Source organism: Cydia fagiglandana, chromosome 13, assembly GCF_963556715.1.
Source record: "Cydia fagiglandana chromosome 13, ilCydFagi1.1, whole genome shotgun sequence".
NCBI classification, from domain to species: Eukaryota; Metazoa; Arthropoda; class Insecta; order Lepidoptera; family Tortricidae; genus Cydia; species Cydia fagiglandana.
The window spans coordinates 19,167,095-19,422,039 of NC_085944.1; the positions used below are offsets into that span (position 1 = coordinate 19,167,095).

The 254,945-nt window shown below is 37.5% G+C and overlaps 3 protein-coding genes across 3 annotated transcripts; all 3 read left to right on the forward strand.

The window, feature by feature from the left end:
- The first annotated feature begins 37,008 nt into the window (after positions 1-37,008).
- On the forward strand, positions 37,009-218,373 carry LOC134670401 (5-hydroxytryptamine receptor). Its single transcript, XM_063528242.1, has 6 exons — positions 37,009-37,090; positions 169,370-169,435; positions 183,402-183,575; positions 205,015-205,148; positions 216,712-216,821; positions 217,138-218,373. Exons 2-6 carry the CDS (start codon positions 169,393-169,395, stop codon positions 218,054-218,056), a joined length of 1,380 nt encoding a protein of 459 aa, XP_063384312.1. The 5' UTR covers positions 37,009-37,090; positions 169,370-169,392; the 3' UTR covers positions 218,057-218,373.
- LOC134669834 (uncharacterized) lies at positions 68,989-73,851 on the forward strand. Its single transcript, XM_063527455.1, has 2 exons — positions 68,989-69,646; positions 70,287-73,851. Exons 1-2 carry the CDS (start codon positions 69,624-69,626, stop codon positions 72,700-72,702), a joined length of 2,439 nt encoding a protein of 812 aa, XP_063383525.1. The 5' UTR covers positions 68,989-69,623; the 3' UTR covers positions 72,703-73,851.
- Positions 101,683-104,266, forward strand: LOC134669921 (uncharacterized). The gene is made up of 2 exons (XM_063527538.1): positions 101,683-102,510; positions 102,884-104,266. Exons 1-2 carry the CDS (start codon positions 101,683-101,685, stop codon positions 102,899-102,901), a joined length of 846 nt encoding a protein of 281 aa, XP_063383608.1. The 3' UTR covers positions 102,902-104,266.
- Positions 218,374-254,945: the final 36,572 nt, after the last annotated feature.

A 254,945-nucleotide genomic window follows, 5' to 3' on the forward strand; every position in this document is an offset into this window, starting at 1 on the left:
GATTTATATTAAATCCGAAATAAACCAATAAGTACAAGTAACCTAATAACTGTAAAATAGTGACAATAGTGATTCATAGACATGTTTTATGTGATAGAACAATAAAACCGGGAAGGGTTCCAATTAATCTGAACAAATAAGGTGTGAAACCGGGTAATAAATACCCGGATACTAGGGTCGTAAATTAAGATGAGCTTATCGAATACCTGGCTATATGCGACAAACATTCGGATTTCAGTTTATGGGGAATACGGCCAAGAAATTTGATTTCTAGGGCGTAGCCAAATAACAATCGTTGATAAAAAATACTAATTAAAAATTAACAGTCTCCTCTCAACTAGGGTTGGTAGTGGCCCTGTATATGAAGCAGGAAGTCCGGGGTTCGAATCCCGGTCAGGGCATTTATTTGTATTTGTCACGAATATTTGTTCCAGAGTTATGGATGTTATCTAAGTATTTACGTATGTATATCGTTGCGTAGTACCCATTAACACAAGCTTTGCTTAGTTTTGGGCCAGATCGATCTGTATAAGTTATCCCTAAATATTTATTTATTTACGCTCCGTAACGATCAAAACGCAACCGTCTCTGACGCTCTAATGGAAGATTGATAGAGATAAATATTGTCATCTTGGCTAAGCACCCTGTACGGATATAATGGTTATTCTTGTCTACATGATAAAATGGTGTCCGTCACTTTATATCCCGCCGTAGTGTTAAAAAGTGACAGTTATATCACTGTGGGCTACTTCTTAAGGGGCCCTCAGGGGACTCCTTAAGTTGGAACAAAATTTCGACAGTTCCGAACAACTGACAGGCCGATACTGTCCGGCGGACTGTTAATCAGTGGGCCCCTTTACCGTGACAATGAAATATACATAAGATACATACCTTGATTGTTACTGTCACAATATACGAGGTGGCAGATAATTAATAGAATTCCTTGACTGTAGGTATGCAAAACCTTTGTAGCCTTTACTCGAGAAAAGATGGATGCCGCCGTAGCCTAGGTGAGAATATTTAGATGACGTCAGCCGTAAAAGCTGGATGTAGTCCATCCCTTTGCATTGGCTTTACACACTTTTTTATATGATGTAATAGTTTATACATAGTTTTAACATCCAATGCACTAGAAACCCCTTTATTTATCAAAGTTTTTGTTTTATTTCTCAGCAATGGTTCCACTCTCTTAATAGGTAGTTCGATTCTCCAAAGCAATAGGTAGCCCAATTATATTCGCTTTTGAGAATAAATAAAAGTGCGAAAACGATTCAAATAAGATTCAAACATCGTAGTTGATTTGTTTACTGTAAATAATACCTCTTTCGTCTTCTCCATTTTCACTTAAATTTTATTGACAGCCCGAAAAGCTATACGATAGAAAAGTAACCTTAAACAAACGGCGCGATTCGGGAAATGATTTAGAGATGCACTAGATATGAAATAGTAAAGATATGTGACGTTCCACGGAAAAAGGTACCTTATGGCAGTTGGCGCTTACGCTATTATTAACGCTGCTCCAATATTATTGCGGCTGCCATAAGGTACCTTTTTCCATGGAACGTCACATATCTTTACTATTTCATATCTAGCGCATCTCTAATTCATTTCCCGAATCGGGCCGAAAGACTAAAAGAAATACCTAAAAAGCCTTTGCGAGACTAATGGGTTAAACCCGATCCTGTCACTTCATATTTTACCAGACCTTTTCGTAAATCTGCTCTTTATAGAAATCTATTGCTACTTACTTGAAAGGCTGAATTCTTTAGTGGAGGTTTATTTGACTTTAGTTGTGAGCTTTGGGGCCTTGATGCCGAACTATGACTAGTTCATTGTTACACTATTTTAATTGTTATACATATGTATAATACAACACCTGTCCTTCCTTATATAACACGTTAGATACACGATTTCAGATATAGTTATAGGTAAGATTTCTATACCCTATCAGGGTTCATGGTTGATCCAGAATTTAAATACCTAACACCTTGTAAAAACAACATGATGCAATAAATGATACCTACTGAAAACTGAATAATGAAAATATTAAATCACTACACCGAGTACACCTCATAAAACAGACACCCCCGCCGCGTCTGTCTGTTTGTGTGTATGCATGTTCGCGATATATTCAAAAGCTACTGAACGGACTTTCATGCAGTTTTCACCAGTCAATAGAGTGATTCTTGAGAAAAGTTTAGGTGTGTAATTTGTTAAGATTTTGTGTAACCCGTGCGAAGCCGGGACAGGTTACAAGTTTAATATAAAACTACAATTTTGCGTTAGACCCCACTTAAGATTCCACAGTGCTTTGATAGATAATGTAACCCTTACTTTAAATGTCGGAATTAAGGGTAGTACCACCCCCCACCTCTTGGGCCTATTTTGTCCAACCTTTAGGATCGCAATCGCTCAGCGATTGACATTGAATCCCTTCTCGGGATTAAATTCTTGTGCACATATTTTATTTTGACGAAAAGGTACATCTTTAAATTTGTTTCCACGGTGGAGGCAATCGAGAACGCGGATGGCTACATAATCGTTTGTAATTGAAAAACGGATGTCTTTACATCTAAACTTAAACAGGGTGTCAATTTAACTATTGGGCAGGCCAAGCACAGAGGAATTTTTACATCTTCTAACCCCTAGAGTGGCATTGTCCGGCTCGCGGTCTCTACGGTAAGTGGCGGGGAGCCGCGAGACGGACAGACATAACAAGCCGTTGAATAGCGGGGCCTTAGATTGAATGGTGTGTTGAGTGGCGCGGCCATTTTGGAAACATAGACGTCAAGTGACGGGGCCTCCACGGATGGTCATCGCGAATTTGGTGAAATATTCCTAAGCACTAGTCGCCAACTCGCCACATATGTAAGTAGACAATCATCTTGCATTGCAGCTGTACAGTTGAAAAGATACTTACCCGTGGCAAACAAGGCTTAATTCTTTCACGACCGCCATCATGTGAACGACAATAAATACCGGTAAATAAATAAACAAAACTATCCGCTTAACTCGTAACAGCCGGATGAAAAATCGAAGCAAACAAATCAAACAAGCCAATAGCCAATAAATCAAAATAACAATACAATTCAGTTAGCTTCTCACAGCGTAGAGCAGCGTGTTTACTTTGTAGTTGGCTTGAACCTCATTCAGATTTAACTACTTGCTACGGCTTTGAACTGGTTTTGATTGTCTTGGTGATTGGCGATCTTTTATCTTATCAAGTCGTTCAATCTGAAACAGGCTCTTGTTCAGTTTAGTTTCTGCTTCTATTTAAATTGGGATTTGGAAATGTTATTTGTTGTGTTATACTTTAACGCGACGTTGCTTCAAACTTACCTACTGGTAACTACTACTACCTACTACTAGTATTGCCTATTTGTTATTTGTAGGTACATTAATATTTTGATAATTAAAAGTCTGTTTTGTGAAGAATTGAAGATATCAATTTCTAAACAAATCAAAAAGATCTTAAGCCGCATTAAAAAATGTGTTGTAATTTTATTTAATTAATTATCTGGTTATTTAGTGTATGTAGTTAAATATGTTCTCAAAACCGGATGTATTTATACAAATAAAGGATTTTTTACGCTAAAACAGTCCGGGTCCGTGCCGAGGTGTGCGACACTTCATCGCAGAAAGCATCATGCGATCACCGATCACCCGTCATAGAAAACGAAGTGACGGAAGGCTCAGCCCGGACTCGGAACCTTTTTAGCGTGAGTCGTACACAATTAAAGAATACCTAACAGTCATTGTGACTACAACTGTGAAATTGGATGACGTTTTATACTTACTTCGCACATCTTTACACACACTAAGACGTAATTGAAAGTAATAACGCTGTTTATTATTGAGTTGTGCAACTGTTCAGCTTAGCTGTCACGATGGGTATATACATCTATAGAACTCTGAGCAGTCTAATCTGAATGCATTATTCTCGTTAAGGTAATTTATATGTACATTTTCCTTAATAACATTTCTAAATGTTACTACACACAATAACTAAAGTTGGTAATACAACTTTCTATTTATAGGTACGAGCAATAAAAGTGTGTATCAATGATGAAAATCTACAACTGGTTTAATGAAAACAAAACAATACGGCAATGTCCACCTTTCTTTATCTTATTTTTTTTTACTTTCACAGAAAATAACAAAGTAGGATATAAATATTTTGCTGTTGCGACCATATTAAAGCAGTCAGGTATTGTACACCGTAATACGTATATTCATTACGTTACAGATGTAGTGCATAATTATTTTACATCGTATATTTACGGAAAGGTACGAACGTATCTTGTTATTTCAGTCAGTCTCGGTAAGTACAAAAAGTACTGAGGTTGACTGAAGTAGCATGAGAAACACGAACGTTTCTGAGAAAATACGATGGAAAATAATTATACACTACATCTATACTTGTCTTGATCCTTACAATATAATATATTAAATCGCTTTATATCTCGAAAGATCCCAAAATTAAACGTTCAATTACAGTAAAATTATAATTATCGTTTAACTAAAACAAAGTCAAAGCATGTTTAGCGCGACAGGCCAGAAAATGGAAAATTCGCAAATATGTAATTGAAAAACCAAAACTATAAGCAACTTTGATATTAACTTTTTCAATTTACAAGTTTCAGTGCTGGAATTTAGTGGACGTGTTGAAATGTACTAATTAGAATTTTGGAGTTGATTGGCCGTATAAGTAGATTACCTTTTGTTTTAATGTCTTTTTTATTTTATATTTATTTAATGTTTACATTAAGGTTTGGTTTTTCAACTGGTATATTGTTTTTAAATGAAATTGAGTATCAAACAGATGGATGGCGAAGGCATCTAACACCTGTTCATCAGTGCAGTGCCGTGTTTATCAAATGCTTGTAACTTGTAAATACAAGTGGGTGTTCCTTTCTAACAAGAGCTGTCAAAAAGGGACTTCCACTTGTATTACAAGTTACAAGCTTGTGATAAACAGCGCACAGGTCAGAATAGTAATGCGATTTGAAATAAATTGAGTTTGCATGAGTTCCAGGCTCTAAGGTCACATTCACTGTTTCACGTCACATCACATATTTGACAATAATTATACATTGACTCTTGTACAATGAAGTCTACTATTCAACATATAGCCTTAAAATAATATAGGTAATACCTATAAGTAACATTTTTTTAAGGGGTCCTTCTCAAAGGGTAAAAACGGGACCCTATTACTAAGACTCCATTGTCCGTCTGTCTGTTACCAGGCTGTATCTCATGAACCGTGATAGAAATTTGAAATGACAATTGAAATTTTTACTGATGATGTATTACTGTTGCCGCTAGAACAGCAAATACTAAAAACAGAATAAAATAAATATTTAAGCGGGGCTCCAACTATACAGCAAACGTGATGGTTTTGCCGTTTTTTGCGATGTGGAACGAAATTTTTCGTGCGCGAGTCTGATTCGCACTTTTTTTTTGTTTTATATTAAGTACAGCATCAAAACATTCTGCCTTAATGGAACAAGCGAAACGTCCATGGCTGTGGACATTTAATTTATTTCATTCTTTTATCTGTGACGGTTGCCTTGACTGCTCAGCTTTGTTTTTTACTTACTTATACATTTTCTTTGTGTTTGTTTACTTTATCGTGATTGCTCAGGAAAATAGTCTCCTGACGACTGGATTTAAGAATTTGCCAGCTTAAATTGAACTCTGTCAAGTTGACATAGAGTCAAAACTTATATAATTGCATAGTCACTATTTGCTTTACTGTAAAGAAATAGGTAATTAAATACCTATTTTCATTTACTGAAGTTTGCTGTTAAATATTATTTAATTTTATATTTGTTTACAAAAACGAATCTTTGAAGATGGCAAATAAGAATATCTAATATAATTTAATTGGCCTGTATCAAATCTCAAATGTCTTTAAATATAACGTAGGAGCAGTTGCTAACAAGTTATTAAAATATATAATTAGTATATCATCGTTATTAGAAATTCACGCAATGCGTAAAATGCTAATGCCAAATTTATGTACCTAAATTAAGCATGTTGGTCTAAAATGAGAGTGTACCTTAGATTGTATGGTGAACCTTAGGTTGAAGCGCTGGTGGCCTAGCGGTAAGTGCGTGCGACTTGCAATCCGGAGGTCGCGGGTTCAAACCCCGGCTCGTACCAATGAGTTTTTCGGGACTTATGTACGAAATATCATTTGATATTTACTAGTCGCTTTTCGGTGAAGGAAAACATCGTGAGGAAACCGGACTAATCCCAATAAGGCCTAGTTTCCCCTCTGGGTTGGAAGGTCAGATGGCAGTCGCTTTCGTAAAAACTAGTGCCTACGTCAAATCATGGGATTAGTTGTCAAGCGGACCCCAGGCTCCTATGTGAGCCGTGGCAAAATGCCGGGATAACGCGAGGAAGAAGAAGAAGAAGACCTTAGATTGTATGGGAGCCTCGTGTGATATTTAAGTTTTTAAATAGAAAATACATACAAGTTTGTAGGTACTTTGAACAAGAAAGATCATCCTCGTAACTGATTTAGAGGTAAATAAAATTGTTAATGACAATGACCTTATGCAATTAAATTAAAAATATCAAATGACTTGAAAATCACCCAATTACGGTCCCTTGGTTAGTTTTTAGTACATTACCCATACATTTGAGTGGTTACCGTAGCATGTCTGTTAAATAAACAAATTACAATAATAGTTACAATTATTTTACCATCGTCATTTTAAATCAAAGTCATTAGACCCCAAAATAAAACAATTTTTCAGTCATGCTTATACCGGGTGTGGCCTGTAACTCGAGCAAATAATTAAAACATAGATTGTACTCCTCAAACGGTCACACTTTTGTTCAATAACTTTTAAAAATTATGAAGTATTTAGACTCATCCTATTGTTCAGTCAGCAGCAGATATACCTGAGCGGGCAAGGTGTCCAAGAAAACATATACACTTCAATCGTCACAAAAATAAGGACATCTAAGATGTCATTTTCACGTAGGCTTTCAGTTCGTCACAAATACCTTAACTTCTGAGTTTTTCTTTAACACATACATCCTTATTTAATCACAATGACAATAACGGTTAAAAAGTCAGTGGTAACTAAGCAATCAAATTCAAGCTGCTGTCATTAATACCTATACGCACTGCCAATCACGTACGTCAGCAGCCAGGGTGCCACCAGTTGCTAAGCAGTTGTTATTTCAATGGTAACTAAGCATCAACATTTTATCTGTTTAACTTTAAAATAAATACTGTAGCACTACGAATTGACACCTCCTTTCTTAAAGAAGTATGTTATCGTTAAGTGTCAAACTTATACAATAAATAAGTAGGTTCTACTAGAATGATCGGTTTTTTTATTTTAACTGTCATATGCGGCTGTTCTTCCAAACTGTTGATCATATTATATACCTATGTTAATATATTTATTTAGCCCACTTATTGTAGTAAAATATACTATACAGGGTGGCCCATTTAGATCGGCCAGTATGGGAAAATATGATACTATAAGATATACACCGATCTCTTCTTAGGAATCATGTCATCGATTTTAGTAACACGAAAAACTGCATTCATACATTAAAAAAAATGTGTACTCAGCTCGGGAATCGAACCCCGAACGTTTTGAAAAATAAAACTAAGATTATTTCTATTTAGATATCGATTTTGTAAGTCTCAATTTAGTCAGTTTTCGAAGAGACCAGCATTTTTAGGGTTCCGTACCCAAAGGGTAAAACGGGACCCTATTACTAAGACTCTGCTGTCCGTCCGTCTGTCCATCCATCCGTCCGTCCGTCCGTCTGTCACCAGGCTGTATCTCAGGAACCGTGATAGTTAGACAGTTGAAATTTTCACAAATGATGTATTTCTGTTGCCGCTATTATAAGTAACAAGAAATACTAAAAACAGAATAAAATAAAGATTTAAGTGGGGCTCCCATACAACAAACGTGATTTTTGAGTAGTAAATATCAAATGGCATTCCGCACAGGAGTAATCTAAGTAACGCCCACTGCGGGTTCAAACCTACAACGTCCTGATAGAAAGTCGTACATACGCTACATGTGACATTATCTTCAAAAATTATATAAACTAATGCGAAATTAACATAAAACCAGAAGACACAAATTAATAAAAGAAATGAAACCCAAAAAAAAAAAAAGCTGTAATCTCTAGGTGCGTACGACTGAGATTTGAACCCGCAGTCTCTGCTTTGAAAAGCAAACGCCTGTTACTGAGACCACGACGTGCCTTGACAATTGGCTCTAAATTCGTCTTCAGTTCGCTTTTGCTATGTGTCATTCGTCTTGATGATTCTGTTAAAAGAAATAGTTTGCAGTAAGTTGACCGAAAGGCTCCTGTCAAATGGTTGAAGGGCAAAACGTGAGATAGATGTATGTGATGACAAGACTGTACTGCTTTCGATGATTGTCAAAACGCTTTACCTGAAATTAGCATGGCTATCTTTTATTCAATATTCGACCATACTTGTATGCTTTAAAGTCTATTTTTCCATATTGTTCAGATATATTTGACACGTTGACCGCTTAGATACCATTGGTTTTTTGACAGCTAAGGTATCAATGACTTGTTGTAAGTGTAGAAATTAATGAATAGCGACTGTTAACATATTTGTGACACGTTGAGCGCTCACAAGTAAATACTACCATGACAGTCAACAACTTTTTGACAGTTTAAACGTTTACCTCTCTTTGAGCACCTGGAGTGCATAGCGACTTCTGCTGCTGACTGTTCATACAAAATAAATATTATCTTCAATGAACTCCATCGCCACGCCATGTCATTGCAATTGACGTTGCTTGTCACGCCTTAAATATAACAAAATTCGCAATACATTGCGTCTTAGTATAAACTTTAAAGTGTGTTAATCCTTTATAAGGCAAAGGATTTAATTTTGCATAATTCCTGACACCCTTATCCCTTATAAAGGGTTAAAAATCAAACAACAAGTTATTTTTAAAAGTCACTGAACAAATGTTGGTCAGTATGAGGAGTACAGCCTACAGTTAATTTTTTTGCTTATATTACAGGCCACACCCGGTATATCCTAAGTTAAGATTCCTAACTAAAAGCTACTAAAGTGATCCTACACCCTATTCGCCTACTTAGTTATTCAGACCCTTTCAAAGTTAATTGCAACAATAAGCTAATCCGAGCGAGTAATCTCCAAATAAGTAGACCACTCAAAAGCGAGCACTTCGCCTCGTGTAATTAAGTTCAGTACCACATAATGGTGCAGACGGAAAGATTTAATATTTCACTTTATAACTCTAATAAAAATTTCTTCGACTTTTATATCTTTTTTATGTCGATTTGAATGGCGTGACGTAAATAAATGTATTTTTTTTCTTTCTAAAGGTATCAATGAACTAAACCAGCTTTTTAGGGTTCCGTACCTCAAAAGGAAAAAACGGAACCCTTATAACTCGTGCGTCTGTCTGTCTGTCGGTCTGTCACAGCCTATTTTCTCGGAAACTACTGGACCAATTAAGTTGAAATTTGGTACACATATGTAAATTAGTGACCCAAAGACGGACATATTTTTTATACGTTTAAAATCCGTAGGTTCGATGATATTTAAAAAAATAGCCAAAAAATTACCACCCCCACTCTCTTTATCTCCGAAACTACGGGCACTAAAATTTTGAAAAAAAATACACAAAATAGTTCTTTACCTATAGATGACAGGAAAACCTATTAGAAATGTGCAGTCAAGCGTGAGTCGGACTTATGTACGGAACCCTAGAAACGCGAGTCCGACTCGCACTTGGCCGGTTTTTTCATATCGACAGTGTATTACGTATTCTCGTCCTGGCCTCGGCCACTGTTCCATAATGCAGCGATTCTAATAGTAAAGGAACAATTCCATTAAATTAGTAAGGCGCTCGGATTCCCGGCAAGCTCGCGTCACAGTTTACGAAACATACAGTATCCACACTAATGGCTATATGAACTTGTAGACCTCGCGACCACAGCCTAAAAGAAATGAATATATGCCCCGCAATTTTGACAAAAAAGCTAAAACTCAATCGACAAAAACATCGTATTAAATTATTGAACCTGATCAAAAAATTGCACGAAAATCGGTTAAAAATTGCAACCTGATAAAGAGAACACCCGGACAGAGGTACAAAACATTTTTGCGCCAGCTGATACGGAGACGCAATACTAATAGAAAAACACAATGTTAAGCTAATCTGAAGTGATTTGTTTGGTTTAAACGTACCGTTCGGATTTAGACTGTACCAGTATTACTGCAGCAGTAATGCATCTTATATTAAAGCTTATCCTAAGAGCTGGCCTGCTGTATCCTACTGACCGCGCCAGTTAATTATTCTCACCCTATACCGCGCTGAACTCGCTCATCGGAAAATATCACGTCCATGCCTTTAAGGCGATATGATTCGACTCATCAACGAATCTGAGGGGGTGAGGTGCGCGGCAAACCGTGAAGCCCCGCCCGCGCGTCCCGCGACCCGCTTGCGAGCTAGTGATCGCGCGCCGCGCACGGTAAACATAGCAGACGGGTCACAGTATATGATCTTATGATGGCAGTATTTTAACTAGACCGGGAAATGGTCACGTTTTAGAGTTTTTATTGTATATGTACGTATGTATTTTTTGCATTACGTATTTCTGATCATTTCATGTAGAATTATTATTTTTATATAGACATGTGTACTTATTATTGATCAGTAAGAACGTTTTAATTTCATGGCAGCTTGTTCGAGTTAAAGTACCTAAAGGAAAGTAACAATTTTAAAGGAGACGGTCAATTAAGGGTTCTATTTATAAAGGTTTTTACTTTACAGATTACTTTAACTCAATAACGCTGCCGTGAAATTAAAACGTTGTTACTGATCAGTAGTACTTATTTATAAGCTCTAAAAACAAAAATAAACAGCTTCAAAGTAAATTTCTGATAACTTTTTGTAAGTGCAAGCCTTATGGTTTCGTCTTGGCAACATTTTACATGAAAATGTTTTTGGTGGGTCTCATTATCACGATTTCCAATACTTTTGTTGCCTAACTTAATAAATATTGTTTACAATACCTATCAACTTTATACCTACTTTAATGATTACACAATTTTAACGAAACAATGTTTTCAAGAAAATAATTCAATTAAGTGCGAGTCAAACTCGCGCACCGATGGTACCTACATTTTATTAAGTACATTATATATTTTTTTTTAATTAAGTTGTAACTCATCATCATCATCTCAGCCATAAGACGTCCACTGCTGAACATAGGCGTTCCCCTTGGACCTCCATTCGTACCGGTTGGAAGCGACCCGCATCCAGCGTCTTCCGGCGGCCTTAACAAGGTCGTCTGTCCATCTTGTGGGTGGACGTCCTACGCTGCCCTTGCTAGTCTCCACGCGTCTCCAATCGAGCACTTTTCGACCCCATCGGCGGCCAGCGACAAAATTTTACGATAGTTATTTATAAATTTTTTTTCGTTTTCAATAAAGAAGGAAGTTTGAGAAAATTTTGTTAATTAACAATTGCCTAAATAACTTGAACATGTTTTAAATACACCATATTAAATTTTTTATTTTCAATGACTATTTAATACCTTTAAAATTATATTTAATGTTACGTAATCGCTTTTTCACGCCGAAAATGAGGCGTGGAGGTCTGTGTTCAGCGTTGAATTAAAAGTATAAATAATGGAGATACAGTCCTGCAAGTATATAATGTTGTATTGAAAATATCCTCCTCTTTAATAATATTAACTATGCCCCGCGGTACGCGTGTTGTTTGCTGTTGGTGCTGTTGTTGACGTGTTGTTGTTGGTAATGTTGTTGTTGCTGTTGTTTGTGCTGTTGTAATTGCGTAGTAGCTTGTTTTCCGAAGGGAAAAAGAAACAAAGTTGTACTTTTGCTAGGACAAACAGATCCGCGTGCGAGCACTTAATTCCTGTAGCTCGGTAGCAGTCCGGTTATGTGAGGGTCGCAGTTCTAACCTAACCTAACCCACTTTTCTGGTAGCAGTCCGTTTCTGTGAGGGTTGCAGTTCTAACCTAACCTAACCCACTTTTCTGGTAGCAGTCCGTTTCTGTGAGGGTCGCAGTTCTAACCTAACCCACTTTTCTGGTAGCAGTCCGTTTCTGTGGGGTTCGCAGTTCTAACCTAACCTAACCCATTTTTCTGGTAGCAGTCCGTTCCTGTGAGGGTCGCAGTTCTAACCAACCTAACCCACTTTTCTGGTAGCAGTCCGTTTATGTGAGGGTCGCATTTCTAACCTAACCTAACCCACTTTTCTGGTAGCAGTATGTTATTGTTGTGTAGTATGAAGTTTGTTTTCCAAAGGGAGAAATAAATAAAGTTGTACTTTTGATAGAAAGAAAAGATCCGCATGCGAGAACTTCATTCCCGCAGCTCGGCCTTCGGCCTCGCGTGCTTGGGAAGTCGTTACTTTTCCTATTGGGTCGTGTTTCAGCTCCAACTTCCTCCTCACGTGTGACGCTTCGGGCCTTCTGCCCTACGCGGAGCTCGGCCTTTGGCCTTCGCGAGCCTTGACGCTTCGCCGTCGGGCCTTCGGCCCACCGGCTCCGCTTATAAAGACAGTTGACTTTGTAGAACGTTTGGAGGAACTGCATTCACGCAGCTCGGCCTTCGGCCTCGCGTTTTGGGAGTCAGGGTGGAGGCTCCGGGCCTTCGGCCATCCACTGGGGTCAGCCTTTGGCCTCCCGGCCTGAAGCTCGCCCTTCGGGCTCGCTTAATAATCCTATACACTTTTTGTATAGGATTTTGCTTTGTTCGTCATTCCCGCAGCTCGACTTTCGGCCTCGCCCAAAATTACTGGGGGTGGAGCATGCTTGGATATTCGAGATAAAGCTCCGGGCCTGACGACCCTCCGCGGGGACGGCCTTCGGCCTCCCAGCCTGAAGCTCGCCCTTCGGGCTCGCCTAACCTACTTGGAAATTTGAATTTGGCCTGTGTCCGCCGCCATTTTGGATTTTTCTAAATTTTTTTTTACATGCACATTTTTTACATCTTGGGCCTCCAAGCTCGCCGCATGCCAAATCTCAGCGCACTCGGACCAACTTTAAAAATTAAAAAAAAAAGTCGGCCTGTGTAAAATTTTTTAAATGCAGTTTGTTTTGTCTTGGGGCCCTCTATGACATTTAGTCGAGCACCCCCCACCCATCTCGCACCGTTTAAAAGTTGCCATACAAAATTAAAATGACCATTATTTCTGCCATCTTGGATTTTTTCCAAAAAAAATTTTTTCATAGGAATTTAGAGGCCTCTATCTTCCGCCATGCCAAATCTCAGCGCGCTCGGACCAACTTGAAAAAAAATAAAAATTATCGGCCATTTTGCAAAAATTTTAATGTATTGTGTTTTGTCTTGGGGCCCTCTATGACATTTGGTCGAGCACCCCCCACCCATCTCGCACCGTAATATGAATACTTTTTGAGATATTGGGGAAATTAAAGATCTCTACTTTTCCCCCCTTTTTTTGCTTATAACTTTTGATATTTTGTGTATGCTACTACACGCTTCGAATACATTTTTCTAGGCATTATGACGAATCTAATGAGGTATCACACGTATTTTTAGGAGTATTATCTCTATTTTTCACCGTAGGCACCTTGAACTCTCAATTATATTTAATTCATGTCGACCGTGGTCAAATATTAAAATTAGTGATATGTATTTAGTTCTTAAATACTTGTATTGCGATATGCCTATTATGGTAATTTTTTCAATTATTTCTATTTGACATTTTATATTTATATAAATTTATGATTATGATGTTGAATTTGCACGCTTGACGGGCCTGGCGCGTTGCATGCGATCCAAAGCCGGGCGCCTTCGGCACCCTCATACTAAAAGCGTAACACTATACATATATTGTAACATCCCCATACTCCATACTGTGTCAATCCAAATAAATAATTTCTGATTTTCAAAGGAGTCAAAGAGCACGAAGGAATATAATCATTTTTCAGATCGGACGTAGGTATATCAGTAAAGGTGAAATACTGTAAATATATCATACTTACATACTCACAATTATATTATCTAGGAATATAATATTATTTACCTACATTGAAATTGGTTGCTGACCTAGTGAAAATACTGAAATATTTTAACTGTTGATGTAGTAAAGCTAGGCGCTTTCAAGCACCTCGTAAAGTATTAGATGCTTCTGTTATCAGAAAGTGTGTTTTTATAGCACTTAGTGACTTTTTCTTACGTTTCATATGCTTTGTTTCCCATTGTTTGTAAATGGTAAAATCACGTGACCGCGCGGAACACACTGACGCAGGTCCGTCCTCTACAAGCGCTGCCGCGCGACTGAAGAGGGCGTAAGTGCGTTCGCGAGTGATGGCGCTTGCGGATTTAGTAGGTATTGAAACATAGAAATTATTTTAATGATGTTACCGAGACAAAGTGATCCAAAACATCTAGATTATCTTATTACCTATACATTTATGTAAAAAACAAGTCAAAAAAGTTTGTATTGTAGCTCTGAAATTGATTTATTGTTAAAAAAAGGCGTAACTTTGGATTTTTTTTCTATCGAGCAAAGTTTATCTAATCATGTTTTTGAGATCCAAAACGTATCTGCCAGATCCTTAAGTATAAGATATATTTTTTTCACAATTTTAAAACATTGTTTCTTATATTTACGATGGATTAAAAAAACTGGTTCGCTTAGCTCCTACGGAAAAAAGCACGCCTTAATCTACACGACAGTTTGCAATACATAAAGGCGTGCTTTCTCTTTTTCACACAATAAATAAATATTTTGTACTTATTTATTATATTACAGACTTATCTTGCAAAAGCTGACCTACTGTATCCTACTGACCGCGCCAGTTAATTATTCCCGCCCTACGCTGAGCTGCTCATCGGGAAATATCATATCTATGCCTTTACACGAGAGTGTGCAGTACATACGAGTAAATGTATCCTTTCTCTTTCTTACAAGACGCAGGGTCTTCCACAATATTCCACATATGGAATACTGTTTTCATCTATAGGCAACCCAGTATTTTCCCGTCTGGACCGCATCCAACGGAGAGCGACTATAATTGTCAGCTGCCAGTTTCGATCAGCTTGACTCCTTGGCACTACGTAGAGATGCGCTACAAGGAATTGTATCTCAACACCTGAACCGACAACGCGCTGAGCTGGTCAACGGGATATATCAGGTCGAGGCCTTTTATCTACACGAGTGTGTAAAACATTAATGTGTGCTTTCCCTTTCTAAGCAGTGAGAAAATACCGATACGGTATTTACACCTGGATCACCGCCTAGAGCGTAATATTATATCGCAAAAAATGCTAAAAGGGCTTTGAAATATGTAGTCAGGGTCCTAATCAAATAAAGGATCACATCAAATATCCAAGAACAGAGTGAAATTTCCACTGTTTCTGAATAGGATATTCAGATTTAACAATTTGTAATGGTTTTGATCTTATTATTTACGGCGACGATCATCAAGGTCATATCAAAACTATTCAATTAGAATTGACCTCTAGGTTCAAAGAATGATAATATAAAACCTAAGTCCTAAGCCCACGCGTGGCATAAATAGCTACTCAGATTCTTTCTTGACCGTCCGTCAGATTCCAGTTCCGTTGAGCGTATACATTATTCATCATTCAGTCCCAAACTGGACGGAACAAATACACTGAGAGAATGTTTTAAGCCCGAAACTACGCTTTTTCTAAGTAGGTATGTAAGGAAAACCAAATTAAATGGGTGTGATCTAAATGTTAAATATGAATGAAATTGTTTCAATAGGTACTTAAGATAAGATAAGATAAAGATAAAAAATAGTTTATTCAAGTAGGCATATTACAATGCGCTTATATGAACGTCAAATAAATTTACCGGCTCCAACCGTACACCTCTGCCCCGAGAAGATTTAAATCCCCCCTCAATTGGAGGAGGGTATCCCAATATGGGACCGGCAACAAACTCGGCGGGACACATCTTTTCAAAACATTATTACATCTTATAATTAACATGCATTACGAGTAATTAATACAATTTAAATTACTATAGAATTCATGCAATTATACTCAGTGAGTACATAACTTTATAGAATTTGATATAAAAAATAAACATATATGCACATGAAATCACAAATACGTAGCTCTTTCAGAAAACAAATCAAATCTTACAAAAGGAAAAGAAAATAAAATCAATAAAAGAAATGAGAATACATATTATATGAATCTAACTGATTGTTATGAGATGCTTTCATACAATTTGATGTGCTTTCTTACCTGAGCTGAGTCACCTTTAACTCTACACATAATACAATGTTTTTAATTGCTACTTGTCGTTATTACAGTTTCTGGTTTGGACCATGCATGTTTGTCTGTCAAGTAGTCCTCGACTCTGTAATAAGCCTTCAACATCAATGACTTTTTTAAGTAATTCTTAAGAGCTGGAAAGGGTAATCTTAAAGCATCCTCAGGTAACTTGTTATAAAAATGAATGCATTGCCCAACGAATGACTTCTGTACTTTACGAACACGAAACTTTCTGATAGCAAGCTTATTTTTATTTCTAGTATTATAGTTATGGACATCAGAATTCTTAGTGAAGGAGTCTAGATTCTTAACAACATAAATAATACTATCATATATGTATTGGGAAGCTACAGTTAAAATATTAATTTCTTTAAAAAGTTCTCTTAATGATTCACGCACCCTTAAATTATATATAGAACGAATGGCTCTCTTTTGTAAGACAAATATAGTCTGTATGTCAGCTGCTTTGCCCCAAACCAGAATACCATATGACATTACACTATGAAAATAACTATAATAAACAAGGCGAGCTGTCTCAACATTAGTCAATTGTCTAATTCTCCTCACAGCGTAAGCGGCCGAACTTAATTTGTTTGCTAGTGTTCTTATATGAGGACTCCATTGTAGATTTTTGTCCAATGTTAAGCCAAGAAACAGTGCTTTATCTACCATCTCTAAGCATTCATTATTCAAAAGTATCTTAGTATCGACTGGTTTAACATTCGGCAAAGAAAATCGAATGCATTTAGTTTTCTTAGCATTAAGAAGCAAATTGTTCATAGTAAACCAGTTTAGTACATTAACGAGTGTGCTGTTAATTACACTGTAATCGGTAGATTTACGATCAACCTTAAAAAGTAATGATGTGTCATCAGCAAAAAGAACAATTTCACAAAGATTTTCTACTACACATGGCAAATCATTTATATAAACCAAAAACAGGAATGGACCCAAAATAGAACCTTGTGGCACTCCTAATTGGACTACAGTACCGCTAGACCGGGTTTTGTTTACAACAACTGTTTGTGTTCTGTTGCTAAGGTAAGAAGACATAAAGTTTAGGGCATTTGCTGACAGACCATAGTGTTCTAAATTCAAAATGAGCGTTCCATGATCCACACAATCAAATGCTTTAGAAAGATCACAAAATATGCCAATTGCATCACAAGAATTTTCCCAAATATCATAAATATGTTTAATAAGTACCGAAGCAGCATCGGTCGTGGAACGGCCCTTTGTGAAACCAAACTGATTGCTTGTGAGTAAAGTGTGTCTGTTAAAGTGACCCAGTAGATCATTTAACATTAACTTTTCAAAAACTTTACTTAGTACAGGAAGTATTGATATTGGACGGTAATTAGCCATATCACTCGAATCACCCGATTTAAAAAAAGGTATGACTTTGCTATATTTCATAAGATCTGGAAAGACTCCTTGTGAAATTGAAATATTATAAATTACGGCTAAGTAAGGCGCTATTACGTCCAAGACATGACTAATGACTCTAACGGATGTTCCCCATAAGTCTTCCGTTTTCTTTAAATTGAGTGACTTGAATGTTTTAACAATAATTGCTGAATCTACTAGACTAAACTCAAAGTTAATATTATATTTCTTAACATTAGCACAAAGTAAGGAATGAGCTCGAGACGAAGATGAATGTAGACATTTCGTGGTATTAATAGCAATTCATAAAAATAATCTTCGAATGCCGAGGCAACATCGTTGTTTGACATGGTCTGTTGTTTATCCGAGACAATGTTGACTTGACAATCGCGTGATTTACATTTACCAGCTTCCTTATTTATAATATTCCATGTTGTCTTCACTTTGTTGTCCGACACTTTCAGTTTAGAACTTGTATAGTTTGCTTTGGCTGTTAAACACACTCTCTTGAAGATTTTTGAGTAGTTCCTCACATAGTCCAGGAAATCTGTATTTTTGTTCAGCTCTCTCTCACTATAAAGTTCATAAAGCCTTTTTCTACTTTTATAAATGCCTGCAGTAGCCCATTCACTAAACTTTGTTCTAGTTTTTGACCCACTAATAGTTTTCATACTGAAATTTTGATTAAAATGATAAAGAATTACGTTAAAAACATCTTCATACAAATTATTACAGTTTGTAATGTGAAAATGGTAACCTACAAAGACTTTTTTGAATTTCATTTTTGAATAATTCCAAGCGACTACTAGTAATGGGTCTATATGTTATTGTTTGTGGAGTATCACGAATATCGCTTAAGAAAACAGCCCTTTGACCGCTATGGTCAGAATAAAAACAGTTAAATATTTGCTTATCTATACATTCACAATTACAAAATATATTATCCAGACATGTTGCACTAGTTACCCCTACCCGAGTAGGTTCAAGAAACAAGTTAAATAAATTGAATGATTTAAACAAACACAGCATTTTAACAGTGTTACTAGAGGACTCGAGCAAGTTAACATTAAAATCTCCACAGACTATAACATGTTTTTGGCCCTTACATACTAATTTCAGCACACTTTCCATTGTAGTTTCAAATGTGCTGAAGTCAGCTGATGGTGGTCTGTAAACACATACAATAATATATTTTTCTAATTCTACACAGGAAATTTCGATAATTCTTTCTATGGAATAATTTACAATATCTTTACGCTCTTTAGATTTCATGCAATTTTTAACAATTATCAGGGAACCACTATGAACAGCAGACTGTCTAGCAAAAAAACTGACTAATTTAAAGTTAACAAAATCAAATAAAAACTGCCCATCTTTCAGCCAATGTTCAGTGATACACATAACTTCAACATTATTATTATCTAAAAATAAACCTATTTCTAATTCTTTGCTGGAAAAACCCTGAATATTCTGGTGAATAATATTCATACTCAGGCGCTTTTCCGCTGTCTTACAATCTAGTTTAAATTTGGCATGGGGTCCTTGACTTTGTCAGCTGACTGAGAATTAGCTATATGTAACACTACTAAATCTATTTGGCTCAATATTATAGGCCAATAAATCCACTAGGTATACAAAATATTTCTTTGGCAGAAACACCTTCCTTGGAGCTAGCATGAAGCGCTCAATGAATTTATTTGTAATTAGATAAACTTACTTGTAATTAGATAAATCGCTATTGCACATTTCAGATATTTAGAACAATATCGGCTCAAACATAAGAAACGCGAGAAGGAGTCTATATTTATATAAGTATATATAGTATATTTAGATTATTATTGTATATATTATATACATTCTAGACTAGTATTTTTTTTTATTTTAATGTTTGACAAACGTACTGATTTTTTATATTATTTTTTTGTATAATAGATACAAAACTGTATCTTAATGAAATGTCAGCATGAATTGCTCTGATAATAAGCTTCATATAATATTTATTAATATATTTGTAAATGTATGACTTTATAAAGTGCTTATTGCTAAGCTTAAAATAGTCGGTTTTCCATAGTAACTTAGTTGGCCCTTGAATCAATTTGATTCGGGTTTTTCTTTGTGAGTACCTCTTATGGTGAAGGATATTTTTGCTGAGTATCAACATCCTACTAGTGACAGGCTTTGACTTATGTTTTATTTCTTTATTGTTTTGTTTTTCGGGATGTATTCAAGCGATTTCTTTAATTTTTTTAAATAGTGTTTTTTATTTAGGTATGCATCGATACTAAAAAAACGAATACCAGTTGTCATATGGGCATTTCTCAGGAGGGCCATTTTTACGTGTCCGGGGCAATAAATGATTGAATTTACTGTTCAATAAATCTGAATTAATTTAGGCATGATCTTCAGCCTATATTCTGTCTGGGACACTATCAAATTATTTATTTATTATTTATATAATACAAGAAAAAAAATTTTAAATGCCGAAAATGATGTTCGGTGGGCGTGTCCCGCACCCAGATTTTATGAAACAAAAAAATATTACTCAAGATGGGGCATTAGATCGGCGTTATTATGGGTATTCACGCATAAGGTATTAGTTAGCTTATCATATTCTTTATATCAAAATAATGTGTCTGCTCAACACATTGAATAAACCCAAATTTACGATGTGTCCCGGGCTAGTGACTGATATCGGTGTAATTTGCAAAACATGTCGGTACTCCTTCAAAGTTATAGACTAGGAACTCAGTGTCTCAAACATACGAGTAGTATGATTTAGTTGTGCCTCAACCGTTGAATAAAGTAGAGGTACAGTCACAGTAGAATAAAGTAATTTTTTAAACGTTTCTCCGTCCTTCGGTGGGTTTGGTCCTATGTTTTTTTGAGATCGGTGGTGCAATTTACTCCGAAAGTTTTAGTGCAATTATCGTTATGCAAGTGATTAAGAAATCCTCGGAAGTACGTAAATCCATCATTATTACATCTCCTCTGCATCATTCATGCTATTTCTGTAATTGTTAAAAAGCGATTAAATTTGATATCGCTGGTGTTGATTTCCTTGGTTTCGGTGGATTTTTTGACCACCGATTTCAATAAAGTGATCACTGAATTCAAATCCTGCTTTGTTAACTAGTTTGTTGTACTAATTTATCACATCTAAAAAATGAAATATACGTTGTATAAACATAAAATTATGTTTGTAAGTAAATTAAGTCATAGTAGATACACAAAATCACTAGTTTACTATGAGTAGTTATTTTAAAACAGACGTGTAGACCCAATGTTTGTTTCTCTGTCTTGATATTCTTTTCAAACCAATTCAGTAAATTATGTTAATTGTCCTCTGTATCACCTGAGGCCCTACACCTTGATACCTTTAAACGTATCAGCCATGTTAAATTAATGTAGTCAATTAGATCCCACTTCTTTTAAAATAACTTGTGTATGTAAGTACTATGCAAGGTGCACCCAAGGGACAGAGCAAATTCTAATGTCGAGATCTCTTCAAAGGCACTGAGCGTACCTACTAATCGATATTTATAAAGGATAGCCATAGACACAAATTGAACATAGCAAATGTTTCAACAATCCTCAATGTCTTATGTCTTTATGTCTAAATATAGGAGGCACAATTTAGCTCAAGTGTTTGAGGGTGCTGGAGATCATAATTCATTGGTAATTAGATCTTCAAGCATTACTCGAACACTTCAAATATTATAATTTTAAATTGATGGAGTTCACGATTTAAAACTCTGTTATTAAAAAATACTTGTTTTAGTTGGTTTCCGTATTGCATCACATTTCTTTATAGATTAAGATTTAGATTCATTTATTATCAATAAGTATTACATGTTTTTATTACTATAAGTAGTTAATAAGTACACTAAATATTTTTTGAGCATTGAACACCACTCAAAAGTGTATTGTTTATCGGGTGCAGGTAACATAAGTTTCTTTTTGATGCGTGTGCGGTCGGATTGCGTGAAACAAACATCTTCTCCTTCATGGCTATAATAATGCAATGAATATTTGATTATAATGTGCGAATTTGTGGTCGACATGTCTGAAACTCGTTCCAGGACCATACATCACCCTGTTATATCTGGACAGTCATATAGTGTGGGATATCTTCTAGACATGTTAATTTACAAGCCGTAATTTGGTTATTTTAAAATCTTAAGTCTATATCTAGTGAATTTATGTAAGCTTTCGAGATCATTAGCCTTGTTACATCGCTTATCATCGAATAGGAATGAAAAATATGATTAAAATATAATATAATTGAGATATAAAATTGAAATGTGATTTTTGTGTAAGCATTATTGAATTCGGTGACGTAAATTGATTTCAGTGCCTGCACATGATTTCGGTGTTTTTTAAATCTCAAATATCTTAAAAACTATAAGGTTCTAATGGAGGCCTCCGCTACCAATATTTTTTATATTAAGGGTAGATTTTAGAAAATAAAGTCGCATATCATATAAGTTTAAAAAAAAATTTGGCACCGAAGTCAGGCACCGAAGGTCATCTCTGAGAATCGCCCATATAAAAAGAAGCAAAAAAAAATTTTATTTTTTAATATCGTGGTGAAGTAGTGACCTCTACCCTAATAAGATTATCGGACACTGCTGTATGATATATTATCAGTCACTTTTATAAAATATACAAAAAATATATATCTGTATATCAGTATCTACCTCTAATTTTTTTTCTACTTGTAGGCCAGACATTGGCCTACTACTTGCTTAAATTTATCAAAATTTTTCAAACGGTACTTCCTGTCAAAAATTAGCAATGTGTGGGTCAAGTTCCGTACTCAATCGTTGTTTTTCAATGTAGTATATTTATTACCACAACAGTAACCCCAACGGATCCGGTAATCTGTGACACATCCGATCCGGACAGTAATGGATCGCAAGTCCTTATCGAGACCCGATGTATAACCATATAAATCATCCCTAATAACCTATTGGCTTTCACTTATACATGGAGAGCTGGTTCCGGAAAATGGTAGCCCTACTAATATACTTGGTCACGCAAATCTTGTCAGTAGCAAAAGGCGGCAAATTTGTAAAATCGCGGGTTGGCAACACTGTTTTCGAATAATTCAAGAATCGCTTGTTATCTATGTTTTATCTGTGCAATGACAGCCAACATGTTTGTTTACATTCTACAGTCATAGATATTTCAAGAAAAAAAATCTGTTGCCACCATTAAATACCAATATATTATATTAAATAAGATTGTGCATGAACTTAAGCAAAGTCAAGGTGCCTGCAACGTACAATTATGCTCGTTGATCGTAAATAAATATTGGTAAAATTTGAGGTTTTGCTAATTACATTTCTCATTTGATTTCACATTTGAGTAATATGCCAAGCAAACGACAAGTATTTCCAAGTTAAGATACACATTTTTTTTTTTCAATTATCCACGTTAATAAATAACACATAACAGAAGCATTGGCTAGCAATGAACTATTGAGATTGCAAGTTGTAGCTTAAGCTCCTGTGACTCACAAAAACCAAAACATAGGGTACTAATAACAACCAATTCGGAAACGTAGAAGCGTGAAATGAAATCGGATGTAATCATTTGAAAAATCCGTATTGTTTTGATCCCACGCACCAACGAAATTGGTGCCATTATCGCAATAAATGTGTGACAGCGTTCCCGCGATAAATCAGCCTGTATACGGTCCCCCATAGCAGCATAGCAGGAAATCTTATTATGTGGATGAGACGAAAAAACACAGTTCTATAAAAATTTGTCGGACATGACTGTCCTTTACGGAATTTTTATTTACGTTCCTTTTATGAGCTTAATGTTTGATGGACGATTTTTTATTCTAGTTATAATCCTATCTAAGCCGGAAGTGACTTTGCATACGAAGCAGGAGGGCCCGGGTTCATATCCTGGCAAAGAAATTTATGCGTGTGTTATTCACGAATATTGTTCCTGAGCTTATAGATGTTATTGTTAGACATCTAAAATTAAAACCAATTAAATCTTTTAGTTACCAATCACACCTTTTTTAATAGCGGGAAATTGTGTATGTAGTAATAGGTTAATAGTCAAAGCTGCGGGCGGGGTATTATGGAGAAGGGATAACTGTCAATGATACGAGTCAGATAAGTGACAATCATGTGGACACTAAGTCAAAAATGTTCTAAAAGCTATATAGATTCATTACAACTATCAATATTTTAATAAGTAAATATAAAACATTAAATTAGCTTACAAATAATAATACAAACTATCTCTAAACTAAATAAACTTAAAATAAAAAGCATATTCATTGCAATATTTTATTTTTTGAATTGTGAACTATAGACCGACCGCTTAAATGAGTCTTCACCTGCGCGGTACGGGGGCGATGGGGTAGGACGACTAAGGGTGGCGGGGAAGGTGCGGGCGGCAGGCGTAGGTACGGCGCCCGCGTACACTCAGTAGCAGAAGTTGCTAAGCGGGCGAGGTGTTCACAATTACCTTGACACGCTCTTATTCTCTTAACAATAAAGTCGCGTCAAGTTCATTTTGAACACTTCGCCCGCTTAGCAACTTCTGCTGACTGTACCGCGCAGGCGAGGACTCATTTAAGTGGTCGGTCTATAGCTCTGTGAACATTTGAACAATCAGTGTTTTAAAATTTTAAAATTAAATACTTGCCCACAAAAACACTCGCTCTACTCGCTCTATGCTCGCTTATCGTTCCTCGTTTCTCGCTGCTCGCTTCTCGCTTATCACCGTCGGTTCACCAGCTGGTCTGTGTGAAAAGAAACAAACGAAACGGGGCGATACTAATGACAGTTTGTTTTTGCGAGTTCCGTTACCGGAATGTCCATGTCGCAGTTTTTATAGAGACTATCTTTGGCCAAGAAAAAACCGTCGTTCTATCACTGTCGCTATAGAAAGGTTAAGAAACGGTTAAGTACAAATCAGGCAAATCTTTCTCGAACTATAAGTATAATAGAATCAAAGATATACTGATAGGCAGAACACCTTTAACCGTTGTAGGTTAGCACCTTGAAACTCAAAGTTTACATAATTATATATTATATAATTGTTACTCGCGGTATTTCCGAACCCGACCTTTAACCAGACCGTACTCTCTTTTTAAAGACCAGCAACGCACTTGCAACCCCTCTGGTGTTTGTTCTGGTGTAAATTATTGTTGTTGTTGTTACGGTAATTGTTCACCATCAGACGGTCAATTTGCTCTTGCCCCCTACTTATAGGATAGTTATAATCATAAAAATGCGCCATGATACATTATTTTTATTCACGGTATTTGTATTTAAACTAAATTTATTAAAAACTTAACTATACGTAAATCAGCCGTGAATTATTAATTTATAAAATAATAATATTTGAAACGAATCAAGTGTGTACCTAAGTATTATAAATGCCATTGTAAAATAATCCCTAACATTTTAACATAAAAATCTGTGTTCAAAATCCTTCGCGCTCGACAACGCTAACTCAATAATGCTCGCGTCTACAATTAACCAAGTGGCTTATATTCTGACACAATTACCCACAAAATCAATTATTCTACAAACCGGATTAAACTCGATTGAAATATCAAATCAAAGTTAACAAATTAGTAAAGTTCCGATATTCGTCAAGAGATAACGTTTTGTAATATAGAAAGACGTGACAGACGGACAAGGAAAGCCTGTCTTGGAGTTTAATTCGACTTTGAAATTTGGGTGTCGGTGGAGGGATTCTAGATGCTAGATGCTGACTGTTTGAAGAGAGATTTAAGGTATTAAGCCTTTGAAGGATAAGAAATCTTGGAGGCATTATGAATCGAAAACCCTTAAATGTCTTATGGCGTGAGCTATCAAGGTACCTTTTATGTTTTTAAGTAAGGATTAATATTGATGAAGACTTTGTATGTGTTGGAATTAGACTGCATGAGCACTACTTAGAAGACCGGTCTGGCCTAGTGGGTATGGACCGTGTCTATGAAGCTGATGGTCCCGGCTTCGAATCCCGGTAAGGGCATTTATTTGTGTGACGACACAGATATTTGCTTACTGAGTCATGGGTGTTTTCTATTTGTACAAGTATTTATATTTTATATATAATCATTGTTTGAGAACCCACAACACAAACCTTGAGCTTACCGTGAGGTTTATTTAGTCAATTTGTGTAAAAATGTCGTATAATATTTACTATCATTTATTTATTACTACAGCAGCATTTCAGTGCCACATTAGTGCCGATAGTATAAACACGACCGAGAGGCGTGTTCTAAATTGACACGAGTTGAGAATTTAGTAGCTAGCACGTGTAATCGTGTAGGTATCGTACAACGTATTACAGTACGTATAGCCCTTTAAATTTTCGACATAGTTACGTAATGTGCTTATTATAGCACACGGTGTAGTAATGGAGCACTGTACTGTAAATATATAAAATAGATTTACCTACACTCGATTGGGAAATGCACATCTACGATACTACGATCATATTGTCCTTTCGTAATATTGAAATTACAATGTATTACAATTAACGTAAACTTTTACTTCATTTAACGTTATTAATTCAACGGACTTCGTTGATTGCCTGATTATATTAAAATTTAATTTAAAAACCAATTCGAATCAGCTAAATATATTCACATCGGCACACTATCTCATTAATATCACTTTCAATTTGAATTTTCGGGTTTTTAACGTACGTACATTTTTAATATGCATTGACGCAAGTGCTGTTTCCCACATGGAAATCTTTATAAATATTTAATGTGACACCGCATCGGAACTACGATTTGAGTGACACTTTTTATTTTATTTTTACAGTATTTTTATTTTATTTGACGTGAAACAATATTCGGGTGTTTAAATACCACCATTAATGCCCTATATTCGTGTACAAAAATTTGAACAAACTGTTTTGGCGGTATTTACGATTGCGATGATATTTTGATACATTTGCCAAATTAATTAATAAAAACCATTGTACCAACAAAACTATACAAAAATAGAACATTGACTTTGTTATGAAGGTTCAAAAAGAGGAGAAAATATCTGGAAAAAATTCCCTTCTACTTACCCGCCGACACATTTCTCCTTCCCAACTAAGAACAAGGAATAATGTCTCATATCAAGTTACTAACAAGATACGGACGTCTCCGAAACTTTCGCAATAACTAACAGGTACGTAATAAAAAAGGTTACGCGAAATTACTTTTGCCTTGTCACTGTTGATACAGGAACTGAGTATAGTCCGGGTGCTTTGTATTGGCGGTTGCAAGAAAAGTTTTATTTTATAGTACAATTTTACACAGATCGATCTAGTCCCACACAAAAGGCTCAAATAAGGCTTGTGTTTTGGATACTAGACGACGATATAAGTATTGACATATGTACGTATTAAACGTACATAAAATATTATTTTAATACTTATTCAAATCACAAAAACACATAGATAACTCAGGAATAAATCTTTATGTGTTTATCACAAATTTTTGGCACAGATTTCTAAGCCACGATATTCATCGAATTGAATTGAATTGAATTGTCATTTATTCACAAGAACATATGGTACATGAGATGTTACAATAATGATACTGAACCTTAATACATTCGGCCGTTAGGCATGTGAAAATCAGCACCCTCCGCTACTTCTTTCACTAGGAATATTTTTTTGTAATATCAACTGTAATAATTCGTACTTTTGACTTCCCATTATGTGGTTATATTCAAGATTTCTCCTACATATTGTGTTTACGATTTCTAAAGATTTACCCATCCCATGCATAACCTCTCTTGCAAGCTTGGCCGAACAACAATAGCCAATGTGCAACAACGTTACTATAATAGAAATTCAGGCCAAGTATTCGGACGTAGGATTCCTCGGACTCCGTGTCACCTTTGTTCGTTTGATAATAAACAAATACATGTATTGTGTTTGAATTCAGATTAACTGGGAAACGGAAATGAAGGGATATTAAATGTCGGAAAAGAATGGCATGTTTACAAATAATGTGTCACTGGAGAATAGTTGGTGATTTAGAATGGAATATTTTAAGAATTCATTTACAAGAATAAATAGCATTGGGTTATCCTGGCACTATGAAGTACCTATTTAAGAGTAATACGAATTCGCCACCTCCAAAAAGTTACACTCGCATTTTAAAATATCAAGTTTAAATTAAATCAAACCTGATAAACATTTACCAACAACATCAACCTGCCTCAACTCTCAACCATCAACCAGAATCTGTATAGTATTTGAGATCCGATCCCACGATATTTTATGTTCAGAAATAATTTACTTACACAAAAAGCCATTATCTACAATGTTTTTGTCTCAAAACGGCCCGTATCACGTTGTAAGAATGGCGAGTTAAGGTCACGTTCCAATTCAGACTGCATCAGCAATACTGCTGCAGTATACTGTCGCCTGCATTGCTGCCGCGAATATCAAGATCTGGGCAGTAATGTAGTCGGCACCTGGTGTAGTACCTAATGCAGCCGACTCCATTGCTGCAAAATTATATTATGCTATGACATTTGGGGCAGCATTGCAGTGTAACTACAGCAGTAGAATCAGACCAAGCTAACTTAGCAGCGATTTTGATAGCACAGTGCAAGTGATTTTTTTATGTGATAGCAAACGAACAGACGAGCTGCCTGATGGGAAGCAGTCATCGTCGGTGTAAGTGTTATTTTAAACGTCAAACTTCAAAGAAATTATTACCTTTTATTTCGATATTATCAGTTAGCTTGGATTGACTCTAATGCTGGTTGTAGTCTGAATTATAGGAACGGTACCTTTAGGTAGTTTTGTGAGAAGAAAGCTGGTCCATTTGCCGGGACATACGACAAAGTGGACAACGGGCTTATAGGAGTTCTAATTGATGTCGCTCTAGAAGGAAATATGTACGTTTGATCTGTACTACATACGGGTCTGATTGCTGGAGATACATTACTCTTTCTATTTTACGGCATTAAAATATGACTATAGTTGTTCGATTTGTAACTGGCCCCGAACGTCTAAACCTTTCGATATTAAACTTTCGTGAGACATTAGGGTTCCGTACCCAAAGGGTAAAACGGGACCTTATTACTAAGACTCTGCTGTCCATCCGTCCGTCCGTCTGTCACCAGGCTGTATCTCACGAACCGTGATAGCTAGACAGTTGAAATTTTCACAGATGATGTATTTCTGTTGCCGCTATAACAAAAAATACTGAAAACAGAATAAAATAAAGATTTAAGTGCGGCTCCCATACATTAAACGTGATTTTTGACCGAAGTTAAGCAACGTCGGGCGGGGTCAGTACTTGGATGGATGACCGTTTTTTCTTTTTTGCTTTTTTTGTATTATGGTACGGAACCCTTCGTGCGCGACTTCGACTCGCACTTGCCCGGTTTTTTTAAATTGTGTGCGACTAAAAATTCAAGTGAGTGAAACCGTTATCGTCTAAACAGACTAATCCTTTGTCTATTGTTAAGTGAAACGGTACATGCCACTGCCGGACCTATACTGACGTATACCGGGTGTGGCCTGTAATACGAGCAAAAAATTAAACTATATGCTATACTCCTTATACTGGTCAACATTTGTTCAGCAAATTTTAATAATAACGTGTGGTTTGCTTTTTATTACACTTTAAAATTTATTCAAAGACGCAATGTACCTATTGCGAATTTTGTTATGTTTAAGGCATGACAAGCAACGTCAATCACTATGATATGGCGTGGCGATGGTGTCCATTGAATAATAATATTTATTTTGTATGAAAAATAGGGCCTAAATACTTCATAATTTTTAAAAGTTGTTGAACAAGTGTCACCGTTTGAGGAGTACAATCTATCTTCTTATTCTTCTCCTAAGCTTTTTCCCATCATCTGGGGTCAGCTCTCCTTGTCTGTCTTTTCCATTTTTCTCTATCCTGCGCTGTTGCTGCGTCCATCTTGGTCTCCTCCAGATCTCTCTGGACCGACGTCAGCCAGGTGGCGGGGGGTCTTCCGCGGCGACGCGTCGTGGTGGGTAGGCTTAACGCTACGTTTACCATGTGGTCTGTAGGGCGGCGAAGTATATGGCCATACCATCGCAAGCGACGTTCCTTGACCTTGTCAATGATGGGAGCGACTTTGTAACTGCCTCGGATGTGTATGTTTCGGACTTTGTCTAGAAGTGTTACGCCCGCTGACCAGCGTAGCATGCGCATTTCTGTCACGTGAAGTTTTGACAGATGTTGCTGTGTAGATGCCCAGCATTCTGTACCGTAAAGTATAGCTGGTCTTATCGCTGTTTTTTACAATCAAATAGGAGTACAATCTATGTTTTAATTATTTGCTCGCGTTACAGGGCACACCCGGTAGAACCGGCACACAGACCCAGTATTTTGCGTCATGTGTTGATGTTGTTTTGACAACAAACTATAGAAGCGGAGCGTGAATCTCGCGAAATAAACGCGTAAGCGCCATGAATTTTACGGCTACAGGTTGCGATTGGTCGAAAAGATGTACAAAACATTTCTTTTTAAATATAGTCTCTTCGGAATCGTTGAATTATTTCCGTAATTTATTATAACTATTAACTTATAAATACAATGTTACCCATACGCAGAAACAGTGTATATCTTATCAATATTGCTCCCCACAGCTCAGAATGCAATCAAACACCACTCAGCAAGACAAAAGACACTAAACGAGGCCATCAACTGAACTAAAAGATAATTTGTGGCGTTCTGATATTACAAATGTTTCTCTCACGCCCATCGACAATTTATTTCTATGATTATGGCATAGATAAATAGTAAATATACCATACTAGCTTCAGTCCACGGCTTTGTCTACGTGCGCAATGATGATAATGATTGATAAAAATTAATTTATATCCTTTCCTGGGCTTCAAACTGTCTCCATACCGAATTTCATCTAAATTGGTTGATAGACAGACCAACCGACGGCTTTCGCATTTATTATTATTTCGCAGGGAAGTAAGGATTGCACAACAAATACAAATATTTTATTAATAACAAGAAGTTACAAGTATTTAGTCATGTTGGGTGTCATAGTGGGTACATTCTGTATTATGAATTAAGATTATAAAATCACAAATTGTAAAGGTACAATACAATACAATACATATACTCTTTATTGCACTCCGTTTTACATAAAACAATACAAATAATACAGGAAGAAGAGGTTAAACAACAGGCGGTCTTATCGCTAAAAAGCGTTCTCTTCCAGACAACGTTTAGGTAGCGGAAATACGGAGGTACTTAATTATTCATTATACACGGTAATCACAAAAGCATAATAATTATCGTCCAATATTAATTTAAAAACCTCCGATTCCTTTTTGTTTCTTCAACCCGTAGGTACTTACAAACAGCAACACTTAACTATCTATCAGTGGATCTTATGCCTTTTGTAATAAGGTTTGTAGTAGTAGTAGTAATCACTTTATTGTACACAACACAGGTTTACATAATATTTACAGAAATAAAGGTACAAAGGCGAACTTATCCCTGTAAGGGATCTCTTCCAGCTAACCTTCGAGTAGATGAGGGGAGAATGCAAATTAGATAGACAAACTTACGGAATGCACAGTAATGTTTTAAAAGTAACTAACCAAAATGTCCAAAAGCAAATAAAATACATAAATAATATTATAAAATAAAATACATACTACATACATAAATACTAAACATATATTACATATATATTGTATGTAGTATGTATTTTATGTTATAATATTATATATATATATATATATATATATATACAAGTGTCAAAAAAAAAATAGAAATCAGTACTTAACCAAATCACGCTTGGTTGGAAAGCATAAGTTTCTTCAAATTAGCCTTAAATGACGCTACAGACTGGGACTGCTTTGCCGATGCTTGGTTTGCCGATAGATAGTTAACAGACTCACAGAATAAATAATAGTACTAGGTACTTACAGAAGACTCACTCTCTAACAAAACGCGTCTGTTACGATCAGGACAGCTATGGCCGCTAGGTGGCGACTGCGCCACGCGCGGCTTATGGCTAGCCACCAAAATCGGTGTGGAACGGATGTACTTTTAGCTAAGCGACGAAATCGCGGAGTGAGCCACGCCTGACAGGGTGTAGGCGATGGCACCTACCTACCGCTTCTGAAATCTGATCCGACAGACCCTTTACACATTACCCCGATTAACTCTTAATATAATATTAGAAACACTTAGCTCGTTCAGCGTTCCTTATTACTTCATTTAAGCCTTCCGAAGACCCATTGGCCGATTCTGAATAAAAACATTGTTACGACGGTTGCTTGAACTTGATCAGAACTTGTGATCGCTCACGCTGCCTAGTGATGCAAAATGAAATAAAAGACGTGCGTTTTAAGTAAACCATTACAATAGTTTGCATCTTATTTTGATGAGACGTTGAGTTAGCGAGCGCCTTTGCACCAAACAGCGTTAGCCTCTAACTTAACTCTGATTGGTCCTTACAAAATGCAACCAGGGGCCTATGGCAAATTAAATAAAAACTACGAGTAATAAGTTGATTCTACATACAATTTCGACTCGAATCGGAGTCGCCTCATAAGGCATTTCGCTCGCACTTATTAGTGCGCGAGAGAAGCCTGAAGATACTACTTGAGTTGAGGTGAGAATTTGATGCAATTTTCACTTCAAAAATGAGGTGGAAATATACATAATATATCTAATTAGGAATACAGAATCGGCCTTCCGGTAATGCGAGCGTTAATTCCTTAAAATTAATAAAATGTATTAATTAATTAATCCCTTACTCGCGCTCTGCCTCACCGGTACATTAAATAATTATGATATTTATTATATTAACCGGCGAGGTTCAACGGTAATTTACTTCAAGTAGTTCTATTTTAAACTTTTTAATCTAAATATTTCTACTCGTCCAAGGCAATCTATAAGACAATTACAAAAAAAATATGGCAAAAATATAAACGATAATAGTTAAGCTATATTTATTTAAGTGGACTAATATTGTATACCTGACAGGCAAATTGTAGTGATTCAACTAAATACCAAATGTGCTATCTATCACTATTTTATTGACAGGTGATTGATCATATCCATTACCGTTTGAGAAGAACTTACTGAATAGAATATTGCTCGAAAATACTTTAGTACTCGTACAGCCATAAAATTTATAATTAAATAAAAAAAATATTATGCACTTCTTCTACCTAGCGTTATCCCGGCCTTTGCCAGGGTCCGCTTTCCTACTTGCTTTCCTTTACTTTGCGCGATCCTGGGCGTCGTCTCGTGTGAGCCCGTTCACGCTCATATCTGCTTTTACGACATCAAGCCATCGCTTTTTTGGTCTGTTAAAAATACAATAAAAAAAATATTCTAAACGGGTTTCTCACGTATTATGAAGTCACGACGATAGACAAAGTTTGGTTTTGAGAGCCACATTAGGGCATTTCATAATTCGGATAAGAATTGTTAATGCTGTCGCCATTGCCGTATATGGCAAGGAAGGTTGATGATGATGATTAAGTCTAATAAACGCTGGACAAATTCCGGCTCGTTTATGAGGACCTTTGACTAGAGCCACTGTACCATCTCTGTCGTCACACGCTCGACCAGTATTATAGGTACTGGTACAGAACAAAGACATCTTTTAAAAATTTCAATTTCATGTTTGGGTCTCACGGTTCGGTAGGGAACAGCTTTAATAGCCTCTAGCCACCCAGATACCTATATAAAGGTCTCCTGTTCCATTCTAATTTGAACTTTGTGTTGACAAAATAAAGTTTCATTTTGCTTAGCAAAGTTTGACGTATGGGCGGCTAGAGGATAGTTAACATTTTATTAAGTACTCACTAGGGCTTTCTGATATATTATAACATTTTTCGCTTCATTGATATGCATAACGTTCTTTGCGATTTTGGGCTATATTTTTTTTTTATTATGAATGGGCTTACTCATGGCCACAGACTAGCCGAGGCGTAGACGTGGCCTACGATGGAGCGAGCTCGCCCAGAAGGTGCCTGTTCACTCTTGATTTGAAGGTTGCCGGGTTATAAGAATACGGAAATATAGACGCCGGCAGGGAATTCCATTCCTTGGCAGTGCGCATAAGGAAAGTAGAAGCAAAGCGCTTCGTGCGTTCGTTTGGGCTATATTTATTAAACTTTCAGTTTTTGTTCTTTTATCTTTGTATATTTTACCAATTTTTATTAAACCGCAGTAGGCCTCGTTTGTTCATAAATTTTATTAAACCTAGGGGAATTTATTTTTACAATGATATTATGTTTCATTTAGATATTATATTTAAATGCGAAAGACCTTTTTTCATATCCTAAGATGCAAATGAATGGACAATTCGTCTACCGGCAACATTTCATAGAGTGTCTTAAGAATTGTTCACTACCGTAATATTGCAGTTTTCATCGCCAATAAGCACATTGTAGCCCAGTTTTATTAACACCAAGATTTCCAGTATTTCATAAATTGTAACTCCGCCAAGTGTCCCGTGTATTAATACTGAGTACTACTTATACGAGATTCATGGGCACTCCGTGATGTGCCGCGCGGTTCCTGAATACGAAATAAAGGCGTATACGCGAATAGTCGTGGTTTAGGCTGCGTTTCGACCAGAAATGTGCGAGGATGCGTATAGAGGGATGTGTTTGTTAACACATTGAGGGCCCAGAAACCGACTGTCGGGTATATACACTGTTGCTACGCGACTACGCGCTACATACGGCGAAACCGTGGCTACGCGCTACGAGAGTAACCCGCAGCACTTAACTACGAGTAAGTAGTGACAATGAATGTGACATCTATTAGATATCTTTTAGACATCACCAAGATACGATAACGATATGTTTAAGATCTAACCTGTCAAAATTGACATTTGCGTGATTCTGGAGATACTCTTGAATGATTTCCTCAGAATATGACTTATAGAGATACAATTCACATCTAATAGATATCTTACGCTATCGAACGTAAAAGTGTCATTGGTTGCCGGAATTGCGCTGCAAAAGAGAACTAGTTGATATCTAAACTATAACGTATCTAGAATGCATCTAGTACGTGTCGTCTCTTGTGAATATCTTGAAGTTCGAATACGGCAGTGTGTTAAGAGCCAATAATTTATTTTCGTCGCTCAGCGTGCAGTGCGTCCCACGAAAGTTCATATTTTCTCCACGTTGTACAGTCAAGGAATTTAATTTCCGACCCATTTCGAACTTTGTCACAGTGACAATCAATATGAAAGCCGCTAGAGACCTCATACGGTTGTCACTGTGACAAAGTTCAAAATGGGTAGTAAATTAAATTCTTTGACTGTACGTTGTCGTCGCTTGTTTTTACCTTACCTCTAACTTCGCACACGAGAAAATTTACGGACTTGTGAAGAATTTCCTCCTTTCTTACCCCTTTCATTACGGAACCCTAAAAATGGGTTGAAAAGGTAAACATAAGGCCAATTACCTTAGTCAGAATTAATTAAAGCAGAGTTAAAGCTTTTAAGTTTAATTAAGATTTGCCGTCAGACGGCGCTCTGCATTTTTATAATGAATTATTTTTGCTTTTGTTTATTTTGTACTTTACGATGGGTTTGTTTATTCTTAAACTTGGCACGGACCACGGAGCACGCGACTGTTTGAGTATAACGTTTAGTTTAAGTATAACGTTAATAGCTGTATTATAACGTTAATTGCTGTATGCTTTATACGTGGGCCATACTGAAAATTTCTGGATTCTGATATACGAGTATGACGGCGCGATTCGAACTTTAAGATATCGCGCCGTTAGACATTCACTAGATATGAAATATAAAAGATATGTGACGTTCCACGAAAAAAGGTACCTTATGGCGGCTGGCGCTTACGCTTATTATTAACGCCGCTCCAATATTCAGTCAGGGCAATGGTACCTTTTGCCGTGGAACGTCACATATCTTTACTATATATTATCTAGTGCATCTCTATTTCATTTCCCGAATCGCGCCGTGAGACGACTTATTTTTTCTAAGTGGCCAGTCCACAAATTTTCAGTATGCACAAAGTATATTACATACAGTAAGAAAGGACGCTTCGCCTCAGCCGATAACTCCATGTGATCAGGGGCTTTCTTATTTACTAGCAGAGGCAGGTGTGTATACCTACTATTTATCTGTCCGACGGACCCGGAAAACCGCAACTTCGTTTAGTCCAGCCTACCGAAATCTGACGCTTTCCGCACGTAGAACGGATTAATAAAATGGCAGCCGTATTGTAACCCAAAACAGCGCTACGACTTTTGAAAAACTCCGTTTTCTAAACCCACAGACAGAGTTAATTTTCTTTAGCTAATTCACGTGTTTCTAGTCACGAGCCCATCGTAAACACTACTGCTCATTCACTTGCTTGAAAATAGAGATGGAAAAACACATGAGTTAGGTAAAATTGGCTTAATGTTAATAATATTAAAGTATCGGCGCGATTCGGGAAATGAATTAGATATGAAATAGTAACGATATGTGACGTTCTACGGCAAAAGGTACCTTATGGCCGCATTAGTATTTGGAGCGGTGCTAATACTAGCGTAAGCGCCAATCGCCATAGGGTACCTTTTAACGTGGAACGTCACATATCGTTACTATTTCATATCTAGTGAATGTCTTATTCATTTTCCGAATTGCGCCGTATGTCTCACGATACTTTGAATTTGAGAGATACTTTAAAAAAGGGGTTGAATTCATTTTGTTATTGAATTCAACGTTACGTAAAATGTGGGTAAAATCAAGAAAACATAACATATCATACCTGACCCCTAAACCATAAATTCACAAACTAAGAAAACCCGAATATTCCTTACAATATCGCAACATTTTGGTGAACTCGTTAAATCCAAAGAAAAAGAAATCAACCTGCAAAAACGTATGCTCCTTTCATAACAATACATCAAACATAAAAAGAAACTAAACTCGAATAAAGGCTGTGGCACCCAATGATGGAAGAATAGTTTAAAAGGTACTATGTTTATATTAGCTTCATACTTAGTTACGACCTTTTGGCTTGGACCTTTTCGCTGCTAGAACACTTTAAAAAGTCCTATCCTTCTATTAGCTTCATAGTAAGTTACAACCTTATCGTATTAAGGGTAGCTCGGATGCTGGCAAGGCGTCATTCAACAGTTTTGCGCGCGCCTTTCTCGTCGTCAACCCTTCAGTTCATCCCTACCACTCAGGCGGGCCGCACGCCAATTCTGTCAACCCCCGATGTATATAACACCGTTACGTATACGAGTCTAGTTCAAAAAATAAAAGACGGGAAAAATTAATTGGGAATTAAAAAAAATACTTTGAAAGTGTGTGTCTGTGAACAAATGTGACAGTGTTCGAACAGTGGCGAGTGATCAAAAATGATCACTAGAGAATCACTTTGAATCACCAAAGCCAGGTATGTATTGAATTGTTCTGTTATCACGCCACGCGACGGTAGCAAACAAGCGTACGGCCAGCCTGGTAGTAAGCGAACATTGTCGTCTGCGGACGCTAGCAGCTCAAGAGTGTTACAAGGATTTATTGTACAACTTTGGAAACTAATAACATTATTTTATTGACTGTTTATAATGTATTAGGTATATGTTTTTAAGTCAATTTTAATTAGTTAATAGGTAAAATTTAAGAACACAAATTAGTTTGAATAAGTTTCTAGCAAAAAAAAATCTACAAGATTTTATTGCTTACTGTACTTTTTTTCCACAGGCAAAAAATAAACTAGCAACTAATACTCATCTTGAACCAAGAAAGTTTGAATCCGGTTGTATTTTAAATTATGTTGAATTTAATTTCTTCATTGTTTTTAATTAAGGTTGAATCCCACTGAAACTCGGGAAGTGGGTCAAAGTTAGCTTTCATGATTTGACCTACACTAAATAACTAACATACTAACAGGACAAGTTAAATAAAAGCTTGTAATAATAATGAAAAATTGAGTCGAGTCTTAAAAATCAGAGAACTCAAAAGGACTTGAAACTTAACCAAAATAGGTAGTGTCATTAAGGCTGTGGTTTCCTTCCAGGTTTTTCCCTAGTTGGGGTGATTCAAACGAGTTTTGGCGTATATTCGATAAATAATTGATGCGCTGAATTTTCCGCGATACGGATATATTATTCGTTCCCGAGTTTTCCGAAGAACGCAGTTATGAAGAAATGTTTTTACGAGTTAGGAATATTTTCGATGTAAGCGTTTTTTTAGAGCACCGTACAAAACCTTGTTCACGGTGCTCTTATGGCATCACTTCGGTCTTGTTTTTATTTTGATATCTTACAAAAAAGAGATATACTGCCCAATTCAAACTTTAAGATACGTCAATCAATAGATCTAGAAACGATATGGATTAGATGTGTCAGTGTCAAAGGTGACGTTTTTCTTTGAAGAAACGTCTGATTTGACACTGACATATGTAATCCATATCGTTTCTAGATCTATTAACGTATGTTAAAGTACGATTCGGGTCGATAAGGCTAAACAAAACTTAACATAATTATGATGGTTCATTCATTGTTTTGTAAGTGGGTAGTTTTTGCACAGTGTAGTTTTTCCTCAGTCACCCGTTGACCACGAACGCTGTAAAGGGTTCGAAACGTCGGGATGTAATATGAATTTAATATACGCGATATAAAATCACTTTTACGTAAAATCGCACAGACACAAACGCAGACATTGACGTCAAACATATAAAGCGGGCCACAGACCAGATAAAGTTTTAACTGTTCAGTTAAAACTTTATCTAATGAAATTTCGATTAGATCGTCAGTTCAACTGCACAGTTCAAGATTTGCCTACACACGTACGTTTTAACTGAACAGTTTGACTGCACAGTTAAAAATGTGCAGTTAAAACTGATGGTCTGTGGCCCGCTTAACTCCTCGTCCCTTCGCTCCTATTTGCGTCGGGGGTTAAAAACACAACTTCACATTTAAGTTAGAAACATATGTTTTTCTTAAAGACTTTACTGCTCTAAAGAGGCCGCCCTAATTGGTCCAGCGTCATCATCTCAGCGGCCGGAGATGAAGTTTATGAGAGATCATTAATTAATCTAATCAGCTACAGGCACCGTGTTTTTATAATTAAATTCCTTTTAGCCCGCGATTAACTTAACTCCTTTTTAATTCAAATGACTGTACAATGGACTCCTTTGTTAGACGATGAAAGGTTCTTTGGCTTTTGAAAAGTAAATTGATTTGATAAATTTGGCAAAGTTTTTTTAACGGTCAAAGGCATAAAGAGCTAGAGCTTTTTATTACAACTCTGTTTAGCCCTATGGTTGACTGGTATAGAATGCCTTTAGGCATTAAGTCCGCCATTTGTACATTTTATTTGTATTTTGTGCAGTAAAGTTTTAATAAATAAATAAGAACTCATTTATTTAAATAGATTTTACAGTTTAATGTTAATTTTCTTTGTGACAAGTGACGGTATTTACAATAGTGAAATCTATGAATTGTGTACTTAAGGGTAACATTCCATTTCTAACCGCAGCTGCATTGCCTACTGTCAATTTTACTTTGGAAATTAACAATGACAGCGACGCGTTCAGTACGGATAGTGCAGCTGCGGTTAGAAATGGAATGTTACCATAAGGCTACAATTGAAATCAGTATAAAGTTATTTAAGCGCCTGTGAAATCTAGCCTTTTAAATCCCATTGTTTTTAAATATCTGTGAAAAATACTTCATCAAATATTTAAGTAAACAACCTATTGCGTTAAATAAAACGGAAGGCGGATTTAATACCTCTAGGAATTCTAAAAAGGAAATAAAAACATCTAAAAGGCTTCGCGTTTGTGTTTCCACTTGCAGACACTCGCTGCTTTAACATTAAATATTATCTAACCCATTGCAATCACGATTATACGAGTAGTGTTTATTCAGACAATTGTGCAGAAGAGATACCTACGGCTCAATTCTGAAAATGTATTAGATCTCTACTAGACCTCAACAAGTTACGATATGGATAATTTAAAGATATTTGTAAGATATATTTGTCAAATTTGACGTTACCGCGATTCTGGAGGTCCTCTTGAACGATTTCGACAAGATAGATATGTCAAATTTGACGTTTCCGCGATTCTGGAGGTCCTCTTGAACGATTTCGACAAGATAGATATGTCAAATTTGACGTTTCCGCGATTCTGGAGGTCCTCTTGAACGATTTCGACAAGTTATGACTTAGATATCCAAGTCACATCTAGGCGATATCTTATGTAAATCTAGTTGATCTCTATATCGTTTCTAGATCTTGTGATTATCTCGTTTCCCGAATACGCGTGCTAGGCATTCCAGAAAAAATCGAGCCAGTTGGGTATGTGACGCTATATTTTTAACACGTTTAATAAAGCTAAGAAACCGATATCTGGCATGTTTAATAACTTAGCTTTTTATTTAACAGTATGTTTATAATACCGATTTACGCGCTTTATCAAAGTAGTTATCATAATAGACCTGTTTGCAAATGTCCGAAGAGGCCTTAAATAAGTTTTTGTAATTCTTCATAATGCGATTATTTAAAACGTAAACAATAAATACAAAAAAACCAAATTTTTTCGTTAGCCCTCTTTTCAGTCGCCATGCGAAAGTGATGTCAAAATGGAGACTAAAGTCAAATCATTTTGTAAACTTAGAACGTCACAAAAGGCAACAGAAAATGGCTGCCAGGCCAACTAGTTTTACTCACCTCTACTTACAAGATCAGATTGCAAACAGAAAAGTCAATTCTCTTTGAAAAGCCTTCGGTGGTTTTTCATCTTTCTTTTACCTTAAGTAAAATGGAGGATTTACCTACATTAAATATTACTTTGATGCAATATCTTTGTGTTTTTGTTATATATAAAAAAAAGATAACGATTGTCTATTTAACTGGATATAATGCGTCAAAATTGTAATACCTAAATACAAATAGGAAATATTTTTTAAGTTAAAATTAATTGCGCCAGAATATGATAAAAAATTTAATGACTTTCTAATGACACTTACCTATATATTTTAGGTACCGTTGTTGTTACTGTGTGGTGAGGCGCATTTTTCCATAATAATTGTTAAGAAAATGTAAATTGTATCGCAATATTCTTTTTTTGTTTAATAAATACTCAATAGAAATCGTGACAAAGGGGTTAGAAATAAGACAAGGAAAAGATTTTCTTCCATTTATTTAATTGCCAATTCATTTTTAAAGCAGCAATTTAATGTTCAGGCTGCGGTGCTCGAAACTTTGCCTTTCTTCGTCGTCATCATCATCTCAGCCATAAGACGTCCACTGCTGAACATAGGCCTCCCCCGTCTGAACATAGCCATTTGCCTTTCTTACTTAACAATAATCGTCACAATTCATTTCTGGTATTTCAAATCTTCTGAGTCTTGGACTAACGAAAGTGGAGACTAAAATTTATAGTTATAAATTTCAAATACTCTCACAGTTTTCATATAAATAATGAGTTAATGTAAATTACTAGGTATTTTAAAATTTACGCGACAGTTACGTTTTATTTTGGTTTATAAATTTATAAAAATCTATCTGTCCTCTAAATTTTATCAAAATCTAAAAAATGTTAAAACTCAACAACAGATAAAATATATCCATAAAGGATTACACAATCCCTTGAGACGTTTGGCCCTTTAAAATTATTACTTGCACCCTACGTGAAATTTGTGTGCTTAATCTGCACATAGCCATTAAAGCCTGCAGCCAACATAAAAGACGCCGTCTCATTAAACAACTCTTTAATTAGTAGTCTCATTAAGCAGAAACGTGATTGTCTCACGTCACGCTTCCGTCCTCTGTATTTAAAGCAGGAAATCTGTAACGACAATTTACAAAGAAATGTTGAAATTACCTTCTAATATTTATTTTGAGAACTAAAACATAAGAATATCTCTTATTTTTTAATCAAATTTCTGTTTATTCAGCAAGGTATAGAAAACGATTCTGCATTGCAAGTCGTTCAAGAAGCCGTCAGACGCTTAAGCGAAAAATATCATTGTTCCATCCTATGAAATAATAGGTCTCAGGAATGCATAGATCTGATACCGCGAGCTCAGTCAAGAATGAAATCCAATCTGGTTCATGTTATATTATGTACATACGATACCAGACGTAGTAGAGAGAGAGAAATTAGGAATAAAGAAAAAATAACACAACTAAGATGCGCTTTTATGTAAGATTGTGCCAGGATACTGTGTGGAACAGAGTCTATCTTAAAGGCCGGCCACGCACTTGCAACCCCTTTGATGTTGCTAGTGTCTACGAGCGTTGGTAATTGGTTATCTTCAGGCGATTCGTCTGCTCGTTTGCCTCCAATATTATATCAAATATCAAATATCAACATTTATTCAGCAAATAGGCCACAAGGGCACTTTTACACGTCAACATTGAATTTACATAAAAGCAAAAATAATAACATCAACAATTTTATAAAATAAAACTAACAATTCAATCTAACGTATTACAATTACTAAGAGATGTATATGGTCTCTTAATGTCGAATTACATACAAAATACAGATAAAAAAACACACACAAAAAAATCTATAATATTTAGAGGTGTAAATGTCTCTAGGTGTCAGAACTATAAGATTATATAGTTTATCAAGTTATCCTTAGAGATGTATAGGGTCTCCAAGAGTCAATATCCTGTATAATTAATACATTCATTAAGAGAAAAGAAACATACGAGAACAGAATGAGGCGTCTCACTGTAATTAATTAAAAAAAATTAAGTTACTAAGTATGTATAATAGCTCGTGTTAGCTTAAACTTATTCTATAAACTTTGAAAGAATTTATTCAAAACATATATTCCAAACATCGAGCTTTGCAGTAACTTGGTACCATTCTTCCTAAAATAATGACGTTATCAGTAAGAATATTGATATATCGGGTCAAATGTAACACATTTCATCTTGGCGTTCCAATCGAACCTAGGTATCTGGCGATGTGTTACCAGCGATGTTTCATTAGCTTGGAGAGCTCAGGAGTCCAATTCAGATTTATTAACTTATATTCGGTTTAAAGAATATTTATTGTCTAAAGAAATTACAAAATTTCACTTATAAGACAATTAATAACTATAGATGAACAATACATATATTAGCAGTAAGCAAGCATGCAGACTTATTTGATAGGTTAGTTAAATCTATGATTAATATTTGCTATAGCAAATACAAATGAATTGGTTTGGGATTCTGTTTGGGATTTTATAATGCCGTATAAAATCTTAAAAATTGTCTAGGTCTAGGTGAATGGCGCCACTCTCGCGCTCGGCATTCACTTCATTTTGTAAACACCAATCAGTGTGAGGATCATTCCCTGAAATTGTCTGAAGTTGTCCCGCATAAACGCGAATTTTCGGGTAGGTACGGTCATCCAAGAAAGGCGTCTACCACTTTTCGACTCTATCAATCAGAGTCGAAACCACTTTCTTGGTTGACTGTGCCTATAATAGGAGTTTATTTTTCTGTGACAAAAGGTCAGAAATACTCTAAGAAAAATAAGCGTCGGCATTAAATGATGAAAAAAATTGTAATATTTATAAGAAATAAAATACGTTTGTTCGGGATAGCCCGTGGAATTCTGTGACGATTGATTTTTAAGTTTGTATCAAAATGAGATCAAAACCGTAACAATTTTTTTAATCTGAATCGTGCAGTAGCAGTTGTGACGGCTACCACACATCTCAAGGTCAAGTAACACTGGTTCGTCCTCGCTCGCACTCATGCATGCTTATAGAATGGTAACAAGGACAGAGATATTGCGGTGTCGTGTCGCGTTATAGAGTGTCACGAGAGTCGGATAGTGTCTGACACTCCGATGGCGGATGAAATGTGACAGATATGAATTTGTGTTTCAAAATTAGGTTTCCGTTCACTGTGAAAATGATGAATTATGCAGGTAAACTGCATTATCTATGAATATGTAAACTATTATGACGATTATTTGAGAGACACATTATTGTTGATATCTGGGAGACCGAGCTTTGTACGGAAAACATATAAAAACTCAAAAATGCGCGTTTCCCAGAGATAAAACCTAGCTATTTAGATCGATTTATTGCCCCCTAGCACCCTCATATAGCAAATTACATCGTTAGAGCCGTTTCTTAGATCCCCGAAATATATATATATCTAAATAAATAAACATGAATTGCTCGTTTAAAGGTAATATTAATTGTAAACTTCGTGTATGTGAGGTGTGCAATAAAGAGTATTGTATTGTATTGTATTGTATTATAGATGGATTACAGGCTAAAGTGGGACTGGGCAGGCCATGTACAACGCATGCACCCACAGAGGTGGGATACACTAGCCACGGAGTGGGTGCCACAATGTAAACGCCGCGCCGGCAGGGTCGGCCTAAGAGAAGATGGCGGGACGACCTGGACACATTTCTCAGTAACTGGACGGATGCGGCAATTAAATAATCGGGATGGAAGTCTAGGGAGGAGGCCTTTGCCCAACAGGGGGACACCGTATAGCCTCGTTAAAAAAAAATAGTGTTAAAAATTGCACGAACCGTCGTTAAGCTGCTTCCATTCAATCGAAGTTACGCTATTATTTTTAAAACTATATTCTGAAATAAAAAGGAATTGAAACTCTTAATTGCGTAGAACAAATAATGAACCAATCATGATACAAATAACAAATAAATATTATAGGGACATTCTCACACAAATTGAAGTCCCACGGTAAGCTCAATAAAGCATGTGTTGTGGGTACCCAGACAACGATATATTATAATAATTATACAAATACATAAATGCATAGAACATCCATGACTCAGGAACAAATATCTGTGTTCGTCACACAAAAATAAATGCCCTTACCGGGATTCGAACCCAGGACCATCGGTCAATACCCATAGGCCCGACCGGTCGTCAAAATATGTTACGAGTGCGTCCAAAGTACTTACATATTTAATTAACCTACGTAATTAAAAAAGGGTTTTATAAAAAAAAATTATTCAGAAAGTGAAACTTTTATGTTTAAAAACTGCCAAGTATAACATTTCCTCATTACGTACACATTTTTCAACACACAGGGTGTTTTAAATTCAAACAAAGGTGAAATAACGAGTTGGATAAATACAGGAACATTCGTGCCTTGAAATTCTGAAATTCGTTTTATAATTTTTGTCTCATATGTTTTACATAATTTTCTAGGCGTAGTTATTACTAAGCAAAAAAGGTGAATCACAGTTATTTTATGCGTTGTTACAAATAGTATAAAAATGTATGCTTTTATTTTATTTTTGTGCTATTTTTTGTGTTTTTGTTGACTTCGATGAGGATTTAAGCAGAAATTAAATCATTGAAACAACTACCACTGGATCTCTAGCCCAGTGTTCTGCCATTTAAGCTAACATCATCATCATAGGCCTTTTCGTCTATAGCAGAAGATTTATGGTGTAACACCGGAGAAACACAGTTTTTGGTGGCTTAATAGACCGAAGCGAGATCGACATGGTCTACCACAGGTCTGACAAGAGAAGTTGCGGAAACCGGTACTGAGACACCTTGTCGTCGTCTTTGTCTCTTGTCAGAGAGTCTTATCACAAAGCTACCAAGACCGTACCCAATACAGTGAATATTTCCACCTTATACTTATGAGGCTTAAGGTAGCGAATATTTATTCGCTGTATTTTGCTAACACTAAAAGAAGAAGGTCAGCTCCTGGTAGCAGAGAGAAAAGTTTTTCGCAAGATCCTGGGACCTATTCAGAGAGATGACGGCACCTGGAGGATCCGGAAAAATGCCGAGATCGAGGAGTTAGTGGCCGAACCCAATATCATCGGCGAAACGAAAGCGCACAGACTTCGCTGGTTCGGTCACCTACTCAGAATGGGAGAGGATCGGGCTGTCAAGAAGGCGTTCTTGGGACGACCGACTGGTAGCCGTCCAGTGGGTCGGCCCAGGTATCGCTGGGAAGACAGTGTGGCGACGGATCTGCTTCAGCTTCGCGTCAGTAACTGGCAGGAAGTTGCGCAGGATCGGGACAGGTGGCATGCTCTCGTTTCGGAGGCCAAGATTCTCTTTGGATCGCTGTGCCAAAATAGTTAGTTAGTTAGTATTTTGCGGGCTTGCGATCGGTATTTTAAAAGTAATACCGATGGCAACTTAACTTAAAATTACACAGATTTACTTGACACTAATGAATACAGTCTCTAATTTAGATCTCAAAGTTAGACAGAGGTTGCAAACCCTGAACTTTAAAATTATTAGGTTTCTGTTTAATTCGTAGTCTTGCAATTCTCGGCTAGACTTCATTAGTAGACCAAGACCAGTTAAATGCAAAAGTTGCTAAAGTCCTTTAATTAAAACTTACAGACAGATATTTTGTTATAAAGTAGTCGTGGCATGCCAATAAGGTATGTAAAGACCAATGCGTTTTCTTAATGATACATCATAAGTTACAAAATATAAGTAGAAAACGAGTTTAATATTTTATTCAAAGTTCTCAATCAGTGACACAGGATTAGTTTGTTAATTGAAATGAGTAGGTACGTCACGGCAGTAAAAATAGTGTAATAAATAAAATAAATATATAGGTACTTAAATACATAGAAATGGACTACCTCACCAAGCACGTCCAATCAGCTCTCCCATGGTGTTTATTATATGCTGACGATATAGTTATAGCCGATAAATGCGGAAAGAACGTGCAGAACACCTTGCAGGACTGGAAACAAGCGCTAGAGAATAATGGCCTCCGCATTAGCAGAAACAAAACAGAGTACCTGCATTGCAAATTCCAAGATGGACCATCATCTGATATAGCCATTTCAATTGACGGACAGCCATTACCGAAAGTACATCAATTTAAGTACCTGGGATCGATGCTAAGCTCTGATGCCAACATCGATGCGGACGCTACCCATAGAACAAATGCAGCCTGGCTAAAATGGAGAACCCTTACAGGTGTGTTGTGTGATGCCAAAATGCCGATTCGGCTGAAGGGCAAAGTCTACAAAACGGCAGTAAGACCAGCCATGATGTATGGTAGCGAGTGTTGGGCCGTCAAAAAGCAGCATGAACAAAAGATGCACACGACTGAAATGAGAATGCTAAGGTGGGCAGCCGGAGTAACAAGATTGGACAGAGTGCGGAATGAATATATCCGAGGTTCTTTTAAAGTTGCCCCCATAGTGGATAAGATGGTGGAAAGTCGTATGCGATGGTACGGTCATGTAATGCGGCGGGACGAAAACAACGCTGTAAAGAAGGCCCTGGCTATCCCAGATAAAAAGAGAGGTAGAGGGCGACCGCCCGCCACGTGGTGGACAACCGTTGCTAACGATCTAGAACGAGCTCAACTGGACAAGCAGACAACCCAAGACCGACTGTCTTGGCGCCGTAAAACGAGGAGGGCCGACCCCAAATAAAGGGATAAGGCACGGCAGAAGAAGAAGAAGAAATACATAGAATGTATCGTAATGTATCGTAAATAACCTATTATGTGCCTATGTAATATTTATGTATTTCTTTATAAACGTAGGTATTTTCTTCTTTTTTTTCAAGGTAATTTCCCTGAAACGGCTAAAACGTGTTTTCCCACGCGGCTTATTCCGGAAACGAGAAGCGTTCACATCGTAAATTTTTACGTCTAAATTTGAGCTCGCAACTTTTCCAGCCTCCATGTGTTTTCCTGATTAACAATTTTAGTACCTACTTGTTTGCAGCGGCTGTGACAAATGGGCTTGTTAAAAAAAGGTTGCCGACCCCTTTCATATATAAATTGTGGTGTGTACCCATTAGGCTACTTAGGTACTGCCGCGGCAAAAAAGACAGAATTTGCTGAATGATTAGGGCTGTCTATCGGCTCGATTCGGGAAATGAATAAGAGATGCACTAGATATGAAATAGTAAAGATATGTGACGTTCGACGGAAAAAGGCACCGGCACAGGCGGCTGGCGCTTACGTCGCATAGTGCCGCAATAATATTGGAGCGACGTTAATAATCGTAAGCGCCAACCGCCATAGGTACCTTTATCCGTGGGACGTCACATATCTTTACTATATCGTATCTAGTTAAACTCTAATTCACTTTCCGAATCGCGCCGTATGTGAGTGTTTAATGATTACAGACTCGATTTTGTACCTATCTAAATTTTATCTTGCAAGTATAGTTTTTTTTTCATTGTTTTTTTCTTTTTCTCTGTCCAGTGTAAATAAATACATTTAAATATTCTTGGTTTATAAATCTTAGTGGGAATTGTCTCAGGATATAGGTTGCACTTATTAACCTATGTCCTCTTTTTGTATTTTTTTCCCAATAAAAAAAATATAAATAAAATAAATAACATTTACGCTCGAGTAAGGTCCTTCCAAAAAGGTTTATTCACTACAATTGAAGTCTGAAAATTGAATACTCAAAACTATCTTTACTTGTTTCCGAATACAACGAAATTGAATCATAATGACCTTGGCTTAAGGTTTAATATTCTTTGATAAGGACGCAAAGATAGCCCTCGACAATCTTGACGGGTTCCGTACTGTCATTTATCTGCTATAATTTATTGCCTCTGTAAACAAGCTACTATCAAAACTAGCTATTATGTTCCGGGCACAGATTATTTACTTATAGATGGGGCATAATGGGAAACTATCGGTTACCGAACATATGTTGTGAAAAATTGTGAAAAACGAGCTTACGACATTGCCTGATGGCAAGCAATTACAATTACCATCGCTTACAGACACCTGCAACCTCTATTTTGTTGGGTGAATCATTTTTTTTTGTGTTTTTATCCTGTCTGGTTCTCCAATAGACAATACTGGCACACTTTGTTCGAAGAGATGATGTACATATGCTATTCTATTAACATGCTTATTCCATTTGGAAATTGATTATAACTAAGTACCACAAAAATGCATGTTTGATTCATTTTAATACCTTATCACCAGCATTTCAAAAAAACTTTAGTCCCCTGGACAACTAATATTAACCATGACAACGAGTGACACTAAAAAGTTCACCCTATTACAGGTGTCAGTTGGCCTTTAAGATGGGAGTACTCATTTTTCTTGAAGGTTTGAAGGTCGTATCGTACCGATCCGGCGAAATATCGCGGTCGACAGTTCATCCTACATTGCTGGCATTGCATTGTGAGTGACAAATTGCTGCTATCGAACTCATTCATTCGTGTTAAACCGTATATTTTGGAAAGTCACATTTTTTTTGAAGTCTTAGCTTTCTAATAAAAATGTGTCTATGGGAGGTAGTCTGTGATTTCCGGATGATAAATGATGGTGGAACAATCAAACAGAGTTGTGTTCAAGTATAAATAGGCGTAACTGACAAATGTGTCAGAACTTTAAATCCTTTTGAAGGGAAAAGAGAAGGTTATTTATGGATAAAGGTGCCCAATTAAAATTTTATAATTCGTTATAGTTTTCAACTGGTTTTGATACGACCTTAACGATCGTCTTGGTTATTGACCCGTATTTTTTTTTCTTTTTTTTTATACGTATTTCTAATATCAAGCAATTATGTATAATAAAGTGAGCACTTTGTTTGTTCAAACGGAATGTTATAATTTCATCAATGATATTTGACACTCATTAGCTGTTTCACGAAATTTTCCTTTTGTATAAATTTGTGACAAATTATTTCGTGGAAGATGGTTGAAGCCGTTTTGAATATCAAACATAGTACCTAATAACGATCGCGGTTTTAACCGTAGACAATATAACGCATTAAAAAGTATCACAAACTTTTACCCGACATATTAATCATGCACTAGTTATTTTCTAGGAAACCATACTCCCGCGAGCGTTGTTCAAACACGGAAACGGTGTCGGAAGGGCGCTGGAGTTGCAGCGAAGTTGTTGGCTGAGCTAATCGCTTGTTCGTTCGCGATGTTTGACTTTCCTCTCCTTGGGGACCGTTCATGCACAGTTCATAGTTATTCGACATAATGTTAGAGACGTTAATAGTTAATTATTAAGCTAATTTTATGGTTTAACTCGCGTATTTTAAATCTCTCGAGCGACGTGATTCGGAGAGAAAATGTCTCCATTTTCAAGTGATTCTGATACCATCAAGTTGATCTGATGATGGAGAGAGGAGGTGGCCATAGGAACGCTGATAATACAACGAAACCAAATTGTGTTCGAGGTTTTTAAAACTGTCTTGATTATTATTAGTTGCCTGTGGAAAAAAAGGACAGACAGTCATAAAAGCTTGAACCAAAAATATTTTTTTTTGCCAAAAACTTATTAAAGAAATTCATCATTCAGGATTTTTTTATATAGGTGAAAATGGGTTGGGATTTTATGACTTCTACGTGTACACAATCGCTAGCGGAGGCTAAAAGGTATAAAACCGTGAAAAACAGCGCCGGGAGATATTAATTTAGGTTAGGTACCTTTGTGTGATAAAAACAATACACCCGCTTTGTTCCCAGAAAACATTTTACCAAAAATATAGCATCTAGTATTATGTAGCTATTTCGCAGGATTACCTGGTTAACGCAAAAAGTACCCATTACCACATTAGACGTGCACCACAGATCGCGTCAAGATAGAGGGAGTGTGTGGAGCGAAAAGCTGTCACCACGGTAGTAGGCGGCTGCCTTCCCACTGAGGTGGAGATGAGGAGAACTAATCAATAGCACTGGTTGTAATAGACATATCTTTTCCACTCCACTTTATTACCTACAACGCTACAACCGCAGTGCAAGTGTTATTTTAAACGTCAAACTTCTATGAAATTATAAATAAATGACTTTCACTGCGTGGGTTATCAAATCCGCTGCAGACTATTCTTGGTCTGACTCTACCTCACCTTCGCCTCAATGAAAACGCAGCCTTACCCTGTTAATTTAACAGAGTGCGGTCGCAGTAGGACCCAAGTTTACGACCTTTGTGGGTGTAAATTAAAATGTATTAACAAAAATTAAGCTAGAAGGACTATAAGGGGTCATCCATTAATTACGTCACACGTTAATGAGAGGGGGTCAAGAAAATGCGACATATTGAGATTAGGGAGACGAACTTTCATCACATCACAAAATTTCAGAAGGATTTCACAAGAAACAACGGAAACTTTCATTGTGGAAATTAAAAATTTCGATTTCCTTAAAAAATATGAAAAATTTCCGCAATTTTTTCATGTGGAAATTTTGAACTGCACATCAGTACCTAGTCATTATCTTTTGTGCGATCAAAACTAGTTCCATAATGCGAACTCTATTGGACTAGTTCTGTCTTTCCCAGACACCACATACTACAAAATCCGATTCCATTATTTTGCTTTTAACGAACATAAATCGACCCTTATACGTATGGCAACTGCCAGAAGGATTATCTTGAGCACACCCTTTAGGCTTAACCCGGATAAACGGTATATTTCTCGGCAAAAGGGTACATATTTCACGTGCAATTATACGCGGGGATCAAATTATACGGGAAAAAGGCGAAATTCTTCTGATTATCTTGGAATTGGATTAAAATTTTGTTCCGTTTTTATGTTTTCGTGGGGTTTTGCTGCGTAATGAAGGAATTTTTAAATTTGTTTTTTTTTTGTTATTACAAAACATTGCGTGTTTTATTTCTGCGTGGGGTTTCTTTAATAAAGACTGAAAAGTTTTAAGTTCAAAATTAATGTATCACCATTCCATCAAATCCTGTTGTGAAGATAGCCTTAAAAAACTATAATTATCATATTTCAGACACGAAAAAAAATCTTAAGTAGCTAACTAAAATATTATTTATTGCATTACTGCCGCCACAAATGTCAAAAATCCGAACAGACACATCAATTTTGAAAATTAAGACAGCAAAAAAAGAAAAAAAAATGCAGTATTGCAATAGTAATGCTGTTGTAGTCTCAACTCTCAATCCAAAGGGTACATTAAATAAAATTCACAAATAAAGTAAAACTAGAAAACCGTAACCTTCGGTAAACCCTATTCATCTAATTTTACCCATTCCATAACTCTATCGAGCTAGCCTTCGTTCTAACCTTTAGCCGGCTAAGGTCTAGGTAGTGCTAGTGCTAGCATATTTATAAAAGGCGGTCATCTGACTCGATACAGAACTGCATAGTTATAACTTATAACGCTTGGATAACTTGGAATCGCTTAACTTACATACAAGTTATATTACAACGCTTTTGACTAGCAATAGCCAAACAGAATTTTTAAAAATTGCATAGTGCCCATGAAATGATATCGGTATTTTTTTTTCTGCAAACCTTTTTACAATTAGTTTCGATTTCTACGACACTCAAAATAGTGATGTAAATGTTATATTAAACAGTCGTCAACAGATTGAGTACCTACTCTCATCGGGCACTTTCTAGGTGGAAACTTGCTTGACATTATTCTCATACATTTTTGGATTTTTTTAATGTTCTGTACATGACATTGCTACTTTTGACTTTTCGTATTTTAACTTTGAGTTTAAATATCCGTATTTAGGGGACCATCTTACATAGATCGACCTATTCAGTCCCAAACTAAGCAAAGCTTGTGCTATGGGTATTACTTATTAGGCGAATATATTCATACAAGTATATAGGTGATTACTTACTTTTATATATAACATCCAGATTTTTTTTTCATATATACATAGGTATTTCGAACACATACAGAAAGAGAGGTGTTTGTATGGAAACATTGGGGAATTCAGACCAGCTCCCCAAAGACTGGCTTACTCTAAAGAAACGGACCACCCTAACATCCATAAGTCAGGAATAAAAAAACTAATGGTCCTTAATAGCGAATTCGATCACGGGAAACCTCCTGCTTCATACTTCGCACTTCGGTCACAACCGACTAGGATGACGCCGTTAAAAATTGTTATAAAATATTTCATTGTCACCTGCAAAATTATTCCCTGTAATTTGTAAACGTTTTGCAACAAACAAAATTAACTTAATTTATTTTGAACCTACCAAACGCTAAACATTTCCTTAAAAACTCCAAAAGCTAAAACATCGTAAGTAAAGTTAAACGTTCTTGTAAGAGTGTGCTTAAGCTGTAAAAACGCGTTTTCCCTAATGCGAAGAGAAGTATTTGAATAAAAACTCGAATCATTGTGTCATGAGGCCCGAGGCCCGTGTTACATTTGGCGCGTTGGATTTGTTTTCCTGTGTTCTTTGTTTTCCTCATGTTTTGTTCTTATATTATTATTTCATATCACAGTTAGGTAACTGTGATACTAATAATATAAACAAACACAGCAAACATGTGCAGGTGTGCTCAAAATACGTTGATAAATTAATTTTGCGCCATAGTGTTGACAAGTTGAACAAGTGATTGAGTTTTACTTGCAATGCAGTTGAATATTTATTGTTTTAATTTTATTTAATGACAGATTGGGGGAGTTAAAGGGGGAGGCCTATGTAAGGGGGAGGCCTATGTTCAGCAGTGGACGTCTTATGGCTGAGATGAATGAAAAATGAATGAATGACAGATTATTAAATATGACATTAAAGTAAAAAAAAATTCTTAAAAACTTTTTGTCCCATAAGACGAAAACTCATTAAATCGATGTTTTTAGCGTTCCCTTGAATTTCGTACTATCAAGGTTCTACTGTACATCTACCTATCAACACTATAGTCCGTTTTTTTTAGCATTAGAAAGAACTTCGCAGAAGTTTGCTTGTGGTTCTAAATCTGGCACTTTTAGCGGTAACAATTTGAAGTAAATTATATGTATTGACCATGCTACATTAGATAATTCAATAATTATTAACAATTAACAAGCCTGATAAAAACTGCACGCTTGCTTCTGCGGAGTTCTTTCTAATGCTAAAAAAAACGAACTATAAACACGTGAAAGTAAACAGCTACCCACACCGCACCCAATATCGGTTAATACTTACGCTCCCCCACTCCATCTAAGTATACCTTTACGCGCCGCTAAGTGTGCTCTAAGACGTACCTTTATACCGCATATCAAAGGCCTCGATATCGAGCGTTAATGTGTTCCAGGTGGTATTCGATATTTGAACGTTTGATATTGATATTAGGGATATAGGCACCCATGGTCTGATTCGAACTTTAAGATACGTCAAAAATGTGCTAAACATACGATATGGATCGGATATGTCAGTGTCAATAGTGATGTTTTTGTATGAAGTAAGAAGAGTTAAATAACTTGGTAAAGTAAATATAAGAACATAACCTTTGTAAACAAATAGCTATGTATTTGACCGTCTCAGGCAGTGAAGGTTCTCTTTATTCATCAAAAACTGGTGAAAAATTTGCATTTTATCCAGAAAAGTAACAACGCAATTATTATTAGAGACGGCACGTTTAGTGTATTTCAGCCAATTTCATAGTTTAATGGCATATGGAATTTTACTGTGGGGTAAGGCAGCGGATATACAAACAATATTTGTTCTACAAAAAAGAGCCATCCGGTCTATTTACAAGATGGGGTCTCGAGAATCATTAAGAGCCCGATTTAAAGAAATAAATATCCTAACAACAGCATCTCAATATATTTACGAGTGTATTGTTTATGCTCTAAAGCACATAGATTCGTTTAAGAAAATGAGTAGTTCTAGACATAAGCATAAAATTGCAATGCACAAGTTTCGTGTGCGTAAAATATATAAATCATTTTTGGGGCAATGTATATTATTTTATAACAAATTGCCCAAAGAGGTGCTTAATTTGCCAATGCTCACTTTAAAAAAATATTTAAAAACCTCCTTAATGAAAAAAGGATACTACAGTGTCGAAGAGTACCTTAACGATAAAACTGCTTGGCCTAAATTGAACCAAAATAAGAACGACTGCATGAGGCTTAGTGATTAATTATATTTATAGAAATTAGACCTTTAAATAACTGTTGTTATGTACCTAAACTTCTTCTCCTGTTTGTTTTGGAAATTATTGAAAATTCAATTATGTACCTATCTATGTTAGATTATTTGATTATTGCGCTTATGATTTTGTTTTTGACGATGCACATTGCTGATTCAGCCATTGTACAACTAGGTAGGTATAATTTATAATTTTTATATATTCTGATGTTGCATGAGATCAAATTATTGTAAATACACAATGACATAACTACCATTAGGTAATCGCATTTTTGCATGTTTTAATTTTTAGTTTAGTATTAAGTAGGTACTTTCCTTTTATCATTTCCAAATTGTAATGTATTTATTCTTATTTGCGATTTTTTTTGATATTTCCTTCTAAATTATTGACTCCTTTTAATTAAATTTATTGTAACCGTGCATGTTTAACATAAAATGTAGACATTGACGATGCAAAAGCGATCCAACAGATCCTACTTGAATAAATTGATTTTTATCTTTTATCTTTATCTTTATCTTTATTATACGGAAATTTTGAGTTATTTCAAAACAATTTCCAAGACTAGGAATCTATTTTTCGAGGACCAACAAACGATATAGCTGTAGGGCTAGCACATGATAGCTGTAGGACTCGCGGCGAGATAGACTACCCGTCTTTTTCTAACTATCGCTTACGATCAGTGAGAGTGAGAGAAGAACACGAACCTACTTAATAATACATATAGAAGATTATAACAATCACCTAAGCATATAAGACTTAGCAGACAGACCCTTCAACTAAAGGAAGGGTCTGAATGCAATCAATAATCATCATTTACGCCTCGCCTTGAGGTTCCTCGTGGAATCTATTACCACAGATTAGATATACAGAAAGCACTTTCTTTTGATTTTGCTTTAGATAATACGTAAACTATTTTTTTTAATTAGCTATAAAGTAGCATTATGAGTAGCAAAACTAATAAAAACCTTTTATCAGGAAAGAAACTATCTAGACACGCGGCAGCGTGTCAAGCCAAGTTCAAGCAAAGGAACTGGCTAGCCAGCGCCGAGTGTAATATTACACGAACCACTTGGTGCCACTTTTGACCCTTCTGTAACTCAAAACCTCTTTAACGTAAACACATAAAACTACGTGTGTTTAATTATATCCATAAGGACATCTAGAAGCCCAAATTTCATGATTATAGTATACTTATATAACTATTATAGTAAAAAAATAATCATAAGTGCTTATTGCTAGGCCTACATGAATCACTACTTCACTGCACCTTATAAAACAAAGCTCCTCCCAAAAACTACTGAACGGATTTTCATGTGGTTTACACCGACCAATAAAGTATTTCTTAAGGAAAGTTTATATGTGTAATTTGTTAAGATTTTGTGTACCTAACCCGTGCAAATCCGGGGCACGTCTCTAGTTATTGATAATTTTGATAAATCTTCGCATTTGTATCTCAAGGCCAAATTATTATTTTTAAAAAAACCGGGCAAGCGCGCACGAAGGGTTCCGTACCATAATGCAAAAAAAAAACAAAAAAAAGCAAAAAGAAAACGGTCACCCATCCAAGTACTGACCCCTCCCGACGTTGCTTAACTTTGGTCAAAAATCACGTTTGTTGTATGGGAGCCCCATTTAAATCTTTATTTTATTCTGTTTTTAGTATTTGTTGTTATAGCGGCAACAGAAATACATCATCTGTGAAAATTTCAACTGTCTAGCTATCACGGTTCGTGAGATACAGCCTGGTGACAGACGGACGGACGGACGGACGGACAGCGAAGTCTTAGTAATAGGGTCCCGTTTTACCCTTTGGGTACGGAACCCTAATAATCAGTTTAATTTATTGGTCAACAAATAATGAATCTGGAATACTTATTATATAAACCTACTTTGTAATAAAATTAATACCTAAAATTTAAATACGTCTAAATAAGGCCCCCGCTTCATTGTGCCAAAGATGCTGTCAGCATTACCTCGCTGAATGGCAATGCTAATGCGCTGCGAGAGAAATAGTACATTATATTCCAGTTAAATTACTGTAATTTTAATTTATAATAGCACGTAACTAAATTACATCGTTCAGATATTATTTGGATGCCAGTGGACATTCGAAGGACCTCTAAGTCTCCCAACGCTCCCGAAATATCGGCCCGTGTTTGACCTAATGCGCTTTGACAGATGTACCTCCCGCCGCGTAATCCGGCGTTGAGGCGTCAAGGGCTGTGATTGGCCGATACCTTCTCAAAGTGGGGGCAGTCAGTCGGAAAATCGGATTAGTAGGCGCGAACTATTAGCCACTTGGTTATTACAGCATTTGGTCTTCAGGCCGTTAAATAGGATGGAAAAGGTAACGGTTGGATGGCAACTGCAGGAGCATTAAAGTGACATTCCATTTCCAACTGCAGCTGCAATACTGTTCATTTTACTATGGAAATAGACAATGACAGCGACGCGTTTCCATAGTAAAAGTATTGCAGCTGCAGTTGGAAATGGAATGTCACTCTTATGGTAACATTCCATTTCAGACCGCAGCTGCACTACTGGTACGAACGCGTCGGTGTTATTGTTAATTTCCATAGTAAAATCAACGGTAGTGCAGCTGACATAGAAATAGACATTTCTGTCGCTGTCGTTGGAAATGGACTGTCGCTTTACTGTTGCGCTGTCATTGCAGCCGCTGTAACTGTCGATTTCCTTGATTAAATGTGCGATGTTTAAGGTGAACTTATCTCTATAAGGGATTTCTTCCACTTTACCTTTAGTTTCAGCATAGCTAGAGAATCTCAAATTCCATGAACTAAAGTTTGTTGCGTTTCCTTTCAACCTAAAGCCTGCACTTTGATGAGTGCATAAACGGATAACCTGTTAAATACGGGTATTAACGAGCTGTTTCAAATTCCTATACAATACATCAAAGCCTAGGCTTCTCCGAAACGTTCACTCTATTCAAAGTGAAAATTAGTTGTTCGACGTACAGGGCAATAAGAACTTTAGGGCCCGATTCGGATTTTGAAATAGACATCTTTTAGACATCACCAAGATACGATAACGATAATTATGTTTATGATCTAACCTGTCAAATTTGACATTTGCGCGATTCTGGAGATACTCTTGAACGATTTCCACAGGATATGACTTAGAGATCCAATTCACATCTAATAGATATCTTACTCTATCTAACGTAAAGTGACATTGGTTGCCCGAATTGCACTGCAGAAGAGAACTAGTTGATATCTAAATTATAACGTATCTAGAATGGATTTAGTACGTGTCGTCTCTTGTGAATATCTTGAAGTTCGAATACAACAGCAGTTAGTTATTCGATCTGTTACTTTATTGGCTGAAGAAATGTCACTTTTGACACTGACAGATCAGTATCATCGGAAACAGATCGAATAACTAAAACTCGAGTTGGCTTAATAAAACCCGATTCGGCTTTGACAACTTATTATGGTTTTAAACTGGTTTTGATACGACCTTGCAGATCGTCTTGGCGATTGGCGCGCGTCTTACGCACGACTTGCACGTCATTTTGCATGCTCATTCCGGCTCCTAGCCCAAAATTTTTTGTTCACTTAGATATAACTAAAACAACTTTATCTTCAAAATATTGTCCTTTGGCTTAGATACATAAATGCATTTTTTTTGTTTACATGATCAAAGTGATCAAACAATAATGCACAATAAAAAAATAATCAACGTATTTTGACAGCCTTAATGTAGGTCAACATCAACACAAAACCAATTCCGACTGTCATTTCTATGCCCATTGTCCCATGTCTCGTGTGACACGGCTCACGGTGGATGTATTCCTTGGAGACTCGCCTTGCAACAACATTCCGACGTTCGTCTTTATGTGAAACAGCACGTGCATGGCCAAATGTAAATGCAGACTGGCCGAAACACAAACGTTTCTATCGTCTACGTTACTGTCTATACATAGGTACACAAAAGCTATATACAAATATAGAAATAGACACGAGTTATAGTTAGATTGTTGATCAAGGGATGAAATGGACTCTTTTCAGTCGAAGTAGTTTGGCGCTCGAACGCAGTGAGACCGTCAATAGTCCGAGGCTGAAAATTATGCCTGTCTTAAGTAAACACAATTTTCATTTCTAATACGAAGAAACTAAAATACGCGAGATTATAAAAAACACGACTAAGTTTAAACTTTAATAGTATTTCTTTAGGTTATTTTCAACTAACGATAATTTAAAAGTATCGTTAATTACGTAACGGGGAGTTAAATATGGCTACAAATATAATGACCACCAAAAAATACTTTGGTACCCTAAATAAAAAAATCATGCTTACCAAAAAAAATTACTGAACACCAAAAAAATAAGGCCTAAAATTACAAATGTACCACCATTTTAATTACGACTGCACTTCAAATTGTATTCGAATACCAAATATATTGAATGATTACCAAAAATCATTAATGATCACCAAATCTTGAACACCAAATAAATGCGATATTTTCACCTAAATAAACCACTGTGATACCAAAAAAATTATACATATTACCAAATAAAGTAAAATGATGCCAAAATTACTAGCCCCTCCCGCTCAACCCCCGTACCCCGCACCGCATAACTTAGGTAGGCATACTGAAATGCTACTAGAAAAGTATGTTAGGTTAGGTTTGTACTGCTATCAGTTAAGTGGGCTAGGTTAACACTGCGACCCTTACAGAAACGAATTGCTACTAGAAAAGTGGGTTAGGTTAGGTTTGAACTGCGACCCTTACAGAAAAGAAATGCTACTAGAAAAGTGGGTTAGGTTAGGTTTGAACTGCGACCCTTACAGAAACGAAATGCTACTAGAAAAGTGGGTTAGGTTAGGTTTGAACTGTGACCCTTACAGAAACGAAATGCTACTAGAAAAGTGGGTTAGGTTAGGTTTGAACTCCGACCCACACAGAAACGAAATTCTACTAGAAAAGTGGGTTAGGTTAGGTTTGAACTGCGACCCTTCCAGATACGAAATGCTACTAGAAAAGTCGGTTAGGTTAGCTTTGAACTGCGAACCTTACAGAAACGAAATGTTACTAGAAAAGTGGGTTAGGTTAGGTTTGAACTGCAACCCATACAGAAACGAAATGCTACTAGAAAATTTTGCTTTGCTTTAATAGGATAGCAAGATTTAAAATTTTGGTTATAATTTTACATTAAAATGGAGTTCTAATTTTGGTGGTCATTTACTATTTTTGGGTTTACAATGATTATTTTGGTGTCATTTTATTTAATAGGATAGCACGATGTAAAAATTTGGTTATCAATTGACATTAAATTGGGGTTTGAAATTTGGTAATTATTTACAATTTTTGGGTTAATAATGATTAATTTGGTGTCATTTCCTTTAATAGGATAGTAAAATGTAATAAAATTGGTACTCATTTCACATTAAAATGGTGTTATAATTTTGGTGATCATTCATTATTTTAGGGTGGTAAAGTAGATTTTTTTGGTATTAAATTTTATTAAATCTGGTGATCAGTTAAATAGCAGCCGTTAAATATTAGAATGGAAAATGTGCAGCAAACCCATTGAAAACAATTTTTTAATTCTTTTCGTAAAAAAATCAAAACAAAACCTACTTGTAAAATAAAATGCTCCATATTGCAGAAACGTATCATTTTTTGCACATTTCATAGAAAAACAATGACGGCCTCTTTCAGAGCCTGAGAAATGAAAAAAATGCTTTATATCATTCGGGAACGTCGAACACGTCGAACGAACGAACAGACAGGTCGCGGGACAATGAGCACAGAAATGACAGACTACATTGGTCTGTGTTGAAGTTAAATGTTTGGCTGTCAAAATAGGTTGACGCAAAGAAAAATATTTTAAAGATAATAAGTTGTGTTTTAGTTAAATTATTGTAACTTTTATTTTTTAATTTTAATTATACAATGGAAAATATGTGTCAGTGAGAAAAATATGTACGTAAGTATTTAAGGCTCCACTGTGTACCTAAACACGATGAGCCAGAATAAGCTCTCAGATTTATATGGATCATTTCAACAGTATTTTTACGAAAGTTTATTGCGATGTTAGCGAAAATACTGTTATATTTTAACCTGTTCAATATGATCAAATCAGTATTTAATCGGCAATTGAGCATTTTCATTTAAAGCCATCTGAATGTCATCTTTACTCAGCAATCGTTTTGTATACCTAATATTTCAAGTATTTCAACTCAATTTTTTTTTTTTATTCAGAACACATACAGTCATTATAAGATACATATGATAGAGGTGCGTAATACGCACATAAATCTTAATACTAAAAAGACCTGGAGGTTCATAAAATTTAAACAAAACCAGACACACAACCAAGTCTTAAGCCGAAGAACACCTCGAAAGGCTACTAGATTATACACTAAGATTCTTGGCTACACCAAACCACAGCGAAACAGTCTCGAGTTTTACGGCTTAAACTTCGAAAATACACCGCCATTTTAGAAGGAACGAGATGAAATACAAATTACGTGAGACGGCATAAGTGTGGCGAAAATCTCGAAGACTTACGATGTTTTAAAGAAGGAAAAAGAGGGAAAACAGTTAATGCTGTATGAATACGGTTAAATCCTAGTTTATATAAAGTTTGAAGCTTTATACGGGTAAATTATGTCTCATATTTTGCAGCGCTGAATTTTGTACGTGTGAAATATATTTTAGAGATACTTACTTGGTTAAAACTAATTTTACTCATGGTTCTGTAAGCTGTTAACTTCGCGAACCCCCATGGATCCACTGTTTTTAATAAATTCTAAAAATTGTAGCGTCAAAAAATAAGTATAAAATGCTCAATGCTCACCAAACTGCACAAGATTCGGTTGAAAAATGCGACTTAAGGAGAAGAACAACATTCCCCAAGTTAAAACGGAGACCATTGCTTTCGAACGAACGGTCAATAACTTACTCAAAACTAGAGGTAACTTTTGCGAGCGCAATTATTTGTTTAAGAACACTTAAAAGTTAAATGATCGTAGGTTTAGAACATAACTTAGTCTTAAGATAAAGACTGATTCTGTAAAAGTTTTACTCATCAAAACTTTTTTGTTTCAGGTACGACAAACTTGCTGAGCTATAAAAATTAAACTGGCTGGTAAAACAAGTAAAAAATTTTAAAGTAATAGTTTCAGTTATATAACTATATTTTTGGTACCTTTTTAAATTACTAATTTAGATACACTACCAGATATGTATTTTTGAGATTTTTAACATACACTTTTGGTTTACACCATCTAAGTTCAACCACATCAGCAAAATTCTTAAGGTGACGTTCAGATCAAGGAAATCGACAGATACAGTGGGGGTACTGGGGGTAATAACAACGACACCGCAACAGCAAAGCAGCTGCAGTTGACACCCGAAAATCACCTTAAGCTCGCGTTCAAAAACCATTTCTTTATACTTTAAAAACGTTGATGGAAGTTACCCCACGAATCTAACCCCATTGTACGGTATGATCCTTCCAGTTAATAAAACCCGCGTTTTCTTCGACGCCATATTGCTCAGCGCACCACACGGTGCGAGGCTGGAAAAATATTACTTTATGCATACGATTCATTCTTTATAACGTAGACAAAGCGAATATCCAGGCAAATATACACATTTTTTGGACTTTCGAAGCGAACTTAATCAAGAAATCTTGTCTCATAAATTGTATCACATATTTTTTACTGTTAGTTACGTACATGTAAATAGCGCATTTGGACTAGGCTATCATAATATAAAATGATTTAAAATACTACTCGGTTGTGTTGCTTATCGTAGTGTTTTATAAGTTAACTTAATTGCACCTATGTGTGGTGACTTCGTGCTCTTTGCAAAAGCTTCATATTGCGTCAGTATAGTCTGTGCCTAATAGGCATTTAAAAGGCCTAACCAAATGTTTGAAAGTTACCTTGCGTAATAAGCCCTCGAAATGTTTGTGAATTATGGAAGGGCTCGCCTGCCGCTCGATCAGTTTAGCATTAGTGAAGGAAACTTTACACCTCTGCATAAGTTGCGTAACTCATTTCACTGCTCAGCTAGTTTTGAGTTTCTCAAATGGTTCCCTTTACGTTCAAATGAGTTCTTTTGAAATTATTCGACAAGTTTTCGCTGGAATGCTTTCATTGATTGTTATTTGTACGGTGTGTTTGTTCCGCGATACCATTTTGCTCCTGTATGCAAATGTAATATTTAAACTAATAAGCTCACGTATCTTAAGTCAAAGATTGCTCGACATGTTTTTCTCCATAAAGCTTTAACGGGAGCGAAACTCTAAATACCTGTCCCTAGGTATTAAATATGTATGTCTGTGTCTCACGGAAGTATTGTTATTAAAATGTAATAATGTGGTAGCTGATATTTTTTTAAAGTTGCTTTCCGTGCGTTTCTTGATACATTTTCTATGTACTGTATTATGCAGTAATAATAAAATGAGACGTTATCTATGAAAAGGGACCTTATTGTCGATGGCGCTTACCCCATTGTTAACGATGCTCCGATATAAATACAATGCCGCGCGACGCTGTGCGGCGTAAGCGCCATCGACAATAAGGTCCCTTTTCATAGATAATGCCCCAAATATTACTCTCAGGGAACAGCTAAAACTTATTTTTACTAAACTTATTTACATTTATCATAAAGTAAGGCAACAGTCTTCCTTTTCAACATCACTATATATTCCATTAAAATTTCAAAAATATATCCGGGTTAAAATTGCCAAGTGTATAACCAGTGTACAGTCACCTGCAATAATATGTTACACAACAAAGGCCGCAAAAATATCTGACACTATCTTATTCGTAGAGCCATAAGAGCGTGTCACATATTTTTGCAGCCTTCGAAGAGTAACATATTATTGCAGGTGACTGTACAACCTACCTACTATTATTCCCACTTCACCAATCCCCACGTAAATAAAAACATAACTACCCGCATAAAACATTGCAAATCCAAACCTATCGTCTCAATTTTTAGGTTCTTTTTTCAATGCAGTGAAATGAATCCAGTCGTAAACGTAAAAAGCAACACGTAGGCTTTACGAGTTCCATTGCACACAAGCGTAGATTTTTCAAAGGAAAATGGTCTTAAATGCATGTATTTTCAATACGTTTTTAGCGCTTTTTCTATGAAGTAGCTCAGAGCACCGTAGCGTGGCATGGTTACATGATTCGATGAAGTACTGTTGACATTGGTTTTGTTCCACGTGTACTTGAGAGCATGGAAATTGGCACAGTTTGTACAGTGTTTACATATGAAATACGGTCGTTTTTCACTGCTTTTGACTGTGTGATATTTTCAGGATAAAGGCGGCATTTGTGTAGGCTTTTCGATGCGAATAGAATAGCAATCGCTTACTTATTAGGTGGCAATGTTGAACAGAAAACCGTCTTGGATATTGATTTTAATTTAACATATTTTTATGGTTTTGAATCAAAAGGTATCAAACTTGAAATTGGCCTTCCTGACCAGTTTCTGTTAATGACCTACCGCCCCTACCGGTCAGTTAGTCAGATATTTGACAAAGATAATCGTCTAAGGCACCTGCCTGGTAGGTATTAACTAACCTTAATATTTACCTATCTGATAAAATTCTGTCGCGTATCTTTCGCATGCAGAACTCTAAAAATTTGTCTCAGGAGCGATATAATTAGATAATGCCCACTCAAACCGAAAATATAGTTCTCAAACATTACCGCCGAGTTTTACATTACCTCGCAAAACCCAGGTGTGTGCTGACCACGGTTATTACCTAAATGTGCGCGCGATATTTTCTAACGCTACATTTGGACAGGAGCCAATGAAACCAGAGGATTTGATGGTAATCCGAGGGCAGTGGTCTACATATGGGAAAATAGTAGAAATTGCGCCTTTTGTTATAGCCTTACCAATAAAAAATGACCCCAGCTACAATGGCCCGGATCCGGGCTGAGGCGTCCGATACTTCGTTTTCTATGAAGGTCGTCAGTAATAACGTGATTTTTAGAGCACCGCACAAAATTTTTCACGGTGGTCTTATGGGATCACTTCGGTCTTGCAAATCGGTTGAATGCGTTTTTAGGGTTCCGTACCCGAAGGGTAAAACGGGACCCTATTACTAAGACTTCGCTGTCCGTCCGTCCGTCTGTCACCAGGCTGTATCTCACGAACCGTGATAGCTAGACAGTTGAAATTTTCATAGATGATGGATTTCTGTTGCCGCTATAACAACAAATACTAAAAACAGAATAAAATAAAGATTTAAATGGGGCTACCATACAACAAACGTGATTTTTGACCAAAGTTAAGCAACGTCGGGAGGGGTCAGTACTTGGGTGGGTGACTGTTTTATTTTGCTTTTTTTTGTTTTTGTTTTTGCATTATGGTACGGAACCCTTCGTGCGCGAGTCCGACTCGCACTTGCCCGACTTTTTCTATAGAAAACGGAAGTATCGGACGCCTAGGCAAAATACTTTTTTCTAATATTAAGACTATCATAAGACAGAGACATATTAATTATATTATACCGTGTCACTCACGTATTTAGGTAACAACTATTTCCCGACATGTTTCGCTCCATAACGAGGAGTGTCTTCAACGGGAACACGCGTTGGTAGACCGACGCAGACTCTGCAACAGAACATGTCGAACAATCTTTCATATAAAATTCGTGAGTGACCTGGCCCCTGTTTCACCAACGTGACAGGTGCGACGAATTGTAAAATCACTGTTGCTGACGTCACAGGCATCCATGGGCTACGGTTACCGCTTACCATCGGGTGGGCCGTATTCCTGTTTGCCACCATCATTGTATTATTAAAAAAAACTTTATGATATCGGAACAAAACAGATATTTCTCTTGCTAAGTTTATGACAATTGTCACAAGAAACACTACAATTGTCACGAAATTCCGACATATAACTCATTACCTGTCAAGAATTACCTACAATTCTTCTAAATCTTTGACAATTGTCAGGAACTTCGCAGGAGAAATATCTGTTTTATTCCGATATAATAAAGTTTTTTTAAATAATACAATGATGGTGGCAAACAGGAATACGGCCCGCCCGATGGTAAGTGGTAATCGTAGCCCACGGATGCCTGTGACGTCAGCAACAGTGATTTTACAATTCGTCGCACCTGTCACCGATGTGAAATTGGGGCCTGGTTGAATATATTTGACATTTGTGGCTTTCCATCACAGACAACACATTTCTGCATTGCATATATTTCTGTCGGGATTTCAGATAAAATCGTCCTTATTGCACTTGAAGCATCCATTTTTAATGTAACACTTCTTTTTCACAGCAACTACTATAAAGTTTCAACCCACATTTATTTCAAAATAAATCCCCAAAAAATTAAATAATAGCCTCGGCCCGTTAAAATCAAATCCTGGGCATTTTTCGCTCTCAACTTGACATTTTTCAAGAGCATCCCCCAATAAATTTTAATCTGCGAGAGTGTTGCGAGGAGTTACGATCTCAGTATTGACTAGTTGCAATAGACTCCGCACTTTTAGGTCCGTTCTACATATATATATCTTTTACTCTATTTAAAATAACATATATGTATTATATGAGTCTCTATTGTTTCCCAAATAATTTTTAGTCCTAATGTATTGTAGTCCGAATTTTCGTTAGTCATAATTGGTTTTTCTCAGAAACCCGTAACTTTTCAGGATTGACATAAAACAAACCTAACCTAACCTAACGAATCTATAGAATAACCTTAGGAAAATCCTGAAAATTTATCGGTTTCAGTTTTATGACTAACGATAATATGACAAACAATACATTATGAGTTAAAATTATATGGGAAACAAAGGGACCCCGTATTATATTCATATATTATTTTTGATTTATATAAACTTATGACAGTTTGAGTCTTATAATTGTATACTTCTTGTATTTCTTCTTCTTGTAGGTACTTGGATAAAACTTACCTACTCGTATCGTAAATGAGGTAAAATTATAGTATCTTTATCTTCTTTTCGTAATTTATAAATTTGAGAAAGAGAAAAATAGTAGGTTCAGTCACGCTCCGTGATTGTTACGCCATTTAGAGTTCTAGCTAATTTAGCTAGGACCATAAATGGCGTAACAGGCGTAAAGGTACTTTCGTAGCGTCAATGTGACCTCGACTACTCGTCTCCCTTGCTCCATCTATCGAGCAAGTGATCTCTGTATCTCGGACAGGAGGGATGGACATATTGAATCAAATTACAAGGGTTCCGGTGATTTACTCACGGGACCCTGAAACTTTTATTCCATTTTCACTTGACCCCCTTTTTTCAGACTGATTTGGTTGTGTATTTTTAATTGGATCAAAGTAAATCTAGCTCTAACCTGATCCTTTGGATGTATTTGGGTGATATTCGATTAAAGGATTCACCAAGGTGGAGTGTAGGCCGAAGGGTGTCAAGTTCCGGTGGTTCCGCGGCCAGCTCCCTGACAGAGTGCGGGGTTGCGAACTGAATCGCAGCCATAGTTGTGTGTTTTTAGTTTTAAGATATGTTTTATAATAATATAAATGCTAGTTTAAGGTAACTATTTATCTATAGGTCAGTAGTTGCCTAAAAATAAAGATTTTTATTCATTCATTCATTTTACTAGTAATATAATTAGATCAAGCTTTATTTTTTTACGAAAGCGGTCAATTCGTTTCTAATTCTAGTTGAATTGGGCCTAGTAGGATATTTTTTTTTAATAAACACAAAACAGCGACCGCACGTTAAGGATGTTCCAACACAATTTTTACAAGTATTATACGATAATCCTTGATGCTACGCTAAATATTACTAACCAAACTATTTCCACTATTTAATCAGGACACTTAAATAATTATGTAGATACAGAAATAATAATAAAATATCGCTTTCATAGCTAAGTTAGCGTGTTATGCACTCATTTAAACGCGAACCTTTTTCATTATGTTATTGCTTAGATAGTAAACATCAAAGCCAGACAGTATTTTACTACAAAATTTTTTATAGTGAGTATCTAGGTATAATTCACAACATTATACTCGTGCCGTTAAACCACCCAATCTGTGTACTTATAGTCAAAAAGCTCGCAACTATCTACCCGATTCAAAATTTAAGATACGACGTTTAATAGATCTAGAAACGATATGGAGTAGATATGTCAAATGTGACGTTTCTTCAAACAAAAATGTCACTTTTGACACTGTCACATCTAATCCATGTCGTTTCTAAAGTTCGTATTGGGCAGTATGATCTAAAACTCTAATATTTTCGCTGAAGGAAGTAATTACAAATTATCATTGGAAAGGTCCTGTACAATACATTTCCTGAACAGAGTTTTTCTTATAGTTCTGTATTATTACTTTCCTGAAATCTACAGTACAATCAAACACAAACAAACATGAACATAAATAAAGCTCGTAACACTAGCAATTCGTAGAAAATAACTTCTTGGTTCAGTCGGTACGCGCGGGCTTGGGCTGGGTATATGTACTCTACACACAATACAGTCATTACAGTGGGTTCAAAATGCTCATATTATCCTAAATTAGACAATTAAAATAATTATAGGCAGTGCGCTACATGGCCTACATGCATGAAAAATATTTCAATGTTTGTTCAAGAAACACGTTCAAAACATTAGAATTATTTTAAAATCTGAAAATTTTTGGAACATCCGGTCCGAGTCCGAGTCCGAGTCCGGGTCTAAGACTGAAAGTCGGAATGGAAATCGTGCATGTTAAGCAACTTATTTATAATCTGGCCCAAATGGGGTGAATACGTTAAACAATGTGTTTTCCTTTGATGCTTTAAAGCTCAACCTCAAAATAACTTTCTATTGAGTATTGAGTTATAGACAATTTTAACCCCTTCATAAACATTTAAGTTCCAATTCAAGTTTTGATCAGATTTCGTCTGCTAACATTTTGCCCCAGTCCGGTCTATAAGCCGCTCCCCTCGAAGAGACAGGATTACTTCCAAGTCAATTAATTTTTGAACCGCTCTTTACGTAGAGGGATTAGTAGCGAACCGTTTTAGAAAAATGGTCGCTAGTTTATAAAATGTTGATCAAGACATTTGAAGAATACGACTGCCGGATTCGAACTTTAAGATACGTCAATTAATAGATCTAGAAACGATATAAATTAGATGTGTCAGTTTCAAAAGTGGCGTATTTGTTTGAAGAAACGTCACAGTTGCCACCCTGAATACCACCACTGACACCTTTTCCGAATAGACATATGTCTCAAGTGAACCCCTTGTGTAAATTTCATTCCACAGCGTGACCTAACCTAACCTAACCTAACCTAAGTCTATTTTTGTATAGGATTTTTAACAGCGCGCCAAGCGGGACATTTTGAAAACCAAAAGCCCATACAAAATTACACTTAAAGCCCCTTTAAGTTGTTCGGAACTGTCAAAAATTTGTTCTAACTGACTGGCCGATACCGTCCGGCGGACTGTTAATCAGTGGGCTCCTTAACGCTAACGAGTACGCTGCCGTCCTCAAGCTAAAAGGCCGTTAAAGGCTCTTACGACGTTTTTGAGTTAATATCACAGCGCGATACAGTAAACAATTCTCTATCTACCTATCTAGGTGTCATAGCTCTATGTGAAAAAACCGCGAAGTTACGGCCGTCCCGCGAGCGGCTAAATACACCATTTTGCCACTTTTACCAGCAAAAAGGCAGTTTTTAATTAGAAAATTCACTAAAAGGCTGTTAAAGGCCAATAACTGCTTCTTACTATTTGACATCGGGTATTTAGTACAACTCTTAAAAACAGTTATTGCAACTTCCACGACTAAAAGGTGGCTACTGTACTTTAACTGCTCCCTAGCGTAACAAATATTACGGCCAAATGATGATTACTCCCAAACTAAATAGCAGCTAAGCTATAAATACACAATTAAAAAGCCGTTAAAGTCGCTTAGCCGCCTTGTCGTTAGTATAGGCGTAAAAGGTATACATGCAAATGCATCGGTTTAAGGCCGTCACGGCTTTTTAATTTGGCAATGATAGAACAAAATAGTAGACAGTTCCAGAAATATATCGCGGTAACTAGGTATTCCATATCAATAAGGCGGTTACTTGATCCTCGCTCGAAGCAACGAAATCAGTTGCGCGGGCGCTCCCGTCGAGTGAGGGTGTGGCACGTGAAGACCGGGCGCAGTTTCCCGCCAATTCCAGTATGCAGCCGCGCAAACTCACGAGGTAAAGTATTTTTACGTATTCATTTGGGATAAGTATTATGTACCTACCGTTTAACGACCTTCTTATAGATAGTTTAACACCTGTTTTGGCGCGTTATTTCTTTAGTCAAGTTTAGTACTCTACTCAATGTACATTTTACTTCATCATTTTCAATTGGGAACTAATTTGATGTGTAGGTATATCTTGTGAAGATATGTTTAATAGCATTGTATGTACTATGAAGCTTGCCTGGTGATGGAGAGACAAAACAATCATGAGAACTCATAAAACAATCTTTAAATTGTCTGTCTGCCTGTAGTGTGTTGCATAAGTTGTATTAATAGTATAATCGGAAACATAATCTTACTTTTTTGACCAAAACGTTTTTATGGACGTCTTCTCACAGTTAAGTACACTTCACATACCTACGCGTCGGGCGCGGGTGCGTGTTCAACTACACACTTATGTAGGTACTAGACTGACCCGAACCGCACGCGCTGTATATTTACGTTTAGATTCTTGTAATATAAGACAGCACAGAATAAGGTTGTTTGTAACTATGAGGTTGGCTTAATGCATACTATTATTAGCTACAAAAAAACTACTTTTTTAGGATAAGGTAGGTACCTAGAACTTATAGAAATATGTTTAATTGCTCCAGGTATGAACCGAAGACCTCTCGGTTGAAAACCATTTTAGACAGATGTAGAAATCCATCAAACCAAAACAGTGAAGACATCCATCATTCGGTCGATTGTCATAACATCCAGTTGCCTGATCATTATGTGGAACCCACGTCATCACACGAAAAACCTGTGGAAAAAGGATTACCTAAACATTGTGTCCAAGAGATGGTAAATGAAGTCAATCGCAGGAATTATTCACTCACATCTGATATATTTAATAATTTTAACGAGTACGCTACCACACAATCTAAATCTTCTGTCTTTTTGTCGAATGCCGTAGATCTTCTCCAACAAGCGTTCCCAGCGACCAATACTGAAAAACAACTTGATTTAAGGTGTGATGAAGAGCTAAGCATAAGCAGCCGAAGTTCTTCATCGTCACACAGAGATGATGATTTTTCATCCGATGATTCCGTGCGCGACAAAAATTATATTCCAGAAACGAGTAGTAGTGATGATTCTGAAAATGAAATTGCGGCCCCAGTCTTGAATAAACATCCGAATAAGCACTCCCATATGTCTATGTTTAATACAACCAATATTATTAAGCGAAGAAATACCATTAACATAGAAATCATACCCGATACCCAAACTAATAAAATCGGTGAAAGAATTCTAAAACGAAGGAATACTACGGAGTTAAATTATATACCCACAATTAACAATAGCGAAGAGATTAGTATTGATTTATCTGGAGAAAATGGTCAAAGTTCACCTGCACCTAAGCGAAAAAAATACGATACAAGTCTAAGTGAAAGAAACGCCGACAAGAAAGAAGACAAGCGATTGGAATATCTGGTTAAGCCAGGGTGCGATTCAAAATGTCATAAAAAATGCACTACCTTATTGACAGATGAAGAGAGAGAGGATGTTAACGACAGTTACTGGAATTTAACATGGAAAGAAAGAAGATTATTCATACAAAATAATGTGCCTGTAGTTGTACCTAAGAGGCAAAAGACTGGACCAAATCTTCGAGCCCCAAGGAGAACGTTTTTCCTAAGAAAACATGATGATACAAAAGTGGCAGTTTGTAAAATATTTTTTTTGACTACACTCGGATTTAATAAAACGAATGACAAGGTTTTGTACAACTCTTTAGCTGATGACGATTTGACCGATTCACGTGGAAAACATACTAAGACATTAGCTTACGATAGAGAAATACTTCGTCAACACGTTGAATCGTTCCATCCTTTAGAACCACATTACCGAAGAGCGCATGCTCCTAACCGTAGATATTTGCCGAGCGACGTAACTATCACTTTTATGCATGACCACTTTTGCAAAAAATATCCTCAAGATCCAGTTTCTTACGAATTATATAGGCAGGTCGTTAAAGAAATGAATATATCTTTTACTAATTTAGGAAATGAAGAATGTGAGGTTTGCGAAAGCTACCAAATACACAAAAAAGAAAGTTCTCATAATATCGAGGAAAATATTCTAGATAACTGCGAGGACTGCACATCATTTGCGATTCATCATGACAAATATGTTGCAGCTAGAAAATTGTATGAAGAACACAAGACTGAACAAGACCCGGATAATATATATTTTAGTGCTGATTTGCAAAAGGTTATAATGCTTCCAAGATTGGACACATTTAAGAAAATAATATTCTGTTTACGTCTTGCTACATATAATCAAACCTTTGCACCATTGGGAAAAATAACATCTAGTATTAAACCTTACGCTGTTCTTTGGCACGACGCTATAGCTGGAAGAAAGCAAGAAGACATAATGAGTGCATTTTTTTCATTCTTTTTGCAATATCGTGACACCAAACATGTAAATATATGGCTTGATAACTGCAGTGCACAGAACAAGAACTGGCTTTTATATTCCATGCTAGTTCATATGGTTAATAGCGATTATATAGGCACGGAATCCATAACGTTGTACTACTTCGAACCTGGTCACACTTTCATGAGCTGTGACCAGTTTCATCATCAAGTCGAATTGTCCATGAAACACAAAGGCAAAATTTACGACTTTGCTGATTTTACGGAATCAGTGGGATCAGCGAACAAGGGAAAAGTAACAGTGAAATCCATGGTAATTGAAGATTTTATTAACGTGCCTAACTTTACTTCAGAGCGTAGAATTCAAAATTCGAATCCACGTGTTTACCTTCGTGATATTACACAAGCATGTTTTACTAGAGGGTGCTATGATTTATCATACAAAACTGAATTCAAAAATGATTACCAGCAACTCCGCTTTCTAAATGACAAATACTTGAAGAATCCAAGCGCTATTACTTTTCCCAAACGAGTCGATCCCAAAGGTACCGACGTTGGTAGAAAAAAGGAAATTATAAACAAATGCTCACAAGTAATACCTACACATAAGTTGAAATTTTGGCGCGATTTGCCAGAATCGCGGTAGTATGTCGCTATTAGTTTTAATGAACATATTATTTGAGTTAAGAACCTAATTACTTTAATTATCGGGCATGTATTACGCCTGTAGTATTCTCTACCTCACTATTCTTAAAAATCATGTAAGACTGATCACTGACTTATATGTTATATTTAATTTTTAAGTAGAAATAAAGTTGATTGATCTCCATAAGTACAAATACGAATTTGTTATCTACTTGTTTAAGTAATTGTGATCATTGTCATTAGTTGTGTAAGATTTGTGACTGACTATCTATACCTTTTCGTTAAAAACGATTATGGATAATTCTGTAAGATGATTAAAACATATTTAGCTGTATTAAAAAGTTATAGTAGTTATAGTACAATTACAAACAATATGGGTAAGCCATTTTACTATTAAAATAATTGCTCGTACTGAAGACTGAGGGGTGTTTTTAATTAGGAATTACATTAAACTGACGTAACTGTGATTTTAAGCATGTAAGAAGATCGCAAAGCGAATTAAATTAAGATGTGCTTACTCCTACGTTGTCCCACAGTAATATTATGATTAGCAGAGTTTATTACTAACTTGAACTTCAAATAAATATTATTTTGAGAATGATTGAACGCTAATTTCTTGGATTACATTTGATTTTTAGTATCTTATGTCTTTTATTTATTTTCTTCCTGCTCTGAATAAAGTAACTTCTTAAATTTGTTTATGGTAATTTGAAATGATTGTAAACTAAAAAGCAGTTATTACATTTTGTTCTGAAGATAGCTGCCTTTTTATCTAGCTGAATTCACAAAATCTTTTAAACGATACAATTACAAATGGTTTTGTTAAATTAAAAGGCGTTTAAACATTTTTAATCACCTTTTAGTCTTTGATGTATTAGATGAGTTGACTTATTATTCATACCTAAAAGGCGGTTAGATCTACTAGTCACCTTTTAGCTATGTTCTACTTTTTAACTTCATATGACTTGTACAACGTATTCAATTTTAGATAAAATTACAAAGTTAAAAGACCGCTAAATATACTTTAGCTGCCTTATAGTCGTTTAATTAGCGTAATTTTGTTAAACAGGTACAAACCAAGAACGGAAATTTAATGATTTAGAGCACTTTTTAAGAATTATTACTAAATTAAATTGACTTAAAAAATAGTACTAATTAAATACTATATTATAACGTTTAATGTATATGCTTATATCCTACTAATTTCAAGAAAAATGTTTTCGCGCGTTTTTTGCTCATTTCTCAAAATGGCACTGCTGCATTTTGCGGCCTTTTAGCTTGAGGACGGCAGTACGTCACACGTCACGTCACGCTATCGAATGAAAACACAAGTGGTAGGTACAGTTCGCGTTTGTAGGTTATCTATCACAGTCTTAAAAAAATCTACATAATTATGGAGACAACATCTCTTTTTGTTATTTATTAGATATATTTTTAACGCATAGTCTGATCTGCTACTTCTGATGCTGACTGTACTATATGTTGACCTTCTGTTTATAATATATTACAACATAACACACGCTCCATTCCCCACTGTCATAACAACATCGAAAGTTTGGCCCTCTGTTTGAAGGTTCTCACATTTACTTAATTGGGCCCGATTGGCCCGAGTCGCATTTCACACGGTCAACGGAGTTGAGATCAATAAGAACTATTAACGCGTTTTTAGGGTTCCGTACCCAAAGGGTAAAAACAGGAACCGATTACTAAGACACCGCTGTCCGTTTGTCTGTCTGTCACCAGGCTGTATATCATGAACCGTGATAGCTAGGCAGTTGAAATTTTCACAGATGATGTATTTCTGTTGCCGCTATAACAACAAAAACAGAATATAATAATTATTTAAGTGGGGCTCCCATACAACAATAGTACATTATTGTCGAGGCTCGGAAGTAGCTACTTGCAGGCTGAGGATTCGTTTTAAACGGACGACCTTGGGAGTCCGTTTAATTGAATCCGAAGCCAGCAAGTAGCCTTCCAGCCGAGTCATATATAGTGCTTTTCTCAAAAATGGTGCAAGAAATATAAATATCATAGAAATATTTTACAAAAGCAACATTCTTACGTATATATTTTCACAGAACGAAACCCTTGCCAGGGGTGCGAAGCTCCTGACTTCGGCCAAACTCGGCTCCGCTCGGCTCAGCATTGCTCCGAGCAATTATTAGGGTTGGCACCACTTGACTTCCTTTTGCGTGCACGACCACAGATAAGATAATCACTTGAATTTTGACAACCCTAATTGGCCGAAAGGGATAGTGCCATGTATTAGAAAGGGATAGCATGATTCGACCCTGAACCGCTGTCAAACTTCGGTTTTGTAGGAAGCTTCCTTTCTGTACGGTAGTACTATTATTTATTCTGTGCCCTTGCCGCCTTTTTATTTTTTTTTATAAAAAAATAGAAGTGTATTTTTCTGCCGAAAATACGCCAACCTATTTGAGACAGCTAAATAGTCGCGGTACTAATCATCTGTTTGGCTGTTTAATGGGCCTGTGCCTTCATTTGATATGGCCATTTCAACTTTTAAAAAGTTTGGAACTCGACAAATAATGGAATTTGTATGCAACATTGCAGTCCCAAAATCGAGACTGCAATGTTTTTAACTTTTTAATTTTTGACTGACCATAAACTCCGCGCTTCGCGACCTATATTTTACACGGCAAAGTCGACTTTGACGTCCATTTTTGAGAAAACGTATTTTTTTTCCGTTATAGCGTAATGGTACGGAACCCTTTGTGGGCGAGTCCGACTCGCACATGGCCGGGTTTTATTACTTGTTTGAATGGTAGTAGTTGTTAATAAAATATAATGAGAATGATAATGTTACGACCCTCGACATTGTCTTTTTATGTATAGCTTAGCTGGCGACTGATTTGTATAATCTAGTTTATGTCCAAAGGTTTTAAGGGGCAAAATTAAATGACAGTTAATAAAAACATCCAAAATAAATTGAGTTTATCGATATATGAACTCCCTACCTATCATTTTATTTTACCATAATCCGTTAATTTCAATTAATTCCAGAACTTAAGTAACTTTCTTAACCCTTAACATGGCAAGACATGAAATAATGTATCCACCTATTTCATGGAATGTTTTTGGGGATAGTAATGAGTAAAAAAGTACTAAATTTAAGAAAAAAAATTTAAAAGCATTCTGAAAGTAGGGTTTTCAGGACGTCCGTTAAAACGGACATTGCCACGAACCTTAGAGAATGATTGCTCTCAAGGTTGTCCTAAAAAACGGACAATGCCGTTATACAGTTTCACAAAATAAAAAATATTAAAGAATTACAGGGCAAGAAAATTTATAATTATTTCAATAACACACTAGTGAATGTTTGGAAAAAATGTTTAATTATATTATTAAGAAGAAAAAAGTAACGAGAAACATAATAATACTATATATTTACTTCTAGTGTTTATATGTAAAACGACCCACGTACAGATATAATAAACAAAAAATATACATTATAAAGCTACGTATACAGGCAAAATAGGCTCATAAAGATAGTTACACATTACAATTATTGTAAGTAACATTACTTTACTTAAATGACCACACCATTTATCACTATGGTCTCATAGTTCTATGTATTGCTTGTTTTCTTATTACCCGGAGTATCTGGAACCTAAGCTGGTGGTAAAAAATAGCTGTAGTTCCTGTAAAAGTTTAGATATTTTTCAGTCTCAATGGCCTCTGGCAAACTTTCTGGGAATATATGGCTCCTCCTTGGCAAGAACCAGAGTCTTATCCATGTCATGCTCCCAGACCGCAGACTTTAGTTGGCGGTGCTTGACATCAGCTATGTCATATGTTCTTGTACCCGAGTAGAAATGCTTTGCATCGTCTGCCCGACATATGAAAGACTAGAAAAAAAAATGAAAGGCTAGATTCTATTCTAGACAAGAGAAATTAGCTATTTACTCTCCTGAAATTTGTAGAGATTACATTTTACAGGCCTCAGGAATTGTAGCATCTTCATCATCGACTTGAAATAGGTTCTAACTGTAGGACATTTCAAGAAGTGCCAATAATTTGGATACTGAAGCGAGTTATGCGTTTAATGGCGAGGAATTAAGTTTTGTGGATGGAGTACTAGAGGACAGGTCGTGTTTAGGTCATCAGGTCGAATATTATGAACAACTTTTTTCCCACAATGACTACGTTAGACTTAGAAATTACATTTAAATAAAGATAGTGCCATTCACAATGAGGCGCAATAAACTTTAATAGCATGACAATAAGAATAAAAGCACGCGTGTTCGTAAATGAACATATATTTGTCCATCATATTTGACATCCTCGTAGAAAGTGACCTGGCTGAAAAAGAGTCAGATTGGGGCAAGGCAGATGTACAATCTGTCTCTAGTAAAATTTCGTCATCGTCGTTTTTTTGCTATCTCTCTCTTCTGAGTCAGATGGTGGAACCACCTGAAACTAAAATATAAATAAATGTATACATATACTTATGTATAACATAACCCTAATGCAACAATAGCCTATAAAATGACGATAAATGAAAAAAAAACATATACCCTAAGTATGGCCCCGTACCCGTTTTCTGTCACAATCTTGTCTCCGCACAAGTCGGCACTGTCCGTTTTTTAGGACGTGCTAAATAGTACCTTGTTATCAGTAGTATCGACAATGTCACAAAAATGGGACAAGATATATTTCGCAATTTTTGACTTAGAATTAATCTATGATTTAATGAGCTTTATATAGAATAACAATGTTTAACTCATCTAGTAATAATATCAACACAAAGAAAACAATTTGGCTATTAACTTATATATATTCTATGACCTCAGGAACACACACCGTCGCAAATTCAGCGAATTTCAAATTTCAACTGCCGCCTGCGCATAAACCGAATTTTGTCTGATATTTTCTTAAACTAGGAAAAAAAGTACAATTCTCGCACTTTCTTTAACGTACTTCCTTTTCTAGCCTGCACTTAGTGTTTAAACTTGGCGCCACATTTAGTACCTGTACTAAAAAAGTGACAGAAACGTTTTAAATATATTTATTCGGTTTATTACATAATATGTATTTAAAGCTTTTAATCAGTAGTTGACCATAATATGTAACTTCTTACCACGTGCCCCAGTTAAACAGTATACCTATAAATTACCGTAATATTTAAACTACGCGTTCATTTTGCTTGTATCTCGCTCAAGTATACTCCATTACTTAAATATAGCGTTCGTATACTCAAAGGGAATTGTGAAAAAACCTATAAGTAGCTGAGTGAAGCACATTAAATAATATTTCTCGTAATATTCTCTACTTCTACAGAATCGTTTCTTTTTATAGTGAAGAAAAACTCTTTATAAACATAACTAGAATATTCCAATAATATAAATTGTATATTCTTTGAAACATAAAAGTATTACATTGTACTTATCAGTAATCACTATAGGTAAATAGTTGATTCTGTGAAGCATAATGTAGTTACTAGAATGCGTGAAGTGGAAATGTCACATTATTTTGTATTTTTTATTGAACTTGCATATTTACATGTCGTCTACGACGACGGATCCGAAATATATGGCAAGATCCGCGGATTCGGATCCAGATCCGGATAATTTCATACATTTCGGATCCGGATTGCAAACCCTAGTTTTGACGAACACAGTTTTTTCTCCTATGGACAATAATTAACATATTTTGGGTAGATAAGTAGTAATTATTATTTCATATTTATTAAATAAAGGAGTATTTTTTCATGTGGATAAGGTTTAAATAAGAAAATTAACCTTTATAGCCCTTAACTTCACGTGTTTCCTGTAGACGTATATACCCAAAAGTTAAGGGCCCACAGTTTTATGTTTGACCCATTTACCCAATATTTCTACTATTTGCATAATTGATTGAGTTTTGATTGTGATGGTGACGGGCGCGTGCCGCGCATGCAATGTATTATGGCGTCCAATATTCACCATAAACAACGGGAAATAGAAATTATAATGTATCGATTTTCGGAAGATCAGCTCTGAATGGTTTTCGCTTTGTCACGAACGACGTCTAATTTAATCAGAGCTATTGTTTCCGTGCTTCTTTTCCCTACTTAAGGAATGAATTTGCATAATTTGAACAAGCCCCCGGAATGTTTACACTTTGAACGGCCCTGAGAGTTCTCAACCAATTTAGTATAAGAAAGTGTTTTTATGTTTAAATTGTTATGAAAATAAAATTGCTGAAGAAAGGTATCAGATTTTGAGAAACAGTTTAAGGCAATTGGTTTCGGATTTATTTTATTTCAATGTCGGTCATCGTCGTTTTAGTATCTATATCATTTAATCTTTCGTTTTTATAGCTGCCAGTTTTGAATGTTTTTTAATTCATTAACTAATATGTAGGTGACAAAAGAAGGTGACACCGCATTTAACTTTTGTGGAGCAAAACAGTACATAATTCAATGTGTATAACTTAAAAAAAAAACTTATTGAAATGACTGCAAGATATGGCAAAACCTGTAAGTAGGGATTATTTTAACCGCAAAAATATAGACTAACACTCGATATGTCCTTAAAGAGAGTTAAACTAGAAAACATAAGATACCTACTTAATCGAAAAGCTAAATATTATTTATGTAATTAAAGCCTTATTTATGCATATTACTCGATCAATCATTTCTTATCCGACGTACCCTTCCCCACTTTACTAACCCAATCTTTCCGTCCCTAAACTTTAAAATGACTTTATTAATCCCCAAACCCTTAACCCTTAAAACTACACCCAAAATTTCGCAACACCATTAACTTAATTAAAATTAAACATGTTCCGTACCCTAATCGCGTTTAATATTTATCGGCCCTGTCTCTCTCGTAGCGGGTGACAGAGACAAACGATGCGAATGACGCACGGAATAACGTGGTGACATATTTTCTCGCGCTAAAGAGGGTTCGAATGTTGTACTTTAATCTTCTTTTGACGCTGGCTTAAGTAGGGTCTGGCTAGGTCATGTGAGTGTGCATGTTTATATTTAGAAAGTGATTTTTTTGGTTCCTGAAGCATTGTTACTTGATGATTTGTGCTATTTTCAACGAAAAGGGTACATATACATGCATTGTCGGTTGTAAATAACAGCCGTATTCCAACAATGAGATACGTCAAATACAAGATATTGAAACGATATGGATTGGATATATCAGTGTCAAACAAGTGTCCAAACTGACGATTTTGTTTGAAGAAACCTCAATTTTGACACTTGTTTAACACTGACATCCAATCCATATCGTTTCAATATCTAGTATTAAACGTATCTCATTGTTCGAATACGGCTTTTAGGCGCTATTTCCGTATGGCTTCAATTTGAAATTAATTTTATCGCCTACCATCAATGTGGTACCTTTTAGTTGAAAGCGTCATATTTTGTGACGTGAGTTATCTTCGAAAACTGAGTAATTTTAAAACTGGATGTAGCAACCGAAAGCTACATGTCATAGTAAGCGTTGTAGTAACGTAAGTGTTGCTAAAGTATTAAGTGCTTTTGGTTGTACTTATACCGGGTGTGGCCTGTAATATGAGCAAACAATTTAACCGTAGGCTTTACTCCTCATACTGACCAACAACATTTGTTCAGCGACTGTTAAAAATAAGTTGTGGTTGGTTTTTAATACACTTTAAAGTTTATTCTAAGACCCAATTTATCGCGAATTTTGTTATGTTTAAGGCGTGACAACCAACGTCAATCACAATGATATGACGTGGCGATGGCGTCAATTGAAGATAATATGTATTTATTTTGTATGAAAAATAGGGAGTCTAAATACTTCGTAATTTTTAAAAGTTGTTGAACAAAAGCGTCACCGTTTGAGGAGTACAATCTATGTTTTAATTATTTGCTCGTGTTACAGGCTACACCCGGTAGATATTTTTCATTTTAAAATTATCCTGTGAAGTTACCCCATTGCGCCTTAAATAATTAACTACTACATCATAATTAAAATTAAAAACAAAACAAAATCTGGAAGTAGTATTAGGCCACAAGGACTCTTTTTACCTTGTTGGTTTTGCCATTTTTATACCTTCGCCTTTGTAATGACTTGTGATTCCCTGCACTGTTTTACTGCGTACCAAAAGGTGTTAAACATCTTATAAAAATTGTAGTCACAGGCAGAACTCGTAATAAAATGGTATCAGATAATGACGTCAAATAACAGTAAAAATGGCCGCACGGCCGTTTTTTCCGCTCCGCTACCGTAATAAAAAGGCGTTTTTTCGTCCTCATTACTTCTCGCCGTTCGTAATTGGCCAGCACCTGGTGTTGTTTACGTGCTTTTTATAATTTATTTTTGTCTCTGGTCCGCGCCTAACTTTTTAATGTTATTAAGGGACAGAATGTGAGTTATTGCTAGAAGAAATGTTGTTGATTTTCTATTTATTATTACTAAGAAGAAAAATGCTGTATCTTATTTAATAAAGACATTCTTTAGTCGGAGGCCTTCTTTAGAAATAATTTACATAAGGTAATGTTTAGTTATTTCCTTATTTCTTTAATGCACTTAAAATAATCTGTATTAGATATAGTCGCGGTTAATAATATAATTATTTATAATTATTATTTTATTATTACATAGCTTTAGTTTTAATATAATATAGGTACAGTAAAATATTCAAATATAATAGGGTATCGTCATTTTCCTTGGGATCCTGATTTAAGACTTAAACCAAAAATTATCGATTATTTTCTCATTTGAAAGTTGTGTCTTCCACTATCAAAATTAATACGATAACACACAATCACTTATTCGTTTATTATCTTTAAATTTATAAAACACCAAGAAGTCAATACAAAATCAAATAAATTCGTAGTCATCAAAACAAAGACGTCTAAATTAAATACCATTGAATATTGTATTGGAAAATTAAATCCGAAACTTGTAAAAGAGTTAAATGTACAGATTGTTTACCGATAGATATCCTTTATAACACAACTAAGTTATCGAAAAAGTATACGTCATTTTAAGCTATAAACCTGTAAAAATAAGGAGCAAAGTCGCTTGAATAGACAATAGGATATACGTCATTTTAAAATTAAGATATATTTATCGAGAATACAGATATAACTGGGGCCGAGCCTAATTAAACAAATAAGGAAATTTATGTAAAAAGTTTAAGGTTTTATTGGAATTAATTTGGCGGGGCTCGGAAAGTTTAGCATTTGGACATTCTAGATGCTGACTTTACGGTTCATTAGGGTAACTTAAAGTGAACGAAATTAAAAATTAATATGATTAACTGTATTAGAATTTATTACAATAATATTCCAGCGACGATTATACCTATAGTTCTTTTTTTTTGCATTAGAAAGAACTTGAAAGAAGGTAAGCGATCTTGACATGTCTTTTAATTGAAAAACGCTTTAAAAAAATCAGTAACTATTACTTATGAAAGCAGAAGAATATAAATAATCTTATTAGATTCATAATTATTACATATTTGCCGTAACTTATTTTCAAAACGTGTTTTTCAATTAAAAGACACATCAAGATTGTTTACCTTATTTCTAATGCTAAAAAAACGAACTATAGACCGGGCCGGGAGCGGGGCTTCGTATTCTATGGAAAGCACCATGTGATCACCAATCAGCTGTCATAGAAAATGACATATGTGACGTTCCATGGAAAAAGGTACGTTATGGCGGCTGGCGCTTACGTCACATAGCGCCGCAATAATATTGGAGCGGCGTTAATAATAGCTTAAGCGCCAACCGCCATAAGGTACCTTTACCCGTGGTACGTCACATATTGGACGCCTCGGCCCGGGCTCGGCCCGTCCATAGTGAGTCATAGTTAAAGCTTTCTGGAAGGAATGACAATGAGGTTGACGGACGCTTTGATTTCGACTTTCCTTTTCTAATCTTTATTGAGATGTCATATATTCTTAGAAGCCAAATATGTGCACAAGCAACGAGAACTTTCGTTAATTATTTATCTAATAACGAACGTGACTACAGCACTAAGTAAATGGAACACAGTAACAGATTTATACAGTCGCCATCAGATATATCGGAACGGCCAGAGTGTTCACAAATATCTGAACAAAGCCTCCATTATCAAGATGTTAAAGTCCGTGGAACGAAATTTATGAGCACCTTGGGCGCACCGATATAACTGACGGTGACTATACAAATAGTAGTAGTAAACTCTTTATTGTACAAAAATCCATATTAAAAATAATACAATTATTAGTAAGGTATACAAAGACAAAGTTATCCCTTTGAGGGATCTCTTCCAGTTAACCTTTAAAAATATACCACACAAATAGTAACTAACTTTGATATATTTTAAGCAGGCGCGCAGAGGTATTAGATTCAGTTGACTTCAGTTACTACTCGTAAACAAAAAAAAACTGGTTTTTTAATGCTATTGACTGTAAGGTTGCGTTAAAAACATAAACCTGTTACTCTGTTACGTTCCTCACTCGCGTGACATAGCCCAGGGCGGTCCCCAGAGAAATATGAATGGCCTTCCACTAAGGTTCAGATTTATTTGCGCAATTTGCTCCAAAAGGAGCAATGTTCCCTCTCATCTCGTCAACCTACGCCTATGTCGGTCGCGCTTTATCGTCATAATTTCCGTCATTTTCGAACAAGCGAGGGAGTTAAGTATGACAGATAGACGGTATTATAATTCTTCGCTTTTTAAATTATTCAATGTTGGCCTAAAAGGCGTGTTACGGTACGTCTGAGTATAGAAATAGACACGACAATACTAGGTCAGAAGTCCTAAAGGCCAACAAGGCGCACTAGATTCTGTGCGGAAAGAGTCGTGGAATGTACTTATGCAGACCAATACATTTCACGACTCTTCTCTTTCCAAACTCTTTCCAGACTCTACTTACAGTCATCACGACCTAACCATCAAGCGATAGGTCTGCTCATTAGCCTCTTATTAATCTTCAGTTGAACCTATAGCCTGCACTGCACAGTGTTTCGTCTAGAACGAGCTAGGTGGACAACATTATTTTTTTATGTTTTTGGGTAGTATTCTGATTAATATTGTTCAATTAAATATAATTTATAATTTTTTTTAAAATACCATGAAAAAAAGTAAAAAAATTAAATTAAAATATATATTTAAATTAATTATATATTTTTTAACAAATAATTTATTAACACATTAATAAACAAAATTTTACAATTCATTAGATACATTATTTTTTAAATTACCTACTTAAAAATATACAATAAAATAAAAAATATATAGAAAATTAATTAAAACTTAACTTATTATTAATAATAAATTAATTATTAATCTGTTAATTATTAATAACCCAATAATCTGTTCTAACTCATGTATTATATCAGAATAATAATTGTTTTCCTTGTTTTGCGTAAGTTTTTTGAAGTTCTTCTGAAGGATATAACACGCATGTACCTATTTCATTAGGCAAATAATGATATGATGGATATTTATGATGATCAGCTTTCACTGACCACTTTTTAGTCTGCTTGTAAGTTTGTATTTGTCGATTTTGAATCAATATAATATGATAATGCCTCATGAACACTTAGCTACCTAGAATTCATTGAAGTTCCTACTGTTGTCGTAAGAACAAGACTACGTTGGCTTATGTGGATTTTCTCTAATATTTTTTAACATTTTTGCCGTGTTCTATTTGCTGCCGATCACGAATCAATCGGGATTTCAGCAACAGTTAAAACACTACGTAATTGTACCAGATCTTTAATTCAGCGTTTTTTCGTTTTGAAAGAGGAACTTTTGAAGTTTAATTTGGGTCTTCCTGCAGTATTAACATTTTCAGACGACGTTGATGCACTTGGTCTAGTTATACACACTCGTAATTCTATATTTTGGGCATCCAGACCACTTTTAAACTTTTCCACAAATTGCTTCTTTAATCTTGACGCACTATCCCACTTGGTATTCAGTTTTGATGAATAACTGGTTAAAGTATTTTTCAACCGTCTCTCAGACTCTTTCGTGAAATCTCGTTACTCATATTTTACCAATATAAACTGATAAAGTTGGGAATTTCCGTCATTTTTCCCCTTATTTGTCCATTCTTCAAAAACCCCTTCCTTGAAATAGAGAAAACGAGTTCTGCAAAAAAAAAGAAAAAAAAATGTTGTGAAAATTTGTGAAAAATTAAATACATACCATCACAAAGAAGGATAATGGAAGTACATAATATGTAAAATCTAGACTGTTGTCAAGTGTTGTCAAGTGTTTCCCAGTCTATCAAAGTTCGATAACTAAGAAAAAATTCAACATTTTTAAAGTACATTTTTAATGCTATATATATGGCACTATTACGAGAGATATGAATATGTTTAAATAAAAAATATAAAGTGCTTACCGTCAGCTATAAGATCCATCGCTACAACTTTACACAATATAATGTTTTACTTGAAAGAGATGGGTTGGATCTATTGATGGGTTTGGGGGTTTAAGAATGTTATTTATCTAATCTAATTACTCATTAGTGGAAATTTGATAATTAATTTTGTCCACCTAGCTTGTTCTAGACGGAACACTGTGCACTGCCTTACATCTGGCCGTACACTCGTTTACCACCATCGTAGTACAAACAAAAAGTTTAACCCGTGTCGATATCATCGGATTACAATTTTAAATGCGGCGCGCGGCGGTGCCTTTTATCAGGAAAATAGCCAATATTTTCGTAGCCGCCGTGAATACTAAACTAGAGCCTATCTACATGGCTGAAAAGTTTAGGTTTTCATGCAAATTAGAGGCGCTTTATACGTACAGACTGTTCCTATCGCTTCCTAGCGAGTCGAGGAGCGACATTCGAAATTAATACATCGTACCAAGATTGCTCGCACTAATTATTATCATTAAGTACGAAACACGTTAAATGAAATCAATTGTAAAATTCGAATGCTAGTCCAACTTATTAGAAGGTATATATTCGTAATTTTTTTTATATTGGGGACCTTTGTAACACCTCGAAATTTAATGTTTTGTTAACCCTAGAAAGAGAGTTTCAACAGTGGTTACACATAGGAGTACGTCTGAATGTTCTGTCAAGATAAACTAGTTTGACATCACTGGCTTTCCTCAAATGCGTATTATTCAGCCAAATTAAACCAAAGCAACCAATTGTTAAACTCCAATCGGCCTCCTGTCTGGTCCACTTAAACGTTCGTCTACCAAAGCAACAAGAATTAAAAAACTGTTAAAACTTTCTCAGAGCCCATCATTATGTGAGTGACGCCCGTCGAAACTTTTGCTTCGGAAAAATTAAAATGGAAGAGATATGTAATTGTTTTATGTTTTAGACTTTGGTTTCTATAGTCTAGTTGGTAGCATATATTATTATATTATGGAGCTGGAGGCCGTGCTTATGAATTGGTAAGTGCATTCGTTTTTGCGATCGACACGCCTTCTCAAAAACTCAATTTACTTATTTTATATTCTATTTTAACCATATTCTCGCGCAATAATTCCCAAACTCAAACAAATTTTCCAATATTCTAATTTAAATTGTCCTGTGTCACATTAAATTACGCATCGCATAGCTATCATGGCAGCAGTTCATGTACTGTTAGTGCTTGAACATGGATACCTAGGACTCTCCGAAACATGTCTCACGAGTGACTAAAAGTATTTGTGATTTAAAGTGTTAAAATTCGCTAAATCATTTTCCAATGGCTTTATGGCTGATATAGTGGGGCTACAATGATGTCTGTCCCTGGGTCAAAAGATTTTTTTATTTTATTTTGTAGTTACGTATTGCACTGAGAGAAAAGGATAACAAAAACACACTTAGAATTACAAAAAATAAACTTAATCCGGGGACAAGGAGAGTCAACTAATAGGAACAAATTGACTTTTGCAATTTCTATTAGTTCTTGCAATTTTATTATCTGTTTGTTGAAATTAGATTTAGGATTACTGAGCTGTTTGTAGAAATAAATAAACTTTACAGAAATAGTGAAACGTCTATAATTATTACTAAACTTCATTTTTTCCCCCAGTACAGAACTGTTTTTTAATTCCTGGTTTAGTTTACTAATGATTTTTCTCTCAGTGTGTATTGATTGTTTGAGCGTGAAGCGTGAGCAAGTTTTGCTGTCACCTTTGGCAACAAACAATATGTTCGATCCTTTTTGCCATCCTCTTGTTGCATTTCTCGACCGATTCTTGGTTTTGGTAATATCTTATCCATAACACGAGCCGTTTCAAAGTTTCCATAATTATGTACTTTCATAGACATGATTGAACACTCTACCAGCTACAACAAACCGCTACAGAGCGGCTACCGCGAAAACCGAAATTCGCAAATTGCGGGGATCTTTCTCTTTTAATCCAATGAAGGCGTAATTAGAGTGACAGAGAAAAGCTTCTAAAGGTTATAGCCCAGAATCATAAATATATTAAATAAAGAGAACCATAATACACGTACAGGTGCGTGACAGTTCATTGAATAACACAACGTGATAAAAAATAGGGAAAGGGGAGGGCAGGGTAAAATGTGTGGTTAAAACGAAAAACTTGTAATAAAAGCTAATTAAGTGACGAAGCAAAACTGTCGCTTCATCTTGTATAAGCACGAACTACTCACAAGTCCGGTCACGATAGCGGTTTACAATCAGCCGTCAGTTCAAGGACTTATATTAAACATATTATTGCAATATTAGTCGCAAGTATTTACCTCGCAAGACCCCGTGTACTCGTACAAGTACAAATTTAAGTCGAGTATTGAACTCATATAGATATAAAAGAAAGTCCCACTATTAAAAGCACAAAAATTTCCCTGGGTCTTACGAGATTAATCATTAATAACTAAGAAAGGTACTAATAACTTCCCTTAATGATCTATACAACAAAACTCATTCAATCGTGCAGCTTATTTTTGCATAACAAACTCCTACATTCTAGAAACTGGTTATTCAATGGCCGTTGTAAATAGTACGGCATCTCACACCTCAACGCTTTCCGACTATCATCAAGGAATCTTATAAATTTCCTGTCCACCTTCTTGGAGTTTAGCTTCTCATTATACGACCTACCTACTTTACCCTTCTTGTCAAATACAAAGTAATAGTTTACGTAAATAATTTCGAAAGGCCTTATATTAGTTAAGTTGCTGTGAAGATGTGATGTTTTGGAATGAGACAGTTCTGACATCAACGGAGTACAGGGTCGGTAATAAAGACTGTGGTGACATGCTGGCGTAAGATGCAGATTTTGGGCGGAAAACTAAAGTATTAAAATGATTAAAACCAAAATTTTAAAATTTACATTATACATACAACACCTACACCTGAGTAAATATTAATTATTTTAAAATAATTACTACTTCAATATATTAACTCACATTATAGACGGGTCTAACGCGAATTATATTCAATTACCTTTATTTACCGACGTTTCGACACAGGTTTCACTGGTCGTCTGGTCTGGTTAGACCCGTCTATAATGTGAGTTAATATGTATTCAAAACGCGAAAGTTTAAAATATTATACTTCAATATAACATATAATAGATGGTTTCTATATACTATAGTAAAAAATTCGGAGTTTAAAAAGGTCCTCAATACCAGAGAAGTAAGTAATTTGTCCAAGCGTCAAAATTAAATATTATGAAATAAGTTTTTTGCGTAAGAACTATACGGCTAAAAGTCTTATCAACTAAAGCTACAGAATACATAATATAAACATATATGCGTGCATAATATAAACACATACGTGGCATATATGCTAACGTCTTCGTAATTTACTTTCTGCACTGCACATGAACGTACCTATAGCTCAACGTCGTTTCGTATCAGGCTGTCAAGGAGAAGGCAGAGGTCGAACATGCATGGAAATCGCTCCACCGTCAAGAGTCTAACTCTTAATAAATGATGATGATGACTCCACTAATAAGCGACTACGAGTGAAATGCATAGAAAGTATGTTACTTTCTCGATAGCATTTATGTTAGTGTCAAATTGGTGGTAGCCACACTGGGTCCCAACGGGCCGAGAGTTTCAACACCGAAGGAGAGAAAACTATATTCGTGGTACCTATAGTTATGTTATAGTTCCTGTAAATTACACCACACTCTAAGCATCGGTGACACGCTCGGGCCCCGGCCCGCTGCGAGGAAATTGAACTTTGCAATTCAAATTGTCTATTGTCCGCATTCAGTCTGGGCTACCTTATGTCTTTATGGCATGTCCATTAGGGAATTATATTAATTTCTGTGGGGAGAACAGCCCGGAAATGAACAGGCTATTAATGTGGGTTACGTCATGTTTAATTTGGGAAATTTGGGAGAAGCTGTGGCTTTTCTGATTTAAAATTTTTGAAGGAAAATTCTAATTTTTTAGCAATATTTATTCTATTATGCGGGTTGCACAGACTATTAGAGAGATCCCGAGAGAGGCCGAGAACGAGTGTGTACATACTGCTCCCTTCTTCTTGTCTCGTCTGGCGCTCCTCCGATTAGATCGGAGCGACGCCGAAACTCAGCGAGATGCCCTCGACGAGTGCGTACAGCGGACATTATATATTATGTTCCTTGATATCTTGAAGATAACTGCAAGATCCTGTTTTAGTGATCTTTCTAATATTATTATCAATGTTAGGTACGTTCGAATTGGCCTATTACTTGCTCTTAATCACCAAGCGTCTCGGTTTCAGCTTAAGCTTAAACGCACATTAGCATATTAAGATTAATTTTATTGTGTTACTAACAAATTCGGCTGGGCGGAGCTGAGGGAGGCCGTGCTGGACCGCGAAAAATGGAAATCCCTTTCTGAGGGCCCTATGTCCCTGATGAGGGATAACAGGATATCATCATCATCATCATTACTAACAAATGATATGGGCTTTTGTCTGAAATAAATATTTGATTGATTGATTAATCGATAAGACCGCCCGTTGTTTACCAGGCCTATTCGGATTTCGAGATAATCACAAGATCTAGAGACGATTTAGAGATCAACTAGATCTACATTAGATATCGACTAGATGTGACTTGGATATCTAAGTCATAACTTGTCGAAATCGTTCAAGACGACCTCCAGAATCGCGACATAAAAAAAAAGTCAAAGTTTACATATCTATCTTACAAATATCTTTAAATTATCCATATCGTAACTTGTTGAAGTCTAGTAGAAATCTAATTCATTTTCCGAATCGAGCCGTTCCTCTAGGTACTGGAGTTTTTGTATTCATTTGTATTGTTTTCTGCATTGAGGTGTGTAATACAGAGTATTTGTAATGTATTGTATTATATATACATATGTCAGCACCCTTACTCATGAATAAAATTTACGTGGAACCAAAAGGTACTTTAATTTTATAGCCCCCGAAACCTCAAGATGGTACGATGTGTTACCTTCACAGAAACCTATTAATACTCCATTGTGAGCTCCCACTTAAAATAGATTTGATAATATGCAGATATGGCACTCAAAATCTGATATATATTGACAGTCACATTATTTTTGTAATTATTTTTTACTATTATTTAAGATTGGTATAATAATATTCTCTTTTGCATTCTATAAAAGCCAGAAATCTAAAAGGCAATCTAATTAAATTATATATGAGAGGCAGTTAAACGACTGTTATGTGAGTGAAGTCACGAGCACAGACTAGGTATAACATATTTTGAAGAATATCAATGACTTTAACTTAATTTACTACTATACTATTACTAGAATGAGATCTTTCTTTTGAAATTCAACTCCAAATGCGAAAAGACTATAGTGTTTTTTTTGGGATTTATTGCAAACCACACATACAATCTACGCACGCTCTCTTTTCAAAACGACATTCTTAAACAACGTTACGTACGTATTTATGTCTGGTACTAATTTTTGTTTCTGTTTTGTTTGTTGTTGTGGAAGTTTCTGAAAGCGGATGGATGGAAGTGGCTGACTTTATTCTTCAATAAGTTGTTGCAAGAAGAGGCGATCCCTGATGAATGGTGCAACAGTTCACTGGTGCCCATTTTTAAAAATAAGGGTGATGTACAGGATTGCAACAACTATAGGGGAATAAAGCTCATGTCACATAGTATGAAGATATGGGAAAAAGTGGTAGCGAGACGAATGAGAGAAGAAAGTGAGGTAACACAGAACCAATTTGGGTTTATGCCAGGCCGGGGAACCACGGACGCCATATTTGCACTTCGCCAACTATGCGAAAAATACAGACTTGCACATGGTGTTCGTGGACTTGGAAAAGGCATACGATAGAGTACCCCGTAAGGTTCTGTGGTGGTGTATGAGAGAGAAGGGAATGCTAGAGAAGTATGTACGGCTTGTTCAGGCGATGTATGACAGAGCCAGTACTCACGTCAGGTCGGAAGCAGGAGTAACCGACAAGTTCAATGTGGCGGTAGGTTTACACCAGGGGTCGGCCTTAAGCCCGTATTTGTTCCTCCTGGTTATGGATGCTCTGACATCGAACATACAGGAGGAGGCACCTTGGTGTATGCTGTTTGCCGACGACATTGTTCTTGTCGGAGAAAATGCACTTGAGGTCCAGAGCAGGCTGGGAAAATGGCAAGAAAAGCTGGAAAGCGTGGGACTCAAAATAAGCAGAACCAAAACGGAGCACATGTTCTGCGATTTCGGTGGTCCATCCAGTTTTTCCCATATTGCCTTAAACGGTGTATCCCTACCAGTCTGCTCTGACTTCCGGTACCTTGGGTCATTGATCCAAGGTGACGGAAACATCGACCGAGACGTGAAAAATAGAATAAATGCGGGATGGATGAAATGGCGACAGGCCTCTGGAACAACTTGCGATCCACGAATGCCCCTTAAACTTAAGGGGAAAATATACAGAACGATCGTGAGACCTGTTGTAATGTATGGATCAGAATGCTGGGCGACGAAAGTAGCGGATGAAAGAAGAGTGCATGCAGCGGAAATGAGAATGCTGAGATGGATGTGTGGAGTGACGAGAAAGGGTCGGATTAAGAATGAGTATATAAGAGGAAGTTTGAAAGTAGCTCCAGTAACGGAGAAAATGAGGAGTGCTAGGTTGTCTTGGTATGGGCATGTAATGAGGAGGGATGAATGCCATATAGGCAAAAGAATGTTAGGGATGAATGTTGATGGACGGGGAGCGTATGGTAGACCCAAAAAACGATGGATGGATTGTGTGAAAGAGGATATGAGAAAGAAAGGAGTGAGTGCTGAGGACACGAAAGACAGAGGAGAATGGAAGAGAAAAACATGTTGTGCCGACCCCACATGACGTGGGATAAGGGCAGGGGAAAGAAGAAGACTAATTTTTGTTGTTAGAAATTGTAATAAGTACAAAGAATTTAGAGTGAGTAGAAGCTTTACATACAAAACCTTGACCTGACCACGAAACGAAAATCGAAATTTCTTTATCCGCCTCTATAGCTCTAAAATGCAAGAGAGATAAGGAAATTTCAATTTTCGATTTCCTGGACCATTATTTACTAGTGGAGTATCTCCTGTTGTGTAATGTGTGATCGTAGTATAAATTGGTATACAATGAGCTTACGTCGCCCAGGTATGTTCCACTCGGGTGGTTCCAATTATGGGTAAGGGTAGGGTTGTCACAAACGTATGCTGATAATAATTATTAATGCAATAAATTATTTTGTCCGTCTGTTACTTTTTGAACTTCGCTAAAGTTTGATATAAGTTATCGGGGATATATAGTTATGAAAATTAATAGAAGTTGCATTTTCTTTAGACACAAGAGTAATTGGGGAGGTGAAAAACAATTGAATCCTACGCTAACCGTGCCCCGGGCAAAGCTTATTACAGAACAAAAAAAAACCCACACAGAATAAAAAGAAAAACACTGATACAATCATGACACGGCTTTATGTATCGCACATTTCCATTGATTACTGATTCGCCGGATAGTTCACTACGTTACAATCAGACTAAGAATCCGACTGAATAAGAATCTGACGAATCAAGAATCCAGCTAATCTGGGACTAGTCCATAATTTCACGAGCCACAGTTAGCACATTGACCGTTGACCTGTTGAGTTTAATAGATTTAGTGAGTAGGTAAGTAAATATCCTTTTCACCACACCAGCTTGGAAAGGCTTACTTTGCACTTCGAAAACGAATAGCAAAGTTTCATTTTATCCACATGTGAGGCAAAGTAATCAAATGCAAATTTTGAGGTGTTTTCTTATGTTTGCTGGTAGAATTGACTTTTAAATGATGATTTAGGATGATAAATATTTAATAACATTCATATGGATTTGATTTGGTTTGATTTTGTTTGATATTTTACATCTAACATTTGCTTCGGGTTGGTATGGTGAAAAATTTTGTGTTTCACTCGGGGGCAAATTTTGTTTAACCCTCGTGCTTTGAAACCCTCGCAACGCTCAAGATTCCATTTTTCGAACCACTCGCTACGCTCGTGATAAAATTGTGGAATCTTTCGCTTGCTCGGATATCAATATTAGCACGAGCGGTTAAACAACAACTTTGCCCCCTTGTAAAACAAATAACTATTATTGCATCACAAAGTAAAAAAAAAATACAAAAAGCGAAATACAAGCTTGAGACTAGGTATCGTTCTCTCATTTAATTATGAAAAGTTGTAAAAGTATATTCGTAACTTTTTTACACAGATAAGAAAGCATCGTAAAAAGTGATATACGGTATTTTTCATCCCGAAAATGCATATTTCCCGAGGGACGCGAAAAATTCGGTCAAATCGATGTTCGTGAAACTAAATTTCTCGCTCACATATCAGATTAAAAAGTAAATGTCTCAACTCTGGTTAGGTCTTTGTTATTTTAGATTTTACGTTAAAATCCTGTCTTGGCTTTCTCTTCAATTACGTAATTACTTCTTAACTTATTAAAATACTTAGAATCCGACTCTCCGATAAAGTAATCTTCAAGTAGCAGTCATTTTAAAATTAAATTTAACTTCCCCCATACGCAGTTATCAAATGTAAATTACTAATTAATAATTAATATTAAATATTAATGAGGAAAAATAAATAAATCGTCAGTTGTTTAATAGGGCTCATAATATTGTTATCGAAAATATAACAAAAACATACATATTATCGTACACGCAATGTTAAGCCATGTGAGAGACGTCATAAGTGCGTGACGTCTAATACTCCTTGGCTACGCCATTGTGATTTCATACATTTTTATAATTAATTTTAAACTTATTCATAATATATCATACACACCACTCGAACGCATCTTTTATATATATCATACCTGGCAACATCCTTTTCCAACCCCCGCACTCCCTTCACCTCCAACCGCCAGTGCAAAATAAAATCTCATCGCGGGCGCGTCCAAAAAGTTTGCATTCCTCTAATTAAACTCAAAATCAAGTGAAAAGTACTTTAAAGAAGATCAGTGACATCACGTGCAACCCTGTGCTTGTGAACTCATCGAAGTGTCGTGTTTTTGCCGAAATACGAACTCAAAATTGGAGTCGGCGGTCTACGTGCTATCGAGGTTTGTCCCTGCCACTCCAAGTGTTGGTCCTTCGAACCGGATCCTTCCTATATATATAAATATTTCATTATTTCGTACATATTTACAGTAATCATACACTCAAAAATATAATTTATACGTATATTCGATAAAATCACTCAACGTGCTACCATACTTTAATTGGTGCGCATCACGCTTATTTCATCTTATTTCACAACTAGTTATCATTAAATACAAGTTATTTCACTCATTCTTTAAGATTCAAAGCATATTTTTGGTAAATCGCGCATATTTCAACAAGTCAATTGTAAAATTTGTTCGCCGCTTGCACCGTTTATACATACCTACCTACCCGCCATCTTACATTTATACGCGCCGCGCACAGTTCGTCGCTTTGATTTTATTTTAATTAATTGACAAAACTCTCATTTTATAACTTCACGCAAATTACGCATACGCATATTATTAATTGACTTATTACCAACATGGGGGGAGGCAATAAATCAAAAGATGGTTCAAGCGACGAGGATGTTATGATTACTTTTTTAGAACATAAAAAACAATTTCTGTTTCAAATAATTCAAGACGTCTATAACTTAAGCTTGAAGGTTTCCAACGATGTCACACGCACACAATTCTTAGCTAGGGCTCAATCCGTTGATAAAACGCGATCAGATTATATTGAAACAATTGATAAACTTATGATTGAACAACTCAAAGAAAATCCTGAGGCTCAGCCGAGTTATAGTATTTTAAATACATTTGACGAGTTATATTGTTACATTAAACAAAAGGAAACCACACTGAGGCAAGAGCTTGAGGACCAAAAGAAAAATAATAATTTTAACACTAAGTTGCCCCCGCTTCAACTCATAGGTTTTGATGGTACTCCTACTAAGTGGCCAGTATTCTATGAAAATTTCCGCAGTGTCATACACACTAATACTCGCTTAACCAATGCTGAAAAGGTCCAGTACCTAATAGGATGTCTCTCCGGCAAAGCACTTAATGTTTGTTCCGGAATAACCGCTACCTCTGAAAACTATGACATCATATGGCAAGCTCTTCTAGCAAAATACCAAGATACTAGGGTACAGGCTTCTGTCTATTTAGACCAGATGTTACAACAAAAGACTGGACAGTCAGTCGATAATATAGTTGATAACTTTTGTTCCGCTGAAGCAGCATTGCAGCGCTTGAAAATTGATAACTTATCAGATTTTATGATAACTCATATTGCCTTAAGCAAATTGGACAAAACTATGATCGACCTGTTCGAACAGGCTCATAGACACATAGAAATTCCTAAATTTAGTGATTTAAAGAAATTTTTAACTGAACAGAGTAAACTCCAAGTACTCCACGCGCCGTCGCGCTCTCAAACTCAAACTTATAATAATAATACTCGCGCTCAGATCACTAACAAAACCGCACCGCAAATTAATAAAAAAAAACTTTTACACACTTTTAAACTTAAACAAAAAAAACCGACTTCAAAAAGGATGAAATAAAATATTATCCATTTTAAGTCTATGCGTTACCAACTGATATGTTTGAAGTCGGTGCCAAGCCAACTTGGGAAGCATACCATGATTTTGGTGCGAATCGATAAGGATGTACGTTGGTTTGCCTTACACGATGACAATTAACGTATTTTCTGTAGGTACAGTTGACGTTAAAAATATGTTTACACTTTTCGTCTTATTACAAAGGAGTAAGGTGCAAAAGTGTAACCATATCTTTGACGTCGAATGTACCTAAGAACACACCTCAGAACACACGATCAAACCTTCTTAGCACAGTCCGTACCAAGTTAGTCGGCACGCAAGCGTGAGATTGGGACTGAAGTTATTTTCCGTCCCTTATTCAGAGAACTACGTTTCATTATATAAAACAAATCAAGGAATTTACTTTCTTGCCAAATGTCACCTGAAGCGGTTCAGTTGTATAGCTATGAAAAGGCGACAAAGAAGCAGACAGAATTACTTACACATTTATAATAGTTATTAATACAGTTCTAATGGGATTTATAGTCATAAGGCTGATTATTTTTGACGGGTATTGTTACTACTTGGCTTGGCACCGACTTCAAACATATCAGTTGGTAACGCATAGACTTAAAATGGATAATATTTTATTTCATCCTTTTTGAAGTCGGTTTTCTTTTTTTTTGTAAAAAGTTTTTATTTTTCAATTTTTAGTTTTAACGCATTGTTAAGAGCGCGACGCATGAATGAAAAACAACATCATGACTAACACTAAATTCGTGTATCTACTTTAATAAATATGTAATCAGGAATTTTCTCGAGTCCGTCTGGGAAATTACAATTCCTGTCACTACACTAAATCCATCCTCCGCCCCGCCACTGACCCAATCTCTCAACCCCCCCGATCACTCTACCTCACAGCGTATCAACTCCTGATCCATGTACCCCTCGGCCCTGAACCAGCAGCCCTACAACCACCATTACCCGACCCCTTTATCCCCGACCCCTTAACTCCTAACCCTAACCCCCGATCAGTAGCCTTACCAGCTTTCCAAGAGTTTGACATTGATTTATTCGCTAGCGTGTGTGTAACTTACTTTCTTTGCATCTCGCTCGTATTGACATATTAGTGCGAGCGAGATGCATAAAAAGTTAGTTACGAAGACGTTAGCGTCGCTAACTTAGCGAATATGTCAATGTCAAACTCGTGGTACGGCTACACTTGCACTACATCAAATTGGCGGTGTTCGGAAGCAAATGCTTGAGTTACTTTAGAAAACACCGAAATCACTTTACACGTGCCTTTAAAAACTGAGGAGTTCCCTCAGTTCCTCATGGATTCCATCATCAGACCAGAACCAAAAATAATACGAAAACACCTAGGAGGCAACTCCTTTCAAACAAAAAAAGAATTACTCAATTCGGATCACAGGTGCCGGAGTAATCGCTGAACATACTACATTTAAAAAATCATCATCATTATCATCAAAACAATCATCATCATCAGGTCTACTTCATCAAAGTGGTGGTTTTCGGGAGAAAATGCTCGAGTTGCTTAAGAAAACACCCAAATCACCATGCATGTGCCTTTAAAAATTGAGGAGTTCCCTCAATTCCTCATGGATCCCATCATCAGAACAGAACCAAATTAAAATGGGACCAACTCGGAGGTAGCTCCTTTCGATCAAAAAAAGAATTACTCAAATCTGACTACGGATGTCAGAGTAATCGGTGAACGTACTACATTTAAAAAATCATCATCATTATCATCAAAACAATCATCATCATCAGGTCTACTTCATCAAAGTGGTGGTTTTCGGGAGAAAATGCTCGAGTTGCTTAAGAAAACACTCAAATCACCATGCATGTGCCTTTAAAAATTGAGGAGTTCCCTCAATTCCTCATGAATCCCATCATCAGAACAGAACCAAATTAAAATGGGACCAACTCGGAGGTAGCTCCTTTCTATCAAAAAAAGAATTACTCAAATCGGACTACGGATGTCGGAGTAATCGGTGAACGTACATAGGAAAAAAAAAAAATAGCCACAACCGAATACAGAACCTCCTCCTTCTATGAAATGGAAGTCGGTTAATAAAAACATTCTGTACTCAAGTAACCGTTCCGCAACCTCAGACTTCCAGCAAGTCTAATAGCTCTGACAGTGTCACTCAACCGCGATCATGCAAAGTGTGTAACTCTCAACTCTCTCACCCTCTATTCAAATGCGAATATTTCCTAAAACAAAATACTCAAACGCGCAACGACATAGTTCGTCAACACACATTTTGCATAAACTGTTTAGGTTTTCATCATATTAATACATGTAAATCAACAAACCGGTGTTCGATTTGCAATAAGAAGCATCATTCTTTATTACACTACGAAACCCATTCGAATACAACGCATTCCCCGCGATCAGCTGATTCAGCAAATGATAATAATAACAACTCGGCTGGCGCGCGCGCTTCTACAGCGCCGCTCCCAAGCACTAGCTCCGCGAATCCTCCGTCTCTGTCTCACTCGCCGCGTCAGCCGCGCTCGCCTACGGCGAGTGCCGCTCGCACGCACGGCGGTCAGACAAGCGCTCAGGTGAATAACGACAACATCGCGTTATCAGTTACCATTCCCGCGCTAAACTCTAACAGTGACACGTTAGTTTTATGCCCGACCGCGTCTGTTAACGTTTATAGTAACAATGAAACGCATCGCCTACGCGTTTTCTTGGATACTGGAGCGGCTACTAATTTCATAACAAAGGCTTGTTGTGAACGCTTAAATTTAAAAATAATTCCCGCACCCGCTATTATTAATGGCATAGGAAAAATAAAAGACCGCACGTTTGGAATAACGCAACTCACAATACACTCTCGATTCGACTCACGCTGTTCCTATACCGTTTGCTGCCGCGTTATGGATGAAATTACGGACATTTTACCTAGCGCCGAGCTAGAAACCACGCAATTAGACCATCTTCAAGGCTTGCCGATGGCCGATGACGAATATTACTTACCGGGTGAAATAGATTGTTTGATAGGTAATGAACTATTTCCCACGTTACTCGGACCAGGTAAAGTGACCTCGCCGACCTCCTCGGTTGTAGGTATTGAAACTACTCTCGGATACATCGCCGGAGGAAGGGCGCAATGTTTTCCTAACTCGCTCGAAAATGAAACTCGCTCATTAAACGCTCACAATTTGGAAAAGACTTTCTTTTGCCAAACTGAAGTTTTCTGTCTCGATCAATTAACGCAACGCTTTTGGGAAATTGAAAATGTCCCAGAAAAAATCCATTTTAGTCCAGATGACGAAGCATGTGAAAAACATTTTCAGTCAACTTACACGCGCGAGGACGACGGTACCTACACCGTTGCTCTTCCTTTCAAACACTCTCCTGCCGAATTAGGATCCTCTTATGCTGCCGCGAAGCACCGCTTATTGAATTTGGAACAGAAACTCGACTCCACTGGATTACGGTCAGATTATAACGCAACTATTCAAACTTACATAGATCAAGGTTATTTAACAAAGGTTCCAAATGATTTTCAAACCACTGATTCTTATTACATTCCGCATAGAGCCGTTTATCGTCCAGACAAAGAAACTTCAAAGACGCGTATCGTACTGAACGCTGGTTGTAAAACCACCTCAGGAAAATCACTTAATGATTTACTATATGTAGGCCCAGTTCTACAGAATAATATTTTCGAATTGTTGTTAAATCTTCGCATGTTTTCAATCGCAATATCCGCTGATATCGAAAAAATGTATTTTCAAGTGAAACTTTCTCCTGATCATCACTCATTCCAAAGAATTTTATTCAGGTTTGACACTAATTCACCGATTGAAATATATCAATTTAATAGGGTCTGTTTCGGTGTTTCCAGTTCGCCATATTTAGCTTTGCGTGTCGTGCGACAACTTGCCGCAGATAGCCGCGATTCATTCCCGATCGCCGCTTATGAAGCCGAAAACCATATGTACGTCGACGATTATGTTAGCTCCGTGGATAACGTAGATACGGCAGAAAAAATATATAAGGAGATGACCGCTATGTTCAAATCGGGAGGTTTCAATTTAGTTAAATGGATTTCAAATGATACTCAACTCATGTCGCGCGTCCCATCCGCACTAAAAAGCCCTCTCGCTGTCAAATTTGAGGTCGATCCCAACGCTGACACTAAAATCGTAGGTATGCAGTGGCAGCCTACTGACGATAACTTTCATTTCAAAACAAACATAGATTTTCCAGAAACTTGTACTAAACGCTCGATTCTATCTGTCACCGCGCGCTTATTTGACCCGCTAGGTCTAATTAGCCCGGTCGTAGCTTACATGAAATTACTCATTCAAGAATGTTTTAAACTTCAACTTGACTGGGATGATGAAGTGCCTGACTTCATTCTCTCCAAGTGGAAACAATTCCACGAGGAACTTCCGCACTTATCACAAATTGAAATACCGCGTCATATTGGCATCACGTCCACTAACAGAATAACTTTAATCGGATTCGCCGACGCTAGCCAGCAGTGCTATGGATCTGCTATCTATGTACGCATAGATTCAGATGAAAACTCAACCGCGCATTCAGTAGAATTACTCACCGCTAAATCCAAAGTTTCCAATCCGAATAAAACACTCGCTCGCTTAGAACTCTGCGCCGCTGTGTTACTCGCAAAATTGATAAATTCCGTTCGCGACGTCCTAAGTAAACGATGCACTATAAATAAAATATACGCTTTTTCAGACGCTACTGTAACACTCACATGGATTCATTCACCCGCTTATAAATTTCACACATTTGTAGCTAATCGTATAGCTCAAATAAATGAGTACTTACCCGCTTCCCACTGGTTCCACGTCCGTGGTGTAGAGAACCCTGCAGATATTGTGTCGCGGCCTGTAACGCCAACAGGATTAGTAAATAACTCACTCTGGTTCCACGGCCCGCAATGGCTGTCCGCTCCGATTAATACCTGGCCTGTAAAAGAATTTAAAATAAACAATAATAAACAGGAAGATTTACAAGAAATTAAAATTACATCGCTTCCCGCGCAAACTGTATCTACGGACTTTGCTACGGATGAACCTACTCACCCAATTCACGACCTCGCTGTAAGATGTTCGACGTGGACTAAATTCATACGCTCACTCGTATACGCTTTCCGTTTTTCAAAATTACTCCACTCTCAAGGTTCCATAACTCCAAAGGATTTAGAATATGCAGAATATCGCGTACTACGCTACGAACAAGCAACACATTTCTCTCGCGAGCTTGATGCTATTAAAAATAACAAACTAATTCCTGGTAAATCAGTTCTTAAACTGCACCCATTTATTGATGACCAAGGTCTCCTAAGAGTAGGAGGTAGACTCACTCATTCACAGTTAGGTTTTGATCAAAAACATCAAATACTACTGTCCGCAAAAAGTAGAATAGTATCGCTTTTAGTAGATTATTATCACTCGTCGAACCTGCATACCGGTCCCGCCTTAGTACTTGTGATATACTCGTGTATGTCAGCTTTAAGTGCCTATGGTCGCTCTTATCTGTGGGCTGTTTCGTTCTTCTCCAATATGGCGTCTTGATTGTAAGATCGATAAATTAGTGTTCCAATAAAGAATACAGCATTAATTAATTGCGTGTTATTCCAAGTCATCACAGTGGCGACGAGATAGACGAACCAACAAAAAAATCACAGTTTTAATTAATAACAAAGTGTAAGAAGTGATAAAGTTGAAAAAGCAAAATTGCAATATAGACGCAGTCGATCTGCTTTTGTTTTTGCATAATGGCGGCCGCTTGACAAAAATGCAAAATCTTCACAACGTGTGCCACAATAATATTTGTTTAAAAAGCGACGAACTTGATCTTGAATTAGATGACGGACGCCGAAATCAGTGACTCTACGGACGTACGGACAACAGGATGGATTTACAAACTGTCAAAAATTGAATTGCAAGAATACTTGAATAAGCTTAAAATCACATTCGATGAACAGCAAACCGTCGACGAATTGCGACAAATATTGGTAAAATATTGCAAAAAGAAACAAAATATAAACGCGAGCCAACCCAAAATGTCACACGCACACATAACCCATTTAAATCTTCAACCATTTGATGGCACTAAATGGGAATGTTTTGAACAACAATTAGAATGCTATATTGCATTGAATGACGTGCCACAGGAGAAAAAAGTGCCCCTGTTGTTAACAAAAATAACACCTCAGGTTTTCGAAACTTTGACGTCTCTGTGTAACACAAAAAAACCTTCAAGTCTCTCTTATGTTGAGCTTACTACAATTTTGAAAAACAAATACGTACCAAAAAAGTCTATTGTTTTGGAACGTGCGACGTTCCGAAGTCGGAATCAGCTTCCAAATGAAAAAATAGAGGATTATGTTACAGAACTACGGAAGTTAGCTAGCAAATGTCAATTCAAGGACTCCGAGGATCAATTAAAAGAAAAGTTCATCGACGGTGTGCATTCCAAACTCATTAAATTTGAATTACTAAAAGCGGATACAAGTCAGACATTAGAAGATTACATTACTTTGGCTAGAACGGTAGAAGCGGCATTAAAAGAAACAGGGCAGAAGGCAGAAGTGGAAGCTAATGTTTACTATCAGCAAACTAACAGAAACAAATCATTTCAAGGTAGACCAACAAGAGGGAAGCCAAGCATGAATAAAGCTACGAGGTGTTTCTGCTGCGGTGGTCACAATCATCTGCGTTCAGAGTGTACGCTGCGCCAAAAATATTGTTCGGAATGTGGTCAACAAGGACACATTTTTAAGGTCTGTCCCAAGAAGAAGAGTTTCAAAATTAACTGTATAGAGAAAGAGGAAACCGAGGACATCTCAGAAAACCAAAAAATGGATGAGTACCAAATGTACTATGTAAATGTAAGTAAAGTGCCTCCTCATATGTTAAGTCTTAATGTTGAGGGTTGTATGGTAGAATTTCAGCTGGATACAGGGTCTGAGGTTACCGTTATTCCATTAAAACAAAAACAAATGTTATTACCTGATAAGGACATTAAAAAATGTAATGTTTTATTTAAAAATTTTGATCAAAAGATATCACAACCATTAGGAATAATAGATAACTTGACAGTCACATTGAATAATGTAACTAAACAATTAAACAGTTTTGTAACTGAGAACACACCATGTATTATAGGGAGAGACTGGCTACAGGAGTTAGGATTATGGCCGCCCCAATTTGTAATGTCAAATGAAGCAAATGTAGTAAATAAAAATGTTAATAATGTTTCAGAAGCCAGAGCTGCAATAAAGGAAAGGTTCGCAGAAGTATTTAGTGAAGGATGGGGAAATTTTAAAGGTGAAACCATCAGCCTTAAATTAAAAAAGGATGCCAAACCAAAAAGCCTGCCGGTACGCCGAGTTCCATTTGCACTTCAAGACAAGGTAAAAGCTGAAATTTCTAGACTTTTACAAAATGGTAGAATTGAACCCGTGGAGACCAGTGAGTGGGGTACACCTGTGGTTCCAATTTTAAAGGGAGATGGTTCGGTAAGGTTATGTGGAGACTACAAATTAACCGTCAACCCACATTTAGAGGTGGATCACTTTCCATTGCCTCATATAGAAGAGATATTTAATTCCCTTAATAATGGAAAATACTTCTGCGAGCTGGACCTGAAAGAGGCGTATCATCAGGCACCATTAGACGAAGCCTCAAAAGATTGTACAGTTATTGTTACAGAAGTGGGCACATTCAGGTATAATTATCTTCCTTATGGTGTGAGCACAGGACCAGGGTCATTTCAGCGGCTCATGAGTAAAAAATTATCAGATATTCCAAATACTGCTGTATTTATAGATAATATTTATATTAGTGGTAAAGATATCCAGGATACAGTAGACACTTTATCTAAGGTTTTAGAGAGGTTACAACAAAGTGAATTTAAGTTAAAAATACAAAAATGTACATTCTTTGAAAAAAGCATTGACGTGTTTGGCTTTACGATCGACAGCAATGGTATACGGGTAAATAAAGAGAATATAGAACCATTACTGCAGGCCACACCACCCACAAATGTAACAATGTTAAGGTCATTTTTAGGCAAAGTTAACTATTATTCTCGTTTCTTAAAAGATATGGCCAGCATATTGACACCATTATATGAATGTACCAAAGAAAATAAATTCAAGTGGACGCACCAATGTGATAATGCTTTTGTTATGATAAAAAATAAGCTGGCTAACATGGATAATCTAACTCATTACGATCCTAATTTACCTTTAATTTTAAGTTGTGACGCATCAGAGACAGGCTTGGCTGCAGTAATTTCAAATAGAGACAGAAACGGAGTCGTAAAACCAATTGCTTATGCAAGTAAAAAACTGAATGAGACAGAGATTAAATATTCTACTATAGACAAGGAAGCTATGGCAGTAGTGTTTGGTGTGACAAAATTCTATAATTATACATATGGTAGGAGTTTTGAGTTAGAAACTGATAGTGCAGCTTTAGTACGCATTTTTGGCCCAACTAAAGCCATTCCTAAAATGGCGGCAAAAAGGTTGCAACATTATGCAATTTTTTTGTCAGCATTCAACTACAAAATTCGACACATTAAAACTGATAAAAATCCAGCAGATTTTTTATCACGGACCCCTATGCTAATTAATAAAAATCAAGATACTATGCACCCTATTTGTACCGATGCAGAGATAAGTAATATTTATTACATTCAAAATTGTGAAATTAATAACTTGGACTGGAAATCTATACAGGAGGCAACCAGAAAAGATGTAACATTAGCCAAAGTCATAAGATATACCATGGACGGATGGCCTGACTTAATGATGGACAAAGAATTGTCAACCTACGGTAATAAGAAAACTGAAATAAGTTTTGACAGAGGTTGCCTTTTCTGGGGTTATAGAATCATCATACCGGAGTCATTAAGACAGGCAATCTTAATTGAAATACATAAAAGTCATTTCGGTACTGTACGTATGAAGCAGCTGGCACGCTCTTACTTCTGGTGGCCAGGCATAGATGCAGAAATAGAGAAAATCACAAATGATTGTCTTACTTGCCTTTCAGTTCGGAATAATCCCACTAAGGGGCACCAGAAGTCGTGGCCAGTGGCTCCATCTGTATGGTACCGCATTCATGCGGATTATTGTGGACCATTTTACAATAAAATGTACTTAGTGGTGGTTGACAGTTATAGTAAGTGGCCAGAAATTATAGAAATGAGCTCGATAACCTCATCTCGTACGATCGAAGTTTTCAATAGTCTTTTTGCACGTCATGGCTACCCTGTCCACTTGGTAACTGACAACGGGCCGTCCTTTACATCGGCTGAATTTAAAGATTTCTGTAAGCTGAAAGACATTAAACATACCTTTACTCCTCCATACCACCCTGCGACCAATGGAGCAGCAGAAAGATTGGTGGATATATTTAAAAAACATGTCTTAAAAATTAAAGAAAGCAGAGGAAATACAATCCAATCTGCAATTAACTTATTCCTTTTCGATTACAGAGTAACACCACATAGTACAACAGGAGTGACGCCTGCTTCGCTCATGTACAATAGAGATCTCCGGTCCCGGTTCGCTCTGCTACGACCGCCGCCGGTTACAGAAAGAGCTCAACATATGTTAGAAAAGCAGAGGGAACTGGCATCGGGGAGTAGAAACATAGAATTTGTGGTGGGAGAAAAGGTAATGGTTAGGGATTATAGGAAAAACAGACAACCTTGGATACAAGGAGTTATAGTGGAGGAATCGATTCCTAACACGACGTATATCATAGACGTGGAGGGGTGTAAATGGAAGCGACATGTTAATCAAATGTTAAATTGTAGCCTTAGTTTATTAGAATAAGATACTCGCAGGCCATCCTAGGATGTGCACGTATGTGTGATGCCAAGAGTAAACGTAGCAATAAGAATGTTATGTGAAAAGTTAACTACAACTATATAAAATAGGTTTTTATAGTTAGCGAAAGAAGTTGTAAACTTAAGTACAGTCATTTTAAGTTTATATTGTTTTAGGAATAAGTCTAGCGTAAGGTAAAATGTAACATTCCAGAGAACTGTTTAAAACTGGTGGGGGAGAGTGTGATATACTCGTGTATGTCAGCTTTAAGTGCCTATGGTCGCTCTTATCTGTGGGCTGTTTCGTTCTTCTCCAATATGGCGTCTTGATTGTAAGATCGATAAATTAGTGTTCCAATAAAGAATACAGCATTAATTAATTGCGTGTTATTCCAAGTCATCACAGTACTAGCATTAATTAGACAAAAATATTGGATTTTATCTGCTCGAAATTTAATTCGCCAAAGAGTACACAAATGCAACGCCTGTTTCAAACTTAAACCATTATCTACACAACCACCGATGGGTGACCTCCCCGCCATCCGCGTCTCTCGAGTAAAAGCATTCGTACACACGGCTGTCGATTACGGCGGACCGTTTTATATCACTCATATACGCCGTCGCGGAGTTAAAAGCCACAAGGCTTATATTTGCCTGTTTGTTTGTTTAACAACAAAAGCCATCCATTTAGAATTGGTCTCCGATCTGAGCACGGACTTATTTCTTGCCGCTTTTAAACGATTCATTTCACGCAGAGGTCCGGCTTCAATTTTATATAGTGACGGAGGTACAAATTTTATTGGTGCGAAAAACAAATTAAACGAAATTTACCCACTTATACAGTCCACTGATTATAATAACTATTTGAGTAATTACCTTGCGCAACATAAAATTCAATTTCAACACAGTCCACCTTATGGTCCGAACTTTAACGGTTTAAGCGAAACTAATGTCAAGTCAGTCAAAACTCACTTATATAAAGTTATAGGTAATCAAATTTTAACCTATGAAGAATTTAATTCAGTTTTGGTCCAAATTGAAGGGCTGCTTAACAGTCGTCCGATTTGCGTCCTATCATCGGATCCTTCTGATCCGACCGCGTTATCTCCAAGTCATTTCTTAAATATCACTCCACTTAAATTTTTACCCGCGGAGAAAGTCGATAATAATATTCCAAATCATATGTTAACTCGCTATCAGCTTCTAAATAAAATTGTTCAGAGTTATTGGAACCGTTTCAGCATGGAATATCTGACTTCCCTTCAACAACGCGATAAATGGAATTCACCTTCCAAACCTGTGAGTGTGGGAACAGTTGTTGTCATTAAAGATGATAATGCTCATCCTATGTTCTGGCCTCTCGCCGTTGTCTCAGAGGTTTTCCCAGGAAAAGATAATGTAATTCGCGTCGCTAAAGTAACTACTTCTTCAGGAACTTATGTCCGTCCTGTAACTCGGCTCTGCCCGTTACCTACGCAATAATTAAATTTAACATAGTACAAACTTAGTTAATAAAAATACTCTTACTATTAGTTTCTATATTAATTAATATTCTTTTTTTTTTAACGCAATGTAGAGGAAACCTCTAGGCGCCCCGAAGTTGGCTACGCCATTGTGATTTCATACATTTTTATAATTAATTTTAAACTTATTCATAATATATCATACACACCACTCGAACGCATCTTTTATATATATCATACCTGGCAACATCCTTTTCCAACCCCCGCACTCCCTTCACCTCCAACCGCCAGTGCAAAATAAAATCTCATCGCGGGCGCGTCCAAAAAGTTTGCATTCCTCTAATTAAACTCAAAATCAAGTGAAAAGTACTTTAAAGAAGATCAGTGACATCACGTGCAACCCTGTGCTTGTGAACTCATCGAAGTGTCGTGTTTTTGCCGAAATACGAACTCAAAATTGGAGTCGGCGGTCTACGTGCTATCGAGGTTTGTCCCTGCCACTCCACTCCTAATACGAAATTGGACACATTTTTATTGATAACCTTTGAATTTTGTTTGTTTGACCCCTTACCTGCAACGGAATGAAATACGAAAAAAGATTGTGCACGTTACGAGAAATGGCTAAAGCGTCGAATGGGACCTTTTTAATAATTGATGAAGAATATTAACTTTTGGATACCTCACTCAATGCGGATCACTACAGTTCAGAATTGGATGAAATCAAAGTTCCTTTTAATTAAAAAATGGTATTGCAAGTTAATTTCAACTTAATTAGTGCAAATGGCAAAAAATATTAACGATGAGTAATTTTTTAAATTTAAAAGTCGTTTCTACTGGACCAAAACATGAAATCGCTAATTTATATAAATCCCTGTGGTTGGCATTAAAATGTATTCCCAGTTTAAAATGATAAATGGGTAAGCTCGACATTAATTTGGCATAATAAGTCATGTGTGGCAACCGATGTATCACACACAGGAAATACACAAATGTAGGTACGGACATTTTACTTATTCAACAAGAATGTTAAACGGATATTATGCTAACCAACCAAAATAGGCCCTTGAGGCATTGTACCAATAATGCTGGCGGCATTTACTCGCTGTATCGCAATGTTGACACGTTGTGCGAGGAAATCCCAGCTCTTTTGTCACCACTGTCACCAGTTACGTCAACCAGACACTTCGCGATATTTACAAATAACTTGTGCGCGCTGTATTGTATTGTTAATTGTATTAGGAATGAAAAACTGGCACCACTTAACCTAAATCACAGCCTTAATCTGAGTTATCTTAATGCCATGTCTATTATCTGTCATCTATGTACTACATACTATCATAGTGGAAGCAATTATTTTTTTAGCTCGCTTTTTATTATAAGAGGCAATAGCGTTCATTTGTGTATTATAATTATACCTACATAATATACAAATTAATGTCAAAAACTACCACCACTTTTACAACACATCATTATACTGAGTTATCTTAAATGCCGTCTATTTTCTGTCATCTATGTAGTACCACTTATCATGGCTTAAATGATTATTTGTAAGCTCGCTTTTTATTATTATAAGTAAAGTAGTAAGTAAAGTAAGTAAAGTAAAGTAAATCTTTATTTCAGTACATATTTGATATTGAGCATAAGTATTAAACATCGGGCATAAGCAGGTACTCGAATAACATAAACCAAGAGAAGATTATACATGGTTCCTACACTAGGCTGTGCCTGTCCTGTAGGTAGCCGACACAGTTACGAGTATTCAAACGACAAGTTGCGCGATAGTTAAGACAATCAGACATAGATTATTGTAGGTCATAAATATTAAAACGAAACTTATTTAGATTAAATTATAAATAAATCAGCTTAGCCTATCATGCTGTGAGGTTAAATGTTTTATTTACAGTTTGAGCTTAGTAATTTGTAGCGAAATGCATGTGTGTTTGTGTACGTGAGTGTGTAAGTGAAGGGGGAGTTTGTTTGTATGTATGTTATGTTTGTGTATAAGTGAATAAACTAGTCCACGTGTTTATCTTCGGTATTTCTTCTATCTCCTCGTAAGATAGCGTATTGAGTCATGTTTTGAGTTTATGTCAGAGGCAATAAGCGTTCATTTGTGTATAGTAATACTATATAATACACAAATGAATGTCAAAAACTACCACCACTTAACCTACATAGCATCCTTGAACTGAGTTATCTTAATGCCATATCTATTTTCTGTAATCTATGTACAGTCAGCAGCAGAAGTTGATAAACGGGCGAGGTGTTGAAATTTAGCTTGACACACTCTTATTCTCGTAACGATGTATAAATAATAAATAAATAAATATTATACGACATTTTTACACAAATTGGCTAAGCCCCACGGTAAGCTCAAGAAGGCTTGTGTTGTGGGTACTCAGACAACGATATATGTAATATATAAATACATACAAAACACATAAACATACAACACAACACATACACAGAAAACAACCATGACTCAGGAACAAATATCTGTATCATCATACAAATAAATGCCCTTACCAGGATTCGAACCCGGGACCATCGGTTTCATAGGCAGGGTCACTACCCACGAGGCCAGACCGGTCGTCAAAAAAAAAACCGCGTGATAAAGCCGCGTGAGGATCATTTTGAACACCTCGCCCGCTTAGCAACTGCTGCTGACTGTACCGCATAATATATCATGGCTGAAGCGATTATTCGTGAGCCCGGTGAAGTACCCAATATGTATTTAATCGTGTGTACCTACTCGGTATGAGTTATTAGAGTAAATAGGGGCGTACATTGGTATAAGCTTATAAGCTTTACATCCCTAAATGTCGGGCCATTTTTAAGGTGCTATGGGGTAAGTTCGTTATCGGAAATTTTGAAACTTTTGAAAATAGCAAATTTCTATAAAACCAAAAGCACTCACAGCTCGCTCACGACTGTGTGCGACCGGCGGCGGCGGCAACCATAGGTTGGAGCGAGACACAGCGATCGGTTGCCGCAATGTGGTGGCCGATCCGTTACGCTCTTGCAACGCACTATAAAATTACTATTGCTACGTAAAAAGTTCTTGTTTAAACTTTAGTGGATGTTTTCCATTTTCAAAATTATTTTGAATATATTTTGTACTTTGAGGAATTCAATAGAGTTTTTCTTTATTACAAGTTTTTATTTAGTGACCTGCACCTGACCGTTGTCTGTCTGTCTGTCTGTGTGTAATCAAATCTTGCAAGTTAAATTTGATCCACTTCCCGGTTTCCGATTGAGCTGAAACTTTGCATGCATGTATAAATCGGATGACAATGCAACAATTATTATGGCACCAACGAGCTGATCTGATGATGGAGACAGGAGATGGCCATAGGAACTCTGTGATGAAACAACGCAACCTAATTGTGTTAGTGGTTTTTAGAATTGTCTCGATGAGTATTAGCTGTCTGTCGTAAGAAAAGTACAGTCAGCAATAAAAGCTTGTACCAAAAATGATTTTTTTGCAAAAAACTTATTAATGTGTTCTGTATAATAACTGTATTAATATGTTCAAAATGACGACTAACATCACCGACAATCTCTAGTTGCAGGCCTTTTATCTCTCACAAAAATCTTAAGAATTGTAATGATTAGCTTTTGACTCGTCTAAAAGTTAATTAAATTTTCGCTTCCGCTCCACCCTTAAACGTTTAATACCGGTACAGGAATTAGGTGACGTTATCTTACGGGTTGACTTGACAAAGACAGGGGTACAATATACAATAACGTGATATTGCCCTTTGGACCCGGGCTATCGAGGTACAATGCATGGGGTAGGATAACATTAATACATGTTAAGTTTTATTATTAAGGGCAATACGAGTAAGTATGGATGGCCTGTATATTAATGCCTGTCGAAACATTATTAATCACTATAATGAATGGTTTATTATGTCAATATATAAAACGATATCACGGTTCGTTTATCATCTTTTTTTTTTTACTGGAAAAAGGTAAACATTTGACCACAATCTCACCTGGGCTATAACCGCGAAAATCGAAGTTCGCAAATTGCGGGGATTTTTCTCTGTCACTCTAATTACGCCTTCATTGGAGTAAAAGAGAAAGATCCCCGCAATTTGCGAATTTCGGTTTTCGCGGTAGCCGCTCTGATGGTAAGTGCCGATGCAGTCTAGATATTAAATGATCATTGAAAAAAATTAGATGTACGTCCATCCGTTCTCGATATACGACTTTAAATATCAAACTGTCCCTTGCCAAGGACAAAAATAAGTTATTTATTTGCTTAAAGCTATAATAATTTTATATTGCTTCTTAGGAAAATATAATTTACTTGAGTTACGCCGCGAAAGACAAACAAATATTTTGCCGCGCTTGTAGTGATTCGGATGTTTACATAAGATAAGATAATGGAGTTTGTTTTGCGAAAAACTAAAATATGTACATATATACATACAAGGTCTCTTCTTCTTCCTCCCGTTATCCCGGCATTTCGCCACGGCTCATGAGAGCCTGGGATCCGCTTGTCAACTAATCTCATGATTTGACGTAGGCACTAAGTTTCTACGAAAGCGACTGCCATCTGACCTCCCAACCCAGAGGGTAAACTAGGCCTTATTGGAATTAGTCCGGTTTCTTCACGATGTTGTATACATACAAGGTATATTATATAAACGTAAATATAAGTTTGAAGGCTTAATATCAAATTAATATGACTGTGACATTTAATTAGTGGCCACTGTTATGTTAGATGAGCGTTTACGAACTTCATCTACTGTACAATGATTTTTTCTTGATATAGGAAGAAAACGTATTAAATGAATCCCCAGAAGGTAAGCAATTAACGTCTCTCAAGGGCACTTCCAACACCCGCGTTTAAGACGAAGGTCGTATCGGTGCGGATATACCGCGGGCGACCGTTCATTCCACAGTTTAGTTAGATTTACGCTACGATTCGGGAAATGAATAAGAAATTCACTAGATATGAAATAGTACAAATATGTGAAGTTTCACGGCAAAAGGTACCTTATGGCGGCATAAGTAGCGCCGCAATAATATTGGAGCGGCGTTAATAATAGCGTAATCTCTAATTCATTTCCCAAATCACGCCGATATAGGCAGGCAACTTTCTGGCGATCGTATAATCCGCCATATTACATTACGGCTAGCCGTTTTCAAAACAAGGGCGTTTTGAAATGCGGCGGATCAACGATTAGCTCTCTAAATCTAAAAATAATCCAGCGAACTAAGTACCTAGTATAGAGTAACAATATAGAATAATCGCATTTTGCCTAAAAAAAGTGACGAACGCCATGATGACAAGAATATAAATTCGGAAACTGTCCCGAGTAATCCAACGGCGAAGTAATGAAGATTGATGGTGAGCGTACACGCGTGGCTGGACTAGTGTCATGAAGATGTCGGGAGTCGTGCTAAAAGACGGCTTTTTTAGGGTTTTTTTTAGTTTTATTACGTTTTTATTGGTTTCCTTACGATGTTTTTTCTGTAGGTAATATAACAGTTAACGATTGGGTATATACTTACTTATTTCGTTAGGTTTCATTGCACGTATTTTATTAAATGAATTAATAAAAGGTTTGCACATTTCTTTCAAAGACAGCAAGAAAATCAGGCTTTGTGATGTTCACAGAAAATACCTACGTATAAACTTAACTCATACTAAACAGGGTTTGACCCAACAAAGATACATATTCACATATAGTTACTACACTTACGAAAAAATAGTAACATTACTTTAGTCTAAATTCGACTCACGAGAGTATCAATTAGTTTAGCAACTTGTGAATTTAATATGAGTTTTCGTACACACCTTCAAACTTTTAAAAAAAGCGTACTCCCATCTCCTCTCTTAAGATACTTATCATGTTTGTCTCCCATACCGTACAAAAACAATATTTGTACATAAGTTCCAAGAGTCGGGATTTGATCCTACGGCATCCATATAGATATAGGAGGCACGCCTTCCCATTAGGCCACTGGCACCTAAAGAAGTGCGAGTGTAACAAAATGCCCCAGAGCGGCGCCGTGAGCTTAAAACGATACCATTCACCATCAAAGAGCGTTTTGCTAAAGCAGAGGCAAAGGGAATGGTAACATTTAGATTAGCCTATCGAAACTGAAGCTCCATTGAATCGATTTATACATATACTACTAGTCTTCGCCTGTGCGTTTTTCCGCGTAGGTGTCATTTAAATCTTTTATTTTTTGCATGGTTTTTACTGTTTGACCTCGCCAGGGGCCAGTAATAATTTATTGTATGAATGGGGTTAGGTCGAAATTGTTTCCTTCAATTTCATTAAAATACCTATGGTGCAGGTGTTAAGACGAAACAGGCTGAGTTTTAAATGTTTTAGGTAAATATACCCGTCTCGCTAATGGAAGCGGCTCCTAAAACTAGTGCGATAAGGACAAGGCGAAAAATCCTGCGTGAAAATCTCAGAAATCGAGGTTTCGTACTCGACTGTTCCCTCCTCCAAAACTTAACCAATCGTAACCAAATTTGGAAATCTAAATGATTATGAAATTATCTGTGTCGGACCGTTTTGGTTTTTTGGCTAATTGATATCAGTTTTGAATACTACGCCTCTCATTGCGGCATAGTCAATGAGACCATTTTGGCCATTTTTAAAGGGCGCCAGCGCCTTAAAAAACAAAAATATCAGAAAAAGCAAAACGACCCATCACATATATTGACAATATTAATCTATGTTGAAAAAATCTTTGCTCTAGTATCAAAACCCACTGAGGAAACAGTCGAGTGCGTTTGTATGGAGAAATGACCACTCCTGTTGGCTCTTAAATAATTTCGCACTTATCACAACCAAGTAACCAGACTTTATTAAAACTGTAAAGTTAGTACTAAACTAATTACCTTAGAACTTGAGTAAGAAAAAGTTAGCACCTAAATTAAGTAAGTAGTCGTCTCTTAGAAGATGCTTAGTACTCTCGCTGAAAAACACAAATTGGGTCAAATTTCTTAAAAGTTAAGAACACTGGAACTTATGAAGTTTAAATTATGTCCGTGGTAGTTTTAGCATTTACAGCAATGAATATTATTTTTCCGCCTTCCGGCCGGAAAGTGTCAACTTTCGGCCCACTGCGCGCTGCACAAAGTCAAGTAGAAATATAATTAAGGATGACTCACGTTAGACCGGGCCATGTCTGGGCCGGAGCTTCCGGGGCATCGTTTTCTATGGCAAGCATCACGTGATCGTCTGTCATGTCATAGAAAAGTAAGCGTCGGAAGCTCCGGCCCGGACACGGCCCGGTCTAACGTGAGTCATCCTTTATGTAGACATAACTCGGATCACGTGATTGTCATCCGAAGCAAGGCCGAGACATTTCTTACTTTTCTGCTCTAGGTACTAGTCACAATAGTACTCTCTCTCTCTTCTTCCCGGCCGATTTCGGCCACAGCGACTGCATTATATTATGCCTAGGAGCGGGAACTGAGCTGGTCCGCTCGCTCGTGCGCCCTCATGTGACTGCAGTACCCAATCTTCGTCTGCAGTGCTCGTCCACACCGAGGACATGTCAGGACTCCGTCAACGTAGTGATAGGTGAAGCCTGTAGGTGGTCGGGCCTTTAGAGCTTTAGCCGTCCTGCAGCTCAGAGTAGAAAATGCGCTTCGCTACCCGACTCTAGACATCCTCGAATCCTATAGTAATAACGTAACAGAAAGGAAAAACTAGGTAGATATTTAAAAATTGAAGATGTTTTCTGCAAGATTAGACGTTGATTTTTATCTATTCAGTGATGTGAGTGATTAAATATACAAGATTATAGGTATCACGAATCGATATTTTCTTTAACACTTGTTATTTGACATAAAATTGTCAACTACCTATATTTGTTTTTCTTTAAATGTCTCTTTGGTAAACTGAAATAAATGTCATATACTAAGAAAAAAAAAAAGGTGGCCGAGTGGTTCAGGCACCTGCCGCGATAGCAGAGGACGCTGGTTCGATTCCAGCCTGGGGCACTGGAGGCCTTGGTCACTTTTTCTTAGTATATGACATTTATTTCAGTTTATAATTTATATAGTAGTGTTTCTACTTGATAAAAACAAATTAAAATATTTCCTGGAAATAATTTAATTTGTTCAAATACTTCATTGTCTCTTTGGTGTCTAAAAATGTATAACAGTTATTATAATTATCATGAAATATTTAAGCGTCAAGTTCAGATCACGTCCTTTAAAGCTATACTACAGTATATATTATGAGAGTTGATGTATGAGGCAAGTTAAGCCAAAGTTACACAGTCCGCTTCACCGGGCTAGAACTAAGTGCGGGTAATGAGGCGGCCGGGTTTCTATGAGTTATTGTAGGTTATGGCAAAGACTCCACATAATAGATGTGCAAATTGCGTAGAATTTTCTCAAAAATTTCGCAGGAAACAAAGGAAAGTTTCATTTTGGGACTGGATAATTTCGTTTCCCATACAAAAATATGAAACGTTTCCGTAATATTTACATGATGACACTGTCGCACTTTATCATTGCAAAAGTCACGCAGAGTAACCTTTGTCCGACTAAAGTGACCCTAGGTTCGACGCCAAAAAGTAGGCGGAATTATTTGAATGATGAATGACTTTACATACCCATCACCAATCATGACAGAACTCGGTCGATCGCTCTTCATTGCACCCTTAGCCCTACACCAATCTGTTATCATCTATCAATTAATTTGGGAAGCCGTGGAATAATCGATGATCGCTCAATGCGACTTAATCATACTATCTGAGTGCTGGTTAAACTCGGCACCGTTCATTCCTGTTTTACCGGGTTACGAAGCTCATCGATCTACACATACTAATCAGAATGACGGCATAGTAATCTATGTCAAAACTTCAATTATTGTTACTGTTGAAGAACCCAAACTGCACGACGCTAACTGTCTACTAGTAAAAGTAAAACCCGATATTGCCATAATTGCTATTTACCGTTCTCCGGCTGTCCACTCCATTCACGATTTCATCATTAGTCTGGGCAGCACTCTGTCCCTTCTTTCTTCCTTTCGGTCTGTTACTATAATTGGTGACATAAACATTAATATTGGTACAAATTCAGCTGACCCCCGCGTAGACGACTACCTCCTTTTCACGGCATCTCATGGTCTTCTCCCAGCCCACAATTTTCCGACCCGTAATGAAAACTGTTTGGATCATGTAATGTTGAAGACAGACAAAGAGGCAGTTGTTATGGTACTAAACAGCTTTGTAACGGATCACGCTCCTGTTGTCTTGTGCTCTAAATATAAACCAGAAAGCCACACATATAGATCCTCAGGAAGACTGAATATGACAGCCTTAATCGAGGATATACAAAATGCTGACTTATCTTCCATTTTCATCGTTCAAGACTCTAACCTAGCAGCTGAAACCCTTATTAACTTATTATCATCATTAGTTCTATCACGTACAAGCCCAGTGTTAGTCCCTAGAAGAAAGCGTACTCTCAAACCGTGGATTACACCCGGTCTCTTACGGTGTATTAAAAACCGCGATAAACTTCATGTCAAATCTAAAAAAGACAGTAACAACAGTATTTTAAGAACAACCTACACGCGTTATAGAAATTACTGTAATAATCTTTTAAAAAATATTAAACAAAACTACGAAAAACAACTTATGGATAAAGCCAAAGGTAAACCTAAGGATACATGGAATGTGATAAAGCAGATAGCCAATATTCAGCAAGTAAAAAAATCACAACATGAACTGTTGGAACTGTGTCCAGATCCTGTCTCATCAGTAAATAGTGTCAATACATTTTTTGCTAACATTGGTAGCACTCTCGCCCAAAATATCTACAAAAACGCAAATTATTCGACATTAGCAAAAGAATATAAACTGGACGGTTCTAGCCAAAATAAAAGTTCCATGGCAATTTTTAACACTGACGATGCTGAAGTAGAAGGAGTCATTCTTAGTTTGAGAAACAATTGTTCGATCGGATACGATGGCATATCTACTGCTGTATTAAAAGCTACCCGTAGTAAATTAGTGCCGGTACTTACGTATATTTTTAATTTGTGCATAGCTGATGGTAACTTTCCTTCTGTATTCAAAAAGGCTCTTGTACATCCAATTCACAAAAGTGGTAATAAAGACTGCCTCAACAACTATCGTCCTATTTCTGTTCTCACTAGTATCTCAAAAATCTTTGAAAAAATACTAAATAAACGTCTAATTGGCTTTCTGACTAAACATAATATTTTGGCTCCCAACCAATTCGGTTTTAGAAGTGGCAAATCAACCGAGGACGCAGTAGTAGCTCTAACAGATAACATAGTAAAGAACCTAGAAAATAAGCAAAAGACTATTGGCATTTTCCTTGATCTGTCGAAGGCTTTCGACACGGTCTCAGTCTCTATTTTACTTAGCAAGATGCAAGCTATCGGCATTAGAGGGCTAGCATTAGATATTTTCAAAAGCTATCTGTCTGAGCGGACACAATCAGTTATTATTGATAAAACTAAAAGTAATGAACTGCCATTAAATTACGGAGTACCTCAAGGTAGTGTGTTGGGGCCTACTCTGTTCCTGCTTTATATTAACGACTTGTGCTCCCTTGAACTGAAAAATTGTCGAATCATCACTTATGCTGATGATACAGCGTTGATAGTAAATGGTAAGGACTGGGAAGGTGCTAGAGTTGCTGCTGAAAATGCACTTCGATGTATCTCATCTTGGCTTACTGCAAATCTACTGACCCTTAATGTAGTCAAATCTAAATTTCTTACCTTTTCCCCAAATTCAACTTTACAACCAGAAGCTGGCTCAATGAAAATTGTGGCTCATAGCTGCTCGGACAATACCGCCCCTGGCATGACTTCTCTCTGCACGTGCACCCCTCTTACCCACTCCCAGTGTATTCAGTTCAGTACTTGGGTATAATAATAGACTCCAACTTACGCTGGCATCATCACATCGAGTACCTAAACACAAAAATTAGAAAACTCATATACGTATTTAAGAATCTAAGATCTGTGGTCGGTCCTGAAACACTAAAAACTGTATATTTTGCTCTGGCGCAGTCCTTGTTATCTTATTGTGTTTGTGTATGGGGTGGGGCAGGTAAAACCTTACTTTTGAAAATAGAGCGGGCACAACGTGCTGTATTAAAGGTTATGACTAAAAAACCCTTTTTATATCCTACTTCTAAACTATATCAGGAATGCAATTTATTAACAGTAAGAGGTTTATTTATTCGACAGGTTATAATGAGGAAACACAATACCCTTGAATTTAAAGAGGATGGCAATTTAAATAGGCGTCGTACAGACTATGTCTGCGAGGTCCATAGCTTCCGCCTGGCACTAGCAGGACGGCTTTTTCACTACCTCAGCCCAAAACTATATAATAAAATAAATAGGCTACTTGGAATTTATAAATTGACATTTAGAGAATGCAAATTGAAAGTTACAAACTGGCTGGTTACATTGACATATGAAGAAATCGAGGATCTCCTTTCAGCGCATTCATACACACACACACACACACACACACACTCACACACACTCAGCACTCACATAACATACATATTATAAACTAAAATAGGCATGTGCACATTACTTTATTTTCTTATAACTATTTTTGTAAGCCCTTATCTTCTACTTTTAATGTACCTCATAAATTACCACTGTCACCACTTTAATTACTGTAACGTTATCACTGCAACTTGTATTTCCGGGGTGAGGGCCTGGAGATCTGTAATACAGGTCCAACCTAGTTCGGACTCCAGTCCCTCACAAAGGTTATTGTAAAAATAATATAAAACAAAAAAAATTGTTGTAAAATTATCCTTTGTGAGGTGAAATAAAAACATTTTATTATTATTATTTTTATAATGACTATCACATCCCCATCGACTCGATCCACACACAAGGTGTTTTTCAAGCCATATTAAAAACCGCACCTTTATCTTCGCTGGGAATGATTCTAAATGTATTTTAATAGATATGTTTGGAATCAGGTTTTATAGTTTAATCAAAGATTGAATATTGTAAGGAGTTGCTTTAAAGCGCTTTTTTTAATTTGTTGTTTTTAAATTTTGACTGATTTCCAGTCTCGCTGCAATAAACGTCATACAAGGTGCAACAAGGTGTAACAAATAGTGGGGATCCGTTTAAATGTATATTCGATGATTCGGTATAGTGTTCTGATTAGGAAAAGTACTTAGAGGTAAATAAATTATACACGAATACAAGTTTTTTTTTCTTTGATGCATGTCGTCCAAGTCGGCGACTCTCCATACAAAGGCCAAAAGTTTTTCGAGTCAAAAAAAAATTCTTGTAATTTTTCCTAATCAAAACACGATACTACTGAATATGCCCCAAACGGATTCCCATTATTTGTTACATTGTATGACGTTACCGCAAAAATCAAAATTTTAACCGTATAATCCAAAGAAAACGCTTAAAAAAAACTTCTTACGACATTCCATCTTTGATAAAACTATAAAACCTGATTCAAAACGTATCTATCAAAATACATTTAGAATCATTCCCAGCGAAGATAAAAGAGCGGTCTTTTATACCGGGTGACCTAGAAAATGGTGCATTTTTTGCGTTCCGTCGTAACCCCTCTTTATTGCACTCATTAGTCGACTGTATACTCGGTGAGCTCTGGATCTGCGTTCCTATTGGTTAGCGAGGCTAAGAGGCCTTTTCATTCGAACTTTAAAAACATTTTTCGCATGTGACTCTTAAATAAAATAATTTTTATAAACCGAAATGGCTAAGAGGCCTTGTAGTTTTTTTTCGCATAAACCCTAGCTCCCTTATTCATAAACGTTTACTAAAGTTGACAAGCCGATAATAATCGTTTGTCCCTTTCCGACGAATTGGTATGATAGAAAAGGACAAACCATTATTATCGGCTTGTTAACTTTAGTAAACGTTTATGAATAAGGGGGTAGGTATATATATTTTATTTACGAGTAGGTATATTAGTCGAAGCGAAAAGCAAACAGTAGAACTCTATTGAGTACCTACATAAACTCGATAGAGTTCTGGTGGTATTGGTATGATCGCCACGGATGAAAATACTTTGTTGCATAAATAATTAACTTATTAACATTCACAAAATTTCAAATTCTTAGACTCCAAAATGACTTTTATTTACCATTGAAATGTTATGAACGTGAGGCCTATTCGAACATACATTCCGATGTCAAAATTATGTTATTTTTTAAGTCGTCCGTGTGTCTCGCCTCGCGCCAATGTACTCAAACAAGTACGATCAACGTGCGCGAATGATTTTAAAATGACATCATTTTAATTTAGGAATAAGCTAGAATTGGTCTCCGTATCTGTGAACAAAACGCAAAATACTGCCGAATAAAATCTAGAATTATCCGATTTAGATTCCAAATTTGCTCACGTCGACGAAATATAATCAGGTTTCTGATATCTACTAACTCTGATCTTGTCGGGTGAATAACAAATCAGAATTGCAACTTTTCTAAATCGTGAACAAACTCTAAATTGTGTTTACCAGATTGTCAATGACAAATAAAAGATTTTTAACGTTCAGCCAATACCTACACGGCGAGGTGAAAGTGTATACCATAATGATTAAAACAATCAGACATCGGTATAGTATTTAATTAATAAAATTGTCAAAAAAATTATGTTGGCTGTCCTATCGAAAACATCGAAATCTGATCAGCTGACGAGTATAAAGGAGCCATTTTGCAACTTTGGCTCAACCTTCAACTAACATCATCTGAATGTCTATGCGTAAGTAAGAGTCGTTGAATATTTCGGACACATAGTACAGTATATAGAGAGACTAAGATTCCAGTATAGTAACACTTGAAAGACAAGACATGGACCAATCACTTCAAAAGGAGAGCAGGGTCCCTCGAGGCTACGGAAGTACGGAACCATCGGGCTGTATAGGCCGACCATTAGCCGATTAAACTAAAGATAATTGATGTCTCGGGTGTTATAATTATAATTGACAGTTTCATGATAATGGTGGTCTTCCGGCTATTATGTAAGCTTAGTAATTACTTGTAGAGTTGGCTTATCACATGGTTGCAAAATTATTTCCAACTTTGGACGTTAACACTTGACTCCCTCACTACCCTCAGGATTCAATGTACGCCCACATCGTAAATATGGTATTACCCTCCCTTGGGACACAATCTACTATGAGATACTTTTGAGTTTTTCGTTCTTCAAGATAATATTACTGTTGTACTTATGTACAATTAATCATCTCCTTCACAATATACACTAAACTTTAGCCATAGCAATCCAGCGCGGTGGCCATAGCAATCCAACGCGGGAACGCTGCCTGCGTGATGGGCACCTTACCAAGGGCGCAAAATTTTGATAGGTATTTTTAATTTTTAGCTTTAATTTTTAGCTTTAGTTTTTAGTTGTAGTTAATTTTAGTTTTGTATTCATTTTATAACACTTATTTTACAATAAATGAGTTTTCCTCCTCCTAAACTTTAACAATGACCAATTGCCAGTAAATTGTTCGTTGTTCATTCTGTTTTAGTTCGATTGTTCAAGTGTTCCAAAACCATTTGGAACTCCATGTGTTCCAGTGGAATAAAGTTCCTGCAATCTGGCTACGATTGCGGGTGGTCTGCCACTTCATAAGTTTTTTCATTAAGTTTTACGATGCGCTTAAGCAGCGGTCTTTGTGATTGGCCTAGGGGCACAGATTAAGAACAATTAGATACTACAGACTTGATTAAATGATGAAAATATACGAATTAGCACATAATATTATTAGAAAAGGTTCTTAAATACGTTAAAAAAGATTTTTGTTGCAGGGATTTCTTGTTATACAGGGGAATAGGTATACTCAACATGGTAGTGGCGGAGAAACAAAAAAAAGTAAGAAAAATGTCATATATTGCACAAAATATGTTTTTCTTCGTCGTATCCTCATGACAGACAGACGTGGCAAATGTGGACATTCTTCATCAGTGCTCTGCAAGCCGCTCTTCTTTGGGCCCGATGTATTCTAGCCTGTGATGTATCTTTAGTCTCTGACGTTATTCTGCACTGCGTCGAGCACCAGTACGTTTACCTTAAGGGCAATTGAGTGTTTACGGGCAGAGGCGTCGAAGACTTCGACTTTCTGTCCTCGTCCTTCATAGAAAAAGAAGTGTCATAAGCCTCGGCTCGAACCCATACCGGTCTACTCGTAGCGCGAGTCATCGTTTAGTCTCGCCCAGAGTTTTACGTAGTAGCTGTACCTTAACCCACTATTAGCTAATCTACTTTAATAAAACTCATCCAGAATTAATTATAAATAAATAAAATTAGATAAATTTGGCCATGTGATCGTCTAGTGAAATTAATACGTTGTGAACCTTAGTACCCTTCGTCTTTTATGTGCAGACTGATTAGATTTGGATTTAAAATACTACCCCTAAAAATACCCTATGTAATTGTAAATATTTCTACTGTATTTCTATATTATAACACTATCATATGAAAAAAATTAAATAATAAATTATATTTTTTAGAATTTTTCTTCTACCGAGCCCTACCGTGACCAGTTACCATGAACAGTAGTGTAAGCCCTTGTTGTTTGTAATTATATTTTCCTTTTATATCCATTCGCTAATCTAGCTAGCTAAAGGAAAATATGTACAGTGGAACCTGGATAATTGCAATCTCAAGGGACCGGCCAGTTTTTGTCAATTAACCAGGTTTTTCATTTAAGCAGGTCGTGTCAATTTTATTTTATTTTATTTTATTTTATTTTATTTTATTTTATTGGTGTTCAACTCTTGCGGGCTTACAGGTGGCCCCAAAACGCTCACAAGATAGTACAACATAAAATTACCATATAAACAATGTCAAGTTACCTAATAAATAAATTGAATAACACAATTATATAAAATTAAATTATACCAAATTACAATTGAATAAATGTGAAATTACAATTGAATTAAATTATGTCAAATAACAGAAGAACAAATAATGAATTACGTCAAAATAAACTGAATTATACAATTAAATTAAAATAAATGTCAATATAACAACGCAAGAACATAACTATCGGACTAAAAGGTTTGCAAAATGAACTATTTTTGTTCTTAAAAGTGCCATGTTATCGGCAAATACATCAGCGTCCTGGATCTGTGCAAGAAACTCGTTCAGCAGTGCAATAGCTCTGGCAGTAGGAGCGTTGAAGGCTTGACGAGTTCGAGTTTTACCGGCTGCAATGGCAAAAAGATTTCGCGCGCGTCTCCCTTTGCGGCCTACCGCGTTCGTGAAGTTATCCGGCACAAATAAACTTAGCCTACTCAGAACAAGCGGATTGTTCACCCTATGGCGCAAGAGTGAGCAGTAATGCGACAATATCGCAACTTTCCGGCGTAGCTCGAGGGTATCTAAACCGACCATACCATTCACGAACAGCGATGGAAATAGAGTTGGGTAGTACCCGTAGTACCGCTTGTAAAGGAACCGTGTGAATTTGCGTTGCACCCTTTCTATCATCAACACGTACTTCTTTTCGCACGGATCCCACACGATTGCATTATACTCCAGTTTGCTTCTGACGTATGCATTATACAATAGTAGGGCAATTTTGACGTCGCTAAATTGTGCGGCTGTTCGAATAATGAACCCAAGTGTCTTGTTAGCTTTTTTGCAAATGGTTGTGATGTGATCGTGCATGTCAAGCCTGGTATCCAACCCAACTCCTAGATCTTGGATTGCGGAAACACGCTCCAGTGGAGTGCCAGAGAGATGGTAGCTCGCTGTGATCGGGTTCTTCGACCTTGTAAATGTAATGGCCTTACATTTCTTAGCGTTAAGCTCCAGTTTGCTCTTAGTACTCCACCGTAACACCGCATCCACCACTCGCTGAAGAGCCTCGCAGTCCAAGGAATTATCTATCGGCAGCATTAACTTGAGATCGTCAGCAAAAAGAAGAAACTGCGCCCCACCAATGTGACTGCAAAGATCGTTCACCATAATGAGAAATTGTGTCGGACCCAAGTTACTCCCCTGACTAACTCCCGAGCGCGTAAAATAATCCCTAGATCGGAAGGCGGACATCTGCACGTACTGGCTACGATCTCTTAAGTAATTAGCAAAGAACGATAGTAATTTTGGGGTGAAGCCGAGGGCTGCAAATCTTTGTAGTAACACGTCATTGTCGACCAAGTCAAACGCCTTTTTAAAGTCAAAGTATATCGCATCTACTTGGCGGTGCGAGTCCATCCCTTCTAGAACGTTATCAAAGAAACAAATGTGATTTGTGGCAGTGGACCGGGCTATACGGAACCCATGTTGAGCGTCGTTCAAGTAATTGCTAATTTGTTTTGTAAGACAACAATTTAACACGCTTTCAAAAAGTTTCCCAAAAACGGAAAGAATAGCTATAGGTCTATGTGTGAGAATGTCATTTGAATTTGCCTCTTTGGGGATGGGTGTAACTCTAGAGACTTTCCATTTTGCCGGGTACACTTCAGACTTCAGCGAAAGGTTAAAAATATACAACAATGGCTCCTCAAATATTGACATGCAGTCTTTAGCTACAAAAGGAGGAACATTATCCGGTCCATACGACGATGAGGCTTTCAGTCGTTTTGCGGATTCGCGCAGTTCAGTAAGACCGATATATGGAATTTCAACTCTTAAAGAGTCCTTAGCATCGTTCCCACTGCCAGCCACGCACTGCTCGGCTTCTCTTGGATCAAGTTTTGGGATTTCTTTATGGAAAACTGACCCAAAGTACTCGGCAAACGCATCAGCGGCTTCTTGGCCCGTGATAACTTTACCCCCGTATGTGTATTCTTGCCGATTGCCTTTGTGCTTCCTTTTAGACCTCACGAAATCCCAAAACTTGGCCGGATCTCGAAAAATGCCCCGCTCTATCTCTATCATGTACTGCTTATAATCACGAATCATAGTTTTTTTTACTAGAGTTCTGTAACTCCTATATGTTTGTTGATAAAGTTCTGACCCGGACGATTTATACGACTTTAGGTAATAATATTTTAATTTAATGTAGTCAATCAACTCCGACGTATACCATGATGGGTAGACGTAACGATTCGGGCGTGCTGGTAACTTTTTTAAAGGGACTACAAGATCAATTGCCGCATTGAGTCTTTCATAGAACGCCTGTACCGCGAGGTCAACATCTGTTTCTTTATAAACGTCTCCCCAGTCGACGGCAGCCACTGACTGGTACAGCGCAAGGAGATTAGCCTTTCTAAAGTTCCAAGCAGGAGCATCACTCTTAGCACACACCTTAATATCATTATTAGTTGTCTCATCAACAGTTGTCCTAACCATACATGGGATTGTCATATTTACTTCAAGTGGCGGATGGTAAGGATCTATAGGTACTAATGGGTCTATGTCGTGAACAACGTCTATCGCATCATTACTAAGCCCTGTGAGCACAAGATCCAGAACACCACCGTATGCATTATGTATATTGTTGCATTGTTTTAATTCACAAAAATCCAGAAAACATTCAAATTGGTCCTTAATACTACGGCTACAAGAGTTCAGGTTAAAATCTCCGACAATTATTAAATGGTGGTTCGGGAACATACAAATCGCGTTTTCTATACACGTTAGCACATTGGCGTATTGGTCATCCGTGTAACTTGGTGGCAGATACACAACACATGCTAGTATTTTTGCGTGCTTCAGACTGATTGTTGCAAAAATAATTTCCATGTCAGAGGACAAGTTGTCTACTTCGGTAATAATGCACGAATTGTGTATATCTTTGATGGCCAGAAGTACACCTCCCCACCCCGCATCGGCAGCTCGGTCCTTCCGAAATATCTTATACCCTGGCGGAAAAAGCTCAGTGTCCAAGACGGAGCTAGTGAGGAATGTCTCTGTAAGAGCGATGATGTCAGAATTACACATAAGTACATTTGTATAGAACATTGCAACTTTACTCCGCAGCCCCCTAACATTCTGATAGAAGATTGACAATTCCTTCTTGCAATTGTTACGCTTCTTTCTCACTTTTTTTACGAAAAAACTGTTGCCAAGGTTTAACGCACACATTTGTTGGCCAACTTTCAGGAGCCAAAACTTTGTCATATAAATCACATGGTACCGATAGTTTAAAGGACGTATATTGCCCACGAGATTTGAGACTTTCCACTTTGATATGGTCTGAGCCAGTAATCATTTTTAAATGTGCTTTTACTTGTTCACTTGTGGTGCCCAGTTTCAGATAGAACACATGAATATATTTTAACCATTCTGAGGCTTCAAGTTGCATCAAAGTCGCGTCTGCTGTACCCCGAGTGACACGCGTAGCTCGAGAAGCTTTCTTCGCTCCTGCCAGGTTTCCGTTATTACTTTCCTTCTTGCCTATGTCCTTGCACGCCGCAGTTTCTATACTTTGCTGTGTAAACACGCCAGATTTCGGGATCGATTCGTTTTTCGTGGTAGGTATGCTCGTGTCAGGCAGTCCATTTGGTCTTCCTTGAACTTTATGTTGTTGCTGATCAGCAGTTACTTGACTGTATGTTAGCGTTTTCTCCTGGTTGCATTTTAAGGGCGGATGTTGTACTTGTTGCTCGGTTGAAAGTAGGTTTGTTGATACTGCCATTCCATTATCTGACGTCAAAGGCAAACTAAGGTCAGGGCGGACAGGCTGGATGGGATCCCACTGTTTTGGCGCAGGACTATTTTTACAGACTAAAGCCTCCAATTTAAGAACTTTCTCCTCGAGATGTAAAATTCTGTTTGAGAGCCCGTTGACGGTTGAGCCTAGTACGGCCGCAATCTGCTCACTTACCACATTGCCGATGATATTGGTTAGGCGTTCATTAATTACATCCTCTAGCTCTCCCCTTATTATGGACCGAATATTTTCAACGTATAGAATATCTTCTTGGAGCGTGACATTCGGGTGATCTGTGCCTGTTTTTGTTGTTGTCCATTGTCCACGACGCCTCGTTACATTCATTGACATGGACCGCTCTGCCGGTACTAATTCGACGGAATCGTCGTGGCCCAGGGTGGTAGAGAGTGATGTATTGGTGTTTTTGTCTTCGGAATAGAACGAGGCTCCTAGCAGGTCCGCTCTCATGGCTCTAACGGGTGTGTTAGAGTTGCCCACCTTCGGCTCGTTACTTCGACATGCTTGACATTTCCATATCCCTCTGTGCTCCGCCGTCATGATATCAAAAGTAGATTGCGGGACATTAGCGCAAAGTAAGTCATAGTTTCGACTGCAAAAACTACAACACAAATAATTCATATCTGTGATGGTGTTAGGGCAGCCTTCACAATTCTTCGGAATAGAGTATGACATTTTCCAGTATTCACCACAACGCTCAAGACTTTGAAGATAGTAGTGTCCTCTGGTGGACGTCGTGGTAATTATTTTGCAACTGTCTACTCAAACGCTCCGCCTTAACCACTGAACGCAGCTAAATAGTAATTTGGTGTGGCAATACTCGGATAGCTGTCAGTGACACGAAGGCCAATCAGCTGATAGGTGGTACCGTTAGTGCTCAGGAAGATTACGTTGAAAGTGGTTTCAAAGTTGAAATTGAGATTCAAAATCAAAACAAAACGGCTATATGTGTTTCTCACCGTTAAAGTGCAGCTCCTGTGCGCCTCCTACAAGTTGTTTATCGAGGCAAATTCCATGCAGGTATCTTAGCTCTTGATTTCTACATAAGTTTGATCTTCCGAGTTCTATTCTTCCAATTAATATTAAATAAAAACAGTGTAAGCTCTCATCTTCAGTGTTTACATGGCTAGGGTTGCCAGATCAATTAACTAACGAAATTAAATTAACGAGGTTCAAAAAATCGTTGTGTCAATTATAGAGGTTTTCATTAATAGAGGTTGCGTTCTGACAAATTTCTTTTATGGAGGTGCAAATAACCATTTAAAGTAGATTTACACGCTTACGTTCTGGGTTTCTGGTCTATATATTGCTTCTGTCTATACTTGCACTTTTACACTACATTAATTACCACTTTATTTTCTTATCATTTGGGTTTAAAAAATTCCCTTGAATTGTAGAAGAAAGTTTTATTAGAATGTAGAAAGCATACTTTGTTTTTTATTGATCAAAACTATTTCACCTACTACAGGCTGTGATAGATACCCAATAACTAAATTAAATTCTAGATGGAGTGTCGTGTATAAAAAATGAAGTTGTTGTTGTATGAGAAATAATAAGGTTTTTTAAAATGTCTAAATAATTAATGGAAGTGATGCCTCGGATAAGATCCGCAGTAAAACATTTCACTTTTGGAGTGCAAGGGTCCTCTTGTTACTCTAACCTGGTTAATGGGAACCTGATAGGATATTGAAAAGATAAGACCAAATATATGACATGCAATTTAATACAATTCGCTAACTACTACAATGCACTCCGCTTTAGGGCGGGCGCTGCTCAGAATACAATCGGTTTCTCTAAACTGTCGGCGGTTATGGGATGACACTATAGTAAACCTTAATCTACGATCGCGAGATGAACGAGACGCGGAGTCTTGGCCAAAACCTGGGATAAAAGTCTAGTGCACTCACGGGTACCGAACGTAGCTATCATCCACAGGCCCGCTGGTATTTAACGCAGCAGGCGGATCGCTGACGGTGGGCGACGGGCGTTCCTCAAGCTCCGGCTTTGGCAAGCCCGGGCGAGAACAACCCGCGGCGCTCAGGAGTTCCACAAGAAGGACCCGCGCGATGAGACCTTGGGGTCGTCGGACCGCGGCAAGGCTGTCCAACACACGGCTCGCGGGTCAAGGCCGTGCCCTACGGCTTGATGGTGGCGCCAACGTGATGCGCCTCGGAGCCGATAGGCCACGCAAGTGAAGGGGAGGCCTGTGTGAAGCACCTCGGGATCGCCAGGCGGCACGCAGTCCACAGGCCTTGGAAACTGCGCCCTGCGGTGAAAACCAGCGTCCCCACGACGCTCAGCACATCAGGGAGCGCGCAACGGCGCTCGGAGCAACACGACCGTCGGCCATGCTTGCTCTCGCCGGCGGCACGGAAAGCACTCGGTGGGCTACGCCCTTTTCGCGCACAACACATACACACACGGCGCACTTTACATATATCCCAATCTTCCACCGGCCAGGGCAGGCGGCGGAAGGGGGCGAGGCGGTTTATTTCGATATTCAATTAGGAACTGTATAAATGCTAGCGTGCCCCAGTACCAACTCCCCATCCATTGTCGATTCTAGCCAAATCCCCAGCCCTCCGTTTCGATCCATATCGACGCATCAAACGTCAAACCAACTTAAACCTTTTCCAAATCATATGACTCTCGAAAAAATATCAATGCTCATTAATACTTGTAATATTTTAAGTGGTTAATAATAATTACTAATAATTATATTTCTATCGTACGTTTCCTACCTTGTTTCATTCAGAATACCTTCTTTCCGATACGGTAACTAAACGCATAGTCTACTCTCTGACAGTTCTCCTGTCAAAATTTCAACCTTTTCACACCTTCATATTCACTATTTATGTTTCATAAAAATTCCGAAAATGATTCTAAAATACTAATTAAATTAGGAAGTGACCTATTTGAGCAGTTGGGGTAGACCAGGGGGATCATTTTGATATGCATGAAGCCAGGTTTGGTTCACCAATCTCCGCGCAATCTGGGTGACAAGTTCCGTTCAAGTGGCATACTCTTTAGCCTTGTTTCTTCGAAACCAGTTAACCAGGAGGCAGGATATGCTAAACAACCTACAGCTGAGAAGGTACATTATAGTTTTACCTAAGTGTCATACTCTGGTGTATGTTATTTTGTTGGGAATGCGACAGTCATGTTGTACCGGTTATCTTGTATGGAAAAGCATGTATTTATCCTAGGCAAATATGTAGCATCGCTACAATATCCCCTCTCTCGGCAAAGAGGTTAAGCGCCGCTTAACCGAGGCAGCCGGGGTAACCGGAGAAAAAAAAAATCTTTTCCCAAAAAATCATCTGGTCCAGTAGGACGTTAACTATACATGCGGACATATACATGCGCTCCATATTTATTATCGTTTGACACTAAACCTATATTTATTTATTTAGTATGCTACTTAATATTTATCTTTAATTTACCTATATTATGTTCTAGAACTATAACGTAGACGTATACCTCTTAACACTATGCTGTGGTCAGATCATGACTATCACGTGTTTCACATTAGAAATCACAGCGTGTGGCCACCACACTGTGGTTTCTGCTACTCAACTAAAAAATATAACCTAGATTTCCTTTGAAATAGTCTTAAGTTGTATAATGTAGTCGCTATAGTTAATAATGAGCTAACTCTCATTTTGAGGCTAATTGATATCTTTTAATGCTAACAAAAATATTAGTTATCTTTGATTAGGCTAATTTATTCTAATTAATTAGTATATTACATGTATTTCTATTCCTAATGTAATGCTACCTATTGATATACTAATAGTTATGTTTTACTATAGCATGCTCTGCTATGCCTATATTCCTACAAATACAAAGCCACTAGTACCCTAATATAATGTGGTTACTAGTTGGTAGTTTTTATTTATTACTTATACTAGCAATAGTGGAAGCTACTTGTAACCCGCACTTAAATCAAACTCCAATATGCAGCCAATGGGCTTGCATTAATTGAAAAAGAAAAAACTTGGTTTTCTTTTCCATGTCGTACTTAGTGTATTATATTCACCATAATTGAGTCACCCTGGGCCCTTAGGGTATGTAGTTACTTATAAAATTTGATTTCCTAGGAAATGCTTGGAACAAATGTTGACCAGTTGGGTCAAAGAAGCATGTATGCTTGAAAAAAAAGAATGGGCTAAATCTTAGTATGCCCTAATAATATAACATAAATTGTTACGTGTGACATACACCTTGTGGGACTTTAATTATGTCCTTGACATGATACTTTCCAATTTTACCCGTGTCTATCTCCTGAAGATCATATACGACATCCGAATGCTTCTTAATGACTTTGCATTTCAGGAAGCGCGGTGCCAATTTTGCGGAGAAGAAGTGTGCTGCATTTGACTGTACAAAATTACGCCTCCATACGATATCGCCTACGCTTAGCCGTAGTTCCTTACGGCGCAGGTTATATCGTACCGCGTTTTGTTTGTACGCTTTGGTCAAAGCATCAGTGACGCGCTGGAAGATATCTGCCATCTCGTTGAGAGCAGTTGCTCTGTCGGACCGGTTGGAAATTTGGAGGTCGTCTAACGAATTTGGAATACCGCCCCTAATGGAATGCAGCATGCCATCCGTCATCATCTCTCGCCCCTTTGCCAACAAGAATGGTGTATGCCCCGTTACAATATTAATAGTGCTATTCAAAGATAGCTGGATTTGCGGTAGGTACTTGGACCAGTTCCTTTGGTCTTGTCCTACTAAAATAGCTAGGCAGGTCTCAATAGTTTGATTAAAGCGTTCTACAGTATTAGATTGAGGTGCGTAATATGCGTTATAAAATATCCTTGGTATTGAGTGTGTGGCACAAAAATCGTTAAATTGTTTACTTTGGAATATTGTTGCGTTGTCGCAGATTAAAACACATGGGATTCCCTCTTTATTTAAAATTTCTGATTCTATAAATGTAGTTACTGTTTTAGTTGTTGCAGTTCTAAGTGGGTGAATCCAACAATATTTTGTAAATACATCAACTATAGATAGTATGTAGACGTGACCAGAATATGATTGTACTAAAGGACCTATTAGGTCGATAGATAGAGTGTGTATAGGTTTATTAACCTTTTTCTGGTTTGTCATGTGCCCATGTGGAGGCTGATTTGAGTGTTTGTATGCTTTACACTTCTCACACGTGGCCACATAATTTTTCACGTCTGCATACATGCCTTTCCAAAAATAGTTTTCTTTAATTTTTGATAAAGTTTTAAATGTGCCAGGATGTACTGTTAGTTTTTCATGATTTTCTTTAATGCATTCTGGTATTAATTCTCTAGGCAAAACTATTTTCCAATTATTTTCGGTTTGTAAATTTGATATTGGTTTTGAATATCTAAATAGTACTTTATTTTTTATTTGATAGTTTTTATGAAATACTGGGTTTGTTTCTACATTTTTAAATAATTTATTATACCAATTATCTTTAGAACTGCAACCTCCTTCAAATATTACTGCTTCAATACGTGACAAAACGTCTGGTACTACGTGCATGGAGCCTTTTTTATGTCTAATTTCAAAGTCAAAACAAGATAACTGCATTGCCCATCGCGCCAAACGACCTGAAGGGTTGTTTAGCGTTTTGAGCCATTTTAGCGACATATGGTCGGTGACCACCACAAAGCGGCTACCTTCTATGTACGGTCTAAAATGATTTATTGAGTCCACTAATGCTAGGAGTTCACGTTCGGTTGTGCTGTAATTTCGTTCGGTTTTCGTAAGCAACCTAGAATAAAAAGCTACAGGGTGTTCTATACCGCTCAATTCCTGAATAAGTACGCTCCCGATGCCGACGCTTGATGCATCTGAATGGATCTGGAATGGTTTGGAAAAATCAGGGCAAGCGAGCACCGGAGCCTGGGTGAGGGCTTCTTTAAGCGCTAGGAATGACCTCTCTGCTTCCACTGTCCAGTCTACGGTGTCTCTACCCTTCTTCTTGCCAATTAAAGCTGTCATCGGCGCTATGATAGTTGAAAAATTTGCCACGAATCGTCGGTAATAAGAACAGAGCCCTATAAATGCGCGTAGTTGCTTAGCGGTTGTTGGGCGCGGGAAATTTTTAATGCTATCTAGCTTTTGTGGATCTGTTAGTAGACCTTGTGAACCGACTATGTATCCAAGGTACCTAAGCTCTGATTTACAAAATTCGCACTTACTAAAATTTATAGTTAGACCTGCCTTGCTTAAAGCTTGAAAAACGTCATTTAAAATAACGATATGCTCTTCAAACGAATTGGTGGCTATGAGAAGGTCGTCACAATATGCAAATATCTTCTCGCCGTATTTATGGTGAAAAAGAGAGTCTACCAAACGTTGTAATTCACAGCCCGCGTTCGAGATACCGAACGGGACGCGTTTAAATTCAAATAGTCCGCGGTTTGGTACCACAAATGCACATTTTTGACATGACGTGCCGGAGCCGTCGACGTTGTCGGAGTCACATAAAGAAATTTGCCAGTAAGCCGCCGACAAGTCGATTGAGCTTAAATAACGTGTGCCACGTAAATTATCTAAAATTGAATTAATGTATGGTACAGGATATGAGTCCTTGACTGTGACGTCGTTAAGTTTTCTGGCGTCTAAACAAAATCTCCAGGAACCGTCTTTTTTTGGAGTCATAACAACGGGGTTAGACCATGGTGATTTAGATGGTGCTATCACGCCCAGCTGAAGCATCCGGTCTACTTCGTCATTTAAAGCCTTCAGTTTAACCGGTGAAAGCGGATAATATCGTTGTTTTATTGGTGGCCCCGTTGTTGTGATCTTGTGCTCTACTAGAGATGTTTTACCCAGACCTCGCTCCTCTGTACTGATTGACTTAAATTCATTTATTACTTTGTCCAGTTGAATTGATTCAAGAGGGGAGAGATCATGTTTTGGCACTATGGCACATAATGTTTTTAGTGACTCCGGCCTAAGTGATGTTTTCCTTTTTAGAAGGTGAATATCTTTTAATTTAAAAATATCTATTAATTCTAGTGTTAATATAGAATCCATGCCAAAAATGAAGTCATCAGATACTTCTGGGATTACCATAAACATTATATTATAAAGCATCCCTCTGAAATTGATTGGTAATAGGATTTTACCTATGACCTCAACGACAGAACGGTTTGCACAAGTCGCAGTTGTAGTGTAATTTATTAAATTAAATCCTAAGTTTAAGAAATGTTTATGGTAATTGTTCCCTATTATACTTAAATTTGCTCCTGAGTCCATTAGACCTGTATATATTCGTTCTTGTACCTCAAAATCAATGTAAATTCGGTTATCTCCTTCAACCGCCTTTACACCAGGAGTCACCGCACCTAAATATAGTGTGTTTGATATTGTTTTGATGGCTCCTGGTCTATCTAGTTTTTTTGGACATTGTCTGCTTCCGGCGCTGGTCTGCCCTTGGCAGGATTACATTTGTGGCAAGTGCTTGTAAGCACATTTTTCTGACCGCACTGAAAGCAAACAATGCCTGGAATAGTGCGGCATTGTTGGTATGAATGTCCCGATTTTTTACATTTTTTACAAGTAAGTTGGTTGTTTTTATTATTTACCTGTCTTTGTGTATTATTGCTCTTGAAATGTCTCTGATTATAAGTTTTAATTTCGTTAATTTGTTTTATTTGTTTTGTTGTTTTGGAATTATTTGTAGGCCCAGGTAAGCCTGAATAAGCTTCAAAACGTTTGCCTATAGCAATAAGATTTTGGATGCTATTCGAGTCGTCGACAGCCAACAGGTGCCCATATGATGGCAAAATGTTATGTTTAATTATCTGCAGTAAGGTTGTTTCCGATAATTTTGTTGTCAGCCGCGCATTCATAGTTTGCATCTCCAATATGTAAAAATGTAATGACTGGCCTGGTGATTGTCGGTGTTCTCGAATAGTTTTTTCTAAAGTATAATCATTGTCTATCGATGTAAAAAACGATCTGAAAAGATCTTGCAATTCCGACAACGAGGAGACTCCGTCGCGTATGTGCCTATAGTAATCTAAGGCTTTACCGCTTAGTAAATCTGCAAAACATTTAAGCACTTTGTGCTCCGGAGTGTCTCGGCTACGTCTGTAGTCATCAATCCTAAGGAAGAAGTCGGTGACATCTGAGTCACCTGAAAATTTCAAATTCCACGACCGCAAATGGTCCTCGCGCAATACATGCACGATGCGTTCTGTACTGCCTGTAGTCCCCGTCGTAGGGGTTGTAGTGACTGCCCCTGTTAAGGTTGAGTTGGTTTGACGGACAAGGCCCGGAGCCCCCAAATATGGTAAAATAGACTCTAGTGGTTTTGGCGTGGATGGGCCGGGTGGGTGGGCGTCTGCAGCAGCACCCCGCGGTCGTGTATTGACATACGAAGGATTGAATCCTGTTAATTCACGAGTAGTGGTGGGGGGTTTGCCTTCCCTCTCACCTGTGTCATGGAATTCGTCCCCTTCCTCCTCCGACATGTCGGTAAGATTGCTGCTTTACTTGTGTCAGGGTGTGCACCTAAGTATTATAAGCTAATAACACTTCGGTAGATATATGAAGTATTGAAGTAAACTACCACTATGCTCTCGACTGGAGCGTGGTAGAAAAAATAATTTGTGGCTAAGCGCTATGCTAACTATTCATAGTGTAGCCTAATAATAATTACAATAAATAATAAATTTGCTACTCTGTCACAAGTAAAGTTACAAATTAAATGGTATTGTATTTTTTAAGACCAATAATTGCATTTAATTCTTTTTTTAACTGATACTAATTTTATACATTTATCTTATCGCTCTCCCAAGCTCACAGCAACCAGGTTGATATTTAAAACTTTTTTTCGGGCGCCATTGTCGTGTATAAAAAATGAAGTTGTTGTTGTATGAGAAATAATAAGGTTTTTTAAAATGTCTAAATAATTAATGGAAGTGATGCCTCGGATAAGATCCGCAGTAAAACATTTCACTTTTGGAGTGCAAGGGTCCTCTTGTTACTCTAACCTGGTTAATGGGAACCTGATAGGATATTGAAAAGATAAGACCAAATATATGACATGCAATTTAATACAATTCGCTAACTACTACAATGCACTCCGCTTTAGGGCGGGCGCTGCTCAGAATACAATCGGTTTCTCTAAACTGTCGGCGGTTATGGGATGACACTATAGTAAACCTTAATCTACGATCGCGAGATGAACGAGACGCGGAGTCTTGGCCAAAACCTGGGATAAAAGTCTAGTGCACTCACGGGTACCGAACGTAGCTATCATCCACAGGCCCGCTGGTATTTAACGCAGCAGGCGGATCGCTGACGGTGGGCGACGGGCGTTCCTCAAGCTCCGGCTTTGGCAAGCCCGGGCGAGAACAACCCGCGGCGCTCAGGAGTTCCACAAGAAGGACCCGCGCGATGAGACCTTGGGGTCGTCGGACCGCGGCAAGGCTGTCCAACACACGGCTCGCGGGTCAAGGCCGTGCCCTACGGCTTGATGGTGGCGCCAACGTGATGCGCCTCGGAGCCGATAGGCCACGCAAGTGAAGGGGAGGCCTGTGTGAAGCACCTCGGGATCGCCAGGCGGCACGCAGTCCACAGGCCTTGGAAACTGCGCCCTGCGGTGAAAACCAGCGTCCCCACGACGCTCAGCACATCAGGGAGCGCGCAACGGCGCTCGGAGCAACACGACCGTCGGCCATGCTTGCTCTCGCCGGCGGCACGGAAAGCACTCGGTGGGCTACGCCCTTTTCGCGCACAACACATACACACACGGCGCACTTTACATATATCCCAATCTTCCACCGGCCAGGGCAGGCGGCGGAAGGGGGCGAGGCGGTTTATTTCGATATTCAATTAGGAACTGTATAAATGCTAGCGTGCCCCAGTACCAACTCCCCATCCATTGTCGATTCTAGCCAAATCCCCAGCCCTCCGTTTCGATCCATATCGACGCATCAAACGTCAAACCAACTTAAACCTTTTCCAAATCATATGACTCTCGAAAAAATATCAATGCTCATTAATACTTGTAATATTTTAAGTGGTTAATAATAATTACTAATAATTATATTTCTATCGTACGTTTCCTACCTTGTTTCATTCAGAATACCTTCTTTCCGATACGGTAACTAAACGCATAGTCTACTCTCTGACAGTTCTCCTGTCAAAATTTCAACCTTTTCACACCTTCATATTCACTATTTATGTTTCATAAAAATTCCGAAAATGATTCTAAAATACTAATTAAATTAGGAAGTGACCTATTTGAGCAGTTGGGGTAGACCAGGGGGATCATTTTGATATGCATGAAGCCAGGTTTGGTTCACCAATCTCCGCGCAATCTGGGTGACAAGTTCCGTTCAAGTGGCATACTCTTTAGCCTTGTTTCTTCGAAACCAGTTAACCAGGAGGCAGGATATGCTAAACAACCTACAGCTGAGAAGGTACATTATAGTTTTACCTAAGTGTCATACTCTGGTGTATGTTATTTTGTTGGGAATGCGACAGTCATGTTGTACCGGTTATCTTGTATGGAAAAGCATGTATTTATCCTAGGCAAATATGTAGCATCGCTACAGGAGATATAAATAAAATGATCATTGCTATTAAAATATTGTTTCTGCTGTCTACAACTACATTATTTCAATTATAGAGGTAATAAGCAAGACTCGTTTCAATAATAGAGGTAAAAACAAGAGCAAAAATAACGGATTTTTTTTGCACAGTGTCAATTATAGAGGTCTTAAGTTGCGATGTGGTCAATTATAGAGGCAAAATTACGAAAAGCACTGAAATCTAAATTGCAATTATAGAGGTTCCAAAATTTCAATTATAGAGGCCTTTTGGTCTCAAGGGACCGGGACCGGACTTTTGGTTGCAATTATTGAGGTTTTCCATTTATGCAGGTTCCAATTAACCAGGTTTCACTGTATATGTAAATGTTGCAAAAATTAATATGTACAAACATACTTTATCTACTGTCATGCCTCGGATGAAGTCGGGTCTCTAAACTAAATAATACCTATTTTATTTTGTTTTGCTTTTAATAGGTATTCCTAAACACTATGTAATATTTACTTTTATCTGCGTTTCGGAACCTATTTTCAGACAAGAAGAAACGCCAAGAAACTTATCTGAATATACTATAAATGTATGGAATACTGAAGCAATCGTCTATTAAACATGACTTTTTAACCCTTAGATACCCCAATATAGAAAAGCTCAAATTGTCACTAGTGAACTGCTTCGCCTGTCACTAGCTCCCTATAACAAAATTATTTAGTATGTCCTCAAATAACTTTGTTCCCCTATTTCACCCAATATAAAAATGTATTACCTTTAAATCATATTTAATATACGAGCCTCAGTAACCCATCCATATGCTACTAAAACTAGATTTTAATTTATTCTGTATTTTAAAACAATTAACACTAATGATTTTAACACTGTATGTAACCAAAATACATGTGAAAGAATAAATAATAATAAAGAAAGAAATAATAATTAACCCTAACACCCAAATAATGACTCTACCCTAACTCTACCCCAATTTCACCTATTCTAAAGTGTAAGACTAGAAGCGAACCTCTAGTATTACAGGGGGGGAAAGTGTGTGAGAGGGACCCTAATTTAAGCTGTAAACGTTTGGCCGACAAAACCGAGGTATTGCAAACCCTAGTGTCTGTGTAATTTGCCTCCCTCCGCAGTATAGGCCGTAGCCAAGGGTACTGACGAATAAGGCGCCCTATTCCAAATATAAAATGTGAATATATAAATATATATAACAAGACCACGCTTCTTCAATTACCAACAGATTTCAGTGAGTAAAGATTACTCTTAATGATCCACACGTGAGATCCTCACATCCCTCTGTCAGACCTTGAAGAGAACGTAAGAGGTATAATCGTCACCTGTGTAGGTAAAAAGGTTGACGCCAGGCCCCTCTCGCGACCTGGACCTAACACTCTACTGGATTCCCGGAAAAGCCCGCTTATCACCGCTAGGTTAGGCGTTTCCGGTTGATTGACCGTGCAATCAGACACTAATCTGGCTCTAAAACACAAAAACACCAAAACACACGTAAGTATTTACACTGAACTAGCAATTGAACAGTCTGACAAAAAGCAGCATAGTAACTACGTAATGTCAAACATTCAACCGTAAAAATAACACCTTTGTTTTAACGTCTACGGGCGAGCCAGAGATCGTGACAATCCGACGGACAAAAATAGAATCCCCCTTCCCAGCTTGGCGTGGGGGTATTTATAACCATAAAAGACATTAACGAAACGCGTTTGACGCATTTGACGCGTTAGGCGCACTTCAAAATAAAAACTTTGTTATTTATTTCCTTTAAACTCGAGTTCCAATCTTGAGTAGTTTTAGCAAAGAGATGTGAATCCCATAAGATAAGCAAAGTCAAAAGAAACTCCTTGCCTCGGAAATCAAAACAAAGCCACTCTCTACAGATGGCGCCACTCCCTTGATATTCAACAATTCCAATGCACATCAATGTAAAAAAACATGGATCGAAACAATTGGCGTTCCAAAATTAATAAAAATCATTTATGTCTATATGTAAAAATATATGTTTTATTGATATTTTTATACATTTTCATCTTTAGTTTCAATACTGCGTCAACAGACTACAAAATTCACCGACAGTAATTCTCTATACACATTCCATTCTCTTTGGTTTCAGCGAATCAGTTTTTCTGATTAATGGCCCACTACAAACTTGACTCAGTTAAGTTTTTGCTTGTTGTTTCGAATTTCTCGTGAGAATGTTTTGCTGTTATTTAAAATTAATATACTGAATGCATACATTATAGTTACTTACATGTATTTATTTTAATTAACATTTGTATATAATAATTGAGGTTTAAAAGTTTATGAAAATATTATCGATTGATCAGCTGTGTCAATCATTATTTATGTTAACTAGATCAGCTAGTGCGTCTAGTTACATAGCCTTTAAAAGTGCTCGTTGTTGTCGACGGTAACGGCACCATTAATAACCCGAGCTTTGAACAAACAGGTTCATAAAATGCAAATTTATTTAAAATTATCTGTTAGCTCTCATAATTATGCAAAACCACAGTCTTAATACAAATGACTCGGCGACGGCCATAGTTAGTGCACCGTCCAGAAAATTTCAAAGTAGAAAATTTCATTTACCTATTGTTGCTGTTTCATTTCAAAACAACATTATAATACCTTAAAAAAAGCTAATTATTTCAAACAATAACAGTTCGGTCCTTAAAAACCTACTTTATCTTATCGATATAAAAAAAATTAAGTCACCCGCGTTACAAAAATGAATCGAATGACTCATTGACCAACATCGGCTCAGTAGTTTTATGCTACGATGGTTCATGTATCCAGGTATCTGTTCTCCACTATCAATGTAGGCTAAGCTAAATGTCGATCGGCAAACAGAACTTTTCGCAAAAACGAGTATTTGAGGAAAACACAACATCGATAAATCTGTTATCGATAAGTAAAACATAGATTAATAATAATTCTAAGTGCAAGACGTATCAAAATAAGGAGAACAAATTGTTAAATCAAACCAACCACCTAGTAGATTCTAGAATTCTGGAATATATGGCTTGAAAAAGTCTGGTTTTGTGGATGTAGGTACGAGTACTCGTATATTTTATGCAAGTAATGGATGCATTGTCTTCGCGGTATCTCTGCCAAGTTTTTGCTCTTGTATTAAAATGCATGGCCAATAATTTAGGCTTGGCTTACCACGAGCTGCAAAGCGCTCGCAAAATGTTTTATCTGTGAAAATTTCAGTGGCTTAAGGCTGTCATCGTGTTATTTTACCTAATTCATATAATGCATCTAATATTTATGACTAAGAGCTTTTAGACAAGCTTTTTATCTGTGCGAATAAAATTTATTTTTGGGCCTTTAACTTTATTAGGTATGCAAAATGTAATCATAGCAAGTTTTTTTGTATTAAATTGTATTCATATAATATATATACTATTATGCACTATTCCTACAAGGATCTTAGTAAGTCCTTGAGAATAAGCAGTTTACCAAGAGTAATATTTATTATAAACTAGAAGTTAAAGTTCCTTACAACACTAAGTTACAGTACAACAACTTGGTGCTATATAAGAAACTTTCTAACATAAATTTATCTTTCTGCTTATATTCCCAAAGTATAACTGCACATTCTTACAAGAAAAACATTCATAGATTTAGATTTAGATATTTATTCTCATAATATTAAATTACATTATAAATTATGCTAGACTAATCTACACGAATTTATATTATGATCGTCATTCATATTTACATAATATTATTTAATACATACAAATTAAAAAATGTCTTAGATTGTTGTCTTAGATATTGAAATATCTTGAATTGTTATACTTACTTAAAGTTAAACAGTGATCGCCAACTCGCAATGTCCTCATTTTACATTTTCAGTACAATTTCTATATTTGAATATCCCGGTGCTTGGCAGGATACAAATATCGACTTTTGTTTGAGCTATCTGAGTTTCTTGGGGCTATGAAGTAAAGTATGAAATAATGAGCAAACTTCACGTCTAGTAGTATTTATTTTACCTACCTTGATAAGCTTGCAGTAACTTAGCGTAAGTGTTGCTAAAGTATGAAGTACTTTTGATAAATGTGCTATTTTCATAATTATTTCGCTTTCTAAGTCACCCCCAATGTGTTTCTCGTGTTTTTATTTCTATGTACAATAAAGTAAATACATACATACATACATACATACCCCCAATGTGTTTCGTGCTTTACTTTGTAAGATAATTTTTACATATTTTTATTATTTTTAAGCGGTTACTAATAGGTAGGAGGTCCGAGAATTTGCGCCACTCCTAGTTGTTTTCCGTGTTTGGTAATCCTTTTGCATTTATGAAGGTAACATTACGTCCCATAAATAAATAATATGTTTATTTATTTATTTACTTTGTCATAAGTATTATTGCCTCCTACAAGTAGTAGCGATTCCGAAACCGTTCGTTTCCTAGCCACAATCTCCACTCGGTAAAATCCAGTGTTCTTTGCATTTTCTGTCTCGTATTTCAGTGTTTGCTTGCAGGTCATTTTCTGTCGCTCGTTAGCTGCAGTTTTGCCGTGCACTGCACGTGCCTTAAACCGTCTTTAAGGAGATCGTGCGGGATTATTTTTATTAATGTTACACCCTCGTTTTTGAGAATATTTGTTTTTAAAAGCGTGGATTTTAGAAACACGAGTGGTAGCTTTGCTCAACGTGCTATAAAATTGTATTTAAGGAGGATTTTACTTTAATTTTAATTTTTTGAGCTTTATTTGAAAGAGAAAATATGACGGTTTTGTTTAAAAAGTGTAGTATAATTATTAGGTAGGTATCCGAATGTAATCTTTGGTCTAAAGTATCTTTAAGGAGAAAATGTGTGTTTACTTTTGTAAACATTTTAGATTTTATTTTGAAAATATGTATTTTACTGTGATTCAATAGCATGTGTTTCTGAGGTATATTTTTATAAACATTGGTTGCTAGACAAGAAAGTACAAAATACGTTTAAATGTAGTGAATAGAATCAGGCGTTACTTTGCGGAAATCCATTATATTAATTAAAATTAAAATATTACTTTGCTAATCCGCGTAAAAGATAACGTGCTAGTCAATCAGTGCTAACCCGTCCATCTCTGCCATCTTGTAAAGGTAAACAAAACAATTATGTACTACATTTATACAATTTACCTTTCGTAAACTTCTACGTTGGTAGCAAATACGCGTAGGTAAGGCGACTTCGATACTGGAAGTTAGGTACCAACAAGATAATTGCAAGATTAGAGACGAACTAGAGATATTTGGGATTTACATTAGATATCGACTAGATGTGACTTGGATATCTAAGTCATAACTTGTGGAAATCGTTCAAGAGGACGTTCAGAATCGCGGAAACGTCAAATTTGACATATATTATCTACCTTACAAATATCTTTAAATTATCTATATCGTAACTTCTTGATGTCTAATAGATATCTAATTCATTTTCCGAATCGAGCCGCTACTCAAGCTAGTTGTCGATGCAAGTTCACGGTCAAACTATACACCGTGAAATTATAGTGGATGTTTTCCCGCGGCAGGGCGATTTGCTATCGGTAGTACTTTCGAATTATGATAGACAAACATATAAATAAACTGTTTTCCAAAAAAAAAATTACAAAAAAATAATCTAAACTCGAACAAGCGAAAAACAATAGTAACTCACTAAAACTGCAAGTCGACGACAGTTCCGAAATTGTAAACAGATAAACAAATAAACAAGCACATGTTACTTTTTTAAACTGTGTAACAGGCTAGAGTGCTTTACTGTTTGACAACTGAAAATAAAATTTACTTAGACTGTTCCTTCACGATTAACAGTTGAAATAAAACCTTTTTATTAGTTTGATGATTGCCATTACGTTGTGTCAACTTTGGTAAATCGAATAATTACATCCTCTTCGCTTATTAAACTAATGTGATAACAGATCCTGTCAATGTCATCACTGCTATTTCTAGTAAAATGGATCAACATTACGAATATTCTAATTTAGAGTACGTCGCGATGGTGCAGCTGTACGCTAGGGCTAACTACGACTCCTACGCCGCCCGGCGACTTTACGCGGAACCGGACCATTTACAGTCGCTGCGTCTTCGGGGGATTTTAAACCCCCAAGTTCCACACGGACGAACGATTGTCGCCGCAACACAGCGGGCAGTTTCAAACGCCAGCACATGCACAGGGCAGAGGTGATTGTGTATTGAACGTGGTGGATTGCAGTTCGAACAATTATTTTTTATCATTAAAAGCTTGATCTTAACTTGTTATGTTTACTTTTAAGGATCTGCAAACTAACTGCACGTAAAATGTGTGAAGGTAAAATAAATGGAACTACTTTTTAGGTTATTTTGTTTCATTCACTTACTACTGCAGTGCTACTACTGGTGTTAGGTCACTTTCGAGTTTCGTTCGACACATTTATAAATCTGGCATTTCTTAACATTATTTAAAAAAAAGATTACACATCGACTGTATATCGATAGCAGAATCATTTCGTTGCGGGAAAACAACCACTAAAATTTCACGGTGTATAATTCCGCTCACACTTAACTCTCAATTCATCACTATAAATTCAAAATTTCATTAGCAAAGTCTACAAAGTATCATGACGTAATAGTCAAGTTTGATCGTTAAACCGCGAACGTGACCTTTCGCGGCCCTGATCGTTAACAATGCACCGAGGTTGCATTGTTTCAGCTATCTATCCTATCTATAGGGTGCTTTCTGTCTCTCTATCGCACTTATATACAAGAGTGATAGAGAGAAAAGAATATTTAATAGTGGTAGCGTAGCGCAAAGGCTTGTCATCTTGGCTAGGCCTCGGCCTATGCACTGAGGTTGCATTGTTTAAGCTATCTATTCTATCTAGAGTGCTTTCTTGCGTGTAGATGAGGAGACATTTCAATGATATGTGGAGGTTTCTGGCAAAAAGTACTGCGCTGGTTGTCTACATAACTAGTAGATAGGTTAAGGTATTCATTCATAAGGAACACTAAGAAATCTAAACTGAAATGTTACTAAAGATAAACTGCCGTATTCGAACTTCAAGATATTCACAAGAGACGACACGTACTAGATCCATTCTAGATACGTTATACTTTAACGCATTACTTTTACGTTAGATAGAGTAAGATATATATTAGATGTGAATTGGGTCTCTAAGTCATATCCTGATGAAATCTTTTAAGAGTATCACTAGAATCGCGCAAAAGTCAAATTTGACAGGTTAGATCTTAAACATATCGTCATCGTATCTTGGTGATCTCTAAAAAATATCTAATATATGTCTATTTCAAAATCCGAATCGGGCCCAAAGTAACTAAACCCGGATTCGAACCAGTGAGGTCAGCTTACGTAGCTAACGCCCTGGACCTCTAAGCCCCACGGCACGTTAGTGGCCGTCGTAATTTCTAGAGTATACTTACGGAATTACGATATTTACGATATACCTACCTATAAAAACAAACACCAAATCAAAATTGTTAATGAAATAATTCTATTAGTTCCCAAAGTTGTAACAGTAAATTTACTAAACAATCTTTTATAAACATTATCAAACTGCACAACGGGACTTAATCGCGTATTTAAGTTTTAAGATTTACCTCCCCCGGGTTTTAAGTCGCGTTGTGCAGTTTGATAATGTTTAATAATCGTGAAAGTTTAAATCAGTGAATCTTTTATAAAAGTGACAACAACAGAATTAAACATAAAACCTATCACCAAAATAGGTTAAAATAATCTGTATCCGTCAGCGCTGCGAATCCATCCGATCAAAGGAGTCCCTCCAGGCCCCCGTTCTTGATTCTGCCAATTTGTGAACAATTAAATGGAGTGCCTCCATCCAAAACCTTATAAAATCATAACGCCATATATTTCACCCACCTCTCATGGACATACGACGTTCTTATTTCAAAACTGCTCCGAAACTTATTCTCGAAGGGTAAGACGTCAACTCATTTTCACGCGATGGTACAACCTTTTGGTTCTGAAATTGTGCTTCATCTAAGGATACTATTGAAACCAAAACGTCATATGTCAATACAGTTTTAACGTACATACGACGTTCCAGGTTTGGAATCATAGGTAAATACAATAAGCCTCCATTTTGAGAGACGACAATAATTTGTTGGCTCCATTGTATTTGTTTGTAGGACTTTGATTTTTAACTGCGTTTCAATGACGATTGAAAACTAATGGACCAGGAATTTACACGTAAAAGCATTGTTATAATTTGGTTTATTTTTTAGGAGGTTACAATATTAGAAACAATTATGTTCTTCCTGGCGTGAGAAGTGAAGGCATCCTTATACGTTGTCAATATACAGGGCGTCCCACGGCGATGCCACATGGAGGGAAAGTACCTTAAATATCATAGATAGCATATTTTGCTGAAAGAAGACTTCATTTTAATTTAAAAAACAATTTAAACTGCATTCATAGATTTTTAAATAATTACATGGTTGAACCGGGAATCGAACCCGCTACACGGAAAAAAAAACACCCTGTAGCTTTTTCATCCCGATCGAAAGGCTTCATCATAAGGATTATTTTTTGCTAAATAACATAGTGTTAGAAACTAAAGGAAGACCATGAATTTTAACATTTGATGTGAAATTTAGCGAAATAATCAAAAGAGAGCGGCTTTGTATTCAACAGAATGACACTCATTTTGAGCATTTGATAAATTAAATTGGTTAATTTGAATTAAAAATGTTAAAATTCATGGGTTTCTTTTTATTACCGACACTATGTTATTTAGCAAAAAATAATCCTTATGATGAAGCCTTTCGATCGGGATGAAAAAGCTACAGGGTGTTTTTTTTTTCCGTGTAGCGGGTTCGATTCCCGGTTCAACCATGTAATTATTTAAAAATCTATGAATGCAGTTTAAATTGTTTTTTAAATTAAAATGAAGTCTTCTTTCAGCAAAATATGCTATCTATGATATTTAAGGTACTTTCCCTCCATGTGGCATCGCCGTGGGACGCCCTGTATATGTATAGGTATCTACTACTGCTACTGTAGGTCTTACTTGGACCGATTTCGGAGCGTTTTTCACGTCAATGCGAGTTTCTTGGCTATGTTTGATAAAAATCGATCCAACAGTTTAAATACTATCAGCTCTCTTCCATGATGTAAGGTATTTTTGGTATAAAATTGATTTTTGTATGATAATGCGTAAGGTTTTTTGAAGTGAAAACTTCTTTAGCGGCGCTGAGCACTTTTTGAGGTAGAGAAAAAATGATAAACTCGATTCAGCGTAACGCGTAACGTAACGCTGACGTCATGTGTCACGGACAATGTTATTCACCAAAGAACTTTAGTCATAACGTATCATAATCAAGTTGATTATTTAAAACTGGACTTTTATATTAAGCAATAAAGCTCAATGTTCTAATCTTGTCCGGGCTGAAATACGAGGATCTCACAGTTACATTCTAACTTTATATCACTCAAATATAATTCAATAAAGCTACATCTTGATGAAATAGCTAATAAAAGTGAACTTAGTACTTGTGAATAAAACTAAAATTATCATGAACAAATATATTTAGATGCGAGGTCCGCAAGGTAACTTTACAATTTCTATTCGAATTTTAAACAATCAACGCTACAAATTTAAGCTCACTGGCCAGCAATTTCGGAACTAAAGTTTTTCAATAGAAAGGAGGATGGGTCAATTATGTACATAGTGCTGCAGACATTTTGGACTAGTCATTGAGTTTTCACTTCTGTCGGCACTCCCGGAGTGCAACCCGTTGTTTTTTTTTTAATTCAGTAGATACTAATGTTATTTAAATAAATATAACATAAAAAGGAAACATGGTCCCTAACACCGTCACATCCTACAACATGTTATTTCTCGTAAGACTTTAATTTACATAATTACAGCCTCGACATATGAAACGACGCGATCACCCGAGCCGAGTCGAAGTGTCATGTTTGTTTCGCCCGACTCCATTGCTGACTCGACGGCTTAAAATTCATGAACCAAAAGTTTCACTTCAAATTGTTTTTGCATTCTCTTTTGAAATTCATGAAGTAGAATTTCCACCTGAAATGCTTTAGTTTTCGTCTTGATTACGATGAAATGCAACGTGAAAATATGTATGAGATTTTGAGTGAGTATTTAATTTTTTTCGCCGTGTTTACAGATTACAATTTTATGTCTACATGTTCCAATGTTTGTACAAGCTTACACTAAAAATTATCATCTTCGATGGGAATTATTTTTATCATTTACTTAATAAGTAAATTCTGAGAATTTTTTAAATATATTCTTGGGAACTCTAAGGATTTTAATGATGGGGTTTCGTAATCAGGGATGTTGTGAATATTCGCATCCTTCCATAAACGCAACCGCGGATTCCGCATCTGCATTCCGTATTTTCGGATTTCGTATCTGCATCCGCTGTTGTGAGCCTTTAAATATCCGCATCCGTAACCGCGGATGTCAAAAAAGCTGCATCCGCAACATCCCTGTTCGTAATTTTATTCTGTACGGGATAGGTACGGGAATTAAAATTCCCGGCATAATCCAGCAACCAGCGACTCATTTTTCCTTCCAAATCCATCATAACGATGTGTGAATAGGCTGCGGTAGAGCTATTAATCTACTCTTTCATAACGTAATTTGATATCTCGAGTGACTTGATCATAATTAATCAATGTATTATGGAGGGGAGCCGCGGTGTGGAAAAAGTGCGCGTGTCATGGTGGACACGTGACAACATTGTCACGGTTCATGTTGATGACAAAAAGATGAATATGTCAAATAAGTGACTATTATGTAAGGTGTCTCTTAATAGAAACATATTTATACTTTTATGTATATTCCATATAAGTACTTTAAAAGTAGGGGAAAGACTGGTGGACACCTAAGGTTTTAAAAAGTGTTTTTTTAATATATAATTATATATATTAGTGTATTTCACATACATCAGTGCGAGCGAGATGCCTGGTGACACTATTTCCAGTGCAATTCGTGGACACCAATCGCAGTAAGCAAAACATTTTAACAATAGACACGGAGCGTGAATTTTACAGCGCTTACGACGTTTTGTTTGCATGGTACAGGTTGCTATTGGGATAACTTCATTGTTTGCTTATCTATTCTACATATAGTAGCATAATATCTCAAAGAACAAATCGTTAATCTGAATACCACTCATGATCCAAGTTGCAAAGACGATCCTATTTCGTAAACCACTCGCGACTGAAACTCCAAACTACATAATGTAGTGCCTCTTCCCATTTTCAGATCTAGGGCTTGACTAAACTAGTTCAAACTTGCAGTGTCGAGAGCAATATGACTTGCTCGAATGGAGCTTGCAGCAATACAAAGAGGTGTTTAATTGACGACAATACGAGAATTGATAAATAGCATTAAATACCAACTAAAATTCATAAAAGAAATACAATACTCAATAATTAAACCCAGGAACTCTTAGCTTTCTAGGCAGGAGAACTACCTAACTACCGAGGAGACAAGGAGTAAATAAATAAAATAAAATAAAAAATAAATAAATAAATATTATAGGACATTCTTACACAGATTGACTAAGTCCCACAGTAAGCTCAAATAAATAACATTGAAATCGGAAGTCTCCATGTCAGTAATTTCGTCTTGGGATTCATCCACTAAAATATAATCCGGATTGTTTTTTAAAACTGTTATACAGGATTTGGCGCAAAGGAGAAATTTATAATCATATCTTTCGGGTCTAAAGATTATTCTTTCGACAGTTAGCTGTAACATAAAATTTTATTACTTATTTTTTGGAAGAGATTAACACATCAATTTAAATATTTAGAACAGTGATATTTTTCTTTTAAATTAAACCCAACCAAAAGAGTCTTGAAGGAACTGTCGTAGGTACCATCATTCGATACGAGAGGTATAAGTGTCTACCCATCATATTTATTATACGTTTAATAAGAGCCACGTTATCCAAACTATCTATCAGTCTAGTAAAATATAAATATACAGTTTTGTTGACATACATATTTGTCAAAGGAAGATGGATGGCTCAATCTTAAAAGCGTCGGCAATACGTACACAGACGTCCTAGATCAGTGGTATCACTATCTTATGGGTGATTTATATCTATAAGTGGTTGTTGCTAGGCCTACATGAATAAAGTATATTTGAACTTTGAACTTGAACTATTTACAAGCTTTTTATTTAATATGCAATGTGTTCAGGGGAGACGCGCATAAATGATTTCTCTTCACTCATATGCGTACATATCTATAAAATGGTCGCTCGTTCTGGGTCATAAATATCTTGTACAACAGGTTTTGATTTTGATTTTATTTTGGTATAGGTTAAGATTACTTTGAAGATCTCATGCCTTAGCGCATTTAATAACTGGAGTGGCCATTAAGAGCTTACGCCTTTGCCGAAAAACTTGCACAATTATGCAAACTTTTGTATGGCTTGACATGGCTATTTACAAATCATGTAGAAAAACCAATACATTTGACGTCCCCTCCCCCGCAAAAATCGGCAGACTGTTTCGTAAAGAAAATGACAGCGATGACATCTCCTTTCTAAATGCACTATTGGCCCGATTCGAACTTTAAGATAAGTCAATTAATAGATTTAGAAACGATATGGATTAGAAAATTTAGATATGTCAGTGTCAAATGTGACGTTTCTTCAAACAACGTCATGTTTGACACTGACACATCTAATCCATATCGTTTCTAGATCTATTAATTGACGTTTTTTAATGATGGAATTGGGCAGTGATAAGTCTCATGCTGATTGGTGAATGCAAAATTAAATGAAAGTCGTGCGTGAGATGCGCGCCAATCATCAAGACGATCGTCAAGGTCGTATCAAAATCAGTTCAAAACCGAATCAAGTTTTTAAATCTGAATGCGGCTCCTGGTGTGACAGAGCTAAACATTCCACACAAAACATTTGTTCAAGACAAAGCTTTAATCAGATTCATTGCCCCATTCAAAAGAAAAACATACTTAATAAAACAAAAGAGTCTGCATCAATGTCAGCTTCATGCGAATGAATACTCCCACCCCTCCCCCCACATTACGCTTGATTTACACCTCCCACACCACGGCTGTCTTGAATGTGAAATATTGACGCCAAAATTGCTGTGACGTGTACAATGGCGACCATTTTTTAGACGTTGAAAGAGAGAAGTTTGGGTAATTTCGCGAGCGGTGACAGTTTGTCACCTGAGATTTTTATGGTTCCCGAAGGATATCTAAAGGTATCGTTCGGATTCAGACTACACAAGCATTACTGTAGTAACACGGCGCGACATTGCTACCGACTTAATGCAAATGCAATACTGCTGCAGTAATGGTACCGACCGAATTATTTCAGGAAATGCCAAAAAGGTCATTTAAACAAATATTTATACTAAATTGGAACAGCAGCATTACTGAAGTATTCCAGCGCGACATACTCGTAGCTGCAAACTGCATTTCCGCAAATATCTAAATTCCGGGCAGCAACATTGATTAAATTGATGGTAAGTAATTGTTTACCATTAAGCTGTCCATTCTAACTCGTACATTTGCCTCCCTGTGTCATAACAAAGGTCATCATCGTCATTACCATCCTCACGTAACAAAGGTCACCATCATCATTACTTAAAGGGGCCCACAGGTACCAATTCGCCGGACGACATCAGCCTCTCAGAGCAGCTTTCAAATTTTGCGTTTAACTGACAGGCCGATATCGTCCGGCGGGCCCCTTCAAAAATCATTGGGAAATCATTAAGAGCTTGGCTCTTGTCGGTGGAGTAATCACCAATCATTCCTTTCTTGTGCCAGTCTTTTGATTTCCTCATACGACGCATTGGTTATTTTATTTGGCCGAGATAAGTAATTCTAGGTTTCCCTTCTTCTTTTGTCTTTTCAATCCTGCCTTCCAGGATGTTTAGGAAAAGGTTGTTACGTCGTATCAGGTGTGCTACCATCATGCCTCTTCTATTTCTTATTGTATTAAGCATCGCTTTTCTCCTATCATACTCAGGACCTCTTCATTCGTCTTCCTTTTAGTATAATAAAGGTATATGACCTATTTTAGAGAATAGGGTCGGTACTTAAGTCATGGCATCAAAGTAATTCATCGGTTAGTCGCTTAATTACCTTTGAGGGTATAGAATTGATCAACTATTGTAGCGAAGCCCCAACTGAAGGAAATTAATTAACCCAGTTTATGGGAAGGAATCAGTCACGTTCACGGCTGAACCCGGACTAAGCAAGCCCTTTGCCAATGAAAGGTATGCTGAGAAAGATATACTTAATCATGTTTAGTATTTGTATGTACCTACTCACCAAAAAAATAATAAAAAGCCGGCGAAGTGCGAGCCGGACTCGCGCACGCAGTGCAAAAAAAGGTCAAAAATCATGTCTGTAGTAGTAGTAGTAGTACGTACCTACGTAGATAAAGGTACACGAGCGATACTACAGATAGAATAAAAATAGAAAAAAAAATATTGGCGGTCAAGTGGTCACCCCTCGACCTTAGCGACCCAAATTGAAATTAAAAGCTTAAATGCCTGGGTTTTAAACCATTATCTCGGTTTTATAACGCTTTATCAATAAAAGCACATTAGTTGTGCAATAATGGTGTTATTATAGCGCAAGTGCGATAAAGGTTATGACTTTATCGCCTTAGGAAACTAGCTCTTTCACAGCTTAGCACCCAGATAGGAACAACAATTTAACTAGTAGACAAAAACTATTCTGTACTTGCTCATACAATTTCGTAGTGGCTCTGAGAAGGTTTATTTAACCAGTTATGAATAGTAAGAATTTTGTTTATTCTAATTTGATAATATTATAAACATGAAAGCTTAGGTATAATACTTCAAAGTATTTAATTACAATTTACTTCGACGTTACAACTGTTAGACTAATTTTGAATGGACGCCACACGCACCTAATATAAGTACCTAACCTAAAATAACATATAGCATAGAGTATGAGTGCTATATGTATATTTACGGGATTATAGATAGGTACGCAAAACAACCTAGAACCCTAAAATATTTAGAACGCTCTATTAAAGGCTTGCAAGGAGTTATTTACTCGGTGGAAGAATTAAAATTGTTTTTTAATTAAAATTTTACTGAATCTTGTAATCTAATAAAGATGACACACTCGATGCTTAGTATGCAGCTAGTTTGGTGACGTGAATATTTAAGTCAGGGCACTTAGTGTTCATAAAAAAATGGGTAAGCCGTAAACATATCGTGCAAAGCTATTAGAACAGCCGAAGGTGGAGCTCTACGTAGGACCTGTTACAGTAAATGAACATTATTCATCTCGTATAAACGCAGCGGTTTCTCAGGACTAAACAGTCTGTTCCAACCACCACCTATAAAATATTTGATGGGCCTGTCGCTATACATGAAGTATTCATCAAAAGGACACCTCCCGTGCATATTTCCTTTTGGCATCCTTTTGTAGATCCAAGATCCTTCTATTGCACAACTTTGGTAATATCTTGAGGATATTGCTTTGTAAAAAGGGATTGTATTTATTTAGGTTGGTACAAATGTTATGTAAAAGAAATGTTACCTAGGTACCTGTAAGTATTTTTTGTACGCATGTTGATTTTCACCTTCATCGTTAAAATATCCAAATTCATCATAGCATACCTTGTCACGATGCGTGATAATTAGTGATAAACATATGAGGTTCCTAGTACCTAGCGACTTTCATATTGATGGTCACTGTGACAGTTACCACGACTCCCATATCAATGTTAAACTGACATATTCGCTAACGTCAGCGTAACTTACTTCCTATATATCTGGCTCGCGGGTCTCTATTGTTTCCCAAAAAGTTTTAAGTCACAATGTATTGTTTGTCCGCATTTTCGTTAGTTATTATAATAAAAGGGTCTAGCCGTGTTTGTATGGGGCATCGGCCCCAGAAGCCAAATTGATTGCCGTTTTGCCAATTTATTAGGCCAGATGTAAGATGCTATTTCACCAAAGAAATAACCCTAAAATGCTGCAGGTTTTTGAGAAAACCTAACCTAACCTAACCTAACCTAACCTAACCTAACATAACCCACTTTTCTAGTAGCATTTCTTTTCTGTAAGGGTCGCAGTTCAAACCTAACCTAACCCACTTTTCTAGTAGCAATTCGTTTCTGTAAGGGTCGCAGTTCAAACCTAACCTAACCCACATAACTGATAGCAGTACAAACCTAAACTACTTTTCTAGTAGCATTTCAGTATGCTACTAGAAAAGTAGGTTAGGTTAGGTAGGTATGCGGTGCGGGGTACGGGGGGTTGAGCGGGAGGGGCTAGTAATTTTGGCAGCATTTTACTTTATTTGGTAATATTTATACATTTTTTGGTAATCATAGTGGTTTATTTTGGTGAAAATATCGCATTAATTTGGTCTTCAAGATTTGGTGATAATTAAGAGCCCTTCAACGTGCACACTAGCGCCACAGCTAAATAATCGTGATTATTTAAATTTAACGACAGGTATTTAAAAAAGGAGGCCGCTACGTACTGTATTGTGTATTTAAATACCTTTTGAATACATCAAACTAGTTTTTATGTTGCTGGTTTCGTCGATCTAGGAACTTAAAACAAAAACGGCCGTTTTAACTTTGGACGCATAGATTGACAAATCCAGCAACATAAAAACTAGTTTGATGTATTCAAAAGGTACTTAAATACACAATACAGTACGTAGCGGCCCCCCTTTTTTCAATATCTTTCGTTAAATTTAAATAATCACGATTATTTAGCTGTGGCGCTAGTGTGCAAGTTGAAGGGCTCTTAATGATTTTTGGTAATCATTCAATATATTAGGTATTCGAATACAATTTGAAGTGCAGTCGTAATTAAAACGGTAGTACTTTTGTAATTTTAGGCCTTATTTTTTTGGTGTTCAGTAATTTTTTTTGGTAAGCATGATTTTTTTATTTAGGGTACCAAAGTATTTTTTGGTGGTCATTATATTTGTAGCCTATATTTATCTATATTTTCACCTTTAAGTTGGGGTTTATTAACAGTGATCCTTGTACTATAAAATATTTATTACTCCATTATATTTCAACCTCGAGATAATTGCCAAAGCACAAGGTGACTTTCTATTAGCGTTAAAATACCCCAAATAAATACAGACGTCGACTATAAGCTTCTAAGTCTTGTTAGCCTTTTAGCACTAGTAGGCTGTTTGTGTTTAGGAGGTTAATAATTAAATGTTGTTTTATTTTAGTATCTATAAACTGAAAATAGTAAATAAATATAGAAAAACCGTCAAGTGCGAGAGGGACTAGCGCCTCAAAGGGGCTATCACTCATTTTCTGTAGGGCCGCCCTCCATTTATTTATTGTTAATAACTGATTTTTTCCTTGTTTTTTTTTCTTAATTGTAAGAATAGCATATTTCTTCCAATAAAATTACATATATAAAAAAAAATAAAAGGAATTAACGATTTACCCTATAAACCTTAATTACCCATCATAATTTAGGCCAAAAAGTAAAGCCCTGTGTATTTTTTAAAGGAATGTCCAGCGACAAAAGTACATGGCCATTCTATGAATGAATATCGATAATTATGTCAATGCAATTTTGCACCTCGGTATACCGTTATACCCGGTAACAAAACGAGTAAACATTTGTACCTATTCTTAATTATTTAGGTACAAAGTATTTATAGTAATTCACAGTCAGATAAATTTAATATTCCCTTTGAATTATTGAACAAAAGAGACGATGTAGATATTTTCATTACCGAAAACCACAAAAACCAAAAGCCCGTATTAATATTTAAAATAATATTTTTGGCATAACTACGTTTAAATCGTTCTGCGGTTTTGTCTGCACAAAAAGTTGGTGATTCAAACGAAGCTTAAATATTGTTTAAAATACATTATATGGGAGGTACTTATTTTGTTTTATGGTCCGGCAATCGAGGCAGTTCTAATAACCACTGAATTATTCTCCTCTTCTACCTAGCGTTATCCCGGCCTTTGCCAGGGTCCGCTTTCCTACTTGCTTTCTTCCACTTTGCGCGATCCTGGGCGTCGTCCCGTGTGAGCCCGTTCACGCTCATATCTGCTTTCACGACATCGCTTTTTTGGTCTGCCGCGGGGTCGGGGGCCGTCAAGGGCTAGGTTAAGGCATATGTTTCCTACGTAGTCAGCTGGCCTGCGGCAAACGTGGCCGAACCACCGGAGGCGATATTCTTGGAGCTTCTCCGCTACGTCACGGACTGCGAGGCTGCCACGGATGTACTCGTTACGGACCACCACTGAATTATTATTACTATAAATAAGCCATACCAAACAATGAAATTATCGCAATTTGAATAATTTATTTATTACAATACAATACAATAATTTATTCATAAAACCAATACAATTTTATACGTCATATTATTCGGTACATTACTATTCTATATTTATAATACATTATTTTACATAATACATTTCATTATTAAAATTAAGCAAGAAGTGCATTCATTATTATAAATTCACCTATTCGAAGAATTCATTCAATGAATAGTAGGCAGCAGAGACTAGGTATTTTTTAAGTTTGAGTACGAATGTGTTATTGCTATTCGCAGTTTTTATGTCTTCAGAGACTCGGTTGTAGATTTTCGGGCCAATTGTGTGCAGACATTTTCTAGATTTAGCTAGCCGTGTGCGTGGTGGACGGAGTTCGTGGCGGTGCCTAAAGTTGTATTTAGGTTCCTCACCATTAGACTGGAACTGTTCGAAATTAAACCTTACCTGTTTGGCTACCTCTAGGATATAAAGGCAGGGTAGTGTTAGGACTTTGTTACTGGTGAACAGTTCTTTGGCTGGGTGGTCCCATTTGACACCAGCGACTACACGAATTGCACGCTTCTGTAGTTTAAATACCCTTTCGCGCTCCGCGGCGTCACCCCATAGGTCTATTCCATACGTTAATAACGAGTGGAAATAGCCAAAGTAAGCTTTCTTGACATTGTCGGGGTGCAGACTTTGGCGCAACCTTGTGAGCGCGAAGCAAGCGGCAGCGAGGCGGTCACACAGAGAATCGATATGTGGTCCCCATGTTAGACCGGAGTCGAATGTAAGGCCTAAATATTTTACCTGGTCAACTTGTGGGACTAGCATTCCATTACAAGTGATGTTTAGGTTGTGCTCTCTAGTTCCTCTCAGGCCAAAATGGACAATATTAGTTTTATCTATATTGAGGGACATACCGTTTGCCGTGAACCACGCCGCGACTTGCTGCATCACTCTGCCCAGTTTTAATATTAGCTGTTCCTGGTTCTCAGCTGCAACAATCACACAGCCGTCGTCGGCAAAAAGGACGAACTCCGCTTCATTTGATGCTTCTGAGAAGTCATTCATAAGAATGAGAAACAGGTTATTTCCCATTATGGAGCCTTGGGGTACGGCACAATTTCCCAGGTCGAGCAGTTCTGATCGTTCACCCTTAACCGACGTTAGTTGTTTACGACCCTGGAGAAAAGATGCGATCATGTGGTGTAGTTTACCTGTTACACCATAGTGGTCCAGTTTTGCTAGGAGGAGCGGGTGATGCACGAGCTCGAAGGCACGGGAGAGGTCACAGAATATGGCCGCAACCTGTCGTTTTGCCTCTATGTGACTTAATACTTTTAGATGAACGTCTCGGGCTGCATCGATGGTAGAACGGCCTGGCTGGTAAGCATATTGTTGTTTATTCAATAGGTTGTTTTTATTAAAGTGCGACATGAGAACATCACTTAGAACGCGTTCGAAAATTTTAGAAAACGTAGGAATTAGAGATATGGGTCTAAAATGTTTGAGTTTGTCCATTTCACCCTTACCTTTATAGATTGGCTGAACTTTTACATTTTTTAAGGTGGTGGGATAGACTCCACAGTTTAAACAGTTATTAAATAGGTCGCACAATATACTATAAAGGAATTGCGGCGCTATATCTAAGAATTTTGTATTCATGTCATTGATATCTTGAGAACATTTTCGTTTGATTTTTTGTGCTACTTTAATCACCTGTTGGAGCGAAAACGGTTCGGTGTCGATAATGTGTGCATGTCTGATTATATACTTACTTAGATAAGCCAGTGCAGTAGGGATGTTAGTGTGCGTAATGACACTCTTATTGGCGTTTACATAGAACCGGTTTAGTTCCGTGGCCGTCGCAGCCGCGCGGTGCTCGTCTGTCCGGCCAGCTGATTTACTAATTAAAATGTCTAGTGCATCATGTTTCCTATCACACTTACCGGTCTCTGAAGCAATTATTCGCCATGAAGTCTGGCATATATTTTTACTGTTAGTGATTGCTTTGTTTACATAGTCCCTACGTGCCTTACTTAGTTCGTTTAAGAAGTTATTCTCAATTAATATTAAGTCATTATAATTACAGTTGTGACTAGATGTCGGGTCAGATAACATTTGTATTTTATTGCATCCATGGTTGTTACATTGGTGTTACATAGTTATAGTGAGTTTCACATGGACCCTGGTAGGGCACAGCAACAGTCTTAAAACTAAATTATGCTAGGCATTCGACAGTATATTTATATAATAATTATAAAATTAGGTCTTTTAACAATGGTGAAGAGATTGTAATTTAAAATTTTATAGCAATTAATGTCTAGGAAATATAATTTATAATTAAAATTAACATTGAAATTGTAGGGTAAGTATATAATATTAATTTATTTAATAGTCATGTCAAGAATAAGTAATTTTATGTCACACAATGTTTAATAATAAGTAGGTAAAAAAATAAATGATTTAAAAATAATAAAATGAGTAATAATAAAAACTAATAATAATCACAACCTGTACCATGCAACCAAACCGTTCGTAACGCCGCCGCCGCGCCGTGAGCGCTTACATACGGGTTTAGGTCACCAGATTCACGCTCCGCTTCTATGGGCACGATTCTGATTTTTAAATAGACATGTATTAGATATCTTTTAGACATCACCAAGATACGATAACGATATGTTTAAGATGTAACCTATTAAATTTGACATTTGCGCGACTCTTGAACGATTTCCACACCATATGACTTAGAGAACCAATTCACTGCTGCTGCGCTGCAAAAGAGAACTACGGCTTCAGGAAATGAATTAGAGACTCATAAGATATGAAATAGTAAAGATATGTGACGTTCCACTGCAAAAGGTACCTTATGGCGGCTGGCGATGGCGCCGCGATTCGGGAAATGAATTAAAAATTCACTAGATATGAAATAGTGAAGATATGTGACGTTCAACGGAAAAAGTACCTTATGGCGGCCGGCGTTTACGTCGCATAGCACCGCATAATTTTGGAGCGGCGTTAATAATAGCGTAAGCGCCATCCGCCATAAGGTACCTTTTTTTGATCTTATTAAGATAAGATAAGATAAGATAAGATAATCGTTTATTTGATAAAACACGAGTTATAAATAAGATGTCAATATATACAAATTCAGTTCTTTCCATGTCTGGCTGGAATTTCAGCATTCAAATATTTATTACAAAATTGAATTACAAATATTAAATAAGCAGTACAGAATAATGTTGAAGAGAAAAAAATGTCAATGTGTATCAATGTCAAATTACTAAACTAAATTATCTAAATATTGTTAATTATAAATAGTTGTATTAAGCAAGTATATGAGAAGGGCTCTAGAAAGCGACAAAATTTTACAATAGTTATTTATACATTATTTTTCACCACGCCAGCTCAGAAAGGCTTACTTTGCACTTCAAAAACTGACAGCAAAGTTGCCTTTTATTCACATGTGAGGCAAAGTAATCAAATGCAAATTTTGAGTTGTTTTCTTATGTTTGCTGGTAGAATTCACTTTTAAATGATGATTTTGGATAATAAATATTGGATAACATTCATTTGGATTTGATTTGTTTTGATTTTGTTTAATATTTTACATTTAATATTTGCTTCGGGTTGGTGTGGTGAAAAATGTTGTGTTTCACTCGGGGGCAAATTTTGTTTAACCCTCGTGCTTTGAAACCCTCGCAACGCTCAAAATTCCATTTTTCGAACCACTCGCTACGCTCGTGGTTCAATTTTGGAATCTTTCGCTTGCTCGGGTATCAATATTAGCACGAGCGGTTAAACAACAACTTTGCCCCCTTGTAAAACAAATAACTATTTTCGTTTTCAATGAAGAAGGAATTTCGAGAAAAGTTAGTTCATTAACAATTTGCCTAACTTGTTTAAAAAATAGCTTTAAGATAAATTTCTACAAGTATTACATTTGTTGACATATTTTAAATACACCATATTTTTTTTTATTTTTTAATGAATATTTAATACCTTTAAAATTATATTTAATATTACGTATGTAATCGCTTTTCCACGCCGCGCGCGTTTCCCGAAAATGAGGCGCGGAGGGCTGTGTTCAGCGCTGAAAAAGAAGTAGAAATAATGGAGATACAGTTCTGCAAGTATGTAATGTTTGATTGGAAATATCCTCCTTTTTTATAATATTAAGTTTGGTTTCTTAAATATTAATAATTTTTGAGATATTTGGGAAATAAGACAAATCTACTTTTTTCTCCCTTTTTTTGTTAATAACTTTTGTAATTTTTTGTGTACACGCTTCGAATACATTTTTCTAGACATCATTACGAATCTAATGACACGTATTTTTAGGAGTATTATCTATATTTTTCACCGTTTTCCGTACCTCGAACAGACTATATGGTTTGTTATCAAAACAACTTAAACTCACGTTCAGTTGAATGATAAATGATAACAAATTGTTACATTTTCATTTCGGTTGTTAAAGCATTACGGACATTGCGGAGTGCGATTCATATTGAACATATTTTTACTGTTTTTATTTTACTAGGTACTTAAAAAATAAAGCTATAGGAGCTGGTTTATATTTAAAACGGTCAAAATTATATTTTAGTCCAGCAATGTACCGTAAATTGTCAAATAGCAGTTATTAATATTAATAGTTACCTACCTTCTAACAGCAAAGGTACATGTTCGCAGAATAAATTATAACAATTTAATCATCTCATCATCACCATCTCAGCCATAAGACGTCCACTGCTGAACATAGGCCTCCCCCTTGGACCTCCATTAGTACCGGTTGGAAGCGACCCGCATCCACCGTCTTCCAGCGGCCTTAACAAGATCGTCCGTCCATCTTGTGGGTATACGTCCTACGCTGCGCTTGCGAGTCCGTGCTCTCCACCCGAGCACCTTTCGACCCAAATTAATTAATTTTACGCAGAATTTCGTCCACTCAGACGATTAAAACTGCTCGCGGCCGGATCAGCGGTTATTCCCATTGTTAGCGAACGATGCATTCGCGAATAAAATAAATATGGCCGACGAGCTGCGAAACGAGAGGGATTTATCGAAACCGCAAATTACACAGGAAATGATGCGCTGATTAATTTTTAAGTCTGACCACAGATTAACTTTATACTATTAAACATTTCGTTATTATTCCAATACATTTGAAACGTTAGCAGGCACTATGTAATCACTAATCAAATCAAACTAAAACTAAGCAATACAATCTGTTATTGTATTTTTCTTCATGGTGCAATAATACTTAATGCATTGTGCAATATGGGGCGTAAGTGTAAGTTGAATATTGCAAACGATTTAATAGACTCGACTTTGCAATATTATTACGTCCCGAGTTACACACAATGTTTTTCATCACACTTGCGATACACAAAATAAGTATAAAGACAAAAAAACTGTTAATTATGGCACTAGAAACTTCATAACTTCCTAGGGAGAACGCTTTTTCTATAACTCCCGCTAAACGTGCGTGCAATTCCACATTTACTGAGCGAATGTGATGAAATGTGTATTTACTTACTTACTAAGCATTAAATTATGCCAAGCCAAATTTCACAATGGCGGTCAATAACGCGCAGCCCGCTGCAGGGGATCATCGAGGGCACGACTTCTGGTCGAAGGGTGTCGTGTTTCGGAGGTTCCGGGGCAAACTGCTGAATCCGACACGAGAGCAGCCGATTCAATGGAGCCAAGCCGTTTTGTCGCATAAATAGTGTTTAGTTTTAAGTTTATAAAATATGTATGAATGTTAGTCTGTACAGTATTTATAATATGGGCCTTGTTGCCTGATTTATATTTTAAATACATAAGTAAATAAATAAAATAATACCTCCTAACAATATGGACAGCTGTTTTTCTTTCTTATTGAAACGCACTAGCGGCTATTCTGTTCGGCTTTGTGTTGACTGTTAACGCTTTTAGATTAGCGTACCCTTTAGGAAATTTCGGTTTAATTTAAAGTATTTTTACATTCAGTATAATTTCATTTTTAAGTAGAATAGGTACTAAACGATTTTTTTCTGGGTAAATCTGAATGCAAAGTAATCAGTATAAAAAACTTTTAAAATGTTGACTGGGTTTCAAAGTTGTGTTACACGCTGAGAAATCAACTCTCCCGCACTTGCTCACTCACAGCACTCCTGTCATGTAAGAGCGACAGAGATAGACGATTATCCAATTAAAGGTTATTCACGGTAATTACGGTTTTAACTTATTTTGATACGACATTAAAGGTCGCTTACGCTAATTGGTGAATACGAAATGAAGCGAAAGTCGTGCGTGAGATACGCGCCAATCACAAAGACGATTGTCAAGGTTGTGTCAAAACCAGAACCGCTGGCGTAAACATTCGATAGCGTGACGAGCATTTCTTAATACCGAAATCGCACAATTTGACAGATGGATTTACTCGAGTTTGAAGTTAAGCGACTCAATTTTTGGAGGCATAATTCAATGATTAATTTTAGTTAGACTTGATTTGTGATTATATAGTTGCTGCTAACGTTTCAAATGTATTGGAATAATAATATTATTACGAAATGTTCATAATATTCGCGTTTGCATTTCCGTTATGTCTATTTTTGTATGGGATTTTGCACATCGCGCCAAACGCCACGTTTTGGAAACTCATATCATAATCCTATACAAAATGGCATTTAGCGCAAACGCGTACGTCACGTCATGCTATCGAATGAAATTTAAACTAGGGGTGTACCCCTAGTGTTATGGGTTTGACCTGTAGGTCAAACCCATTACAAAATGTGAAATCTAAATCGGCCCCCAGAGCTCCATCCTGGGATATATATTCCTTTCATCGATCATGCCAAGTAATTTATAAGGAACATAAGAAAACTATTTTTAGTAACACGTGCAAGGGCGCGCGAAGCGGATTCGTGGGATAATGGCGGATTACAAGCAAGAGGAATGTCAAGGATTTAATCTCGGAATACGGATTAGGAAAAGTTGTGCCGGAAATTAAGTTATCGGTAAAAGCTTTTGTTTCAGTTGGCTTTATCATTTATGGACAGTTTAATGATTAAATTAAAAAGTAATAATTTCATTATCATCAGATTATGGCCACAGGGTTGTTTTAGTAGGAACTCGAGTCCTTTGGGCCTGAATTTGAAGAATTTAGCTCGTTTTTACGAGACTCTGCGCTTAAAAAACTTTTGAGTCTTTGTAGTCCCGAGTCGAATCCTGTGTTAAGTGTTTTTAAGAGCACTTCAAAAGCACCTCCTTTTTATTAACTTGCAGTGTACTCACCTATCTATCTTTGTATTTTTGTACGAGTGATACGAGTCAAATCTTGGAAGTTAAATTTGACTCACTGCCCGACTTCCAATGAAGATAAAAATTTTCATAGTTACCTACATACATACTCGTATGTAAGTCGGGTACCAATGCAATATTATGATACCATCGAGCTGACCTGGTGATAAAGACAGGAGGTGGGCACAGGAACTCCGCGGTAAAACAACGCAACCTAATAATTGTGTTTGGGGTTTTTAGAACTTTCTCGATGAGTATTAGTTGAAAAAAAGTACAGTCAGCGATAAAAGCTTGTACCAAAATTATTTTTTTCCAAAAACTTATTACTACATACATTATAAGTATGTGGATTTCAGGACACAAACTTACAGAATATTGCTAAACTTTGAAAACATCGTCTAAATGCCCGTAAATCACACTTGGACGCAATCACGGCTTACTCAATTAGCCTTAACCTACTCTTAGTAATAGACTTCTTTCTCGTATTTTCTCTTTTTCTGGCGCCATTTTCCAATCGCCGGGAGTGAATCGAAACACGCTACGATTTTACATTTGTATTTCAGCGAGGCATTTACTAATTGCCACGACTCTTTTCATACATTTTGACGGCAATTAAACCGCAGACATTTGTTTTGAGACTTTTGAAAATTACCCGTGTGTATTAATGTTTAGAAATAAAATAAAAACCGGGCAAGTGCGAGTCGGACTCGCGCACGAAGGGTTCCGTACCATAATGCAAAAAAAAAAACAACAAAAAGCAAAAAAAAAACGGTCACCCATCCAAGTACTGACCACTCTCGACGTTGCCTAACTTTGGTCAAATACAGGTTTGTTGTATGGGAGCCCCATTTAAATCTTTATTTTATTCTGTTTTTAGTATTTGTTGTTATAGCGGCAACAGAAATACATCATCTGTGAAAATTCCAACTGTCTAGCTATCACGGTTCGTGAGATACAGCCTGGTGACAGACGGACGGACGGACGGACGGACAGCGAAGTCTTAGTAATAGGGTCCCGTTTTACCCTTTGTGTACGGAACCCTAAAAAAGGTGGAAACATTTCACTGTATCTGGCGGGAATCAAAATTGCGACTCCGAGATACCAGCCCGCAATTCTACCAACAAAACTACCGAGCTGCGTCAGTTAAGGTGATGACATTCGGATGCCAACTGCAGCGGCATTACTGTTGCGGTGTCGTTGTTGCTGCCGCTGAATCTGGCAATTTCTTTGATAAAATGAGTAAGGTTGACCGCGGGTACTGCCGCGATTATAATATTATAATATTCCATCACTAATTTTATCAAGGAAAGACACAGCGACGGCAATAACGATGCCGCAACAGTAATGCTACAGTTGATATCCGGACATCACATTTATGCTACTGTAAAAGTGGGGCATTATCTAATATGAAAAGGGACCTTATTGTCGATGGCGCTTACGCCGCATTTATGTTGGAGTTAATCATCGCGTAAGCGCCATTAGAGAATGCTCCCGGTACTGAGTTTGTATGGCGAGAACCGGGAATTCCCGGTTCCGGTAGTGTATTTGTAAAGAAAACCAGTAGATACCGGGAGCACTCCCTAAGCGCCGTCGACGATAAGGGCCTTTTCATAGATAACGTCACAAATGTTAGCCTAATTTTGGGCATACAGCAATGGAATGCGGCCAACATCTTTGGTCCGCAAGGATATTTTTAGATATTTTCTGGTTTCTAATTTAGGTTGTATATATTCCGTTTAAGTTTGGTTTATACGATTTGGGTTATAAACACTTACCGAACGTTACGTATGTGATTTAATATTAAACCTTGTGAAAGTGCAGTGAATATGCCACGCTGGCTGCAGTATACGGTTACCTATTAGGAGCAGAGCCCCCATTACGTACACGTCAGCTTCGACTACCAAAACAGCAGACAATGGAGTTTACAAAACATATTTGAACTAAGTCAACAATAAGGGATAAAACAGAAAATGATAAAATAAGACATTAATAAGTGCAATCAAACTCCAAAATGTTTATGATTTTTACAAACATGTCATAATAATCAAGACTAAAATCTATCTAACCCAACCGAAGAATTGGTTGGAAGTTTAGAAGACATAAAAAAACGCACCATTATTTAAATTTTCCGTCATCCTAAAGTGTTGCAGTGTAACTTATACATCCTTTCATAAAATAAATTGTGTAAGTGACACGTAATATCATTTTACGGGCCTTCAGTAGCCTATTTCAGGATTTCTAAAGAAATAAATTGGGTGGAATAAATAGCCTTAAACCTTTTTTATGGCATTTTTGGCGTGTATACGTTACACGAATTACGCTGTTAAAATCAGTTTTATGTAAGAATATATCTTTTTTATAACACAGATGAGTTTTTATCAAAATGGATTCCGTTGCTTAACACACGTGAACATAATTATTTTTTTAAAGTTGAGTTATAGGTTGATTAATGGTAACATTCCATTTCTAACCGCAGCTGCACTCCCGGTACTGAACGCGTCGCTATCATTGTCAATTTCCATAGTAAAATTGACAGTAGTGCAGCTGCGGTTAGAAATGGAATGTTACCATAAAGGTGACAATGGTGACATATGTATTTACCACGGTGACAGATGCGACAATTGTCGACGTAACTGTTATTGACGTCACAGGCCTCCATAGGCGACAGTAGGTGACCGCTTACCATCGGAGGGGCCACCAACATTTTAATAAAAATACTCCATTATATCGCCAATAAATAAGTACCTACTTATTTTGCGAAGCTAATGACAATAAAATTGTCACGAAATTCCGGCAGGGAACTCATTTCCTGTCAAGAATTACCAGATATTCTTTTAAATCTTGTGACAATTTTCATCATCAGCATCATAAACTACGCAAGAGAAATACCTGTTTTTTGCCGATAAGTATAATAAGGTTTTGTGAAATAATACAATGACGGTGACAAATTTTACTAGGTATCTCTAGTTTACTTCTCGATAGCTTTCTCTGACCCTAACTGATTCTATAAAACAAAGATATCCAATATATTGACATTTTTTGACCCCGCGAAATTCATAAATTATAAAACGGAAAAACATTCGTTATCCGTGTAATTTTACGCAGCTTCTTTACGATGAATCCAATGAAGTTAGAGGCGTGTTTATGGCGGAGAAAATAAGATATTCATAAGAAATTGCTTTTCTTGTGAATTCAAAGATACGCTACGCTATGCAGCATAGCGTAGGAATAACATTAGAGGCTGGACTCGGAAAAGTTTTCTTATAATTTATATATGTGTTCGCGCCCGTAGAATAATTTCATAGAAGAAGTTTAATCATGTTTGATGTTAGATGGCGCTGAACTGAGCGAAGCAATTTTTACATCGCGCTAATAATATTTTTGTTGAGTTTGGGTTGCCATAATGTTATTCCATTCCCATTTGTGGCAGAGTAGAGCGTGTCCTTTCTCTGTGAGAAATACTAGGTATTCTATAGTTTGCGGTATTAGTGGGTACCCGTGGTAGGTACGGTCAAGTAAGTTGATTTAAATAACTTGTCGTACTTTTGTCACGGTGACAGTATGAGGTCACTAGCGACTTTGATATTGATAGTCACGGTAAGAAGGTACGATTATGGTACTGAAAACAAAATTTTTACTGTATTAGGTACAAATTTGTTGCTTTACAAGTCAATGACACTGTATTTGAATACTTATTATCTGTTTCCCAAACTTTCTCCAAACTTTCGCCAATGCGTACCAATCTTAAACAACAATATACTCAAGAATATTTTAGCCCCGTGTTTTGACGTCCTGTTCCATTGAAGTGGAAAATTAATCAAGCAAAAGCATCGAATAAGCTGTGAGTAAGCATTAGATCCATTCATGCATAATTATTTAGGATTTTTTTATACCCCGTCGGTGGCAAACAAGCATACAGGCTACTTGGTGATATAAGGTTGGAAATGTAGGAATATTTCCAATAATATTAATAATGTTATCCTTTCAACTGTTACTGCCATGCCCTTTCGTTGAAAATCATAATTTGGTTAACATATTAACGCGCTCATTCATCAATATAGCGACAACCAGAACGAATGTTAATCTATATTAATTTCATCAGATAATGTCGTGACGTGAATTGATTTACGGCCCCAAAAGATTGGATTACCGGCCAACTATTCTAATTAATGGCCGGAAAAGTCGAGCTCGAAGTTTACCTTTATTTAATTTTGTAGTAAAGGTAATAAACAATTGTTTAAATATTAAAACTGCTCATCAGGAAAATTTAAATAACAAGTTAAATGTTAATTCACTCCAATAGAAGATTTTTTTTCCTCTTCGAACTGAACTAGTCCCAAAATTATAGTTTAGTTCCGTTGTCACAAACTTAAAGTGAACTTCTCTAGTTTCACTCCATCCAATTTAAGCTACAGCAGCAGAGGTCCCCTGGCACCATTAAACATGGGACCTTTTCAGGGGTCTCATTCCATTTCCGATAGCTTTCGGAGCAAAACACAAAAAGTTTTTTGTAGCGGCTATTTTGTTTAGTTGGTAAGCTTCGTTCGTAGCTGTCGGTATTTATTTTGTAATAAGAGAAGGAGTCTAAACTTTAGTTTCTTTTGCTAAACATAATTCAAAAAAATATTCTGCATGTATAGGTTTCATGGGCTCTTTTACAATTATTAAATACAACCTAAATAACATGACTGATCTTGTTATTTATGTGACTCGAGCAGGGAAAAGGTGTATAAATAGTGAAATACCTTAAGTGTGATACTATAAGAACAAACACGTCTGTCTATTCTTTATAGCTACCTATTTTTATACATATTGAGGTTACGCTGAGACTTAGATAATTTATCTACCTGGATAAGGAAGACAAATACGTTGTGTTTAAATAACCCAGCAAACAAAACTCTAATATCCAGAAACTAAGCAGAAACAATAACTAAATTATATAAGTTGTAAAGCGAACGTTGGCTAACAGTTGTACAGAAGGCTATTGTTGAAGGAAATTGCATTTTAAATACAGCGGGGGTGTAATTCGGTTTCAAGTCAACACTTAGGGGTGGGCCGAGATAGATCTAAGAATAAGCAAAGGTAAGATACAAAAATAAAAGATAAGATAGCTTATTAAATAACACATTAATACTCGTGTCGGAAGTATAAAATGATACTATAGTTTGATGGTTCTTCTTCAAACGATATTTTAGATACAATAAGGATGACTTAGGGATAAGCCGAGACGGTTCTAAGAATACTTTTTACTAGGGATGTACCGACTTGATCAGAAAGCCGACTATCTGGCCATATTTGTAATCAGCGATTAAGCATCACAATTATATACGACAAGCGAACAAGGCCGATTAGTCGGCTTATTATTTAATAAAATTGTATTAGTTCAGGACAGTAATACAGGACATAAACTACTTACTTAGATTTAATTAAGACTTTTAAGTTTTGTCATTTTTGTTTTCAGTGTTTCTTTTAGTCAATTTTTACTTTGATGTAGAAAATAAGAATGCAAGCAGTATTTCCTACTCCCTCTACCCCCTCTCTAGTGTCCGTAGCGCGACCTCTCGCTTGAAAACTCTCGGGATAGGAGGAAATAGTTCGCAAATGTTAAACGTGCCGATTTGAATCCCATTGTTGTTTACTTCGCAAGTTTAATTTCTTTCCTCTTCAACATTATACTGAGTAAATACACTTGAGAGCAATGAAAACTGGTCTATCTGTATGGATATTAGAATATAAAGTGAACGGTTTTAGTAAATTGCTCTTGATTTTTGAACACAAATAAAATTGATAGCCAGAAAGTCTGGACTCACTGACTATTGTAGAAATTTTGAGTTGTGTAACAATTAAAAGAGTGATAACTATGAATGAAGATAGGGTTACAAAATGGTTGTCATTTAATAATATGCCACCAAAAAAACTGTAAAAATGACAATTTTGGTTTTAAAATTTTCTTTGAGTTTTTCCATTGTTATTTATCTTTTTTTGTATAAAAATAGCTAAACATACACCTAACTAAAGGGCACCTAATAATAATAATAGTTTGTATAAGTTTAAAAAATATATGATTAGTGGATGATTTTAGGTATATACTCGTACCATTATTACTTATATACATTTTCCATACACTATATTTTATGATTTTACTGACCAAATTATAAATAACCAATAAATTTTTCTCGGCATACAAATTTATTCCCCCAAAGGGTTCACCAGCGTAAGCAATACCTACAGAATCCCTTAATAAGCAGAAACTAACGGCGGTAAAGTGGTTGACCACACGTTTTGCGGAACGGGCAGGGCGAGTCCTGGAGGCCTATTCGAACTTGTAAATACAACTTGATTTGTTATTTATATGAGTTAGATTACTAGTTCCGTTCCGTTCCGTAGAGCAAGCGTAATAGTATAAAATATGTAGCAAGATAAAAACGAAATAAAATAAACATTATATTAGTATTTGATAAGATAACGACTATCACAAATACAGTTCATTTTATTTTCTATGCCATAGAGTCTATGGTAACTTAAATTTATCAAGGGCACCACTCGCACGCGGTTTTCGATCCTTTGACGACTTTTTGGCGAACCGCGAGTTCTCAGTTCGGGGCGAACTACTAGTATTATGTATTTCACTAGATTTTCCTATTAAATTCAACATGTGTCATCAGCCCTAATAACCGTTTTGTTCCGCTTGTTTCAGGAGGGCGAGCGACAGCGTCCGCGATGAACAATTCGCTACTCATACAACGACTGAATGAATCTAACAGTAAGTGCATATTTATATTTTTATTATCTTCTTACCCCCCTATCCAACCAACTTTATGAGACTAATTTAGTTAAATTATGCTTTATCCCTTTCTTACAAATACATAAGTCAAAATGACAGATAAAGTCAAACGATTATTAGCTAATTGAGGTTTGTAGCGCGTTTATGAATAAGGGCCATAAGGGGGTAAAATTTTTCTCTTATTATTCACAAACCCGCCGACAATAACTGCTCCCATACAATCGACGTTACGTTTTCATTTTTAAACCACTCTCTGAAATAACATGGACAGGAACATTCACGAAACATATAATTAGGTTTGCTTCTAGTTTTGCTAAAATTCAAAGCAATAAGCAACAATAAGCAATAAGCAGCAATGCGGGGTTGCGTAATGCATCGCAGCCATAATGTGTTTTGTAGTGTTTAGTTTTAAAATATATTTTTATAATATGCTAGTTTTAAGGTATTTATGTATGGGCCACTAGTTTTCTTCTTTCCCCTGCCCTTATCCCACGTTATGTGGGGTCGGCACAACATGTTTTCCTCTTCCATTCTCCTCTGTCTTTCCTTTCGTGTCCTCAGTACTCACTCCTTTCTTTCTCATATCCTCTTTCACACAATCCATCCATCGTTGTTTGGGTCTACCATACGCTCTCCGTCCATCAACATTCATCCCTAACATTCTTTTGCCTATATGGCATTCATCCCTCCTCATTACATGCCCATAGGATGATAACCTAGCACTCCTCATTTTCTACGTTACTGGAGCTACTTTCAAACTATGGCCACTATGTCGCCATATGTATGGTCGTTATGTATGGGCCACTAGTTTCCTGAAATAAAGATTTTCATTTCATTTCAATAAGAAAATCAAATTAGAATATAATTTACAAGTAAATTAGGTCTTATCACTAAAAAAACGATGTTTTTAGGCAACTTACTTAGGTGCTTAGACGTATTTCAAATATTACTTTATATTACAAAAATTACTAAAATTTGTATTCAATGTGCGACCGGCCTTATAGTTATTGAACAACTGTCAAAACACACAACTAATCATCTATTCTGTACTAATCATCACTGAAACTTGACCCGAACCCTCAGTAAACGTAATTAACGAAAGTCCAACTAAACTAACATAAGTTCTTTAGTTGGAGATCTATTTAAACCAAAATAACTGCAGTCTTCGACAACCTTAGGCTATTATCCGAAGGTCGACTATCGTTTGATCCAGGACTTTGTTTCTCTTGCTAAACCTTCCCAATAACCTAAAGGTCGTATGTCGCAGGATTTTGCAATGATTATAAGACGTTTCGGTGACACGAAGAGAGTAATAGTATGCAGATTGATTCTGCAAAAGGATAACAGATTTTAATAACATCGTTGGGCAATATAGATAAGCTGGAGGGAGAATGTGTTCGATTATTGAATATTTAGGTACCTACCTACATAATATTATTATGTTACTTTTATACAACAATGTCCATGTCTTTTATTTGCGTTATAAAAGGATGTTTTTAGACATGTACATAATGTTTGTCAACCGGTCTGGCCTAGTGGGTAGTGACCCTGCCTGCGAAGCCGATGGTCCTGGGTTCGAATTCCGGTAAGGACATTTATTTGTGTAATGAGCACAAATATTTGTTCCTGAGTCATGGGTGTTTTCTATGTTTATAAGTATAAGTTTATTATAATTTATCGTTGTTTGAGTACCTACCCACAACACAAAAGCCTTCTTGAGCTTACCGTGTGACTTAAGTCAATTTGTGTAAGAATGTTCTTATAAAATTAATTTATTTAATGCGCAAAATGTATGACTTAAGCGTTACAGCGTAAACAGAGTGTAGAACTCTGTATTAGTCTACCAACACTAATACCGTGTAGACCTAACCCCGAGGCCCCGTTGAAACTTGGAATGGCTAGACTGAGAGCTAACTCGTGCTCGGCACAATGGCATTTCAGCACGTCTTCAACAAGCGAGCTACTTAAACACTGCATATTTGAGAGACTTCGCTGGATTTTTCGTCGCTTAGTGTATCATTTGATATTCCACGCTAGCTTTATGGTGGAGGAAAAAAAAGCGATATTCTGCATATAAATTGCAAAAAAAATCACGGAACGTCACAATTTCGGCAGTGATGCGAGTATGACCTGGACAGAGAACTAGACCAAGTAAATTCAACCCTAGCGAGGGGGTAATGCCGCAACATAGTGTAGCTACTGTCGTCGCGATTCGGGAAATGAATTAGAGTTTCAATAGATATTAAATAATAAAGATTTGTGACGTTCCACGGCAAAAGGTACCTTAAGGCGGCTGGCGCTTAACGATATTATTAACGCCGCTCATTGGAGCGGCGTTAATTATAGATTCACTAGATTTGAAATAGTAAAGATATGTGACGTTCCAAGGCAAAAGGTACCATTGCCCCGGCTGAATCAATATTCACCTTGCGTTGGAACGTCACATATCTTTACTATTTCAAATCTAGTGAATCTATAATTCATTTCCCGAATCGCGCCGTGTGTCACCATCCATCCAAATGTCACCTTTAGTCGTAACAAGCGTAATGTCATTATTACCGATGTCACAGACAGCGTAGATAGATCGTAACGTGTGAAGATATCATTTTAATGACGTGTCGTTTCATGGAGACGACAGATATCTGCGTACGTTTTCGGATAATGCCCGGCTGGTGATAAATGATGAGTTTGACGACTGATTTTATTAAGATAAAACCACACTGGGAAGGTTTCGTAATGTCTGAAAAGCGATAAAAAGCTGCTTGAGTGGCGACCCTAATGATATACTCAAACTATGGTGTACTTCCGTTTGGGCCAAATACTTTTCGCTAAATTACACTTCTTAACAAACAACGAAGCGCCGGAGGCTTCGGCCTGGATCCGGCCCGGTCTAGCGTGAGTCATCCTTAATCAGCCGCCTTCCGGCTTAAAAAAGAAGGCATCAGTGGTAGATTCCCTATCAATCAGATTGGAACTCAAAGCCCAGCGAATGACTCTAACGATCCTAATCCACGATAACGAATCTGTAACACGTCGCGTCTTATGTTCAATTTGGGGAGTAAAGTACCAAAATCAAATGGACGCCTAACAATGTCCCGTTGATGGCAGGTTTTTAACCCCCGATACGAGGGTAGTTATATGTTTGACGCCAACATAAAATAGATTTTTTATAGCGTACGGTTTTTTTTTGTTTATTATTTAATACCTAGTTATGGAAGTTGAGTAGATGACATTCGTAAAACTATTTCGTCATCTACAACACAAATTATTAAGAATAAGATATTGATGATATTGATCTTCTTAATTCTTAGTATAAGTATGTTTAACTCATGTAAGTGAATTGTAATATTCTTATGAGTAATAAAATTTATTTAAACCTATCTTAGTGTGGGTTTAGGCACAGAATAAAATAATAGTACTAGGTACTTAAGACTCACTCTCAAACAAAACGCGTCTGTTACGATCGGCCGCTAGGTGACCACAGCGCCACGCACGGCTTATGGCTATAGCCACCAAAATTGGTGTGGAACAGATGTACTTTTAGCTACCTGTAGCAAAGCGACGAAATCGCGAAGTGACCCACGCCTGGGTTAGATCGATTTGTGTAAAATTGTACCTACCATAATATTTATACATTTCAATAACAGCAAGTGTAGAGCAGCACAGCATAATACTAATTAATATTTGCCAAACTGCACACGAACTGCATAGTCTTTTGTTCTCTATGTACAGGGTGCAACAATATTGGGCAAATAAGGCAAGTTGGGCTCACACACGCTCGAGAGTGAGTTAGCGCCGAGTTTGCTTGACGAACACTCTCGATGGTCTTATGTTTGTAATAGAGTTCTTGTGTCGTATTCGCAGTCGTTAGAAGACGCTTGAACGTACTGTTTAGTAAAGATAAAAGTTAGAGACGATCAAAACATATATGAATAATTATAGTCACTGCCCTATTCGAATTTTAGGATGCGTCAAATATTACGTCTAGACACGATATGGATTAGATATGTCAGTGTCAAAAGTGACGTTTTTGTTTGAAGAAACGTCACTACTAAAGTTCGAATCGGGCCGTCAGTTGCAGGGATAGTTGGGTTGGGTGTCCCCCTGCAAACAAATTTCTAAACAGGGGGTCAGTTATTTCTGCAACGGACTGTAAATCATTCACGCAACACATATGTTATGTGGGAGTATCCATATAAAGCTATTATTTAAATAAGTTTATTTTATCAAAAATGTCATTTTTGATGAAAGATTTTATCGTTGACCTCCTGCTTCATAGCAGGGTCACTAGCGACTAGGCTAGGAGCCCATAATATCATTCGTACCACGTCAAGCGCAATCATCTTCTTCTTTTATTCCTTTCCGCGCGTCCCCTTATAGCCTATACTCCTAACTCATTAGATTCAATGACTAGACGAAGTCACGTGAACGTCGTCTCTCCGTCTACAAAGCATTACGGCAGTCACGATCCGTTTGATCTCAATATCCCAACGTGATTTTAGCTCCGACTTTTCAGGAAAAAGGAACTTGGAACTCCAATTCTCTTTGATAACTATCAAGGAGAATTTGACTTACAAATCGGTGTCGATTTGACCTAAATTTGTTATAACACGACCGTTAGGCCAAGAGGTAAATTCAAACTTACATTTTGGCATCAAATTTGTGGGCCACTGATTCTGTGAAGTTATTTACATATCTGAAAAATAAATGAAGAGAAATTAATTTAAAATATAGTCATATTCATGCAGCATTTGCTCTTGATTAAAATTCAGCATATAGCTGATAAAATCTAGAAGCCTATCTATGCGTGGGAGTGCAGAAGCACGACCATTTCGTGGCTTAAGTATATGTTAAGTTGTGTTACGTGTTGTTTTCTTCTTTTTATTTTCCCTCGAATAAACGCTCTATGTTCTACTCTATTCTAAGTGTGGCTAGAAAACATGTTTTCTAATCTCATGAGAATTCTAGTCTCATGAGACGTAAAAGGCACAAGCGCCAAGCCTGGTCTCAAATCCAGAGTCTCAACAAACTCGAAATTCGTACATGCGACATATGCGGCAAGAAGTGCCGTGCAGCAATAGGCTTGTATAATAATAATAATAATAAACCCGCGGGGGCAGCTTGTGGCGAGCTGACGGTGAGTGGCGACACCGCGGACCCCTATTCCAGAGGGCCCTGTCATCTGGCCCTCGCCTCTGTGCTTGCCTTGATTGGCCGGCCAGAGTGGAGTCGCAAGAGCGGGACCTATGCTCCAGGTTGGAAGTGTAAAATGTCATAACGCCGGCGGCCTGCTGAACGGATCACCGGGATCTGGCTACCGCAGACTCACCTCTCGACAACCTTACAGCCGCTCCGAAGTGTTGCCCTATTGTCGCACTGTGCGTGCGGCCGTTGTAGGGCCCACTAAATGAGTAGGCGAGTCACCACCTGTCTTACACAATTTTGAGACTGATTGTCACGGCAGGTGTCCGCTAGTCTCTCCCATAGCCCATTATCCAGTCCATCCAACGTTCAAATCTATAGCCCATGACCTTAGTTCCCATCGCAGCACAAAAGTGCTGCACTGCAATAGTCTTTGCACCTGGCGGGGACCATCTCCGGATGTATCACATTGTGCGTTCGGGGATGGTATCCGCCATGTGTATCCCTTGCTTTTAGATTAAAGTGTCTTAAAGGGCCTCTGCGCTGTTGGCTCCGGCCCCACGTACGCCTCCCAAAGGTCCGGGACCCCATGGTCCCGAGATATGGAAAAGACATACAAATAATAATAAATCAGTTTATTTAAGACATCATAGGTCCAACACATCGCATTACAAATTACATAGGATTAAATTACAATTTCCATAGGATTAACAATAAAATAATAAACAATAAAAATTTTGAAATATTTGAACATTCCTGACATTTATAAAAATAAAATAACGAAATCACATTTAAAATATAAAATTGTTCAGTTAAAAATAATAAGTTACTTAAATTAGAATAAATTCATTAAAATATTGTAAAATCATAATAAAATAAATAAATATTGTATAGCCATAAGCTGAATTACATTGGCCGTCTCAACCGTTCTCGACACAGCGTTGCAACCTTCATCCGTCAGGGATACAGTGGCCATTAATGATTGATGGCGATGTCTAAAAATTGAAAGTCCCCTCAAAAGAAATAGCAGTACAGGTAAAGGAAAGTCTTCATGTCATATGAGTTGGCGTCATGTGGCGGCGCTCTAACTACGTTTCCTTGTTTGGCTGTGCTACGTGACGAGAATACACGAGTCGTGCATGTCGTGTCGAGGCTTGTGAGCCTGTCACTGAAATATAAATTTGTGCTGAAATTACGGAGACTACTGGGGAATGGGAACTTCGCTCCGCGCCGCCGTCGTGACCGCACGCATACTTCGTACTGCGAAGCCGTGTGTGTCACGAATAACATCTTGGCGGCCCCCAACACCTGAGCACCTGGGCCCCCCTACACCTGAGCACCATCGACGCAGCGGACTCACCTCCCAACCCGATGCCTGCCACCTTCATCTGCGAGCACCATCGACGCAGCGGACTCACCTCCCAACCCGATGGCTCCTCCATCAAATACAAGCACCATCGACGCAGCGGACTCACCTCCCGATCCCGATGGCGCCTACATCTACAGACACCACCGCCGTGGCGGGCCACCACACCCGTGCGGCCGTGAACTCTACTACTCTACAGCTTCAGACACCATCGCCGTTCGGACCAGATGCGCCGCTCGCCCTTGACCACACACCTCTAGCACCTCAGCCGGAGCGGGCCACACCACCCGCACGACTACAACTTCAGACACCATCGCCGTAGCGGACCTAACCGCCCGCACGACCTTGATCGACCACCACAGCTCCATCTCCTGCAGCACCAGCGCGTCTGCCAGCAACATGGACGCACAGAAACTCACCTCACAACAGAAGCACTGTCATCCATAAAATGATGACGTTTGACCTCCCCACGAGGTGGGGAGCGACCCGATACAGCCGTCACAGCCGGAAGGCGGATACGGCCACGCATACCTCCTGCGAGGTATCGCATGACATCCATCCGGAGACTACTGGAAACACGAAGAATCACAAAGGAGACTATTTTTTTATTATGCACTGCAAATTTAGGAATCGCTCGGATTCAGACTACGCCAGCAATTAAATACTGCTGCAGTATTGTAGATTACAGTGCAATAACTAAATGATGTCGCGAGCGAGAAGTACGAGAGACTGACAACATTTAAATATTATCTTGATATAACAACGTAATTTGGAATTGGCTAACAGCTTAATAAAGTAGGTACCTAGGTACCTAATATTTCAAACTAAACTCATACTCGTACGCTACAATGAGTTCTAAAACGCCAATTCCAGACTAACTCGAGTGGAACCTGAAGTAAGTTAATAAGTTCCCAAGAGCAATAACTTAAATTAACGCGCCGAGTTCGAGTGAAGGTGAATATGGTCCGAATGTTGTTCACCACATTCCCCGTCGAATAAACTGGGTACTATTCCACCTCTTTATAATGAAAGTTCATGATATGACCATTATCAATTTATCATAAAACAAGAATTAGATTATTTTATTAATATATCTTGATTTGTGTTATTTTCAGCTTGGTATTAGAAACTTCACTATTTATTAATTTTTCAACTGAAATAACCTGAATATAACCGGTCAAACAACTTTGTTAGTAGAAGAAGGCGGAAAATACAAATTTTCAATGGGACCATACATTACCCTTCGCGACTATATTTTTTAAATTTGCCACTTTTTTGTTTTGACGGAAAAGACTTGACAGACTATAGATATCACGTTCGAAGAGTACTCAAAACGAAATAATATTTTGAGTGTTAAAAAACGTCACTTTCTAGCATGAAATATATTTAATAAACGGATCTCAGAAACTTCTGAACGGCAAGAAAAATGTCATGCCTCTGTAGTTCATTGGCTTCATGCACATCGTTGGGAACTCAGACGCAAACATAGCGCAGAGTTATTAAAACAGGGGATTCCTGCAATACATACAGTCACGGATCGGTTACTTAGATGGAGCAAGTAACGTGACTCCAAAGCACCATATTTTTTTCGATTTATATTGTGTCTCCTTAACATAACATAACATGTATAATCCAAATCAAAATCAATCAAACTAATGCGAGGAGTACCACAAGGTTCCTCCTGGGCCCAGTCTTTTTTGTGCTTTACACCAGCTTTACACTAACGGCCTGATACAATTCATAAGCAAAGAAATTCCGGATATCAGCCGAATAGTTTTTGCAGATGATAACAATGCAATTGTAAGCGCTAGTTAGAGGCCTTGGTCAATCAATTATTTATTCACGTGTCATTTTTGTAAGTTTATATGCTGTTTTTGTTAAACAATTATCCAATGCTCACAGTGTAGTAGTATAAATACGTAAAAGAAATCCGATGATTAGTGTTTTTAAACATAAAACGGAATCTACGCGCGGTAATCCAAGGCTAAAGGATTCTTTTGAGCTAAAGATCTAATTTCCCGACGGGGTTAAACCACTGCCAAGGAAAAACGCCCCAACGATATTCTAGTTTCCATTGTACTTAATCTCTTTTTCCTTTGAACTATAGAAGGTAATAAAAGAACGCATCGCATTTCTCTGAAAACTATTACGGTATAAATTACGGTAATATTTATAAAGGAATCTGTAGGGTTAAAAGAGCTGTCCTCGAATTGAGTATTTTTAGAACCTGGCGGATTTCTAATTCATCTAGTTAATATAATTATACTTTATTTAGTTTTTGTATGTCATGATTTTTGAGAAATTTATTAAATATATATTATAGGTCGCTACTTTGTTATCTAACTCTTAAATGGACCCGATTCCTCAGAGCGCAAATAGTTGAAATTATAGCTAAGCAATTCAAAACGAGGGTAAAGTCAAAGGTTATGTGTTAAACCTTTTTATTACCTTTTTTGTAATAAGAACATCCATGGTTTTTTGATTTGTATTTTTATATTCATATGTTTTTTATAAGTGTCATTCTTTCCAATATTCTCTTTGTGTGAACGTGTTTTCTATTTATTAAATTATTTCAATAAGTATATTCCACGGATTTTACTCCTATATTAATAGGTTATGAGTGCCCGTACTACGCTGCGAAATAAGTTTAATAAGTACGAGAAATATGGATTCTCCATCGACGTCTACACATACTCATCATATAACGTTCTCGAAGCTACACGGAAGCAAGAACTTCAATAACTGGTTATTCAGTATTCAGTGTTTGCTCACCGATCAAGGACTCTGGGAGGTCTGTACAAAAAAAGACGAATTGACAGACCCCGCAGAAAAGCAAAAAGACGCTCGTGCTCGAGCAAAGATATGCCTGTCCTGCAACGAAAACGTGTATCCGGTAATAAGGTCAGCTAAAACTGCGTATGAAACACTGCAATGCCTAAAAAAGGCTTATGCAGATAGCGGCCTGACAAGAAGACTGGCTTTGATGAGGAAGTTACTATCCAATAAATATGATGGTAACATGGAAGAATATGTGAACAAATCGTTGGCTACGCAACAGGAACTCCAAAGCATTGGCGCGTCAGTCGAGGACGAGTTTCTGGCTATCGTGATGCTCGCCGGCCTGCCAGAAGAGTTTAAGCCATTAGTGATGACCCTGGAACACGCTAACATCGCTAAGATAACATCGGAACACGTCGTGACGGCTCTACTAAAGGAAGATTCTCGTGCCGTCAGCGCTGCATCCGGCAGTACCCAGCCTGCACCTGTCAAACAAGGACCAGCAAACGTGCTGCAAGCCCGCTCGTCGAAGACGAAATCTAAATTATTTTGTAAATATTGCAAAAAGTTAGGGCATGTAGTTTCTGAGTGTAGGAAGAATAAGAACAAGAATGATTCGACGACCAAATCATTTAATACATCTGAATTCACGCTTTCATCTTGTTTCCCTCTCATTCCCCCTACAGCCACAGGTTCTCAGGACTGGTATATTGATTCTGGAGCGACTTCTCACATGAGCAACCGTAGAGATTGGTTCTCCGCCATGTCACCCCACATGATGCCCATCACCGTCGCAAACAATGACCAGATTTCAAGCCATGGAAAAGGTACTGTAAATATGTATATATCTGACAATGTAAATAGTATTAGTGACGTGTTGTACATCCCTGGCCTAGCCACTAATCTTCTATCGGTTTACAAATTAACCGATAAAGGTTACGATGTTTTGTTTACATCAAAAGGCGCGAGTATCATTCCCGAGAATGGCTGTCAAGTGACGAAACCTGTCATTGCCACAGGCTCTATACATAAAGGTATGTTTAGACTTGATGTCAGTTCAAATAATACTCCTCACGCACTTTGCACTGGCACCAAGGAGTCCGCAATGCTTTGGCATAGACGTCTTTCTCATATAAATGCCAAAACTTTAAACATTCTCAAAAATAAGCACATTGGCGTTGACTTTCAAAAAGGTTTGCATGAACCATGTGTTCCGTGCCTACAAGGCAAACTTTCTAAGAAACCTTTTTACAAGTCTACGAGTAGGTCAAATTGCGTATTGGAACTCATTCATTCCGACCTATGCGGTCCAATGAGTACGCAATCATTTGGCGGAGCTCTATACTTACTTACCTTTACGGATGACTTTAGTCGAAAAACCTTCGGCTATCTTTTGAAAAGAAAAGATGAGGTCTTCGGTAAGTTCGTAGAGTTTAAGCATCTAGTAGAGAACCAAACGGGGCAGAAGATCAAGGTCCTGAGATCAGACAATGGAGGCGAGTATGTCAACCATGATCTGTCCACGTTCCTGAAGGAGAACGGGATTGTCCATCAGACCACAGTTCCGTACAACCCTGAGATGAACGGGATCTCGGAACGCGCAAATCGCACGATCATTGAAAAGGCGAGATGCATGCTCCAGGACTCGCAGCTGCCGAAAGCATATTGGGGAGAAGCGGTAAACACGGCGATTTACATCAAAAATCACGTGCCAACGCAAGCCCTGAAGAACCGTATTCCGGAGGAGATTTGGTCCGGTAAAAAGGTAAACCTGTCACACTTCAAAGTCTTTGGCTGTGAAGCTCATGTTCTTGTACCAAAAGAAAAACGTACAAAGCTTGACGCCAAGACTCAGAAATGCATCTTCGTAGGCTACGCGACGGAAAGCAAAGCTTACCGTCTCGTCAATCCCCAAAACCCCCGAACGATTATTATCGCTAGAGACGTAGTCTTCATAGAAGACAAGCTCAAGGCAGATCCCACCCCAAATCCCATCACCACCGAGTTGGAACCTCCGTCTCAACCAACACAACAAGTCCTAGTCCCAATTTCTGATCCTGATCCAACATCACAGTACCATATACAGCTTGATGTCCAGCCTGAATCTTTAGTTCCAGACCAACCTGAACCTGCGCTCGCCGAACCTGAGATGGAATGTCGTGAGAACCCTGAACCAGCAGAAGCAGTACCCGTTCCCGAAGAAGAACCGGAGCGCAGATATCCTGCTAGGGACAGACGACCTCCTGAGCGATACATACAGGTTTGCGCAGTCAACATGACGTCTGATCTGGAACCTGAGACATTTAAGGAAGTTTCAGACCATCCGCAAAAGCAAGAATGGCTTGAAGCGATGAAAGCTGAGTATGAGTCTCTCCAAAAACATAGAACTTGGATTATTGTTGATAGACCCAAGGATCGAAAGACGACAAAGTGCAAGTGGGTCTTTAAACTAAAAAAGGACACAAGTGGACAGGTTGTAAAGTATAAAGCCAGACTTGTAGCCAAAGGGTTTACCCAGGTTGCAGGAGTAGACTACGGAGAAACTTTTTCGCCCGTAGCAAGGTTATCATCTGTACGGCTACTAATGGCATATGCGGCGGAACTTAACTGTCAAGTTGACCACCTCGACGTAGAAACTGCTTTTTTGAATGGTGATTTGGAAGAGGAAATTTATATGGAACAGCCTGAAGGTTTCTCTACCGATTCGAAGAATAAAGTCTGTTTATTGAAGAAGTCTCTTTATGGCTTGAAGCAAGCTCCACGTCAGTGGAATAAGAAAGTGTGCGAAGCTATGGCCACCTTATCGCTTACACAAGCATCAACGGAACACTGCATGTACTACACGAGACATGACAACGATTTTCTAGTTGTAGCAGTATTCGTCGACGACTTTTTCATTCTGTCAAACAGCGAAACATTGAAAACCAACTTTAAAAACGACCTCAAGAAATTGTTTACGGTCAAGGATCTGGGACCTGTCAAAGACTGCCTCGGAATGAGGGTTTCCCAGAACAAAGGTCGTATAACCCTTGATCAGTCACACTATATTGACAAACTTTTAGAAAAATATAATATGACGGATGCCATCACCGTCACTACACCGATGGAACCTGGCATAAAGCTAACCCTTCCCACGCAGGAAGAAGAAATTGACGTTCCCTACAGGGAACTTATCGGCTCGCTAATGTATATAGCAATTGGAACTCGGCCCGATATTGCACATACAGTCTCGTACCTATCCCAATTCAATACACATTACGGGGGGGTACACTGGAAAGCCGCAAAAAGGGTTCTCAGATACCTCAAAGGTACAAAGGACATGAGGTTAACTTACACGCGAAATGGTCATAACAACGTCGTGGGATATTCGGATGCCGACTTTGGAAACAGCATCATTGACCGAAGGTCCTATACTGGATATGTCTTTCTGGTGAGTGGAGGGCCAATCTCTTGGGAAGCTCGCAAGCAACGTACAGTCGCCCTTTCAACAACAGAGGCTGAGTATATGGCGTTAGCTGAAGCCTGCAAGGAGGCCATTTACCTAAAAACGCTCATCCAGGAAGTATTTAATATCGCTCATCCCATGATCATTCATTCAGACAATCAGAGTTCCATCAAACTTGCACATAATAGCACTTATCACGCCCGCACCAAGCACATCGACATCAAACATCACTTCATTCGTGACGCACTATCACACCATAATCTACATCTAAGGTTCATTCCCACTAATGATATGGTCGCCGACATTTTAACCAAACCTTTGGCTAAAATAAAACATTTTAAGTGTACAAATGCTTTAGGTTTAGGTTAGGTTTAGGTGTACATAGTAGGTATTAGTGTGTGTATAGTCAGTGATAGTTAGATTGTATATACAGGGTGATTTTTTTGTGCTCTATTTTATTATGTGTACAGTTTACTTTGATATGTCTATATACACTTATGTTCAATATGAATATATACAGGATGTTCATATTACGGGGGGGTGTTAAACCTTTTTATTACCTTTTTTGTAATAAGAACATCCATGGTTTTTTGATTTGTATTTTTATATTCATATGTTTTTTATAAGTGTCATTCTTTCCAATATTCTCTTTGTGTGAACGTGTTTTCTATTTATTAAATTATTTCAATAAGTATATTCCACGGATTTTACTCCTATATTAATATTATGTCCATTATTTTACACGTGCCCAAATTAAGAGTGAAGGGATATTCTTAGGTAAGTGGATTTCTCCAGAAACTTCCTGCATCGCACATCTAAACTGTTGAATGAACTGTCGCCCTTAGAATTTCAGCACCAATAAAACCTCTAAACCTTCAAGAAAAGGATGTACATCCATCTTAAAGGCAACGCATTTACAACCTTTCCAGAGTACGGATGTCCACAGTAATTGTTTACAGGCGATTCGTCTCCTAGCCTGCTTCCAATATCCTCCTCAGCCATACAAATGAATAATCCAAAATTTGCCACTGCATTTGAACCTATACTGTAAGAAAGAGTTGATTATGCTTTGTATAAAAATTGAAAATAAATGCAACTCTGTTCCAATTGGATAATATATGATTTCAATTTCATCGAACTGAATAAGTATTATAGGCAGGACCTTGGGCCTTTCGAGCAAAACATAATAACTAAAAACCTTCCATTAATTCCAGATGACGTCGACACAACGACGGAATGGTTCCTCGCGAACTGCTCGTGGACGGACGCGGTGTCGTGGGGCTGCAACGGCACCAGCGCCAACGTCACAGACTCCAACGTCACGTCGCTCGTCCTCATGGCGGTCACCTCCGTGGTGTTGGCGGGGGTCATCCTCGCCACTATAGTTGGTAAGTTATCAGTGTAGTGCTGTCTCTGTCAGTGTCAGTATATGTGCCATAAGTGAACGTCATTAGGACGGAATGGTTCCTCGCGAACTGCTCGTGGACGGACGCGGTGGCGTGGGGCTGCAACGGCACCAGCGCCAACGTCACAGGCTCCAACGTCACAGGCTCCAACGTCACGTCGCTCGTCCTCATGGCGGTCACCTCCGTGGTGCTGGCGGGGGTCATCCTCGCCACTATAGTTGGTGAGTTATCAGTGTAGTGCTGTATCTGTCAGTGTCATAGTGCCATAAGTGAACGACGCTAGGACGGAATGGTTCCTCGCGAAGTGCTCGTGGACGGACGCGGTGGCGTGGGGCTGCAACGGCACCAGCGCCAACGTCACAGACTCCAACGTCACGTCGCTCGTCCTCATGGCGGTCACCTCCGTGGTGCTGGCGGGGGTCATCCTCGCCACTATAGTTGGTAAGTTATCACTTATCAGTAACATAGTGTTAACCCTGTCACTCTTTACTTTTTGCGCGAAGCGGCTATTGCACTAATAGTTCCGAAGCAATAATATAGTGCTATCTCTTTTTTTTACAGAAATATACGTATGAATATTTTTACACGAATTAAAAATAATTGGTGACATATGTGACATGTTTAATGGAACGTCATGTTATTTTAATTCGTCGTTTTTAACGTTGGATCGGTGCTGGCTATAAGTCTACGAGTATTTTTTTCAACTATGAAGTATTATTGCCCGTAGGAATTTTCAATTAATTTTGTTCTTGCATAAAAAAACTCTTCTGAACCGTACAATCTCAAATCTGCAATCCGGCGCTCTACCATACAGGTTGGATCGTTAACAGGTATCTAGGCGAGAGATTGTACGGACGCAACATATTTCTATTTCGCCTATTCCGAAACACGAATTCCGATGCTTTTATGTTTTATTTTGCCAGCAATCAAAATATGCGGGCTCACTGATTAACAAAACAACATAAACGTGTTTGTAAACATTGTACGAACAAAACATTATTTTGTAGTTGACTGGCTTTATTTCTAATCAAGTATATGAATGTTGGCAATGGCGGTTGGCGCACAGCCAGATAGGTACTGAATGGCCACGATACAGATATTTTGTACGGTCAGCAGCGTGGCTCGCGATATTTGTTACAGATAAATACGTTCCGTGTTGCTGACAGTATCTGTGTTAGGCATTTAAAACTGTACAGATATAGGGAATTAGCTCCCATGACTTTCTCCGCGTATTTAAAAGTCTATAGGGGATGAATTTCGCAACTAAATATCCATTCTTATTGTTGTCTGTCAAGGTGCAGGGGGCAATTTAGACTGCGGGATGATTTAAACTCATCGAAATATCATCCATGTTTTACATTATCAACTAGAGAACCATATAGGTATACATATAGACAGCGAAAAAGATGTGTTGTGTGCGTTTTGTGTGACTCCAGTTAATATGAGCTGAAATTCCTATTTTCCCGAAACCGCATCGTAAAATTGTGCAAAATAACTTTGTTACATAACTCCAATATTGGAAGACTACAGTAACAAGAGTCAACGTAATGGCCACCAGTATTTCACAAAACCAAGAACCTTCATAGCGTAAAATGAAGCAGCGGCCGGGAAATGGTCGCGTTAGAGCTTTTCTTCGTATAATAGTAGTTTCCGGATCGGCAGATCGAGAAACAGCAATCTTCGGTGATTACTTCTTGTTGTGTTCTTCTGTACATTTTTGCCACTAAATGTAACAAATTGATAATTGACAGTGTTTCGGCCTTTACCTTACCGAACACTACACAGCACACACACACACACACACACACACACACACACACACACACACACACACACACACACACACACACACACACACACACACACACACACACACACTGCTACATTAGTACACCACAATCGTTCGATGAGTGGTGACGGGGGAGTCGCGTGCACCCGAGCTGCATACATCGCTGTCATCGCATTGTTAGTAGCTCAGTACACGGCATAGACTAGGAATCCTCTAGACCGAGTTTAGAGCAATTATTTCATGCAACCGATGATGCCAAAGATGCGGCGGTGCGCGGGAGGTGGTGAGCGAAGTCCCGTGCCGTGATTGGTCCGTTCAAAGACACGGACGTCACACAAAGACACTTTCGACTCGAACATAAAGTGAAATTACCGTATGCGTGGCAGGGGGGGGTAGCGCGACTATGCTCAGTCTGCTGGAGGATGGTTTGTCTGTGGTACACAGCAAAGACCGTCGGACCACTGTTACTTTTTACACTGTGACTGCACAGTGATGCTACATTTATTAAAATCGAGAAACATTTACATTTAGAAATCGGCTAAATACTACATAAGTTATCTAAGTACTAATATTTGCCTTCAATTGTTTAAAATTATAATTGAACTACCTTAAAGGGAGGTCCCTTTGTAAAATTACACAGGCATACACACATGTCTAGTCTATTGTAATTATTCGCGATCAAATTAATGTCTTTTGAACTAGCTAGGTATCTAAATTAGGTATGTACATCACACACTTCCCAATTATCTGTTTCCGACAGTACACGCGAACTATTTAGAATCTGTGTCTAACGTGCCTATTTGGTAATTATTACGCAAAACTTCATCAGAACGTTATGAATTTAATATACACATGAGCAGTCAAAATGGAATTGTTATGAATTTACCAAAGTATTGACTGAACATAAATTAATAGGAATGCATTTAAGTTGAAAATGCTCAGGAACTTCCTTTTTTGAACCACATCGGAGCTTTGCATGCATATCTTTTTAATCTCATTTTGTGGTCATTGGCAGTAAACTACTCGATTATACCTAATTTGTTTAAAGTCTGTCTAACAACTTTGTCAGTAGAAAAGGGCGCGAAATTCAAATTTTCTATGGGACAATAACCCTTCGCGCCTTCGTTTTTGGAATTTGCCGATTTTTCTACTGACGGAAATGGCTCGACTATGTACCTATCCACTAGCCGCCTACGAATCAAAGCATGCCAAGACAAATGCGATTTTAATAAAGGATTCAAAACTCAATGGAACAGGAGACCTTTTTATAGGCCGCTGGGCAGCTAAATTGTATAGCAGCAATAGTAAATATTTATAAGATATCAAAACCGATAATAGTGGTTAAAAGTCACTTGATACTCATAAAAGGAAAACTACGACTTCTTCCAATTCTAGAGACAAACTATTACTTGTCCATGAAACAATGACCCGTAATTAACAATACATAGTTTTAAACTACAGCGAATGAACTAATAGACCAATTCGAACGTTTTTAATATCAGAATGACATCAAACTATTAGTTTCATTCAGTTATCGGACATTTCGCTTTTACTCGTCCGTAAAACGTCGTCGTCGTCGTTTTTTTCGTCGTTCGCGGGCGAGACGCACGATAACCTAAATTTTAATAACATGATTCAAGTATCATTCTGATGTCAGTGTACGGTCGAATTGGCCTCCAGACTTCGCAGTTCAGATCTAATTAATTCAATTCTAGATTCACACATCGTTTTCGGTCTTGCAGAGTTGGTGAACTTGTTAGCTCTCTTGAAATACGAGTGACTTCTTGCAATCTGTTAATGCGGAATATCGATGAAACTTGTCTTTGTGTAGTTAAAATGGCAGTGTAGTTCTTAATGCATGCAATGTTAAGAGCAAAAGTTATCCGTGATCTAAACTCGTTGTCCCATCAGATTCGCTTCTAAAAGTTTTAAAATTTACTAGATACTTAAGCTTAAGAGGCCATTTGAGGGAGGATATTGTTTCATCATCATCATCATCATCTCAGCCATAAGACGTCCACTGCTGAACATAGGCCTCCCCCCTTGGACCTCCATTCGTACCGGTTGGAAGCGACCCGCATCCAGCGTCTTCCGGCGGCCTTAACAAGGTCGTCTGTCCATCTTATGGGTGGATGTCCTACGCTGCGCTTGCTAGTCCGTGGTCTCCACTCGAGCACTTTTCGACCCCATCGGCCATCTTCTCTGCGCGCAATGTGGCCTTCCCATTGCCACTTCAGCTTGCTAATCCGTTGATATTATTTACTTTTATTTAAATGCCTAAAGATACAGACTATAGTCAGTCCCACACTACACCAGGCTTAGCACGAGTGTATTTGAATCACACACGTTCGATTCTTGAAAACAACCTAGGCACCTACATTATTTTAACCTATCCAAGGAAATATTCCCAGTTTACTCAAAAAACCCTTTTTCAATTGCAAGTGACCGAAACACCGAATTGCATTCGCCAAGCCAAACACTATCGAATCATATTCGCGTTCGACATCAAGCGTACCCATCCATTTGCCGCCGTAAACCGCTCTAGATAGAGTAGGTCAAGTTGCTCTACGTAGAGCTCTGACTGTAGACTACCTCGCATAGATCCCGCATTATGAACTTGCGGTAAACATATTAGAAGTAGAATTGTACACAGGTTCACATAAAGTTTATAGAAAATAAATAGAGGTACAAAGGCGAACCCCTATAAAGGATATCTTCCAGCTAACGTTCGAGTAGATAGTACTTGCACTTTTAATTCGTAAGTACAGACAGGGAGCTAAAACACTTAATTGCATCATAAGCAATTGTACAAGACAACAACAGCATAAAGCACAATATTATGATGTTTACCCATTGAACCATTGCACCATGTTTAATGCAACTAAATAAAATGAAATGAAATTAATTATTGTGGATAATATAATCAAATATATCACTTACCCAGTTGCACTCTTGCTCTTGTATGGTAAATTATTTACTAATTATGTTAATTATTGGTTGAAACTTTAACATAACTAGTTGACTGGTAGAGAATGCCTTATGGCATTAAGTCCGCCTTTTGTACTATAAGATTTTTCTTTTGTGCAATAAAGATTAAATAAATAAATAAATAAATATTTACAAATCGATGTAAAAGTAAATTTACAAAACGAGGGCCAATGTGTTGTGCTTTTACATATGCTCGATCTAGTGACCGTCATCTGTGACTCTGTAGCAGTAGCACTCGATTCCGCCTAATATGTCAAACGGAGGCTAACTTTGACACTTTGTGATGGTATTCTCAATTCGTATCACGGGTGACTATGGCGGGAACTCGCCGGAACCATTCGGAAATAGGATTTTCTCGCAATTTAATACCAATCCAAAAATACCATAGTTCTTAGGATTTCGCTCTAGAGTCTAGATATATATACAAGATGGATAATTGGACATTCTCTAAGGATCAGATGGAAGTCACCTTCGTCACAATTAGACTTTTTTTGGCACTGGGTTACGCCAATTCTTGGAATTAGGATACCCAGCTGACATCAGATACTTTGGTAGAACAGTGGGAAAAACCAGAAAAACTAAATTACAGCTCCGTCTTAATATAATAATATGTACTGGAAAAGAAGCAAATGCATATCACGGCAAAATCTCATCAGCACCAAATGTATATTTAACCAAAGTCTCGATATTGTATAAAAAATACCAACTCCGGGAGGCCTATGCGAAATTTGTCAATCTTGACTTGTTATTGTTGTGATACGAACAACTCGTAGTGCATCTCGTTCATAATCTAGTGATGTAAGTAAATTTTAAGACATTTCTAAGGAAATCAGTTTTGAGGTAAGTACCTCCAGTAATTTTCTTAGACGTCACTTTTGCTCGCGCTTATTGGCGTGAGCAAAATACGTTCTGCGAATCCATATTTGCAGTCAAAATTCTTCTTCTTGGTCATATTCTCACAACTGACGACACTAGGGACGGGACTTGACGATTATGGCCACCGCTTGTACTCGATCCTGGACACCAATTCAGATTTCCACTCTGACATGGAATTAACATCCTGCTGGCGGCTAGCGCATAGATAATCCTGTAAAAACGAGATGCGATGCTGTATGACTTATCTTTCCTTCACACTTTTTATGCTCAGAGCACTATATAGGGTCCGTGCGCGTTGGAGAATCTGCCATCTTGGGACCTCCCCAAACATAAATTGTACAGTGATACTTCACCCCAAAGCAAGTGGTGCCCTCTATAAACTTCATCTGCATTGTATATGCCATCTTGTGGGCTACATTGTAAGCTTAAACTTGTAATTTATACTACTCGCCCATAAACTGTGGCTCTGGGGCTACCCCCTATAGTTCATGAACGTTGCCTATATCTACTGTTTTCTTCTTCGTGTCGTATCAACAACAACAAGTCAAGATTTTAAACTTCGAACACGCCTCCTAAACTCTCTTCGCCGTTTGACCCGCCATATTTACATAAATAAATATTAACAAAGTTGCGACCCACGTCGGGGGATGTATAACTTTCTGTTGATTTTGTGAAATATCTTGTTTGTACGGGGATTATCAAAAATGTGCTTTGAAAAGATTGAGTGGATTTGACTTCAAACGTGTTCTTTAAACGTGTTCTTTCGTGTTCAAAGTGTTCTTTAAACGATGTGGTATTCGGTCCAGACTTTATAAAATATTTTATAATGTTTTGCGTAGCACAACAGAATAGATAAAAAATGTAAAAATGTACTTAAATAATAATCCTAAAGGTGACTTAGGCTTAGAACGTACTGCGATTAATTTTATATATGAGGTAAATTGTAACGGACGGCAAGCTTCATAAGCGCACACACATCTATAGTTTGTCAAAGGACTGTCACATTTCAAACGTAGACAGAGATAATCATACCTACTATCTTTGTCTTACACTAGCACCTAAAAGAAAAGGGTGAGTATAGTTTTTTGTTCTTATTTACTGACTGGTTTGACCAAGTATAATTAAAGATTAGGATTAAATACAAATAGGTACTCAAACGTAGTTAAATTTAAAAATAAAAATAAAATGCATTTATTTCAGACTAATAAGTGTCCATAGTTTGTTAGTAATAAGAAAATACTTAAACAACTATATTAGAACCTAAACCTAACGGGGCCCACTGATTAACAGTCCACCGGACGGTATCGGCCTGTCAGATGTTCGGAACTGTCAAAATTTTGTTCTAACTGACAGGCCAATACCGTCCGGCGGACTGTTAATCAGTGAGCCCCTTAACACATTCAACACCAAGAACCCGACTGTCGGGTACACTGTTCGTAGCGACTACGCGCTACATACGGCGAAACCGTGGCTACGCGCTACGAGCGTAACCCGTAGCACTTAGTGGAGGACCAGTGCCTGATTAGGCCACTGTCCCATCTCCCCGATAATTTAGAAGTTGCATTGAGATCCATGATGCAAATTGCGACAAAAACACAAAAATGTCATTCACCATATAACACTTTAAACTCTTGCGTTTTGTACACATATCTACGTCGGAATTAAAGGTAAAAACAATGAAATTATATCGCGTTAGACCCGTTTGTGTAATTAAATAAATGTCATTCACCATAAAGGTGACATTCCATTTCCAACTGCAGCTGCAATACTGTTCATTTTAGTATGAAAATTGACAGTGACAGCGACGCGTTCAGTACCGGGAGTGCAGCTGCGGTTAGAAATGGAATGTTACCATTAGAGTCGAACTAAGAAAAGTCTGCAACGGAATTGATAACCCACGCAGTGCAAGTGTCAATACGTCATAATTTCATAGAAGATTGACGTTTAAAATAACATTTGCACTGCGTGGGCTATCAAATCCGCTGCAGACTTTTCTTGGTCTGACTCTAATAATAAGGATTACCATTTGAATAGATCGTTAATCCGAGATCAAAGCCACGATGGCACAAATTAACCAATTCGGACTTTCATCTATAGGTATTCTCTTAATTGAAACTTGGAGGCAGATTCTGTTTCTAATAACAGGCTAAGATTTGATCTGGATTTGTTATGGATATATTATGTCAGTGTGACTGGTGATATCTATTTAACCATAAACGTCACTTTTAAAACTGACAGATCAATCCATATCAAGATCAAATTTATTACCTGTAATTACAATCAGAATACGCCTTAACACTACACTTAATATTTCTGAGACAGTAATAAGGTCATGAATACCAATTTATTTGGAAAGTTTTGTAGCGATGCTACGTATTTGCCTAGGATAAATACATGTTTTTCCATACAAGATAACCGGTACAACATGACTGTCGCATTTCCAACAAAATAACATACACCAGAGTATGACACTTATGTAAAACTATAATGTACCTTCTCAGCTGTAGGTTGTTTAGCATATCCTGCCTCCTGGTTAGCTGGTTTCGAAGAAACAAGTCTAAAGAGTATGCCACTTGAACGGAACTTGTCACCCAAATTGCGCGGAGATTGTTGAACCAAACCTGGCTTCATGCATATCAAAATGATCCCCCTGGTCTACCCCAACTGCTCAAATAGGTCACTTCCTAATTTAATTAGTATTTTAGAATCATTTTCGGAATTTTTATGAAACATAAATAGTGAATATGAAGGTGTGAAAAGGTTGAAATTTTGACAGGAGAACTGTCAGAGAGTAGACTATGCGTTTAGTTACCGCATCGGAAAGAAGGTATTCTGAATGAAACAAGGTAGAAAACGTACGATAAAAATATAATTATTAGTAATTATTATTAACCACTTAAAATATTACAAGTATTAATGAGCATTGATATTTTTTCGAGAGTCATATGATTTGGAAAAGGTTTAAGTTGGTTTGACGTTTGATGCGTCGATATGGATCGAAACGGAGGGCTGGGGATTTTGCTAGAATCGACAATGGATGGGGAGTTGGTACTGGGGCACGCTAGCATTTATACAGTTCCTAATTGAATATCGAAATAAACCGCCTCGCCCCCTTCCGCCGCCTGCCCTGGCCGGTGGAAGATTGGGATATATGCAAAGTGCGCCGTGTGTGTGTGTGTTGTGTGCGAAAAGGGCGTAGCCCACCGAGTGCTTTCCGTGCCACCGGCGAGCGCAAGCATGGCCGACGGTCGTGTTGCCCCGAGCGCCGCCGCGCGCTCCCTGATGTGCTGAGCGTCGTGGGGACGCTGGTTTTCACCGCAGGGCGCAGTTTCCAGGGCCTGTGGACTGCGTGCCGTCTGGCGATCCCGAGGTGCTTCACACAGGCCTCCCCTTCACTTGCGTGGCCTATCGGCTCCGAGGCGCATCACGTTGGCGCCACCATCAAGCCGTAGGGCACGGCCTTGACCCGCGAGCCGTGTGTCGGACAGCCTTGCCGCGGTCCGACGACCCCAAGGTCTCATCGCGCGGGTTCTTCTTGTGGAACTCCTGAGCGCCGCGGGTTGTTCTCGCCCGGGCTTGCCAAAGCCGGAGCTTGAGGAACGCCCGTCGCCCACCGTCAGCGATCCGCCTGCTGCGTTAAATACCAGCGGGCCTGTGGATGATAGCTACGTTCGGTACCCGTGAGTGCACTAGACTTTTATCCCAGGTTTTGGCCAAGACTCCGCGTCTCGTTCATCTCGCGATCGTAGATTAAGGTTTACTATAGTGTCACCCCATAACCGCCGACAGTTTAGAGAAACCGATTGTATTCTGAGCAGCGCCCGCCCTAAAGCGGAGTGCATTGTAGTAGTTAGCGAATTGTATTAAATTGCATGTCATATATTTGGTCTTATCTTTTCAATATCCTATCAAGTTCCCATTAACCAGGTTAGAGTAATAAGAGGACCCTTGCACTCCAAAGGTGAAATGTTTTACTGCGGATCTTATCCGAGGCATCACTTCCATTAATCATTTAGACATCTTAAAAACCTTATTATTTCTTAACAACAACAACATCATTTTTTATATACGACATCATTTTTTATACACGACAATGGCGCCCGAAAAAAAGTTTTAAATATCAACCTGGTTGCTGTGAGCTTGGGAGAGCGATAAGATAAATGTATAAAATTAGTATCAGTTAAAAAAAGAGTTAAATGCAATTATTGGTCTTAAAAAAATACAATACCATTTAATTTGTAACTTTACTTGTGACAGAGTAGCAAATTTATTATTTATTGTAATTATTATTAGGCTACACTATGAATAGTTAGCATAGCGCTTAGCCACAAATTATTTTTTCTACCACGCTCCAGTCGAGAGCATAGTGGTAGTTTACTTCAATACTTCATATATCTACCGAAGTGTTATTAGCTTATAATACTTAGGTGCACACCCTGACACAAGTAAAGCAGCAATCTTACCGACATGTCGGAGGAGGAAGGGGACGAATTCCATGACACAGGTGAGAGGGAAGTCAAACCCCCCACCACTACTCGTGAATTAACAGGATTCAATCCTTCGTATGTCAATACACGACCGCGGGGTGCTGCTGCAGACGCCCACCTACCCGGCCCATCCACGCCAAAACCACTAGAGTCTATTTTACCATATTTGGGGGCTCCGGGCCTTGTCCGTCAAACCAACTCAACCTTAACAGGGGCAGTCACTACAACCCCTACGACGGGGACTACAGGCAGTACAGAACGCATCGTGCATGTATTGCGCGAGGACCATTTGCGGTCGTGGAGTTTGAAATTTTCAGGTGACTCAGATGTCACCGACTTCTTCCTTAGGATTGATGACTACAGACGTAGCCGAGACACTCCGGAGCACAAAGTGCTTAAATGTTTTGCAGATTTACTAAGCGGTAAAGCCTTAGATTACTATAGGCACATACGCGACGGAGTCTCCTCGTTGTCGGAATTGCAAGATCTTTTCAGATCGTTTTTTACATCAATAGACAATGATTATACTTTAGAAAAAACTATTCGAGAGCACCGACAATCACCAGGCCAGTCATTACATTTTTACATATTGGAGATGCAAACTATGAATGCGCGGCTGACAACAAAATTATCGGAAACAACCTTACTGCAGATAATTAAACATAACATTTTGCCATCATATGGGCACCTGTTGGCTGTCGACGACTCGAATAGCATCCAAAATCTTATTGCTATAGGCAAACGTTTTGAAGCTTATTCAGGCTTACCTGGGTCTACAAATAATTCCAAAACAACAAAACAAATAAAACAAATTAACGAAATTAAAACTTATAATCAGAGAAATTTCAAGAGCAATAATACACAAAGACAGGTAAATAATAAAAACAACCAACTTACTTGTAAAAAATGTAAAAAATCGGGACATTCATACCAACAATGCCGCACTATTCCAGGCATTGTTTGCTTTCAGTGCGGTCAGAAAAATGTGCTTACAAGCACTTGCCACAAATGTAATCCTGCCAAGGGCAGACCAGCGCCGGAAGCAGACAATGTCCAAAAAAACTAGATAGACCAGGAGCCATCAAAACAATATCAAACACACTATATTTAGGTGCGGTGACTCCTGGTGTAAAGGCGGTTGAAGGAGATAACCGAATTTACATTGATTTTGAGGTACGAGAACGAATATATACAGGTCTAATGGACTCAGGAGCAAATTTAAGTATAATAGGGAACAATTACCATAAACATTTCTTAAACTTAGGATTTAATTTAATAAATTACACTACAACTGCGACTTGTGCAAACCGTTCTGTCGTTGAGGTCATAGGTAAAATCCTATTACCAATCAATTTCAGAGGGATGCTTTATAATATAATGTTTATGGTAATCCCAGAAGTATCTGATGACTTCATTTTTGGCATGGATTCTATATTAACACTAGAATTAATAGATATTTTTAAATTAAAAGATATTCACCTTCTAAAAAGGAAAACATCACTTAGGCCGGAGTCACTAAAAACATTATGTGCCATAGTGCCAAAACATGATCTCTCCCCTCTTGAATCAATTCAACTGGACAAAGTAATAAATGAATTTAAGTCAATCAGTACAGAGGAGCGAGGTCTGGGTAAAACATCTCTAGTAGAGCACAAGATCACAACAACGGGGCCACCAATAAAACAACGATATTATCCGCTTTCACCGGTTAAACTGAAGGCTTTAAATGACGAAGTAGACCGGATGCTTCAGCTGGGCGTGATAGCACCATCTAAATCACCATGGTCTAACCCCGTTGTTATGACCCCAAAAAAAGACGGTTCCTGGAGATTTTGTTTAGACGCCAGAAAACTTAACGACGTCACAGTCAAGGACTCATATCCCGTACCATACATTAATTCAATTTTAGATAATTTACGTGGCACACGTTATTTAAGCTCAATCGACTTGTCGGCGGCTTACTGGCAAATTTCTTTATGTGACTCCGACAACGTCGACGGCTCCGGCACGTCATGTCAAAAATGTGCATTTGTGGTACCAAACCGCGGACTATTTGAATTTAAACGCGTCCCGTTCGGTATCTCGAACGCGGGCTGTGAATTACAACGTTTGGTAGACTCTCTTTTTCACCATAAATACGGCGAGAAGATATTTGCATATTGTGACGACCTTCTCATAGCCACCAATTCGTTTGAAGAGCATATCGTTATTTTAAATGACGTTTTTCAAGCTTTAAGCAAGGCAGGTCTAACTATAAATTTTAGTAAGTGCGAATTTTGTAAATCAGAGCTTAGGTACCTTGGATACATAGTCGGTTCACAAGGTCTACTAACAGATCCACAAAAGCTAGATAGCATTAAAAACTTCCCGCGCCCAACAACCGCTAAGCAACTACGCGCATTTATAGGGCTCTGTTCTTATTACCGACGATTCGTGGCAAATTTTTCAACTATCATAGCCCCGATGACAGCTTTAATTGGCAAGAAGAAGGGTAGAGACACCGTAGACTGGACAGTGGAAGCAGAGAGGTCATTCCTAGCGCTTAAAGAAGCCCTCACCCAGGCTCCGGTGCTCGCCTGCCCTGATTTTTCCAAACCATTCCAGATCCATTCAGATGCATCAAGCGTCGGCATCGGGAGCGTACTTATTCAGGAATTGAGCGGTATAGAACACCCTGTAGCTTTTTATTCTAGGTTGCTTACGAAAACCGAACGAAATTACAGCACAACCGAACGTGAACTCCTAGCATTAGTGGACTCAATAAATCATTTTAGACCGTACATAGAAGGTAGCCGCTTTGTGGTGGTCACCGACCATATGTCGCTAAAATGGCTCAAAACGCTAAACAACCCTTCAGGTCGTTTGGCGCGATGGGCAATGCAGTTATCTTGTTTTGACTTTGAAATTAGACATAAAAAAGGCTCCATGCACGTAGTACCAGACGTTTTGTCACGTATTGAGGCAGTAATATTCGAAGGAGGTTGCAGTTCTAAAGATAATTGGTATAATAAATTATTTAAAAATGTAGAAACAAACCCAGTATTTCATAAAAACTATCAAATAAAAAATAAAGTACTATTTAGATATTCAAAACCAATATCAAATTTACAGACCGAAAATAATTGGAAAATAGTTTTGCCTAGAGAATTAATACCAGAATGCATTAAAGAAAATCATGAAAAACTAACAGTACATCCTGGCACATTTAAAACTTTATCAAAAATTAAAGAAAACTATTTTTGGAAAGGCATGTATGCAGACGTGAAAAATTATGTGGCCACGTGTGAGAAGTGTAAAGCATACAAACACTCAAATCAGCCTCCACATGGGCACATGACAAACCAGAAAAAGGTTAATAAACCTATACACACTCTATCTATCGACCTAATAGGTCCTTTAGTACAATCATATTCTGGTCACGTCTACATACTATCTATAGTTGATGTATTTACAAAATATTGTTGGATTCACCCACTTAGAACTGCAACAACTAAAACAGTAACTACATTTATAGAATCAGAAATTTTAAATAAAGAGGGAATCCCATGTGTTTTAATCTGCGACAACGCAACAATATTCCAAAGTAAACAATTTAAAGATTTTTGTGCCACACACTCAATACCAAGGATATTTTATAACGCATATTACGCACCTCAATCTAATACAGTAGAACGCTTTAATCAAACTATTGAGACCTGCCTAGCTATTTTAGTAGGACAAGACCAAAGGAACTGGTCCAAGTACCTACCGCAAATCCAGCTATCTTTGAATAGCACTATTAATATTGTAACGGGGCATACACCATTCTTGTTGGCAAAGGGGCGAGAGATGATGACGGATGGCATGCTGCATTCCATTAGGGGCGGTATTCCAAATTCGTTAGACGACCTCCAAATTTCCAACCGGTCCGACAGAGCAACTGCTCTCAACGAGATGGCAGATATCTTCCAGCGCGTCACTGATGCTTTGACCAAAGCGTACAAACAAAACGCGGTACGATATAACCTGCGCCGTAAGGAACTACGGCTAAGCGTAGGCGATATCGTATGGAGGCGTAATTTTGTACAGTCAAATGCAGCACACTTCTTCTCCGCAAAATTGGCACCGCGCTTCCTGAAATGCAAAGTCATTAAGAAGCATTCGGATGTCGTATATGATCTTCAGGAGATAGACACGGGTAAAATTGGAAAGTATCATGTCAAGGACATAATTAAAGTCCCACAAGGTGTATGTCACACGTAACAATTTATTTTATATTATTAGGGCATACTAAGATTTAGCCCATTCTTTTTTTTCAAGCATACATGCTTCTTTGACCCAACTGGTCAACATTTGTTTCAAGCATTTCCTAGGAAATCAAATTTTATAAGTAACTACATACCCTAAGGGCCCAGGGTGACTCAATTATGGTGGATATAATACACTAAGTAGGACATGGAAAAGAAAACCAAGTTTTTTCTTTTTCAATTAATGCAAGCCCATTGGCTGCATATTGGAGTTTGATTTAAGTGCGGGTTACAAGTAACTTCCACTATTGCTAGTATAAGTAATAAATAAAAACTACCAACTAGTAACCACATTATATTAGGGTACTAGTGGCTTTGTATTTGCAGGAATATAGGCATAGCAGAGCATGCTATAGTAAAACATAACTATTAGTATATCAATAGGTAGCATTAAATTAGGAATAGAAATACATGTAATATACTAATTAATTAGAATAAATTAGCCTAATCAAAGATAACTAATATTTTTGTTAGCATTAAAAGATATCAATTAGCCTCAAAATGAGAGTTAGCTCATTATTAACTATAGCGACTACATTATACAACTTAAGACTATTTCAAAGGAAATCTAGGTTATATTTTTTAGTTGAGTAGCAGAAACCACAGTGTGGTGGCCACACGCTGTGATTTCTAATGTGAAACACGTGATAGTCATGATCTGACCACAGCATAGTGTTAAGAGGTATACGTCTACGTTATAGTTCTAGAACATAATATAGGTAAAGTAAAGATACATATTAAGTAGCATACTAAATAAATAAATCTAGGTTTAGTGTCAAACGATAATAAATATAGAGCACATGTATATGTCCGCATGTATAGTTAACGTCCTACTGGACCAGATGATTTTTTGGGAAAAGATTTTTTTTTTTCTCCGGTTACCCCGGCTGCCTCGGTTAAGCGGCGCTTAACCTCTTTGCCGAGAGAGGGGATATTGTAGCGATGCTACGTATTTGCCTAGGATAAATACATGTTTTTCCATACAAGATAACCGGTACAACATGACTGTCGCATTTCCAACAAAATAACATACACCAGAGTATGACACTTATGTAAAACTATAATGTACCTTCTCAGCTGTAGGTTGTTTAGCATATCCTGCCTCCTGGTTAGCTGGTTTCGAAGAAACAAGTCTAAAGAGTATGCCACTTGAACGGAACTTGTCACCCAAATTGCGCGGAGATTGTTGAACCAAACCTGGCTTCATGCATATCAAAATGATCCCCCTGGTCTACCCCAACTGCTCAAATAGGTCACTTCCTAATTTAATTAGTATTTTAGAATCATTTTCGGAATTTTTATGAAACATAAATAGTGAATATGAAGGTGTGAAAAGGTTGAAATTTTGACAGGAGAACTGTCAGAGAGTAGACTATGCGTTTAGTTACCGCATCGGAAAGAAGGTATTCTGAATGAAACAAGGTAGAAAACGTACGATAAAAATATAATTATTAGTAATTATTATTAACCACTTAAAATATTACAAGTATTAATGAGCATTGATATTTTTTCGAGAGTCATATGATTTGGAAAAGGTTTAAGTTGGTTTGACGTTTGATGCGTCGATATGGATCGAAACGGAGGGCTGGGGATTTTGCTAGAATCGACAATGGATGGGGAGTTGGTACTGGGGCACGCTAGCATTTATACAGTTCCTAATTGAATATCGAAATAAACCGCCTCGCCCCCTTCCGCCGCCTGGCCTGGCCGGTGGAAGATTGGGATATATGCAAAGTGCGCCGTGTGTGTGTGTGTTGTGTGCGAAAAGGGCGTAGCCCACCGAGTGCTTTCCGTGCCACCGGCGAGCGCAAGCATGGCCGACGGTCGTGTTGCCCCGAGCGCCGCCGCGCGCTCCCTGATGTGCTGAGCGTCGTGGGGACGCTGGTTTTCACCGCAGGGCGCAGTTTCCAGGGCCTGTGGACTGCGTGCCGTCTGGCGATCCCGAGGTGCTTCACACAGGCCTCCCCTTCACTTGCGTGGCCTATCGGCTCCGAGGCGCATCACGTTGGCGCCACCATCAAGCCGTAGGGCACGGCCTTGACCCGCGAGCCGTGTGTCGGACAGCCTTGCCGCGGTCCGACGACCCCAAGGTCTCATCGCGCGGGTTCTTCTTGTGGAACTCCTGAGCGCCGCGGGTTGTTCTCGCCCGGGCTTGCCAAAGCCGGAGCTTGAGGAACGCCCGTCGCCCACCGTCAGCGATCCGCCTGCTGCGTTAAATACCAGCGGGCCTGTGGATGATAGCTACGTTCGGTACCCGTGAGTGCACTAGACTTTTATCCCAGGTTTTGGCCAAGACTCCGCGTCTCGTTCATCTCGCGATCGTAGATTAAGGTTTACTATAGTGTCACCCCATAACCGCCGACAGTTTAGAGAAACCGATTGTATTCTGAGCAGCGCCCGCCCTAAAGCGGAGTGCATTGTAGTAGTTAGCGAATTGTATTAAATTGCATGTCATATATTTGGTCTTATCTTTTCAATATCCTATCAAGTTCCCATTAACCAGGTTAGAGTAATAAGAGGACCCTTGCACTCCAAAGGTGAAATGTTTTACTGCGGATCTTATCCGAGGCATCACTTCCATTAATCATTTAGACATCTTAAAAACCTTATTATTTCTTAACAACAACAACATCATTTTTTATATACGACATCATTTTTTATACACGACAGTTTTGAGCAATTTAATTCTGATTAATCATATTTTCGTTTTTTAACCCATTGACAACTGACTGACAAATATGTCATCTGACACGCACAACTTCAGCCTAATATCAACCTTCGTGCATTTCGATAAGGTACAATCGCCATCAGATATATCGGAGCGGCCAAGGCACTCACAAATATCTGAACACGCCTCTATTATCAACGCGTTGAGTGCGTGTTCAGATATTGTGAACACCTTGGCCGCTCCGATGGGTCTATATTAATTCGCATAACGTAGTACTCCTAATTCAAATTGGCATAACATATATTACGCATAACTTATAAATCGCATAACATTATTCCGCATAACTGAGTACGCATAATATTAATGCGCATAGCGTCAATTGTCATAACGATTACTTGGGATAAATGTACTAAACATAACGTTACTTTGCATAATTATTAAAAACTAAAATAAATAAAAACAAAAGAAAAAAAAAGATTGTTACGTCACCAAAAAGCGGTATTTGGAAGCAATAGCAGGCAATTTAAATTTAGTTTGGACGGTTTTTTCCATTAGGATGTGAATATATCTATTATCGGACTGTCAGAAAACAATACCTAACATTGAAGGCTAAGGCGGGAGTGAATGACCCTAACCTCACCGAGTTATTTTTGCCCTGATCCATCTAATTTGTTCGCTTTATATAATTATGCTAATTCATTTTATGTCAGTTAAAGTTATAGTTAATAATGTTATAGATATTTCAATTATGCAAAGTCATTATTATGCGCAATAAGTGTTATGCTTTTTTATTATTATGCCTGTTCAATGTTACGAACAATTACGTTATGCCAAATCAGTTATGCGAATTCATATTATGACAATTAATGTTAGGCGTATTAAGGGGCACCCCGCTCCGATATATATGATGGCGACTGTACACGATCACATGAGTATAGGCGTGGTGTACAAAGGGTTAACCAACTGAAATGGAAACATTATCGTAATGATTAATTATTCTTGTGTTCAGGCCTTCAGGCCTTTACCCAATAGTAAAACGTATAACATTTGCGTATGTAATACAAAAATTTCTTATTTTTAATTTGAAACTTGTTGTACAGTAAATTAGGATCAATTTCGTTTGTTAGAGGAAGTAATAAAATAAAATAATATCTAATATATTTGGATTAAGAAAGGTTCTAATTGACTAATTGGATTGAAACGGAGTGTAGGTAAATTGTAAAGCACATTGGCATAAAAACAATATTAGGCCCAAAGAGGTTACATTAAAAAGAAGCTAAATATGATGATACCTAGCGAATTAGCAATTTTTCTGCTTATGCATAATAAATACCAAACTGCTGTATTCGAACTTCAAGATATTCACAAGAGACGACACGTTCTAGATCCATTCTAGATACGTTATAGTTTAGATATCATCGCTGCCATACATGACCCAAATTTTTTTTATTAAGCTATGAGCTTCATCACATCTGATATTTGAGTAATTCTAAGCATTTCTAGCCTGGGAGGCAAAAAGAAGCGTGCGTCTAGTCGGGGAGGGTGGGGTACAATGCAAGTGTCCTGACTGACTGACTGATTCATCAACGCAGAGCCGAAACTACAAAAGATAGGAAGTTGAAATTTGCACTCTAGATTACATTTATAAATTTTACAAGAGATAAGAAGCAATTTTGAGAATTTCAACCCCTAAGGGGGTTAAAAAGGAGATGAAAGTTTGTATGGGGTTCAATTTTTTTTAAAGATAGGAATTTGAAACTTAGTAAAAAGATATATTATTAAAATACAAGAAAACTAATTTCAGCGTTTTTGAAAATCCATCCCCTAAGGTGGTGAAAAAGGGGTTGAAAGTTTGTATGGATATCAAAAAAAATTTCGAACGCGGGACTTGAATCTATGTATTTGGGAATATTATTAAAAGACAGGAAAAGTAATTTCAGCGTTTTGTAAAATTCATCCCCTAACAGGGTTAAAAAGGGGTTGAAAGTTTGAATCCATTATAAATCCGAGTAGACGCACATTTCTTATTGCCTCCCGGGCTTGAAATGCTTAGAATTACTCAAGGAACATATGTGATGAAGCTCATAGCTTAATAAAAATTTTTTGGGTCATCTTTATAACTGTTTCCGCTATCAACTAGTTCTCTTTTGCAGCGCAATTCGGGCAACTAATATCACCTTTACGTTAGATAGAGTAAGATATCTATTAGATGTGAATTAGATCTCTAAGTCCTGTGGAAATCGTTCAAGAGTATCTCCAGAATCGCGCAAATGTCAAATTTGACAGGTTAGATCTTAAACACGTTATCGTATCTTGGTGATGTCTAAAAGATGTCTAATAGATGTCTATTTCATAATCCGAATTGGGCCCAAAGTTTACATTTCAATTTGCAAGTTAATCCATATTACGTCATTACATGACAATGACAGACCCATTTGCCGACGAAATTTTAAAGCCAGATTAAAGTACGGGCATTTTGTTATGATTACTTGTCCAATGGCGAATCGCGTTCTCGGGCACCGGTGTTATGTGATCTCTAGACCAGCTATCATCATCATCATCATCATCTCAGCCATAAGACGTCCACTGCTGAATATAGGCCTCCCCCTTGGAGCCTCCACTCGTACCGGTTGGAAGCGATCCGCATCCAGCGTCTTCCGGCGGCCTTAACAAGGTCGTCCGTCCATCTTGTGGGTGGACGTACTACGCTGCGTTTGCTAGTCCGTGGTCTCCACTCGAGCACTTTTCGACCCCATCGGCCATCTTCTCTGCGCGCAATGTGGCCTACCCATTGCCACTTCAGCTTCAGACCAGCTATGTAGCCAAAGAAATGTTAAGTTTATATTGTAGTTAGAGTACCTACTAACATATTTAAATGTTACACTAAGGTTACACTCAAAGCTTGGAACTCTTTCTTACTGACCACCGAATAACATAATATGTCAATGATGGTGACCAACTCAGTTCGGGCCCTTTCGACATATGGGTATCGTCGGATATCGTCAGCGTCACACCCGATCAAATCCATTCGCCTATATAAAGTCCCGCGGGCACTGCGTGAAAAATATCTCCACGTTTTAGCTGTCAGAAGAGCGTGGTCGGCCATTGTGAAATATAAGTGTGACTCGTTGTGACTCTTGGTGCTCGCGCATTTGCTAAAATGCAACGGCCCAACGGCAGTTGATCCGGTATATCTCGAGCGCCAAGAATAAGATAACAATGGTTTAAGGTCCTCTATGAAGCCTTGATTTACTCTTAGGTATTCTCAGCAATAAAAATACATCACTTTATAACATCTAGTCAAAGCTTGCCAAGAAAAATGAAATTTAGATTTGTCAAAACCAAGGTTCAAATTAGAGCCTTTTTATAGGTCTCTGGGCTTTTATAGGTTAAATAAAGGCACAATAACTGGTTCCCCTGAGACGTAGACTCTATAGTTGCAATGAGAATGTCACTGAAATTACCGGAACGGTAAAATTAATGAGCCTAAAAGTTTAATTACCGGCGCTCGATTAAAAGCTTTTCAGGCATTGCGAGTGTGTTTAAAAATCATAAAGCTTTTTGCTTCGATAATTAATCACACCCCCTCCGGGCTTTTATCCAGAGAGGTAATTATTTATACAAAGGGGACATTGGGATGGCAACGGCACTTGCATCTTGCATTACTGTTGCGTTATTAGTTATTACTGCTTCATCGTCGCAGGGGGCGCAGTCTTGTCAATTTCCTTGATAAAACTAGTGACGTTTTTGCTACACTGCTGCCGCAAAGGTCCAGTTTGTCACTGGTTTTGTCAAAGAAATTGACAGTGACAGTGCCTGCTTCAATGCGGCAGCAATAACGTTTGAATTTGAAATAAACGTTTCATGTCCAAGAAACCGTATTGTTCGGCCGTTAATAGCTTGTAGCTATCAACAAAAAAAGTAAATGTTATTTTTCCATTAAACATGTGATAAGTTTGCCTTACGCCTTAGCTCTTCGCATGGTCAGTTGGCGCGACTCAGTAATGTATGGAAAGCGTTGAGTACGGTTACTAAGGTTTAGTATCCCTGTCCCTACACGCCCGACCGGCCAAAGCCGAGGTCCCATTTCAGCCAAACGCAATAAGTTTATATAAATGCTCGACGTTGCACTTAAAATAAACTATAGCAACGTAATATGATTTTGAATTACATCACTTATTATTTACAGTTTTTAGATACCGGCGATGGACGGTATAAAAAAGATTTTGTGAGATGACGGATAAAAGGGAGTTTACTGTTTTCACAGTGTCTTAGATATAAGACTGTGTACTATATAAATAGTAAATAAATGAAATCTTGTTTCCAGGTAACGTGTTCGTGATAGCAGCAATAATAATCGAGAGAAACCTCCAGAACGTGGCCAACTATCTGGTGGCGTCGCTCGCCGTGGCCGACCTCATGGTGGCCTGCTTGGTGATGCCGCTGGGAGCTGTATATGAAGTGAGTACATATTATTATATTGCAGTTTTTGAAGTAAAAACTTCTTTAGCGACGCTGGGCACTTTTTGAGGTGGGGAATAAATGATAAATTCGAGACAGCGTAAGGCGATCACGTGACCGTAAGGTTTAGATGGCCACTCATTTAGATGGCATTTAAATCAATAAAGAAAAACTCAATGACATTACATGAAAAAGGTTCTAATCTTGTACGGGTTGAAATATGAGGATCTCACAGTTACATTCTACTTTATATCACTCCAATATAATTCAATAAAGCTACATCTTGATGAAATCGCTAATAAAAGTGAACTCTAGTACTGGTGAATAAAACTCAAAATATCATGACCAAATATATTTAGATGCGAGGTCTGCGAGGTAACTTTACAATTTCTATTTGAATTTTAAACAATTAACGCTACAAATTTGAATTTCGAATTTTAAACAAGCTCACTGACCAGCAATTTCGGAACTAAAGTTTTTCAATAGAAAGGAGGATGGGTCAATTATAAATAGTGCTGCAGACATTTTGGACTAGTCACTGAGTTTTCACTTCTGTCAGCACTCCCGGAGTGCAACCCGTTGTTTTTTTTTAATAGCCTATCTTGTGTCCCACTGCTGAGCAAAGGCCTGCTCTTTCCTCGCCACTCATCACGGTTTGGTTCATGCTCCCGCTGGTCGCTGAAAAACACGTAGAGGTCATCCCGCCATCTCTTTTTTGCCTCTGCCCCAGCTAATCTGCGGTGTCCATTCTGTGGCCAATTTTAGCTGGTTTGATAGTGCACGACACCTTGCATTTTGTGACTATGCGTAGCTCGCAGCTAAGAATGAACTATGCCAAGTTTGTCAGCTGTGCCAGAAAATGCAAGGTTCCCAATACAACGGCGTGCACTATCAAACCAGCTATTTATTGTAGTTTCTAAATTAGGTAGGTACATACATATTGGAAAATAGGACATAGTAAGGTAAATATTCTAATACTGACTAGTGTTAGTTGGATCTACATAAAGTCTTTTGAGTCATAATTTGACGAACTTTATCCGTTTCTACGTGACTCTCCGCTAAAAGAAAATCTGAGTCTTTTAATTTCGGAGTCGAATACTTTATTCACTTTATTGAGTCGCTTTTAAGCGCAATGTTTAATTGCATTTAACGTTGCAGATGGCTATGCTTCAGAAGTATCAACAACAGATATATTTATGCAGAACAATTATTGTCTAATTCTTACAGTCTTGTATATATAAGTAATAGATACTTTCTAACGGGCACTGTATAGATTAATCTCTATTTGAAAAGTAATCAAGGGTGGCAGAAACTGTTGGCGCGTTGTTTCGTCCGCTACTATCGATGTTGACTGTACATGACACGTTGTGGACACGGGTTTAGAGTGAGCTTAAGTGGTCGAGCAAACATTAACGCCTCTGGCTTTCAATATCGATGTAGTGTGTTTTCCGACCGATTGCCTGATTGGCATGTTAGGATAGCTGCTATTAATGTATGTAATTTGTAGTGGCAATAGATGTAGAAATTCCGATATCGACCTCCCTCCCTCTCTTGTTAGGGGGTAGCCACGGTGCGATGTTGTGGCTACCGGGCTAAATCAGCTTCGTTTGACGCAAGGAACAATTCAAGGCCCCAACGTTTTCTGTTCTCTTTGACGGCGCAGCAACTAGTATCATTTCTCTCTCCTCGCTCTTTTAAAAATGCCGTTTGTCAAAAAAGGACAACCATACTGTTGACAAGATGAACTTCAAATCAAAGTGTTGCCTTTTTTGGTGCATCCTGGCTGTGTATGTGTGCGTAAAAACGTGTATGTGTGCTCTTTTAGGGATGTGAAAAGTCGATTTAAATCATGTTATATATCGATTAACGCTACACAGCGGAACGAAATAGCTATTAATTGAAGCTAGATATATCTTCGTTAAACATAAACATAATTGAAATGCTAATTAATAATAAATATATTAGAATATAATAAAATAATTCCATTATTGCGGAACATATATTTTAGTAGGTATGTATGTATTTTAATTAAATATCTGAACTTTCCCTTCGTTCCCTGCTGGGGCGTGACGATAAAATTGTGATCTGATAACCACAATAAAGAATAAAAGCGATTTTGTTCATTTTAGGTATTGTTAAACCTTTGAAGTAAAATTAAAAATGCAAGAAATGTCAATAGTTTATCGATATGACTTTATCGACATGGCTACAGCAAGGTGGTGTTAAATTGTTAGTCGTACACTAAATAAAAGTGGTAACAGTGACAGCTCGCTGAGGCGTCATCTAAGTATATTATTATATCTATGGAACAATCGTGCAAAGCGACATATCTTAAGACGAAAGTGCATACTCCCTGCACATACTGTCCCACTATTTGTGGGTAACTTAAGTTACTCCCGTAATTTTGTACCTACCTATTATTTATTTCACTACAATTTAACTCAATGTCCTATAACTGGTCCTTTGCCTACGTTTATCAATTTAATTACAATCTAAGCTGATTTACCTTTAATCTTGGTTTGTACATGTCAGTGACACGTTGCGTACAAACATCAACACTTAACTGTCCATCGGTGGACCTTATGCCTTATGTAATAAGGTTTACGAACCGTCAGTTAACAGTGTGGGCGACAGTACCCGGATTTAGGGTGAACTTAAGTGGACAAGCAAACAACGCCTCGGGCTTCCTTGTGTCGACCGAGTTTTACGACCGATTGACTCACTGGTTTATTTATATGCTTTTGTTTGGTTATTAGGTTTAGGAGATTTTGTGATTATTATAGAAGTAGGGTAGACCGATGCCAAATGGATCAAAGGGCGAATCGGATTAAGAAGAAAAATCCGTTGATATTTGAAATAGTGCATTGAGATTAGCGCACTAAAATAGCATCGCTTTTATCTTAGCCTGCGACGCCAGTCATTAGCAATATTTTAAATATCAATTTTTTTTAGTCTGATCATTTTCGCCCTATCTCTACCCTAATAGAAAATAGAAATACCCACTTTGACGCTATATTCAAAGAACCCTTTTCTTTCTATAAAAAAGAGAGCTACTTTAAATATAAAATAGGGGCCAACCTAAGTGGCAAGGGTAGAGGGTAACATACAAAAGAGGTATAATAAAAACCGGGCAAGTGCGAGTTGGACTCGCGCACGAAGGGTTCCGTACCATAATGCAAAAAAAAAAATCAAAAAAAAAACGGTCACCCATCCAAGTACTGACCCCTCCCGACGTTGCTTAACTTTGGTCAAAAAATCACGTTTGTTGTATGGGAGCCCTATTTAAATCATTATTTTATTCTGTTTTTAGTATTTGTTGTTATAGCGGCAACAGAAATACATCATCTGTGAAAATTTCAACTGTCTATCTATCACGGTTCGTGAGATACAGCCTGGTGACAGACGGACGGACGGACGGACGGACGGACGGACGGACGGACGGACAGCGAAGTCTTAGTAATAGGGTCCCGTTGGGTACGGAACCCTAAAAACGAATCCCAAATGTGTTATATTTTCACGAAATTTCACAAATTTAGAATAAGCAGGCATTGTGGCTAATTCCGTCATAGGGCATAAGGCTATTCCATCTACGAGCATATATTTCTTTGATTTTCATTCGTAGGAAGAAAAAAAACATTTGCTTTTGATTGCTGAGACTAAAAGCAATCGCTGCTTTGTCGACGAAACTATAAATGTTATTCGTTGTTCGAGAAAAACGCTAGTGGACGGAATAGCATCTATGACGAAATTAGCCATATTGACCTTATATGGTATGAGGTACACCAATTAATTAACTAACTTAACTACTATCTGTTTAATCTTGAAAGTTATATCGTCGTCATGTATACGACGTGACATGTATACAAGGGTTTAGGGTGTTAAGTGGACAAGCCAACATAACGCCTCTAGATTCACGCGGTATCGACCGAGTTTTCCGCCCGAATAGCTCTCGGGAAGCATACTTATTCAGAGGCCTATTTGACATTCGTATTTGTCATGCTACTTGAGTCAACCTCAGTTACTTTTTATACCGAGACTGACTGAAATAGCAAGACACGTTCATATTTCATATTTCATTTATTGCGTAGTCATGAACATAAATTACATGTTAAGATCTTACAGTTAAGTTGGCCAATTCATGACACCCTGTTAGGGCACACAATATTTAACTTACTAGCTAATACCTATTAAAACATTTCATCATAATATATCTATCGTATAATTAGAGTGTATAAAAAAAGTCTAATAATAGTAACATTGTAAAAGTCAATAAAGAATAAAAATAAAAAATTAAAATTAAACAATAAAAATCATTCCATACATTTTAAGTTTTTTAAAAGAAAATAAAAAACATTTCGATGCGTTCGTACATTTCCTTCAAAATACGATGGAAAATAATTATGCACTACATTGTTGGTAGAATGCAATGTAATCTCGTTTACTAGTTTACTCATTACTGATATTTGCGTATGGTGGCAGCACTGTCGCGCTCTCTCTCTGTGTGAATCTATGGTGGCGGATTAAGTTTAACTGTGAACTTGAAATAAAACAATTTATATTTTTGGGAAAAACCACTTGTTTTACTTATTTTCCAATAGGTTATGGGCCCAGGCACGTAATCCTATAAAATAAAGTAAAACATTTGGGTCGGACACTGTTTCGTCGAAGAAAATTACCGTCGGCATCGGCGCGTCACGTTGCGCGCATTTTGAGGTTAAGTCGGCGGGAAGGAAAAATACTTGCAACGCAAGGACGGGACGAAGAAATACACCATGGATGATAATAAATTGCCCGGAAATCACATTAAATTGGAAGGAGCGTCGAATTGGAATGTGTGGAAATTCCAATCCATGATTTTGTTGCGGAGTCATGACCTTCTAGAAGTGGTACTGGGGACAAAGGTGAAGCCAGAAGTTGCAACTGAAATACCAAAATGGGAAAAGTTAGACGCGAAAGCACAAACATGGCTTGTTACAAGAATGACAGAAAATGCAATGATGCATATTATAACTTGTACTACGTCCGCGCAAATGTGGAAGAAATTGGCTAGTGTCTACGAACAAAAATCCGAAACAAGCATCCACATCGTGCAACAGCGATTTTTTCAATATAAGTACGAAGAGGGTACAGATATGTCTACATTTTTATCCAAAATTGAAGAAATGCAAAATCAGCTAAAGCAGATGGGAGAAAATATTACTGAAAGTTTCGTCATAACAAAAGTACTGATGTCACTTCCAGAATGTTACAAGCATTTTGTATCCGCGTGGGAATCGGCGCCAGATGATAAACAAACCTACGATAATCTCGTCGCTAGGTTGTTAATAGAAGAGGAGCGGTTGAAAGATAAACAGGGCGAGCCTTCGCAGTCATCGTCATCGGCCTTTGTTGCGAAGAAAATAGAAAAGAAAGACGCGAAGTGCTTTAAGTGTAATCTTCGGGGACATTTTCAAAGTGAGTGTCGTAGTAAGCGGAACAATAATAATTCGGAAAGTGACAATAAATACTTTAAAAAGTGCTACTACTGTAAAAAACAGGGACATTTAAAAAGTGAATGTTGGTTTAGGAAAAATAAAGACAAAGAAAGTAACGCGTTTGTGAGTACATCTGGACAGTTACAAAAGGTACAGTGGCTAGTGGACAGTGGTTGTAGTGATCACATGTGCCCTAATCGGGATTTGTTTACAACATATACTCCAGTATTATCGAATAAAACAATTACGGTCGGTAACGGTAATTTGTGTAGTGTGCATGGTTACGGACAGATGGCGGTGCAAGTCTATGACGGCGACAAATGGATTGACACGACCATAGAGAACGTTATGTTTGTACCGGAATTAAAAACAAACTTACTATCTGTCAAATGTCTTACAGATAGAGGTTATGTTATGATCACCGACAAAAAGACTTGCAAAATTGTGAAACAAAATGAAGTGTGTGCGGTAGCGTACCGTAATGGACCTATGTATTTATTGGAAGTGCGTTACAAACACGGAGCAGCGAACGTGGCTCAGTCGGAGTCAAGTTTGAAGGACTGGCATAAAAAACTTGTTCACCAAAACATGCAACATGTCAAGACCGTGCTTAAAAACAATAATATTTTAGTGAAAGATGATACGGACGTAAAGTGCGAGAGCTGTTTGGAGGGCAAAATACACCGTTTGCCTTTCAGTGCTAGTGAAACCAAGACGACAAGGACGTGCGAACTTATACACGCAGACACATGCGGGCCAATGGAGGTGCCGTCTGTGGGAGGATCCAGATACTTCGTTATCCTTAAAGATGACTACTCAAACTTCAGATCTGTGTACTTTGTAAAAGGGAAGGATTAAGTGAAGAAATGCATTGAGAACTTCATAAACAGAGCTGAGAATACCACCAACAATAAAGTGCTTTACTTCAGATCAGACAACGGATTAGAATTTGTTAATAAGGCTGTGCAAGACTTATTTTCTAAACGTGGCATAATACATCAAAAAACAGTGCCATACACAGAAGAACAAAATGGAAAAGCGGAACGCGAAATTAGAACTTTATCTGAAGCGGCTAGAACAATGTTGTGTGCGGAAGGTTTGCCGAAGAAGCTGTGGGCAGAGGCTGTTAAAACGGCAGCTTATGTTTTAAATAGAACCAGTAACAGCAATGAAGTTGGAAGAACCCCATATGAAACGCGGACCAATAAACACTATGACATAAATAATTTAAAAGTGTTTGGTACTCCTGTCTACGCTCATATCCCGAAGGAAAAGAGAACAAAGTGGGATTCAAAAGGTGAAAAGGGAATACTGGTCGGCTATGGAGAAGATGTTAAGGGCTACAGAGTGTATTTTGAAAAATACAACAGTGTTGAAACCAAAAGAGATGTTGTGTTTCTGGAACGAGGTCAGGAAGAGAAGGAACAGATAGTTCGGCTAGATTATGACACAGACTTACCTGCAAGTCCTAATGAGGATCAGGAGAAACCTGTGGAAGGAGAGGTCCCACCAAGTGAGAATGTGCGGCAACTGGAGTCCGTAGAGGGTGAGCGGCCGTCTGGCCAGGTTCTATGTAGTCCAAATGAATCTATAGAGACATTAGAAAGCGATGGAAGTACATATGTTCCATGCACCAGCGATGAGGGATCCAGTGAAGAAGGTGAAGATCACACATCACGACGTCAGAGAGCTACTCGTGTAAGAAAACAGACTTCATTCTATAATTGCCATCATGTCTCTTCAGAAGGTGAACCAAAAACATACAAAGAAGCTATGCGCAGGAAAGATGCCAACAAGTGGCAGGAGGCTATAGAAAAGGAACTGCAGACCCTGAAAGACAACAAAACTTGGGAGTTTTGTGAGAAGCCTGTCACTGAAAAGACTGTAAGTAGCAAGTGGGTTTTTAAAATAAAAAATGGTGATCAATATAAAGCTAGGTTAGTAGCCAGGGGTTTTGAACAAAGTGATATTATTGATTTATGTGAAATATATGCACCAGTAGCTAACCTGTCTACCTTTAGATTGTTTGTATCTGTAGCTACAAAATTAAACTTACCCATTTACCAGATGGATGTAACGGGGGCATTTTTATATGGCGACATTGAGGAAACTGTATTTTTAGAATTACCAGAAGGTGCATTTGGTAGTAGTGGACGTATTGTTAAATTGAAGAAGTCATTGTATGGCTTAAAAAAATCTCCTAAGTACTGGAATGACAAATTCAATTCTGTAATAATGAAACACGGTTTTCAAAGGTCACAAAGTGACACATGTTTGTATACAAAATGTAATGGTAACGTCAAAACTTATGTTTTATTATATGTAGATGACTTGCTCATTTTCGGAAATGATGAAACTGAAATATGTGATCTTAAAGCTTTGTTAAATAGGGAATTTAAGATGAAAGACCTAGGTTTGGTGTCTAAATTTTTAGGTATACAAGTAAGACAAGATCTGAAAAATGGTGTCACAGAACTAAACCAGAAAGAATATCTTGAGCATGTCTTGAAAAAATTTGAAATGCAAAATTGTAAAGAGATGTCAACCCCTATGGACCCAAATTTTAATACCAAAATCTTTGAAGACAATGAGTCTGTAATTAATAAAGAATTAGAAAATAAATGTAGAAAAATTATAGGCAGCTTGGCCTATGCAGCCAACGGCACTAGGCCAGATATTTGTATTGCAATTTCGATTTTAAGCAGATATCAGAATAATGCTAACAGTATGTTGCTAACGGCTTTAAAGAGAGTACTTAGATATATAAAATATACACTAAACTATTGTTTGATATATAAATGTAACAATGATATGTTAATTGGATATTGTGATGCGAATTGGGGAGGTGACTTAACAGATAGGAAGTCAACCACCGGTTATTGTTTTAAGTTTGCCAACTGTTTAATTAATTGGTGCTCAAAGAAACAGGCTAGTGTCAGTCTGTCTTCTACACAGTCGGAGTATGTAGCAATCAGTATGGCTGCAAGTGAAGCTTGCTGGCTTATAAATTTGTTAAGAGATTTTAATATTGAGAATGTGTGTCCAGTTGTAATGCTTAGCGATAGCCAAAGTGCCATAATGGCTGCAAATACTGACTGTGTTAAGCGTTTAAAACATATAGACATAAGGTTTCACTATATAAAAGAGTTAATTAAAAGGGGTAAATTATTGTTAAAATACATAAAAACAGAAGATCAGACAGCTGATATGTTTACTAAGGCGTTAAATAAAAACTTGTTATCAAAGTTTATAAAAAGCTGTGGTTTGTATGAACAATAAGTTGACATCCTGTTTATATCTTGTTAGAGTATATGTATAGGTGATGTAGAGATTACATTGAGGGGGGGTGTTGGTAGAATGCAATGTAATCTCGTTTACTAGTTTACTCATTACTGATATTTGCGTATGGTGGCAGCACTGTCGCGCTCTCTCTCTGTGTGAATCTATGGTGGCGGATTAAGTTTAACTGTGAACTTGAAATAAAACAATTTATATTTTTGGGAAAAACCACTTGTTTTACTTATTTTCCAATATACATCTATAAAGTATCTTATTTTCATGCGACGCGATGATGCGAATGAGTCGCAAAACGCAGACATGTGCTAGCCACACACACGAATTTCCCCGTCAGTTCTGCCTAACAATCGTGCCTAGCGGGCAAAGCTGTCAATGTATGACATTAATGGCACAGATTGACCTGTCCAGTATCCCTTTCATCCGTTCCGTCTGTTTATCAATAGGTACATGTTCAGTTTTATCTTAGGCAGTACGGGTATGTAGATTTGATAGTGTGGTTTAATATGGATTTTTAAATGGTTATTCTTAATAGAGCTTAGAGATTTGGCTTTACTGTTGCCCTAATCTAAATTGATTGATATTTTTACCCGCAATACTGCTACGATTAGAACTCTCAGTCCATATTCAAATTATCACTGATAGTATCAAAGCCGCAGCAGTAATGCCGCAAAAGTAATGTAGTTGCCATCCGAATGTCACCTGAGAATATTTGGACTGGATGGGAATCTAAAACTGACATTTTTGTCGCTGACTTTTTTTCCATTACTTAAGGGTAAATAGGTACCCTGTAGGTAGGTATACCTTTTTTTGAAGAACCCCATATTTATACTACTGCAGCCTCTCGACAAAACCTCGGCAGGGCCCTGTACGGCGTCCTATCAAACCAATATCACAGTCACTGATGAACCAATATTACAGACAGAACTGAATACGCCTGTACGCTCAAAACCGAGTTTTCCACTCGGCTGGCCAGCTGGCATGCCAGTAATGCAATATCTATTCGATGCATTCAATGCATGCTGGCGACGCGACGCGACGCTGCCGTTCATATTGCATGCTATTACGATACGATATTTTAAAATGCTGTGGCCGCTTTGGGTTTGGTAGAGAATATTTTGAAATAAATAAATAATTTTATTAATCGGATAATTTTACACAGATCGATGATCTACGAGTAAATAGTCCCACGGCAGTATGCTCAATAAATAATTATTATGATTATGAATAGGTATATGTTGTGGGTATTAGACGACGATATATAGTGATATGTACAAGGTGTAACAAAAATATGGAGATCCGACCTACCTAGACCTACGGATCACCTACTGAAAGTAGAAGAAACATTTTTTGACGCGAAAAGTTTTTGGCTTTTGTAAATATGGAAGGTTGGCGATTAAGACTAACTGCACCATGGAAAAATGACTTAAAAAAAATTCTCCTACTTTTTCCCAAATCTGAACTCGATATCGAATATGCCCTCAAACGTAACCTCCATTATTTTTGTAACACTTTGTATATAAATACATTCATAGGTACATAGAGAATATCCATAACTCTGGAACAAAATGAAATATTTGTGCTAAGCACACAAATTTTATAATACCCTTCGTAGGCAGGGTAACTATTGAATAGGCTAGAAAGCCGCCAAATTTTATGAGAATTTGATGCAAATAGACGAGCATAACGCAGTAACTGTGATTGGAAGATCAGTTTTAATTTGAAATTTATAGCACCAGAATACGGAAAATAATTGGATGTGTTTTCCAATGGCTGTTACGGCTTTTATGCGTGGTGGGGCTAAATAGTGTTTACTCTTAATTTTCTAGGTACTATTCTCTCTAAAGCTTTCCAAATTTGGGTTTAACTTTAGTAAAACCTCATCAGTAATTTATCCAGTTTCAATCGGCGAACACTCGGAACCCGTAGTGTAAATTTCATTTGATAGCGTAACTATTTTTCGTTTACCTTATGTCGTACACGTAATATCGTATACGTAATATTTTTGTATGGGATTTTGAATAGCGTGCCAAGTGGGACGTGGTGGCAACTCAAAATCTCATACAAAATGACACTTAACGCAAATGCGTCCGTCACCTCGTCGCGCTGTTGAATGAAATTTACACTAGGGGTACCACCTACTGATTGCAATTCCTTTTCGTTTTTAGGGTTCCGTACCTCAAAAGGAAAATACGGAACCCTTATTATCTCCAAAACTACACAAGACAGTTCTTTACCTATAGATGACAGGAAAACCTATTAGAAATGTGCAGTCAAGCGTGAGTCGGACTTACGTACGGAACCCTAGAAACGCGAGTCCGACTCGCACTTGGCCGGTTTTTTGAAGCTTGTATCACAGTATTCAAATATCGTGGCTAGATAATGATCACCATAGATTTTGATTATGTTATGAAATGCCATTTTAAAATTGACCACTTTATTTTGTGGTTAGATTAGGTTTGTATTTGTATTGTTTTTAAGAACCAACCATTTCATAAAATATTGGGCCACGAGCCACGACACGGCATTATTATGTTGATAAATATAATAGGAAATGAAACAAAATCAGAGGCCTTCGGTGCCCAAGGTTGGATTTTAAAAATAAATCGGTAAAGTCCCTATAATGGACCTGACACTAATAATGAGACGTTTACCACCAATTCTGTAGAATATTTAAAATACTTTTTAAGAAGTTGTCGTTCTGTTCAAAATTTCATGAGAGTTCCCAAGTTCTACAGCACACACAAACACTAGGTTAATACATTGATGACAGTAACGATTGTGTATGTCGCCAGGTGAGCCAGGGCTGGATCTTGGGCCCCGAGCTGTGCGACATGTGGACCTCGAGCGACGTGCTCTGCAGCTCCGCTTCCATTCTTCACCTCGTCGCTATAGCTACTGATAGGTAACCTTCTTTACAACTTATAAAATCATTTATCACCTAGTATTTGTGGCTTTAGTGAAAAAGGGTGCAGTCTTAAGCAGCACAGGGGAAAACGGTTTCCATATAACACTTGTACCCTTTATCATCTGAGCTGCGCGAGACTTGTAACCATTTTCATACACAGTTATCATTAATAGGATAATAGGTACACTGACGCCACGATTTGCAATATTAGGAATCGTACCTAGTACATATATTTTCGCTCTTTGTCGCTTGTCATTATGTCACCTTATTTAAACTTCCATACACTTACATCTAATATCCGTTTTGTTATCAGGTACTGGGCTGTGACGGATGTCGACTACATCCACAACCGAAACGAGCGGCGCATCTTCACGATGATCGTGCTGGTGTGGGGGGCCGCGCTCGTGGTCTCTCTCGCCCCACAGCTCGGCTGGAAGGACCCCGACTACCTCGCCCGCATCACCCAGCAGCAGAAGTGCCTCGTCAGCCAAGACCTAGCCTATCAAATCTTCGCCACAATGTCCACCTTCTACGTACCGCTCGCCGTCATCCTTATCCTTTATTGGAAGATCTTCCAAACAGCACGACGACGAATCAGGAGGAGGACGGAACCGCCACCCCCTCGTCCGACATCAGCTGACGGCACTACGACTCCTGGTAGACCAGTACAATCCGCCAGAGACAGGCGCTTTGTAAAGAAAAGGTTCCTCAACTTAAAGAAGTGCAATCAACGCACGCGGACTGAAGCGCTAGCCGCTTCGCTTCTCCTCACTGAAGGCCAAAGCACTTCCACTGTGGATACCTTGGACGAGGAACCTCGCACAACTGCGTTCACGATCAACGAAAAAGCGCCTTCCGTTTCGCCTGAGAAGTCTTCCTCGACCGTTACGAATGGGTCGAAAGCGGAGCGCGCTATCGTTCCTGCTCCCTCGCATAGAGAAAAGAAGGAGTCACTAGAAGCGAAGAGAGAGAGGAAAGCAGCTAAGACGCTCGCGATCATAACAGGGGCATTCGTGTTCTGCTGGCTACCTTTCTTCATCATGGCGTTAGTGATGCCTATTTGTTCTTCTTGCGTGATCAGTGATTACTTGGCCAGCTTCTTCCTCTGGCTCGGCTACTTCAACTCGACGCTCAACCCGGTTATCTACACAATCTTCAGCCCCGACTTCCGCCAGGCCTTCGCCCGAATCCTGTTCGGCACCCACCGTCGAGGCCGCAATAAAAAATTCTAACGAAAATGCCCCTACTATGTATATAATTAAGCCGAAGGGTGCCGGCTGTTAGAAAATGGACTGTAATGTTCTCCGTGTACGATATTTCAAATATATTAAACGTTGTTAGTTAGTGTAAATAAGCATAGAAGTTTGTAAATAAATCAGTACATACATACGATAGAGGATGTTGAATATATTGTTTTTTTAAACCGTTATCATAGTCTATAACATTGTAAGCCGCGACGGCGATGCTCGAGAGTCCAGGGCATTGCCGCCGCTCGCTCCTGAGTTGTTTCAAGTGACATTACTGAATAAATATAATAAATTATATCGCAGCGGAGACTTTCATTCCCCTGGTTTTCAGATACCAATTTTGTGCTCGAGTGCGGAAAGTAATGGTTCTTACATTAAAAGTTAGGCGCGGGAAGTTGGTACACAAAAGTTGGGCGCCCGTCAAAGCGCCAGTTCGGTACAATTACTGTTGATCGAAGTGAAATTGAACACGAATGTGAAATTAGGTTCCGCATTAGCTTGACGAGTTTAGAATTCAGTTTTAGGGCCTTTGGCAGAGGCCGGGCAGAGAAAACGTATCCCAATTTATGAGGTATAGAAGTAAATATCGAGCCTAATATGCTTTTACTGCGACATTAAATAGTGGAAATTAAATTAAATGGAACTAAAACAAATGCCATACTAAATAGTTGCCATGTTTAAGCATTTTACGTAGCAGTTACGCAGGAAGTGGCGCCCTCGATAACTTTCTACAATTTTTTGTCGGACTATAACTCCATGAATATTGTATTATAGTAAGTAGTATAGAAATCAAGCAGCAAGCTTTGCCCAGCAGTGGGACACTGTAACGGGCTAAAAAAAGTTTGTTACAATCCTAATTCTGTAGGTACCAAACGAATTATGAAATATATCTTAAAAGACTGAGGTACCCTACCACATTATCATTTTGAATGATAGAATAACACGGACGATCAGCTAAACCACCAATTAGTGTACGACGCTTCGGAGCTCTTGCGGCCCTGTACTTATTTGTAGAAGATTAATCGTCGTTGCCGAATTAAAAAGGTAAATAGGTAAGTATTATTAGTTATAGTGGTGAAAGTTTCTAGTTTATTGAGTTTATTCTTCAACTAAGTTATTTATGAATGTCAAAAACTACCACCGGTTCTCACCCCAGACCACAGCCAGCCCCGAGGTGCAAGAAACTCGGCGAGACGCATTTTTTCAAAATATTATATACTTATACATATATCCAATCCTATAATTATGTACCTAGTATTTAATCGTATCTGCCGTTTCCGGTATCCAACACATCGCGTAATGGCCTTAATAAAACAAATTGCTAAAATAAAATTGATTAATTTTTAATACACTAAAGTGCGATTCGTCTTACAGCACAATAATGTGCGTAGTGCGTGTCCGTACGCAATTTTCTTTATGAACTAACACAAATATTAGAGCAATTCCATAATTACATCACTATCAAGCAAAATCGAACTAACATAAAAGATATGAACGTATCGTGGTTCATGAATAAAAGAATCGATATTTTCCTTCATTAATGCAAGCAAAAATGAACATTTTGCTCGAAAATACCGCTCGCTTGATCTAGAAAATTCAGAAAACGATAACTGCTCTAGTATAATGTGTTCAGAAAAAAAACATCGATAGATGATGGATGGAGGATGGTTTTTAGTGTACCGCACTTATGGGATCACTTCGGTCTTGCAAATCAGTTTTTTTTTTCATTTAGCAGAAACTAGTATTTATCAAAGGGTTATTCGCGGATGGTCCTTTTGCGTTCTAGACCGTTTGCGATGTAGACTAATATCGATATATACAAATTATTACAGTAGTCATTTTGCATCCTAGACCGTCTGCGATTGACCGCAAACTGTAAGGGTACTGACAGGTGTCATCTACATACAATTTATAACCAATTTAAAAGCCACATGTCACAAAACTTTATTGAATTGACATCCAGATTACCAGTTTATAGAAATTTTGTATTAATTTATGGAAATGATATATTATAGTGACTTTTTCTTTACTCCAACACACTTTTAACTAAAATCAACCAAGATAAATGCAATTATGAGGTATTTCGTATTTATTTTCCTCTAAAATGTTCTAGAAAATTCTACGGTGCTTTGAAATTTTATGCTGACTTATTTTGGTTGTTTTAGTACTATCTACTCTGTGTGTACTTAAGTCTTTCCAAGAACCAATATAAAATAAATACGGGCAAGAATGGCAGCGTAATTCTTAGATTTAGCAGCAACGTACCGTCCTCAAAGATATCGAGAGTGACGCGCGGACGGCAGAGCCGGGCTTACCCGACGTATTAGATACTAATAAAAGGTTCTGGAAAATTCTGCGGTCTGAGGATTTTATGTTGGTTTATTTTGTGTATCGGAGCCGTATTTTTGTAGTTAAGTGGCCCCTACCCACTTGCACCATCTCACTAACCCGGGTTATCCAGTCAAACCTGGAGTTACCATGGATACCAGTATAATTTGACACTGGGTTAACGGTTTAACCGGTTAACTCCGGGTTAGTGGGATGGTGGAAGTGGCGCTAATATTTATAGTGCGACATAAAATAGTAGAAATTAATTAAAATGGAACTCAAGAATATCCATACTAAATTGTTGCCATGTGTAAGCATTTTACGTCAAAAATGTGACAGTTACGTAGAAAGTGGCGCCCCCATTTATTTTCTATTATTTTATGTCGCACTATACGAGTACCTAATGGTAACAAAATCCTAGGTGCAACAAAATCAATTTTTGGTTAACCGCGAGTTCTCAGTTCAGGGCGAACTACTAGTAGATCTAGAAAAGATATGGATTAGATATGACAGTGTCAAAAGTGACGTTTTTGTTTGAAGAAATGTCACATTTGACACTGATATATCTAATCTATAATTATCTTTGCTAGATCTATTATATGACGTAGGTATCATAAACTTCGAATTGGGCCGTACGGCCTGAGCGGCCGCCTAGCGGGTTACTGGCAGTGAATGCGTTAAAGGTACCGTTCAGTTATTGCTGCGGACTGCATTGCTGCCGCAAATGTCAAAACTCCGGGCGGTGACATCCGGTGATTTTGACATTTGCCGCAGCAATGCAGTCGGCAGTCAATGTCACACTGCAATACGGCTGCAGTAATGCTGCAGACTGCATTGCAACAGGAAATGTCGAAAAGCTCATTTTCGCCAAGATATCGCGAGTGACGAGTGGACGACAAGAGCCGGACTTACGGACCGCAACTAATAAGAGATTTAAGGTTTGAGGATTCTATGGTGATTTATTTTATTTATTGTTTATTTTTTATTTTATTGTAGTCATGTATTCATAATACAGTAAGGTGTTACAAGTATAAAACGGTAGGTATGATACCCTGTAAGGGCACACAATATTATTGTTCTTAAACTAATAACATATAGTGAATAGAATCGGACGTTACTTTGCGGAAATCCATATTAATTTAAACCAAAATATTACTTTGCTAATCCGCGTAAAAGATAACGTGCTAGTCAATCAGTGCTAACCCGTTATACTTATTGCGTATTTTTTACATGCAATTAATGTTTTCACCCTCCCACCGCAAAAATAAATATAACAAACCACCACCAAAAGAATAATATTCGACATGTGTTTCGCCTCTCTACGAGGCATCCTCAGGAGTTGTTGACGGTCTGACGCCCGGCAACGGAACGGAACGGTGGATTCCGGTGAAGCGGCGTTAATGATAGCGTAAGCGCCAACCGCCATAAGGCAGCTGTACCCGTGGGAGGTCACATATGTACATTAAATTAACTTATTCTATTTATCAGTATACTTAGTTGCCTTCACGTATTCAGTTATATCGACTAAAACTTACTTATTCCTCACGGACACCATAGCGCTGATAGATAATTAAGGCTACATAATGAAGGCAAACGGAAATTACATCAACTTGACGAGTACTTAATTATTCATGTAAAATTGGCTGTATGGAAACTCTACCTATAAATGTTAATTTTCGATTGTGTTGTGTTGATAGGTAATCTACATTCCGCTCGTACTTTTTGAGACGGACGGGCGACTTTCGGCTCGATTCGGAAAATGAATTAGATATATCTATTAGACATCAAGAAGTTACGATATGAATAATTTGTAAGGGAGATATGTCAAATTTGACATTTCCGCGATTCTGGACGTCCTCTTGAACGATATCCACAAGGTATGACTTAGATATCCAAGTCACATCTAGTCGATATCTCATATAGATCCCAAAAATCTCTAGTTCGTCTCTAATCTTGCAATTATCTCGTTTCCCGAATACGCCTGTTAGTTAAGTTATTAGAGAATGCAGAATAATAGATATTTTATTTGACGAGTAGTCGAGTCGGCTACTTGTGATGCTGAGCATTTATTATTTAAAACTTATAGATAAAAAGTAGGTAGGTACAAACAACAACAATCCTAACTGTACACCGGTGGACCTTATTACAAAAGCATAAGGTCCACCGATGTGCAGTTAACAGTGTGGGCGATGGTATGCAAATAGCTCAAATGTTTTATTTTTGAAATAAACTACGCCCCATAACAGGGTAATCACAGGGGAGATATTACGGAAATGACTCAAATTTAACCCATTCAGAGACCAGGGGGCTGAGGATGATATATCTAAATGAACCGCCCAAATTATGACGGATCGAGGGTCCAACTACTTCCTAGTGCGATGTTCCGGCCGACTTACAAACATATTTCAGCTGTAGAGTGCTTCCAGTTTTGTATTTTACTATGATAGCGTAAAAAAGAAGGTAGATACAGTCCTCGTCAAAAGTAGCTCATCAAACTACATACCATACTCTAATAATTTATTACAATAGATAAACTATGTCTATACAGGAAGCTTCCTGTAACAGGAGCAATAAATTACACTATAGGCTGTACTCCTCAAACTGACCAACATTTGTTCAGCAACTTTTAAAAATGAAGAATCCTTTAGACTTCCTCTTTTTCATACAAAATAAATATTGCCTTCAATGTACGCTGACATCAGTGTGTTTTACATTACTTGTCACGCTTTTAACATAGCAAAATTTGCAATAAATTGCGTCTTAGAATAAACTTTAAAGTGTAATAAAAATCATACCATGAGTTATTTTCAAAAGTTGCTGAACAAATGTTGGTCAGTTTGAGGAGTACAGCCTACAGTTTAATTTATTGCTCCTGTTACAGAAAACACACTGTATGTAAAGATGAATAGCAATTTGATGGTGACAGGTTTTGAACGGGAACTGTAAAGATATTTATGGAAAAGTATTCCAAGATGGTAGATACTTTTGGCTCGTTGATGCATCATTACATACATTCAATGGTGTTGGACGAAGTATTATACATAGCACAGCAGCATAGGTTTTACTTGTGAATCCTTTAAATAATGTCACAACCTTTTTTTACGGCCTTTTAAGCCAAATTCCATAAAACAAAACTAGAGACAGGTAATACCTATGCTAGAGCCATCTATCGATCCACCTTTGACAGTTGTGAACCTCTTTCGAATACAACTTTCTATAACTCTAACAGATTTAGATTTAGAATGACGTGACTTTAGCTATCTTAAACTTTGTCAACTTCAGTACTTCCAGAAGTACGACACAGTAAACTAATTTATAATTTACTAAACTATTGATCCTGTTTATCACCCTAAGTATATGTAGATTCATGTACCTATACAATTATATATTTTAGCTTTCAGAAACGCAAACCCATTTATAGTTATATCCCCACGAAGCCATTGTTCGTCAAATATCTTTGGCCTGCTTACGCCATTTGTTAAAACTAAAGAGGGCGAAAGGGTAAATGTCCTTGTTATTAATCACGTGGCAACACCATAAAACTACCACATTACAATTAAAACCCTTTGTGGACTCCAACGACTAAGTTTATAGTCGTCATTTGGACTGATTACTCCGGAATCTTACTCTAAAACTCAACTTTATATGTTGCATGTCAAGGTTGATTTTACTGTAATGTATTTAATAAAAGTACGAGGATGCTTAATTTGAACCGCCATTTTGGAAATGCAAATGATGGTCCTAACAGAATAATGTCTTGTAAAAACTTGTAATGATGATTATTAAGCTTGAACCTTCGTAATGTATTCATTACATTTAAATCGTTTGCTGACTGGAGTAAGTTCTGACATTATATTCGGGTTTATTTTAATAATTTCATTAATTTGGCCTCTTTTGTTATTTTCAGTTAATAAAATGAGGCATTTTAGATATAGAGATGGGACATAAAACGGGTTATTATACCTACTTCAGTTACCGCAAGGCGTAGGTTTTGCATTTACGGGATATGCGGAGAAGATTTGAGAGAGCGAATGTCGATTTTGTGAATGAGGGATTAAAAAACCGCATTTACCTTATTTCCTATTAGGTTTTTTGTTACACATAGATCTATGGAATAACAAACAAACCTTCAACTCAAAATCACAAAAGAGGGCTGAATTGACTTAATGTATCGAAGACTACGGTAGTCTACTCATGGTAACCATGAGCCCAGATCGTTCAGATTAAACAATGTGTTACGATTTTGATATGGTTTTGATACGGGTCCATATTGGGTCGCATAATAATTGATTGTCCTAATGTAATGTTACGCATAAAACTCATTTCGCATAATTGTTACTGTACTGAAAATATTAATATTTCTGAAAAATTATAACACAAACCTAACCTAACCTACCCTATTCTACACAACCTATGCAAAATATTTTTGAAAATACTTTCTGTTTCAGCTGGAGAAAAAATATGCGAAAAAAGTTTTATGCGTAACATTACATTATGACAATCAATTATTATGCGACGAGATAGGATCCCTTTTGATACGATTGACGATCGTCTTGATGATTGGCGCGCAGCTCACCAGAGTGACCGATCTTCAAGGTCGTATCAAAATAAGTATTTTTCTTATTTACTCGTAAATCGTAATGCATGTTAATTATAATATGTAATGTTTTGCCGGGTTTGTTGCCGGTCCCATATTGAGGGGGATCTTAAATCTTCTGGAGGCAGAAATGTAGGGTTGGAGCCGGTGCAGCTTTGTTTGACGTTCATAATCGCAATGTAATATGCCTACTTGAAGAATAAACTATCTTAGCTTTGACCTCACGACCTCACGACTTTGAGAATCACAACTTTCGATTCATATCGTACGTCAAAATTATGTTAATAACAATAACATAAGAACATAACATCACTGAAGTTCAGCCTTCATTAAAATAAATTGGGCATGTAATTCCGTCAAAAGTTTACCCATTGACAACAGTCATGGCCTTAGTTGACAGTTCATAATTAAGTCGAAATTAACTGACATTTTCAATAAAGGAAACTGTCCAAGAAGCTTACAAAATTTATCGCTACAACTTACAATGCAAAAACAACTGTCGCCGGTTAGAATACAGTTCATTTTAGTATTTCAGAGACAGAGCTGATGACACAATGAGTATATATTTGGAAATAGACTGTTTGTGAATGAGAATAGAGTTTATTTTTGTATGTCGGTCACAGATTATGGGACAATGTGTATTGTTTTGGAAATTATTATTTTGTTTACGAACCAGTTTCCGTTGGAGAGTATTGTTTTCTGTTATTTTTGCTATCAGTTTGGGTCATCGTAATCAGTCTGACAGATAAATTGTATAATATTATTGATTACAATTAATCAGCATCCACCCAATTAATCTTCTTTCTTTCTATTAAAAGAAATATATGCAGAAGAAAAACTTAGTCATGATCTCAGCACGCATTTAATATGGTATGTATTTAGTAATGGTGCCTAGGTACGGTACGAAAATATTCTTCTTATTTCTCATGCTCTGAAGATAGTTCATAGTTTACCTACATAGCGGGATGAAAGTGATACGTTTCTGCCCTAGGGCGTTTTAATTTCCAAGTAGGGTTTTTACTTTTTCACGATAAGCAATGATAACACGGTTCTAAATGGATCAGTTTCATCCTTTAGTTCACAATCCATTATAACCGAATCCTACACTAAGTCAGCAACGCAACGGAGCACGCACGCTATGTTGTCGCCTGGTTGTCGCCCAAATCTAATGGTTAATTTGTCTTTAGTTTTTATTTGTAGTTTTTTGTTTCATTATATTCTTATTTTGTAATTTCACAGTGCCTTGGTTTTTACTGTAATGCTGTGTCACTTATTTGAGTAATAAATAAATAAGGGTTTTCATTTAGACGACAGCACTAATATTTTCTAAAGGTTACCTTCATCCTACACCTAGGTACCTTTTCTTTTCATTAGGACATAATATGCTACCTTCTGTCGTCTACACGACTAAGCTTTCTTAAATTCCAGAACCTACCTGTCACATTAGTAAAGAACCGGGTCCGGCCCAAGGGATTAAGGCCATACGATTAAACGGTGCCCATCCTAACTAAAACATCCTATGTTACTTAGCCCTTTAAACGCCACGCCTATCGTGTGCGGCGCGGCGCGTCATCCTGAACCTTGACAGAATGCACGAAGGTTGATATTAGCCTGTAGCTCCGAGCGTCAGTTGACGTCCGTGGCGGTCGAATTGGTAAGAAATACACGTCCCTTACAACTTTTTAGATTGGAGAAACGTGTAAAAGATAAGTAGTATAAAAAGGGCGTATGTTATAAGGAGAAAGAGTAAAGTTACGTCTTTTTGGTGGTTCGGGAGTTGGGAATACCAAACACATTATGTGAAGGTGCGGCGAGTGTGAAATTTGTCCTTTGTAAGGCGATGTGAAGATACGGTTAGTTTAATAAAGGTGGATTTGGAGACTAGAGGTACTAGAGCGTTCTTTTTTGATGTTGTAAAGGGAAATTTTTGTTTAGCAAACACTATGTAGCGGCAGAATTTTACACGAATTCGATGCTCGATTCTATTCGAAATCCCCATCGTTATAATAAAAAAAGATTGTGAACGACCGCTTCTATGTAGTCCCTATTTTTCATTGGATATTGATATTATGGAAAATATTTACACATTTTATTGCTTATTATTTTATTAACCATAGCTATGCCACGATATGCCTCCTCATTTGTATATTTTCGATTATTTATTAATGAAAGCGATTAACAAATCCATATAAAATAAAAACTCCTGATTCTAACAACACGTACCTAATACCTACATACCTATTCAAAAAAATTAAAATAATCGAACGAAGGACTTATTTGATACACAGGTAGTTATTAGATATACATCAAATTTAAAACTCTGCCTCTGCATAAACATGATTTCTGAATAAGATACATTAAAGATATAAATATTTAACTACAATCCATGACCTAATTTTACACACCTAATATCTTCAGAAAAGCGAAATAAACCTTTCTAGCCACATAAAATTTCAAAGCTGCATTTTACACCCAATTTCATAGCGACTGTACAGTCCGCTACAATTGTTATCTTAAATCATTTAAGCGGTATTCCAAAAAAGCTGTTCAGGATTTGACACTCGTTTGCCATTGTTGCAGGGCATCTCGCTCGTCGCTAACAGCCTATTCGAACGCTTCATTTAGTTCATACAGCATCAGCATATGTATTAGTCCGAAAGAGACGTCTGCGCTAATGACAGCAAACTGATATCAATCCAATATCGTTCAAATACTTATCGGTTTGATGTCAGTGCACATTCGAATTGGTCTGTGAATCGCACCTACTGTTCAAATTAACTGGGTTTTTTTCCCGTTCTGTTACGAAATTGTGTCTTACATGATGCAATTTCTCATGTACCTTACAAAACTAATGTGCATTTATACTGTGATAAGTAATATGTGTATTTGTTCTGTAAGCGTTCAATCTTAAAGTTTTAACCCCAGAAGCAAAACTTTATTTATATGTTTGTATCTGCGCTATCTGTCCGAGTATACATAAAAATATAAGTACTCGTACCTACTGACACAGATACAAAAAGATAAAAGTGTGAATATAGATAACTTTTCTATCCAAAATAAATACAAATTATATTTTCATCATATTCCATAGCAACTGTACTCTCGTACAGTCCGCTGCGATTGTTTTCATCTTAAACGTTTAACGACCCTCGCGAGGAAACGAGCACCGAGGATAATTCTAAAGTCGTAAACGGAACAGTAAAATGTTGCCGACTGTACTTTATACGGTGCTAAGATTTCGTTAGGTGCGTTAAAATAACATAACCAACTTTAGTGTTGTAGTTGGAAGTGGATGCTAAAGTTTATGTTGCCTAGGTATTGAACTACTTAATATAAATGTTTTGTTGTTGTTGAAAGAAAAGTACAGTCAACGACAATAGCTTGTATCAAAAATGTTTGTATGTAGGTATATTGTATAAACTCTTTATTGTACAAAACACAAATTTATGGCACAGAATAGGCAGTAAAAATGCGAACTTGTCCCTTTAAGGGATAAAATATAGCACGGAGTAAACTACGGACTAGAGGAAAGTCAATAAAATTATAAAAGAGGGCGAAAATAAATATTTAATGTATCAAAAATGTTTTTTTTTGACAATCACTTATTTGCCTCAATAAACCTTTTTACTGTCAGGAGGTAAAATAAACGCTACCTTTATACCTACATTGCATACTTACTTTCAATCATACTAATCCGCAGATCAAATCAGCAATAAAATCTATTGGCCACTCGGACCCAATCTCAGGTATTTATTATTCTATTAGAGGAAATCCGACCTAAGTGAATTACGGGAATGTTACACTGGTCCGTTATAAATAAATAATATTTTTATTGCTCTGAACCTTAAACATTCCATTTCATAAATTAGAAGAATAAGACATAATAAACAGGAATATAAAACAAAAGCTAACTACAATTAAAATAACTAATATTAAAATAAAATTTAAAAAAACCTATCAAAATTTGGTACCCTCGGGAGGGCAGCCCAACACGCAGGCAGCATTCCCGCATTTACATTTCACATTATAAAATTTAGTTGGTAGATTCCTGCACATCGCCGCCTCAGTAGAATTTAGCAGGAGATCTAAGGTCCACCACCTTGCATTTTGGAGACAAAGGAAACCGCTTGGAACAGGTATTCCTGGGGGTGATCTGAGCTGATTTAGCCCGGTTGCCAAGAGGTTCCCCCCCGCAGGTGGGCAGGGGAGGGGGGGCAAAAGTGCCTCCGGCGCGCCTCACTCTATGCTTTATATCTGCATACATCTCGCAACTATATCAAGTTTGGTGTCTTTTTCGTGTAATTCGAGGATGAAAAATTCATTTCTGTGACTAAATTTTCACTCACCCATACAAAAAATTCGAGAAATGCAAAATTAAAAAAAAACTTATTTGCCTTTCCAGCCAATTGTAAAAATGTGTATTCATATAAAGTATCCAGCAAATATTCTTTGTTATAAACTTAGATATCTGAAAAATTAGAATTCGATTTTAAAAATATACTTATCACGGAAATCATCGACATAATGATCAGCCAAAATGTATGAATCAGCCCATTTTTTCGCGATTTTCGGGTTCGTTCCATAGTAAAAGTTGCTCAGTATGACTTATATTCACCACGTAAAATATGGCTAAGATTTTAAACATCTGTATAATAGCTCAAACCATAACCCTTCCTTCTAGTGCCGTCGTCGGGTAAAGCCCGATCACCGTTAAATGAAGAGTTGGAAGATATTCCGTTGAAACTCGTAAATGTATTTCTTTGTTTGACCAAGAAGCGTTGAAATGCAAATGAAAGTTGGGGCCACGAAATAATATGAATCTACTGCAGGACCTTGGGCTGTGGAGGCTAGGGACTTTGAGATGGATTTGGGTCGGCAGCTGAGGGACAGGGGGTGCGACCCTCGGTCCGGATCGTACCTGGTCCAACAGATCTCATTGGCCATTCAGCGCGGTAACGCTGCCAGCGTAATGGGGACATTTTAGCTAGGTACGATTCGTGACGGTTAAATATTGTTTAACTTAGATTTTATGACGAAGCCTGTTGCGGATATCATCCTTGGTATGTTTGGGACGAGGCATGTTGCTGATTTGCATTTGTAGCTAGGGTTGCCAGATGGTCGGGATTTGGCGGGATTCTTCCGATTTTTAGCACGTGTTCCCGATTCCCGACGAAGTGAAAATTGTCCCGAAAAACAGCTTCACGTTATAAAATAATAATTTCATGTTCCGAACTGTCGTCGAGCGAGCGAGCTACCGGCGTCGAGCGCGTAGCTAACGTAATGCCAATAATGTAATGTGTGTAATGTATCGTTGTTTTTAATAAAATTACTTTAATTTGAAAGTATTTTTTTCCCGACTCAAGTCCCAAAATCCCGAAAAATTGGTATTTTTTCCCGATAATAGCGCCTTTCGATCTGGCAACCCTATTTGTAGCCACCGGACGAAGCCTGCGTTGCGGATTTCTTATTGCAAACATATGTAAGTACATTAACTAGGTATCTAATTAAATTCGACTCCATCTACTGGGATGTAAATTATTAAACTAAAACTTTATTATTTGTATTTGTTTGACACGTATGTCCACTTCTGTTTTAAATAATGACTTAAATAGGTACATAGAAAATATACACAACACTTCCCACATAAGGAACGAATATGTTCGTGACAAACACACAAAATAGGTATAAAATGATCTTCGAATTTAAACTGTTGTGAGACATACTAACATTGAATAATTTTACGGTTCAGACTCACTTGTTTTTAGTCACTCGCGTGACATATTTCGGAGAGCCTAGGTCTCCTTTCTCAAGCACTAACAGTGCGAGCAGCGTTCACGACGGCCGTGTATCGCGTACTGCGGCTAGTGCGGCTCGCCGCGTCGCACGCTGCGCGCGCGCCGATAAAACAGGTCGGGGGAGGTCTTCCGCTGTTATTCTAGGCGGACATAGTGGTGTGTTTGGGCTTGGGTCATCTAACACTTGTAGCGATACACAGCACAAACTCACTATGTCCACTACACAGTCACAATACTCACTGGTATTCTGCAGAAGAAGCACAGGCTTCCATGCTGGCGGCACAGCCCAATCGGGATAGCGGCTGGGCCCATAACCCAATTATTTTAATATGCGTAATATTTCTGCATAAAACCATTGGAGGTGAAAAATTAATAAAAATGGTAAGGGAAAAAACGCTCTTTCTGTGGCCTGACCGTCAGACAATAAGGGCCGGTGTAATTGCGGCGGGGCCGAGTGTAAATGAGCCAGGTATAGTCAGCAACAAATATATCTACATTTCTGCACTTTATTACAAGGGTATAAGGGTCGAGATTGTATAAAATAGTATAGAAGATAAATGTTGCTGACCGAATTAGGAAATATATTATACAGCACTTTTTTATTGTAACACATGCCATTTACGGAGCTGACAGGCTTATATGCACGTTTTTTAAAGCTGAAAAAGGAGTGTGTGACACTCTTTTGTTACCCTTGATTTGACAACGTGTAAATTTTTCAATTCCGCTCTATGAAAACTTTCGGTTAAACGTTGAGCGACTAAGGCCCACTTGCACTATCCCACTAACCCTGGGTTAAACCGTTAACCCAGTGTCAAATTGTACTGGTAACCACGGTAACTCCAGGTTTAACCGGTTAACCCCGGATTAGTGGAATGGTGCAAGTGGGCCTAAGCGTTTTTTTATTTAATCTCAAATCAATAGCATTTAGAAGAAAAGTTACTAAATGTTAACGTCTTTTATTTGTTGCCGTTTAAAAAACGCAATACAACTAGAAGCCCGTTTATTGCATCGTCTCATCTAATTGGAATTAGACTACATTTAATTATTTAAGCTTGAGCTCGTCGCAGTCGTGATTCATTTCAAGTCAGCGGCCATTTACAATTCAATTATTATTAGTATACCTACGGCGCGATTCGGAAAGTGAATTAGAGATTAACTAGATACGAGATAGTAAAGATATGTGACGTTCCCACGGATAAAGGTAACTTATGGCGGTTGGCGCTTACGATTATTAACGTCGCTCCAATATTATTGCGGCGCTATGCGCCGTAAGCGCCAGGGGCCATAAGGTACCTTTTGTCGTGGAACGTCACATAACCAGAGATGTGAAAAATACTTTTTAAAAAGTATTTAAATACAAAATACAAATACTTCCATGATAATACTATTTCAAATGCAAAATACAAAATAGTTTTTGAATTTGTATTTAAATACAAAATTCGAAATAGGTATTTTCAAAATATTTTTTAAAAATACAAATACTTTGCGATAAAAGGTACTCTGAGTAGTGAATACCTAGTCTGAAGTAAAAAGTATTACTCGGAATTTCAGAGTTGAAAAGACTCTCTTTATTCTTTGAAATCAATCCTCTATCTAAAGTGCACATATCTAGTTGTTTGCTCATATTAACCGGTAGGATGTAGGTATGGATGATGGTTTTTAACGGCCAACTTTTACAGCATTAATTTGTAATGTTTTACAGCTAGTATAATGCCTCTCGTTAGTGTGATGATGATGAAAACGTCTCGTTTGTGTTTCACCAGGGCAGAAATGTTAGTTCTCCTCTTATGCCTTGAAACCCTCGCAACACTCAAGATTCCACTTTTTTAACCACTCACTATACGCTTGTGGTCATGTGCGACGTTACTAAACAGATTCAACAGTTCCATGTTAAAAGAATGAGAGAGTTGCCAGGATTGTAACATCAGGAGAGATTGTAACTCCTACCTACATTACCTACCTACTATAAAGTATTTTGTATTTTGAAAATAGAAAATAGGTCCAAAAAGCTATTTCAAATAAAATACAAAATAGTTTTCTTGAAAAGGTATTTAAATGCAAAATACAAAATAGGTATTTTGCATTTTGTATTTGCATTTTAAATACAAGTATTTCAAATAAGTCACATCTCTGCACATAACTTTACTATTTCATATCTAGCTAGTGAATCTCTATTATTTGTCATTTAAAGGGTCGTGCACACACCTTTAAAACCCTACCTTATAGTTGTCAAGACAAGTCTTTAGTCTATTCCCCAAAAAAGAATTTGTGCATACACGCAGTATCTTTTTGGCGATTTTACGATACTTCGTGTAATGACCACTTAAAAAATATTGAATGAAATACAGTGTTGCCAACCTTATTTTAAATGTCATCTCTGACAAATAAGTGAACCATAGACATGTTTTTTTTTTATTTCATTCATTCATTCTTTTCCCGCCTGTACCCTCCATTTTCGCTACTTCTTGAATTAAAGTATTTGCTAATTTTTCAATTTTATTTCAAAGTGCTTCGTCGTAGAAAAAGTATTGTATGCAACGTTGTTTAACTGAGTCCATAAATACTCGTGGCGCCTTTATTAACAATTTTCGGCTTCGTCTCAAATTGTTACTCACGCCACAAGCCTTTTTTGACCCCTCTTAAACAACGGTTGCATAAAATACTATAATGTATTTTATGCAACCGTAAATTATCCTGGCCGGGTCGCCCTGTAAGTGTTGGGAGTTCAAGTGAAAGAACTTGGTTCCATTATTAATGTAATTTTCGAAAGTATTGATAAATTAAGGTTGTCAAAATAAACCTTTAAAATTAAACATCTGAAAAATATTTTTTCGACGTCAAACATGTTACTATCGTCAGCTAAAACACATAGTTTGAAAAACATTTGATTGGCTAGTCTCCAATGAGACTAGATTTAATTATTTAAGCTCTAGCCCCGCAGTTCATTTCAAGTCACTAACACCCATTTGCAATTCATTGCTGCCGCTGTTAATACAGGCTATGCATAGCAACGCGGAATAATCTAGAATCTAGATATAATAGTGAATAATGAAAACTGGATTATATTTACATGACGACGGCAACGGCTAGCTTGACCAGATTAATAAAGCGAAGATTACATTTTGCGCTCCACTCACTATCAGTATAATGTCATTATTTTGTCATTACTTCAAAAATATTAAAAATGTTTAATAACTTCATTATCGACCATTATTATTTATGACATTTCTGATTCTATCATTCTAATCATTTCACTGTTATTAGTAGTAATGTCATATCTAGTATCATTACTTTGACATAACTCCAATACTAACGGAAATTATTAAAATTAACTTCATTACTTGCCGTCATTCCTTCATGACAATCCCTACACAATCACTAAAAACGTCATTCCTTCAAAGTAATGTCAGTATTCATGATAGTGTCAGGGCCGTATATGGCTTATGATTCACAAAAGCGCTCGAAACATATGATGATATGACCCACATTAGCCCACAGTCATACTCTACATTTTGCCCAAATATAAAAACCTTCCATTTCAATAATGTTGGGAGTAGATGAAACTAAATCAATCATCTCACAGCTGGTCGAAAAAATGGCTACCGTCTTTAATAATAGAAACTATGTATTAAGCGACATAAGTATAATACCATAGGTATTGTGGTAGGCTAAAGCTCAACTTGCATGTGTATTACATTTTACAAAAATACATTATAGTACTTTATGTGACTACTACATAATGAAAGTCATTAAAATATGAGAAAACGGGCTGAAAACAAGTTTCATAATAGCATAACACAAATGTTTATAATGCCTAATTATGTACATACACTAACTTTATGTATAATGTAGGTACACACATACTGTAAAGTTTCATTAACGCCGTTTATTTACGCTAGCGTAAGGTACAACCTAATATCATTGTAAATTTCCGCTACTGTCCCAAATTTATTAATCCCTTTATATATATTACACGTCTTTTGTAAATAGATAACACATTGTCCCTTCAGAGACATTTTGAGTTAGGCCAGCCCAGTGGCGTATGAAACTTGTTTCGTACTAAAACGGAATATATTAATAGTTTTAAATGGCATTATCCCTTTGTAGTTTGAGATCCCCATCAAGTTTCTATTGCTTTCATGTAATATGCAATAAAATACTTTACAGTACATATGGTCCTATTTTTCCGCACTAGTGCGTAAAATAGCACTTTTCGTGCGATGTCAAAAGTTTAAAGGGCCATATGTACTGTAAAACGTTGTACGATACACGTGCGAATAGGTAATTCGCAACTCTTGTCGATTTAAAACACTCCCTTCGGTCGTGTTTTAATTTATCGCCACTCGTTTCGAATTTCCTCTTTTTCGCACTTGTATCGTAAATAACTATTTCACCACACCATCCAGCTGGTGAAGGCTCTCTTGATTGTTCAATAACTTTAATTACCGATGACTTTTACTGGCATACCGCACTGCCAACATTGATGTGACTATTGAATTGACACACTGACATTTGCTTGAAAATGAAGATCTAAACTCTCCACCGCAACTAGTAACTAAAAATCCTTACAAATATTATATTTGCTAAAGTAACTCTTTCTGTCTCTCCTCTTCACGAATGAAATTTGGAATGGAGATAGTTTGAGCCCCGAGAAAAGATATAGACAGTTTATATCCATCATCATCATTCCACGCAGAAGTTCCGGAAGCTAGTAGGTACTTATGTAAAACCGTGAAATATAAACTTATCTGGATCTCGTACTATAGAGTGTTACATGAAAATTATTACCACGGTCCTTTCGACGGAGCCACCTGCTTATTGAATTAGATATGCTAACTATAATGAAATCGTGCTTCGATTGTACACCAAAACTTCGCGCATTTAGTATTCATAGGTGCATTTAGTACTTAGTGATGAGGTACCGTTCGGATTTTGACTACACCAGCATTAAGTACAATGCAGTATTGCAGCGCGACATCATTGCAAACTGCATTGATGCCGCATCAGGCAACATCGATTGTAGTATTTAGTTTCGCAATAGGTACGTCACGGCGTAACCGATACGTTAGCGAGCAGCCGAGTAAAGTCAGTAAAGTCGTGACGTTTACGGCACGTCACGGCGATTCCGCACAGTCAGCGTATTGTAAGCAGCGGTGTGGAGCGCATGCGGTTTTACAATCGTGACGCTTACGGCACGTCACTGCGATTTCTTACCGTCGTCGCCGTATTTTGAGCAGCGGTGTGGCCGATCCTCAAATCAATATCGACGTTAATACACAGATAAGAAATTTGATTTAACGAAATAGTTTATCTTTATGTTAGCCGTCATTTGCGATGATACAATAGAGAGCGTTTTTGGTATACGAAGTTTTAATCAACTATAAAAGTCGACGAGTAGAAAAAATATATCAAAGAAAATATCCCAAACAATTAAACAAAACTTCCAAAGTGGTTCCGTAAATCTTCAGAAAGAAAGCATTTCTAGTAGTGGTTCCATAAACGGTTATGTCTGGGCTTGTTTTACGATCGCCTTTATTAGTGGCCTTTCCATTTGTTTTACTGTCCGTACTTATCACTGACTGACGTTTAAGAGTTTCTGACCGTACTACAAATCTTATTTTACGTTTATTTGGTGGTAATCAAGAGAATAGCACGGGTGAGCTTCTCTTCGCAGGATCTGGACGCTTGCAGTTCAAGTGCCTCATTAAATTGTACTCCTAGTTACTTAAGAGTCTCATAAACCTGCCGACAAAAAACCGCTCCCATACAATCAAAGTTACCTAACTTGACATAAACATTTCATTTTCATGAGACATAAAGTCTATTTTTTTTTGGTAGACTAAAATTACATTTCCTAGTATGAACCCGAAATAACATTTTATCGTATGAAATGTCATTTTAGTCTACCGAATAAAAAAATAGACTTTAGGTATATCTTGTCGAGCACTAGTTTTCTTTGCTAAGAAGTGTTAGGTTAGTCTGTGCGGAAAGGAAAAAGTCGTGGAATATAAGGGAACCAATACTCAGTGACTCTTTTCTTTTTGCACATATATATTCTCTATAATAATAAAAACACAATATAGATAACTTACTTATAAAGACGATTGGCATAAAATTATATCAGCAAATAAAGTTAATTGCTGGTCAAGGTCGTTTAGGTCACCTACCTTAAATGGAGGATGAAGTTTTTATTATAGCTTATCAGATGCCACAGTGTGGGCCAAATTAACAAGTGGCCGCGTTTCACTAATGAACTGTGATTTTTAACGACCCCCGCACTACGTAAAATGTCCACTAGAACGTGCTGTAATCAATATTTACTTATAATGAAGATAAAGCATTTTATTTTTATATATTCATAATTAAGTAGGTATAATTTATTTTCTTAGTTTTAAATTTTGACATTTTAACTTTTGACTGCACATTCCTTTTCGAGATTTACTTTTGCAAACACCTTTCGATAGTTTATTTTTTTATTTCGATTTTATAGTTTTTAATTTGAATATTTTAATAGACAATCAATTTATTTGTAACCTATACCTGTCAATTAATTGACAAGTTATTTTATCAATTATTATGCTCGGTTCATTTAATGTTATTAATAAATGCTCAGTTAATTTAATACATTTTAATGTCTAGTCATTATTATTTACCTAATTGTATTTAATTTGGAATTTTTATTGCAAGCGATGCTGTCTGTTGCTCGATGTTGTCTGAAATAAATAATTTTATCTTATTACTTTGTTATAACACAGGGGGAGACCAAAGATTCTTGCAGAATGTTTGACCGGGAGGCCGATTTCGTTTTTAAACAATTTGTTACGGGTTACATCCTGTTTTGATGAAGTCGCTCAAGCTGGTTGGCGCAAAATGAAGTAGAAGTCGTAAGATGCGCGCCAATCTCCAAGGCGTCTCCGTCGTCTCATCAAAACTAGTTCAAAACCATGATAAATTTGTTAAATTATAGCTAGTTCGACCTCTTGGTATATCAAACATCAAATAAATGTGTAGCTTTTAAATATTAGTAATGGCAATTTCTTGGTATGGTGGACTTTTAGGAGGCAGTATCAATGCTATACGGAACGCGTCAGTGTCGTGACGTTCTAGGGGCGTTTACGATGCAATAAGCCAGCGACAGTGTACCAGTACAACTGCTGTTTTACTGCCCACATACGATATAGATATCTATGTATAACTAAGGTCCTTGTTAGTGAATAGTAGAGTTATTATATAAAAATAGCCTGCTGTAAAAAGAACCAGATATCATCATCATCTCAGCCATAAGACGTCCACTGCTGAACATAGGCCTTCAAATTTGGACCTCCATACGTGCCGGTTGGAAGCGACCCGCATCCAGTGTCTTCCGGTGACCTTAACAAGGTCGTCTGTTCATCTTGTGGGTGGACGTCCTACGCTGCGCTTGCTAGTCCGTGGTCTCCACTCGAGCACTTTTCGACCCCATCGGCCATCTTTTCTGCGTGCAATGTGGCCTGCCCATTGCCACTTCAGCTTGCTAATCCAGTGGGCTATGTTATGTCGGTGACTTTAGTTCGTCTACGGATCTCCGTAGAGAAACTCCGAGCATAGCCCTCTCGACCAGATATACTGTATCTGTAATATATACTGTACCTACAAGTAACTGTTTTCAGCCCTCATCCCACAATATAAATAAGACATAACTATCACTGAAAAAACAGTGCAATTTCAAATCCATTATCAGTAGTCGACTGCAAGAGAGTCGACAAGAAACAGAACAGAGGACCACTGCCGTATTCGAACTTCAAGATATTCACAAGAGACGACACGTACTGGATCCATTCTAGATCCGTTATAGTTTAGATATCAACTAGTTCTCTTTTGCAGCGCAATTCGGGCAACCAATGTCACTTTTACGTTAGATAGTGTAAGATATCTATTAGATGTGAATTGGATCTCTAATAGCCATATTCGAACTTTAAGATACGTCAAATAATAGATATGTAAACGATATGGATTGGATATGTCAGTGTCAGACAAGTGTCAAAAGTGAAGTTTTTGTTGGAGATAACGTCGCTTTTGACACTTGTTTGACACTGACATATCCGATCCATATCGTTTCAATGTCTAGTATTGGACGTATCTCATTGTTCGAATACGGCTGTAAGTCATATCCTGTGGAAATCGTTCAAGAGTATCTCCAGAATCGCGCAATTGTCAAATTTGACAGGTTAGATCTTAACATATCGTTATCGTATATTGGTGTTGTCTAAAAGATATCTAATAGATGTCTATTTCAAAATCCGAATCAGGCCCCCGGTGTGTGGCTACCAACAGTTTGGTACTGATATAAACGCTATCGAAAACGTTACTTTCGCTTGTACTCGCATATATTAGTGCGAGCGAGATGTATAGAAAGTAAATTACGTAGACGTTGGCGTATATGTCAGTTTTGACACTGTCAGTGACACATGGGTACTTACTAGCCAAGATGACAATTGTTGATAGAAAACGCCAATTGAAACTTAAAAATATATGGAATTAGACACGTGAATTTACGTAGCATCTCATCATCATCATCATCTCAGCCATAAGACGTCCACTGCTGAACATAGGCCTCCCCCTTGGACCTCCATTCGTACCGGTTGGAAGCGACCCGCATCCAGCGTCTTCCGGCGGCCTTAACAAGGTGTTTTCAACGTAGCATTTGTGTTCGCATAATTTTCTTTTTGTTTGATGTTTGTCGATGTAAGAGTAAGATTGTCATCTTGGCTAGCTCAGTGTATAGAATATGTTATATGAATCGCGCGGTAACACTCTAGGGGCTTTTACGATGCAATAAGCGAGCGACAGTGTACAACTGTTTTACTGCCGTCACATACCGGACTGGCTCCACATAGATATTATATATCACTGCTTATACTATTATTATCAGGTTTTCCCATATTTTCCTTCTGTAATGTTAATAATGATGATGATGCATTCCTGTTATCCCTCATTAGGGACATAGGGCTCGCAGAAGAATCCTCCATTCTTGGCCTTGTACTACATGGAGGCGATCCTTCATGTAGTACAAGGCCTCCCCGACCGCCTACTGCCGGCCGGATGCCTGCGGAGACCCTGCTTGGCCAGATGGCTGTCCGGCCTGCGGAGTACGTGTCCGATCCAGTGCCATTTCCTTTCGAGGATCTCCCTTCCTATGGGCTTTGTAATGTTAATAATAGTTGATCAAAACTGTGACCAAGATGTTGCTTCTGAATTGGTCACCTTATAAACTCAACACCACAGAAATACAAACACAGAGTGTTATTTGTAAATAGACTGCTAATCTCACCTGATAAAGTAGAGAGTATACCTACCTACACTGAAGACCAATAAAACCAGGTGACTTTATATAGGATCCGCCATGCAAACTGACCAGTTTTCTTTGCTTTAGTGTGTACATTAGGCTTGCGGCTTACCCGCGACCGCAGAGCCGGTACGTTAAAACATTACTGGGCTTAATGGGTCGTACTGTATTCAAAATATGTTATTTTACACTAATCAGATAGGAAACAAATTAAAAAATAAGCTTACAGCAGAAAATATTATGTTTCAAAGGGCATAATTTACATTTTTGGCCTTCGCCCAACAGTGGGACACTCAGATTGGCTAGATAAATACATTTTTGAATGTGTAAGTATCGCGTTATTTACGGACAGATATAGCCTGGAAACCTTCAGAACAGAGCGTAATCCCATCTGAAAGGCCAATAACGTACTTGTGACCCCACCGGTATTGCGGGTATCCATAGGCGACAGCAATTATTTACTATTTTTCGATTCCTCTGATTGCCTCTAAAAGTAAAGCTGGAAAAAAGGTATTTTCAAAATAATTATTTATTTAGCCTTTTGACCGCCACAGAAGTCAACTGACGCGCTCGGCTACAGTGTAACATTAACCTTTGTGCATTCTAATAAGGTTAACGATGCATCGTAACAGACGATTAGTCAACGAGCATTCCGACGATGCATCTACATGGATTATAATGTTCCTCAGTCATAAAATTCCATGGTCATACCTCATTAACCACGGTTTATTGCTACACAGAAGTCTTAAGCACAGACTACGAGTAAGTATCTACGTTCAATTTACGCTTCTATATAGAACAAAGAATACCACGACACCTAATATTGTGTCAAATGTAGATTTTTTTTTCTAAGTATTAGGATACCTTTTAGCACCGTCTTACTTTGAAAGTTTTTGCGAGTTAAAATTGTGTATCGTCGGCGAAACGAAAGCGCACGGACTTCGCTGGTTCGGTCACCTATTCTGGCCGCGTAGTCAAGATGCCAATCGCTTACGCTCCGAAGCGATCGAAACGCAACTGTCACTATCGCACTAATATGGAAGAGTGATAGAGAGACATAAAGCTTTTCGTTGTCGAAGCGATAGCGATTGTAACCTTGGCTAGGCCGGCAGAATGGGAAAGGATCGGGCTGTCAAGAGGGCTTTCTTGGGACGACCGACTGGTAGCCGTCCGGTGGGCCGGCCCAGGTATCGCTGGGAAGACAGTGTGACGGCGGGTCTGCTTCAGCTTCGCGTCTGTAACTGGCAGGAAGTTGCGCAGGATCGGGACAGGTGGTGGCTCTCGTTTCGGAGGCTAAGATTTTCTTTCGATCATTGAGCCAAAATAGTTAGTTAGGTATGCTACCTTATTTCGTAACATGCTCAACTTTTCATGTGGTTGGTTCTTATTACAGGTACTTACCTATAGATTTCCAAAATAACTACTTATTTTTGTCGTAAAATACAAGTGTACCCTGACACACCATTGAGCTTTTATTAATGGCCCGATTAGGATTTTGAAATAGACATCTATTAGATATCTTTTAGACATCACCAAGATACGATAACGATATGTTTAAGATCTAACCTGTCAAATTTGACATTTGCGCAAGATATGACTTAGAGATCCAATTCACATCTAATAGATATCTTACTCTATCTAACGTAAAAGTGACATTGGTTGCCCGAATTGCGCTGCAAAAGAGAACTAGTTGATAATATATCTAAACTATAACGTATCTAGAATGGATCTAGTACGTGTCGTCTCTTGTGAATATCTTGAAGTTCGAATACAGCAGTAAATATCTGGATATAAACAAGGTTTACAGGTCTGTGTCGTGTTAACCCACTATCACAAACTTTCTTCATCCCGAAATCATGAAAACTTTTACGACGATACTGACTTATAATTCAGTTACGTAGACCCGCTACGCCGCTACGAACTTCGTAGACGAGCTCTACGTACGGTAGGGCGGAGCTAAAAGGTCCATTAATTTTTGTTTAAACATACATTGTGTTCATATTTGTGAATCTCAATATGTTTAATGAAAAATTACGAAGGTAATTGCGAATTTAAATACCGTACGATTTTAAACAAAAAATACTGTGGCATATCTTTTTCGCCCCAACTTACTTTGGAAGTTTTTGCAAATTATAATTATGTTTGATACCTATTTCTTGAGCTGCTCAACTTCACATGTGGTATATTTTCTTATTACTTATACCTATTGATTTACTATTTTTTTCGTTAGATACAAAACTACCCTGCTTAAAAGTAGTTCCTAAGAAACTCTTAAATTTTGAGACAATTTGTATTTAAATTTAAATCAATAACTACAAAATTAAAGTAAGACTAAGATTTTACAAATTCTAAATATTCCCTAGAATGGTTCCAAAGCCTTTCACGCCAGCCTGGCTCAAATTAATGAATTGTTTAATTAAAGCTAATAATGACGTCTTGAAAATGATGCCGGGGATACTAAATCATTTATATCGCGTAATTTGAGGCTTAAAACTAAGGCTTAGATACAATGGGCCTGCAGGTTTTAGAGTTCCGTACCCGATTGGCACCAATGAAATTCTACAAGCGTATACATTATCCACCCCACAAATCTATACAATGCACAAGATTGCTGTAAACTCGGGTTACTTTGACCCACATGAAAGCCTCATTTGAAGTGAGGATCAGATTGGTATTTTTTGTTGGTTGGCAACCTATGTATCAAGGAATAAAAAAAAATCATGTCTCGTACTTAATCCTGAAAATCGTAACATCTAATCGGAGGTCAGAAAGGCGATTCAGACTTGTAACTGTATAATATGACAAAGATCCTAGCCGATTTTCTTGCATTTTTTTTTTGAGAACGAGTATCTGTTCTACCAGGCATGATTGCGGTTTATTAACCCATTATTTTTGACCATCACACAGATACGAAATGTTAACTTACAGCCAGTTTTTAGGGTTCCGTACCCAAAGGGTAAAACGGGACCCTATTACTAAGACTTCGCTGTCCGTCCGTCCGTCCGTCCGTCTGTCACCAGGCTGTATCTCACGAACCGTGTTAGCTAGACAGTTGAAATTTTCACAGATGATGTATTTCTGTTGCCGCTATAACAACAAATACTAAAAACAGAATAAAATAAAGATTTAAATGGGGCTCCCATACAACAAACGTGATTTTTGACCAAAGTTAAGCAACGTCGGGAGTGGTCAGTACTTGGATGGGTAACCGTTTTTTTTTTTGCTTTTTTTTGTTTTTTTTTTGCATTATGGTACGGAACCCTTCGTGCGCGAGTCCGACTCGCACTTGCCCGGTTTTTTTGTTAAGTAACATCATGTGCCCGAGCTTAAGAAAAAGGATTAAAGGCTGACGGTATCCAATTCGGCCGCTGACGGGATCAGTCAGCCAAAGAATGGCTGACGGTACAACGTACAACGTACAGAACGAAATTACTCTAGCACTCTTACCAAGTTATCAATTTATCCTGGCGAAAAAGAATATAGAAGAATATTATTTGAAGAAAAATTATGGGAATGTTTTTTTGTTTTACTTTGAGTCACTGTTTACGACCTACTAACCACCCAATTTCTCGTTTCCAAAATGAAAGTTTTCTTTATCTAAGATTTGCTCCGCCCAGAATGAGGAGATCATAATTATACCTATTTAAAAAAAACATGGCCAACTTTAATTAAAAGCTGACAGACAAAAAAATCGACGACATAATATAAATAGGTCCAAAAATAATTTTGATGCGATAGAAAATATTGAATGTGAGCGAGATGCTCTGAAATTAACATAATACGTAACTTAAAAATAATAATAATAAGTTAGCTATAAGACTAAATATTTGTACAACTATATGGTAGATCACAGAGTACTATATCATTTCACTGTCATCTGTATAACCTGTGTTTCACAAATAAAATATTACTTACTTACTTACTTACTAAAAACAGAGTTAATTCCCACAGATTCACCTAGATCAAATTATGTAATGCTCGCAAGCTGATAAAATCGCGAGTTCGGTTTGGTGTAACAAAATTCACTCTTAATATCGTTTTGAATTCGAGCTTAGAATTGACAAATTCACGAATAATCTTAACGTTTATTCTGAGCTTTCAAATCGGGATGGATCAGCCGTCCATATTTGAGATGTTTTAAACTTTTAATCTCAAAAACGAATTCTGGAATAATTGAATGTTCTATAAATAATTATTTATGTCTGTTCTGATTAGATATGTAGGTATAAGTACAAAGTTACGACGAGGACCTACAATTTTTGGAAGCTGATGCTGTGCTGTTGTACTTAATTCCAGACCATATTAAATTTTAATAGGTAGGTTTGTCATTGCTAAATTAAGATGAACTTCGGATTTTAAACACCCTAACGCAATGAAACGGATGAACCGTTTTTGATAAACCATGCCTTAGCACCACCGCTACATAAGTTGCTTTCAAATTAAAAAACCGCATCCAAATCGGTACATCGGTTTAATAGCTAAGGTGGCACTGCCATACACATACACATGAACATAGTGATTAAACTTATAACCGGACATCGTAAATTTTATAGCATTTTTAGTGTAGCGGAAGTGTGTTGGTATAGATAATTCCAACTGAATGGTAAATTAAGGTTCATAATTAACGCTAATTAATCATTAGGGTTGAAATTGTTTATACCAATTCCGTTAACACCACTCCGCTGTGCCGAAAATGTTAAAAAATTTACGATTATTTTTACATCGGGGGTTGACAAAAAGATGATAACCGATGTCCGATGATATCCGTGTTCCAGATATACGAGTATTCCGGAACTCGCCAAAGGGAAACCTCCAATAATGGTATTTCAATTTCAACGTCCGCGTATAAAATGATTTTACCAATAATGGCATCGGACATTTTTGAATTTCGGTTTGTGAAAAATGTGTTAGGTAACTTCTTCTTTCGTTGACTTTCTTGCCAAAGTTGAAATTAGATTTTCGTGTTTTTACGGTTGTTTACGCCTTGTTGTATAAATGTTGTCCATGTTATAGGTATAAGAAAAATAGATATTAAGGTAAAAGATTCGTGCGAGAGATGTGCGTCAATCACCACAACTCTGCTCTCTTGTGGCCGGTACGAAACTGTCTTTTATAAGTAGTTGACATTTATAGGTACCTACTGTTTTAATTGGGAGGGGGAACACAGAGTGAAATGTATACAATTCTGTATTAAAAACTCAATTAAAACTATATTATACACTACTAGATTAACATTTACCTCCAAATCAGTTTCAAAGTATAATGATCACAAAATATGGTATTTATCTTTTTAAAACTATAAATTTATGAAAGAATTTTTTATTAAAATGTTATATAAGGAACGATTGAAAGGGCACAAACTGTAGCCAATGAAATTTGATAATCAACTGGTATTTATGTAATACGAATATCGTTATTAATTAACCGCAGTAAATGTTCGAACGCCCACGTTCAAACATTTCCATGTCATATAATAAACTCAGTTTTGGCGAATTGATTTGTTAAAACCACAATTGGTTCGTTAAAACAATTTGTTTGGCTTTCACTTTTACAAAGTCAAAAGTAAGGGAAGCCTGTGGCTTATTCGATTGTTAATTGGCAATTAGGAAGTTGTTGAAGCTAAAAACAGCGGGTTCAGTCCAACAAAAGTCATTTAAAAACTAAGTGGCTCTGTCAGCTATAAACTTCGCTATAAGCTTCGTAAGCCTTAAAAATTTAAAGACACTTATTACGTGAAGTCATTAACACAGCGAAGTCATAAGTTTGTATTCAATTCGTCACTCACTAGGAGAAGCTATGAAGTTGCTCACCTTCCCAGCTATTGCTTTATAAGTACCATGGAACTTTCCAACGTAGAGAATAAATACCCATCAAATATATAAAAATAACATAATATATATTGCTCTATATGAGCATAAACAGATAGAAAAAAAATGTAGTGCTTGCCCTCGGAGTTGGTGAAAAACATCTAGTCTTTCTAAATTTCATTTATATTCGAGAAATTGAAACAATAATAAAACTAGTTAATAATTAATAAATTTTGATTTGTTTCTAGAGATTCTAATCATTTCTATCAAATAAGTATAATTATCAAATATTATTTCTCAGCCTAAAATCCGTATTAAAGTACTATCTGTGCACTGTTATAAATTTAAAAGTGCCTACTCTGTAAAACAGCGCTGTCACCGCGGAACTCTGACAGTTAGGTACCTTTACGATATAATTATGAATCGTCTTTTCCGAGAATTTCTTCTGCAACTTAACACCAATTAGTACCGAGAGCAATTTCTCTGTTAAGTTTTGGAGTTCGTTAATTACGAATTGATTTTCGGTAATGGTGATTAACAGGTTTTAAGAGTTAGTTATTTGACAGATGACTGAATTACAAATAGGTATTGTGAGCTATACTCTAAATTAATTTTATATGAAGCAGAAACGTTTGCAAATGATACAACAATGCTTAGAAGTAAAGGGAAAGTGGAGATTTCTATGAAAACATGAGGTTTAGTGATTGTCATCACATACTTTGTTCAATTGGTGCAGAGTTAGAATAGACGGACTCTAGTACCTAACCAATAAAAAATGCAATTGTGAGGAGGACAACGTCGAAAACAGATCAAACTGCAAAATAGCTATATACTTAATAAAATACTTGAGATCATTTGGATAACACATTTATTACATTAAATAATACAATTTTAAACGTATTTAAAAACTGTTGTACGGTAGAAAGAAGAGAAATCTTAATTTTCAAGGATGGGTATTCCACAGCCGTCTTCAAATCCAAATCTTTCTATCTTTCTTCTCGTTCCTCTAATTCTTAGAGAGACCGCTCTGATGATTGATATTTGTATTTTGACTTTGATCCAGTTGATTATTTGTGAGTATGGTTTGGACCATTTTTCACGGAGCTTAAGGGATGTTCTTTTTATGAAGGATTCGTATTCCGTTCCGACAGCGCCATCACAGGAGACCACAAGGGGAGTGAATGAGGCTCTGAGATCTTCTGCAGCCAGGTCGTATTTGCGATGTTTTTCGCGAGCGTGTATTTGGGCAATCGTGGGCCATGTGAGTAGACCATACGAGGCGGCGTCGGCATTTACAATATAATAAAATAGCTATTACTTTACTGTTTTGAATTTAACTGTTTGCTTCGTACTTGAGAAAGATACAAACAGCTGGCGTATATTTACGTACGTCCATTCACCGCTTAATCCGCCGACCCCTTATTCAAACTGGATATGAAATTGGATCGGGATCTGTTCGGTAATGAATCGGGCGAATCTGCATTACCGCGGCTCAGCGGCCGAGTCCAATCCGTTCAAAATTGATTCTGCTATTATATGTATAGGTATACTGTATTAAGTATACGGCAGTATACCCTGACAATTTTTTATTTGGCCTTCGCCATGTTGCGAATTTTAATTTATTTTTGTAACTGGGAGACTCTTTCGGAAATTTTTTAACAAAAAAATGACAAAAAGACTGTCAAAGAGGCAAGATTTTTTAATACAAATGAATACCAGAGGTACAGTTGACCAAAACGAAAACTAGTCAGAATATGAAAGCTTTTACATCCACTGTTTTAATAGTCCCATTTACCTTCTCATATAGGGCCTCCCACGCCAATGTAATCCTGCCCATGTAATTTTATTAAGAAAAGACTATATGCTAGTAAAAATGTAAGACCAACAACCTCTCCTTCTTCCTTCTTCCTGGCGTTATCCCGGCATTTTGCCACGGCTCATGGGAGCCTGGGGTCCGCTTGTCAACTAATCCCATGATTTGACGTAGGCACTAGTTTTTACGAAAGCGACTGCCATCTGACCTTCCAACCCAGAGGGGAAACTAGGCCTTATTGGGATTAGTCCGGTTTCCTCACGATGTTTTCCTTCACCGAAAAGCGACTGGCAAATATCAAATGATATTTCGTACATAAGTTCCGAAAAACTCATTGGTACGAGCCGGGGTTTGAACCCGCGACCTCCGGATTGAAAGTTCCACGCTCTTACCGCTAGACCAACAACCTCTACATGTCTGGTAAGCGTTCCAACTGAAGGCTTTCAACAACGATGCCGCAAAAGTACCTAAAGGTGACAGTCCATTTTCAACGACAGCTGCACTACTGGTACTGAACGCGTCGGTGTTATTGTCAATTTCCATAGTAAAATGAATGATAGTGCTGCTGTCGTTGGAAATGGACTGTCACCTTAATACAGCTGCATTTGACATACGAATATCACCTTAATGGCCGCCCTATAGCTACACTAGCGTATTTTGAGCGTCGGCGTCTAGTCAGCGCTTTGGAAAATGACGTCGCTGCATAGTTACGCCAACTATGCGTCAAGCAACAGCGATAGAGTTGAGTAGCTGCTAACGTTCGGGAGACGCTGGCAGTGGGGAGACACTCCTAATGTAGATATTCAGCGCGATTCGGGAAATGAATTAGAGATTAACTAGATACGATATAGTAAATATATGTGACGTCCCACTGGTAAAGGTACCTTATAGCGGTTGGCGCTTACGCTATTATTAACGCCGCTGTAATATTATTGCGCCCAATCCGCATTGGGCTAACGTGGGGACTATTAGCCCAAGCCCTCTCGCGCATGAGAGGAGGCCTGTGCTCAGCAGTGGGACGTATATAGGCTGAAATGATGATGATGATGATGAATATTATTGCGACGCTATGCGACGTAAGCGCCGGTCGCCGTTAGGTACCTTTTTCCGTGGAACGTCACATATCTTCACTATTTCATATTTAGTGAATCTCTAATTAATTTCTTTAATCGCGGCACCAACCGCCATAAGGTACCTTTTGCAGTGGTACGTCACATATCTTTACTATTTCATATCTAGTGAGTGTCTAATTTATTTCCCGAATCGAGCCGTGAGTCTCCTTACTTCGGTCGAATTCGGCTCCATTCGGCTCAGCATTGCTCCGAGCAATTATTAGGGTAGGCACCACTTGTCTTCCTTGTGCGTGCACGACCACAAATACTTAAGATAATTACTTGGATTTTGACAACCCTAAATGGCCGAAAGGGATACTGCTATATATTAGAAAGGGATAGCATGATTCGACCCTGAATCGCTGTCAAACTTCGGGTTTGTAGGAAGTGTCCTTTCTGTAAGGTAGTACTATTATTTCTTCTGTGACGCTAGTGTGGGGTGGATTTGTGGATGAGGCGTAGTGCACAGCACACTACACTCACCGTCTACAATAATGGCGATTTACGCAGATTTCTATGAAAGTTGTCGTTCTTTTCTACTAACTAACCTCTGTTATTACTTCCCGTACATAAAAGTTAAATATTCCAATAAGCTGAAAGAACTCAAGCGACAGCATTTGTGGAATATTATGCGCCATTTTGTTTGACCGTTATATGCTAAGACCTGGCTATCCAGCGAGGTAATACGGAGGCAGCGGCATAAAAAATAACTACCAATGAAAGCAGCTTACTAATTGTAAGAAAGAGCACTAAGTACAATATAGGTATATATGTTTATATTTTTTTAAGTGCTACACGTGAGTGAAATTGATAAGTAAAGTCTAAAGGTGATGTCCAAATGGCAACAGCAGTGTTTCAGTTGCGATGTATTATAGACGCAGGCGCTGTATCTTTACCTAAGATATTGTTTGATAAAATGAAAGGACATTTTCACATTTTTTTAGTACCTAACCAAGACTTTATTTGAGAAAGTGCATTGAAGTCATTTCTTTTTAATCAATAAAGTAAATATTTGAGGGCAACTTCACGCTGATCGACTTAGTCCCAAATAAACAACGGTCGTAAGTTGGGTATAAATTGCCGATGTAAATACATAATAGAAATAAATTATGGCTTAGATAATGTCCCCCAATATTTATTTATTCAGATAGGTTTTTGTTATTTACAAGCTTTTACTATGCTTGGAATTTGGGATCAAATGCACCGACTTTGATGTGACTTTGAAATGACAAATTTTCATATAAAATTTACGTTTTTCGGCGATATTTCTAGACTTCGTCATTGTAAATTGATCGTAGCTTGATCAACTATTTGTACCTTACGAAGCCTTAATAATTTGGAAATCAATGAAGACCACCTCATCCAACTCATTTTGAATGGATTTTGGGATACTATGACAAAAGAACAAATTCATAACATCGTTATGTTGACATCGAGCTGATCTAATGGTGACCGAAAGACTATAATATAATACACGGTGTAACATGAGGAAACCGAATAATTTTAACCACGCATTTCTGAGGTCAAAAGAAGTAAAAAATGTAATATAAGTTTAGGTCAATTTCGCCAAAAAAAAAAATTTTTTGTTTTGTTTTTGCCATTTTTTGAATGTATTTGTACATAAAAAATAAATGTTATTGGTAAACTTGTCACTTAAAATTGATTTTTACATTTTTTTTCGTTGAAACTACTTTTTGCAAAGTATTACTTGTCACTTTTTGACATCTATCAATAAGGATATTTAGACTACGTCCCATAGCAGCAACATCACCATCAAAAAGGCCTTTTACACTATGTAACAAAAAAACTTGTTTTTTTTTTAATCTATACATATAATAAAGCTGTAGAGGGTCGAAAGTCTGTACATGGAAGATATTTGAAAAAAAGTTGGCTGGGGATACTTAGAATCGATAACAGAACACGTTCCAACAGTTTTTAGAATTTTTGTCTGTTTGTCTGTTTATCTGTTTATCTGTTTGTCTGTTTGTCTGTTTATTTGAACGCGCATCACGTGAAAACGGCTGAACGGATTTTGATGCAACCTTTACTAATCTGTCGAGAAAATCTCCGGCCAGGTTATAGGCTATAAAAATTCAACGCTTAAAAGGGGGGGTAGCCACAACACTCGCTTGATTTAAGTTTGCCCCTGAATCTTAGGGCGCTACTTAGGAAGGAGGGGCAAACTTTTTTCAAATATGTGCTACCACTATTGAGTACCTTGGTAAACTAACAGATGGCGCTGAATTTAATACGTAGTGACATGAATAGCCACCGACAAAGGTTTTTGCCAAATTAACTCTAAGTTTAGATGAGGGGGTACGGACATCAACAAATTGAATAATTATGTCGATTTAATAATATACAACAAAATTAAACGACAGTAAATTAATTACCCCTCATTGCACAGTGCCATCTTTTTCACGACTACCCAGAAAAGAGAGAGAGAGAGTGTATTGTGATTTCAGCGTTCGTGTTTGTATGTATGAGTTTATTTATTACACCTTAACTTCTGAATGCGAAATTTGCAAAAATAATGGCGCGTAAGTCTTTGGGAAACAATCGGTAGCAGTAGAAGAGTCGTGATTACATGCATAGATTCGATTTCAACACACTCTTTTGCGGTTCGGCGTTAGGTCTTATGCGAGGCCTTCTGCCTTACGGCAAAGTTGATCTTCTGCCTTAATTACACTTGGGCGTGGATCCAAATCCAAGCTTTCCTCTTTCTCAGCTGGGCCTACTGCCTTGCTCACACTTCGCCAATTCAATTCACTTGGTCAATTCCAAGCTCTGCTTTCTTGCATCTTTTATGCTTAAAAACAACCTCGCTGAGACCCTTAAATATCGAGCCCTATGCGAAGCTAGGCTGATAGAAAACTGTCCCATCCCTTCTTTGTATGAAATCCTGGAGTCGCGACTGGTTGGGACTAAAAGTAAAATTGCGTTTTTTATATCGAAAAATTTTCGCGCTCGCTTCGCTCGCGTTTTCAATTACGTTCTAACCTAACATATGATAAAGGTGACATTCGGGTGGCGACTGCAGCAGCATTAGGTACTCTGTTGCAACATTACTGCTGCGGCACTGTCAATTTTCGTGATAAAATGATGTGACTGATTTCCATTCTCAGCTGTAATGCGGCAATGAACTTCACTCAATTTACCAAAAAAAATTATGTAATCTTAATAGGCGTCCGGGATGTTCGCGGATGCGCGCGTGAACGGGTTCCCGGCCATCATGCGCGCGCGCTGCGCGGCTGCACTGCGGCGCCTGCGGGACAGTCGTAACAGTCTCCTGACTGTTAAAGCGGACAGGATGGACAGTCAGCTGTACGTGACACGCTGTATGGTTACCAAAGCCGGGCGCCTTCGGCGCCCTCATACTCAAAGAGTCGGGCGTAGACCGACGTACGTGACACGCTGTACGCTTACCAAATTGGGCGCCGAAGGCACCCTCATACTCAAAGCGTCGGGCTACGCCCGACGCACGTGGCACGCTGTACGCGTTCCAAAGCCGGGCGCCTCCCTCATACTCAAAGCGTCGGGCGTAACCCGACGTACGTGACACGCTGTACGCTTGCCAAAGTTGGGAGCCGAAGGCACCCTCATACTCAAAGAGTCGGGTTAAGCCCGATGCACGTGGCGCGCTGAATGCGTTCCAAAGCCGGGCTCCTTCGGCGCCCTCATACTAAAAGAGTCGGGAATTGCCCGACGTATGTGACGCATTGCACGCGCGCGGTCCAAAGCTAGGCGACTTCGACTTTCTCATACTAAAAAAGTCGGGCGTAGCGTAGTCGGACTAAGGTACTACAAATTGCGCTCTAAAAAGTATGAAACAATAAGATACAATTATTTTAAGAAATTATCATGCAGGAAATTATAAATGTTATAATTTTTTGAATAAAAAAATACAGCGTAATGTAATTTACTATTTTTTATATATTTAGCAGCTTACTGACACAAACCGAATTCCACGCGGGCGGAGCCGCGGGCACAGCTAGTTAATAATATCTCTGAAACTAGGCGAATATCAAAAAAGTTTATAGGACATTTTTGTCTCTAAATATGATCAGGAATACGCTGTTAAAATTATTCGGTTTACTCATGTTACACCGTGTATAGGCTTTGAAAAAGAAGCTTAAAAAAAACTTTATTAATTGAACTGAACTCATTGGGTTTGTTCCTGCCGATGAGTACTTAAGGTTGCCATAACTCACCGAGGATGCGGAATGTCAGGGTCAGCAACGCGCATGTAACACCTCTGGAGCTGTAGGCGTAAATAGGCTACGGATACTGCTTACCACAAGGCGGCCGCCGTATGCTTGTTTGCCACCGATGTAGTATATAAAAATGAATTTAATTTCTTTTTCATATTTAAGCTGTGGGAACGAGCAGACTATGCAGATAAGAGTCCAATACTGTCGCCGGGATTAGATACGGCGTATTTATTAAACGGGAAACAAAAATAGCAGAGGCCGAGAACGAGGCCGATTACTCTCGCTTGCTATACTAGGGGAAAACGTGTTTATTCAACTTTATTTTATGAGCAGCCAAGATTAAAAACACTATAGTCAGACCGTAAAAAGTCTGCAGCGAGTTTGAAAGCCCACGCAGTGCAAGTGTCATTTTAAACGTCAAACTTCTATGAAATTATGACGTATACATAACACTTACACTGCGTGGGCTATCAAATCAGCTGCAGACTTTGTTTGGTGTGACTATAATATCAAGTAACAAGTCAGACCAAAAGTATGGAAACAAAGTTGTTTTCTTTAATATCTACTGCCAACTGCATTATTGCCGCAAATGTCAAAAACCGGACAAGTGCGAGTCGGACTCGCCCACCGACGGTTCCGTACTTTTTAGTATTTGTTATTATAGCGGCAACAGAATTACATCATCTGTGAAAATTTCAACTATCACGGTTCATGAGATACAGCCTGGTGACAGACAGTCGGACAGTGGAGACTTAGTAATAAGGTCCCGTTTTTACCCGTTGGGTACGGAACCCTAAAAATGATGTCGTTGCCATTTGACATTAGCCGCAGTAAATACAGTCAGCAGTAGTGCAGCTGCGGCCAGAAACCGGATGTCACCTTTATGGTAACATTCCATTTCTAACCGCAGCTGCACTCCCGGTACTTAACGCGTCGCTGTCATTGTCAATTGCCATAGTAAAATGAACAGTAGTGCAGCTGTCGTTGGAAATGGACTGTCACCTTTACGCAGCTTATAGACTGTATGCGGATAAGGGAACAATCAGGAAACTAACAGGATACGTGATATGAACCTTTATAATAATTACTGTGTCACAGTAGAGACGTGAATTTAATTGCTGTGTACTACCATATTATATTTTAACCCCTGTCACTTCCACAACTAATCCCAATCTAACTAAACTTCAAACATTAACATTTACTACTAGGTGTTTTCAAGTAGTCACACTACTTTATATAAATCATAAACTGAAATAGTTGTCATATACTAAAGAAAAAGTGACCAAACCTCTGAGTGGCCAAGATCGTACACGAACCAGTTTAAATTTATTTAACGCGCCATAATATTTAGGCCACCCGGCCACGGCGGTACTCGTCCCGAATTTCGACCTCCACCATTGAATGGCCGATCACTTTGTCTTTAACTAGTATGTACGAGTATATGACATATATTTTAGTTTACATATTAAGGTACGCTTTTATTAAATTGCCCTTTAAATATAAAGTATATTTATAAAAATAAAACTCCCATAGGCTTATCGCAATTTTTTCTAGAAAATGTATCTCGGGTTAGTTAAGAAACCCTACATAATTAAAGCCGGTCGTATGTGAGACAAAGCGCATTGTCGCCAGCTCATTACCGGCGTGACAACGACTGGGGATAGGGAGACGAGCGGAGCGGAGAGCGACGAAAAATGAAGGCCACATGGCATTCAGGCTGGCAGTATTCTCGCGCAAAGACTTGCTATTGCGACACAGCGCGGGAATCGCATTAAGTGAAAGCGGCCGAGGGCAGAATGACAAGCAAAGCAGACAGCAAACGAATTATGGATGCCTTTATCTAAGTCTACAACGTGATAAAATAACTGTCACTTTATAATACCGGA

Excerpts from the sequence above, each read along its gene's own strand:
- LOC134669921 (XM_063527538.1), top strand. The coding sequence starts at position 101,683 with ATGTCACACGCACACATAACCCATTTAAATCTTCAACCATTTGATGGC.
- LOC134669834 (XM_063527455.1), top strand. The coding sequence starts at position 69,624 with ATGCAGCCGCGCAAACTCACGAG. Across the intron at positions 69,647-70,286 it reads CAGCCGCGCAAACTCACGAG|GTATGAACCGAAGACCTCTC; the intron begins GTAAAGTATTTT and ends TAATTGCTCCAG.
- LOC134670401 (XM_063528242.1), top strand. The coding sequence starts at position 169,393 with ATGAACAATTCGCTACTCATACAACGACTGAATGAATCTAACA. Across the intron at positions 169,436-183,401 it reads ACGACTGAATGAATCTAACA|ATGACGTCGACACAACGACG; the intron begins GTAAGTGCATAT and ends CATTAATTCCAG. Across the intron at positions 216,822-217,137 it reads GTCGCTATAGCTACTGATAG|GTACTGGGCTGTGACGGATG; the intron begins GTAACCTTCTTT and ends TTTTGTTATCAG.